This window comes from Labeo rohita, chromosome 14 (genome assembly GCF_022985175.1).
Source record: "Labeo rohita strain BAU-BD-2019 chromosome 14, IGBB_LRoh.1.0, whole genome shotgun sequence".
In the NCBI taxonomy this organism is placed as follows: domain Eukaryota; kingdom Metazoa; phylum Chordata; class Actinopteri; order Cypriniformes; family Cyprinidae; genus Labeo; species Labeo rohita.
In genome coordinates, this window is record NC_066882.1 from 21492547 (window position 1) to 21738246 (window position 245700).

Sequence of the window (245700 nt, forward strand, 5' to 3'; positions counted from 1 at the left end):
ACTCTCATTCAAAATTTACAGTCTCTTACTTCCACCAATATGAATCAACGATTTTTGGTGACATCACCCTGCACGTCAGCTTCTCATTATTTCTGTCTAATCAAATGCTCTCTAGAATCTGAAGCGTCCCGCCCCCTACGCTATAAATAGATGCTCACTTGTTCACAGAATTAGTATTTTCTGTACAGTAAACTGAAATGTAGTGCACTAGGAGATAGGGAATGATTCAGATAGTAAATATGTTTTCCATTGGGGAGAAAAAAATCTTGTTTCACGTTGTTTCATACAAACCACCGCAGCATGCATAGTCCGCTCCGGTCCAGAGACGTGATAGCAAAAAAACACAATTTGTTGAGCCAGCTTAAAATAATGTTTTACAATGCTGGCTTAAAATTTTAAGTTCAGTCAACTCAAATAAGTTTATTCAACTTGAAATGTTAAGTTGTTCTAAGTGACAACTTAGATATTTGTGTTTGTTAAACTTAAAAGCTGGATAAGTAACCCAGCTGCCTTAAAATTTTAAGTTGATTCAACTCAAATATCTAAGCTGTCACTTAGTACAACTTAAAATTGAATAAACTTTTTTTGAGTTGACTGAACTTAAAATTTTAAGGCAGCCAGGTAACAAATTATTTTAAGTTGACTCAACAAATTGTTTTTTACAGTGTACTCTTTTTCCATTGATAAACATCTGAAATAAGATGGTGCTGAAATGAAACATAACTTTAACGTCTCCTTAGTTAAAGGATTAGTTCAGTTCCAGAGTTTAAATTTCCTGATAATTTACTCACCCCTATGTTATCCAATATGTTCATGTCTTTAGGTTCCTGAACATTCCAGGATTTTTCTCCATATAGTGAACCAAGTTGCAGTTTCAGTGCAGCTTTAAAGGGCTCTACACGATCCCAGCTGAGGAATAAGCATCTTATATAGTAAAACCATTGGTCATTTTCTAAAGATAAATACAAATTTATATACTATTTAACCAGAAATGCTTAACCAGCACTAGCTCGACTTCATGCACTACATAATAGTTCTAGGGTTGCCAGGTTTTCACAACAAAACCCACCAAATTGCTACTAATCCAAAAGTAGCCCAATTGCGTTTTGAGGGAGGTTCCCTGTTAAAAATCGTATTCTGGGGAAAATGTACATGTCTTTTTGGTAGAGTTCCCCTGGCCAAATTACCATGCAGAGGGCTAAATATTACGTTATTGGGGTCGCTTCAACCCACGGACCTGAAAAACAACTCGCGGTAACAGTGTTAAAGTAGCCCAGTTCCGCGGGGAAACCACGGACTTGGCAACACTGCTTCGTACTCTGGTCCAAAAAGGCAGGGTAGAGCAAAAACTCTCATTTCATTTTCTCATTTCAGTTGTTTTAACTTTTTTTGCAAAGGGTGTTTGACTTTCTTTGCACGCTCGCTTTGTAGCGCTCGCCTACGTCACGCGTGACTTTTTCAACGTGACTACATAATGTGTGAAGTCGAGCTTGTGCAAGATGAGCATTTGTGGTTAGATAGTATATATATATATTTTTTTTAGAAAAGAGCCTTACTCCTCAGTTGGGATCGTGTAGAGCCCTTTGAAGCGGCATTGAAACTGCAATTTGGACCTTCAACCCACTGATCCCCAGTGAAGTCCACTATATGGAAAAAAATCCAGGAATGTTTTCCTCAAAACCTTAATTTCTTTTCGACTGAAGAAAGAAAGACATGAACATCTCGGATGACTTGGGGGTGAGTAAATAATCAATTTTTATTCTGGAAGTGAACTAATCCTTTAACAACGAGCAACTTTTTAGAATCCAGCGGGCTCACGCTAAGACATACTTACAAGAACGTCCTTTTAAAGTAATTGCCATCGCACACGCACAGGGCAGCGTTTATGAAGGTAAGTTTGCGGTGAGTAAGTTGTGAGTCAGCCGGCATGTGGGAATGAGGCGTAGTAAATTACGTCTGCAGGCATCAGCAAATACACTCCTGCAGAGATGGAGGGATGCTATGACAGAATGATAGAGCACAGATGAAAAGAGATCAAGTGTGTGTGTGTGTGCATGAGAGAGTGTATTAGCTGTGCCAAGACAGCATGTTTTCAATTGTTTATGCCATCATTTTTTTTCCTTAAGTGTGTGTGTAGTGGCATGTGAAAAGGTTTTCCAAGTTAAAAGCTTTCCTGGTCAGTTCAGTAGACTGGGTTCAGTTTTTCCCCTGGGAAACTGGGGATTGCAATACAACAGAAATGGTTAAGGTTGAAAGGATCTTACAAAAACTGTTAAAGTTGGCATGAAACAGAAGCCTTTTCCTCTCTTTTGTGACTCAGACTTGTGGTCAAATGTTTGAAATGATTAAGATTTTTAATGTTTTTGAAAGACGTCTTTTATGCTCAGTGAGGCTGCTTTTATTTGATCAAAAATCCAGTAAAAAACAGTAATATTGTGAAATATTATTGCAATGTAAAATAACTGTTTTCTATTTTAATATCTATTAAAATGTAATAGATTCTTTTGATGCAACGCTGAATTTTCAGCATCATTACTCCAGTCTTCAGTGTCACATGATCCTTCAGAAATCATTCAAGAAACATTTATTTATGTAATGCATTACATATACAGTAGGTCCACATCCCCAAAAAATCTTAATAGCGCTAAAACAGGGTTCATTTTCTTTATGCAAGATATTATTTCTTATTTTATTCTTCTGATATCGGCGTGAAATGTGACCTAGATATTTTGTTGTGAGATTCACCTGAAAAGTCAGTGTAGGTGAACACCGAGGAACTTTTTCGGCTGACTGGAGCTGCTCCCAGAGAGAGAAAACATGAGAATGAGGTGAGAAAACCTGAGCAGACTGTGAAAGAGAGGCAGACAGAGTGAGGCAAGCATGGGACACCCTCTTAAAACAGAGAAAACAGGAAGACAAGAGCAAACGAGGGAGAAATTGGGTGAAAGATTAGAGGAGAGGAGCATGAAATGAAAGTATTGAGTGGGGAAGATAGGAGTGGATAATCGAAGAAAGTAATAAAGTGGAAAAAATAGAGGGAGGGGAGAGAGGAGAGAATTAGAGAAGAGGAGGGAGGTGGAGAGGAGGAATACAAATTGAAAGGGAAAAGAAGGTGGAAACGGAGGCGGGTCAAAATCGCAGACGCAGAGAGAGAGAGAAAATGAGCAGGAAGATTTCGCCAGAAGTCCAGATTACATTTCAGCCCAAAAGCAAAAGAAAAAATGTAAAACACTTTTTGAATGAAGAAAATGGAGCTTATTTTTAAGGACCATTAAGATTTTTAAGATTATTTTCATGACAATTAAGCACATTTTCCCGCCAAAATCCCATTACCGTAATGGATACGGACATTTTACTTAAGATTTTTTTCAACTCTCAAAAGTGATTCCCATTACATTCTCTCATTAGAAAAAATAATTACTGTAATACAATGTTTTTATGCAAATCACAAAATTGAGAGCATTAAAACTTCTAAAACAAAGCAACATGGAGCCGTCCATCATGTTTAAGCCATCAGAAAAAAAAAAACTGCTTTTTTTGTGTCTGGTAGGGCTGCACATTTTGAGGGATTTTTTTTTTTTTTTTGGCAATAAAAAAGCTCAAAATTTGCAGATATTGATTGTTTGGCTGAATAATAAAAATTTTGGCAAAATAAGAAAAAATACAGTAGTAGTATTTTACTTTAAAATAAAAAAAACAACAAGTATTTACAAATATATAATATATAATATAATAATATAATAATATAATAATTTGGATTATTATACAACTGTTTGTTACACTGCACATTTTGGCCAAAAATTCTGTGATTATACATCAATAACTATAAAATAATAATAATAATAATAATAATAATAATAATAATGATAATAATAATAAAACTATTATTGTTGTTAGTATTTTATAATCATTTATGTATAATCACAGAATTTTTGAATTATAAAAATTGATTATTTTGATTTTCATATATTACAATTTTCAAATAAAAATACAAAATAAAAACAATATTCAGTAGTACTATTTCACTTTATATAATATAATATAATATAATATAATATAATATAATATAATATAATATAATATAATTATTATAAAACTGTTTGTTAGGCTGCACATTTTGGCCGAAAATTCTGTGATTATAAATCAATTACTATAAAAAATAAATAAATAAATAAATAATAATAATAATAATAATAATAATAATAATAATAATAATAATAATAATAATAATATATAAATATAAAACAACAAAATACCACTATTTTTATATTTTACTGCATAAAGAATTAAGAATTTAGAATAAAAAATAAATAAATAAATAAGTAAATAAATAAAAATTATTAGTAGTAGCAGTAGTAGTGTAGTATAGTATATGGTCATTTATGTACAATCACAGACTTTTTTAAATAATAATAATAATCTATGATCATTTTAATTTTCATATATAAATATTTTCAAATAAAAATAAAAAACAAAATAAAAAATTACAGTAGTAGTATTTCGATATAAAATAAAAAGCAAGTATTTAGATATTAATAATCTAACATAATATAATATAATATAATATAATATAATATAATATAATATAATTATATTATATTATATTATGTTATATTATATTTATTATATTATTTATTTATTTATTTTTTATATCCCTAAATACTCAGTTTTGCAGTGAAATATAAAAATAGTTACATTTTGTTGTTTTGTATTTTAATTTAAAAAATAATAATAATAATAATAATAATAATGATAATTGTTATTATTGTTTTATAGTAATTTCTGTATAATCACAAAATGTTTACTTATAATAAAAAAAACTTGGCCAAATATTTATACATCAATGACTATAAAATAATAATAATAATAATAATAATAATAATAATAATAATCTAAAACAACAAAATATTACTACTTTTTTATATTTAACTGCAAAAAAAGAATAATGTATTTAGGGATAAACAAACAAACAAACATAAATGTTATATTATGTTATATTATATTATATTATATTATAGTGATTGGTGTATAATCACACAAAAAAATGATCTATGATCAATTTTATTTTCTAACAATAAATAAAAAGTTATTTTAGCTTCTCTGTTGTTGATAACACCTAGTTTAAAAGGTTTTATTTCAATTAAACGTGCAGCCCTAGTGTCTTTGCTCACATGTGATTAGCTGGGCGAGGTTTTGGAGAGGGCGTGTGGTTGCAATTCAGTGGCTAAGTCTAGCAGAAGTTGGCAAAACGCTTGTAATCGCCTCTGTTTTTAGGTCGAAATATGACTCTGACTTGTTCTTGACGGGTTTTGTGAGATTCTTTCAGATACAGCAGATGGAATAAAGGATAGATGAGCAGAGAAGGAGAAAATGTGGTGGTGAATATATGAACTACTGAGAGAGAGGGAGAACATGATGAAGAAAGAGAGTAAAAGATGAAGTGATGAGCCAAAGGAGAGAAATGAAAGATGGAGGGTGAATAATGAAGGCCAGAGGACCAGGACAGGATGCTGAGCAAGAGAACCAGACATGAATGAGGGATGAGCGAGAGCGGAAAGGAAGGATATAGGTGAAGGAAATAAGGAGAACGTTGCCGAACTGAACCAGGCTGCAAATTAGGAATGAGGGGAACGCGAGGGAGAGAGAGAGACGGAGACGGAGAGAGAGGAGAAGAAAGCCCTCAGCGATGAGACCATTACATTGGGGATAATGAAGAGGTTCCACTCTGTCACACTGAGCATTAGGCCTCTGTCAAACTGACCCCAAAGTGTCAACAAGTTAATAGCCTGAGTATCAGCTGTATTATGACATGCCACCATACATAGACGCTGACACACTCATCATTTACACACTCGCACACACCGACAACCACATGCAAGACTCGTTCAAACGCGCGCACGCAAACAAACACGGACACGCTCGGCGAAACGCACCGGGAAAAGCAAACATAAATGAGGACGGAAAGACAAGTGAACACGGGTCTCGAGAGCGTGCGCGAGATGAAGAATATTAACTTCAGATGCTCTGAAGGCCGTACATTATTTAAGAGATGTTGTAGCTCTTTTGCACATTGTTAGCGTATTGGCTCTGCGATCCGCAGAGAGCGCCGGAGCTTTGTTGAATAAATAAAGTCTGAATCTACTGGGAAACGCGAACTACTGAAAGACCCCAGACGCAGAACGCGCCACTCATTGAACATTATTTCATTTTTTAGGCTGGAACAAATAAAGCTTTAAAGAAAACGGCTTCTGAAAAGACCCGCTCTCTCTCCTTGTTACCACATCTCATTCTCACTTTGTGTCTCTTCTTCACTGTACAGAGTTCATGCTGCCAATTGAGTTCAGAGTAAACTGCAGTATTAGTTACAGACAGGATAGTGTACAGTAAAAGCTCAAAGTTAAAGGTAGAATAGCAGACAGCTCCAGTGTGAAACTTTGAAATATTTCAGTCTGCTCAACTTCAGCTCCAAGTCTATAGGCGTGTCAGCATTTTAAAGTAACAGATGCAGAAACTAAATAAAAGGTAGGCAGCAAAATTAGGCCTTCACTATAACCAAGTTCAAAAGCAACATCACACGTATCCTTCACAGATAAACCAAACCCAGAATGAAATGCAATGAGACCAGCAGTACTGTAACTGATTACATGTAATCTGGATTATGTAATCAGATTCCAAAAATTACGTACTTGTATTTCAAGTGCTTATGAACAGATTGCAGTTACTTTTTATGGATTACATGATTACATATTATTCACACAATGTCAGTAAATTATTCACGCCTTAAAGACTTTGGGCATGTAATGTCATTGTTTTCATGTTTATTAATGTTTGTTCATGTAATGCAGGGATTCCCAAACTTTTTTTGTCAGACCAACACCTTAAAATATATTTGTTTGAAATATTGCTGGGGAAGTTAATATTTCAATAATTAAACAAATAAACAAATAAAATATTTAGATTTGTTGTGTTCAAGTGTTTAAATTGTTAATCTCAATCTAAAAATCTAATATTTTAGATTTTTATGATTTAAATAATTATTAGGTTTTTGTCGAATCACTATTTACTCTCTGTCAACTCAATAATGTTATGTATAATGTCTTTTAAGATGCTGGTATCAAAAAACGGAATATATTTTCTGTCTTTTTGCTTTTTTTTATATCAATTACGTTTAATTGTTTTTTTTATTTGAAACAAGTTTATTAAAAAGTAATCTAAAAAGTAGTCAGAATACATTGCCTAAAATGGGTAACCTAGATTGTGCTACTAACTACCCTTTTCATCATGTAATCTGTAATCAGAAAAAAATAAATAATATAAAAATAAAACAGAACACAAATTACGATATTTTTGATTAAATCTGAGAGCTTTCTGATCCTGCACGGACGGCAATGTAACTGACACGTTCAAGGCCCAGAAAGGTAGTTAGGACATGGTTAAAATAGTCCATGTGACATCAGTGGTTCAACCGCAATTTTATGAAGCTATGAGAATACAATTCAACAATTTCTTCTCTTCTAAATTAACTGATGCATTGTGAATCGAGTAGTGATTTTGCATCGATTCTGAGATTTTCCAAATGCAACAAGATTCCCTGTTGAATCAATTCTGAGTTTAGTTTTTAACAGCAGATGGCACTGCATGCTCTAGAAACAGCCGTACTCTGTTTGCGTCCAATTCCTTACACACACGTGAACCTAAAATAATCAGAAAGTTCGAAAAAGTTTAAGCGAATTACAATGGGCTGTGTTTACATTAATCTTGACATAAAATCATTCTGAACCGAGATGCAATTACATGACTCGGGCCCTGTTTACACTAGTGCGTTTTAATTTTAAAGGGGTCATCGGATGCCCATTTTCCACAGGTTGATATGATTCTGTAGGGTCTTAATGAAAAGTCTCTAATATACTTTGATTAAAAATTCTCAATGGTTTTGTAAAACAACACCCTTTTTACCTTGCCAAAATCAGCTCTGCAAAAATCATCTTATTCTAAGGGGTTGTTCCTTTAAATGCAAATGAGCTCTGCTCGCCCCGCCCCTCTCTTCTCTCTGTGGAAAGACGGTCTTGCTTACATTAGCCGCGTTTAGCCACTAAACTTCCTAACTACCACGTTATAAGGAAAGGCGATCGCAAAGATTCATAAAAAAAAACGCTTATATTCACTTCTGCTGTAAGTGAAGCTGGATCATGAATGATTCGCGCGAACATAGGCGATATATGTAGATTGGGAGGTGCATTCCCTTCACAAACAAACGTAATCTACTGCATCTTCAGCGGCTCAGATGTCGGGAGTAAATGACGACCACTATGTTCATTATTACATCCAGCCACACAACACCTCAATCGTTCAATCTGAGATATTCTTGTCTAACTTACATCCCTTCTCTGGCATCAAAACATGGAAAGTTACTGGACTGTGACAGCTGGTCTGAGGTAAGAGCTCATGTCAATCAACTATTGTGGGAGTGTCCTCTGTGAGTGTGACGGCACACCAACAGGCATCCGAGAACGGCTTGATTTGAAAAAGGGGATATTATTTTTACAGATTAATTAAAAACCACTGCATGGATTTTTATCATTATAGGGTAGATTTGTACATACACTGCCAACACACATTAATGTTCAAACAACATGAAAAAGTGAACTTAGCATCCGATGACCCCTTTAAAACAGCATTTTGAAATGAAAACGATCCTCGTCTACACCGCTGTTTTCACTGCATTTCAGAAACGATTTCTGTCTACACTACACAACTGAAAATGCATGTCACATGACCATTCATGCAGGTACAACCATAGATATGCATACGTAGATGCCCTATTATTCAGATGGTGGACACATCTACGTGCTTGAAGTGGTCGAATGGGGAATCTACCTATACATAAGTCTCCGGTTTTGGTCCGTTCACACTGAAATGCAACCACAGAGTTTTCAAACTAAAACGGGGTCTGCAGCGTTTTCGAAAGTCTACATTTTCGAGGGTCGAAAACGCTGGAGTAGTGTAAATGACAGCAAAAGTTGTAAAAAATTAAACTCAGAGTCAATTCCACAGAGAAACGCAATGTATTTGGAAAATCTTAGAATTGATCCACAAATCGCAATGGACTGTTGCAAATTTATTGATGCAGCACTAGTTCTTACTACCTTTCTGGTCCCTGAACGTGGTAGTTGCATTGCTGTCTATGCAGGCTTAGAAAGCTCTCGGATTTCATCATAAATATCTTAATTTGTGTTCCGAAGATAAACAAAAGTCTTACAGGTTTGGAATGACGTGTTTGAGTATTTAATGACAGAATTGTCATTTTTTGGGTGAACTATCCCTTTAACATAGCTGGCTTTACTGGAATCATTTGTGAGTCAAGTTTCTAGTATAGGAAAGTATTTTTAAAGCCTGTGGAGTTGCAGAACAAAATCAAGTCATTTATTATCAGTCAATTTATGTTAGGAAGCTGTCTATGAAGGAAGCAGACAGCAAGGCAGCTCACTAGTTTCAGTAAAGAGTTTACGAGTTCAGCAAACTCCCATCGTAATCATAAAATTTCTCTTAAAACACTCCTGATTTGCACCAGGGGGCCATAAACGTCCTGCACATCCAGTCGTCCCAGCCTCATACGTCTCTAGGTTTCCGTTTCGTCTCGGTCATCTTGGGTTGCCCGCTGCATTTAATGCGCTGCATTGTTTTTCAGTTACTGGTCATTAAAAATTTAGAAACGGCATATCAAAACTCTTAATCGAATCTAAAACCCCTCCCTCAGCGGCGACGGGCTCCTATCTGGACCAATTAGAGGCAGGCGAGGCTGACAGTAATGGGTGCTATCTGCAGGTCCCCCGGGGGCGGATGGAGGGAGATAGATAGCAGGAGGGCAGGTAGCGTGTACAGTACCCCCGCAGCGGTACCTCCCCCCTCCCACCCCATCCCAAGAGGGCTAATGCTCCCTAATGCACAAGACGAACGGAGATAATACCCCCGATTACAAACGCATCCCTCTCTAATCCAATCAACTGTCAGCGCACACACAAACACACATACACGCGTCCCTCTCCGCTGTCCCTTATACCTGACTCAGAACTGAGAAGGAAGAGAACAGGAACGAGGAAAAATGACTGACACCTGGGATGAATAGCAGCATTCTAAATGCATTCGAAAGTGGGCGGCTTTTATCTTTATGACATCGTTATGATGTCATTATAGAATTATGAGGGAAAACAAAACAACCGCAGCGCTTTAACAACGGCTCAGTCAGGCCAAAAGCTTCCACTCTTTTATTTCAGAACAAAACCCTATTCATTTCTGCCACTTAGCCACAAAAACCCTCCGCTCTCGCTCCTATCGGCGCAGGGATCAATATGGCAGAGGGCACAGAGGTCAAAGGTAATGCCACTCGCTCTGAGGCATTCTGAGGTCAGATCTCAATGCCTCGTTTTATGCAATGGACAGGCCCGCGTGGAATCTGTATCCGGAGAAATCGCTGGAGATAACTAATCAGAATTGGAACGCTCACTATTCCCAGAGTTCCCCTTGAGGGGTTGTTTATTAAATATTTGGGCTAATTTGATCATGCTTTCAGATGCCAATAAGAACATCCCTGTTGAAAAAAACAGCATATGCTGGTTAGGTATGTTCCTTAGTTGGTCATGAGCTGGTCCTGAGCAGGACCTAGTTACTTAGAACCAGTTTAGAACCAGCACATGACCAACTAAAGACCAGCTTAAACCAGCTGCCACGCTTTAAAACAGGTCTCTTTAAAACTCGCTCTGTTTACTCACTGGAAATATTCAGTTTCACTGAGTTACGTGATCAATGGTGAAACTTATGATGTTTGGCATCATGGATATATCAAATGCACCATATTTGAATGTACACTACCTTTTAAAGTTTGGAGACAGAAAGACGCTATTAATGCTTTTATTCAGCAAGGATGCATTGACTTGATAAAAAGCGACAGCAAAGACCTTTATAATGTTACAAAACATTTCTATTTTAAATTAATTACGTTTCTATTCATCAAATAATCCTGAAAAAAAAAGTTTAGTTTCACAAAAATATTAACCAGCACAACTGCAAGATTCATCATAAAAGAAATGTTTCTTAATCATCAAATTAGAATATTAGAATGACACCGAAGACTGGAGTAATGATTCTGAAAATCAGCTTTGACATCACAGAGATAAATTACAATAAAAACAGTTACTTTACACAATATTCCTGTTTTTATCGTATTTTGATTAAATAAATACAGACTTCTGTCAGAAACATTTTTTACATTTTACAGATCCAAACTTTTAAACGGTTCACACAAATGTGAATGAACTTTGAAAGAGAAATAAGAAACTTCACCCCAAAATGAAGAAGATATTTTGAAGAATGTTGCTAACCAATACTACGGAAGTCAATGGCTACCAGGTTTGGAACGACATGACGATGAGTAAATGATGACAATTTTAATTTTGGGATGAACTGTCCCTTTAATTAACACTTTTATTGTATTGCATTTTGTTATTTTTAGAGCTTAACAGGACCTGATTTACTTTCATTGTATGAAAAAGAAAATAGCATAAACATTCTGCTAAAAATTATGTTTTGGTGTTCAACAAAGAAACACCTTCAGGTTTGGAACAACAGGTAAGTGAATAAACTGGGACAGAATATTAATTTCCATTAACACACACTACCAGTCAAAACGTTTTGAACAGTAAAATTGTGTTTTTAAAAAAAATTCTCTTCTGCTCCCCAAGCCTGCATTTATTTGATCCAAAATACAGCAAAAGCAGTAATATTGTGAAATATTTTTACTATTTAAAATAACTGCTTTCTATTTGAATATATTGAATATGAATATATATCCTTCAGAAATCATTCTAATATGCTGGTTTGATGCTCAAGAAACATTTATTATTATTATTATTATCATCATCAATATTTAATAGTTTTTCAGGATTCTTTGATGAATAGAAAGATCCAAAGATCAGCATTTATCTGAAAATAAAAAGCTTTTGTAACTTTAAACACTATACCATTCAAAAGTTTGGAGTCAGTAACTTTTTTTTTGGAAAGAAATTTTAAAAATTAATACTTTTATTTAGCATGGATGCTTTAAATTGATCAAAAGTGATGATAAAGACATTTATAATGTTACAAAACATTTCTATCTCTATAAATGCTGTTCACTTTCTATTCATCAGAAAACTGAATAAATTCTACTCAGCTGTTTTAAACATAATAATAATAATAATTTTTTTATTACATTTTTAATAAATAAAAAGCAGTTATTTAAGTAGTAAAAATATTTCAAAACTGTACTGTTTTTGCTGTATTTTGGATCAAATGAATGTAGGTTTGATGAGCAGAAGAGACTTCTTTAAAAAAAAAAAAAGAAAAATCTTACTGTTCAAAAACTAGTAATGTTTTTATCATGTTCAAATCCCTTCTGCAAAAATCATTAAAGAACGTTTTTTTGAAAATCCAATATTCTCAGGCTTGTCCATAGGTAAAAAAATCACAGAAACCCACAAACTGAAAAGCCACCATGGTAGCTTGCTCTTGTTTTGATGTGTTTCTTTACAATCTGTTTTCTTGAGCACTTTGCCTATCCACTTACACCACACATAACCCTATATTTATCTTGGGGAATTTTTCAAATAATACAGCGCTCCTGCAGAGCAGTACAACGTGGGTATTTTCAGGAAACACTCGGCTGTAGAAAAGAATTCGATCTGGCTCAGCTTAAAGAAAAAAAAAACAGCTTTCAATTATGACATTCACAAGATTGCACACCTGTCCTTGGAAAGAGCTGATGGAACGTCTCTCTAGCTCTTTCTGTTTCCCCCCTCACCATCTTTCTACCTTTGGTCTCTTTTACAAAAAGGTGATGGACTGCCCAGTGACATCTCTTCTTTTTTCTATCTCTACTCTCTCTCTCTCTTGCGTGATGGAGTGTGGAAGAGTAGTATGATTTATCACCAGCTGAAGGCTGAGGATGGCGTCACTCTAAGAAGTGCGTGTGTATGTGTGTGTGCGCGTCACTCCGTCAGGTCCATCTGTACAGTGAGTTAGTATGGACAGTTTCTGTGTGTGTTTGTGCAGGCGCACGTGTGTAAAACCAGCCGCGCAAAACAGCTTATCATCAGAGAACAATTCTCAGATGGTGCGGTCCCTGCTGACTGAAGTTAAATCTATTTTACACCCCACACACATATGTGCTAACATTAGTCAGACTCACACATACTGCCAGTGCACCCATATTCCATATATCAGAATTGTACACACATTCGAACAAGCCAACACATCTGAACCCACACAACTCCCCCTCTTTGTTCAATCACACACACACAAATGGCTGCGTTGGTGATTTGTAGCTGTTACGAGCACGTGCAGGCCCATTGCCTCAGCGAGGTGTCACGCTGTGGTGTCACACCGCACTGATAATGGCGAGGTCAAAGGTCGAGTGTGAGTGAGAGGGTGCTGGGGGGTGGGGCGCTCAGGCACTTTGGCAAATTGGCTAATGTCCCGAGGGAGAGAGGCGGGGCAGAGGAGGGTGACACAGAGACATGACATCATAGAATCCCCCTGAGAGAAAGCGGGAGGGGAAGGTGAGGACAGAGACACGCCACCTGGAATGCCATCCGCAATGGTTAGTGCACTGCTTACTGTGCACTACCGCCCTTGTATTTTTGTGGTGCATGCTAAGGCGAGCATCACATCACTAAGAGTGGACATGGCCATTTGTAAATTTTATGTGTTTGGCTTTTGGTCTCATCTCCGTCCAGTAGGGGTGTGGCGAGACACTTATCCCACGAGACGAGACGAGACATGAGACTGGGTTCATGAGATTGAGATGAGATTTTTAAACCTTTTTAAAGAAATCCTCAATGATGAAATATATAGGGAAAAGTATTTTATTCAACTGTAAAAGACAGCATGCAACTTGTCTGACTACTGGAATCCCCTGAATGAATAATTCAATGATATACTTTTTTTTAAACCAGCAGTTGTGGCCACCTCCTGGCAGAAGAGGATAAGCCTTACAATACATACACGTGTTAAGATACTTTCGTTTTGATCGTTACTGTAGAAAATAAGTGTTTATACCCACACTATAAACTTTTATCCCAGTATTTCTGTTATTTTAATGTCTGTAACACAGAAATAATGATTATAATGTGGTTGAAAAGACCATTTGTCTGCATTTGTTAGCACTTTCGGGTAGGTTTAGGGTTGGGTTTGGTGTAGGCAGGGACACCGGCCCTCCAGGACTGGGTCTGGTGACCCCTGGTGTAGGAGATAGAACATTAAGTTAACCTTTAGCGACACTCCATGGATATTTTAATTCTGAACAGCAGCATGAGTCAGCTTCCTTCCCCCCCGTAATTATCATCATCATCCCGTCCAGTAATCGCCGCCCTTCACCAGGCTCCTGCCAGGTCTGGCGGCGTGTGATGAGGCACACCTGACGTGAATGAAGCCTCATCACCGTCGCTGTTAAAAGGCTGAGCGCGTCTCTTCTCGGGAGACCGGTCTCCTCCCTGTGCATGCACGCTGGTGTCGTTGTGGGTCTAGGAAGAGAGCGTTGAGGGGTCGAGCGCTGCCTAAGATGGCTGCGAGCCAGGATGCCAGGCCATTTAATCCCCAGGAAGTGCTATGGACCAAGGTGGACGAAGCCGCTAGATGAAGCTGCCGCCCCTCGTGCCGTGGACCTCAGAGGGGTGCGCGTGCGCCTGCCGGACTCCACCCCTTACCTGGACCCTTTCCTTCCTATCCGAACACTGCCCCTCCTTTACGGAACCCCCAACACGATGAGGACACCAGATCCCCCGTTTATTTTGGACACTTTATTTTCCCCTTTTTGGACACTTTTGGTTATTTTATGTTTAATAAAAGCCTCTCTGAGGCCTGACGTCACGCCCACTGTGTCTGTCGTTTGCTCGTCCCGCCACACAGCAATAAATACCTCAAGCAGCATATAACAGAAACGCAGCAATACGTGCCTGTACTAACGTAATAAAAGCGTGCTACATTCATGTATTGAACGTGTGTTTTAGTGCCACTCTCTGGACATTTCACTTTGAAACTGCTGCAGAATGGTGTTGCAGAAATGTATATAGAGGCACGTATTAAATTTCTATGTGTTCCAAAGATGAGCAAAGGTCTAATGGGTTCGGAACGACATGAAGGTGAGTAATTAATGAAAGAATTTTCATTTTTGGGTGAACTATCCCTTTTATTGTTTACGGTATAAGTAATCGTTCAAATCAATTTCCCTATAGAGGAAGTAAATGGTGTTCAGTATCCAACTGTTGAATTCTATAAAACACCTCTGCTCAATAACCTGCACAATTTGATGTATCACTCATGTCTGCAGCACAAAGTGCTGTGTTAGAGGTCTGTTCAGCTCTCTAAGTAGGAGCAATAATAGTAATAGTTATATGTGCCCTAGTAAGTGCCACTAATGAAGATATCTTGCTTTAACTCTGTAGTTAACTCTGTTTGTGTGTGTAATTCTGGGGCTCAGGTGGGTTCTGCCCTAATGAGCCAATTGAGGCCATCATGATGCATGCCCTGATTTCAGCCAGGAATACCAACACAATTTGGCCCAGAGGACACATGAAGAACACACGCACACACACACTTCAATGAGGTTTCTAACCTCAGCTAACACTAAAAGGGGCCGAGTTTATGAAAGCAAAGACGGAAAATGTAGAAACAGAGAAAGAGAGGGGGGACAGATAAAAAGAGAAAGAGGTTGATGGAGTGGAGAGGGCCAGAGGCTGAGAGAGAAACTATCATCAGCCTGTACACCGTTTCAGCTTTCTGTGCTTAATGGACTCGGTGGGCAGAAAAGACAGCGGAGATGAACAGAGAGAGGGAGAGGGAGTTATTGAAAGTATGATGCATTAATGGCTTGTATTAATAACACAGCAGGACCAAACAAAATCATTTCGGCTCATCGCTAACTAACCACTCTCCTTCCACAGTGACCAGGCGTTCCAGTTTTCCGGGGGCAGTCCTTGTTTTTTTTGTCTGGAGCTGTCTTGCAGCCTGAAATGCAAAATTATACCTAATGAGCCAGATATTACAGAAAATATTAGACTTAGTATCACTGTAGCATACAATGAGTATTTTTTATTTCAACTGTTCACACTTAAATTAAAAACTGAACATTCTGTATCCTGCAACTAGTTTACAATACTATGATTTACCATAATTACTCACAGTTATGACAGTCAAAGTGCACAAAACCAGAACTGTTCCCTTTCTAATTATATATTTGAACTACAGTAGAAATGCCCATGGTTTTCATTTCAGAAATCTGGTCACCTAGCGAGTGAGAGCGTTTTAAAGTCCAATTCAATTGTATTGCTGCACTGAAAGGAGAAAATGGGTCAATATTCAACCGTAGTTTCATTAGCTACTGAAAACAGGTCTTGTGTTTACGCCTCTGAGCTGTTGGTCTCCAACATCCCATTTCTTTATCTGTCACTCCTCTCTTTTGGTCTCAATATGACCTCCCTCTCTCTCACTAGCAACAGCTGTTGTTGTGTAGCTGCTCCTTAAACCCCCTACGGGCAAGAGAAGTGAACGCAACGAACTCAACCCACACCACAAGGGTGGGCGCCCCGGTCCGCTGTGCGGTCCCGTCTGACGAACACATCAATGTGATTACCGCATATACATCAGTGAGGTTCTCCTCAACAAAACCCAGCCACTTATCCTCACACATTCACCTCACATTCTTCTTTCGCCCCGGGCGTTTCTCAGCCCTTCGCTGAATAAGATGAGCCCATCAATTAAATGCAACAGAGATATTGATTCAAGTGAATGGTGTTATAACCGTAGAGACGCCTGAGGACATCGTATTATGCCGATGCGTTCATTAATATTTGCTGTACAACACAGACAGAGCAGGTTCTCTGGTGGAGTGCTCAGAAATTCAACATGGGTCTGCTAGGCTGATACTGCTGACGAATAAACTTACAGCTCAGTAGCGCAAACTGTGAAAATGCAGCTATTCAGGGATTATATTAATTAGTCATCATTTGGCCAGATCTGAAATTCAGGATTGTTTTGGACAATTAGTGTGTCTGATTGGCATATTTGGCAGGTGGCCTGAAAAAGAGAACCAAGAGGGATAGTATTCATGCTCAAGCTTGAAAATGCAACACCTGTGGCCATTTGTAACTATTTTATGTTTTTAATTGCCGGCTAATTCATATTAAAGAAATGTTCTACCCAAATATGAACATTTGCTGAAAGTTCACTCACCCTCAGGCCATTTGAGATGAGTTTGCTTCTTCATTGGCACAGAACTGGAGAAATTGAGCATTACATAACCATATGTTTATGGTTACATGGATCCTCTGCAGTGAATGGGTGCCGTCAGAATGTGTGTTTAAACAGCTGATAAAAACAATACAATAATGTGCAAGTAAGCCACATGACTCCAGTCCAACACTGAATGTCTTGTGAATCGAAAAGCTGCATGTTTGTAACAAACAAATCTATCATTAAGATATTTTTAGCTTCAATTTGCTGCTTCTGACTCCTTATGAGAGAAAAATGCACAGTTCAAGCACTGTTTACAAGTCAAAACAGTTCAAAACAAATATGTTGGCTGATTTTTATGTGAAGGGACAAGAAGTGATTGACTTATTCATTATTACAGATTAAAGAGGCGTATTTTGGCGATGGTTTAATGTTAATACGACTAGAATTGTTTATTACAAACACAGTTTTTCACTTCCAAAGATATTTACTGATGGACTGGAGTCATGTGGATTACTTGTGAATTATTACTTTTGGCCAATTTTGGCCCTGTGGAGTTTTAAGAAAATAAACATATTGCATAATTATATTTATAAGGGCGTGAACATTTCCGCCATAAACATTTGTACAATAAAATGTCCGGATTGTTTGTTGTACTAAGACTAATAGTGGTGTACGTGTCCTAAATACGAACAAATACACATTTTCGCGTTTTGCGCATATTTGACCAAATTATAGCTTGATCGAAATGAAACAAAAAATATATACAGTACAACATACAGAGTTTTAACCTTGTTGTTCCTGTGTTTTCTTCCACAACATTATTACGGAAGCCTTACGACGCCATGCATTATATTTGTTTAATGGCTTAAAATTTGTTTTTGTTTCTTTTTTGCTACGTTTTTCTTTTTTCCTAGTTTTAGGGTAACAAATGTAATTTTTTCAGGCATAAATTTCTAATACTATTTCTGCCATGCAAAAGCAAATATTTAATGTTTCATTATTAAAATATCTGTTAACTATTAAAAGACAGTTTGCTTCAATTGGAGAAATTGAGCATTACATAGCCATATGTTTATGGTTACATGGATCCTCTGCAGTGAATGGGTGCCGTCAGAATGAGTGTTTAAACAGCTGATAAAAACAATACAATAATGTGCAAGTACATGACTCCAGTCCAGCACTGAATGTCTTGTGAATCGAAAAGCTGCGTCTTTGTAACTAACAAATCCATCATTAAGATATTTTTAGCTTCAATTTGCTGCTGCTGACAGTTCAAGAACTGTTTACAAGTCAAAACAGTTCAGAACAAATATGCTGGCTGATTTTTATGTGAGGGGACAAGAAGAGATTGACTTATTCATTATTACAGATTAAAGAGGCGTATTTTGGTGATGGTTTAATGTTAATACGACTAGAATTGTTTATTACAAACAATTTTTACTTTGTATATATTACTTCCCAAGATATTTACTGATGGACTGGAGTCATGTGGATTAATTGTGAATTATTATGATGTTTTTATCAGCTGTTTGGACTCTGACGGCACCCATTCACTACAGAGGACCCATTGCTCAGCAAATGATGTAATACTCTATTTCTCCAAATCTGTTTCAATGAACAACAAAACTAATCTACATCTTAGATTGTTATTGTTAGGGTTACAGGTTTTCTGTATGACAACGGCACATTTACTACGGTACATCCTGATAAGTATATTCTGCTGACAAAATGCTCATATTGTAATGTTAACGGTAGCTCATCCTGACTAATAAGCATATTTTCTCAGACAAGTATGTCTGCCAAAATTATTGGGTGGCTTGATCATTTCAGAATGATTGCCTTTTGAGGTAGAGTTTGCTGTCAAGTCATTTTCATAAAATTTAATAAGAGTAATAGTGCTGATGGCCACAACTTATTGCTAGTAATAATGATTTCTCTTTTGGGATCCTAAATAACAATAGTTCTCCAAACTAACAGGTGGGAGTTGTGCTATATTTCAATAGGCATGATAACAATAGTAACTGTGAAAATCCTTATATAAGTAAGTATAAGTATTTAATTCAATAAAACACATTTTAATAATAAAATACGAACAAGTCTCTCATAAATGGGAAATTTGAGGCAGGCATCTTCAGGGCACTCGATAAGTTTGAATGACAAATGATCTGCGTTCATTTACTGTATATTGCAGTGTGTTGTTGTCACCTGGTGGCTGCAAAGGAAACTACAGTTTCATAGTGACATAGGTCATGCGTATTTTATGATGTTTGGATCATTGCACCCACGTCAAATAAGTAAAAACAAATATTGATGTAATGGACAGTGACGTCGGGAAATGTGGAAAAGCTGAGAAAGACATTTTGTAACTAAGAAGTCTCTTTATTTATGTTTAAATAAAGGCACTTAGCCATTGAGGTTTCTTTACTTTTGGCCCATTTTGGCCCTGTGGACTTTCAGAAAATAAACATACTGCATAATTCTATTTCTCAGGGCGTGAACATTTCCGTCATAAACATTCGTACAATAAAATGTCCGGATTGTTTGTTGTAATAAAACTAATAGATAGTGGTGTAAGTGTCCTACATACGCACAAATATATATTTTAACGTCTTGCGCATATTTGACCAAACTACAACAAAAAATATATACAGTAACGTTACAAAATACAGAGATTTTACCTTGTTGTTCCTGTGTTTTCTTCCACAACATTAGTACGGAAGCCTTACGAGGCCATGCATTATATTTGTTTAATGGCTTAAGTTGTTTTCGTTTTGTTTTTTGCTACGTTTTTCTTTTTTCCTAGTCTTAAGGTATTTTTTTCAGGCATAAATTTGTAATACTATTTCTGCCATGCAAAAGCAAATATTTAATGTTTCATTATTAAAATATCTGTTAACTATTAAAGGACAGCGACTATTAAAATATTTTGTAATCCCACAAAAATCTCCAGTTGAATTTGTGTGTTGTACCTAATAAAAATGATTGAAAAAAGTGAAATAGTTGGAGGATGCGGGCATCGATCCCGCTACCTCTCGCATGCTAAGCGAGCGCTCTACCATTTGAGCTAATCCCCCTATACGAAGTACACTTGCGGAAGGATATTTGTGAGACACTTGATAGTGTTCATACGGGTGTTACACCACAATACTACCGGCGGAAGTCAGTAGAACCAGCTGCGCGGCCTGTTTCACATTGGCGAAAATGTCGACCGGGGTGGGAAGTAAGTGTTATTTTATTTACTTCACAGGTTCACAATACAGTCTTAAACCAAGGCACTTTGTAAATAGGATTCTAAAGTATTTTATCCTATGTAAACAAAGCAGCTAATGCTCTTAGTAACGCTGGTGTGAGCAATTTAGTTGCTGCGCTAACGTTAGCTGCCCTCATGATAACAAAGACGATCAATGTTTACATTGTCAACACACATTTCTCTCTGTTCTTGAACACACTCTGCTATTTTACGTTCTGTTTATGCAACATACATAATTTTCTGTTAAAGAAATAGTCTTGTGTAAATATTGTTTTCCCTAAAGTCGCACTACATTATGATCAGCCTTCCCCCTCACGTTTATGTTATGTATTGCATTAAACGCAGCTTTAAATAAAGCTCATATTTTGAACACCTAACTGTAATTGTAGAACACAAGATGCTGTCTCTGGGTCCGACTGAACCCTGGTCCATTCGGGAGAAACTCTGTCTCGCCTCCTCAGTGATGAGAAGCGGAGATCAGAACTGGTAAGAATAACTAATTAACGCGCATGATCAACTGTATTAAGATTGAAGCATGTTAAATAATGCAAAGTAGCTTTTCGTAATATATGAGGACATTGTCAATCACCCTTAATCAAACGTGGATTTAAATCGTTCTTCTTATACTCTTAAAGAGGATTGTGTCAGTCATATGTCAATAGTTATTATTAGGACATAAAATGTGACCCTTGACCACAAAACCAATCTGAAATTGAGATACTCAATATACTAAAGAAATAAGCTTTCTATTGATGTATGGTTTGTCAGGATAGGACAGTATTTCTCTAATAGACTCTAAGGGTACAAAAATATCTAAATATTAAGAAAATCCCTTTAAACCTTAAAGTTGTCCAAATGTTCTTAGCAATGCATATAACTAGTCAAAAATTAAGTTTTGATATATTTCTGGTAGGAAATTGGCAAAATATCTTCATGGAACATGATCTTAATATTTTAATGATTTTTGGCATAAAAGAAAGATTGATCATTTTGACCCATACAGTGTGTTTTTGACTAATGCTACAAATATATTCTGGTTTTGTAGTCCAGGGTCACAAATAGTAATTGGAGGATGCGGGCATCGATCCCGCTACCTCTCGCATGCTAAGCGAGCGCTCTACCATCTGAGCTAATCCCCCTTTGCTAACAAGAGGGGACAGCTGCCCTCAAGGGGTTCTGTGGAGTTACCCAAAATAGTCTAAGTTATTTTGTGTCATTTGTATTAAATCTAAAAGAAACAATGTTTTTATGATTTTATTTCCATTTACTAATAAGAAAATGTTTACGGTAATGTCTAATTTAAATGATAATGTTTTAAAAATAATGAATTGGCGGTGCAGCACAACACATTGCTACTGTATTTACTGTTTAAAAAGCAGTGCAACATTTTATTTAACACATTTTATTACTGTGGGTTTATTGCTGGCAGTGAAATAATGTTTATTTTTGCCTTAACTTTTTCATTTCATAAAGGGCTTTATTAACAGGATTATTACAACAAAACTAACTTCTAATAATCAATTTTAATTCATAATAATATAAATTATAAAAAGTGCATTGTAAATAGTTAAGTTATTTTTTTTTATTTACAATATATTTCATTAAGTAATAAGCAAACATTGCTCAGCACATCAGTTGTTTATGTGCAGTGAAATGTGCATATATATGAGATTTAATATTTAATTACATTTTGGAGTGTTTCAAGATACATTCATTAATATATAACAAAAATAAGAATATTTGTACACACACACACAATGGAAACCGCTAGTGAAAATGATTATTTTTTTGCCTTTCTGTCTTTTTTTTATGTTTCATTACAAATTATATCATGAGGATATTTTAAGTAGCAATTTAGATTTTAAAATGTTCAAAAGAGAATTCTGTGCTCAAAAATCACATTTGAAAAGAATTCATATGGTAAGTGTCATAGATTTGCTTATTTGATTATTGCCCAGTACATATGTATATATTTGTGTGTGTGTGTGTGTGTATATATATATATATATATATATATATATATATCAGGGGTGTAACGGTACACATATGTCATTTTTTGGTACGTACCTCGGTTCGATACGATTTAGGTACAACAGTAAAAAAAAAACCCTATCTACTATGCTAGATTTCTTTCATTTATTTTATACAGACAGTAGTACAAATTAAAAAAAATTCGACCTACATGTGAAAATACTAAATATTATATCAAATTAATGTCATATATATATATATATATATATATATATATATATATATATATATATATATATATATATATATATATATATATATATATATATATCGATCCCGCTCCTATTTGATTTTTGTTTAAGTTGATTTTGCTGGTTCGAGGAAAGTTACGTTACGTAACGTTAATCGCGCCGGCGAACACAAACACAAAACATATCAGTTCCAGGCTTCTAGCATTGCTAACTTGACCGCGCAGTTAGTACTTTATCAAAATAAAACACAGTGAACCAAACATCAGCGCGCCGCCTCACTGTGTCACCGTTAGAACGCGACTCAAGTACAAAGTCTATAATTTACATCATAAATAATAGTTTAGCATTTGGATGCATCGCAAATATGGAAATATTATGGAATATTTAGATTTGTGCCGAATGAAGCACAAAGCTTAATTTCTAAGTTGAGTGCGCAAGCCTTAAAGTAAAGTTATACTCCGTTGTCAGTGAGGGACTGTCTAGTGGGCTTTGTTTACAAGTGCGCAACTCCTGGCTTTCGCTGTTCTTCTGACAGCGGTTGTCAAATAGAGTTGAATTACTGCAGGCGCCCCCTTCTGGATTTAGGGTGAATTGCTTGTATTCGTTGTAAGGCCTCATGCACCGAACTGACTTTTAGACACATCATGACTTTTAGACTACCAGTCAAAAGTTTTTGAACAGTAAGATTTATTTTTTTTTTTAACAAAAAACAAAAAAAGAATTCTCGTCTGCTCACCAAGCCTGCATTTATTTGATCGAAAATACAGCAAAAGCAGTAATATTGTGAAATATTTTTACTATTTAAAATAACTGTTTCTATTTGAATATATTTTAAAATGTAATTTACTCCTGTGATCAAAGCTACATTTTCAGCATCATTACGCCAGTCTTCACTGCCACATGATTTTTCAGAAATCAAATATGCTGATTTGCTGTTCAAGAAACATTTTTTTTTTTTTTTTTTTACAAATTATTCTTTTTTAAATAGAATTGATCAAAAGTGATTTATAATGTGACATTTATAATGTTACAAAAGATTTCTGTTTCAGGTAAATGCTGTTCTTCTGAACTTTTGAAAATTGTACTCAGCTGTTTTCAACATAATAATAATATTAAATGTTTTCTAAGCAGCAAATCAGAATATTAGATATTAATTTCTGAAGGATCATGTAATGATGCCAAAAATTCAGCTTTGAAACCACAGGAATAAATTACATTTTAAAATATATTTAAATATAAAACAGTTATTTTAAATAGTAAAAATATTTCAAGTTTTGCGGTACTTTGGATCAAATAAATGCGGGGTTGGTGAGCAGAAGAGACTTCTTTAAAAAACATTAAAAAATCTTACTGTTCAAAAACTTTTGACCGGCAGTGTGTACATCTTGACTCTTGTTTTTCAAAATCTTAAAATGTTTTTATTTCCAAGTTTAGAGTTTGAATCTATCATCAAAAAAGTTGTAAATAAAATAAAGATTGCTTGAGAAAATACTATTTCAGTTTTTTTTTGTTTTTTTTTTAAATGGCATTAAATTCAATGTGTTACTTATTTCTTTGTAAATGTTTGTGAAGTTTACAATCAGTTTCTGAGTGAAAATTGTTTCTACACCACCTTTTCTTAAGTGTATGTAATTATTTGTAATGCATTCCTGTTAAATGTGTATGAGACACTGTCATATTTTTTTTTTTTTGTCAGGGTGTCTGTAAGCAGAGCCATCAAGCCCTTCTCAGAGTCTGGACGACCCCCAGACTGGTTCTCCCAGAAGGTAATTAAATATAAATTGGTGACTGTGAGTGGTTTTATTAGTGTGATTTGCTTTTTGATTTATGTTTATGTTTATGCAGCATTGTGCCTCCCAATATTCTGAGCTGCTGGAAACCACAGAGGCCCCAAAGTAAGTCATTCTCTCTCGTTCTCAAAACATTTGTGCTGAGCATCTGTATTAAATATTGCCATTGTTTTCGCAAAACCCAAAAGAGTTAATTTTACGAACCTCAAATAATCTAGTCTGAGTATACAATGAACAATAATAATCAGCACAGAAGTTGTACTTTATATTTGTGCATGGAAAGCAGTAAATATGTGAAGAAGCATTTTATGTATTTTCCACAGACTTTGTTTAATTAGATTTCTGACTGTTATCTTGGCTAGCATGTTGTAGTAGTATTGTTATCAGGCCAACCTAAACCATCTCAATGCATATTCACAAGTTCATTGGTAAGTTTGGCATGTGCATTCCCTGCAGGCGTAAACGGGGTGAGAAAGGGGAGGTGGTCGAGACCATTGAGGACGTGATTGTGCGTAGATTGACAGCAGAGAGGATCGAGGAGCTCAAGAGGCTGATCAAAGACACACAGGAGAAATACAGGTACATCTCCACCTACTTTTCCCTCTCGCTGTCTGTATCTGTCACACATATGTGATAAATGTGTTCTGTCCCTGCAGGAAACTGAAGAAAGAGGTGGATTTGATCCAGGCAGGCCATATGGACCCTAAACTGGAGGAGCTGTGGGCAGATATAGAGCTGTAAGACAATTCTGTACCATTTTTGACAAATAACAAACATTACTTCACATTAGGTTAAACCTCTGAGGTGTTTCCTCTGAGAAATGACTGGAGAACTGTAATAAAATGTATTTTTATGAATATTTCAATACAAAAATGTTGGTAACACTTTACAATAAGGTGTCATTTGTTAACATTAGTGAATGGACAATAAGCAATACATTTATTATACTATTTATTAATTTTTGTTAATGTTAATGAAAATACATTGTTTGCTCATGTTAGTTCACAGTGCATTAACTAATGTTAACAAACACAACTTGTGATTTTAATAATGCATTAGTAAATGCTGAAATTAACATTACCTAAGATGAATAAATGCTGTAGAAGTATTGCTCATTCTTAATTCATGATAACAAATGTAGTTAACTAATGTTAACTAATGAACCTTATTGTAAAGTGTTACTAAAATGTTTTTTCTTCAATATTATGTATTTTTAAGAGCATTTCATAGTATTAAACAATATCTCCAAATTATGCAACATTCATCTGTTAAGTAATATAAATATTTTTGTTCTTATTTTTATTTAAATACCTTTTTTTTAATGTATGGAGTATTTGTTAGAAATAGAGGGAAAGTATTCCAATGAATGGAGACAGATTAATGCCATATAAATAATAAATCATGAATAAGTAATACATTTTATATATCTGTGATGCTGGACCACAAGACCAGTCATAAGGGTCAATTTTTCAAAATCGAGATTTATATATCACCTGAAATCTGAATAAATAAGCTTTCTATTGATGTACGGTTTGTTAGGGTAGGACAATAATTATCTGAGATGTGCAAAAAAATCAAAATATTGAGAAAGTCACCTTTAAAGTTGTCCAAACAACATTCTTAGTAGTGCATATTACTAATCAAAAATTAAGTTTTGAAATATTTACGGTAGGAAATTTACAAAATATATTCATGGAACATGACCTTTACTTAAAATCTAATGATTTTTTGGCATAAAAGAAAAATGGATAATTTTGACCCATACAATGTATTGTTGGCTATTGCTACAAAATATAGCAGTGATACTTAAAGGAAAAGCTCATTCCAAAACAAAAATTTACAAATAATTTACTCACCCCCTTGTCATCCAAGATGTCCATGTTTCTTCAGTTGTTTTTTTTTTTTTTTTTTTTTGAGGCAAACATTTCAGGATTTCTCTCCATATAGTGAACTTCTATGGTGCCCGTCAGTTTGAACTTCCAAAATGCAGTTTAAATGCAGCTTCAAAGGGCTCTAAATTATCCCAGCTGAGGAAGAAGCGAAATGATCGGTTATTGTCTAAAAAAAAAATTTACAATTTATGTACTTTTTAACCTTGTCTTGTCTAGCTCTGTGTAAACCCTGTGTATTCTGGTTCAAGACAGTTAGGGTATGTCGAAAAAAAAACCCATCTCATTTTCTTCTCCAACTTCAAAATCGTCCTACATCGCTGTTTTAACTTTTTTTGTAAAGGGTGTTTGATCTTCTTTGCACATTAACTTTGTAAACACTGGGTTGGTACTTTTACAGCGATGTAGGACGATTTTCATGTTGGAGGAAAAAAATGAGATGGGAGTTTTTCTGTCTAGAACCTTGTTGAACTGTCAGACCTGAATGCAGACAAAACTTTTTGTTACTCTTAATCTAATTCAAACATAGAAATTCAATAAAAAACCTGCCATTGTGTGTGTTCTCATGCTTGTCAGAAAGAGGAAGCAGGAAGAAGAGGAGGCAGAGCAGAAGAAGAGAGCGACTGAGGCGGCATATCAGGGTGAGATTTACATTCACAAAGCACTTTCAAAAGTTAATACCTCCACAGGAGAAACAATTATTTAAATTACATCAACTTAGCAGTGCAACATATTGCTGATACTTTCAAATGATATTATTTTAACATGCATCTTATTGCAAATATATTACATTTTTAATACTATGAAATTTCCGTTTTTATTACTTCAGGCTTATTTCTGGCAGTGAAATGCTCATTTTGCATAATGATACACTTACATAACTTTTTTCCAGTTCGTCAGGCAGCTAAAAACACACCAAAGAGAGTTCCCAGCGTGACGGTGCGTTCTCCGCCCGGTGCTAGTTCTCCCAGCATGGACGTCTCGCAGCCAGACACGTTGCAGCAAATGACGGATGAATCCTGTGCCAGTCCCATGGTGAATTCCTGCCTCTTTTCTAAAAAAACATTTAAAGTAGAAGCTGACTCGAAGAAGTCAAACTCATGATTTCTCCATCTAGGCTCAAGGACTGACCGTCTTAATGCCTGTGCCAGAGGTTACGGGTCCAGGGCCTAAAGAGTCAGGTTTGGGCCCTCTGGTAGATGACTCTCCGCAGAAGAAGCACCTTGCCCCCAAAGCAACACCACCTCCCTCCCCGCTGTTGTCTGAATTGCTGAAGAAGGGCAGTCTCATTGCTGCCAGCTCTAGACTGGTGAGTGGGGGATACTGTAAAGCATTTAAGCCTTTGGATTTAAGGGGCATGTCACAGCAAACAGGATTTTGCCTGTGTCATGTCCCAGAGCCATTTTCCATTTCTCAACACTACATTTGTGTCTACTTTATATCGTCCTATAAATAAAGTCACCAGAGCAAACAAGGTTTACACTGAGTATTCAGCAAGTTTTTAGTATTCATTTCACGTGCAACAATGTTAGCCAGTCATAACAGAGGACATTTATATAAGAGCATTTTAGAGCTTATTTACACTTTTTTTTACAGGTGGTTGAAGGTGACGTGGCCACAGGTTTGAGTAATGGATCTCATGGAGTTGAGCTTCACACCGCTGCAACCGCTCTGCCCGCTAATCAAGACATTACAGCTGGTAAACACAAACACACTCTTCTGTGTTTTAAATGTCTCTCTTCAGCATTAAACATTTTCTGTGTCATTAAACAAACTGAGTTTTGAGTTATGCTGTTTGTTCGGTTTGATTTCCTTTAGTGCTATTCTTTTGTGTTTTTACCATACGTCCTGCATGCAACTTTTAGATTTCATGCTCTCTGTAGTACATTATTACTATGTAGTTTGATTATTGTGAAAGTAGCTGTGTGCTTTAGTGTGTGTGTTTGTAGCGCTATATGTGTATGTCTCTGTCAGATGCTCCCACGTTATCTCGTCTGTTGGAGAGCTCCACCCCAGCGCAGCAACCTGTCAGTGCTGATCCCCCTAAGCCCCCCCACAGTGGTCCCCCCAGCCCCGGACCACCTCTCTGTGCCCAAAACAGGTCTCTGATCTCTCTGATTTCCTCTCTTCAGCACTCTCTCTGTAGAGCGGTCAGTCTGTTTTTGCTCAAGCAGCCTGTTTCCTGTTTGTGTCATGTGATGTGTAGTTCATCTTTATTCAATCACAAATCACTCAGACTGCGCTGACAGTGCTAGGGTTCTTGAAATATATTGTAGAATTAGAATTAGTTAATACCAACAAAGTTGGCAAGGTTTTTTTTTTAATGTTCTTGAAGAAAGTCTCTTATATGCTGTCTATGGCTACGTTTATCTAATCAAATATATAGTAAGTAAAAAATAATACTGTGAAACTTTCTTACAATAAAAAAATGTTTATATTATATATTACACCACCAATCAAAAGTTTTTGAACAGTGAAATTTTTAATGTTTTTTTTTTTTTTAAAGAAGTCTCTTCTGCTAACTAAGCCTGCATTTATTTGATCTAAAATACAGCAAAAGCAGTAATATTGTGAAATATTTTTACGATTTAAAATAACTGCTTTCCATTTGAATATATTTTAAAATGTAATTTATTTCTGTGAACAAAGCTAAATTTTCAGCATCATTACTCCAGTCTTCAGTGTCACATGCTCTTTCAGAAATTATTCTAATATGCTGATTTGCTGTTCAAGAAACATGTATTATTATTATTATTTAAAACAGTTGAGTACATTTTTTTTCAAGATTCTTTGATGAATAGAAAGATCTAAAGATCAACATTTATCTAAAATAAAAAGCTTTATACACTATACCAGTCAAAATGTTATATAGTATAATATTTTTTTAATTATAGAATTTAATACATTTATTTAGCAAGGATGCTTTAAATTGATCAAAAGTTATGCTAGACATTTATAATGTTACAAAAGATTTGTATATCAGATGCTGTTCTTCTGAACTTTCTATTCATCAAAGAAACCTGAAAAAATTCTACTCCGCTGTTTTCAACATAATAATAATAATAATAATAAATAGTTTTTGAGCAGCAAATCAGAATATTAGAATGATTTCTGAAGGGTCATGTGACATTGAAGACTGGAGTAATGATGCTAAAAATTCAGCTATGAAATAACAGAAATATATTACATTTTAAAATATTCAAATAGAAAACAGTTATTTTAAATAGTAAAATATTTCAAAGTTTTACTGTTTTTGTTGTACTTTGAATCAAAAGAAATTGGTGAGCAGAAGAAACATTAAAAATCTTACTGTTCAAAAACTTTTGAGTGATAGTGTATATACTGTTATTATATTTTAAATGTAATTTATTCCTGTGATTGCAAATCTGAATTTCTTGAACATCATTTTTCCAGTCTTCAGTGTCACATGATCCTTTAGAAATCAGTCTAATATGCTGTTATTTTTTTCTATTTTTAAAAATTGATGATTAAGTAAAAAAAACAGCATATTTTTGAAATAGAAATCTTTTGTAACATTATAAATGCATTTGTTATTTTGATCAATCTAATGCATCTTTGCAGAATAAAAATATTAATTAATTATATTAATTTCTTACAAAGAAATGGCACTGACCCCAAAGGCCAAACTCAAGCCTTTTAAGGGTTCACCCAAAAATGAAAATCCAGTCATCATTTCCTCACCCTCCAGTTTTTCCAAACCTGTGTGAGTTAGTTTCTTCTACTGAACTCAAAATTAAATATTTTGAAGAATGTTGGGAACCAAACAGTTAACGGTAGCCATTGATGTCCATAGTATTTTTCCCCCCATACTATGCAAATCAATAGCTAGAGTCAAATAGTTGATGGTAGCCATTCATCTCCATAGTGTCTTTTTTCCATACTATTGAAGTCAGTGGCTTACCGTAAACTGTTTGGTTACTAACATTCTTCAAAATATGTTCTTTTGAGTTTAACAAAAGAAACAAACGCATACAGGTTTGGAAAATTATTTTCATTATTGGGCAACCTACCCTTTACCCAAAATTTTGTGGTTTTTCCTCTAAACTCTAAGCAGTGTTTCTTCTTGTGTGTAGGAGCTGCAGCCGTTGCTGAAGGTTCTGGAGCAGAGGCAGTAATGGCAGGGTCGTCCACGCCGGCAGAAGTGGAGGGGAAAGAGGCAGAGGTGGTGGAGGAGGACACAGTGGTGTCAGTGTCATACATGGGCCACGAACTAGACCTGGAGACAGTGGGAGACATCATTGCAATCATAGAGGAGAAGGTATATGCACACAAACATATATACAACTACCTGTGTATAGTTGTGATGATGCGATTGGTTGGTACTTCATGTAGTGTTAAAGGGACAGTTCACCTAAAAATGACAATTGTGTCATCAACTCCTGTAAGAGTTTCTTTCAGTTAACGGTAGCCATTGACTTCCATTGTATGGAAACAAATGCCATAGACATCAAAGGGTACCATTCAACGTTCTGTCCCATCAAGTGCTTTTATAGACTCCTAAAACAGAAAATAGTTCAAAAGCTCTTTCTTTCTATTGCCAAATCTGAAATGAAGTAATGAAATACTTCTGTCTCAGGTGGATGTTCCTGTGGAGGCTTTGGACGCTGCTGCGGTGGAGGCGGCTCTCTCTCTCTGTGAGGACCCAGCGGTCGGGGGCCACCCTCTCACCAGCCCTTGGGAGTCACAGACCTTCAAGGCAGCCGAACCAGAGCCCATTATCCAGCAGAGTCCTGCCCCAGTGGTCACACAGAGCTGCCCTGACCCCGCAGGTGTGCAGGGAGAAGAAATGGAGGTTCTGGTAGAGGAGGCGACGGAAGCCGAAGTGGCTGACGAAGTGACAGGAGACACTGTGGTGCCTGCCGCTCCTGACACAGAGCAGAGTCAGGACTCTGAGGTTAAGACAGAGGGCGAGAGGGAAGGAGAGGCAGAAGGAGGGATGGAGGAAACGCAGCAGGAGAACAGAACCCCGAGTCCAGCCGTGAAGTGTGAGGGGGAGGACTGGGTTCAGCCGGAGACTGTGACGCCCTGTCTGGACTCAGAGGACAGCTCAGCCTCAGCGAAAGACACAAAGGTATTGCAAAACTGAAACTGTCTTCATATACATATGATGTTTTAAATGATTTATTTTAATTTTACACTTCACTGACTCCGAAACCCCCTCACAGATTGAATTGAAGGATGAATTATTAACTGCTTGATATCCCTTCATCAAATGTTGTAGGAGGTGAAGGAAGAGGATGGAGGCAGTGAGGTGGATGTGGATGAAGGGATGGAGATGAAAGAGTGTGGCGATGGGGACGGAGAGGGGCCGTATCTCTCCGAAGTTGATCCTCCTGCCAGTGAGAGTGAGGATGGATATGGTAGTCACTCTCAGCGCTACACTACAGCGGACTCCACTGCCAGCAGCCCTGCCTCATCACAGTTGTGAGTGTCTGTGTGTGTTTGTGTGTCAGCTTGTATTAGGTGTATTATAATCTTTCATTTGCCTTTAACAACTCTCTCTGTCTCTGTCTCAGCTCAATGTGTAGTGAAGATCAAGAGGCCTTGCAGGCTCAGAAGATTTGGAAGAAAGCCATCATGCTGGTGTGGCGGGCAGCAGCCAATCACAGGTGAGCTTCTCATTCCTATTTTCCTCAGCTGCTGTTTTATGATAAGCACCGACCTGCAGATGGAAATCTGTTGTATGTGTTTGTCATTTATTGTTTTGTGTTTCAGGTATGCAAGTGTGTTTCTGCAGCCTGTGTCTGATGACATCGCCCCTGGTTATCACAGCATTGTACACAGGTATCAAGATGAGACTCTTTTGTCCTTTTGAGTAGTTAAAACAGACTACCCAGAATTTCAAATAAACCAGTTCTTAAGCCCCATTACTGAAAAAATTGTAATACATTAATAAATTGTTAAGGATTCATGCATTAATTTGAAATGGTTTTTGTTTAGTAAAATGTGAGTCCAGTCATGAAAATGAAATTTACTGTGTGATACCGAATGTCAAATTTTGGGTGAATAAATCAAAAGTATTTTAGGGCCCTATGATGTGGAAAACACGCACAGAATTGCGGAATCCAGTTGTAAAAAAAACAAGGTTATTGTATAAAGCGGAATGTCATGTAATTTGTCAAATTTCAGATTAATAAATCAAAAGTAGGTCTGTACTCGACATTGACTAGTGTCTGAGAATATTAAGCCACATAATACTATTTAAATTTGAATCCTGCGTGTTCTCCGTATCTCTATGTGAATGAATGAAACAGATCCACGGTTTTGTTTACTACACGCATACTGAAGAGTGCGTGAAGCTTGCAGTATTTTCAACCTCTGTCACCTCAATATATGAGTATATGGACCCATGAACATCGTCTCTAGAACTGCTTTGAGAGTCACTTCATGAGCATTTCACAGTATCTTTTGAGAAAAACTATCCTTATATCATATACAGACAGAAACTTAAAAGTCTTCACAGCAACCCATCAAAAGTGTGACAGAAACTGTGACAGAAATATATTACTTCATGTAGGCCTAATGATAGCTATTACATTATTATAAAAAATATTTTTAAAGGAATATTTGCCATAAAACGTATTTACCATAAAAATGTAAATACACAACACAATATTTCTGAAATAAATAAATAAAATAATAATTTTAATTTTTTATATATATCTAAAATCAGTTAATCAGAGAAAAAAAAAAAACAAACATACATATTTCATAGGGCCTAAAAAAGATATTTTTGTTAAACTTTTAATAAATTGCTGTTAAATTGTGTAACTTTCATGATTTCAGTTAATTAGACAGGCTTTTTGAGAAAGATTGTTTAAATTTAAACCATTAAAACAGAATCCAGAAAAATGGAAAAAACAGAATTTGGAAAAAAATAAAACCGAATTGGGGAAAAAATAAATTGGATTTGATAGGTCCCTAGTATGTGGTTAATTGACCATATCAAAGTATGGATGAGTGTCTGTGAATAATAATAAAGCTGTATTAAATCATAAATCCAGAAAAAACACACAATTTCCACGCACACACACAAAAAATAAAATGGGTCATAAAGCCCCAATATTGTAAAAATTGTAATAAATTATCAACGTTTCATGCGTTCATTTGACATGATTTTTCTTTGTTAAAATGTATTTAATTTATTAAAATAAATTCAATTAAAACAGAAAACATAGGGCTGTAAAATGTCTTTTAGGTTAAACTTATAATAAATTGTTGTTAAATAGTACTTGACTTCATGACTTCAAGGGAATATACATGCTTTTTAATTGCTAAAATTACTAATATTTAATTTAACTGTGAAAACATAATCCAGATCAATTAAACTAAAACAACATTATCCAGAAAAAATAAAACTACAAATTTGAGAAATTGAGGAAAAAAAAAAAATTCATAAGCCTGATGTATGTAGATTTTCAGTAATGCTTTAAGGTTATGTTAACATTAGTTAACTAACAATGAACTAAAAATACTTCTAAAGCATTTATTGATCTTAGTTACTGTTAATTTCAACATCTTCTAGTACATTATTATGGAAATAGTTCACCCAAAAATGTATTCACCCTCAGACCATCCAATATGTAGATTAATTTGATTCTTCATAGGAACAGATCTGGAGAAATTTACATTACATCACTTACTCAACAGTAGATCCTCTGCAGTAAATGGGTGCCGTCAGAATGAGAGTCCTAACAGCTGTTAGTTAATGTCAGTGTATTTACTAATGTCAGCTAATGGAACCTTATTGTAAAGTGTTACCACTTTTTCTGTTGGCTAATTGTTTCTGTCCTTTCTGAAATCTCCACCTCCTCAGACCGATGGACCTATCGGCCATCAAGAAGAACATCGAGTCCGGGCAGATCCGCACGACAGCAGAGTTCCAGCGTGACATCATGCTGATGTTCCAGAACGCAGTGATGTACAACAGCTCAGATCATGACGTCTACCACATGGCCCTGGAGATGCAGAGGGATGTCCTGGAACAGATCCAGCAGTTCTTAGCCACTCAGCTGATCATGCAAACATCAGAATCGGGCATCAGCACCAAGAGCTTGCGCGGAAGGGAGGCCAACCGCAAACAAGACCCCAATGAGAAGGTTAGAGACACACATGCACAGTCACACACACACAAACCACAAGTGGAAACAAGACGCTGTGGAGAAGGTTGGAGGAATATCATCAAACACACACAAACACACACACACACACAGTGAGCACTATAAAGACACATAATCACACAACGCTTTCACCGCTAATTATTTGGCCAGTGACATTTAATATTTTTTTTTTACAAACAAACTTATATTGATGTATTTCCTAATTAGTTTGTAGCTGGTTCATAAGAATGTGAAAGGATCAGGTCTGTGCGAGTATAGCTGGTCATTTCAAGATATAAATAATTAGAGTAGATCATTCAGTGAGACAAAAGACGTGGAAAGATGTGAAAAGATATTTAAGACCTAGGATTATTTATATACTACTATAATTATTAGTATTTTGAATTAGCTATTTTTAGTTTTCTTTTTAGTTTTAGTAATTTTTAAACTTTTTATTTTTATTTATTTCAGTTAGTTTTTAAGTTTTAAATCTAATATTTATATTTTGTTTACATCTTTATTTCACCTCTCTAATAATTTTAGTTAACAATAACAACACTGGATTGTTGAGTGAAAAGCATGTGCAGTTATGAAAGAATCTCTAGAACAAATCCAGATACTTGATCCTTTTCCAGGATATAGGCTGAGATGTTTTTCAAAGAGCAGGCTAGAAGCTTCAAACGTCTCAAGGACAGGACATCAAAGTACATCAAAGAGTCTGTGGACATCTGAAGTGAAGTGTTGTGGACAGTGAAACGGTTTAGGAAGAGCGAGCTCGGAGTCATAGAAAGGAAAGTGAAAAACGGCTTCCTGTGCGCCACAGCTTGAAGCTTTATCTGTGAGGAGGACGCTGTGGGATTGGCTCTTACTTCTATCAGCAGCATTAATTCAAAAGTGTCCTGAAAACATCATTTTAAAACCATTTGCCTCAAACTATCGGCAGGCAATGGCACCGAGCAGCCAGTACCTGCAAACTGACCTGATTTTAGTCCATCTGAGATTGAATGGTAAAGCGCAAACTGATGCATCATCAGGAAATATAACTTGTAATGTCTTTAGCCTGCAGACTTGATAGCTGTCAATACACACAAAAAGGATTTGCAACCACAAACTGCACATGACGTTGTTGTAATACTCACAGGTAATCTGCACAAATTGATTTTCTTTAGCTTTTAATGGAATGGCTGCGCTCAAATTGTCGTTTCAGCACTTAGTCCCTAAGCTAAGTTTTATTTAAAATCCAAAAATGCTGAAATGCAGAAAAAAGTGTCACTATCCAAATACTTTCTGTGCGAACTCAGAAATGCAAACCTTATATGGTGAATCTCACAAAACCTGTCAAAAACTTGTTCATATTTCGCCCCAAAATGAGAAGCATGAAATAAGAACCAGATGTTTAATTGTCATGAAAATGCAAAGACGTCTGTTTCTTTATGGCATTTATAATATACAGTGCATTTAGAAAGTATTCAGACCACTTCGTTTTTTCCGCCTATTATTATGTGGCAGCATTACTCTAAAACATCATGCACATCATTTCACAGCAATCTACAATCCATGACAAAGTTAAAACCAGACTTGTGATGTCTTTCCAAATTTATTAAAGAAATTCACATCCTGAATGAAAATTTCCTACTCACCCCCATGTCATCTAAGATGTTCATGTCTTTCTTTGTTCAGTCGAAAAGAAATTAAGGCTTTTGAGGAAAACTTTCCAGGATTTTTCTCCATATAGTGGACTTCAGTAGGGATCAGTGGGTTGAAGGTGCAATTTGCAGTTTTAATGCATCTTCAAAGCTCTCTCAGCTGAGGACTAAGAGTCTTATTTAGCGAAACAATCTGTCATTTTCTAAGAAAAATTAAAATTTATTAAAGGTTTAGCCACGGAGCGCTGAAACCCTGTTGTAATTGTTAGAATGGCCGAGGACCAGCGATCTCTACGTAAAACTGATCATGCAGACGAAACTGTACGTCGTAGAGACTTGAAATTTGTAATGGTACAGTAGTACTCACACCACCGACAGCATCACCAAGGTTCGACGGGGGCGCTACAGCGATCAAAAGTGTGAAATCACTCATAACCCCTAAACCGTCAGTCGCAGGCTCAACTGTCTTATATCATTGGAATCCTTGGCTCACGCTGGACAAAACTCATGCGAAAATGCGAAAATGGCAAAAGTTTTGTGTATTTTGAATTTTTTGAAAAACCTACCTTTGCAATCTAGTCCTAGGTTTTTTTTTTACCCGATTGGAACCAAATCAGTGCAGAAAGATTCTCTGGAGAGTGAATATCAATTATTATCAAAAAACAAAAAAAAGTGACTCACTGTCACAAAGGGACGCCAAAATGTTTGAAATTATTTACTTTTAATAAAATGCCAATAACTCGTGAACGGAATGAGATTTCTTTGCCAAACTCAGAACACTTATGTAAGAGCTTAATTAGAGGTCACACGCTCTAATAGGGAAACACCTTAAAAATGTCTATAACCACGCAACCATTTGTCCTATCGACATGAAAATCACTGTGCACTGTGTCATGGTTAAAAGTGCCACAAGTGTCTATAAGGACATTTGTGTATCTCCAAAAAATGGATTAGACAATTAGACAATGTTAACGGATGATCAGAGTGAAACTCTGTGGACCTGTTTGACTCATGGCCCCAAAAGTCTGTAAGAAATTTAAAATAAATCGGCCACTGGAGGGAGATATTGCATTTTTCAAGGGTGTAAACGATTGTACATTGCGCGGTTTTTCCCACATACACGCAATATTCATATCGTATGATAGAACTCCTCATTTTGAACAACTCTGCATCTAGAACCACTGCTGCAAATCAAATTGTATTTTAAATGATTAAGAAGATGTAAAAAACCTGCTTTCATGAACTAGTCCTAGGCCTTTTCCCTCAATCTGGAAAAAACACTGTGGTACAATTCTCTGGACTCCAATTATGAAAAAAAATGTTGAAATTTACTTTTTGGGAAGCTATAACGGGGTCTTTAAGAAAAGGGGCCTGTCCAAATTTATCCAAAATCCTATAAAGCCTAAGGGAAAACTCAGAACTTCACGAAACCTGGTAAGCACATGCGACAGGTGATTCTAAACAAGCATGCAACATTTTAAGGAGATCGGACCACAGTGATAAACATTAAGAAAAATAATATTTATGTCTATATATTTACTTTGCACTAGCTCAGCCTCATGCATTACATAAGCATGCATGAGTTACATAGGTGGAAGTACTGACTCAGTGTTTACAAAGCAAACAAAAAAAAAAAAGGTAAAACAACGATGCTAGAAGATTTTGAATTTGGAGAAACAAATAAGATTTCTTGGTCTTACCCTACCTTTTTGAATCGAAGTACACAGATGAAAAACTAACCGTGCGTGACTTTTTCAGCATGTTTACGTAAGCTTGAGGTTGAATGCGCATTGCAGAGCTAGTGCAAGACAAGCATTTGTGGTTAAAAAAAAATATATATATAAATTTGAATTTTTTTAAGAAAATGACCAGTTGTTTCACTAGATAAGACCCTTATTCCTCGACTGGGATTGCATAGAGCCCTTTAAAGCTGCATTGAAACTGCAATTTGGACCTTCAACCTGTTGGTTCCCATTGAAATCCAACATTTTAAAGATGCAACGCACAAGAAATGTGAGTTACTGAGTCATTCTGAATGCACTGTACCTTTTATTTTGGGCAGAAATAGGGCTGGACATGTTTGTGTGAGATTGATCCAGAAGCGATTTGGTTTCCACACGCTCCACATAGATGAAACCCTTTCTGATAGGACCCACATAAAACATTTTATGTCCCCTATACACACTCACTCTCACACACACAAGTAAACTGCTGAAGTCCCTGACAGTAAGGTTAGCGTTACTTGCACTAACACACAGTCTCGTATGTAGACCCTGAGTCCTGCACACAAAGACCCTCATTTAGAGCCAGAACCACCAGCCAGAAGGAAAAGGAACAACTCCAAACAAGACACTAATGAGAAGGTCAGTGCTGTACACACACAAACACACACACACTCACAGGTGAGAATCAAGGGCACTGCAGGTGAGATGACTTCTCTACTAACCCATGCACAAACACATTGAGTCTAACACTTACATTTCCCTTCCAGGTTTCCACATGGCAGCATATTTTTGGCTTAATTGATTTGTAAATGATTGTATTGGAAGTGTGGTTATATATGCGGAATGATCTAACAGTTTCAGAAATGTGGCAGAATATCTGTCTGTCTACCTGTCTGTCTACTATTATGCACAATACTGTTCAAAAGTTTAAGGTCAGTAGGATTTTTTTTTGATGTTTTTTAAATAAGTTTCATACGCTCGCCAAGGCTGCATTTATTATTACATTAAAAATGCAATAAAAATAGTTTAAGATTATAAAATAGTATTACAATTTGACATTACCCTTCAGAAATCATTCTAATATGCTGATTTGCTGCATTAAAAAAAATTATATTAAAAAAATAATATTGTAAATGTCTTTACTTTTGCTAAATAAAAGTATTACTTTCTTTAAAAAATCTTACTGACCCCAAACTTTTAAACAGTAGTGTATATAATCTTACTATAGACAAAATAGAAATGTGATTGTATGTCAATAATGCATTTGTATATGTAGTCTCTTGATGTCTTCTTTTGTTAAACCTGTGTGCCATTTTTATTTTTTAACACACACCAGACCAAAGTTAAGCAAGTTTTTTTTTTTTTTTTTTTTTTTTAATCATTTTGTTTGCATGGTTTCAGTCTCAGTGATGCTCTTACACTGAGCTGTTTGCAGTGTGATTGAGATCATTCAAATGACTGGACGCTCATTTCATCACCATAAATTTAAGTTTATGTTGGAGTGCTGCGGTCGTCTTGGAAACGGTGACAACACACTCACACACACATGAACACCCCATGTCTTCATCTGACTAACACACACATATATACACATCTCTGTTACTCATCAACCCCTCAAATCCTCCCCTTAGGATTCTCTTTTTTCCGTCATGATTCCATTTCATCCTCCTTTTCTTTCTCAGCCGTTTGTCTGTATGTAGCGAAGCTATCTAGGGTGACCAGACGACCATGAGAGAAAACTGCTTCATCCTCCCACGTTGAGACCCGAGTTCAAATCCATCCCGCTGTGAAAGTTCATGTTTTTGTTTTAATTCCATCTGGAAACAAATCCAGTGGAAAGCTAATGTTTCGTTGACCTGAAGTCATTGGAAGATGACTGGTAATGTAAATGGTTTGCCAGATTGAAAAAAGTGAGTCTGCTAAAAGGAAAATGGTTAATTAAAGGAATAGTTAGCCCCAAAATAACAATTCTGTCTTTAATTACTCACACTCATGTTGTTCCAAACCCGTGAGACCTTCATTCATCTTCGGAACGTGATTTAAAATATTTGTTATTAAATCTGACAGCTGTTAGAGCTGATAGGACTATTTTAACAATTTCCTTACAAACTTTCATGGCCTTGAAAGTGTTAGTTGTATTGCTGTCTATGCAGGATCTGAAAGCTCTCGGATTTCATAAAAATATCTTAATTTGTGTTCTGAAGATGAACGAAGGTCTTATGGGTTTGGAACGACATAAGGGTGAGTGATTAATGACCAAATTTTCATTTTGGGGTTAACTATCCCTTTAATATCATTAGAAGGTCAGGTGTCAAGTGTATAGAAGTCCATCAGAACAGGGATATGGCTCATAAAACGTCTGGTCATTCTAGTCTCTGCACATGTCTCTGATGTTTTAGATTAGTGTACCTGCCGTTTGCTCCCATAACACCTGCTTTTGCTCTTTGGTACATGTCTGTCTGTCTCTCTGGCTGTTTCGAGAATAGGTTTTAAATAGTGAACTCTCTTTTTCTCACTGTGCTGTTTGTCCTTCTACAGGACAGCCTCTCCATGGCCTCTCCTGCTTTCCTTCTCTCTCTCTTTGTAAGTATCCAGGCTGAAGATCACAAAGTTTTTCCTGTCCCCTCTTACCAAACACAAACACACACATTTATACTCTGACACAGTTCTCTGATTGGTTAGAGCTGATTGCTCGCTCGCTTCCAGGTTTGTATGTGAATAAATTGTGTTTTATTCGTTAAGTATTCATTAATATTCCTAATGTAATTTTCAGCAAGATTTACTGAAAGGTTTAAATACGTTTATTCAGCAAGGATGTGTTCGATTGATTGAAAGTGACAGTAAAGACATTTTACATTTCAAAGAATTTATTTTTCTATTTTAACTTTCTAGTAACCCTTTAATGCCTCCCCTGGGTTTTAAGTGACCTGGGACATCATTCGCTACCCTCACCCACCCCCACCCCCTTTTATTTAAAAGTTTGACATCAACTTTCTTAGTATTCCTCATTCTATTCATTATAAACAACAAGAAAAATAAAATATGAAAGAATTTTTGTAAAAAAAAAAAAAAAAGTATAGGATCATTAGTATGGAAGCCTGTTTCTGCCACTGAATTAACAGTTTAAAAAAAGGTGATTGCAGCGTTTTATCTCACAATTGCGAGTTTACATCTCAGAATTGCATGGTACAAACTCACAATTCTGCCTTTTTTTCCTCTGAATTGCGTGATATTAACTCTAAATTGCAAGAAAAAAACTGAATTACGTGTTTGTATCACACAATTCTGAGAAAATTGCAAGGTGGAACTGTTTGATAGACAGTGATGATGCAATGTTTCACTCATAATTACCGCAGGCATTACAAGAATATCATCAGTAAAAATTTAACTTGGTTAAATGGCTTTACTGCTGAGCAGTTACTGTAAGTAATGAAATACAGGTGTCACTGCCATTTGATGATGGTTTAGAGAATAAGCTGCCAGCGATCAAAATATGGATTATGACATTATTAAAAATGACAGAATGAATGTAAATATGAGCCAGATGCTGAAGAAATGTGCTCTGATGTTGACAGTGATGGTAAAAGTTTCAAAAGGTAACAAAATATGCTTTATTTTATTCTTTTGTAATTGTTATTGAAATATAAGGAGAGTTTAATACTATTGCAGCAGTTAGAGATCCATCCATGTTGGATATATAGGTCAGAGGTGCTAAAGACCCAAATATGTAATACGTCCATGCGTTTAAGGTTTAATCAAAGAAAAATTGTTTCATGAGCAGCAAATCAACATATTAGAACAATTTCTGAAGGATTATGTGACACTAAAGACTGGAGTGATAATGCTGAAAATTTAGCTTTGCATCACAGGAATAAATTACATTTTAATATATATTAAAATAGAATACTTAATTGTAGTAATATTTGACAATATTAGAGGTTTTTTTTTTTTACTGCATTTTTAATCAAATAAATACAGCCTTGTTGAAGGTAAGAGATGTTTGTAAAACAAAACCATTATATATTATGACAGTGCTATATAATGGTGGGTGGTAGACCAGTAGACACGATTAACCGGTGGAAATTTGCCAACCCATAGAGATTTTGGACTATTGTCTCTATCGCTGTTACACGCTCACATGACGTTACTGTGCTACGTGATCACAAAAACGTATTGTTTAAAAGCAAGTGATTTTAAGCCGTTGAAATGCAATTTGCAGCTACAGAACTCATTTTGTGATATACACGCGCTGTCTGAGAGACTGTTTCCGAGTGCTGTCAGAGAGGCACCCACATGTGAAGAAGGTGCTTAGAGTGCAGGAGTATTGAATGAGTTATTGAGTCATTTATCACAGGCCTTGAACTTTTAAATACACACTTTTATGTGTCAAAATGCCCGTCTTTGCAGTTATCCTCATAAACTCATTAGGTCTTAAGTGAATGCTAATAGCTGAGAAAGAAAACATATGTGTCACGGTATATTGGATCCAGGCAGCTCTTAAAGTGACAGCAGTCTATTATTCCTGTTATCCGTCATTCATATAAATCAAACAACTAAAGAGAGAAAATCTCTCAGCACTCTTGATTAAATCACTTTTGTAACTTTAATAAGAAGAAATATATATTTAATTTACACAGTGAAGAATATGCAGTGTTTTTATACATTTCATGACTTTATTCAATGTATGTAGCATTTCTTTTTTATTTGTTCTTCTGTTTTCGTTGTCCTATTGCTTGTAATTAGTGTCTTATTCTTATTTAATCACTGACTGTTTACTTGTCTTCAGTTAGCTTAAGGATTTTTTTTTTAATTTTAAATTTACGCTAGTAGTTTTTTTTTGTAGGGCTGCCCTCGACTAAAGATTTTTCTGGTTATGACTAGTAGTCATTCATTTTAAGCATTAGTTGACTATTAGTCACATGTTTATTAATAAACCATAAAATCATAATAATGAGACTTTAGTTGTCTACATAGCCTAATAAGCGCTTAATGCATGCAAAAAAAAAAAGCTTGCCACAGCACACCGGAAGATATGAAAATTTTGAATGTGTCAGACTTCATTATGCTCATGTTTTCATAATTTATTGATAATGTATTCACCCCCTTGTCATCCAAGATGTTCCTGTCTTTTTTTCTTCAGTCGTAAAGAAATTGTTTTTTGAGGAAAAAGTTTCAGGATTTTTCTCCATATAATGGACTGCTATGGTGCCCCGATTTTGAACCTCCAAAATGCAGTTTAAATGCGGCTTCAAACGATCCCAAATGCGGTTGTAAACGATCCCAGGTAAGGAAGAAGGGTCTTATCTGGCGAAAAGATCAGTTATTTTCATAAAAAAAAAATACAATTGAAATACTTCTTAATCTGAAATGCTTGTCTTGTCTTGCTCTCCCTGAACTCTGTGTATTCTGGCTCAAGACAGTTAGGGTATGTTGAAAAACTCCCATCATATTTTCTCCCTCAACTTCAAAAATCATTTCAAAATCATCCTACATCACTGCAGAAGTACCGACCCAGTCTTTGCAATGTGAACATGCAAAGAAGATCAAACACCCTCAACAAAAAAGGTAAAACAGCGATATAAGACGATTTTGAAGTTGAAGGAGAACATGAGATGGAAATTTTTCGACATACCCTAACTGTCATGAACCGGAAAAAAACAGTCCAGGCAGAGTAAGACAAGACGAGCGTTTGACATTAAAACGCATGTAAATAGTATTATTTTTATGAAAATAACCGCATCGGCGCCCCCATCTCTCACGCAATAAGCGCGCTACTGTTTAGCTTCCACACAGGTTAACATTTGATTGAGCGGCTTTTTCATCTTTCAGATGAAAAGCCATATTTGAGGTTGATGAATGATAGGCGAGTGTTTGGATGTCCTGCCCGATGTATTACACTACATAAACCAGCCGTTAGCGATCTGTCCGTCACGGACAGCGTAACTTAGCTGCTTACTGTGGATTTTGTTTTTCTGCGACTAAACAACTGATAAAATTTTGGTCAGCCAAGCCTCTTCTTGTCGATTAACAGTTAGTCAACTGTTAGGGGGCAGCCCTAGTTTTTTGATATCATAAAGACCTTATTTAAAGCAAAAATAACTATATTGTGATATATATCATAACCATGAAATAAAATAATTTCTATCATGATATAAGATTTTTCTCATATCACCCACCCAAATAATGGATTTTTTTTTTTTTTTTTTTTTTTTTTTGGAATAACTTTCCCATTAAACGGTTTGATTTTTACTTTTTTTTGTTTTCAAGAAATGTGTAAAGACACAACACCTCTGTGAGCAAGTTTAACTATTAAATTCACTCCTAAACACTACACGTTTTTACACTGAACTGCCATTCAGTTTTTTTAGCCTGTACTTTTCAATTTCGTAACTATGTATTGAACAGTTCTGATGTCACAGTCTCTTTAAGATGAATTGTTTGTTCTAGTAACACACACATGCACACTTCCTGTTCTCAGGTCAAACTAGTTAGTTTCACACTGATGGTCTGGTGTGTTAGGGCAGCGATAGACAGGCTGTTTGCGTTTTCTCACGGCTTGCCTGCTTCTCTGCTTCTCTGCTCTTCCAGGATGGAGGCACCAGAGGGCGCCGCAGTGCCATTGAGGCCGACATGAAGATGAAAAAGTGAAGCGAGATGTCTCACTACAGCTGTTCAAAAACGGAAATTCAAATAGGCTTTATTTCCCTGTTTTGTTAAGACGTTCTGGCTAAGTTTAGTTACTCAATGCCTCAGTGGCTTGACTCAGCGTTTCGACAGTCTAATTACAAAAGGACACAAAAAGAAGGGATTTTTTAAGGGCTTGACCCTCTTTCACAGAAACCCTTCAGTCATAGACCTGAAAATCTGGTCAGGCGTGCACTGATACCAGACTCACGGGACAGGACAAACTGACCCTGTGTTTGAGTGGGTTAAAAGTTTTTGACTTGATGTCACACATTTAACTGTCATCACTGGCCTTTTATAAAAAAGCTGAATGTAACACCATCCGACCACTCGATGGTTAGAAGTCAGAATGTCATATTTGAGGTGAGAATGAAACTTTACAAGCCATTGTTCAAAACAAAGATTACTATCGCCTTATCAGTTTGAGATGAACGCTGAACGACGGAGGAAATAGAAAGTAAGGATTTTCCTCTTTAGAAATGAAGACGGATCCTAAGTTTCTTTAAACTTGATTTTTTTTCTAGTCACGATCATGTATGCTTTGGATTACACTTAAAGGCCTACTGTACTATGTTCAGTTTGTTTTCATCTTTAAGTGAGATTTCATTTAACATCTGTATGTTTAGAAAAAAACTAGTTTTGTACAGGGTCTTTGTGTACAGTGTTTTTGTATATTGTGTCGTGAAATGTTTTAATAAAACATGAGAGTCAAGATTACGTTATTTTAAAAATAATTTATTCAACTTGTTCTTTCAAACAACAAATATTAATACAAATGAAAGGACAAAACCAGCTTGTCCTGTTCACAAAACGTGACAAAGAACACCACATATCCATTAATGACGTCAACATATATTAGCGACGTGATTCATACACTGTGAACAATCCTATATCCCTGAACATCAGTAAACAATAGTGAAGAATTGAAACTGAACATTCACACCCATCATAGTCATACGAAGATGATCTGATCACGTGCAATGTCACCTGACATTAGTGTTTGTCACAATGCTTTGAGCTTTTACAACAATATAAAATCCAAGATTACACATTAATATATATTACTGTTCAAAAGCAATGGGTCAGTGTGATTTTTTTTTTTTTTTAATGGAAGAAATTAATACTTTAATTCAGCAAGGATGCACTGAATATATCAAAACTGACAGTAAACATTTATAATGTTATAATAGATTTCTGTCAAATAAATACTGTTTTTTTTAACTTACTGATCATCAAAGAATCATAAAAAAAGTAAATTTAAAATTTTAAGCAACAACTGTTTTCAACATCAATACCATTTGATGGTAACACACCATAATTTACTAATAAATGTACTATTATGTATCATATTAGAATGATTGCTGAAGGTTGAAGACTTAAGTAATAACTGCTGAAAATTCAGCTTTGCCATCAAATTCATAAATAAAATTTTAAAATATATTAAAATGATACAACGGTTATTTTAACTTACTACAGTGTTTTTGATTCATTAAAACATCATTAGTGAGATTTTCAAACATTTTTAAAAATCTTACTGACCCCAAACTTTTGAAAGATAGTGTATATGCATTCGGTTCTATATTTTCTGTTTGTATGCAATATATAATGCAATATTATATCAACATAGCTGCTCATACTGTGTTAGAAATGTCAGATTCACAATATCAACTTCTTATATCAAACTGAACGTTATCCAAGTTTTTAAACAGCATTCAGTGAACATACACTGATGTAACAGTTAGAAATAATGTGCAAAATTAACTTTTCCTAAAGTTCTTCTTTCTCTGAGACCTCAGGCCTGGTCTTCTTTTTACTCTTAAAGGAGACATCGGATGCAAAATTCACTTTTACATGCTGTTTGCATATAAATGTGTCCCTACAATGATAAAAATCCATTCACTTCCTTTTTCAATCCCCAAAAAACCTAAACTGTCTTATGCTCAAGCCCCGCCCACGACGTATTAGCATATTTCCGTCATTTTCTCCACGCTCAAGCAGCTGTAGCGACAACAGTGTCTCATAAGCAATGCAGATGTTTAGTAGTTGGATGTAAAAGTGAACACAAGAGTCTTCATTTGATGGTAACACACCACCAAATACACAGCAAACAGATGAAGGGGCGGGGTGAGCAGTAGCTCATTATCATTTAAAGTGACATGCACTGAAACGGAGTTTCTGTGAACAGAGCTGTTTTTGACATGGTGAAAAAGGGTGTTGTTTTACATGACCATTGAGGATTTTTAACCAAAGTATCGTACGAACTGGAAAATGGGCATTCGATGTTCCCTTTAATACTAGACTTTTAATAAAACTCAAGTACAGTTGGCGTGGCGGATGAGTAGAGTTTTCGTTTAATCAGCCGATATTCCCGTCTGAGGCTCAAAACCTTCCCGCCTCCGAACAGGATCTTCAACGGAGGCCATCCGCCCAGATCCGGCTGAAGGACCACTGAGACCTCAAAGGTCGGCGTGAGACTTTGATCGGGAATCACGGTGCCCAGTTTCAGTAGTGTGCCTTTGCTTTCCATGAATATGTGGATCAGAGCGCCTCGGATCCCACACGGCTCATCCGAGGACGAGCGCAAGATGTCTCCGGCCACACGTGCGGTCATGCGGCGGGGCAGACGCAGCTCTTTACAGCTCAGACTGGCTCCTTTGGCCTCATAGAGGCACTTCTCAATGCGTTTGGACAGGTCGATTTGAAGACACACGTCTTCTCCTTCTTCCTCTTCCAAACTGCACTCGGATCCAAGACCTGTGAATGAGTAAATGGGAAAAACGTGTCAGGCTCAGCTGATCAGACAGGAACTTGACGCCTCAGCAGTTTGAGAGTGCCATGGCTCATTAGATTAGGATCAAGAAACTAACACCGTCAGCTTGTAACACAGTGACATCAGCTGATCTAAGCTGCCATGGACTTTCGTAGGCAGAATTAATGTTGCAATTTTGGAAAACCTAAACAAAGCATATTTTTGCTTATAGGAGTGTCATCTGAATAATCACGTCTGATCTAAAAGCTTTTGGTTTGTTGTCATACTATATGGAATAAGTTGTCACAATCTTTTTCAAAATGGATAAAATTAAATGTAACCATCTGACATCATCATCATTCAATGGACTTTTAAGCTGACCTTTTAATGCCACCCTGATTTTTTCATTAAAATATCTCAGTGTAACATCTTTGAACTAGGTTATTTAAAATTAACATGCAAAACCAAAACTTTAGTTAAGTAGTTACTGAGACGAGCGTTTGTGACAACTTGCCCCGGTTTGTCCTACACTGGTTTAGACAGGAATAACATAGGCTACTTACTGGATGAGCTCTGTGCTTTCATGAGTCTGCCGCAGTGTTTGAGTTTCTGAGTTTCTCTGTCTGATCTGTAGTGCTTTAGAAAGCTCAGGTCCTCGGCTAGGTTTTCCTGCTCGCTTCTGACGGACATGCCGTTGGCAAAGACGAGGGCTTGTGTATAGACCATTTTAACGTTATTTCCTCCGAGTGCTTCCCCGACAGTTCGCCGAACTCTTCCAGTGAGTGTTTCTTTGTTGCTTCCATGAATGCGAGAGGTTAGAGAGTGTCGTCCGTCTCACCGCAGCCTGTTTTATACTGCGCTGTAATGTTGCATCAGCTGAGGTTTGTGGGATGGGCTGCATTACGCAAACCCGTGAGAGGTGAAATCAGACGAGACTGCACGTATACATGCAACCGACCCGACTTCTTGCGTTTATACATTTGTATTGCGTTTTCTATTCTATTCTATTCTATTCTATTCTATAGACCTTATACTAAACAAACAGTAGTTGACAAATAACTTTTTGTATTAAATGTTACTATTTCTATTATGGAATTTTTATATTTAAGATAATTTACTCATTTACATGTAATTTCTCTAATGTGAGATCATGAACATTTTTAAACTGTTTCATATGTAGCAGACAATTATGGGAATATTATGTCATTTTCCCCATTTTTTTTAAATTTGATTATTTCTTTTTCCACAATTTTTAATCAGCGATTACTTCGCGATCAATTCTTAACTTTTTAAAAATTCACATAAGTAGTCCTGCAATATTTATTTATATATTTATTTTTTTCCAGATTTTTAATCAGTTCTTAACTTTTTTGAAAATCACTTAAGTAGTCCTGCGATGTTTATTTATTTATTTATTTATCAATTAACAATTTTTAATCAATTCTTAACTTTTTTGAAATTCACTAAAGTAGTCTTGGATTATTTATTTATTTGTTTATTTATTTATTTATTTATTAACAATTTTTAATCAATTCTTAACTTTTTTTTATAATTAACATACATAGTGATGCAATATTTATTTATTTGTGTATTTATTTATTTATTTTTCCACAATTTTTTATAATTTTTAATCACTTAAGTAGTCCTGCAATATTTATTTATTCATGTATGAATTTACTTATTTATCCACAGTATTTAACCAATTCTTAACTTTTTTTTTAAATTCACATAAGTAGTCCTGCAATATTTATTTATTTATTTATTTATTTGTTTACTTATTTATTTATACACAATTTTTTAATCAATTCTTAACTTTAAAAAAAAAAATCACTTAAGTGGTCCTGCAATATTTATTTATTTTTCCACAATTTTTCATAAATTCTTAACTTTTTTAAAATTCACTTAAGTAGTCCTGCATTATTTATTTTAGGGCTAGCAAATGATTAATTGTGATTAATCGCATACAAAATAAAAGTGTGTGTGTACTGTGTGTAATTATTATGTATATATAAATACAAACACATTCATGTGTATATTAAAGAAATATTTACAAGTATATGTATTTATTATAATTGTTTATAGAATTAACATTATATAAAAATATTTTGTACTTTTTTTTTTTAAATATATAATTAATTGGTGTGTATTTATATATACACAATAATTACACACAGTACACACATATATTAGGCAAACTCAGACTTTTCTTTTTGTATGCGATTAATCGTGGTTAATGGTTTGCCAGCCCTAATCTATTTATTTATTTATCCACAATTTTTAATCAATTCTTAACTTTTTTAAAAATTCACTTAAGTAGTCCTGCAATATTTTTTTATTTATTTTATTTGTTTATTTTTTAAAATATCTAATTTCTTCCTCATTTTTTGAATTTTGTTCACGATTTCTTTTTTCACAAATTTTTAAATCAACTTTTACCTTTTTTCAGAATTTACTTAAATAGTCTTGCAATACTTGCGTGCACATATTTATTTATCTATTTATTTATTTGTTTGTTTTACATGTAGTTTCTCAAATAATGTGATGTCATAAATATCTCTATTTGCGGTTTTCATCTGTAGCACACAGATTATAGGAGCATTATAGCAACATTTAAGACACTTTGGTCAAAAAAAAAAAAAAAAATAGAAAAAAAGAAATACAGACACTAAACCAAAATCAATTATCATCCTAATAATTTATCAGTGAGACAGGAAAATTTTGTGTAAAGATTAGTGACTTTTAAATAAACAGCAGTGCTTATATATATCTTATTCAATGTGACAGCTGATTCAAATTGTCATCACATGCGCATAAATGCTGATAGACAGAACAAATATGTGCTGTACTAAAAATGTGATTTCTAGAAAGTGATTCAGACGGTGTGAGATGAGGTGTGATTATTCAGGTGAGACTCACATGACCAGAAAGACAAACACCATGGTCAGTAAAATCCAGTTTAGCAGCCTTCTCTATGAAATGCGTACAACCCATTAAACACGTTTACACTCTTACAATCACTCTTTGAGGCCTTCATATCGCTGATTTCAGATTAGAGTGAATTAATCAACAAACAGAACCTTTTTACATGTTTAGTTCCTATTTACTGTATTTGCTACCTTTACAGCTTTAACATTATTTTTTTTCTGACAGTTTTCACACAGAAAAAACATCCGGGTCTTAATGAAGTAAATAATACAATATAAAGCCAAAGTCTGTCTGATCTGCAGCAGGTTTTTTTCTAGAAAGCACTTTTACAGTCTTACTGGCATCAGTGGCAACCGCCTGTTTGCCGTCTGTCTGTCTCTGAGTCACGATGAGGGACTTTTCCTCGTGACCTCACCTTTGTTCCCTGTTACTAACCAACTTGTCACAGTGTGACGTCACATCGCCCCATTCAACCATGCAGAAGTGGAGAAGCATCTCACCATTTTAAAATAAGGAACTAAGAGACTTCTGTAGAACCACCTTCCAGAAATTACAGTTTATGTAAATGAGGGAAGAACAAATGATCTCAAACAGATCTCGTACATGTTTTACTGAGTGGGTGAACAAGGAAGGAAGAGTAAGCTATTGGAAACCTTTGACCATGGAGTGCTTTCATAATGTGACCTGCAGAATATGCTTGTGTGTCTTTACTAAATCAGCTTTTAAAAAAATACCTTCGTGTGACCTTTGGCTAAACAAAAATATGTTTTGAAATATGTTTAGTTTATTCCTCCCATCCAGTTTACAGCTCCTTACGACTAAAGTCTGTGGTGATTTTGATCACAAAAGAAAGATAGGGAAACTCGTGATAGTTCATCCATCAATGTCAAAACAAAACCTGACGGACGTGTTTTTTCAATAAGCTGCTTAGATGGATGACTGAGAGTATTTGATTAGTAGGAAAACCATCAGTTTACATACATCATACCCCCCCCCACCCCCAGTTTAATTAAAAAATAAATAAATAAATAAATAAAACATGTTAAACTGATTTCATTCATTTAATAAAATACAATACTACTAATTTTATAATGTTTTTAAATTTTCTATCTGCGGAATGTTAGCATAATAATGTTTAGTTTATTTATTTAGCCTATTTATTGACCAAAATGACTCAAACTTTGCTGTAATATTCCCAGAATTGCCTGCTACACTGTAAAAAACAATTTGTTGAGTCAACTTAAAATAATTTGTAACCTGGCTGCCTTAAAAAAATTTTAAGTTCAGTCAACTCAAAAAAAAGTTTATTCAACTTATACTAAGTGACAACTTAGATATTTGAGTTGAATCAACTTAAACATTTAAGGCAGCTGGGTTACTTACCCATCTGTTAAGTTTAGCAAACACAAATATATACGTTGTTACTTAGTAAGTTGAATAAACTTATTTTAGTTGACTAAACTTAAAATTTGAAGGCAGCAGGGTAACAAATTATTTTAAGCTGACTCAACAAATTGTGTTTTTTATTTTTGACAGTGTACAGAAAGTTGTTTAGGAATATTTATGGCCTGAATTTAATACTAAAAACAACTAAAAACACTGAAAGGTTATTACAAATAATTTTTTATATCCTGATCCACCTTATTTTTGCAGAATGAGTGCTGCAATTTGTAAATTTAATGGTTCTGGTGTCCGGTCATATCGCGTCTGGCTATTTTTAGCTGTACAAAACTTGTTTTGCTGCTTGATACTGGAAATAGGTGTGTCTTACCATATTACTTTAATGTATTATCATAATTATGAACACACGGATATGTAGTGCAAACAGTTTTACCGTTCACTGCACGTTGTTTTTCTTCTCGTCATTTCCTGATAGCGGCTAATGAATCGGAAGTGTCCTCCATAGGCTTACTTCCGCGTTGAATAATAAGGTGGATATCTATATAACAGTATATATAGTTTTCATGCAGTTGTACATAAATTTCAAACATAATTCGTCACAATTCGTCATCTTAGTGCCAGATAAATAAGTTTATCAATCTACCAGCCAAATTACATCAGCTCATCTGCAGAAACCTGATGGACTGGTTTATTATTTCATAAAAAAAATATTGCTCGTGCAGATAAACTGCTCAGCTTTAGAGTAAGCACTTTATAAGCTCTCATTTTAAAATAGCTAAATCAACTGGATAAGATTTTTGATTTGTGGATAAATGTTAGATTTAGACATATTAGTCATGAAGAAGTAGTCTCGTGATTCATCTTAAATAATAATTCCCAGTGTTACGAATCCCCTTTGTCATTGTTTAAACTTGTTTCTCTCATTCGTAGTAATTATTCTGCCGCAGGACATGGAAACAGATGAGCTGGTTCGCAGGAAGAAGAAAGGAAGTTTTCAACAGCATTTATTAAGAATAAGCAGTATTCTTCAGAAATTTTTTTTTTTTTTTTTTTTTTTCCCTTACTGAATAATTCTTCAGTAGGAAACGCACACAGGAACATATGAAGACATTAGTTTCAAGTTAACCATTTTGTAGGCAAGATGTAGATTTTTTGAGGTGCACTCTTGTAAATAAATGTATTACTGTTGCTACATAAAAAAAAAAAAAAAAAAAAAAAAAACAGTGGTAAAAAAATTATCTATTAAGGAGTATTAGACTTTTCCAACGATATATAGTTTGTCATGATTAGATTTAATTGTAATATAGTGAGGCTAAATAAAAATGATTAAAACTTTAACTAAAATGAAAACAGAAATGATAAAAATAAAGTCACAATATTCACAATATTACCACAAACTATAAAAAATATTATAAAACAATAATATTAAAAAGTAAATATACTAAAATAAAAATTATAGTAAAATTTATTAGCCACTCTTGAGCTGTAAATGTGGCATGGGTGATATTTTGTCAGATATTTCTAACTGAAATTGTCTGTAAGGTCAGAAAAAGACAAGTCATTGTGATGTAATAAAGACGAGTCATTATTACATCAAATTCAATTAAATAATTTGAAGACTGAACACAAGCAACCAAGAACTCACGCAGCACAGCATGATTCAATCTCATTTTCTTGCATTAGACTGGTTAAAGTAATCAGTAGTCTCCACTGGTTCAGATCTTAACGAATGAGGTTGGCTGAACATGAGGGTGGGGTCACTGCTCATTGGGTCTTCTGGGAAAGCGGCACGCTGCGCACCATTAAGTCTCCCAGTTGGACCCTCTTCTGGAACTGGATGGACTTCATTCACTTGCTCTTGGATGGGATCCATGTGGATCTCTCCATCCTGCTGTTTCAGGTGCTGGATGATCTCTCTGGAGAGGTAATGGGGGTCACCTGTGTGCTCATCTGAAAAACAGATGTATGAATTCAATATTACAGACACTAATTTAAACAACTGTTTGGAGAAAACTGCAATGATTATTCAAACTCTAAAAGACTGTATTTTGATCATTTCAGAGACAAAAATTCTGACCGTTAAGTAGGACGAGCCGGTAACGGTTCCGGCACTCTAGAGAATCGTCCAAAATTTGGCTGAGGGTTCTGTAGAACAACAGGACCTGCTGTTTTCGTTCTCTTTCTCCAAACCCTGCACTGCTCTCATGGGACATCTGAAACAGCGTCAGCAGTGGTGTGGCATATTCCAGAACACAGCTGAAGGTCTAGGAACAGGAACACAAAGTGAAGGTAAGACCTTGGATTTATTTTTACTGCCACTACAGCTTTTAGCCACAAGGAGATGCTGTTTTGAGAGCTAAATATTTGTGTTGTTGCATCCAAATTTGCATATTATTCATCCTACTGTACTGTTGTTACTTTTTTTAATGCACCAAATTGAAAACAGTCTTTTCTCTTGTCACTAGTGTGTGCAAACTGCATCAGTATAGCATATAGTCTTACTACATAGCCTACTTAAAAGTTTGTACTTTCTCAACACCAGAGAAGTTCAGACTAGAAGCATGTGCATTAATATGCATCTTATCTACACTACCTAGTCAAAAGTTTTTGAACAGTTTGAAAAGTTTTTTTTTTGTTTTTTTAAAGAATTCTCTTCTTCTTACCAAGCCTGCATTTATTTGTCCAGAAACAGCAAAAACAGTAATATTGTGAAATATTTTTACTATTAAAATAACTGTTTTCTATTTGAAAATATTTTAAAATGTATTTTTTTTTTATTATTATTGTTATCAATACTTAAAACAGTTGAGTACATTATTTTCAAGATTCAGCATTTCTCTGAAATAAAAAGCTTTTGAAACATTATACACTATACCATTCAAAAGCTTGTAGTCAGTATTTTTTGGGGGAAAGAAATTAGAGAAATTAATACTTCTATTTAGCAAGGATGCATTAAATTGATCAAACGTAATGATAAAGAGATTCATAATGTTACAAAAGATTTCTATTTCAGATAAATGCTGTTTTTCTGAACTTTCTTTTCAACAAAGAAACATGAAAACATGTTTTCTACATAATAATAATAAATGACTTTTAAGCTGCAAATCAGAATATTAGAATGATTCCTGAAGGATCATGTGACTGGAGTAATGATTCTAAAAATTCAGCTTTGAAATCACATGAATAAATTACATTTTAAAATATATTCAAACAGAAAACAGTTATTTTAAATAGTAAAAATATTATTATTTTTTTTTTTCCTTATTTTGGATCAAATAAATGCAGGCTCGGTGAGCAAAAAAGACCTCTTTAAAAAAACATTACAAATCTTACTGTTCAAAAACTTTTGACTGGCAGTGTATCTCTCAATCAATGGTCACACCAGTGCTAGTTTAAATGCTAGCTTTATATTATCATATTTTTGCAGTGGTTTCATTGAAAAGGTTCCTGACCGTTTCCTGTATCAAAGGGCTTCAGTTATCAGTAATTAGCATTAGCCCACCTTATTGTCCTGGGTGATCTTGTAGACGCTGTTCTTGTAGCTACGTTTCCGCACCCCTGCTTGGTCCCGCACCAGTTCTGGAAGGTTCTCGTGGAAGACCACATTAGTGTCCTCCTCTTCAGGTTTGGATGGAACCTTGGCGTTGAGGGGCAGAAGGATATGTAGACGTGGAGAGCTTAGTTTCCCCCTGGTGGAGGAGTACTGGCTGACCTTGTTCTGTAAATCTGCAGGTGAAAGAACAGAACAGTGAAAATAGAAAGTGACCAGAATCTTTCATATGATCAGGTGCCTGGTTTTACAGCTCAGGGTCATCATTAAATCACACATCTGAAACATGAAATTATAAAGAATGTGCACACTGTACACTTTCATATGAAAGCATGAAGTGGTCAGGGACAACCATGCTCCAAAAAACACCATAAAATTAGTTTTATGCCTATATTTAAAATCTTTTGAAGCCATTCAATAACTTTTTCATGAGTTCATTCACCCTAGTATTGCTAGCACCATCCTCAGGAATAGATCTTAGTCTTGTTTGTCGCCATATTGGATTTAATGTGAAAGAAAACGAGGCTGTGAGGGAAGAACTTACAATCTTCTCAGTGGCACACATTGCATAAGAGCTGTTCTACAGAATTGGTGCAAACTGCTGTCCCACAACCAAAAAACACATTTAAGTATTAAAATCTTAGATGTTTACTAAGATGTTTTTTGTATTATTATTACGTTTCTAAAATTGTCACTACCGAAACAGTCACGACTGAAACATTTGGTGAAGTTTCAGTAGTGACATCTTGGTGTTATCCTATTAAATTCTCACTACTGTACCAGTCACGACCGAAACATGTCATCTTTTTTAGGTAGTGACAAAAGGGCACATAATCCTTTATTTGGGGAAAATGAACAAAATTTTAGTACAATTATTTTGTATTTTAGTATGTTTTAATTTTAGTGTTTTAATATGTGGGTTAAAATTCTGTAATGTTATGTGGTTGCTATCAAAACATTACTGTCACTACCGACAGGGGCATCGTACACTCATTATTTTCGAGGGGGGACGGTGGGGGGACCGGTAACTGATAACAGCTGTGTCCCAATTCAAAGACTGCAGCCTTCGGAGGACGGATCCTTCGGATGTAGCCGACTTGGCCTATGCAGAATGTTCCTAGTCTAGCCTTCGCAGGATTTCCTAATTGTGGCACCAGGATTGGTGTTCCCGATTGCCGCTCCTGTCGCTTAGCAACAGTGTGAGAAGAGAGCCACAATAGATGATATTAGTTTACGAAAATGAAAATAACTGGAGCCTGAATTGTTAGTTTTTGACTTTTAATGCACAAATTGTACTTTTAAAAGTATTAGGTTTAGACTTACTTTGAATATTGTAATGACATGAAAAATGCAAAATATAAAGTGGTTAACTGTTGACTTATATCTTACTAAAATGTGATTTTATGTTGTTTATTGTATAATTGATTATTATGGACCATGGTAAACAGACAAGTTTTTAATAAATTCAACAAGTTTTATGCAGTTGAATATAAAAGTTCACCTACAAATGTTAATGCCGCTCATCAGCGTAGCTGTCACAGTTGCTAGACAACAAGAACAGTCCTCCGTAGGCTGGACTGGTTTGAGTCCTTCGGAAGCAGCCTTCGATATCGCATGCATTTGTATTTGGCATTTGTTAATATGCCAGCAATGAACTTTGTTCGTTTCATTTGCAAAATAACAAAGTGGTGTAGTGTAACGTATTCCTTAAATATTCACATAGAAATGAGAAGTACTGATGGCTTTTTTGTTTTTCAGCAGAATACATACCTTAAAGGGGTCATCGGATGCCCATTTTCCACAAGTTGATATGATTCTTTAGGGTCTTAATGAAAAGTCTATAATATACTTTGGTTAAAAATTCTCAGTGGTAGTGTAAAACAACACCCTTTTTACCTTGTCAAAATGAGCTGTGCAAAAATCATCCCATTCTGAGGGGATTGCTCCTTTAAATGCAAATGAGCTCTGCTCGCCCCACCCCTCTCTTCTCTCTGTGGAGTGATGAGCCTGTTTACTTTAGCCGCATTTAGTGCATTTACCCGCTAAATTTGCTAACTAGCACATTATTAGGAAAGGCGATCACCAAGATTCATTTAAAAACCCCTTATACTCACTTCTGCTGTAGGTGAAGCTGGATCACAAATAATTTGCGCGAACATAGAAGGATATATGTAGATCGGTCAATTGAAAATATTGTTGTCTAACTTACATCCCTGCTCCGGCATCGAAACAATAGAGGTCAGCAGGGGCATTCTAGGATGTTTATTTTAGGGGGGCTCAGCCCCCAGTGAGGGCATAATAACAAAAAATAAATAATTAGATATTTAAATAAAAAATGTTTGACTAATAGGGGTGGGATTCCACTGTATTGTGTAACATTTGATTACTGAATAAGCCAAATACAAGTCTTTCTGATCTCACACACACACCTGTTTACTGTACAAATACAAAATTTTACTGTTTACATTTCTAGTACAAGCCTTTTTCCTCAACTGAAGTATGCAAACCTTTTTGCCACATGCATTTCTATTTTTATGTATGTATTAGCTTTTTATACTATTTAATAGCGCTTGCTATTGTGTATGCTATTATATTTTAAAGAAATATGTAGTTGGTTAATTGTATACACTTAATTATTGTCCTAACCAACTCCTAACCCTTAACATACCCTTAACATTGGAAACCTGATTGAAATATTTAACCTAATTTATTTCAATATATTCTATATATATTCTGGTTTTAAATTCAGTTTTCTTGTAAAGAAAGACTTGTATCTTTGTGAGACTTCAGTTCATTAGCTGCAGCACAGCCATTCATGTCTGATGTGTGACACGCATAAAGTGCAGTAAAAGGTAAAACAATTGCGCTACAAATTAGTGTGTTTATTGGTACATTAATAAATGTAAGATAATTTGAATACAAATGCTAGTTTATAGGATTCAGCAGAACAATGAACTGTTTCGCACAGCTAAATAGGCTAAATGGAGATTGCTGACACCACCAAGTTCACACCAGGTCTTACATTAAAAATGGGATTTAAAAAATGAATAGTTTTTGTTTTATGCTTGAATCAGGTCTCCTCTAGATGGTGCTGTCACAAAAAATAGGGTCTTAGAAATGTTGATCAAAGTATGATCAACTTTTTGGCCTTTTACAAATTTAAAAAATGTTTTCAAAATACAATAAATCTCATAAATCACACTTGAAATATTGTTGAAATTGTTATTGATTCACCTCTGAAAACATTTTAATAAAATAGCAAAAATAAAAAAAAAAAAAAATAAAAATCTTAATAGGTCAATATAACCCTTATTAAATTATATTACTTTGTTTTTTGTGGGAAAGGACAAATATTCCAAAACGTTCTGAAAATACAATATGAGAATTAACTGCACAATGAGTAAGTACTTTAGATGTTGTACACTTTGAATACATACATAATTTGTGGAAAAAGACATTTTTTTCAAGACGTTTCCAACTCTGACTTTGAACCATTTCTGTAGAATGGCCCATAAAGCTCCTAGATCACGTAATTTTTTTTTGTCTAGTTACAGTTTTTAGAACAATCGTTTAACAATGATGCTAAACCACAACACAATCAGTTGATTGCACTGTAGGCTACTTCTATCCCTCACAGCCTCTTTTACATCCTTGTCAAAAATTAAATATGGGGCTACCCTTACTATATCTATGCAGCAAGAATAATTTTATCTTTACTTTATATCAGATACAGCCATGACATAACTAATACAGTTATTAAGTTAGCAGCCTTCGAGTAAATCGTGTGTCATTATTGCCCCCTTGAGGCCTCACAAGTATCTTTCACATGTAAAGTGCAAATAAGCGTACCTGGAAGGACAAATTTGAGGTAGCCGATATAGAAAGACCAGGCCAGACCATGTGCCACATTCATCTTCTTCATTTCACAGATTTCTGAGATCTCAACCGGAGCAGGGCTCTGCAAAAACATAAAAAGTAATATATTTTACTTGTTTAATTTATTTGTACAGTTTTTTAGGCTACTTTTATGTTTGATTGTCCACAGCTAAGCTGCAGCGCAAACACAGTTGTTTGCAAAAAATTGTAACTGAAATTGAGTGAGATAGGCAGATAATTGTATGGCTGGAATGGAAATTTTAGCTCCCGCTGTCATTCTGAAGTTTCAACCAAGCTGGGGTGAAGGATGAAATTGTGTAATCTTCAATATTAGGAGCAATTTATAAATATAGAAAAGAAATGAAAAGAAAAACTGCAATCAGAAAACCACAGGGATATTCTGAACATCTCTGAGCTATTAATATCAGTATTACATTATCAGAATCAATATAAAAAACTGGTGTCCTGATAAATCACACCAGTCTCTGTGAAAGCAAAGATAAGCAGCTGAGATTATACAGCAACTTCAAGATGACTGTAATATAATCATATAGTGTACTTTGAGCTTCATGATTTTTTTGTGTGTCCACCATGTGTTAAATGAGGGCTGGGTGTGTTTTATATTTCCTTTGAGCATTTCGAGTTAAGACTGAATATCTTTTACCTTCCAAACTGTGCTATCTGATATTTTTGAAGATCCTCTAATTGTAGACTCAACTGCATAGACCACTTGAAAACCATTGCAAATTTAAGTCACTGTTGTTCCTTTAGGATGCAACTGAACTAGTTAAATAAGTATGGACTAAATATCAGTCACATAATCTTTTGATTTAAACATATTGTTCTTCTGGCATGTGATAAATCTTACCAGAACCCCCAAGCTTTTAAGTAACAGGTAAACGGCACACATGAGGGCCACGGTGCTCCACTGCTCTCCAGAGAATGAAACTCCACCCACCGTTAGCATGAGGAATACGGCACACATTCCTAAAACGACATGCCTTCTGAAACAAGCCTGAAGGATCTCACTTAATTTGCCATGATACCTGGAAAAGAACATAATATTTATTGAAACAAGACATTTTGGAACGCATTCATCCAACACGTGCTTTCCTTTGAACCCTTCCATTCCACAAAGGTTCTTTATTGTGGAAAAGGCTCTTTTTTTAAATGTTCTTTTCTATTGGAACCTTTATTTTTAAAAGTGAAGACAATGTTTTATCCTATTCTGCAACTAAATTGCATAATGCAAGGACATATGAAGTGTACAACTTGTTTTCTAACCTTTGCTTTGAATGGAAGAGCCACTCCTCTGCAAACAAGAACACACTGTGAATAAACACCTCTACTGTGATGCAAAAAGCGATCATTCCAACTCTCTCGCTGAATCTGTCAGAGTCCAGCTGCCAAGCAGACAGCAGCATGACAAGCCCCACTCCTGCAGCACACAACATCGGCAGCCTGCTGCGCTCTCTGGGGACCAGAGCGTCCATCTGAACACAATTCACAGTGTAAACATCAACCACTCAACAACTCCACAGAATTTACAACTGATGTACTACATTTTTAATGCCCCAGAGGTTGATTTTTAACAAAGCTAACAGGTTTAAAGTCAATAAATTTATAAAACATTAGGGTAGAGTGGGGGAAAACGCCCTCCTTATGTGTTCAGAAAAGTTCAGTTTTAGTGACTGACATAAATTATAAACAAAGTAGGAAAAATGTCAAGAGTTTTCATGTTAGATTTTTAACAAAAATTACATTTGTACCAAGGGGGTGTTTTACCCCACCCATGGGGGCGTTCTTGCCCAGTCTGACAAAGCTATTTGCTTTAAACATTTAGAGCAAAATCAGAGTACAGGCATTTTTTTCCCTTCAAATTAAAAAGGATATAATCAATAATTATTAGTTACAAAATTATAATAGCCTATTTGAAACATTTTGTCAGTTGATGCTAACTGGCTAGCTAACCAGCTACCTGATGCTGAAGGTAATTTTTAAATATAAAATTTGAATATTTTTATTCAACCAACTACTTAGAATTCATTTGAATGAAAAACAAAGGATCTGATGTTCAGAACAGAGTAACTACAGTAAGTGCCCATTGCTCTCCTGTTTTTTTTTTTTTTTTCTTTTTTTTTTACCCGGCTTTGGTTGGGGTGTTTTACCCCGCTGACTATCTGTTTGATTCCTCAACTTTTCTTCCGTGCAGCAAACGATCATACTAGTGTGATTTGAACATTCAAAAATGCAGTTTCACAGTATTTTCAGCCACACAGTTCATTATTTCTGTCTTACAAGCATTCAAATAATCACAGAAGTACTGGGATAAAAGTTCATAGTCCGGATATAAACTCTGATATGTAAGGCAGAGATCAAAATAGAGTAAATCATGCTTTTGTAAGTTAATTTGACATTCCAAATAATGTTAAAGATTTATCGATTACGCTGTTATGCCAGTAGGTGGCGAACGGGGGCTGTTAATAATGTATTTGTCTTTGATCATTCATTCAAAAACACGGATTCGTCCGGTAATGAACCAAGTAAATCTTGAGTGAATCACTGAATCATTCACCTATAAATTAGGCTTACATGTGATTTTGTTTAGGTGTCTAATGTTATTTTTCCCTTCAGAATCGTAAGAGAACAACAACATCCATTTAAAAAACAACAACAACAACAACCCAATTTATCCAGAATCATGCAGCTCTATTTTGCAAACATATTTTGATTTTTTTTTTTATGTAGCCTGTTGATTTTTGTTCATGGTATTCAGCTGAAACTAAATGTTTAGCAACAATGAAACAGAATAAATATGCTTGATATCATCTTTTATTCACATTGGAATCGAAACTTGGAACCGAAAAGCATCGGAATCGGAATCGAATCGATACAATTCGAAAATTCGAAATCGAAAAAAATGTCATTCTGAAAATATGATTATATTTTTATTAAATTACACATATTCTCTATCTACAGGCCTTACTGTTCTCATATCATATATTTGGGGGAGAGTGAGGACGGTTGCAACACCTTTTGCAGTTCATTTAGTTTCTCAGAGACCAGAGCCAAAATGTTAATACAATAAAGCCACATCTGTCAGCTACTTACCCACATTGCTACTACTACTACATATATTGTACATATCGTATAAATATGATGATTACTACATATATTGTAAAAACGTTAATTTGGTGTAAAGTTGCTTTTGCAATGATATAAATCGTGAAAAGCGCTATACAAATAAATTTGAATTTAATTGAATGACTGCAACATGTGTACATATGATAATATACGTACAATTTATACTTAAATAAACAAAGTGAAATGTTGCATCTGACCCCACAACAGGGGGCACTTGCAACATTCATCAAAATGTAATTAAATCACTCTTAAATATCGTTTTGCTTTACTTGTGCACAGACAGGTTTAATAAGGTAAATTAGCTGTATAAAACCAAAGAAGAGGAAATGGCAAAACATACATAAGACGTAGATACCTATATTGAAAGCGGTTCGTATAATCCATAAAATTACAATTATGTAACGTTAAGCTCAGAAAACACTGAATAAAATGTTATGTTTTTACAATGCGTCATACAAACAACTTAGACGCCATGACCAAAAATCTGATCTTTTAAAAAAAAAATTTCTTGTACCATGAAAATAATTTTTTGTAGAAGGAATGGTCACGTGGCTGGTTTCTTCCAGGAAAGATTAGTGCGGCAATAAATCATGTGCAGTATGATTAATATGTTTTCCCCCACTCTACCCTATACTCTAAAGTGTGTTTTAAGAGAACTGATTTTTTCCCCCATATGACAAAACTGTCCATAGTTCAAGAAACACCCTACAGCTATTTATGCTTTGCTTTTACACGTCTTGACATTCCAGAGAAATTCTACTTCAACTTTCAATTTTGAATTGCTTCTTGTTTTGAACGTAGTGTTGTATTACAGCTGTGCATAAGCTTGCGTCTGACCCGGGTTTACGGGAACTGCCACTCCTTGTTTTACCACTGTCTTCTCTGAAGCCTCATTTGGGTTTACAGCTCGTTTGCATTTCACCCGGAATGACAGATAGAGATCTTCACCTATTCCAATACGGACAGCGCGAAAGTGGGAAAAAAACATCTGCTCAGCACCTGCTGCTTTATTTCGATATCCAACTGTAAATACGGAAATTACTCGATCTAAACTGACTTGTACAAACCTTAATACTGATAAAACTGCTTTATTGGTGTTCGTGTTTGCTATATGAATCACGCACGGTTCATTGTGTGGATTGTCTAATCGAAAGTGGTGTGAGTCTGCTTCGATTTAAACACAGTTTTGCAAATTTAGAATGGTTTGATTCGCAGTATATGTGTTACAGTTTATTTTAGTACGTTTTTTTTGTAGCAACCCCCAGTTTTAGAAAGCTTAGTTGTCATACCACCTTAGACCAGAGTGGACGTTCAGTTAATACACTGAGTTAAATGCAATATTAAAAAAATAAATAAACTGATTTGCCAAGTTGAAACGTATACAGTGGTCCCCAAAAACATTTTGACTCCTAAGCCATATAAATGTATGAATGTCAGTACATCAGCTAAAATGTTTTAAAGTATGTTTATGCTATCCAGCATCTATTATGCTGCTTGATTTTGATATTTTGCCCTCTAATATAATTACTGTACTTGTAAAATGATAAGAAGGTTGATTGTAAGAAATGATAATACATGTTCAGTCTTACCTTACATTAGCTTTGATTGTGACCGATTTGGTTTTTACTTTTCCGTGCAATCTTCTGATCTCTCTCTCTCTCTCGCTCTGTCTTTATTAGTTGCCTCTGTCTTCGCTTTCACAACACACCTTATTTCTTTGTGTGTTCTTTGCCAAATTCACTTTCAGTTTCAGTAATGGAAACATAGAAGTCCTTCTCTAAACAAGCTTGTTGTTTTGGAGTTTTGTTTTCCAAATAATGCACTCTACAAATGATCTCAAAACATGTAAAATACATACACAATATGTTGCCTTCAAAAATAAATTTAAGTATGAAACAGTATGAAATATTGAACATAGGCTAATTAGAGTACATATTTATAGTGGATAGGGAACATTTTGAAAATGTGGGACTCAAACCAAATGTTTTAGGGCCTTGGTCTTGGAGGGTCGGTGTCCTGCAGAGTTTAGCTCCAACGCCAATTAGACACACCTGAACCAGCTAATTAAGCTCTTACTAGACAAGCTAGAGCAAGTTGGAGCTAAACTCTGCAAGATATCGGCCCTCCAGGACTGAAGTTGGGCACCCCTGTTTTAAGCCCTAAAAAAAGCAGTGATTTGCACTTTAGGTCACTAATCATATAATTAAATTCTTGATATTGATAATGTGAACTGTACAGGTGGTCAGATGTTGTTCCAGTGAGAACATATTGAATTATTTTTCTATGCAGCTCCAGAGATTGTTCAATGACTCTTTGTACAGGTTACATCTATACACCAATAGGTGGCGTCAGGTGACTGTCTTAATGAATCCGTTGAATGGATGACTCCTTCATTAGCCGCTATAGGAAAGCAAATGGCAACTGTTTGCATTACAAATCAGTGTGTTCATATTTAAGATAATACATTAGATAATATTGAAAGACACACCAGTTAGTAATTTAAAGCAGAAAAATATGCTGCTTTGTACTGCTAAAAATAGCTGGAAGCGGATAAAGCCAGACCCATAAAATTTACAAATGGCCGCACCCGCTCTTCTAGGAAAAATAAGGTGGATCATGGGCGTCGGAACCATTGAATGTGGGTGAGACAGGACCTATATCTACTACTATAGTTAAACCATGGTAACTAACCACATATTAACAATGGTTTTGCTACACTATATAGTTTCACCATGGTATTTGTAGTACAACGCTGGTTATACAAATGGTAGCTAATCAATCTGCCAAAAAAACGTGGTTACTATACATTTACTATAGGCCTAATAATACCATTATTCATTTTCCTTAGGACAAAACATGAGCCATGATAATGGAAAACGTTCAGTTTTAAGATTTTTCTATAAAGATATATTCAAGATGTAGCTATTGTTGTACTAATTTTGACATTTAGGCAAGCTAAAACAATAACACAGTCCTAATTTAATACCTACATTTTTCTAAAATATATGTAGGCCTATACCGTGCAAACAAATTACAATGAGGTGGTTGTTTTGCAACAAGGTGTAGATGTGTTGATGGAAAAATGTGACAGATACAAGAAAATTAGTGGAAAAAGTAAAACACACACATGAAAGACAAAGAGATGTCAGGGAAAATGAAGAGACCAAAAAAGGAAATTGGAAATTCAAGAGATAACCTTTAATTATTTTGCATGGCCCCAGCTGATTTAAACACTTTTATGTGATGATGATGGCCAAACAAAAAATATTATCCGTGGTTTCGTCTGGTGTGGGTCTATGGAATGGCCAGGATTAGTGTGAGATTTCCCGGCCTGAAATTTTGTCCCAGTACGGACCTTGGTCCTGAATCATTCCTTCAGCCGATTAGTTCAAAAACACTGGTTCGTTTAGAAATGAAACATGCGACTGGCTGCGTCCAAAGTAATTTTTTTCTAAAGTAATTACTTCGCAACCACAAATAGAGTATGTTCTAGTATAAATGTGTGTAGTATAAATATAATCTGGACGTACAAAATTTGACATGTTGTCATTGTTATGACATACCAGCATCACTTGCACTGTCACTGCCTTTCATCAATCCTCTCCCGTGGCCTAATGGAATAGTAAAGTGTTCTTCATATGCACACTTAAGAATCACTCCGGAAGCAGGTCATCCAGGTACTTTTTGCTTACTCTCCAAGTACTCTGAATTCAGTCATACTTATTTTGTCACATACTTTTTTGCACATTATGTAGTAGGGATGCATCCGATTAAGGATGCAGCCACTTCTTTATGAATGAGTCGAAGAATCATTTATCAAATGATTCATTTTGCTAACGCTGCTACATTCAGGAACAAAAGAGTCATTGAATCACTCATTCAGCAGATTTATTCAAAACACTACTTTTTAATTCAAGAAAAACAAACAACACTAAAATAACGAAAGACACAGTGACCATTAAGTCAACATGAAGTGTGCCATTTGGGACAGGATCTATTCTTATAAGTGAGTCTTGAATCATTCATTCATTTGATTAGTTTCAAAAAGATACGTATGAGTCACTGAATGCGCCTTGCAGTAGTTCTGCTGAGACTTTGGAACTGTTTTTGTTTACGTAGGTCTACTTTACATTCATGTATATTTTATTCTATCTTTTGAGTGTGGAAGGTGTAGGTTGTTATATTTTAGTGAAGGCTTTTATATTTAAAATGCAAGTGCAAGTATAAGCCTACATGTAAAAAGTCACACTGACATTTAGTTTTATTGTATTAGCATTTTTTTGCTTTAATGACCATTTGTTTGTGTTTGTACAATATGCAGCTTGTGCATCAAATATCGTTCTAAATTGCCATCTGTTGATCACAACAGTCTCCTATGTGATGCTAGAATATTTTCAGAGAAATATGAGCCATCTGTGTGCTTTGTGACCCATATATGTCTATCCCTCTTGCTTTCAACAACATCTTGGCAAGATAAAATTGAGAATGTAGGATTACCTGTAAAAATCACAAGCTCCTCAGGCTCCTCGTTGATCAGCACATTTATATGGGCTTGTTAAGTGGTGACATAATGCGTCCAACGAACGCTGTTTCCAGGTCCAAGCCCCAACTCATTTCACTTTTATGAGCACTGTTTATTTATATTAAACATTTAAGCTAAACGTTTTTTAAATTTACGGTGTACACTACAGTCTCCACGCTCACAGCGTCCCAGACACAAATAATTTTTATATTTATTTATATTTTCATTGTGATTTCATTATGGAGTTGAAGGGTAAAATTAGAATTTTTTGGTAGTATTATATCACATTGTGAGTGCATAATTAGTACCGTTTGTTGTTTTCTCTTGTCATCTGTTTGGACCCGGAAGTCAAGGAACAGACTTCTGATAATCACTGCAGTTGAGACATTTCTTGTAATCAGAAACCAATGCGGCTACTAATGAAACTTAACAAGTAGAGTCATTGTGGCGTGTATGTTCATGTATTGCTTTTAATAAGGGTGAATTATATGAAACCTGTCAAGAACATATCCAGATCATGTGCCGCTGAAGGCTGGAGTAATGATGCTGAAAAACTATCTTTGCATCACAGGAATAAATGACATTTTAAGTTTTATATTAAAAATAAAAAAGTTATTTTAAATTGTAATAATATTTCACATTATTACTGTTTTTGACTGTTTGATCAAATAAATGCAGCCTTGTTGAACATAAAAAAAAAAAAAAAAACTTTCAAACATAATCTTTTAAAAACAAATCTTAGACTTTTGCACGCTTATGTGATTTATATATATACACTACCAGTCAAAAGATTTTAACAGTAAGATTTTGAATAATATATTTTTAAATATTTTTTACTATTTAAAATAACTGATTTCTATTTGAATATGTTTTAAAATGTAATTCCTGTGATCAAAGCTAAATTTGCAGGATTTTGACTCCAGTCTTCAGTCACACGATTCTTCAGAAATCATTCTAATATGCCTATTTACTGTAAGAGAAACATTTATTATTATTATCATTATTATTATCAATATTTAAAGCAGCTGAGTACATTTTTTATTTCTTATTCATTAAAGAAAAAAAAAAAAAAAAAAATATATATATATATATATATATATATTTTTTTTTTTTGGCGCAGCAAATCAGAATATTAGAATGGTTTCTGAAGGATCATGACTGGAGTACTGATATTAAAAATTCAGCTTTGAAATTACAGATATAAATTACTTTCTAAAGTATATTCAAATAGAAATTTTATTATATATATTATTATATTTTATTATATTTATTATTTTAAATAGTAAAAATATTTCAGAATTTTACTCTTTTTGCTGTACTTTGGGTCAAATAAATGCAGGCTTGGTGAGCAAAAGAGACTAAAAACATGAAAAATCTTACTGTTCAAAAACTTTTGACTGGTAGTGTATGTTGAACATTTTTTCTTTTTGAAGGAGACGCTGATGTCCATGCTGATTTATAGTTTAGTGTTTGTGAGACCCGTGACACACTGGCAATGCGAGCTGAATAAATCAGAAAAATCCAAAAGGTTCATGCATATTTTATTCAAGAGTAAAAAAAGAGATTTGTCCCATAGGGCATGCTCACACTGTCCGTACTGTAGGTCAGGAAATCATGATGCTCAGAATGAAGCTCCAGAGAAAAATACAAGATATAGAATCACAAATAACTCATGAACGTTTTCATTATTCATAAAGTAAAGCACAATGAGCAACCGAAACAAGGATGAGGCAAAGTGGAATAAACCAGCAGAACTCTTAATAATAATCATAATCATAATAATCATAAGTAAGTTGTTTAGAATAATGATCAGAATATACTTCTCCTTAAAAATGTGAGACACGTTAAGGTGTGTCCATATTCGATTTACATTTGAAATAACCATGCAGTCATGCTTTGGCAGCCCGGATGTCTTTTCACAGAATTATATGTTCCTTCACACTACTGGATAACTTCTGTACATCGATAAAGAAACGCAAAAGGTTTAACACCTCGTCGGAGCTTAATTAACTGTACAGCAATGTAAACAAACAAAAAAACAGACAAACAAACAATAAATAAATAATAAATAGCTCGAATACAAAATAAAAGAACATGAAAATAAGCCATAACAAAACGGTCCTTAAAAATATACGCCATTTATATACAAAATAAACTCCCATGAATTATGCGTGGCTGGAAATCCATTCTGTCTAGTGCACAGACACAGGACAAGGACCTGTTTGAAACCACCCATAACAGCCCGCCGCAATCCCTCCGATCAAATCACACCCCTGTTTCTCACACACATCCGCACACACACACAGCTGACTGAACGCTTCCCCCCGTCGCTCTGCTCCGGAGCGCCAGAGGAGGCGGGAAAGTGTCAGACTGCCATAGCAACCGCAGCACGACGTGACAACGGCGGATTTACACAACACAACGAGCACACAGCATGAGGGGCGTTACGGCGACTCCAAACCTCTCCGTTATTTGCAGATTAATCGTGTGAAGTTATTCTGTGTAATATTAGTTATTCCATAGATATAGTGATTACTAGTAGCAAAACATAGAAGTGTGAACGTAAACGGTTATAAGCTTCTCGCGCAAACGTGCGCTCCGACGCTTTCGAATAAATAGAGCGTCAGCCTCGTGTTTTATGTTTCACAGCAGGCCAAGAAAAAGAAAAAAGGTAAGCGTTTGTGAAAACCTACTTATCATCATCATATATTAATTATATATCACATGTCGCCCACACACGCACACAGACACGCACGCAAAGTGCAAACACGCATAAATAAACATCTCTTCGGACAAAGGAACAGGAAATGCACTCCGTGTTCGTGATTCCATTACATAGCCCCATATCCATAAAACTACATATCCCATCATGCAACTCTCACGCATGATCATCTTCGCGCGGCCCGTCTCGTCGTTTGTTGTTGAGGCCGTTGAACGTCAAGCAGGGAGTTCTGTCTAAATATATCACATAATCCATCTGCTACATAGACGGTAGCAGTGAAAATGAGGGGAGAGGGGAGAATTGCATTATGGGAAGAGGAGGAGGAAGAGGAGGAGGAGCAGGGGCGAGCGAGGGACGGGAGGAGGAGGAGGCGGAGGCGGAGGAGGAGGAGGAGATGAATCACTGGATATTGCTGTTGTCGTCCGTGCCGTTGGATTCGGCCATGTTCATCTTGCCCATCGACAGCCCCACGCTGTTGACCACGTCTCGGCGAGGCGGCATGCGCTCGTTGATGCGGTCCAGACCCTTCGCCTCCTCGAAACTGGTGATCTTGTGCTGTGGAGAAAAGCCACGGATGGCTATGAGAGAAAAAGAGAAAGAAACGAAAAGCAGTCAGCAATTGCGCATGGGCAAAATCCAAACCAGACAAGCAGAGGCACCACAAATGATCACATACTGTGAGACAGATGAGTGTATTATTCTACAAATTTGATACAGTCACAGAGCGTTCTCTTGACATGGTATATCACACATACACACGTCTGGGTCATATTTCACTTCAAAATCATATTTTGCATTTTCCTTCCAATATTATTCGTGTAATGTGAAAAAAGTTCAGAAATACAATATATACAGTATTTAAAAATATATTATTTACTTTGAATAAATAAATGCATGTATGTATAAATAAAATTATCTAATTTTTAAATAATAAAATTAATTATTTTACAATATTAGGAATGTCCAGATGAATAACGGTAATGGACATTTCAGGAGCATTATAGTGGAATATTGATAATATTAATAATAACAATGCACAAATATTAATCTGTTTAATATTTTGCATGCATATTAATATTTTCTTTATGCAACCTTTTTCTTTTGATTATTGGAGTGAAATATGATCTGGTATGATTTTAAATTTCACTCATACTGTAGACAGATATCTCTTCAAACACTCCACTGATTTACTCCGCTATGTAATAGCCACATTATAAACACAAATTCACAACTGCACGTTTTTCACAACCAGTCACACACACAATATACAGTCAGTGTTGGGAAGGTTACTTTCGGAAATGCAATAGGTTACAGATTACAAGTTACCCTGTTTAAAATGCAGTAAGTTGTGTAACTATTTCAGTTACTTTATTAAAGTGATGTAACTGATTACTTTTTGATTACTTTTCTAAATTTCTAAAAAAAAAAAAAGAACTTGAATTTAGATTATAATAATTTATTTTAAAATACAGCCACCACAAAATCAGACTTTAGCTCTTCTTATTACTTTCAGATCATTTTGAGGTTAAATACTGATTTAAAATCATAACAACATATAGTTTAATAGCTATGATACTGTTTTTGAAATCAAATCTTTGCATAAAAAAATGCCTTGGAAAAAAGTAAATCTTAAAAGAAATACAGCATATACAGTTGGAGTCAAATGTTTACATACAGCTTGCAGGCAGTGTATGTAAACATTTGACTTTAAAAATGTGAATGATTTTACCAAAATAAGAGGGATCATACAAAATGCATGTTATTGTTTATTTAGTACTGACCTGAATAAGAAATTTCACATAAAAGATATTTACATATAGTCCGCAAGAGAAAATTTTCTTTAAAAACCTAGGATATGTTGAATAATATTAATCTGTTGCCTAGGCCCGTTTTTGATTGACTGCTCTAAAATATGAGACATCAGTGTTTCAGGAGTTTAGGACACATGCTTATTCAATAACTGTTTATGTACAGTTAAAATCAAAAGTTTACATACACCTTGCAGAGTCTGCAAAATGTTAATTATTTGACCAAAAAAAGAAGGATCATACAAGATGCATGTTATTTTTTATTTAGTACTGACATGAATAAGATATTTCACATGAAAGACATTTACATATAGTCCACAAGAGACAATAATAGTTGAATTTATAAAAATGACCCATTCAAAAGTTTACATACACTTGATTCCTAATACTGTGTTGTTACCTGAATGATCCACAGCTGTGTTTTTTTTTTTTTTTTTATTTAGTGATAGTTGTTGATAGTTGTAGAGTCCCTTGTTTGTCCTGAACAGTTAAACTGCCTGCTGTTCTTCAGAAAAATCATTCAGGTCCCACAAATTTCAAACAATGTCTGTATGATTTTGAGATCCATCTTTTCACACTGATGACAACTTAGGTACTCATATGCAACTATTACAGAAGGTTCAAACGCTCACTGATGCTTCAGAAGGAAACACAATGTGTTAAGAGCTGGGGGTGTAAACTTTTGAACGGAATGAGGATGTGTACGTTTTTCTTATTTCGCCTAAATATCATATTTTTGCCCTTCAGAAGCTACAGAAGATACTTACATGTTTACCAGAAGACCAAATAAGTTAAATTTACCCTGATTTTCAAATTCAAATTCCTGATTTTCACCCCCCGGATCTTAATGCATCAGTTTTTCCTTCTGGAGCATCAGTGAGTGTTTGAACCTTTTGTAATAGTTGCATATGAGTCCCTCAGTTGTCCTCAGTGTGAAAAGATGGATCTCAAAATAATACAGTCATTGTTGGAAAGGGTTCAAATACACAACAATGCTGAAAAAACAAAGAATTTGTGGGACCTGAAGGATTTTTCTGAAGAACAGCAGGCAGTTTAACTGTTCAGGACAAACAAGGGACTCATGAACAACTATCACTTAACAAAATAACACAGCTGTGGATCATTCAGGTAACAACAGAGTGTTAAGAATCAAGTGTATGTAAACTTTTGAATGGGTCATTTTTATAAATTCAACTATTATTGTCTGTTGTGGACTATATGTAAACGTCTTTCATGTGAAATATCTTATTCATGTCAGTACTAAATAAAAAATAACATGCATTTTGTATGATCCTTCTTTTTTTTTGGTCAAATAATTAACATTTTGCAGATTCTGCAAGGTGTATGTAAACTTTTGATTTTAACTGTACATAAACAGTTATTGAATAAGCATGTGTCCTAAACTCCTGAAACACTGGTGTCTCATATTTTAGAGCAGTCAATCATAAACAGGCTAGGCAACAGATTAATATTATTCAACATATCCTATGTTTTTAAAGAAAATATTCTGATATAATCCCCTCTGTAATTGTTAACATTTTCATGAAAAACTGTAATTTAATTAAACACATTTTTTCTCAATAACTGTAATGGATTACAGTTACATTTATCTTGTAATTAAATTACGTAACTCTGTTACACGTAACTAGTTACTCCCCAACACTGCATATGGTGTACAAGGAACAGCTGTGGCGATGATAATGGATGTTACATCTTATCACTTTCACTCTCACTTCAACTGGAAAACCTCACAAAGACCAAGAGCACGGTCAATGTTTCCATTAGAAAACAAACCCATTTCACCAGCATCAAAATAGCTTTTTGTAATGTCAATTTTAATGTACTTTGATCCATTCTGATGGAAACATAGTGCTTCATACCACAGTCAGAGATGATGTGAGACCCTCTCTTGGGTTTGCTCTCAGACAACAGAGATGTTTTTGGCTTTCAAATACATTGAAGCTCTTCCCGTCTCAAATTGTGCTGCGAAAAGAATTTTGGACGTATTTTGCCACTTTTTTTCTCCATACATATTGACATAACTATTTTGACAAGTCCTGCACAGTTTAGACTAAACCCTAATTAAACACACCTGATCCAGCTAATCAAGTCATTCAGGCTTGTTTGACAACTACGTGTGTTTTTTGTGTGGTAGAGCAATGTTGGAACTAAACTCTCCAGGAGTTTGACACCACTGTTATAAACCTTATAAACTTGTTATAAACTTGCTCTGATATGAATAATGACGCTAATTCATTTGAGTTAATTCAAAGAACTAATTGAATGTTATAAAAAAACCTCTACTTCTAATAAAAATCATTTTCAAAAAATAAAGCAAAAAATCTTTTCTTTCAAATAAAGCTGAAATAAATTAGACAACATTAGATGAAAAAACTTCGAACTTAAAACACATGATAGAAATAAAAAATGTTGGCTTGGAAACAAACTGAAATAAGCTGAATTTGAAGTACTAAAATTACTAAAACTAAAAATGAAAAAGAATTCAATATAAAATATAAATAAATAAATAATACATTTAAAAAAATAATAATATAATATAAATTTAATAATAACATAAAATAAAAAGTAAAAATATAAAAAAGCTAATTCAAAATATTAATAAATACTATCAAATAATATAAATAATATTAAAAATACAACTGTTGCATACTTAACATCTTCCACTAAGAAATGAAGTATTTATTATTTATTGAGTATTGCTGAAGAACAAAACATTTTGTATATTTATTTTATTTTTATCTCTGCAATTTTAATACTTACTGGGCCTCATGAAAGGTTCTGTGTAAACAAGCAATTCTTACATAAATGTTCTCATTTCATAATTTTTTGCATTCAACTTGTTTCTTATTATATTGTCATCATGAATGCAACACAATTTCAGGTGTGAAACTTTTTTGTCTTCATTGAAGTAAAAATCACTTCTACAGAATTGCATTTCATTGCTTTACAACCTTGGAGCTCTAGGTCAATCTCACAAGGCTAATATGTTATTGATTAAAGCCTATTTTGCTATGGAGATTTTAAATGGCATTTAACATCCAGAACCCTCATTGACCTTTAAGTCATCGTTTACCAGATAAAAGAAAAGGCCGTTTGGAATGAGTCGAAAAAACAAACCCTGTCATAGAGAGGTCACATGATCCCTGCAGATCACATGGTCATGACAGACCAAACCCAGAGTGAGTGCGCGAGGAGCAGCTGCTGGGGTGATCAGCGTTTGGGGCGGGTTGCTGTAAGAATACTGGGTCATTAGTGAGAGGCAGGGGCGCATGCCCTCACCTGCCCATGGCCCAGATTCTTGCCGTCTGCTGAGTCATTCTGTAACCTTGCTGATTAGGTACATAAGAATGTGTGCCATTGGAAAAAAAAAAGGGTGGAGAACAGCAGAGCAGAGTCCAGCATTTGCATAAGCAGGAAGACACAGGTGTGTCTGTATGTACATGTATATGTGTCTTAGTATAGGTTTATAAAGCACTATTTAGACTGGATTTAGTCTGAACAACATCTACGTCAATTATCTACAACAGAGGACATTTTATATACTGACAGGGACTAAACAGGACTGGGATCTAGTTTTTACTGAAATGAGATTGTCTATTGGCTGGATGTGCTTTGCAATATATGGGCCATTCTACAGAACTGGTGTAAACTGCTGCCCCACAACCAAAAACACATTTAAAAAGCATTTAAGTCCTAAAAGCATTCAAATCCTATATGTTTACTAAGATCTGTTATCTATTGAAATACACAATAATATTTAAAATATCAGTAAGCTTAATATATATAAAAATCAAAACATTTAGTGGGTACTTTCAATTGGGAGGTGGCTGTCCTGAAACCTGACCCCTAAATTTCAACATAAGAGAATGATATTTAAATAATATTTGCATTTTATTCCATTGTTGTTTTAAAAAATATATTTTTTAAAAGTGAAGTTAAATATATAGATATATATTTTCTTTGTAAATGATGAAACTTTATGTAAAAAATGTGTTCTGCAATTTTCATGTCACTACCAAAACAGTGTATGTTTTTATCTATTGGCTGAGACTGATTTTAACTACACCCCTACATTTATGATCAGGTGATATTCCTGTGTCCCTCTCTCTCATGGCTACATTGTGAGTAGGTAGGCCCCATTATTTTGAGGTAAATGTGTTCAAAAGTATGAAAAGTATCTAAAATTGACACTACTGAAACAGTCATGACCGAAACGTGTCATCACTTTTTCTGTAGTGACAAAAGGGAACACATAATCCTTTATTTGGGGGAAATAAACAACATTTTAGTACAGTTATTCACAGTTTTAGTATGTTTTAGTAGTGTTTATGTGGGTTAAAATTCTGTAATGTGATGTGGTCGCAACCAAAACTTTACTGTCACTACCGAAAATGTACAGGCACGACTGAAACATGGGATGTTTTGTCAAAAATAAAGTATACTGAATTATCAGCTCAGATGTTATGATAGAGTTCGGTTCAGTGTATATTCAAACGAGTGAATCCGTAAAATTTGAAATCAGTATGATCAACTTTTTGCCTTTTACAAAGAAAAATTGGATATAACAAATCTCATAAATCACACTTGAAATATTGTTAAACTTGTAATTGTTGTTGATTTACCTCTGAAAACGTTTTTAATAAAATAGAAAAAATACATATTTACAAGGAAGATGTAAGCAAAATCTTAATAGGTCAATATAACCCTTCTTATTAAATTATATATTACTTGTGTTTCGGTAGTGACACATTTGGGGAGAGGACAAATATTCCTGAACTTTCTGAAAATACAAAATGAGAATTAACTGCACAATTACTAGAAATGTGTACCTTGGATATTATACAATTTTGTGGGAAAAGACACATTTATTTCCAACTCTGACTTAGAACCAGTTTTGTAGAATGGCCCGTATGTAATTTATATCCATGCTGTAAAAACAGCTTAAACTGTGCTGCTGTTTTTGGCTGGTTTATGCAGGTCTAGATGTTAATCAAGCCTCTCAAGGAACCCAACCCCCTCTAAAACTAGCAAACCAGACTGGCCTGGCCAGCACAGGAGACAAGAAAAACAATTTAGCCTGGTTTAACCTGTTTCTTTTAGTGGCTATATGATTATGACAGTATGTATATTATTATGGGAAGGATATTCCTATCTGGACTTATTAGTTGAAAAAATGGAAGGCAGTTTAGCTGTAACTTTTAACAGAGATTGTGTTAGACAAACTAGACAAGAGTAAAATGGAGAAAACGTAAGTCTGTGAAACAAATTTACCTCAGAGAAAACTAATCGTGTCTAAAAACTGTTCTAAGATATGAACTAAATCTGACAAAACCTTCATTAGGAGATAAAACAAAGATAAAACAAACAAAAAAATAATAATAATAAAAATGAAAGACTATTACGATTATTATTAATAAAGTTTACTTTTAGTGCATAGTCTCTATAATTAACATTAATATTAAAACAATTTAAGCTTATGGTTAATGTTTTGGAAAAAACGTCTCATGCTCACTGAGGATGCATGTATTTGGTTAAAAATTCAGTAAAAACAGTAAAATTCTGAAATATTATTACAATTTAAAATAAGTGTTTTCTATTTTGATATATTTTAAAATGTAATTTATTCCTGTGGTGCAAAACTGAATTTTCAGGATCATTACTCCAGTCTTCAGTGTCACATGATCCTTCAGAAATTATTCTAATATGCTGATTTGTTGCTTAAGAAATATTATTATTATCAATGTTGAAAACAGTTGTGCATTATTTATTTAAAACAGAATTCCTGTATAACATTCTAAATGTCTTTACTCTCACTTTTGATCAATTTAATGCATCCTTGCTGAATAAATCTATTCATTTCTTTAAAAAAATATCTTAGTGACCCTAAACTTTTGAACATAGTGTTGGTTCCCAATTAGATATCTAGATAAATGTTTGTGTCTGTGTGTGTGTGTTTGTACGTGTGTGTCTGTGCGAAATACACAATCCCTGACCAGTCATAGCACCCCGCACGCTCAGTTAGCCAGGCTGCGCTGTCTAGCTAGCTAGCGTGTTACGGCGGTCGCTATGAAACCTCTGAGCAGCACAGAGAGAGATAGAGGCCGGCCAGTTTACCTTCTCCATCCTTATCTGTCTCGACGGCTTCAATGGCCTCGATGGTAGCTGAGGAGGCACAGAAAGACAGACGGAGAGAAGGAGAAAGGAAGAGAGGGAGGATGGATGGGGAAGTTTATTGTGACAGTCATGCACGCAGCACAATGCCCCAGCATTAGCTGCCAAGTAGCTGCCGCGGGCAGTTAGCATTTAGCGTTAGTGTCCGGCTGTATGTGTGTGCACATTTCTGATGGTTTCATTAGCGAAGAGAATGAACTAAAAGAGAGGGGTTAGCAAACATGTCCATGAGTTTGTAAGTCATTGTCTTAGTGACCTTGAAAGAGAAAAGAGGCCGTGATGGGAGAGAGAGACAGAGCGATGTTTGCTTTTGTTACTCACCGCTCTGCAAGGTCTGTTTTCCTCCAGACAGTACGCCGCTCGGCAGCATGCCGGTGGGGGTCAGACCTTTCAGGGTTAACACATTCTCACTCTCCTCTCTGTGGAAACACAACCACAAGGTTAAGATTAAACACTCATTTATGCCACACAAACTCGACAAATATAAATGTGTCTTAGCAGTGTGTGGACACAACCACCCTACAGTGATAACAATCCATTCACTCGTACTGCTCAGGCCCCGCCCACAAGCGGTGACACTATATTAGCATATTTCCGCCCTCAGCCAAATGTGTGCCGTCCAACATTTTCAATAAAGTCAAGGCTGTAATGTGATTGATTATCAATGCACGCGTGATCCAAGTTGACCATTACGCTTTTGCCAATATGAAAGTAATACAGACCCTCTCATCTCCTAATAGTAAGAAAATCTCTGAGAGAATATACAAAAAAACAGAAGAGGGGGAGGAGTGAGCAGTAGCTCATTATCATTTAAAGAGACATGCACTAAAACTTGTTGCTGTGAACAGAGCTGTTTTTGACAAGGTAAAAAGGGTGTTGTTTTACACGAACATTAAAGAATTTTAACCAAAGTATGTTGCGGACATTTCATGAAGATCCTAAAGAATCATACCAACTTGTGGAGCACTGGCATCCAATAAATAATAATAATAATAATAATAATAATAAACCCCCCCAAAAATTTACAATTACAAAAATTAAAATGAAAACTGACAGTGTGAAAATAATTAAAACATATTAATACTATAACACTATAATATTATATAAATAATAGTAAATAACTGTTTTTTAACTCAACTTATCTTATTTTTACTTTTTCAAACTGATATTTCACGGTGTACATTTGTAAACCCTTATGTAACTTTCTTATTTGCATAATTACAAGGTTAATGACATAAATTGGACAAGCACAGCATGCAACCTGTTTTAATAACTGCTTGTGCATTTGTAAAAATGTGTCTTCTGAAATGTAATAATAATGTATGTTTCTGCAAATCAACACATGAATATTTAATGATGTAACCATTGTTTAGTTTGTGATTGGTCACCTTTGGCACTGGAATAGACCTGTGATTAAAATCATTGTTAAAAGTGGAAGTTAAAAGTGGCATTAACGCATGATTAAAAAAAAAGTTAAATATTGTAATCTCATATCCCTTACATTTAATTTACCGTAGTAACCACGGTTTCTGCAAGAATGCCAAGCTTACTACAATTACATGTCATTGAACATAAAAATAAAATTAGAAAAAGATTCAGAAAGCCACTTATACTTTTAATGTATTATATAGTATTTTTTTTACTATTACGGTATTTATTAATATTTAATTGCCTTTTATTTTATAATTATAGTTTTCAATGTAGTTTAGTTTTTAATAAAATTCTTAAAATTCTTTTAATAAAATTTTTAAAAATTAAAATAATTCTTTAAAATAATTTTATTTCACTTTTAGTAAGTTTATGACTTCAACTTGTTTTATTTCAGTTCATAAATTATTTCAAAATTCCAACTTCATATTTAAATTCATGTGTTTCATCTAAAATGTTTTTTTCTTTGTAGTTTCTAGGTAGCAATAACAACACTGTCTCACACCACACAAGCAACAACATATTGCTGTGTGTGTGTATATATATATATATATTTTATGTCCTACACTTCCAAACCACAAACATGTGTTCCCAACCCCTCCCAGACTCACCGCAGGACTGAGAACATTTTGGCCATTTTGCCGATGGCACGGATCTTGTTTCTGATGACCTCTTTACGTGCAGCCGCAGCATTAGCTGAGAGGAACCAGGAAACAAACTTAGATTTTATAAACAAGCTACATGACATCAATGTAAATTGTTCAGTTACTCAGTTACTACTGTGAAGTATCCACAGTTGTTAGAGAATGCCATAAATTAACCAATATGCTTATTTTAGTTGTCATTTTATTGTATTTGACTTTAAAACTAGCTGTAATCATTTAAAAGAACTAAAGTGTAGACCTGTGTTTTCCTGAAAACATTAAAGGAAATACACATGAGGAATGTGCAGTCCTCACCATCAAAGATCTCATCTCCATCGTTCATAAGCTCATCATCAGAGCAGATACTGAGAACATTCACCAACATTTCTGTCACTGTAGAGAAGTCAAAGGTCAAAAGGGCAAGATCTCTTGATATTTTAGCATGAACTATGACAATCTACATGTACGAAAACACCACAACAAGAAATGCCATAGTAATATTGATATGCTGGATAAACTTTAATCTTTTAATCTCAATCAATTGAAACATTTTTGGATGGCTCATTCTAGTTTGACTTGTTGAGACAGAATAGATGGACTAATTCCAACTGCTCTGTTTTAACAAGTCAGCAGAACAGCGCATCCACTTTGCTCACACTCAGAATGAAACGTAAGGAATTTGTGCAATCGCAAAGACTGGCTGTTTCTAGTCAGAATGATGATGTCTCAAGCTGTTTAGCAGCATTGCTCAAGAACACGTTTCCTCTAATTTCTCACCTTTCTCTCCAACGAACGGAAGAGACCAGGTGAAGACGTCCATGAAGTTGGGCAGCCAGTACGGATGTGGTGAGCAGTTGAACTGTCGTATGTTCATTACGTTGTTCTCGTATTTAAGCACAGCCGCTGTGGAGAGGCATTACAGTAGTTATATTCACACAAAACAAACATAGTATCTCTATTTCTCTAATGAACATCTGTAACTTACTTTCTCTTTGCACATGACTGACATAAAACAAACACATGAAACATTACATACAATGGCCTCTGACATACTTGAGTGTTTATAAATCTTACAAAACAGGTTTATGTAGGAAACCTATGAACAACATGACTTTCATATTTCAGACAAAGATAAGAAACAATATTTTGCACATAGAAAATTAGGCCTTTTCTAGAAAGTCAGGAAGTTGATATACTGTACATGAATAATATCTGTAATTAATAAGCTATTATATAATAATATAATTCATTTTATCTATCTATCTATCTATCTATCTATCTATCTATCAATTATTTCTATTATATTATTTAATTTATACATTCAAATGTGTATAAATTACATGAAAAATTTATATATTTTTAAATGTAAAATGGATAAATAAACTGTTGTCTATATTTGTGGTATAACTGTATAATTGTACTAAATAAATTTATACTGATCTACACTAGAGTTAACAAAAAAAGTCACACACAAAAAAAACAACATATAATTGTATTTTTTTTTTTCAAGATTTAACTATTTACATTCTGAGATTCACCTGATCATACATCTGAGATCAAAAGTTTACATCCCTCTTGCAGAATCTGCAAAATGTTGATTATTTTACCAAAATAAGAGGAATCATACAAACTGCATTTCATTGTTTATTTAGTACTGACCTGAAAAAGATATTATACATAAAATATGTTAACATATAGTCCACAAAAAAAAATAACAGCTGAATTTATAAAAATGACCCGTTCCAAAGTTTACATACACTTGATTCTTAATACTGTGTTGTTACCTGAATGATCCACAGCTTTGTGTTTTTTGTTTAGTGATAGTTGTTCATGAGTCTCTTGTTTGTCCTGAACAGTTAAACTGCCTGCTGTTCTTCAGAAAAATCATTCACGTCCCATAAATTCTTTGGTTTTCCAGCATTTTTGTGTATTTGAACCCTTTCCAACAATGACTGTATGATTTTGAGATGCATCTTTTCACACTGAGGACAACTGAGGGACTCATATGCAACTATTACAGAAGGTTCAAATGCTCACTGATGCTCTAGAAGGAAAAACGATGTATTAAGAGCCGGGGGTGAAAACTTTTGAACAGAATGGAGATGTGTACATTTTTCTTATTTTGCCTAGAAATCATATTTTTTCATTTAGTACTGCCCTTCAGAGGCTACACATGATCCTTATGTTTCCCAAAAGACAAAATAAGTTCAATTTACCCTGATCTTCAAATTCACAAAGTTTTCACTAAGAAATCAAGTGTATGTAAACTTTTGAACAGGGTCATTTTTATAAACTCAATTCATTATTTTCTCTTATGAACTATATGTAAATATCTTTTATGTGAAATATCTTTTTAAAATTATTATTAAATAAACAATAACATTAATTTTGTATGATCCCTCTTATTTTGGTAAAATAATTAACTTTTGACCTCAACTGTACATAATAAACCACATGAGTTAAGAATTTGTGTTTGCAGGTGATCATTTGACAGAGAGAAAACCTGAATTCAGACCTTTGTTGTTGTAAACGTCCAGGTAGTTTGGAGCGGAAAAGATGGTGATGAGAGAAGGGAAACCTGTAGTCTGACTCTTCCTGTACATACGGTAACTGAGAGAGCAAGGAAACGAGGAAGACAATTACAGTATGACAATCAGAACCTTAATTAGAATCACACTGGGAAATAAGTGAGGGAAAAAAACGTTTTCCTCTTTGATAAACATTAATAATATGTAGTTATTTGTGGTGGACCCTGTTTAAACAAACTAAAGAAGTTTAGTTGCCTATAATAATTATGATAGTTTGAAAGCCTTTATTCACTGTTTATTTGAAAGAACTTGCCCTTTAATGTGCAAAGGCCATATATTACGCACATTATGATTATTAAACTGTGTAAAATGATGTAATGTACTTAGCTAACAAACTGTCTGCTGTTGACTGTTGTACTCAGTATTTAGATTGTTGTAGTGCAGTAGGGTATAGTTTACTATTGTGGAGTATTATAGAGTATCTTTGCACATTTAAAGCTACTCTGAAAGATAAATGACCTGGGCTGAGGTTAATAGGTGAATGTTTGTGCATTGGTGGCATTTCAGATCAATATACACTACTGTACTGTAATGTATGTGAACTATGCGTCTGTCTGTCTGCTGTATGATCCATCAAAACAAACTCCAACAGCTTGTCAGTATACATGTATGGCTTGTGTGTGCGTTTGTATGGGTGTTTCACAAGATTTCTATATATAGGTGAGAAAGTACATAAAAGCAGCCATATACAAGAGACAAGAGGTCAAAGGTGATGCTGGTGTTGTTTTCTTACCCTGCGTCCTGTGCCTCATGTGCCCTGATGACAGACAGTAAGTTGTTGGTCTGTAAAAACTCACACACTGCAGGATAGCTGTACAAAATGATAAAATGGACAGCATTAATACAGCATGATAAACACTATTTACAATCTTTCATTGATCAAACAACTCATTTGGCTAAATAATTAAGATTAGCTGGTCTGTTTTTGATGGTTTTAGACGGTTTCCCCGTACGCTAACTAGCTAAATACCCACTTTGCCAGGCTGGGAGACCATCTAAAACTAGCTCAGATCAGCAAACCAGCACAATCTGTTATCCTCCCACAGGATGTTAGTGTGTCATTGCTAATAGTCCAGTTAGCACTTGTGATTTAGATCTAACACAACTGTTGAAACCTCATTCCCGGTTCATTAGGTTTCATTTGATTATACAGCAGTTCTGATATCTGATAGTGGAGTTTAACCCACCCCTAGCATGTTTATTATTGTCCTACCGCTATCAGCCACCAGGGGGTAGCAGTGATGTAAATGTGCAGCTTACAGTGAAATCACCATCATTTTCTGCTCAAAATATCTGAAGGGTCTAAATGTGATACTAGTAAAGGGATGAGGATGAGGTATGATTGCATGTTAAAGAATAGTCTTGCATGTTATTTGTTAGCTTAGCAGTCTTTGTCTATTATGTTTTTATACTGGAATATTGAAAATAACAGACCTAAAGCGCACACAGGCACACCGATCGTGCACTGTGTTTTATTGATTTCAGAGAGTTTCATAAGAAGTGAAAATGGTGAGGATTGTGGGTAATAACGTTCACACCGGAGGCTCTCATTTACAGTAGTGATTTAATAAAAAAAAAAAATGAATAAATAAATAAAAATTAAAAACATAAAAAAACACTGAAATGCTGTTTATTTATTTATTTTACAAGTTTGCAGTGGTACCTTGCAAGCCTGCACAATTTAGCTAAAAAACACATTAATAAAGAACACATACAGATACATTTTACATTATTATTATTATTATTATTATTATTATTATTATTATTATTATTATTATATAGTAATAGACACATATAATAGACAATAAATATATGCTATTTATTAAATACTATTTCACAGTAAATTATTATATTTTTATTTCATAATTTATTTTTTGATATTATTATGTATTATTTTAACTTTTATTTTTGATTATTATTATTAATAATAATATTATTATTGCTATTAAAAATAAACGAAATAATAATAGTAACAATAACAACAATAACAACTATTATTTTTATTATTATTAATTCTTAAATATTATTTTATAGTAACATATTATTAATTGTATTTTTACAAATATTTTTATATTTTATTATTTTTATATTACTGTTATTCATTATTTTATAATTATTATATAGTAATAGACATATAATAGGCAATAAATATATGCTATTTATTAAATGCTATTTCACAGTAAATTATTATATTTTTATTTCATAATTTATTTTTTGATATTATTATGTATTATTTTTACTTTTATTTTTGATTATTATTATTATTAATAATATTATTATTGCTATTAAAAATAAACTAAATAATAATAGTAACAATAACAACAATAATAACTATTATTATTATTATTATTAATTCTTAAATATTATTTTATAGTAACATTAATAATTGTATTTTTACAAATATTTTTATTTCATTATTTATTATTTTTATATTACTGTTATTCATTATTTTATAATTATTATATAGTAATAGACATATAATAGACAATAAATATATGCTATTTATTAAATGCTATTTCACAGTAAATTATTATATTTTTATTTCATAATTTATTTTTTGATATTATTATGTATTATTTTTACTTTTATTTTTGATTATTATTATTATTATTAATATTATTATTGCTATTAAAAATAAACTAAATAATAATAGTAACAATAACAACAATAATAACTATTATTATTATTATTATTAATTCTTAAATATTATTTTATAGTAACATATTAATAATTGTATTTTTACAAATATTTTTATTTCATTATTTATTATTTTTATATTACTGTTATTCATTATTTTATAATTATTATATAGTAATAGACATATAATAGACAATAAATATATGCTATTTATTAAATACTATTTTATAGTAAATATTATTATAATATTTTATTTATTTATTATTTAAATTATTATCATTATTAATAATATTATTATTACTATTAAATAAAAAATAAATTAATTATAGTAACAACAACAACAAAATACTATTTTATAGTAAAATAATACAATATTTTTTTATTTATTATTTTTATATTATTGTTATTTATTATTTTATTTAATTATTATTGCTATTAAATACAAATGAACAATCGTAATAATAATAATAATAATTATTTCTTATATACTATTTTATAGTAAAATAGTATTAATAGTAATGCATTTCTAATTTGTATATATTCTTACTTCATTACTTATTTCTTTACTTTTATATTATTGTTATTAATTAATAATTTATTATCATTATATAGTAATAGACACATAATAGAAATATATGCCATTTATTAAATACTATTTTATAGTAAATATTATTCAAATATTTTTTAATTAATTATTATTTTGGTTATTTATTTGTATTTAATTATTTGATCATTATTGGACTAATTCCATTAGTCCAATAATAGATCATTACTATTATATTATTTATTAAACACTATTTTTATACTAAAATATTATTATAATATACAATGCTTAAATGTTTAAATATTTTATTTTATTATTTTTTTGTTATTTATTATTGAATAAATATTTAAATTGCGTTTTTCAATTATCATTATTAGTATTAAATAAAAATAAACAAAATAAGAAATACATAAGAAATTGTACAATATTTTACAGTACAACAGAAAAATATTATATGTAATAATACTATGTACGTCTGTATCTAATAAGGTAAACCATCATACATTTATTTTGGCAGGAAACTGCTTCTCCTTTGTTGGCTACAGGTTTAAAACCGCTTCTCATTACAAAATGCTTCACTATTTATATAATTAAATCAGAGCCTTCGTGATTTGATAATCGCACTAAGCCGTATCACGATTCCAGTTTCATTACGATTAATCGCTCGGCCCTATTTCATACCTTCCCTTCCTTTTCAGCTCCATCATTTCTGTCTTTCTCTCAGGTTCTCACTATATCTCTGTATCTTCATATCTCAGCGGATCTGGCAGTAGTAGCCAGTTGTCATGGTAACGGCAGAGCGCAGATTCCCGTGGGATTGTGGGGATTCTGTGTTGTGCTGAGGCTGGTCACTGTTTGGACTGTTTTACAATTCCAATTAAACTCGTGCAGCACTTCAGGCGCTGGACTTTCATCTGCACCTTCATTTCACTGTACAAACGATCCCCGAGGAACAGCATTTTGCTCAGTGCTTGCTCGTTCATAGCACAGGAGACTTCAATTTATCTAAGATATATCTTCTAAAATTCCCTAAACGTAATATAAAGAGACATACATGACACAATTGTTGACAGACAGTAAGAGTATAGTGTAAATGTGAATAGCAGGTCTTGGAAGAATCTGAGAAATGGCATTGAAGAGGTCTCAGGTTACTAGGGGATTTTCTGAGGAGAAATGTGAGAAGCAGGAGAGTCTCAATTTGGAGTCTCAACTAAAGGAGGTTGTGTGGTTTACCTGTAGAAGTAGGAGCATCCGCGGACAGTGTTGTGGCTGAAGTAATCTTGACTCTTTTCATTGCCGAAGTCCTCCAGCGGGTCGGACCACAGAAGATCGCACATGGGGCCAAACGCTGGCGGTTCCTTGAACCTGTCCAGCTGAAAGACAAACAGAGAGAGGGTGAGTCATCTGCCTATGCTAATAATATTAATAATAATTAATATTTAACAATATTTTCTCTATTATTTTATCACACTATTGTTTTTTATTCGCTCCATTTTTATTATTATTTTGCTTTCATTTTTATTTTTTTCCCCCCATTTAAAGTGATAGTTGAGCCAAAAATGTAAATTCTGTCATTAATTACTCACCCTCATGTCAATCCAAACCCCTAAGACCTTTGTTCATCTTCAGAACTGCTGAATAAAGTCATCATTTATTACGGTTGAACCACTGATGTCACACGGACTATTTTAATGGTGTCCTTACTAACTTTCTGGGCCTTGAACGTTTCAGTTGTGTTGCTGTCTATGCAGCGTCAGAAAGCTCTTGGATTTCATCAAAGTATCTTAATTTGTGTTCTGAAAATGAACGAAGATCTTACAGGTTTGGAACGACATGAAAGTGAGTAATTAACAAAAGAATTATCATTTTTGGGTGAACTATTCCTTTAAAATAAAATATACTTTTTTGTCATGCAAATAAAGCAAACCAAATTCAAACTGGCAGAAAAAGACAAGAATAATCAATTTAAAAAACAGTGTGGTGTACTGTGTTTGTGCACAGCCTGTTCATCGCTAAAGAAAATACACCAGAAGCATAATGGGAGATTTACAGAAGATCCATCAAACGTCTGTTGTTAAAGCTCAGTCTTAAGTCATAAAATATTTAAAATCATCCAGGATTGCTTGAAAAGGACTTTCTGGGGAAGAAGAACTGGATTTACCATTCAAAAGTTTAGAGCGGGTAAGATATTTGGAGGTTTTTACTGATCCTTAGTCTCTTATGCTCACCAAGACTACATTTATTTGATCAAAATACAGTAAAAACTGTAATATCAATAAATATTATTATAATTCAAAATAGTTGTGCTTTATATTTTAAAATGTCATTTATTTCTGGGATGCAAAGCTGAATTTTCAGCATCATTACTCCAGGTTTTGGTGCCACATGATCTTTCAGAAATTATTGTAATATGTGACCCTGGATCACAAAACCAGTCATAAGGGTCAATTTCAAAATTGAGATTTATACATCACATGAAAGCTGAATAAATAAGCTTTCCATTGATGTATGGTTTGTTAGGCCAAAATTTGGTTGAGATACAACTATTTGAAAATCTGGAATCTGAGGGTGCAAAAAAATCAAAATTTTGAGAAAATTCCATTTAAAGTTGTCCAAATAAAGTTCTTAACAATGCATATTACTAATTAGAAAATTAAGTTTTCATATATTTACAGTAGAAATTTTACAAAATATCTCCATGGAACATGACCTTTACTTAATTTCCTAATGATTTTTGCCATAAAAGAAAAATCAATCATTTTGACCCATACAATGTGTTTTTAGCTATTGCTACAAATATATCCCAGCGACTTAAGACTGGTTTTGTGGTCCAGGGTCACATATGATCTTTTGCTGCTCAAGAAACATTTTTTATTTTTATTGGCTGAAAAGAGCTGATGCATCATGATGCATGTTATATTCTTGGAGAAGATCAAAACAACAAACATTCATTTGAAAGATAAACAGTTTATAAAAATGTAGTCAAAAAGTCACTTTTTGCCAATTTAATGCTGGATGTGAAAGCTCCTAAAAATGCTGACTTAAACTTTTAAACGGTAATATGTGTGTGTGTGTGTGTGTGTGTGTGTGTATGATTTAAAAAAATAATCTCACATTTTTTCTTAAATTAACTGTCAATACCACCATTAAACTTTTTTAAATTTACTTTTATATTGCAATGATTTCACATTCAATCTTCAAATTAATGTAGAAACAACTTAAAGACAGTATATTTTTAATATTTGTCAATTTTTTTAAGACTGAATGTATCACTGATACCAGTATAACAGATGAAATTGTCCTAATATTTAACCACTGACTATAGCCATTCAACATTACAGTATAATATAGAGCTATCAATTTTAACATTTATTAGACTTTAAAAAATAACTTCTAATTTAAGTGAACTTAAAACAATCTTCACACAGACCCATTATTTTAGCAAGTAGGAAAATGAATACAGAAATTGAATAAGTTATCAAACACTAAATACTAAATTAAATATAGATGAACCCTTAAAGCTAAAAAAGTTATTAATTTCCTCTTTTTAGCAATAGCCAAAAATACATTGTATGGGTCAAAATGATTGAGTTTTCATTTATGGCAAAAATATTAAGTAGATATTTTTCAAATTTCCTACTTTACATATATCAAAACTTAATGTTTTATTAGAAATATGCATTGCTAAAAACTTAAATTGGACAACTTTAAAGGCGATGTTTATTTTTTAATATTTTGATGTTTTTGCACCCTAAGATTTCAGATTTTCAAATAGTTGTATCTCAGCCAAATACAAACCATACATTAATGGAAAGCTTATTCATTCAGCTTTCAGTTGGTGTATAAATCTCAATTTCAAAAAATGGACGCTTATGACTGGTTTTGTGGTCCAGGGTCTCACATGCACACACACACATATATACACTTTCCTTACCCTCTTAATGTCATCTAACGTGTGTATCTCTGGAGACAGGCCGCCATGAACACACAAAAACTGCTGATTCATCAGAGCAGCCAGAGGCAGACAGTCGAACGCATCCATGCACGCGTCGTACACCTGCTCCGAGTACTTGATTTTACCTGAAAGAAAGAGAGACAGAGATCACACACCTGCACGGAGCATCTGATTTCACCCGAGAGACAGCGAGCGAGAGACAAACAAAGAGAGCGCAGGAGAGATACAGATGAGAAGACGAATATGAAGTAACGTCACTCCAGAGCTCAGAAATGAAGCGAGCTTCTTCTGAAGGGCTTATTTTCTCTGTATGAATCTAATTCGTACATTAAGCTCCTGCATTCATTTACACTTTCAGAGGACACTAAAGGAGCGATGTGTGTGTGTGTGAGAGACAGTCTGTGCTGTGTCAATCTCACTGCTCCAATTCTACCAATCTGTTCAGCCACATCACTGCATCTCTCTGCATTATCTCTCCATCTCTCCCTCTATTCACACACAAATACTGTCTCACCAATGACGTTGGATCAATATGTAAAAATTCTACTATGTTGTAGTGTAGTAGTATAAGAATACAAATGTACCCTGTGTGGAGAATTAATACAGAATCTGATGACCTTCTCAAATGTGCATCACAATGAGCGTGAAACATTGTCCAAAAGCAACACCAGCAGGAGTCTACGTCTCTCTCGCCTTCCCTGAGCCCACTGAGTTTTTAAAGACCCCCTAAAGCATGCTGTGAGTTTGGTGGGGGGTAATTGAGAATCAACTGGGGTCACGTGAAAGGAGGCAATGCCTCCATCGTGATCAATGTTGGCGGTAATGCATTACAAGTAGCACGAGTAACGTAGTCAGATTACTTTTCTCAAGTAGCTAGAAAAGTAATGCATTACTTTACAAGAATATATTTTACTTTTTCAGTTACTTTGTTTTCCCATTTATTCACTAACATCTCTCCTGAAATTGGGAATAAAGGTCCTTTACTAGTCCGAAATTCTCGTACGAAATTTTCACGTTAAAAATAAATACAAGTTTACACACTGCCTTCAAAACCTTCGTCTGTTATAAAAACTTTCAGATTGGCTTAAATTTTCTACATTTTCGCATCCAAGGCAAGCACTTTGAAAGGTGTTTTGTCATTCTGTGCTTGATGGATTTTGACAAATACCAAAAAATGCTTAAGAAAATTTCAGACTCAGTGACCAAGGACTTTTAGTCTTCCAGAGACATTTTCTTCAGTCTGAGGCTTATTCATTTTTTTTGTGTGTGAAAGGGCCTTTACAGTTGCCAAAAATATAACTTTTTTTATATTAAAAAACAAATAAGATTTATATATATATATGAAGAGTTCAGATGCAAAACCAGCTAAAAGTCATCTTGGTCAAAAATGAGATAATGATACTGAGTGAAGGCTCCTGACACATCCATAAAATACTTTTACTTCAAACTCGCTAAATTCCAGCCTCAGTCCAATCAGAAGTACCACTACTTACATAGAAACCTATACAAAGTTGCCAGAAAGAAATGCTCATTTTAAAGAAATTTAGAGGCTTTTGCATCTGAACTCTTCATATAGACACGCTTTGTTACGTCAAAATAAGCCTTGAAATGTCATGAGAATATAATCTGAGGGTTTTTTAGTGAGTAATCAGCTTGCTGAAATCTAAAATAAATCTCTGTGTCTGTGACCAACATTAACCAAGCTTTGATGACTGATTATCTGAAAAATTCTGAAATAATTAAAAGTTAACTATTAAAAAGAATAGCTGAACACAAATAAAATAAATTGTTTCAGTTGTAACTGTTACAAAGTTATTATTTTGGAATAAATGTAATATGCTTAAAAACACTAACTTGAAGAGATTCATAGTTGGCTTTAATAAATGAAATATTGATTACATGTAAAAATAATGGCATTTTGTTTTTTTTCATTTTTGAATGTCTATTTTAAATGATTCACTTATTGATTTATTATTATTATTATGGTTTATTTTAAACTCATTGTAGGCGTATGGTGTGTCTCCGTTTAGAATTCACAGTAAATATTTGTAAGTTTAAGCATATTAGTGTGTGTGTGTGTGTGTGTGTGTTCTGTCAGTCAGCAGATGGTAAAGGAGGGCACCCACTCCTCCTCACTCCCCTCATCAGGGAAATCACACTCACAGGCTCCCTGGGCCCAACATTAACAGGCAAATTAATTTTCTGCTAATCATACTCCCTCTTTTCTCTCTGCATCTCTCTTTCTGTCTGACAAGAGACTGCTCCAGAAAAAGAGACGGAGAAAAAGAGGAGAGGAGAGGAGAAGAGAGGAGAGGTGAACTGCTGTGTTTGTAAGAGTATAGTTTCACACCTTAAAGGGGTCATCAGATGCCAATTTTCCACAAGTTGATATGATTGTTTAGGGTCTTAATGAAAACTCTATAACATACTTTTAAAATTTCTCAATGGTAGTGTAAAACAACACCCTTTTTACCTTGTCAGCTCTTTTCACAGGAACCTGTTTTGTTGCATGTCTCTTTAAATGCTAATGAGCTCTGCTCACCCCACCCCGTCGAAAATGACGTCGAAAACAATGGCGATCGGACTGTTCACAGCTCACTCAGGGCGGCTCTAAGGTAAGACGCTAGTGTCAATCAACTATCGATGGAGCGGCCTTGGTCTGTGTGATGTCACAGCCAAGAAACTGAGAATGGCTTGATTTGAAAAAGGGGATATTATTTATAGGGATTAAAAAACATACCACTGGGTGGATTTGTATCATTATAGGGTAGGTGTGTACACACACTGCCGACACATATTTGTTCAAACAACATATAAAAGTGAGTCTTGTATCCGATGACCCCTTTAAATGTAAATGTATAGACACCGTAACTGACAAGACAGAGTTTTCCTCGTACTCACATTCTTGTTTGAAAGTGAAATATTCAGTCAAATGTCTACATTCATGGTTTCCCCGCAGCAGAAACAGCGTCTTTGGGTAGAGGATTTTCAGCGACCAGAGGTAAAGGACACACTGAAGGAAAGAATACAGATACTTTCACAGACCACATCAAGATATTTCGGCAAAGGTGGTGTGTACTACAAACTAGGGTTCCTAAGCAGGGTAGAAGAGAACCTTAGGACATGCTCACCTCAATACTGAAGTACCCTCGGTCCACATAGTCCCCTAGAAACAGGTACCTCGTTGTCGCAGGAGACCCGCCAACCTCAAATAGCTTCATCAGGTCGAAGAACTGCCCGTGAATATCCCCGCACACTGCAGCAGCACAAAAAAAGATTGGCATTAGCTGAAGGAAACAAAAGTGCTTGAAAACAGTAAAAGAACAGAGTAAGAATAGTAGGAAGGTTTTAGCAGAATGACAGTTAGTAGTTGTAAACATACACAGCCATTGAAAAGCTGGGGATCAGTAAGATTTTTAATGTGTTTTAAAGAGGTTTCTTATGCTCATCAATGCATTTATTTGATCAAAAATACTGAAAAATCAGTAATAATGTGAAATATTATTTCAATGTCAAACAACTGTTTTGTAATTGAATATATTTTAAAATGTAATTTATTCCTGTGATGCAAAACTAAATTTTTTAGCATCATTCTAATATGCTGATTTACTATCAGTATTGAAATATTGTGCTGTTTAATATTTTGTTGAAACCTGTGATATATATATATATTTTAGAATTCTTTAATAAATAAGTAAAAATATGCTTAAAAGAAAAGCATTTATTTAAAAGATAAATCTTTTGTAACAATATAAACTACCATTTCAAAGTTTGTGGTCAGTAATTTTTTTCTTTTTTAAAAGAAACCTTTTTAAAGAAATACTTTATTTTACCAAGGATATGTTTTATATATATATATATATATATATATATATATATATTTATAGATATATATAGATATATATTTAGAAAGCCGATAGCAAAGACTTATATTGCTATTTTGAATAAATGCTGTTCTTATTAACTTTTATTCATCAAAGAATTCTTTAAAAAAAAAAAATCACAGTTTCCAAAAAATATTAATCAGCACAACTGTTGTCAACATTGATAATAAAAGTAATAAATCAGCATATTAAAATGATTTCTAAAGGATCATGTGACACTGAAAACTGGAGTAAAGGGTGATGAAAATTCAGCTTTGCATCACAGGAATAAATTATATTTTAAAATATATTAAAATAGAAAACCATTATTTTAAACTGTAATAACATTTCACTATATTACTGCATTGTGGAGAAACTGGAATTTATAAAAATAATTAACCTCATTTTAGTAGGTCATATTAGTACCTCACAACATTAGAAAATAATGGCTCCTGAATTTATTTTGTGATATACAAAGTATGGCTATTTTGTTAACACTGTAAGATCTTGTGTCCAGCTATAATGACAAAATCCAGTAGTTATAGCTGAAATCAGATTGAAACCATCCAATAAACATCATTACGATAAGAATGAAAAAGCTAATCACCATCCTGACTGAAAAGTGTGTGTATATCTGAGAAAAAAAAAGAAAGAGAGCCTAAAGAGAAGGTGAATGTTGTTTCTTATCTAATGAAGACGTCTAATTGGAGCTATTCACATGTGAGTGCGTGTTCCCAATGGGAGGTCAAAAGGTTAAAGGCCACGAGGTCTGAATGACTGAAAGCACACAAAGCTAACCATCTCTCTCTGTAATGGGTTCCAGGGAATTAAATCAGTTATCCAGTGAGCCATTAATGTTTAATGACTCCTGTGTGTGAAATTCACCAGGCCACCAGCTGATGAGGGTTCAGAAATGCATGCTGGGAGAGAGGGAGAGGTTCAGTCTCAGGTGTGAGGCCAACGAGAGCAGAGAAAGGTCCTCGTGTTCAGCTCCTCTGCCTGCTAAATGATGCCATTTTCATAGCTGAGGAGCAACATCTTTGTCCTCCATTAGTCCCTCCGCCTGTGCTGAACCTCACTTTGACTCGTGGGAAATGAAGGTCACTAGGTGCGGTTCATTACCTGACCTCTCTTAACAATGTCATTTATTACACAAAATCTTCTCAGCCTGTATTTTCAAAAGTACATTCACAAAAGTACCACGACGCATAATTGTTTTGAAGATGAGCTAAGGTCTTACGGGTTTGGAATGACATGAGGGTGAGTAATTAATGACCAAATTTTCATTTTTGTGTGAACTATCCCTTTCAGCTCAGTGTAAACAATAAACACAAGATGGTATAACTATATTTAGATTTATTTTAATAATGAAAAATAATAATGTACTATTACACCCTGTATTTATGCATGCTGTATTTTTATTGCAATTAGAGTATCAAGTTGTAAGGTTAGCAACATGCTAATGTCGAACTCTAGGCCTAGTGGAATCAATTATGATTTGAGTCTCCCGTGTGGAGAGCTATTTGTGTGATGCATTGAGTTGCTGCCTATGTAGTGATCCAAATATGTCACTTATGAGGTTACATCTCAGTTAGGACGTAAAAACTCAGATTAAGATGTGTTTTGAAGCATAATAGCTGGCCTAACCTGGTTAATAGCTGGTCATTAGCTGGTACAAGCTGGTAGACCATCTGCTATGTTCTCAAATCCAGCTTGATAGCTGGTTTTTAGAACATGGCAGCTGGTAGACCAGCTAATTACCATCTTGACCAAAAAGCCATGTCCCAAGACATGATTTGTTTTTCATACTTTTTAAATAATTAAGCAACAATAATAACTGAGCAACAAATCAGCATATTAGAATCAATATTAGAATGATTTCTGAAGGATCACGTGACGCTGAAGACTGGAGTAATGGCTGCTGAAAATTTAGCTTTGTAACACAGGAATAAATTACATTTTAAAATATATTAAAATATAAAACAGCTAATTTAAATTGTAATAATATTTCATTAGTGTTTTACTGTATTTTATTAAATGCAGCCTTGGTGAGCATAAAAGACTTTCAAAAATTATATTTCTTCCCAATTTTTTGACCGGTAGTCTATATATACTACCAGTCAAAAGTTTTTGAACAGTACGATTTATGTTTTTTAAACAATTCTCTTCTGCTCACCAAGCATGCATTTATTTTATCTAAAGTACAGCAAAAACAGTACAATTTTTAAGTATTTTTACTATTTAAAATAACTTTTTTCTATTTGAATATATTGTAAAATGTAATTTATTCCTGTGATTTCAAAGCTGAATTTTTAACTTCATTACTCCAGTCTTCAGTGTCACATGATCCTTCAGAAATCATTCTAATATTCTGATTTATTGCTCAAAAAACATTTATTATTATTATAATTATTATGTTGAAAACAGCTGAGCAGAATTTGTTTCTTTGATGAATAGAAAGTTTCAGATGAAAGTATTTATCTGAAATAGATAATTTTTTGTAACATTATAAATGTCTTTGTCATCACTTTTGATCAATTTAAAGCATGCTTGCTAAATAAAAGTATTAATATCTATAACAGGGGTGCTCAACCCTGGTCCTGGAGATTGACTTTCCTGCAGAGTTCAGCTCCAACCCTGACCAAATACACCTGAACCAGCTAATTAGGATCTCAAGGAGCGCTTGCTAATTACAGACAGGTGTGTTTGATTAGGGTTGGAACTGAACTCTGCAGGAAAGTCGATCTCCAGGAACAGGGTTGGGCACCCCGATCTATAATTTCTTTCAAAAAAAAAAAAAAATATATATATATATATATATATATATATATATATTGACGCCAAGCTTTTGAATGGTATAGTGTATAATGTTACAAAAGCCTTTTATTTCAGATAAATGCTGATCTTTGCATCTTTCTATTCATCAAAGAATCCTGAAAAAATGTACTCAGCTGTTTTAAATATTGATAATAATAATAAATGTTTCTTAAACAGCAAATCAGCATATTAAAATGATTTCTGAAGGATCATGTGACACTGAAAAAAATAACCTTCAATGACCATATCAGTTAATAAACTATTTCTGTTTGTGTCTACTGATCAGATAACCTGTGACAGGGGCCTCTATGTCCAGCATGGTCTTCTCCTGGCGGAGGATGGCGGCTCCCTCATTGATGATGCGCAGGGCGACGGGCTCCTCCACGCGGCCCTCTTTAGTGAGGTGAGCTTTCAGCAGGTCCACACGCGGTTTCCCCTCACAGTCGAACACCTCTCGCATGCTTAACCTGTGGCTCAGCGGAAACGGCACCGCTGCAGAAAGAAGGACAGAGAAAAGACCTGAGTAAATGATGTAGGAAACCAAAAGGGAACAAGATCACAAAAAACCATCCATTGTATAGTGACACATCCAGAATGCTGAGCAAACTTTACTCCTGAATTCAGCTTGCGTTCAGGAGAGAATGCATAAGACATACTCAATGAAACACCTCCAGTTGACTTTGTGAGAAACATGAGAATGAGAATCCAGACTGACTACACTATTTAAAGATGGACAACTCAGGAATACAAACCAAGACATTTAATAAATAATATTATTCTGTTGATTCTAATTGACGAATTAAACAAAACAGGTAAAAATCCTGTACAATTACACTGAAGGAAAATTCAAATCATACAGTTAAGGTCAAAAGTTTACATACCCCTTGCAGATCTGCAAAATGTTAATAATTTTACCAAAATAAGAGGGATCATACAACATGCATGTTATTGTTTATTTAATACTGACTTGAATAAGACATTTAACATAAAATACATTTACATATTATGCATAAGAGAAAATAATAGTTGAATTTATAAAAATGACCTTGTTCAACAGTTTGATTTTATATGATTTTGAGATCCATCTTTTGATACTGAGGACAACTGAGGGACTCAAACACAACTATAACAGAAAGTTCAAATGCTCACTAATGCTCCAGAAGAAAAAAACAATGCATTAAGAGCTGGGGGGTGAAAACTTTTGGAATTTGAAGTTCAGGGTAAATTTAACATATTTTGTCTTTGTAATATTTCTTATCAAATTCTTCTGAGATTTTAACAAAGAAAAAATATTTTTAGGTAAACATATTTTAGGAAATATGTTCTAAAACCACACAGAAGCTGTAGAGTTTGTAGTGTATCGATTAAAAAGAGAGAAAAGGTCAGGACAGGCAAGTAATCAATAGAATGATAGTGATAATGGTTTATTATCATTTCCACATTAGATAACATGCCGGAAATGATGATGAAAGGGGGAAAAAATAGATATATAGAGAAAAAGACCAAAAAGTCTGTAAAAAGGTGAAATGAAAGCAAAACTGTGGCAAAGTGTTACCGGGCAACAGCAGCCAGAGGTTGGCATGCCACCAGTGAAGCGTATCACACACACACACACTGAGTCATAGCAGCCCACATGCTAACCCATTTCCACATCCAAAAAATGTGTTTTCAGAAACTTATTTTTCAGTCTGTATTCAAGCGTTTGAGCCGCACAGACGCGCTGCTGCAGCCAAAACAATAACTGTGAAGATGAATTCAGTCAGATAACATTTACATATTTCAGAAACAAAGGAATGGAGTCACTTCCAAGATGCAAAACAGCAGATCATACACAAAGAAAAGTTTGATCGCCCAGATGTTGCTCTTTTGCTGCTCAGATGACTTAAAGGAGACCTATTAAGCCCCTTTTTACAATATGTAATATAAGTCTCAGGTGTCCCCAAAATGTGTCTATGAAGTTTCAGCTCAAACTTCTGCTCAGATCATTTATTATATGGTTTTGAAAATGCCCACTTTGAGTGGAAGCAGATCTTTAAATGCAAATGAGCTGCTGCTCTCCGCCCCCTTTTCCAGAATAGGGCTGTGCCTCTACATGTCATATCTTAGATACTCTGCTAAAATACATCTGTTTGGTTTTATCATGTCAAGAGCACTGAAATCATAGGATTTAAACCATATTAGTTTAAACTTCTGATACATGGTTTTCTGAGCGCACATATCCAAAGCACGCACACAGAAAGCAGCTGTCACAAGGCATGTGAGTACTAAACTCAGTTCTCTTTCATGTCTAATTGCACTTGAACTGTCAAATACACAAGTGTTTATGCTAAAAACATACAGGAGTTACAAAAACAGTCGGTTATGTCTGTGAAGGTAAACAGCTGGGAAAGAAATGGCATGTTTATATTAGATCTGTGTGGCAGCAGCGTAATATACAGTAAATAAATCAATAAATCCACTGCTCTCTTGTTTCCTCTGAAGCTGGGACTCCAAACAATGTTCTGTGCTCATCTGTGCAGCCAACGACAGAACAGTTAGCATGCTTTGCTCCAACTTTTGCCATAGTGTTAGAACTGTTGCCACTTGTGAAAACAAAATGTGCAAAACGTGCAGATTAAGGGGCGCTAATATTATAATAAGACATCTGAGTGGCTCATTTTTTAACACGCTGACTTATCAAAACAAAGCTACTGGGTTGTCCTTTTTCACATTTTCTGGGTTGGTAGATGCACTGGAGACCCGATTATAGCACTTAAACATGAAAAAAGGCAGGTTTTCATGATATGTTAGCTTTAATTGAGTTTTGAAGAATGTTAAATTGTCAACTTTGTTGCAATAAACTTGGAAGCAATAAAAAGAGTCACAATTGAGAGTGTTTCTTGATGAGATAAACAGAGAGCAAATGGAGTGTTTTGTCTACTGCTTCTCCAATGTTTCTCCTGAGAAAACAACCCCACACTTCCTTTCAGAAGAGATCTCACCCATGTCTCTATGAGTCAATATTTCAATATGTACTTTTTTGCATAAAATTCCTCCAAGACCGATTAAAGGAGAAGTCCACTTCCAGAACAAAAATTTACAGATAATTTACACCCTCTTGTCATCCAAGATGTTCATGTCTTTCTTTCTTCAGTTGATAAGAAATTCAGTTTCTTGAGGAAAACATTCCCAAATTTTTCTCCATATAGTGGACTTCAATAGTGCCCCCAGGTTTAAACTTCCAAAATGCAGTTTAAATGCAGCTTCAAATGGCTCTAAACGATCCGTTTTGCTAGATAAGGGGTTTTATCTAGCAAAACGATCGGTCATTTAAAAAAAAAAAGATAATTTATATACTTTTTAACCTCAAATGCTCGTCTTCTCTAAGTCTGCGCGAACTCGTTTTTTTTCCGGTTCAGTAAGGTCAATACAGTTAGGGTATGTCAAAAAACTCCCATCTCGTTTTCTTCCCCAACTTTAAAATCATCCTACATTGCTGAAAAAGTACTGACCTAGTGTTTAAAAGTGAACATGCGGAGAAGATCAAACATCCGTTACAAAACAAGGTAAAACAGCGATGTAGGACGATTTTGACGTTGAAGAAGAGAACGAGACGGGAGTTTTTCAACATACCCTAACTGCATTGACCCAGTTTACAGAGAGTACGCAAGCGCAAGGAGGAGGAGACAAGACGAGCGTTTGAGGTTAAAAAATAAATTGTCAATTTGTTTTAAAAATGGCAGATCGTTTCGCTAGATAAGAACCTTCTTCTTTGTCTAGGATCGTGTAGAGCCATTTGAAGCTGCATTTAAACTGCATTTTGAAAGTTCAAACTTGGGAGCACCATTGAAGTCCACTATATGGAGAAAAATTTTGCAATGTTTATCTCAAGAAACATAATTTCTTATCGACTGAAGAAAGAAAGACACGAACATCTTGGATGACAAGGGGTGAGTAAATTATCTGTAAATTTTTGTTCTGGAAGTGGACTTCTCCTTTAAGTCTCATGAGCTATGAAAAACCAACCTAGAAGTATGACTTTTCTTTTCAGTTGGCATCTGAGCCTGATTCTGGTCAAAAATGAGCATAGTCTGAGAAACAGCTGAGATACTTATTCTCCATTTAATCGCAATCTGGTCTTAAAGAGACACATTTGAGATATCAAAGAGATGTCATTTGGGATGTTGCTTTCCTGCTGATAAGAACATGATGACATTTCGTTACGCACAGTTTGTTAGGACAAGATCTAAAGTGAGTGTCCTGAGAATCTGATCTGCTTTGTATATGATTTGTTATTGTATGCGTGTACAGTATGAGTGTGTGCGTGTCTTTATTTAGCAGTATGGGTATATTATTGAAGTGCAGTATGCTGCAGAGATCTCTTACATAACACTGTCTCCTCAGGCAAATGCACTGCACTCACACACATACACACACTGCCGACTCCACAAGCATTCACATGCACGTGATAAAATGCACATACACGCTCACGAGAAGAGAAGAAATATGCACGACTCGTGCAAAGCCAGACATGTGCGTGCAGTTATTTTGTGCATGCATTTAAAATATTTTTTTTTAAAAACCTTAAAAATAATAACTTTATTTTTATATAGCGCCTTTAAAGCAGTTTCTCAAAGCGCTGTACATGATAAAACAAACAAGTAAGAATTCAACACACACATAAAAACAACTAAAATCAAACTAAGATATAAAAATCTAAACAGTTAAGAAAAAATGAGTTTTTAAGTAAGTTTTAAATCTTAAATCTTAAAGACTTAAAGCTCCTGTTTCTCGTTCTATAGAAAAAAAGACTCCAGTAATCTCACGAGTTTCAGATGAGATTTCAACAATGTGTTCAGATTTGCCAAGAAAGGAGATTCGGTATGAACTCACAACCAAATAAACTGAGCTGCTATATAAAAAAAATTAAAGGAAAAACATCTTAAAACTTAAAACTGAGAACAAGCAAACTCTGACCAGCAACATTTTTCTTTGGGCACTTAAACTCGCACCTGCAGCAACACAAACGTGCACTTTTACAGTACAGGTATTTGCATAGGTTCTGATTAAGCACATACTGTACGCTGCCGTCTTTCTGAACATGAGCATAATTACTGTTGTCATGGACACAGTCATACAGTGACGGGCCTCACACGCCCTCTCATGTCAATAAACACACATGTGGCGCATCTTTTCACAGGCATTATCAATGTAAATAAACATGTTGGAATTATGAACCACAACAATGAAATGAAACTCCATGAATCATTGATCGGAGAGCGGAACAAACCCGCGCAAAACAATGTGAGCTAAATATAAACCCGACTGTTGCAGAGAAGCAGCACAAGCCTAAACAATAAACACACGAATGTAGCTGACATATAATATGGCTGTGAACCTGTGTCTATATATATATATATATATATATATATGAATTATTAACACACAAAAAATTATATCAGTCATTTTAAAAGCTGAATTTAGTCCTGGTTTTGGCATCAAAACATTAGTTGTACAGTATGAACATGACTATAAATTTTGAGATTTGTTAACAATTAATTAAGGATTAACTTTTGGGGTTATTTTTATATATATATATATATATATGGCTTTGGTAGATTATTTTAAATGGTCCTGAAGTGAAACTATGAATTTTTAAAAGTAAAAGTACAAATATTCTTTATAGTGCATTAATTAATTAAAAAAGCTGATAATTATTTTTGTTACAGTAAATAAATGACAATTAGGTAATATTAGATAATATTAGGCAATATAATTCAATACTATTTTGTCTAAAATTAAAACACAATTTAAAGTCAGCTATATTAAATGCTAAATCTTGTGAAATTACACATCACAACATTGCATATTCATTTTAAGATTTGAAAAAAAAAATAATAATAATTTAAGGTTATACATTTTCACTATTTTTAAATTATTATTATTAATATTATTATTATTTGGCTTTGTTAATTTATTTTAAATAGTCCTGCAGTGAAAAAAACATGTTTTTCAAACTTCAAATATTCCAAGTAGTGCCTCTAATTAATACAAAATTTTGAGAAACAAGCAAAACGATAAAAAATTGTAACAATAGTGCTGCCTAAAATAGGACACATTTCATGTGAACTACTCACATAACCATTTTTGCATACTGTCAACAGCAGTGCCAATTCGGAGCTGCCATCTGCTCTGTGTCAACATTGTTGTTGACCTTTGACCTCTCGCATTGAAAGTTCATATCAGCATTTCATGAATACTCGCTGCGCCTTTATTTTCTTCTCTCTGTCAAACTTCCCTCTAGTCCTTTCACAGTCTGTATGCTCTCCACATGTGTGAGTGTGTGTATGTGTGTGATAAAACAGGTCAAGGCAGGACAAGCAGCGGCAGTGTGAGGTCAGGATAACTGACCCACGTGTGAGAGCATGTGTGTATGTGTGTGTGACACCCTCCAGCTGCTAAGACAGATGCTGAGACTCCTGCATCTTCTAGGGACTGAAAAAAACAAGCACCAGACGAAACACACACACAAACACACACAAACACTCTGATCCCTCTCTCTCACTCAAATGCACACACACAAATACACCCACAAAAGCCTCAAATGCATTGACAAACAGACCAAAAAACATTTCTGACTGCTCACATCTCACTTCTGACAGATATTTCTCTGACTTTTGCAGAGTTTGGTATCTTGGCATACTCAAATTGTTATGATTAACTCTCATGTCACTTCAATTCTGTATTTGCAGTATTTTACTTAGTTCAGTATTCTTTCACTGAACAGAAACAGAGACATTTTGTTGAGTGTTTATGCTGCTCTTTTCTATATAATGAAAACTTGCAATCACCAGTGGCTGTGAAAGCTTTAAGAAAACAAAGAAAGCACCTTGTGGTTTGATTTGAGCTATTATTGTTTGAAGCTTAATTAAAAGTTCATTTAATAGCTTGCAATTGTGTAAGAGGAAAGAAAGACTAAAACTTTGCAGTGTCTGTGTATGATTCTGTCCAACAACAGACGTACAGTTTGCAGACTACAGTTTGCAGTTTATAAACAGTGCTGGTACTTCTAGTTTTATGGGAAAGATGTTTGATTGTGTTTGCTGTAGTACCATTTTTCATCCTGTCAGAAGCAGCAACACTTTCAGCTGGAAAACAAAATGAAAAAAAAAAAAAAGAAATTATTTATTTATTTTAAATAGAGTTAATGCTGTTGTTCTTACATCCTGTTCCATGTTTTCATGCTGTATAGATAGTACTGTTTGATAATAACAGAAAATATACTGTTCTAATTTAAGATACAGAAAGCATTAGGAGTAGCACTGCGGTTGTCAAAAAGTGGAACAAACTTGGGTTCAGTAGGATTTTTTAAGCAAGGATGCATTGAATTGATAAAAAGTGACAGAAATCTTTTGTAGCATTATAAATGTCTTTACTGTTTCAAATAAATGCTGTTCTTTTGAAGGATCATGTGACACTTAAGACTGGAGCAGTGAGGCTGAAAATTCAACTTTGCATCACAGGAGTAAATCACATTTTATAATATATTAATGATAGTATGGCACAAAACAGTTCATTTAATTAGAAATATATCACAATATTACTGTTTTTATTATATGTTCAATCAAGCAGCCTTGGTGAGCAAAGAGACAAAAGAGGCCACTGTATGGCAGTTAAACTTGTTACTAAACTTGTTATTTCAGCTAAAATTGTGCTGAAATCACACATCAGTCGTTGACTCTGAGGAATGTGACAGTATATTGACAGAGATGACAGTGGTTCACAAAGAGCCTATGAAGAATGATCTGATTAGTCAGAAAGCTTAGGGATTGCCTAAAAACTCACCATCAAGGATGAACACTAACCTTAAAAGCACAGTTCAACTCAAAAATGAAAATTCTGTTATCATTTACTCACCCATATGTCATTCCAAATGACTTTATGTCAACTGTGGAACAGTTCAAATGTCAAATTTACTTTCAAAATATCTTTTGTGTTCCAAGGAATAAAGTATTTTATAGACTTAGGACAAAACTTGTGTGTGTATGAATTTCTTTGCATTATGTAACAAAATATCATTCCACAGTTTAACACAGTTTAAGTTCCATTAATGCCAGACAACCATAAAGCGTCCAAAAATGGTAAAGTGTCCAAAAACTGAAATTAAGGTTTTAGAGGAAAACATTCCAGGATTTTTCTCCATATAGTGGACTTCAGTGGGGATCAACGGGTTGAAGGTCCAAATTGCAGTTTCAATGCAGCTTCAAAGGGCTCTACACTACCCCAGCCGAGTAATAAGGGCTTATCTACCAAAACGATTGGTCATTCTCCAAAAAAAAAAAATTATATATTTTTTAACCATAAATGCTCTTCTTGCACTAGCTTGACTTCACATTGAAAAGGTCACACGTGACGTAGGTGGAAGTACCGACCCAGTGTTTACAAAGCGAACGTGCAAAGAAAGGTAAAACAACAATGTCAGATGATTTTGAAGTTGGAGGAGAAAATGAGATGGAGTTTTTCGCCCTACCCTACCTTTTTGAAAACACAGACAAGAACTAACTGCACATGACCTTTCCAATGTGACTGCGTAATGCGTGAAATTGTAGATGCACGTTGCAGATCTAGTGCAAGCATTTGTGGTTAAAAAGTATATATGTGACCCTGGACCACAAAACCAGTCTTAAGTTGGTGGGATGTATTTGTAGCAATAGGCAAAAATACATTGTATGGGTCAAAATTATTCATTTTTCTTTTATGCCAAAAATCATTAGGAAATTAAGCAAAGATCATGTTCCATGAAGACATTTAGTAAAATTCCTTCTGTAAATATATCAAAACTTAATTTTTGATTAGTAATATGCATTAGTAAGAGCTTCATTTGGACAACTTTAAAGGTGATTTTCTCATTATATTGATTTTTTTGCACCCTCAGATTACATATATTCAAATAGTCGTATCTCGACCAAATATTGTCCTATCCTAACAAACCATACATCCACATAATGTATAAAGCTCAATTTCGAAAAATTGACCCTTATGACTGGTTTTGTGGTCCATGGTCACACACACACACACACACATATATATATATATATATATATATTCATTTTTTTAAATAAATGACCAATCATTTTGCTAGATACGACCCTTATTCCTTGGCTGGGATCATGTAGAGCCCTTTGAAGCTGCATTGAAACTGGAGTTTTGACCTTTAACCCGCTGATCCCCATTGAAACCCACTATATAGAGAAAAATCCTGGAAGGTTTTCCTCAAAAAACATTTTCCTTTCAACTGAAGTGAACTAATCCTTTAATTTTTGAACTGTAAATAGTTTTAGCAGAACTGGGATATTCTTTTAAACTGATTTCACTGCTTTTCTTTTCAAAATACTAATCACTACCTACGCTCTTCAAAAAGGCAGGTCTACCGCTTTTTATAGCACACAGAACAGTTTAATAATCAAAAGGACATTATGTGGAATGGAAAGGTTCTATGGATGTTAAAGGTTCTTTGTGGAACCATCAATGCCAGTGTAATAACAAAACAATGATGTAATGCAGAGCAGTCCAACCACAAAGTGGTTGATAATCTCTCTCCTTTTATCTCCCTGCTATTTTTTCTCTCTTTCTCTGTCCTCCTGCTCCCAGTAGTCGACCTCACCTTGACTCCCTCCTGTAAGATGCGTTCCTCTCAGAGTAACACTTAAAAACGTCCGGCCCTCCCTCACACGTTCACAGGCGATGAAAAGGATTGTTCTGCGGAACCGTTGAGCCCGTTGGAGCCCCACCAGTGGTAACACAGATAATGGCCTAGAATCATACTTTGGGAAAGTAGGCCGCTGACAGGCTCGCGCTTGTTCCCGGACCCCAGAGGTACGAGGGGAGGGACTCATTCAGGTCACAGCTGTGCTAGAGCCTCTCTCGCTCTTCCTCTCTCTCTTTCTCACTCCTTCCTCCTCTCTCCTCCCTGACTGTTCACTCCTGTCCTCACCCCGTCCTGACCTCCACTTACAGGAAGACACTCACCAAGGTTTGCCTTCGAGTGTGAACCCCTGCTGTGAGGGAGAAACCGTTGGTACACTAGCACAGGGTTTCACCTATCTTTGTGGGTAAACGCCATGAGCACGCCATCTAAAAACAAACCAACTTTAAAGACTAGCATTTTATCATGAAGATTCATGTTAGATAAACACTTTTTGAAGTATTTTAGGTCAAAACATACTCTGAAGAACATGAATCTAGACGCTTCTAGCTATGCTAAGCTTGATTTCACGTGTCAACGTGTCAGCACACAATTCACAACTTAACTACATGCTGTATTCTCAGTGTTGCCACAAGGAGTGCTATAGCGGACATTCATGTAAGCTGTCACAAAAACATTGTTTCAAAGTGTGGCTTTGGAGAGTGATTTGCAGGGAGGATGGGATCTTATGATTTCAAAGCTAGCTTGCTATGGCTAACCCTTCTAAAAAGTAGTCTGAAAATATAGCTGCTTTGTTGTTGTTTGGTTGATTGCTATGAAAGGCTATTTCTGCCACTGAATAAAAAATAAAAAAGGTGACTTCTCACAATTCTGACTTGCGAATTATGAGTTATAAACTCAAAACTGCATGATATAAACTCACAATTGACCCTTCGCAAACAGCTTGATTGACAGGCAATCTGACCAATCATAATGCCAAATCCACTATTCTGTCTGACAAACAAATCAGACTGGAGAGTAGATTAACTTCGGTGGACTTAAACTTGAAAAATTGTGTACCAACGTCTTATCTATTCATGTTTATTTCATGTTTTAAGTAAATAAGAAAAGACAATCAGTTCACACGTCGATTGATCTAATAAGGCAATACTGTTTGTCTGTCACGATACATTAAAGACCCACAAAATGGTATTTATTGTATTTATTGATTTTTTTTTAAAAAAAAGACCACATTTTAAAGGGGTCATCGGATGCCCATTTTCCACAAGTTGATATGATTCTTTAGGGTCTTAAGGAAAAGTCTATAACATGCTTTGACTAAAATTTCTCAATGGTAGTGAAAAAAACACTTTTTTTTACCTTGCCAAAATCAGCTCTGCAAAAATCACCTTGCTCTGGTCGATGTTGCTTTAAATGTTAATGAGCTCTGCTCACCTCGCCCCGCCCCTCTCTTCTCTTTGTGGAGTGACGAGCCTGTTTATTTTAGCCGCATTTAGCCGCGAAACTTGCTAACTAGCATGTTATTAGGAAAGGCGATTGCAAATATTCATAAAAAAACCCTTATACTCACTTCTGCTGTAAGTGAAGCTGGATCATGAATGATTCACGCGAACATAGACGCATTTGTTTAGATCAGGAGGCCTTCACAAACAAAAGTCATCCACTGCATCTTCAGTGGCTCAGATGTCGTGAGTAAATGACGACCACTATGTTCATTATTACATCCAAGAACAGAACACCTCAATCGCTTAGGAGCCATTCTTGTCTACATCCCTGTTCAGTGGCGATCGGACTGTTACTGCTCATTCAAGCCGGGTCTAAGGTAAGACGCTCATGTCAATCAACTGTCGTATTTTTACAGACTAAATAAAAACCACTGGGTGGATTTTATAATTATAGGGTAGATGTGTACACACACTGCTAACACACATTAATGTTCAAACAACATGTAAAAGTGAACCTTCCTCTTTGTTCCGCTATGTACTTTTCACTGCGGGAGAACATGATCTGTAGTGTTAGAGCGGCATTGTTTGTCGGACAAAGCAACTGTAAATAAGGAGGGTGGGCTTTTTTGAGAAAAGTCATTTGCTCACAATTCTGACTTTTTTCTCAGAATTGCGTGATATAAACTCACAATTGCGAGTTGTAAAGTCCAATTTTTAGGGGAAAAAAGAAGAGTTATATCTCACAATTCTGACTTAACTCACATTTGTGTGTCAAAATTGCGAGATATAAATTCACAATTCAAAAATCAGAATTGTGAGTTTATCTTTTGCAATTCTGACTTCATTTTCTCATGACTGTGACCTTATATCTTGCAATTGCGTATTTATATTATGCAATTCTGAGAAAAAGTCAGATTTCAATTTTGGATCTCGCAGTTCTGACTTTATTATTCGCAATTGCAAGTTTATATCATGCAGTTCTGACTTAATTTCTCGGAACTGCAAGATTTAAACTGGGAATTGGAAAAAAATGTAAGAATTGTGAGATAAAAAGTCGCGATTACCTTTTATTCAGTGGCGAAAGCGGGATTCCATATTTTGCCATTGTGTTTGAAATTTTGTACTGTAATGTGCCAAAATATATCACATTTTTGAAAATTTTTAAGTTAATATTTCAATAATTTAACACATTCACAAGTTCACGGTTCACTGATGTTACTTAAATAATAAAAAACAATAATCTTTTGTTTTATTTTGATTGGTTTACATTTATATTATTTAATACTTAGCTTTTCATCAATTCACAAACCCCCTGCTGATTTTTTTAACCCTCAGTGCTTTGTTAACACTAGTATGAGAAACCATAGCCTATGCAACGCAGCTAAAAAAAATGAAATCCAACATTTGAAATCAAGTAAACATGAGAAATGTGACTGTTGAAGACAGTTTACACTAATATATATGCTATAGTCCTCCTTCTGGCAATAATAGAGGAGTGCTGGATAAAAAAAGCATACCTTTTCATTTGAGCCAAAGGCCTGAGAGACCAACTACAACCAACTGAGACCAAAACCCTTATTAACATCTCTACACGTGTTATTATTCCTGCAGAGGTCTTTTCCTTTCCTCTGGCCTTAAATACACCTACAAACTCTTTCTGGCTGCAGCCTCATCATCCACCATTTCAGACATTTTTCAGTCTCCTGTTGATGATTCTCCAGTAGAGGTATGAGCAATATCTGTTGAGTTGGCACAAAATACAGTGCTTTGCAGTAATTATAATGCACACACCTGCATAAGTACTACTTCAAACCTCATGCACCATTACACAGCTGTGTGAAATGCTATTTTAAAAAACACTTATGTATACTATTGGGGTTATGTGTTCAGATTTTTTTTTTTTAAAGGGATAGTTCACCCAAAAATAAAAATGACCCTATGATTTACTTACCCTCAAGCCATTCTAGGTGTATATGACTTTCTTCTTTCAGATGAATACAATTGGAGTTATATTAAAAAATGTGGCTCTTCTAAGCTTTATAATGGCAGTGAATGGGTGTTGAAATTTTGAAGTCCAATAAAGTGCATCCATCCATCATAAAAAATGCTCTGGGGGTTAATAAAGCCCTTCTGAAGTGAATCGATGCATTTGCATAAAAAATAACCTTATTTAAAACTTTATAAACTGTAATCTCTAGCTTCTGCTAACTGTCGTACAAGCATTCACAAGGGAGTGGCGTTCCATTGGATGACGCAGGACGTCGGTCTACAGAATAAAGAAATGCAAACAAGTTTATGAGATGAGGGTGAGCAAATGATGACCAATGTTCACTTCTGGGTGTGCTAGCTTTTTAAAATATGAACAAACTTTCATGCCTAAATGATAAATTCAGCCTTTGCGTGTCAGACTTTGGACTAGTCATTCATTCACAGGTACATGAGGTATGATTCAGGCACAGTAACTTCTGCAGAAGCAGAGTTTTCCTCTTTCCTAATGAGGTCGTACTGTATCCGTACTGGATTATTAGCAAACTCACTGTACAATACAACACCGCTGCTGCGGATGTTGTCAGTGGAAAGCTCACTTCTGGCTTTGGTGGTGGGGAAGTAGGACAAAGAATTTCAGAGATTTGTGATGTCGAACAATAAACTTGTGAGATCTGGCTATAACTGTAGCAAGCGAAGACCATCAGACACCCACGGTGCCTTTCCAGAAGCACTTCCAATGTGCAAGCTGCAACATCCTGTAATTAAACTGCTGACAATCTGAAATGCATCATCCTGTGATCACACAAGCACGGGACGGCTCTGTTTCAGCCCCTGAGACCTAAAAACGATGGAAGACACATTTTGCTGCGTGTCAGACAGAAGCGTTGTATTGTTACTACAGGCAAGCTTCAAAAATACAGCCGCCACGTCCTCTGACAATCCTGCAAAGAGATGAGACGACGAGAAAGAAAGGGACTGAAGGAATGGGAACGGGGAAAATTGACTAAAGAGATGGATAAGAGGGAGACTCGCGTCTGACCCAGATCGGGAGAAGGTAACAGCATTATGCGCTGTTTGATGTTGCACAATTAATGCACGCTTCACACATGAAGGGGCCATCTGCACGTGCACATAAGCAGGAGGCGGGACTTTGAGATGACAAACAGACAGATGAACCAATCGGCAGAATGGGCTGGGTTGACTGACAGGTCAGAATTGATGAGGTCATCCACTCAGGCAGCAGTAAATACAGGATAAATAGCAGGCTAGAGAGATCCATTCTACTGGATTTCTGGATCACGGAAGCGTTTCTGCTTTCGTGTGGCCTCATTAGGTCTCAGCTCTGCGCTATCCACTGTGTCCTCTGCGCTCCAAACTCACACCCAAAGTATTTATGTTAAAGAGGCTAAATTTAGTCCCTCTCTTTCTTTCTCTCTTCCTCTTCTACTCTTCCTCCTAGTTTCACCTTTAGTCTGTTTTGAACCAGATCTGCGTATGGGTATCTGTATGTGGCGGCATGTTATTTTTACCCCCATTCCACATCCTGTGTTGTGCACTAATGATTTCGAATATCCTACAATTTCCTGGCAGTTACCCTGCTGCATTCTCATACAGGTCTAGTGTCAGTTTAAAGGAGTCGTTCTGCCAAAAATGAACAGTCTAGCATTGTTTACTCACCCTCATGTTGAGACAAACCTGTATGTTGTTATGTTTTGTTCGTCAGACACAAAAGGAGATATTCTGATGCTGCTTTATAGTCAGAATATGGTAAGCTTACAATTTGGGGAAAAGAAATCGAAACTGTGATTAAGATCTGTAATGTTTTTTTTGTTTTTGTTTTTAAGTCTCTTCTGCTCACCAAGCCTGCATTTATTTGATCCAAAGAACAGTAAAATTTAGAAATATTTTTACTATTTAAATAAACTGCTTTCAATTTCAATATATTTTAAAATGTAATATATTCCTGTGATTAAATCTAAAATTTCAGCATCATTACTTCAGTCTTCAGTGTCACATGATCCTTCAGCAAATTATTCTAATATGCTGATTTTGCTGTTTAAGAAACATTTTTATTGTTATTATTTATTATCAATATTTAAAACAGTACATTTTTTTCAGGATTCTTTGATGAACAGAAAGATCCAAAAGCAGTGTTTATATGAAATAAAAAGCTTTTGTAACATTATACAATATACCATTCAAAAGCTTGGAGTCAGAATATTTTTATTTTTGGGAAAAAAAAATTAGAGAAATTAATACTTTTATGTAGCAATGATGCTTTAAATTGATCAAAAGTGATGATAAAGACATTTATAATGATACAAAATATTTATATTTCAGATAAATGCTGCTCTTCTGAACTTTCTATTCATCAGAGAAACCCAAAAAAGCTACTCATCTGTTTTCAACATAATAATTCTATTTCTTTTTTAAGCAGCAAATCAGAATATTAGAATGATTTCTGAAGGATCATGTGACTGAAGTAATTATGCTAAAATTCAGCTTTGACACCACATTTATAAATTACATTTTAAAAACATTCAGATAGAAAACAGTTATTTGAAATAGTAAATATAACTACAGATTTTACTGTTTTTGCTGTACTTTGGATCAAATAAATGCAGGCTTGATGAGCAGAAGAAACTTTTTTTAAAAAATGAAAAATCTTACTGTTCAAAAACTTTTGACTGGTAGTATATATATATATACACTACCAGTCAAAAGTGTGTGTGTATATATATATATATACATACAGGTTTGTAAATAAGTAAACAATGTCAGAACTGTACTACTCCTTTAAAGGAAGTCATGACGTACAAAAAGTAATGATGAATGACAGACTAGGGGGTGAGTGTGATTTTAGCCGGAGGTCCTGCCCAGGGCACAGTTGAGTGCATTTTGTTTTCCATCCTACAACGCTTGTGTGTGTGAGACACAGACTGTGGTGTGTAAAAGTGGTCAAGCGTGTGAGTGCTCTCCACACATCTGTATGTATCAGTATGTGTGTGTGTGCTCAAGTTAACGTCTCTAGTGACCCGTAACATATGTGTGTGTCTGTGTGTGTTTGTGCATCTGTGTGGGAGGAAACAGTTTTCATCATTTTCCTGCAGTCCTGTATCACCGCATTTGATGCAAGATTGCCTCTCTCGCTCTCTCTCTCTCCATTGCATCATTCAGGTGGGCGATAGAGTTGATTAGCCCAGTATCTGGTTAGATGGGCAGCACTTCAGTCCTTGATAAAAGCATTCTCACATGCATGAAACCAGAACTGAAGTATGTGACATCGGCTACTTTGTGAATAGCCCACTACATACTTCATATTACAGTACTAGTCTTAATATTTCTGCAGTATTTCTGCTAAAATGTGCAGTATGCAACAGAGTACTGCGGTATGCAATGCACTTAGCAGTGTATCCCACAATGCAGTGCAATGCCCTCATCTTGACCTTCCATTTCCAGTGTGACCAATCAAGCGAGTATTATCAGCTGCAATGTTTTATAACTTTTTCTGGCCTCGTTACTTGAACAGACTGCCAGGAGTAAAGATGACTTCATAGAAAATTGGATTAAAAATGGGAAAAAATGAAACTGGACCCACTTAATGTAATATGCCGCATTCAAGTCATATAAAAATGATCTTATTTGAAAAATTAGTGCATATGAAAATCTAAAATTTTTGTAATTACCAGCAAGAAAGTCAGCTAGAGGCATGTAACTAAAAATAATCAGATACACCCCTAATATGCATTTTTTGTGAATTTAAAAGATTTTGAAGACAACTGGTGAAATTAAAAGATTTTCAATTTTTTTTCCCAATCAAAATGACATCATAATTATGACTTCCAAACTCATAAGCAGGAACATCCCAAGAGGATCAAGCATGCATGTAATGAGGTCATGTGATTAAGTTAATGAATGGGAGAAACCGCAATGCGCAATATGACCGCTTTAGTCCCGCCTTCTAAATAAAAGAGTCACTTGGCCACCGCAGCTGCCATTAGAAGCTCTGGTTCCCATAGAAACCTGAGACTTGCATGCACTTAGGATTGCACATGCGCATTGGCAGGCCGGTCTCAAAAATATGCTTTCCTCATGCTCTTTATGTCATGTCTGTCTAAGGGTTTTGTTCATGTTTTCAGTTCAGGTGTTTCTAGTCATGTCTTGTATTTTGGTTTCAGTTATGTTTCCTGATTCATGTCATGTGACCTCCTGTTCCAGCTTGTTTCAACATGGTTCATTGTCTTTTTTTGTTATTAGTTCTGTTCTCTGGTGATAAACACATTTCATTTAAAGGAAAATCTGGGTATTAAGACTTGTATGGCTTAATATAACATAAATGATGTCTCTTGCTGAAATATGTAGTAAAAAGTCTATTGAAGATTTATGTTATTTAAAAAACCCACATTGTTTTATACCTATTTTGGACTATGGGGGGCACCATTATTTCGATAACCTCACATGGCTGCACTTGGTAAGCTATTGCCGCTACCTGTTGCTATTTTTACCGCAACACAACTCGGAAAATAAAATACTGATACGATGACCACAGCTACTGAAAGAGCTTTTAGGCGGCGATGGATATAAGCGTAGGCTTAAACCAAATGCTGTGTCATCATTTTTTTCCCCCACAAGGAGTGGAAATGCCCCCGGATACTGAGTGAAATCCATGCTGAAAAACTCCTTCAGTGGCTGCGGCATCATGACAAGCGTCTGCATGTTTACCTCCTGCAAGGATGGCATCTAGCGTTTCTTGTCTCTGCCATTTGTAAGCTCTTTTAGTAGCTATGGTCTACTAAAAGCCTCAAAGGTATCAGGGCTAAAGTGGAAAGATCAAAGATGCGGGCCTTTAGGAAGTTTATTTATTCACAGGCATCTTCCCTTTTTTTCTCCTCTTCTTATCACTAGGAAAGCAGTGAAGACATCGCTTTTCTTGTTGCAATTCGACTGAAAATTGCAAGCAACTGTATCAGAATTTTATTTTCAGATTTGTGTATTTCAAGTTGTGTTGTGGTAAAAATAGAAACAGGTAGCGGCAGTTGACGTCATTGAAATAATTGCACCCCCCATAGTCCAAAAATTGGATAAAACGATGTGGATTTTTTAAATAATGTAAATCTATGCAACTATGTGACGTCATTGAAATAATTGCACTCCCCATATTCCAAAATTTGTATAAAATTATGTCGATTTTTTAAATAATGTAAATCTTTAAGGGTTTTCCACTACATATTTCAGTAAGAGACATCATTTACGTTATATTAATCCATACGATTTTTAAAACACTGGGTTCCTGTCACTCCTCGTGCTTGCCATTTTTCCTTTTAAAGTATTGAAGCACTTAATTGTTCCATGTTAAGTCACTGTTTTTGTCTAGTCATGCTAATAGTTCATGGTTATGTTTAGTTTCAAATCTAGATTTAAGTTTAGAGTTTATGTTTTGGATAAAATGCTTTCTAACTTCCAAACAAAGGACGCTGGTCTATAGTATTACCATAGATTCGATAATATTTACAAGTATCATGGTAACACCATGCTATTCTTTGAAGTTTCTTGGAGTAATAATTAATAGTAATAAATAATTATCCAAAGTACACCATCTTCCTGAAGAAAAAAAAAAAAAAAAATTACCACACTTTTTTAGCCTCAATGTTTTGGTATTATCTTGTTTTCTTTGAACATGGTACTATAGCAATACTATGTTTTTTGGACATGATACCATGGTACCATGGTACCATGGAAAAACTATGATATCTTGGTTTCTAGGAAATATACAAGTATCATGGTAATACCATGGTATTCTTTGAAGTTTTTTGGAGTAACGTGTAAATAATTATGCAAAGCACAAAATATTCTTGGTAGTATGATGTTTTTTTAGAATACATTGTAAAGGTACTACCATGTTTTTTTCTGGACACAATACTATAGTAAAAGTATCTAAATAATTATGCCAAGCATCCCATTTAACGCTATATTGGTTTGGATTTATGATCATTTTTCATGGTTTTAATGCCTTTTAAATGTTATTTTAGCTTTAAAAACAACAATTTTAGACACGCCAGACTTTATTATTGATTTAAAATATGCCATTTAAATGAGTTTGGCCAGAGATTTTAGTATTTCCCCATTCAGATATATAGGAGCTGGTCATGCATGCCAAAAGTAGCTGCCTGTAACCATTGTAAATATGGCCATCAAGAAACAAATTTTCCTTAAAAAGTACTTTGATACTACTTTGTGCAACACAGGTTTGGCTATTTAGCGTAGTTTGGCATTCTGCTCGCAAAAAGCATTTTTTCTCCACTGACAGTTATTCAAAAGTATCCAAGTATCCACTACCAAATGCTTTGAAATAAACTGGAATGTTAATGGATAGTTTTCTCCAAGTATGATATTATAAACTTCCTTGGTTTGATTAAAATTGCATAAAATACAGTTGGTGATATTCAGTATATACTGTGCAGCATGCAGCACTCTAGAATTCCATTCCAAACACTGCCTAGGCGTTTGCCCCTGTGTGCGAGAGAAAGAGATTGCTGGGACACAAGCGCATGCACATCCATCCATCTATCTGCTGTCAAGTGCCTAATTCCCCGTCTCTCCCACTTCTCATCCTCCGCACTTTTCACACATTCCCCCTCTCTTTTCTTTCACCTGCTCTCGTTTCATTTATCGCCAGGCTCATGTCAACACTCTCTCTTAGTTTCAGTGTCGGGCTTTAACATCCCGTTCATGTTATGTGTCGGCACTCGGCAGGAGGCATGCATGAATTAACACGACACACAAAATCTGGAGAAAATGTCGATCTCTGAAGCTGTTTCGATAATGCTATGAAAGTGTGCAATAATAATATATTCCTGTTTCAAAAGCTCTGCATTCCTAGGGGCCAAGAACACCTATTAGTACCAATCATAAAAAAAAAATACACTATGATGCAATTAGAATAATCTAGTCATTATTGTCGCATTACTACATTCCTTGAGGAGACAGATGGCAGTGAGGCGCATTCTGTCTCACGGAGAATGCAGCACATAATAACTTGTGGAAATGAGCAATTTCATCTCAAGCAATCTACTCGCTTACTCACTTTGTGCTCGTCTCAAGCGGGCCATCTTCCATGCACCACTTTTACTCTGTTACTTCCTAGAACAATTAGCAAAAAGTACTATGGTAGTACCATGTTTTTTTCTGGGCATGGTACAATAGGGATACTTTATTTTTTGAATGTGGTACCATGGTCTTGGAGCAACATCTAAATAATTATGGAATCTTATTCCACCTTCCCAACATTGGATATTGGTACTACCATTGTTTCTAGACTAGAACAAATACACAAGTACCATAGTAATACCATGGTATTCTTTGTAGTTTCTTTGAGTAATATGTAAATAATTGTCCCAAACACACCATCTTCTTGACTAAAGACCATATTATTATGATCAGTGTTTTCCCTTATGAAAATCAACCATGGTTTTACTACAAATAAAACCAAAAAAGCATGGCTACTATACTTAAACCATGGTAACTATAAATTAGTCATAGTTTTGGTATTCTAACTATAGCATGATATTTGTAGTAAAACTTTGGTAACATGGTTACTACACTTTTACTATAATAAAACCATGGTTAATTTTCATAAGGGTTGGTAAATATGGTACTATGATAATACTATGTTTTTTGGACATCCATGGTAAAACTATGATATCTATGATATCTTGAAGCAACAGCTAAATAATTACACTAAGCACTCCATCTTCCCAGCAATAAACATTAGTACCATAGTATTACCATAGTTTATAGGACAAATACAAGTATCGTGGTAATACCATGGTATTCTTTGAAGTTTATTAGAGTAACATGCAAATAATTATCCCAACCACACAATTTTCTTAACTAAAACACTGTGGTATTATGGTTTATAAAGCACAGTGTACTGGTATTACCTCCAAATATTGAACATTGGTACCACATTATAGCCATAGGTTCTAGACTAGAACACACATACATGTACCATGGTAATACCATAATGTTCTTGCAGTACCATGTAAATAGTTCTCAATAAATGTCAAGTTTGTGTCTTCCAAACCTTACAAACAAGCAATGTGGTTGTACCATAGTTATGGTTGTAAAGGGGTGGACATTTCCAGTATATTTCCCAAATGTTTCGAAAAAAATCCTAAAAAGTTAACTAAAATCCTGAAAAGTTTCCAGAAATTTTCTGCCCCTTTGCAACCCTAACCATAATACAGTGATTTTATCAGATGATAATACCACGGTACTTTGAAATATGCTTATTTTTGGTGCATTTTGAAACCATTGTAATGTCATGCCTTTTTGAACATGGTGCACTCTTAAAAAAAAAGGTTCTTTATTGACATTAATGGTTCCATGAACAACCTTGAACATCCATGGAACCTTTATAGTCGAAAAAGGTTTTTAAACTGTTCTTCAAAATGGTTCTTTTAAGAACTGTTCACTGAAAGGTTCTTTGGGGAACCAAAAATGGTTCTTCTATTGCATCACTGCAAAAACACCCTTTTGGAACCTTTATTTTTCTTGAATTTTTGGACGTGTACCATGGTAATACCCCTGTACTGTCTGACCTACACTTGAGTATATGTAAATAGCATGCAATATATATATCAAAGCACATGGTATTACCACCTGATACCATATCAGTGATAACCCACTGTACTTTTTTCCTAAAGGCTTCCATGAACCATAAGGCAGTTTCTCACTTCCGCTGTGTCCTCCTCATACCTTTCTCACCTTCACACTGACTGCTTTGCCTTCCTCATACGCCAGCTATATCTGGACACGCTCTCACACAGACCTTCCCTAAAGCTTATTAACCGAGATACCTAACGGTTAATGTTACATAAATGTGACACATATGCTGCACTATGATTATTTAATGCAGAATGGCATATGTTGCTAAATAATTACAGACGGCCACACTCCAGGGTTGAAGGGATAGCCCTTACAGTACACAACACACATCTCTCTTTCTGCCCAAAAGCACACTTGCTCACACACTACGGTGGTCCAAAACGTGCCTCCCCTGTCCGCTCTTAATATCTTCTATAATCCAAACAAATTGATCACATATACACAGGGAACAGATGCTTTTGGGTAGCTTTTCAGTATGCAGAGGCATCGCTGAGGTCTAATTAACCCCTCTCTCTGCTAACCGCCCACACTATACATCCACATACACATATCCCATCATCCAGTGATGCTGTAATGCCCACATCTTCACTATTTGGCATTCTAATGGTTATATTGCATTTTATAGATAAAAAGATATAAAGATCTGGCTTTAAATACAGTTCATCCATGCATTGGTACATAGGCTGGTTATGATGGGCTTGCATAGTCTCTAAACGTATTTATGCATCATCATCACCCCATGAAATATATAGTACTGCAGTGCAACTTATTTTCCTGCAATAACATTTAGCTTCAATGCCACTGGGATTTCTGGATGCAGTGCATCCCCTATGTGCAGCCTTGTTTACAGTGTGTAACGCTGTACCAACGAATCGATAAACTGCTTCGGAATGATACACTAAAATACCCTCATAGGCCATCTATGCAAGGATGTGCGTGTCAGTGCACGAACTGACATTGCGAGCATCTCAGCGCATTTTCCCAGCATGACAAGAGTGCGCTCGTGCAAGATCTCGAGGCATTGCACATTTCACATCATTACACGCACAATCGATACGGTAACTCACGAGATCGCCTCGTTATCCGAGCGCTGGTAGCTACCCGACAGACGCGCGCATTGACATTGGAGTAAAAGATGCGTATGGGCGAGCGCAAGGAGATGCATGAAACAATGCAAAAGCCACGCTACCTTTAAGTCGTCCTTTCGCTGTCATCCTCAAACTGCCAAAAATATTTCATTGGATCGAGATGTTAATCTCTCTCTTGCTCTCCTCCCCCCTCTATCTCTCTCTCTCGGGTAACCTGGCACTGTATAACAGTTCATCCATCCGCCAGCAGGCGCGCGCAGCCGTCGATGCGCTCCCCAGATGTGGCAAGCCGTTACGCATTTATTCTTCAAAACCGTTACTTAGATTTGTGACTGCAATTTACGTATATACATGTAAAATAGATTCTAGTACCTATTCCAATAGTGACTATATCTACACTGGGGAAAAAATGTGTAAAAATTATGTTTACTTCAGTAAATTTGCAAAAAAAAAAAAAAAATTGCACTTATTAGATACTAGCACCCATTTAGTCATTAACCCAGTGTAACATTATTAGTTCACTAGTTTACAACTGTTTGTTCCTTTTACACTTGAGAAGACTAGTTGACATACCTCTGAGTGACAAAAAAAAGTTAAAATCAAAACTAAAGGCTAAAGGCCCCCAGGGTAAAAGTTGCCGTTGATTTTTTCCCTCTAAACCACTAGATGGCACAAAAACTTGGCGTAGCATTTTCTAAAACATCCACTTTTCAAGATGCGCATGCAAATGTGGCTGATCCTTGACGCAATCACGGACAGCAGCGTAAAGTTAATTCTGTGCTTACTTGATGTAATATTTGATGTTTTTAAAAATTTTGTAGATTTAAGTAGAAAATAAGAATTGCTAAAATTATTGAATATATTTTAAGACAAAGGTCTTAATGATTTTCAGTTTTGTTTAAAATAATTAAAGCAACAGTTTAAATAATGAAAGAATATGTAAAAGTATGGTATTTGGGGTAAAAACGCCCCTGCTGCTGGGGCTAAAGGCACAATAATTAACATGATAATGAAGGTTGACTTTTCAATTTTTTGACATGACATGGTTAGATTCAGATGGTAAATATCATATATTATGTTAGGTGTCCATCTTAGAGATGTTTAGAATGAAACCATCATTTTTTTTTTAAATCTTTTTTTTTAACCATTATTATGGGATCTCCTTCAATGCTTTCAGAATAATTTTTTACCTCTATTTTAAAATGTACGTTTTATATTTACATATTTTAATGACAGTATATTTATTGAACAAAAAAAAAAATCATTCTTTTATTTATCAAAATAAGCAGAAAATAGTACAAACTTTGCTAAAGTGTTTTGAACAAGTATTAACTTAACATTACTTAAAAAACAGTTATAAGTTAAAGTATTTGTATCAGTACGGTGTGCCTTTTACTTCATGCTGGTGAGCCTTTTACCCCCTTACCACCTTATACATTTATACAATTTTTTTTTTTACAAAATAAACGACTTGTATGATTTATTTTCACACAACAGCTGTTGCTCCATAAATGTTAAATACAAATGTATATATTTTTTTCTGCAATCATACACTTTGGGTGCAGTGCAAAGCATATTTTTTGTTGTTGTACCCTACCAAATTTTACAAATAAGCTACATGCAAATGTGAACACATTGAATTAAATATGAAACTTTGAAACTGAAAAGCTGAGCTTATATTTTCCTGAAAAACGTACTCCAATAATCTTTTATTTACAACTTTGGAAAATAATTTTTTACAGTGTAGTATGTGATAAATAAGCACTTGTTACCAATTTGCGTACATAAAAGAAATGTTAGTTTTAAGGAATAAATGTTGAAATGGCTTGCCATACCTCTCCTGCATCAGCATCGCTGAGCATATAGTAAACCCTAATGGGTTGCCAATCTCATATAATGGAAAGAGTTTTTTGGCTGCAAACACACCATCCGAAGCATCCTTTGATCACCGATCAACCACTGATGCATGGCGTATGAGCTTTTCAAAAAATCTCCGATAAAAAGATCTTCCTTGCAGCGCACCATCACAGAAACAGAATCATCGCGAATCATGCACAATCGCACATAACGCTGCATGCTTAAATATGCTGAGTATGATTAAAAAAGGTACACAACACAGTGCACTTACATTTGATTACGCGGTCGGTAGGGTTTAAACCCATGATGTCTGCGCTGGACATTCTCATGGGTTGTTGTAGATAACGGGGAAAGTGCGCCTACTCCTAACGGGTGAGAGTGCGGTCTTCGGTGCTGCGGGATGCGCGGGCTGCAGAAGCCGCATCACTTGGTGCGTCTCTCCTCCGTCCACCGTCGGTCAGGGGGGAAGATGTGTCGCAGCTGATCCGGGGAAACTGTTATGCTGGAGATGCTGGACTCTGCCTGGTGCCGTGTGGGGGCGGATGGGTAGACAGATAGATGGATGGATGGAGCAGCAGGAGGGGGGCTGGGAGACTTCTGCTCGGTTCAGGGTATCCTCAGCGCGTTGCAGCACCACCCCGACATGGCGAAGACAGGAACTCCCACGCTCTGGCTTGCAGGGACTGCCTCATACTGCCATCACGCGGAGGCTGATTCGGGGTTTCCCTGCGCACGAGATGAGAGGGAGCGCGCGCGCGCCCAGGCCTTGTTGCTGCTTTATTGACGTCAGTCTTTTTAATGCTTCATGGCGTAGAAAGTCAGAAGGCGGTGGAGGAATCTGACTGTACTACTGTGAATGCTGCAAAAACAACCAGCTTCTGTTGTCTTTCTTCTATTGTCATATCTATCTATCTATATATCTATCAAACAAAATATTGTTCAAATACCATTTTGGAATGTTGTTTCACCAGCGTAAGCACAAAACAATTCACAGTTTCCATTGTATTCGGGCACTGCAGCACGGTAATACCATTGGCATTTAAACATGTTATTATTATGGTAATACAATGTTATTCTTTTAAGTACCATGGAATAGCATGTAAATAATGTATGATAGTCATTCAATAGCATGTTCTATATCAAAGTATCACTTTTCCATGGCACCACCCCAGTACATTTTAAATATACCACCTGGTCCATTTTGACATTTTATGCTTTCATCACTCTATTTTGCACTATTTTGCTGTCATGCATTAACAATCAGGATTATTTTGTGTTGTACCATTAGCAATTTCCTTTGAACCCAGTGTGTCAGTTCTATTACACCATTAGGCCTAAAGGCCTGTGTTTTTAGTTTTTTTTTGCAATGAATGTGATTTTCTGAATGGGGTAGAGGGCATAAACCTGTGCAACGGGATAAAGATATCACAATGAAACAAGGTATTTTAGGAATATAGGCCGATAGTTTGATCTTTTTGGATTTGTGTAATCAGGATTATGTGAGGATCAGACAAAAGCAGCCTAAAAATATTTGCTATTAATTGTTTGGACAATCAAATATTAGAAATGAGAACAAAAGCAGGTAAGACAATGCATCAGATTAAGTCCAATCATATATATAACGTGTATATATATTTTTTAACCAGTCAAAAAACAGTAAGATTTTTGATGTTTTTAAAAGATTTATCTTTTGCTCACCAAGTCTGCATTTATTTGATCCGAAATACAGCAAAAGCAGTAATATTGTGAAACATTTTTACTATGTAAAATAACTGCTTTTTATTTGAATATATTTTAAAATGTAATTGTTTCCTGTGATCAAAGCTAAATATTCAGCATTCATTACTCCAGTCATCAGTGTCTTCAAAAATCATTCTAATATGATAATTTGCTGGTCAAGAAACATTTTATTATTATTATTATTATTATCAATATTTAAACAGTTGAGTACATTTTTCAGGATTCTTTGATGAATAGAAAGATCCATAAATAAGCATTTATCTGAAATAAAAAAGCTTTTGCAACATTATACACTATACCATTCAAAAGCTTGGAATCAGTATTTTTTTTTTTAGAAATTAATACTTTTATTTAGCAAGGATGCTTTAACTTGATCAAACATGATTTGATCAAAAGACATTTATACTGTTACCAAAAATATATATATATATATATTTCAGATAAATGCTGTTCTTCTGAACTTTCTTTTCATCAAACAACCTGAAAAAAATCTACTCAGCTGTTTTCAACATAATAATAATAATAAATGTTTGTTGATCAGCAAACCAGAATATTAGAATGATTTCTGAAGGATCATATGACTGGAGTAATGATGCTAAAAAATCAGCTTTGTAATCACAGGAATAAATTACATTTTAAAATATATTCAAATAGAAAACAATGATTGTCAGACAAAATGTCACTGTATTGGCTGTACTTTGGATCAAATAAATGCAGGCTTGGTGAGCAGAAGAGATTTAAAAAACATTAAAAATCTTATTGTTAAAAAGGGTGGTGTATATATGTGGATTTAGTTAAAAAATGCATGTTTGATTTAATGATCAAGACAATTTGAGAACTATAGAGGTCGTGCAGGAGCAAACAAAAAAATATACCTGTAAGGAAATGCATATAGATCAATGTGCCATGGTTAAAATAATTAACTTTAAATAATAAAATGTATGTACAGCAGTGCTCCTTAGTTACACACACATTCCCTCATCTATGAACGATAATCTCGCATTTTGCCGCGATAAACCATTAATTTGTCAAATATCCCTCCGCACTGGTGAAACTTCCTCTGAACGAGGGTATATACATGTTATTGGCATTCGTGTAAAAATTCTATACACTGTTTTGCTCATATGAATATGAGTCCTATGAACACCACTTACAATAAACATGTCGACGTATCATAATTATATCCTCCTAGTTCTTTCCGTTCTATTACTGAGCCGATCATCAAGCTCGTTTGTCGGCTCGAAATGGAAGCGTTCAACCACAGGCTTTCATTTGGGCTCAATACGCGTTTAAGTCACTGAGCGCGATCCGCCATTTTGGCACCGCTATTGCATCAGTTTCGCGATTCACCACAGCACTATCTAGCAACTGGCGTCGGCGCGCAATCTGTCCCCGGCGACTGCGTCCATTGGCGGAAGGATCTGATTAGAGCAGCGCAGTGTGCGTGATGCGGTAGCTGCTCGCTGCCGCTGCTGCAGGAGGAAGGACCGAACCGCTACCAGCACCACCTTTCAGTTTCGCCTTCAAATTACACCAACCGGCTCCGTCACACACAGAACACCGACTGAATTATTACCCCAAAGCGTCCCTTATTAAGACACCGGAGGGGTTGGTCGCGTTCAAATTGAAGAAGCGCTGTTTTAATCGAGTATAAGGCGGGTTTTGTGTGTTTTTGACAGCAGTAACAGCACAACAATGGCTCTGAAAAGAATCCACAAGGTAAGAGAAGGAAGTCACGGGCGCCATTGCCCTATTCCGCACCGAAAACGCACCATCCTTCCTCATTTACGCCGGAAAGGTGATTTAAGAGATGGTATTGAGAAGTTATGCGTGTTAAGTGTGACACTGGTGGGATGACAAGTGTAGTAAAGCACCCCGGTTCGACGGTTCGGCCCGGGCTAACGGTTAGCATGATAGCTAGCGACCCTCCGTCGAACTGTGTGTGACTGATATAAAATGTTTATTCGGTCACTGCTTTTGTATTTCCCCTCTCGTTTTTATTTTAAACAGAAATAAATAGTCATGTGAAATTGAAGTCGGGTGGAAATAGCCCACTTGAGGATTAATGTGAGATCATGTTAACGTGTTAGCATGCTAACCCCTCGTTGCCACCAATGCTAAAGGCCCATTTGGAAACCTTGAACAAAGAGCGTTTATGTTCACCACAACCTCTTCAGTTAACTATATTTTTACTATTAATATATTAGTGTACTGTATTATTTTATTACTTTTCGTCATTTCGTGCTGGTTTGGGTTGTTATCTGGCTAACCGCTCCGGTAGAGGCATCTGGCCTGAGTTTGCCATCGCGTTGATGTTTTAAATCATTTTCAGAATATACTGGTGTTTTTTTTATATTGTTTATCTTTTTGTCCTCACCAGCACCCAAGGATTTGGTCCTGTAGCCCATCTGTTTAATTTGTGTGGCCAAACTCGCACGTTATATATCTGGGGATTTGAGGTTAGCTCGTGGCGCAAACAAATTGGCGTTATGAACCTGGTCCAAAGCGTTCATATTCACTTTTCAGACCCCTTTATGTGCTTTTCTGATTATTTTGAATGTTTTAATACTCTTGGGTTTCAGTAGAACAGACTAACCCGGAAAAATCTGAGTTACATAAGCTGTGGTCACCTCTCATGTCATTACAGCAGCAATAACTCCATTACACAGACTGTTATGTGTCTGATTTGATATTGACCTCTTTATTTTCTAAATTGTCCATCCATTGCGTTTGTTCGGCGTATTTTACTGTAACTTTATCAAACGCACAGATATGTGGAGTATTAAGTTTCGGTGTCAGTTTCTCAGTTTCATTTTGGTGCTTCATTGATAGCAGTGTGCACTGCAGGTGTTTGAGGAAGGGGGTCTGGACAGGTGGTGCAGAGCTTTACCTGCTGGTTTTCAAGTCATGCTAGGTGAACCGTTTTTAAAATGCAATTTTGTTTCTGGTGTGTTGCAGGAGCTGCATGATTTGGGCCGTGACCCACCTGCTCAGTGTTCAGCGGGCCCAGTAGGGGATGACAGTAAGTAACTCGCTTTGTCCACAAATGTGTTCGATAAACTAGTGTAAGTTGCGTTACAGGTATTTTGACGACAATCGGTGGTAATTTCAGCTTTGATTGTGTAACACAAATTCAACTTCAGCTTTTAACACTTGTGCTGTGCAGAAAATCAGTTTATCTAATTTCGTGTTTCGGTATCTGTTGTCCAGCTTTATAAAAATTGCTTGTAAATCTCTCATTATGCAGCATTATCACCAAATGTAAGATTTAATTTTTTTGTCAACTTTTTTTTTTTTTTTAAGCACAGGTTTTGTATTTCTTTTTGAAACTGATTTGTCCCATTCCTCATTCGTCTGATCTTATGCACATCAGTTTTTGGGTGAATATTTTTATTCGTTTTTTTTTTTTTTTTTAACCTTTGTTTAACCAGGAATTAAAACATGAGATTTACAATCTCATTTACAAGAGGGTCTTGGCCAAGATAGGCAGCTCATTTAGTTACACATAAAAACAAATACATTAGTTTATATATACAGAATTATACACATCACTCAAAACATTTACGATCAAATGACTCTAAAACTAGATCCTGTAAAATACATTTTGAATCATTTAGTGATACCAACTCTTAAGCGTAACTTATCTTGTAATTAATTCCAATCAAATGGAGCAGCATAACTAAGTGCCCGTTGACCCATTTTAGTACGGACTATCAGTAGGAATATTATCAAAGTTATCCACAAATAATGTTTTTTCCCACTCAAATTGAGGTACATTAGCTCTGATCAGTGTATTCCAAAAAGAAATACAAAACCTGTGCTAATTAAAAGCAAAACCAGTTAAAGAACAAATTGTATCCCAGGTAATATACGTAATTTATAAGCAATTTTATATTGACTGGGAACACCATGAAAGTAACAAAGGTGGGGATGAAAAATCACCCCAAAAATACCAAAATTAGTGATTTATTTTATTTGTATTTATTTAAAACAAAAAAAAATAAAATAAAATAAATCAATGTCTGGTACGGGGTTCATCAGTTATTTTTATATATATATATATATATATATATATATATATATATATATATATATATATATATATATATATATATATATATATATATTATATATTATAGTAGTGGCCTCTATTATTATGAACATTTAGGTTTGAGGAGAAATACTGGTACGTTGTGGTGTAACAACTGTTTACAACTAACAACTTGTCACTGCCTTTCTGCTGAGTTATTAAACATTGTTGAGTCTCAAAAGCATATAATTTTTTTTAAATATTATTTTTAATAGGTGTCTTGTGTGTACAGCACTTTTAGGAACTGAAGGTCATAGTGGTTTCAAACGCATACTGTCAGAAGTGCTATCTCCTGTCTGATTGTGTTTTCTGTGTGCCCTGTGATAGATGGTGTTCATCAATATTTAGTGTAAAGCGCAACCACAAGGCAACAGATTGTTTGAACTGACAAATAGCATATATAGCTTTCCTCAAAAGAGTCACCACTTTATTAAACTGTGACTCATACAATCATCTGACCCACTTAGTGCCTTAGAGACTTGACTGAAATATGACAACATAATTGTACCCAAATTTGCTTCATCATATTTTATAATGTATTCCTCAGTGGGCTCTTTTAATTCTTAAGACTGATTCTAAGCTTGCAAACAAGAATTGCACTTCTTTGAGTTTTGAAAAGACTTTTAGGAATGATGAGCATGGTGACTTATATAGGATTTCCCTGACTTTTTTTGTTTTCTTGTTTCAGTGTTTCATTGGCAGGCCACAATAATGGGACCAGTAAGTATTTATTTTTTGTCTCATATAGTAGCCCGCAACATTACAGGAATTACTTAAACTTAAAGCGTGATATCTTGAAATATTGAGAAAAAGTAGGTCATTTTGAGCTTTTCAATTGTGATATATTTTTATATATAATTCATTGTAATTAAACGTGTTTACTCTACAGAATGACAGTCCTTACCAGGGCGGAGTGTTCTTCTTGACCATACACTTTCCCACAGATTACCCCTTCAAACCGCCAAAGGTCAGTAATGTCAACACCTGTTTGAGTGAGGCACAGCTTCTCAGGTGCTGCTTAATTATTTGTCGCTTTGAATCCTCATCCAAGTACTTCCTTTGTCTTGCATAAAAGTTTTTCCTCCTATCATATGCTCGCATAATTTGTATTATCATGACTGTATATCATACGCAGTTGTAGAATGCGGAGTATCTTGTTGATGAATTTAAGGAATGTGTTCAAAGGAAGCCTTGTGCTTGTGTTTGGATCACAATCTTCAGTAATTAGGAATGGTTCTAGAGTTTGCTGTAATTTTACTGTTTAGCCTGTACAGGTTGTGATTTACGTGCTTATTTTTGTCTCGCTCCTTTCGCAGGTTGCATTTACCACAAGAATCTATCACCCAAATATCAACAGCAATGGCAGCATTTGTCTGGATATTCTGAGGTCACAGTGGTCACCGGCACTCACCATCTCCAAAGGTATACATAATGTCTTCAAACGTTGTTTTACAGCAGTTAATTTCTGAAACTTTCTTAGTCTCAGTCTTTTTCTTCCTATGGTGTAGCATGCATGGGTTTTTAGTAGGACTATATTTAAAGACAAATTATTTAAAGCTAAATTTTGATGTTTGAGCGCTCAAGTGCTGTGAGCGCTGCTTTAAATAATGTAATTCCCAGAATCCTATTTTGTGTTGTCATGTACAGAATTGTTTGATGATATAAAATAACGTAATTAGACATTTGATCATTTGAACGTGCCATTAAACTTATATGGCAATAAACTCAAAGACAACATTGAAATGTTTTGCTTTTACACCGGAGTAGAGTGTAAGATGCTGTTGGTTTCTCCAGGGTTCGTACAAGGTGCTTAAAGTACTTGAATTTGACTTATTGAAATTTAAGGCCTGGGATACCCTTGAAAATGGCAATATTCCTGAAGAGGAACTTGAAATGTGCTTGAATTATTCAAAGATAATGTATCTATGAAATAAGCACACATCTTTTCATGCAAAATTCACATAGATTCAAAAAACATACCTTTTTTTTTTTGCTTATTTCAGTTAATGTCAGAAAACAGTCGAGCTACGCAAGTAGTGGTACTGACAGTGTAGTGCAAACATGGCTGAAGATGTGAAAAGAGGAACAGATGAACCAAATCAATTGAGTCATTTACACTGGAACCACTCCAGTTGATTCAAACTTGTGACTTTGATCATTCATTTCAAGCAATTTCACTAGCAAAACCAAATCAAATGCAAAGAGCCATTGATTTTTGAATTTCAGCATTGCTTGTTACCATTTTAAAAAGTACGTAGTGATGGGTGAAACAAACCTTTTTAGAACTCTGAATCAGTTAAACCATTGCATCGCAAAATGATTCAGTGGTTCGATGTGCTCCAATAGGATCTTGTATGGCGAATCCTTTGTTTCAGATCAGGACTTCAAATCGTGTATCTCAATTCATTTGATTTAGATCGGAACGGTTCGTGAATTGTTTCACAAGTTGAATGATTCACGATACACGATTTGAAGTCTCGATATAAGTTCGCAGGACGCAGCGTAAGTCAAATGATTCGTGCTCTGAGTCCTCATCGGAAATAATGGTTCAGAGGGTGGATCGCGAATCATTTGATTTAGATCAAAACTTTGTAGCGAATTCGAGAATCTTCTGCTTTAGATCGGAACTTTGGAATGCGGATTGCGAATCATTGTATTTAGATCAGATCTTTTGAGCGGATTCGCAAATGTTTTTCTTTAGATCGGATCTTCGTAGCGCAGATTGCAAATCATTTGATTTCGATTAGACTTCAGTGCGGGTTCGCAAATCATTTGTTTCATATCAGGATTTTGGAGCGATTTCACAACGCTTTCTGAGAGATATAATAATAATAATAATAATAATAATAATAATAATAATTCTTTTAAAAGTATACACACATACCTTGAAATTAATCGTGGATTTACTATAGTAAAAGTGTAGTATACTTTGTACTAATTTTGTAGTAATACTTTATGTGTGTGCTTCACTTTATCTTTTGCCATTAGTTATTAGTATATATTTGTCTATTCCTCTAGAATTTAAAATGGTAAGCATAAATGACATCTCTGATTGCAGTCGTTGAAAATCAAAAAAGTAGTGCTTGAAGTGTTTGAAAGTCCTGTAGTTTTTTTTTTTTTTTTTAAACCGTATCTGTACGAACCCTGTTTGTCATTGACATTACATTTGCTCCATGATTGTCTGCATAATAATTGTTATAATAATCTCATTCTTTAGTTTAAAACTCAATCTTTAACATGAACAAAATAAAAGCTAGAGAATGTGATATTGTAAAATATTTTCTCAATTTACTGCAGTGTCTAAATGTAAATGCATGAGCTAAATCTGCCGTTATTCATGTTTAGTGGTTATGTTAGGGGCATTTCAGTGTTTTGGAGAGTAATTTCTGACTACATTGATTATATTTTTATTCATGTATGTCTGAGCTACTTAGAGATTTTTAGTGCCTAAAATATATTAAAAAAGAAACGTGTCCTTATACAGCTGTTTACAACAAGAGTATTGTTCTTTTTAAAGCTGTATTTTCTATTTTTACTTCAATGTTTTTATCTCGCCCTTCAGTTCTCCTGTCCATCTGCTCCCTGCTGTGTGACCCCAATCCGGACGACCCCTTAGTACCTGAGATCGCCCGCATTTACAAGACTGACAGGGAAAAGTGAGTTTGCTCTTATGCACTAGATCAGTACCTTGCCCTTATCCTCTTCCTCATAGGTGCCATCATGCAGTCATTTGCATTATTAGCTGCGTTATTGCCTGTGCAGTTTCCTGTTTTGACATTTGTCACCTTCCTCCTCCCCTGGAGATGTTGTTTATACGCTGACACTCTGAAGTCCTGTTTTGTGAATAATTTATTTTTACTGTTGCTGAGCTTTGAAGTTGACTAAAGTAGAGACGAAGCAAAAGTGAAAATGTTTTCAGCTTGCTGTAATTCCAAAGACCAGACTTCAGTCATTCAATGAGCAACAGTGTTTTATTTTATCTAAACCAGATTGAGCTGGGTGTAATCATTTGGAGCGGAGAATGATTATAATCAAATTCAACAGAAAAGGGAATTAAATGCCAGCAGACTCCTATTAGATTCTTATTGTTTTAAATGAGTGTTATTGGCAAATGTGGGTGGAAAGAGCAATTGAGGCTGATGGCCGGACCTTGTAAGAACTCAAGGGCATACTGAAGAGTTCTTTTATAATAGATTGTAAATTACTGGCGATGCCCAACGTTTTCCAAATTGCGTTTAAAACATGAAGAGGGCTATTGACAAATATTCATATTTTCATTTGTACCTCACATACACTCAGAGCTCAGAATGTTGTTTAATTCCAATATAGTTTTTTAATTGCCATATCTTTTAACATCAGGTTGTAAATGAAACCTTTCTATTGTACAAACGGTTCTTTATGTAGTAGGAGAAAGGTTCTTTAAATTAAAAGCTTCACACTAAGAAAACGTTTTTTTTTTTCCTCCTTCTTTTTTTAGAACTGTTAACTGAAAGGTTCTTTGAGGAACCAAAATGGTTTTGGCGTATTTTTCAGTGTGTGCGTGTCATGCAAATCCATTTCTGACGGGACTGTAATGTTTTCGTTTCTCTTCCTTCACAGGTACAACAGAATAGCTCGGGAATGGACACAAAAGTATGCAATGTAGTTTTGGAGTTAGAATCATGATGGGAGAAAATTACACCTCTCCATCTAAAGGTTAGGGGAGATTTTGAACGTTCAAAAGATAAAAAAAAAAAAAAAAAAAAAAAAGCTTAAGAAAAAAACAGATCTTGTTGGTTTCCATTGGAGTGCTTTCTTTAAGCCACGCCTCCCCTCACCAGAGCACCTCCCCCCCACTCTTAGCCCTCTGGCAGCCATGGTGTACATACTCAAACTACAACTGTAGCCCCTTTTCCTCCCCCAAAATCAAACCTCCACTCCACAGCTCCCGCTTTACCTTCTCCGTTGCTATCGCGACGTACCCGCTGCTTAGGATCAGTCCGTATCAGTTTTGCTGTAGAAGATGTTTATGGCTCTAAAAGCATTCCTTGTTGTTTTTAAGAACTGGGAAGGGAGGGCTATATTATCATTTTGTTTTCTCCCTGCAATTTGTGATAGTTTGGACATAGAGGGATATGTTTTTTACAGTTTACTTTTTCATTTCCATTTCCTGGGCTTCCAACTGTACATTTGGATCAGGAAGTTGTGTTTTTTTTTTTTTTTTTTTCTCTCTTTATTTCTTTATTGCAGAGAAGGGAGGGGTATGCTGGCTATCTTTTTGTATAAAATCTATAAGGAATTCTTTTAAAATCATAGCAGTTAATTAAAGGAAAATGGACCTCCTGTCCTCTCCTCCGGAGTATTCTAATGGACTTGAAAACTATGAATATATATATTTTGTTTTCCATTTGTCATTGCAAAGACTGTCTCTGCCCCTTTCCTTATCCATGACCAACTTCACAAACATTCACCGTATGGAGGGTTTCGGACCAGTTATTTAAAGCAGTCTCAATAACATGCGTCTTATTGTTTTTTTTTTTGTTTTTGTTTTTTTTTCTTTCGTCTCTCTATCTCTCCCCCAACCCACACTTGTAACTCTTAGGTTGCTTTTTTTGTTTTTGTTTTTTTTTTTCTTTTTCCTGCTCTTGTTGAATTAGATGCTAACATGGTTCAGCCAGACTCGATTGGGTCCCTGGGTGAGAGGACACAAACTCCTCACAGACAAACTTCTGTATATTTAATTTCCTGACAGGCTCGTTGAGCTTTGTGTGTTGATTAAAACTGTGTAATAAAATGATTACTAAAGTCTGAAATGCAGTGTCTGCGTGGTTTTTCCTGACACGTTTGTTAAACAGGTGATGCAGGTCTTGTTGCAAAGACTGCATGTGATGAACTTTGTCCTATTGTGGTTTTAATCTTCCAATCTTTTGAAAGCTCTTGGAAAAGGAAAATTTCTCTGATTTAATTGCTTTGATAGAAAACAATCATTTTAAATGTGCAATGATTGCTTAATATGTGCTTCATTAAAGCCACTGTCACGATTACGAAAAAGTTGCAAGGGATTTTTGAGCAGCAAGTTGTACATAAACTTTTTATAGGAGCTTTTCCCCAAGTTGGGTGTGGAGGACAAAAGCGTTCAAAATGACAGTCGCAATTAAATGCACCATGTGCAAGGTGAAAATTTCAAATGGCACCTAATCAAAAAAAATTTATTTTTAGAAAACAAAGCTCTTTATTATCAGATGTGTAACTTTTATGGGTCTAGCTTCCGGTCTCATCCATGTCCAGTTATTTTTAGCTGTACAAAACAGCTCATTTGCTGTTTCATATTGCAAATTGGTGTGACTTACTGTGTTATTTTTAATGCATTATCTTAATTATGTTTGTAGTGCAAACATTTGTAACGTTTACCACACGTTGTTCTCGTATAATGAGCCGGAAGTTTCACGCATAGGCTTATTTATATTACGAAATATTTAAATATCAGAGCTAAAACGTGTATAACAAACAAACCCTCAATACCAAACTCATCTGCACACCATAGAAGGATTTGGGCCTCCTGTTTACAGTATTCTGAACTAGCAGTGCGAGTGAATCACGCTCTCCTGCCATTGGTCAGACAACCAGTGACGCAATGACGCAGAGTTTCCGCAGTGACGGCGCCACTCAGGTTCAGCGTCTCTCAGACCTTGTGGTGCCCTTAAACTTGAAGTCCAAACAACTCTACCGTCATGGCATCTCAAGTGCCAGGGCTTTCAGCTCTGACTAAACCGGGGTTAATACCGGGTTTTAAGGTTACTAAAGGTAAGAGTGGTGTTTTAGTTTAATACAAAGCCGATAGCAATCTTTATCGACTGCAGTCTAGCAATTGCATAAAGAGTCAACACACATTTGTCAGCATATTTGATTCTATGTTGTGTATAGAAATATTGTATTCATTTTAGATATATATTATTTATGTTAGGTTATGCATTCTAGCATTCACACAGTACTGATTAGTTTTATGGGGCTTATTGCACGCACGCGTTATTAGGTCATAGGTTTGCAGTGATTGATTTATATTCAATGCATTTTGGATATTTAAATGAAAGCAGTGTTTTAGTAAGAAATAAAACTGCATCTTGGTGCCATGTAGCTCTGCAGCATTTGTTAGGCGGCAAATCACGAGCTTGATTGAACTTGATTTGTTTTCTTATCTCGAGAAACACAGCGATGAATTGTTATTGTGAGTCGGATCTTTTAAATGAATCATTTGATCCGAATCGGTCTATACGATTCATCCAGCGTCACAAATAATAAAAAAACTTGTTAAAATATGTTTACAACTGTATGACAGTTTAGAGTAGCTTTATAATATGTCACGTCGAGATGTCAGTGATCACGTAATGACGTTAAAGAATTGCGAAACGAACCGTTCACAAGAACCGATTCGCGGAAATCAGCAGGACTATAATTAACAGTAAGAGTGAATCCTTCTCACCTGACCAGGATTTACAGTCTGAGATAAAAGACTCCTCAGATTTACCAAGCCTTTATCTGTGTTGAGATATGTCGTGACTATTTTAGTGCTAATTAAGTTTCATGAGCTTAGCTCACATGACACTGACACATAAAGACAACCTAGATTGTCAATAAACAACTTTATTCTGTATTGCATGCATTTTATAGTCCACTAAAAGCTGTACAAGCTTAATGTGTGCTACAGATGTAATATTTACGTGCAAAACATGATTGTGTTTATGCTGTTTGGGCACTGAGTTTGTTGGTTTACTGAAATCAAAAGTTAAGTGCAAAGTTATTTTGTCTATTAAAGTAGTTTGTTCCAAAGGGCAGTACTGCTTTGGTTGTATAACTGTTAATTAATAACTACCGGGTGTTTAAGTGAAATTGAAATTCATGTAGGATTTCTTCATTTGAAAAAAATAATGTGGAGCTATTGGATTAGGCTGTATGAATAGAAATATATAAATAAGTGATATTGAAGATAGAAAATCATAGGTTTAAAAAAAAGGAAATGGAACCAAGGAGCTTTAAAATATGTCCACAAACTATTCAGATTTATTTTCTGAGCTAAAGATCTGCTTATTTCACATGTTGAGATAATGCAGACCTGTGAAATCATTGCTTAATATGATTGAAAAAATGTTTGCATGATATAATGCATGATCGCCACAGTCAAAATAACTACTATTAGTTATTGTTTTAATACTGTAAGTTTGTTTTTTTTTTTTTGTTTTTTTTTTTTCTCTCCAGGTGCGGAGGACCAAATGTACATTTAATATTTCATAAAGGCACAATTTCCAAATCTCACCTAATGGATGAATCATGTATTTTCATAAAAGTCTTTTATTGTTACAAGTGACATTTGGAAACACTAGTTGATGTGGAAAAAAAAAAAGAAATTATTTAATGAAGTATATGATTTTGAGTCCATAATATAACTATTAGTTATATATAACTATTTTTAGATGTCAAATGCAAGGTTACACTTCACTGAACTTGGAAAAGAACATAACTTCTTTCCCGTTTTCAAATTCGTACATGAAAAGCACTATTATTGTTAAATTTTAAATAAATTACTAAATGTTTAGGGTGTTATGAATTGAATAGATCAGACATGTTTTTTTTAATTATTCAAATTTAAATAAACTATTAAAGGCAAATCCACAAAAAAATAAAACAAGCCTTATTGTACAATACTACATTAGTTAACATGAATGAAGAACAAACACTTCTACAGCATTTATTAATCTTAGTTAATGTTAATTTCAGCATTTACTAATGCATTATTAAAATCACAAGTTTTGTTTGTTTTATTAACTAGCATTAACAAAGATTAATAAATAGTGCAATTAATGCATTGTTCATTGTTTGTTCATATTAGTTAATACATTAACTATTGTTAACAAATGACACCTTATTGTAAAGTGTTACCTACTTTTTTTGATTAATAATATTTATTTTAACCATCAAAATGGAATCCAGAAACATTGGAATTAGGTCAAATTTAAACCGTAACCTTTTCTAGAAAAGGGAAATATAGGCTTAAAGAATAGTGTGTGTGGTAAGCTCCCGGCCCTCTCAAAACCGAGCGCCTCCTCATGTGTACATTTGCAGATCAGCTGACCACCATCGTTCCCGTTGCAGTGGCCGCGGCTCTGAGCACCTACCTGCTGACACGCTACTTCAGTTCGCAGAGCAGCCCCAAGGGCAGGGTCAACATGTCAATCAACAAAGACAGCCCCAAAGTAGTGCACAGCTTCGACATGGAGGACATCGGCAACAAGGCCGTCTACTGCCGCTGCTGGAGATCTAAGAAGGTGAGTGAAAGCTCCTCAGTGAATCATGTGATTGAGTTTACACTAATAGGAAGTGATTCTTCATGCTTTCTGAATGATCCCGCTGACCTGTTTGGAGATCATCTGCATGAACCATTTTTAACCATAGGAAAGCTAAATTTGATGCATGAATTTTAAGGCCTCTAAATGATTACAACTTTGCTGATAAACCTGTTATAAACAGTCTTTCATCATCTGATTGTTAGTTTACTTATTTATCAAGTAAAAGGCATTTTATTTCAATTATAAACAACCCCCTTAAGCATGTGGTGCCTTTTTTTTACTGTGAGATATTTAATGATTTTTTTCAATTAAATAAACATACGTATAGTCTTAATATTGTTGGAAATATTTCAGGATGAACGTTTGATGGACTAAAGCAGTCATCCATACATAATAATGTTAAAATCTGAATATTAAATACGATCCATCAGGCTTTTGAAAAATGTTTATTTGTTTATCTCTCAATCATCATTGTATTGCATTGCATTACACATTTTGCCTTACAATAAATACTACCGTGTTTGATCATAAAATTAAGCATTTAAATAACATCTTACTAAAACATATTATTAGGAGTGACAACTGATATTGTTAAGTATTTTATTTAAGTAGTCAATTATATAAAGAAGCCCGTTTCCGCCACTGGTGAGGTATAAACTCACAATCGTGAGAAAAGTCTGAATTGCAAGATACAAAATTGCATTTGCGAGAAAAAAAAAGTCAGAATTGCGACTTTTTATGTCACAATTCTGAGATATGAACTCCAAATTGCGAACTGAGATAACTTCTGACTTTTCACGCAATTTTTTTTTTTTTTTTTTTTTTTTTTTTTTCACAGAATTATAAACTATATAATATATATAAACTATATTTCACAGAGATATAAACTCACAATTGTGAGTTATAAAGTCCAGTTTTTAGGAGAAAGCAGACTTTAGTTTATATCTCACAATTCTGACTTAATTCGCAATTGAAAAAAGTCACAATTGTGAAAAATAAACTTCAGAACAAAGTCAAAATTGTAAGTTTATGTCTCGCATTTCTGAGAAAAAAAGTCAGAATTGTCAGATAGAAAGGTGCATTAACCTTTTTCTCAGAATTGACTTTCTCAGAATTGCAAGTTTATGTCGCACAGTTCTGACTCTCTAACTTGCAATTGCGAGTTTGTATCTCACAATTTTAAGATTATGCAATTTTATATTATGCAATTTTGAGAAAAAAAGTATGAATTGCGAGATGTAAACTTGCAATTGCAAGAAAAAAAGTCGGAATTGTGACAAAGTTGCAATAACCTTTATAACTCGCAATTGCAAGTTTATGTCTTACAATTATAGTAAAAAGTCAGAATTGGACGTTTGCATCACAATTCTGAGGAAAAAAAAGGAAGATTTCTGAGATTTAATCTCACAATTGTGAGAAAAAAGTCAGAATTGTTTGACAAAAAGTTGAAACTACTTTTTTTTTTTTTTTTTCTTTTTTTTCATTCATTGGCGGAAACAGGCTCCCATAGTTGTCATACTGTTATTAAAAAAAATTGAGTTACATGAAATGTAATCTTACTTTTTGGCCATATAGATAACATCTGCACCAAAATGCATGTTTTTGCTTAGTTTTCTCATTAAGCAAAAACAAAAAAAAGGATACGAGATATACAAAAAAGATACAGAAATTTTATATTTTCCTGCGAACATGTACTGTTATAAATTGGAAATATTTATACAATTTATACAATACTTATACAAGAAATAAATATCTGCCAGTGGGGTAAGAAAAATAAACTTACCAATAAATAAGACTAATCCAAAAGATAAAAAAAAAAAAAAATTCTCATCCCATTGGCAGATTGACTGTCGTCTTTTAATTTTGGTACAGTTTTCAGAAAATAAGATGTTATTTTGTGTGTAAGAATGGAGAGTAAGTACTAAAAATACTATATCATACTCGTAGTATATTACCCATACAATCCTGATGTATCAAATATGATATTCAACAAAAAATACATATGCAGACTTTAGATATTCTCTAAAGTTTCAATACATTATTCAATTTTTAAAAAATCTGCTCTTTCTGACTGTTATTCCATATGTCAGGCTTTACAGGGTTATTAATGCAGTTTGTGCAGAATTGTGTCATTTATGCACCCTCATGTCACATGTTTGTCACATCCTGAAGCACCATCGTGATCTAGAAGAGCTTCCTGCAGGTGTACTAATGCAAAGCATTAGAATAAACATTAAAACCACAGGCAGTGTGCAGATACGTCATCATACTGTCTGAAAGATCATCATTTGTGGTTGTGAATTGTATGTATTTGTTTGTTTCCTGGACAGTTTCCCTACTGTGATGGTGCGCACACAAAACACAACGAGGAAACTGGTGATAATGTCGGACCTCTGATCATTAAGAAGAAAAACCCCTAAATACTCAGTGAGTGTGTGTGTGTGCGTGTATGTTTGCATCAGTGTTTTCCATCCACTGGAGGTGAGAGAACCCGAATAAGGATTTAATATCACAACTACTCTAATTCGCAGTGTTAATGTGTCTCATTCACACAAGGACTTCCTGTAGCACTGCAGTCATGCATCAGCAAACATACTGTATTTCCTGTAAACATAGTGTGGTTTTACTCTTGGGCTTCCTCTCTGCTTCTGACACAAACCAGATCATTTAAATGTGCTTCAAATGTACTCAAAAATAACTTTGCACTACAGTGCAGAGAAATGGAGGTCAGAGCTATTACGCACAGTTCAAATGAACATTTCAGCGAACGTAACTTGAACATTTGTGTAGATGTAAAACTAAAACTAAACCAGGTTCCATTTAAAAACAACATATGTGTATATTTTCTATCATGATGTGTAATTTGAAGGCCATGTGTGTTTTGCTGTACGATGAAGATGTACATTTTGAATAAACGTAGTTTGAAATGTTCACCCTTGTGTCGTTTTAGCGCGTTTGGGTTTTCACACTCTATATTCAGTAAGTAAGGTTATAACAGCAAGAGTTTTAAAACAGGATGTGGGAGATAATGTGCTCTACTTCCTGTACTGCTGCAAAACACAGGAAATTAGAGTTCGCCGTTCTGCAGTTCCGCTTACAGCCACCAGATGGAGGCACTGTATCAGTTCAGTGCTTTACAGTTTATTTTAAAAAGATTGTGAGGCAGCGTGCACTTCCTGCAAATACGTATAATTGATTTTTAAATGCTGGACGCCCAAATCTTGCATCTTTACTAAGATGTTCCCCAGTGGTTTTTGAAAGAGTTATAGTTCTGGACCACATGATCAAAATGCAAACACAAGCTGTTATTTAGTAGGTTTATGTTGATATTTTTTTATCTTTAGCTGATTTATGTAGCTTTAAGGTGCAGTGACATTTACTTAAATTTTTTATGTTTTACATTTATTTTCTTTCGCAAAAAGGTCCATTGCTATTGTCAAAGTAGTGATGCATGAAGCACATTTTTGTTCAGCACATGAGCTTATAAAATCTTTTTTTTTTTTTTTTTTTTTTTTGTCATCACACAAAACTCCTGATTAGGTTGATTCCTGCTTGAATGACTGAACTTGTATTTACCAGTATACATTTATTAAGCAGTGTTTCATGGATAGGTTCACTAGAAAATTTTCACTAGCCATTAAAATTTGGCCTAAGTTTTGTTAATGTTGTCAGGACAAGTATGCAAGGAGATGCTCACACAAAATGTGTTTATGCATTGCACTGCACTGATTTTCAGTCTTTTTTTTTCCTATGTGACATGCACTAGATGGATTTGTTTGGCCATAGCACTTGTGTATTTTGAAGTGTTTTGTGCATGCATGACACAGTGTTATAAAAACATGATGCTCAAGTTAGGGGATGTTCACAAAGAAAGCATTTTTTCATTCAATGCGCTACTTCAATGTTTTTCAATGAAAACATGCTAGGATGTCTTTGACTGCTGTCTCTCCCGCATGATGTGGCGTCCTAAAAATGCGGCACTTTCGTCTTTCGCATTTTGAGACCCATTCCACTGCTTGTGTCTTGCGTTTTTTCAAAGCAAAAATACATTTTGTGTTTTCTGGCACTTTAAAAGTTCAGCTTTAAAAAAAAAAGTATTTTTAAATGCAAAGCGTGTTCTGTGTGGTTGGCCTCTGAGAGATACTAAGAACTGTCTTGTTATTAAAGGGGTCATCGGATGTAAAGTTCACTTTTACATGTTGTTTGAACATTAATGTGTGTTGGCAGGGTATGTACAAATCTACCCTATAATGATAAAAATCCATGCAGTGGTTTTTAATTAATCCTTAAAAATAATATCTCTTTTTTTCAAATCTAGCCATTTTCAGATACCTGTCGGTGTGGCTTCACACCGACAGAGGCCGCTCCCACGATAGTTGACTGACATGACCGTATTACCTCAGACCCGCCTTAAATCAGCTGTAACAGTCCGACCTCCATTGTTTCCATGCAGGAGCAGGGATGTAAGTTAGAGAAGAATATCTCCGATTGAGCGATTGAAGTGTTGTGTTGCTGGATGTAATAATAAACATAGTGGTGGTCATTTACTCCCGACATCAGAGCAGCTGAAGATGCAGTAGATTACATTTGTTTGTGAAGGGAATGCGCCTTCCGATCTACACATATCCATCTATATTCATTCGAATCATTCGTAATCCAGCTTTATTTGCAGCAGAAGTGTGTATAAGGGTTTTTTTTATGAATCTTTGCGATCGCTTTTTCTAATAATGTGCTAGTTAGCAAGTTTAGCAGCTAAACGCTAAAGTAAACAGGCTCGTTACTCCACAGAGAGAAGAGAGGGGCGGGGTAAGCAGAGCTCATTAACATTTAAAGCAACCTGGACCAGAACAGGATGGTTTTTGCTGATTTTGGCAAGGTAAAAAGGGTGTTGTTTTACACAACCATTGAGAATTTTTAACCAAAGTATATTATAGACTTTTCGTTAAGACCCTAAAGAATCATATCAACTTGTGGAAAATGAGCATCTGATGACCCCTTTAAAGCTATAGATGTTATTCAGTTTAGAGCAATAAGTGATTTTCTGCTTTTATTTTATTGTTTGGGTTGTATTAACAGAATAGACAGTAGTATATTGCACTGCTGTCACTTAACACACAGATCTAATATAAACATGTGATTTCTTTCCCAGAAAGAACTGTTTTCTTGTAACTTGTGTGTTTTTAATATAAACCTGTGTGTATTTGACAGCTTAAGCCCAATAAGACATGAAAGAGAACTTAGTGTAGTACTCACATGCCGTGTGACAGATGCTTTCTCTGTGCATGCTTTGGATATGTGCACTCAGAAAACCCTTAGTCTGAAGTTTAAACTGATATGGCTTTAAAACATGGTTTCAGCGTGATAGACATAATCAAAACCAAACAGATGTTTTCTGGCCGAGTGTCTGAGGTATGAGCTGTAAAGGCACAGCCGCATTCTGGAAAAGGGGGCGGGGAGCAGCAGCTTCTTTTGCATTTAAAGAGACATGCATGAAAACATCAGCGTGTTTTTGCTTACACTCAAAATAGGCAAAATGATATAATAATTGATCTGTGGGGTATTTTGAGCTGAGACTTCACTGACACGTTCTGGGGACACTTGGGACTTGTATTGCATCTTGTAAAAAGGGGCATAATAGGTGCCCTTTAATTAATTTATTTATGCCCAACAGGTAAAAAAAAAAAATCACTTTTTTTCACTCGACACAGTGATCCTAAAGTGCAAAGATGAGGTTGATACAGTGTTCTAAGTTGTTGATAGCATGTTGTGGGTGGTTGCTAGGGTAATGCTAGGTGGTCAAATTTTGCCATGTCTCTAGAGCTGTATTACAGAAACCTTATGTTACCTTCTGTAAGGATAGTAATCAGTGAGGCTACATTATAAAAATGCTGGGTTAAAAACCCAACTTGGGTTATTTGGCAACCCAGCGCTGGGTAAATGGCTTTTAAAATGTTTTTACCAAACATGCTGGCTTATTTCATTTAAGCCAACTATTGTTTAAAAAATAGTATATTAATAGCTTAAAATGGGCTGGGAATAACTGGAAATCACACACAGTGGCAACGTACAAAGGCAACAGCAATAATCAAACGATGAACATTTATTAAAAAGCACACGCTAAAAAAAATGCTAGTTTTTTTTTTTTTTTTTAACCCAAATGCCGGGTTCAGCCTGTTGGGTCATTTTATTGGGTTGTTTTTCATATTTTTACCCAGGTGCTGGGTAGTTTTTCTGTAACTAACTTGCTGGGTCATTTTTAACACTGGGTTATTTTTTTTTCTACACAACTGCTGGGTTGAGCCTGTCTCTGACAAAACAACCCAAGCTGCTGAGTTACAGTCTGAGTTACCATGGTATAGTTGGTGCACTTCTTCAGTGAAATGAAGGTTTGTATACATTTTATTTGATTTATTAACCTTTTACTGTGCTGTCATTTGTATTATTTTACGCAACACAACAAAAGGACGAGATGTCAGTCTGCGTCAGCAGTGGTTGTTTCACAGGATGGAAACGCTTTTTGCCTTGCATAAAATAAATGGATTACATTTGTTGTAGTACTGAGTTTAATTTGATGTTAAAATATGTTCTTTAATGTCAGTAATGTTGGTTTATGGGCAGGTTTTGGAGTCAGTCACGGCATCTTTTAGCTACGAGTGAAAGTTCACAGTTACCCTGGCGAACGGTGGCTCTTCACCGGCTTGGATTTCAGAGACACAACAGCACAAGAATTAGCATTGTTTCTGTAAAAAAACGGTTACAGAGAACGGTTGAATACACTAAAATTAAAATGCTTCTTCTAAATGTAACTTTTTTTTAATGTCGAAAATGCTTGTTAAACGAGTTTAAATATATGTAATATTGTAAACTTAATTGTAAAATTGTATTGGGTTTATTCACCCAATAAATTCAATTTGTCTTGAATTTTGTCCGTGTGTCCGTGCTTAATAATAAATGTTCATCTTTTGATTTTATTGCTTTTGTGTCTGTAAGTTCAAGTCCATTTTAAGCCAGCAATATAATAATTTGTTAAACAATAGTTGACTTAAAATAACCCAGCATTTTTGGTAAAAACATTTAACCCAACCAGCTGGGTCAAAATAACCCAGCATGTGTTCTGTCCAATATTTACCCAGCGCAGGGTTGCCAAATAATCCAGGTTGGGTTGTTTTCAACCCAGCATTAAACTTGTGTACCATTAAACTTGTTTAACAAGCATTTTTTTAAATAAAAAATTTAACATTTAAAAGCAACATTTTAATTTAAGTGTATTCAAACATTCTCTGTAATCACTTTTCACTGAAATAGTGCTAGTTCTCATGCCGGTGTGTCTCCAAAATCTAAGCTGGTGATGGGCTGCTGTTCGCCAGGAGAATGACGAACCACAAACAGCCACTTCGCATTTCACTCTTAGCTGAAAGATGCCATGACTGACTCCATAACCTGCCCATAAACAAACAGTAGTGAGATTGGAAAACATACTGTAACATAAAATTAAATTCAGTTATATAACGAATAAAATCAATTTATGTTATGCAAGGCAAAAGGTGTTTCCATCATGTGAAACAACCGCTGCTGACGCAGCTGACTGACATCTCATTATTGTATGTTGCATTGTGTAAAAAATGTACTTTACAGCACAGTAAATCTTTATAAATAAAATACAATTTATACAAACCTTTATTTCGCTAAAGAAGTGCACCAAATCAGTGGCGCTGAGAACTGCTCTCTCCTGTAGAGGATGCAAAAAGCCAGCGCTCTGACTGTTATTCAGGCTCAACCCAGCATTTGGAAAATAACCCAATATTTAATAACCCATTAAAAATGACCCAGCAGCTTAGTTATAGAAAAACTGCCCAGCACTTGGGGGAAAAATATTAAAAAATAACCCAAAAAAATGACCCAACAACCTGAACCCAGCATTAAAAATGACCCAGCAGCTTAGTTTCAGAAAAACTACCTAGCACTTGGGTAAAAAGTATTTCAAAAACAAACAACAACAACAACAACAAAAAGCAATACAATGACCAAACAAGCTGAACCCAGCATTGCAGAAAAAAAAAAACAGCACCTGGGTAAAAATATTAAAAACAACCCAATCAAATGACCCAACTCGCTGAACCATATTTCAGTGTAAATCTACAAAATTTTCACCATTTTATCTTCTGCCAGGTGAAAATTGTCTAACTGCTTAGAAAAATATCAGTTTACCTCTCCTGAAATATGCACACAATTTTAACTATAATTGATCTCTGTAGCTCAATTGGCGTGGGACAAATAAAGTCTCTAAACAAATCTCTATAAGAGAAATTGCTAGTGAAATGGAGACCAATAACAAGACTATTAACAGTCTGCAGGTTATTCCTTGTCTAATGTATCTTTTTGAAACAGTATGTGGATGGGAAACCGTGGAGATCTGAGTCATTGAAGAACAGGAAGCTCTGACAACATGGTGCCCAAAACCACAGGTAACTCGCAGGAGTGAGAAACAGAGAGAGCAGGAGAAATAGGGAAAGGGTCTCATGGGGGAACGAGTCTACTGCATTTCTGCGTTCGAGAAGCGGGCCGGCGGCATTCCTCAGCGTCTGAGAAAACCGGACGTTTGCTCCATCTCTTTCTCTCTTTTTTTTTTCCCTCCTCCTCTCCCTCGGTCTCTATGCCGTCGTCTTTCAAGTGGGTTTTATCCCCTCCTGTGGAGCGGGTCATGTGTCTGGCTGCCAGAGAGAACCATGTGACGTTAATCCAACGTCCTCATCCACCCCCCCCTTCCCACTCACCACCACACAATCTCCCCCAGCTCAGAGAGGAGGGGGGCTGAGGTCTCAAAGTTATCTGGGAATTATGTGGCCACAAGGATAGGCAAGTGTTTATTTGTTTATTTATTCCCCCATTTTAATGATCTATCATGTGGCTTCATTTGGAGATGATCTGTGTTCTGTCACACAGCAGGGACGTCTCGTCGCGCTCCAGTGATATACCAGTCCAATACTACAGGAACGTCCTCCAGGGTGAACTCAGGCTATGATGCAACTCAGGATCCAAAGGTCTGATCAATGAGCTCACAAACAAACCTGGCTCAAGTCAAGCATCCTGGAATAGTTCTCTGAATAGTCCACTTCCACATTGATTGCTACAAAATGCTAAAGAAAAAACATTATTATAGCAATTACTTTCACTAGATAGTTGATATTAATGTATTTATTTTAGAGCCGTTCAATTGATTACTCACATCCAATAAAAGTTTTTGTGTACATAATATGTGTGTGTGTGTGCTGTGTATATTTATTATGTATATATAAATACACACACATGCATGTATATATTTAAGAAAAATGTTTATATATTAAATATATTTGATATTAATAATACAAATATAAATATATACATGTAAATTCAAAATATATACTGTATGTGTCTGGCTTTATATATACATGATAAACACAAACACACACACACACACATATATATATATATATATATATATATATATATGTATATATTAAAAAATATTTATTTAAAATTTATGGTGGAAATAGATGTATTTTTTCGTATATATGTTAATATTTAAAGATAAATTATAAAGAAAAACAATTATTGTTATGCAAATATTGTAAAAATATTATAATATTATAGATTTACCATATATATATATATATATATATATATATATATATATGTATATATATATTCATGTAAATATATTACAATTTTCTTTTATATCTTAATATATAAAAAACTATATTATATAAAATCACGTAAATATAAAATAAATTTATATCTTAATATAAAAATTATATATTATATATATTATACTTATATATTGTGTTAATCTGTTTAATTTTTAATTATATATTTATGTATTATTAATTATTAAATATATAATAACCTTTTATTCATTTATATATTATATAACTTATGTATAATTATATAATTAATTATACAATATATTTATTAATGTAACAAATTATATAATTTATGTATGAATAAAATTTAGTGCTGTCAAACGATTAATTGCGATTAATCGCATCCAGGTTTATGTAATTTAATAAATTATGTGAATATAAATAGATACATCTAAAACACGTGTTAATTTTATCAAAATATATAATAAATATACACAGTACACACATTGTATTATGTAAACAAAAACTTTTATTTTGGACGTGATTAATCACTGTTAATCATTTGACAGCACTAATAAAATTATATAAAACATCTCGAGTATACTTTCAAGTGGCTTGTATTCTATGATATATGCTAATCACATAGTACCGTGGTATATATCAAATTACAAAGTACCATGTTTTTGGACAAATTTATGATGTAATACCACGGTATTCATTGAAATACTATTAAGTGCCATTCCTTGGAAAAAATAATGTGGCTGTACCACGGTACAGTTGTGATACAGGTTCCAAAAACATTGTGGTACCATGGTACTCTTTTGTAGATGCTTTAAATACATAGTGTCAAGGTACTATGATAATACCTGTTTGGGGAAACTACCATGGTATTCCTTGAAGTATGTAAATGATATGGATACTACCACATATTTGAACTTAACCATATATGTGTCCAAAGAAATGTTATTACCATGGTATTTATTAGGCTAGTATATTTTGTGATATAAGTACTATGGCATATGAATATGGTAATCGTTGTACATTTCAAAGTAGCGTATCACGATATTTTTGGACACTATAATGGTAATACTAGGGTTTAAGTGCCTTAGAGAGACATGTAAACACCATGGTAGGCTGTATTAATCTATTCATATAGTACCGTGGTATTAACACAGAACGTCTTGGAAGCCAAAACTTAATCCCATGCGTTTAGAACAGAGTTTAGCGTTTTGTGAATACAGATGCATGAAAAACCCCATGATGGAAAGTGAAGCCGTAAAGTAGTGTCACTTTACTCAAGCCTAAACTTTCCCGTTAATGCAATTGTGGAGGACTGTAACACGCAACCCCCCTCAAACCCGCAGCCAGCAGCGCCGCACTGATCGATCCGCATTGATCGTCCCTGACGAGCTGTTCCACTTTCCAGCCAATGCACGCGCGCCCGTCTGCGATTGGGAAGGAGCCCGAAACGGAGGAAAATTTCTGCCGCCCTGGCGGTGTCACTTCCCCACACTTCAGCTGGCCGCCTGCCAGACACACAGGACGCTCACAAGAGGTGGAGTGGACTCGAAGCGACGAGGAGGAGCGTCTGCGAGCGACTGGACGGACGGACAAATGGACCCACAGCAAAATGGCTCTTCGGTCACAGAGAAAGTCAGCAAACACAGAGAAAACACGACGACTGTGGTAACGAGTCCAGTTCCTTTGGTTTCTAAATAAAGATTAGTGACTCTTTATATGCTGACTGTTAGAGAAACTGAAAACAATGCATTTTATAGGGGTATTTATTGGTACTCCCATTGAATACATTAATAAATTGCATTGATATGAATTAATTATTAAATAATTGATCTGAAATACCATTATATAAATATAAACAATATGGGTTCTCCTATTAAATAGAATAATAAATTGCACTCATATTCATTAATTCTAAAATATTGATGTAAAAATATAATAATAATATAAACAATATGGGTGTTCATATAAAATACATTAATAGATTGCATTTTTTATTAATTACAAAATAATGTTAATTGTGTTAAAATTAATAACTAAACGATTAATAATTAATATAAACAACAGGGGTACTCAAAGTTGATTTGATATTTATTAGTCAATGTAAAATTAATATTAATATATTCAAACAATAATTAAAATAAACACTGATATACAACAAATACAATGCATTAATGAAAATATGTAGATTTAGTAATTAATGCATAAATTAATAATACTAATTGCATATATATTTGATATCAAATATTGTATAAACAATAGCAAATTGCAAAATGATACTACTAGTAATAATGTTTTATTGGTATAATTTAGTTTTCACGAACGTGCAATTATTATTTCCCATTTGCATTTTATTCTCATTAACAGAGCACCCAACAGGGTTATATATATTTTTTAAATGAGTGCATAGTTACTTGGGAAGCGTGTTTTGCATATTAAAATATCAATCAGCCCCAAGTTCCTGGGAAGCGTGAATGTGCAAAAGTTCCGATATAATGAATCAATCACGAGTGCAGCCAGCAGCCATTAAGAATGGAGTCAACAATGGGCTGAGTGTCCAACCCTCTCAAAACTATACTTCATTCATTATTCCACTCTCATATGCACAGAGAGACAGACAGCCTCACCGCAGACAGCCCTCGCTCTCATCCACACCTCTTTAAGGTTTATTTATTTTTTCCGCGACGGAAAGTCCACTTCGGTTTTTGTGTGAAGCTCCAAAAATCTATGAAATGTGTTTGCATGTTCTTCTCCGGGCGCGAGGATGTGGAGGTGGGATAGAGAGACGCGAGAGGCTGGAGGAGCGCACTCGGACAAAGTGCGTTCTGCGTGTGTCTGCCGGTGTTTGGGCTTTATTGAAGGAAACAGCGAGCATTATTCAGTCTGGGTGAGCATTTGCTTTCGTTTGGCTCTTTTACCCTTTATTCTCTCTCGCTCTTTTATATAAATCTCCGCAGCGCTTGAGAGCACCGGACCGCTCGGACAGTCGGAACGCTCCCCTCGGCTTACGAGCGGTGCGAATGAAAAGACGCCTGTGTTTGCGAATATGCAGATACCCCGTGTTTATCAAAGCGAGGGCAATGAGACTTTGTTGAGGACTGTTCAAAGTTACAATGACAGCCAGCCAAGACGAATAAGTTGGCAGTGAAATAACAAGGGAATGTGCTTAACCAACGCGACGTGTTGGCGCATACCGCGCGCTGTCACCATAGACACATCGGTCGAGATGAGACAAAAGGGATTTTGTTTTACTTTCTAAATGATCGCCGTTACATCTGCTTGACAATTCGCCCATATGCATTAGATGCATTGGTGCAACTTTGCCACGCGTAACCAAATAGGCGCACGGAATAGTTGCATTTACGGGTATTTGTTTGTTGTTCGGCTGTACCGTGGCCACCGTAAACATACTATTGTGACATTTTCTCTTTTTATTGGTCGTCCGGATTTAAATACGACAGTGGGAATGTCTGAATTATTCAGAATTCCTTTTGGAGAGAGGTAAGTGTGAACGCAAGTTATATGTGCTGTTTATTATTAATCCATTACGAGTTACATGCAAACTTTTCGCGTGCGGTGCGGATTTGCATTTTAATTATTTAAATAATCCAACGTCAATATATGCAGTTAATCCAGCTCTGTTTGGGGGATTGATCTGGGAAGGGTTTAATTGAGGTGATTGTTTGACAGAACATGTAGATCTTGATAAGCAGGTCATCTCGTTTAGCCACAGTTCGGCTATTTGTGCAGGTTTGGCTATTGTTCCCTGGTGATGTCCAGATCTCTCTACGTCGCGCTATTGTCCCTCTGGCTCGCCGCAATACTGGACACACAGCAATTTCCATGTGCATGTGAGCCTCATATGTTTGACATGCATTTGACATGAGGCAATTGCTGAATGGGCATTCGAACTGTTGCTAGGAACTTATTTATCTGGAAGCCAGGTCAATAATTTACTCAAACCCTCAGCAGATGCAGCTTTTGTCCTGCTTTACCTGCAGACGAAGGCTACCTGTCTCCAGTAAGTTTTTATTCCCATCATGACTCTTTGATGTGGATGTGATGTAATCGTAATTGATATGGTCATGTGTTTTGCTAACGGCTCTGTGAAAATGGGGTGGCAGGTAACTTTCAGTAAAAGTGTGCTTCATATGGTTTTAATCAGGTCAGATATGTCGTTTAAGATCAACCTTAATGCAACAATATTAGCCAATTAGCAGATTTTTTTAGATTAGCAAGAAATAGCCTAATGACCGGGGCTAGTTGTCACTGTGGTTTATTTTTGAATACACATAAACGACAGCTTTTATTAGAAAAAAGCTATGCTTTCTCTGTTATTAGCTGAAAAAAGTTCAGTTATCACATGCTGACCTATTGTGACAGCATGTTCCTATAGTGGGGCATGTTGTCACACTATGGGGTAAGTTGTTACAATGGAATTTTCTATTAAATAACAAAAGTCAGGAGGTAAAACATTTGTGAAATGCTAAATTATTAAAGAAACATCAAAAAAGAAATGCAAAATAGCATTAAACTATTGTTTTAGCCAAGATTACTACAAGTTATATCATTTACAGCATGTTACAATTTACCCCAACCTGATTTTAATGATGTGTAATGTGTGGCCCCACTCACCCTTACATGCATTATTTATATATGTGTTCTTTCATTCATGCATGTTTGTATGAATGAATGGCCATTTACCTCATGTTCACTGGCAGTCACTCACAAACTAATTTTTTCTCTCTAATTATTACCAATAGCATGATTTACTGAGCCTTGGCAGTTAATTGAAATGTTAAGTCGTTGACGAGCGTGTGTACGTGCGTCAGTGTGGCTGAGCTTGCACCTAGACATCCTGATTTCACTGTCGGCTCACCCCAGGGGCTTTGCGCTTGAGCTCACGATTCCGGTTTCGTGATAGAACAGACCGCCTGTGGACCCTGATAGACGTCTCTCACTGAAGGGGAATTGCTGTCACAAGGAACGGGCTTTCGCACGTAAAGGTTATGAAATATAACAATTTAACAGACTCAAACCGTCCAATTCAATATCCACACAAAATCTTTTCTTTCTTTTTTTTTTTCCTCATGAGCCTTACAGTCAGTTTCAGTTCCTTGGAAGGACACCGAACAAAGTGTAATTGTCACTAAAACAGATATCTAGGACAGATATTATGTATAATACATAAATGTTGGCTAAGAAATCAAAATGGGTCAGAGGAGGCCACGGCGAGCAGTAGATTATTTGTCACAGTGAACTTGTGCCTGTTTCAGCAGGGCAAAACAATAAACAAATAAAATGGGATACGTTTAAAGGCATGATTATTTTGGAAGAATTAGATTTGTTGAAATGGTTTTTAGCTGTTTAAGGATGATACATTTTGCAGTTGGACGACATGTATTCTCCTTTAACTTTAGGTTTGCGTATAAACTACTGATCAAATGTTTGAAAAAAAAGTTACGTTTTTTTTTTTCAAAGCAGTTTCTTATGCTCACCAAAGCTGCATTTGTTTAAAAAAACATGTATAATATTAAAAATATAATTGAGCATTAAATCAGAATTATTTCTGAAGGATCATGTGACACCGAGAGCTGAAATTTCAACTTTGCATCACAGAAATAAATTACATTTTAAAATTAAAATAGAAAACAGCTATTTTAAATTGAAATAACATTTCAGTGTTTTCACTGCTCTATTTTGATCAGCATACGAAAAATCTGAATTATTATTGTTAAAGATGATTAATCTAGCGGTTGACGATTGGGGCTGACGTGACGTTCTATTAATGCTCTTTAGGTTTGCATTTACACTGCTTGTTTTTTTTTTTTAAGAATTCTATGCTCATTAAAGTTGCTTTTATTTGATCAAAATACAATAAAAACAGTAATATTGAGAAATACAATTACAATTCAAAATAACTTTTTTCTGTTTTAGTATATTTTAATATGTAATTTATTCTGTGATGGCAAAGTTGAATTTTTAGCATCATTACTCCAGTCACACGATCCTTCAGAAATCATTCCAATATGCAGATTTGATGACCAAAAAACATTTCTTATTATTGTCAGTGTTAATATTTTGTGGACACTGTAATACATAATACATATGTAATACCATTCAAAAGTTTGTGGTAGATAAGATTAAAGAAAAAAAAAATCTTTAATTAAAGTAAATGTTGTTCTTTTGAACATTTTATGAATCAAAGAATTCAGAAAAAAATGGTTTCCAACACTGATAATATTAAGACCCATTAATTTTAATTTTTTAATTTAGCAAAAATTATAAATGAGCACCAAATGAGAATAATTTCTGAAGGATAATTTGACACTGAGAGTTTTGAATCACAGAAATAAATTGCATTTTAAAATATATAAAAATAGAAAACAGTTATTTTAAATTTTAAATATATTTCAGTGTTTTCACTGCCTTATTTTGATCAAATAAGTGCTTGGTGAGCATAAGAAAAATCTGAATTATTTTTCTTAAGTCATTTAATTAAACCACGCTGGCTTTAACCTCTCTGTCTACTATCTTCCATTTCTAGGATTCTCAGGCCTTAGTGAACGGATCCGTGAGATGTTCTTGAGGCTCGACTAGTGTGGACCGCCGCTCCAGTGGTCTGATTCTCCAGCTGTGCTCGCGTCAATCTCGTCTTGGCTCCGGTCTTTGTAGGAACGTTGCAACTCTATCCCCTGTTCATCCTAAGCTCCCTCATCTCCCTCTCCCTCCCCCTCACGCCGTGGCCCATGTCTGCCAGCGGAGGGTCCATGGAGGGAAGTCGAGCCGTCGAGGATGAGGAGGCGCAGGACAGCTGCTGCGGGGACGAAGACTCATCCCCGGTGGTGGAACGGAGAAACCGCAGCGGCATCATCAGCGCCCCCCTCAGCAAAAGCCTGAAGCGCTCTCGTGCTCTCTCGCAGTACATTGCGACGTGCTCGGCCGCCGCCGTGGCCAGCGTCGCCAACGCTAACAGACTCGCCCAGAGCTCAATGGTGGCGGCGGGCGTCAAAGCTCACCCCACCGCCAGCCAGCACAGGTCACAAGTCGGGTACGCCAAACTGGACCGGGGTGCGTTAGTGTCCGGTCTTCTGGACTCTCCGAGCGGCCTGCATCTTGCCCAGGCCGCTGAGCTCCTGCGACGGGCGGGGATGCTGCTACCCGTCAATGACCCATCTAATGTTAGTGTGGGCGGGGACATGGAGACGGTCTCGGCTTCTGATTCGCTGGGCAGTGTGATGGACTTCCCGTTGCTTGGCAACGGCGGAGTGGGCGGGAGTTTTCCCTATCACCCAGGGCTGTTCATTATGACGCCGGCAGGAGTGTTCCTTGCCGACGGGGCGCTCTCTCACGTGACGGGCGCGTCGGAACACCAGCAGACGCAGAGCGAGATTTCGTCAGCCATCAGCGCCAACGGGAAGAAGAAGCGGAAGCGATGTGGCCTGTGTCCACCTTGTCGGCGCAGGATTAACTGCGAACAGTGCAGCAGCTGCCGCAACCGCAAAACCGGCCATCAGATCTGCAAGTTCCGCAAGTGCGAAGAGCTCAAAAAGAAACCTGCTGGCGGGCTGGAGGTAAGATGGTGAGCAATGCACAGTAAATTCATAAATATTATTGCTGAATGCTAGCCGGACGCAAGCTAGCATCATCTGCATGTGCTAAATCAGTAGGCCACACTTCTGACACATTGACCTCTGATGCTCATGCAGGTGTTGCAAGTTTGTGCATTTTCTGGATTCTCTCCCCTTATTTCCTTAATGTTTCCTCTTCGCTCTACTGTTCCTGTAGATAAAAGCAGCAAAAAGTCAAAAATAGAAGTTTTGAAATAGCAGAAGAAATTTCTGTGTGAACAATTTGTGGAATCAGTTTCATGTAAATGACTGATTTCAGTTCAGGGCAGTTATTTACGTAATGGTTTAATAGAAAATTACTATGAATACTATACTATGAATTTTTTTAAATAATGTGTTTCACTAGTTTAATGAGTTTTAGTGCAGTTAAATTAAAAAATAAACAACACATAAAACTATTAAAGGAGAAGTTCACTTCAAGAACAAAAATGTACAGATAATTTACTCACCCCGTTGTCATCCAAGATGTTCATGTCTTTCTTTCTTCAGTTGTAAAGAAATTATGTTTCTTGAGGAAAACATTTAGGGAATGTTCTCCGTTTAGTGAACTTCTATGGTGCCCGCAAGTTTGATCTTCCAAAATGCAGTTTAAATGCAGCTTCAAAGGGTCCCAGTCGAGAAAGAAGGGTCTTAACTAGTGAAATGATCGGTTATTCTCTAAAAAACTGTACAATTCATATATAGATTTTTTAACCTCAAATGGTCGTCTTGTCTAGCTCTGTGATGCGCATGTGTACTCTGTGTAATCCGGGTCATCACAGTAAGGGAAATGTTGAAAAACTCCCATCTCATTTTTTCCTCCAACTTCAAAATCGTCCTACTTTTGTACTCAGAAGTACAGACCCAGTGTTTACAAAGTGAACATGCAAAGGTGGCGAAAAAGGTAAAATAACGATGTAGGACGACTTTGAGATGGGACTTTTTCAACATACTCTAACTGTATTGACCCGGATTACGTATGTGCATCGCAGAGCTAGACAAGATGAGCATTTGAAGTAAAAAGGTACATAAACTGTACATTTTTTTAGAAAATAACCGATCATTTAGAGCCTTTTGAAGCTGCATTTAAACTACATTTTGGAAGTTCAGACTCACAGGCACCATTGAAGTCCACTATACGGAGTAAAATCCTGAAATGTTTTCATTAAGAAACATAATTTCTTTACGACTGAAAAAAGAAAGACGTAACATCTTTGATGACAAGGGGGTGAGTAAATTATCTGTAAAGTGAACTTCTCCTTTAATGCAGTAAAATCATGACCTCTGAGCCGTGAAAATAGTTTTCTACCTTCTGAACAATTTACACTACTGTTCAAAGGTGTTGGGTCTTTTTTTTAATTAATACTTTTATTTTGCACAAATTTGTTAAATTGATCAAAACTGACTGTAAAGACTTTTCCCTTTCAAATAAATGCTGTTTTTTCCACAAAAATATTAAGCAGCACAGCTGTTTTTAACACTGATAATAATAAGAAATGTTTCTTGAGCAAAGAAACTTCTGAAGGATCATGTCACACTGAAGACTGGAGTAATGATGCTTAAAATTCAGCTTTGTCATCGCAGAAATAAATTATATTTTAAAATACATTCATGTAGAAACATGTTGTTTTAAATTGTACTAATATTTTGCTATTTTTACTGCATTTTGTTTAAACAAATCTAGCTTTGGTAAAAAATAAAAGACCATTTAAAAAAAACATTATGACCCCAGCTGGCGACCAAATAAGCCCATCTCTTGCTTGGTGCATATAGAGCACCGTTATCATAATATCATGTAGCTTCGTATATGACTCCTAAATCTATTTTGTTTGCCACAATGATACAATAGCTTTAAATTTCTTAGCATATATTGTGATTAATTAAAGGTGACCTGTTATGCCCCTGTTTACAAGATGTAAAATAAGTCTCTGACATCCCCATAGTGTGTATGTGAAGTTTTAGCTCAAAAAGCCCCACAGATTTTTTTTAATAGCTTGTTAAAATGATCACTTTTAAGGTATGAGCCAAAATGTGGCGTTTTGAGTTTGTCACTTTAAATGCAAATAAACTGGTGCTCCTGGCCCCCTTTTCAGAAGAGGGAGGAGCTTCAAGAGCTTCATACCGGCAACAATAAAACGCAACAATCTCATACATTGAAAATGTCAGAAACTCTCAGTCCCACTTGTAATTCTGAGCCCGACAAATTCAAGCGAGTGGGTGAATTTTTACCATTGTATGCTGGTTGTTGTCATTATTACGCGTTACATGTACTTAATGTTATAATAACAACTAATTATGCATAATTACATGCAAGTAACCCTAAGCCAAACCCTAATCCTAACCATATAGTAAGTACATGTAAATTAAAATAAAATTTAACCGATTTTTGCATAATAGGTAATTAATAATTAATCTGTATATGTTGTAATTAATTCAACTAGAATGTTTAATTGACTGACAAGGCCTGGTTTTTACAAACAGTCTACATAGAAATTAATGCTGCTTGTGTTTCATAAATGTTAGCATATGAACATTACTCATCCTGACAAATGGCAAGCTGAATGTAGTTTCCCATCTCTCAAGCAGCGTAACTTGAGATGTTTCTGCCTTGTTTACAGGCAGGTTCAGGTGTGGGAAAATTAGCTCTGAGTCTGTGCTGATGTAAGCTAGTTAGAGTCTAACTTTGCGAGATTGGTGTCATGGTAAGATTGGTCTAGTTGGTTGCTTATTTTTTTCTTGCAAGCAAAATGTTAAGGCATCATGATGTTGCACAGGTAAGGTTCCCCTTCACTGTCCGCAATGATGAGATGATTCAGAGTATTAGCTATCACATTTAATGAATATGAATGAATGCGATAAATATAAAGTGTTGAAATAACACCATGTTCCAATCCAAGTTTCAAGCATTAAGTGTTTTGTCTTTACTGAAAGTACTGAATGTGGGACTTTTGGACCAATGAGGTTTTACTGTGGGCGGGGCCATTTGTAAATCTTGTAGGTCTGGCTTCAGGTCTCATCCACGTCCAGCTGTTTTTTAGCTGTAAAAACCGTTTGTTTTGCTGCTTGATATTGCAAATTGGTATTATATAACAGTCTTACTGTTTACTGCACGTTGTTATTCTTCTCGTTATTTCCCTGTAGCAGTGAATAAACCGGAAGTCTCACCCATAGACTAACTTCCATGTTGAAAAATAAGGTAGATACCATATGGTGATTTTAAGTCATGTAAGATCTAATTTATGAGTTCACGAACATGAACATCACCACAAAGTCGTAAATACAAGTGGGAAACCCAGAGTTTTTGAGTTGGGGCGTGTCAGTGAAAAAACATGTCTGATGCAATGGATGCAGCGTCTTTAATAATAGTAAATTTGTTAAAATTAGGGCTGCAAAATGATTAATCACAATTAATCACATTAAAAATAAAAGTTTATGTTTACATACTATATGTGTGTACTTTGTAAATGTATTACGTATATATAAATACACACACACATATATGAATGTATTTTTACAAATATTTGTATGTATATATATTTATACTTGTATATAATTTATATTATATATAAATATAAATATTTTCTATACAAGTATAACATATTTTTATACACACTACACACACATATAGTATGTATAAACTTTTTGAAATGCGATTAATCATGATTAATTGTTTTGTAACTCTAGTTAAAATAAAGAAATTGTTTTATTTACAATAAAACCAAGCTGCATATAGAAGGTCCCATATAATTTTAAATAATAATGTTTAAAACAGTTTTTAAAATAATTTGTATGCTTTTATTAATTATTTTTGCTTTTATTAATTTATAACTTTACTAATTTTATCCTTTTATATTATATTAAATAATTTTAATATGTTTAGTATATATATATATATATACTTTTATATCAAACAAACAAACAACAAGAAATGTCAACAAAAGAATAAAAATAAAATAAAAAAATAATAAACCAAAGTGATATGAATGCATTTGACATCATAATTTCGAATTTCACAAGAGAGCTTGTGACTTGAACACACCAAAACCATTTATAAATCTGACTTTGGAAATAGCACACGTATCATTTATATGTTTGGAAATGAAAAACTAGCATATTACTTACTGAATACTTACTGTAGAAAACAATAAACTGCCTACTTTACTTTATAAAATATCAAGTACAACTGTAGAAATTATTTGGCAATAAACGGTTCAAACAGTAGTAAACTAAACTGTTGTCACATGACCTCATTACATTGCATACACCTGGAAATAAAATGGTAAGTTTGCCTTTTTAATTACATTTATGTAAAAATGATATAGAAATAATCCATCACACTTGAAATGAAAGGCCAGGTGCGTTGCACTGTGGGATACAGTACTCCTTACTGTAATAGGTCTGGCAAATGTAGCATTGTAGGAGAACTTACAAAGTGTTTATAGTATAAATACTATATACTTCAACAAGAAAGTGCTAGTATGCTATTCCAAACATCTTGATTGATTGCAATAAATGGCCCTGCCCTCAAGAGAAATCTCACTGGCTCAAAATCTTGCTCCATATATCTGTATGATAAATATTAAATAGGTTCTGATTTTGTTGCATTAAGATGCAATCACATTTCGCTGGCCAAAAAGGTCTGTTTTCTAAAGTCACTTTCAAACACACTGTGCAACCTGCATGGGGAAATCTTTTGTAAATCTCCAAATTGCATGGATTCCTATTGAAATTACTGTATTCTGCTGAAAGGAGTCACCAAAAAATACAAATAAAAATGAATGGTTGACTAATTATCGGCACCGATATTAAGCATTTTTATGGTTATGGGTATCATCATTTTCCAAACCGATTTACAGATGAAATCATTTGAAAACATTTAAAGAACGTTTTTGTCAGAGCCCTTAATTTTTCAAGTTATTCTTAATTTTGACAGTAAGTTTAATTTTTACACCAGTCATATATATCAGTTCAAAATATCGGTTATCGGTCTACTTGATATGTAATAATCAGTATCAGCATTAGCCCTGGAAAACACATATCAGTTATGATGAACATAACAGGGGCAGGTAATAATTTGTAAATGTCCACGTTGTGTGACTGTTTGTTTTTCGCAGCATGGCGGTTTTTATTCGCGCATATGAGTTTTCATGCATGTTCACGTACACGCATGTGCATGTGTGCGTCTCTGTGTGCGTGTGGCAGCCTCATACGGTCCATCTGGCCTTTGCGTCTGTCATCTGGAGCGCCAGGTGTCAATGTGTCCCAGAACCCCTCTCTTTCTCGTCCTCCAGAGGCCCTGAACCGCGTATGCGTGTCTGTTTGTGTGTATAGCGTTGCAGGAAGAGGCAAACACAGCCCCGGTGAAAGCCATTATGAACTGCATGTGTGAGAGGGGTTGTGTTTACGTGTGTGTATTGACCACTGACCAGCCCGGTTTCTCTGAGTATTACAGCAGTGAGGAGATAGAGGTTGAGGTGTTGGTGTGTGCTAGAGCTTAGAGGACTCAGTTTGTGTGTGTTTGTGTCTCTATGAAGTCTAAAGCCCAAAATACACTTGATGTAGGTATGTGAATTCAAATGCTTCTAGCTACGTTTTCACGCTTTGTAGCATTCATATTCTATAATGTAAAACAAATATGTTGCCACAAGGGGCACAATAGAGCATTAGCATAACACTGTAGTAAGTTTGGGCTTTCAGGTCAGCTACTGTCATGAGAGGCTACAGTTTGAAGATAATCTCACTAAACAATTTAAAGTTAGTTAACTTGGAAATATGTTTATGGATAGGTAATTCTTAAAGGGTAGGTTCAGCCAAAAAATGAAAATTCTGTCATTAATTACTCACCCTTATGTCGTTCCAAACCCTTTGCGCACAGATAGTATTCTCATAGCATTATAAAATTAAGGTTGAACCACTGATGTCTCATTAACAATGTCCTTGCTACCTTTCTGGCCCTTGAACGTGTTAGTTGTGTTGCTGTTGCGGTCAGAAAGCTCTCAGATTTCATCAAAAATGCCTTAATTTTTTATAGGTTTGGAATGACATATGGGTGAGTAATTAATGACCAAATTTCCCTATCCCTTTAAGAGGTGATTCACACAGAATGACACCATTTTTTTCCAAACACGAGAATAGGGGCAGTGGAATAAAAAAAGATGTATTTTTAAAGCTACAGTAACTTTTTGTTGTGCTCAAAATGAACAAAATTTCAATAATGACTGAGCACATCTTAAAACTGTTTGCCCTGACCTAAAGCTCTATGATAAGCCTATTATTATTTATATTTTAGACCCATCGGGATGGATTTCCCCGGGAACTACATACTTTTGTCATTCTTCCTTGCTTGTTTTTTTATGTCATCTCTGTAAATAATGAATAAAAAATTCAGGCTACTACTATATGTATGAAAGGGAAAGCGACAATATCTGTAATAAAACGTGAATCAACATATATGTATAGCATTTAGTGTTGTCACGTCTGTGGTTTTTCCGTGAAATTGGGCGACTTTTACACTGTTGCCAGGGGTTATTTTAGACCACGGGTTAAAGCGATTTCCCCATTGAGGTGAAAATTGTGGGGGAAAAAAAACCTTATTGGGCTAGTTTTGAATAGCTGGTTTTGGGCTGGCTTTGTTTCGCAGAACTGACAACCCTGATAGCATTACATTTGCTGTGCACTGAATAGGTTCACAAAACAGTGTTTGTTGGTAACAGTGCCTATACAATCGCCTACACTGTGAAAAATGACCGTGAATTTAAGAGTAAAAGACTGTATGTAATTTTACAGTAGTATTGGAAGTGGAAAAGAACGTATAATTTACAGTAAATAACCGTAAATTGGCATTTCCAGAATTCCCTGCATTACATTTCAAATTTGATGTTTTTTTTTATTGAAATAACATTAGGGTTGTATGTTAGATCTAATGTTGTTAAATGAATGTTAATTGCATTATTTCAGTTTCATGTGTATTACCATGATGGTGTTTAGTGTTTGTGTGAATGACACTGTGCACCTTCTATATATGTTAATATTTAAAATCAGCTTGTGATGGGCTTTGGTTCATCATGTGACTTTCTCATCACCACCCGCCTTTGGTGGTCATCAATGTATTACAAAGGTACAAAACAGATTTTAGTACTTCAGTAGGTTGGTATATTAACATTATATCAGTTAATGAAATTACATTATTTAAATCCAAAAACAATGCTTCCATATTTTTTACAGTACAATTCTGGCAGCCAGAGCTGCCATTTTTTTACCGTAAATATTACAGATTTTTTACAGTGTTTATTACTATATTTTTTGTCTAGAATTATGTAGGCCAGGGGTATTTCCTCTGAGCAGGCAAGGGAGGCAGTGTCTCCTCAAAATATTGGATGAAGAAAAAAATCCAGAATACAAAACTAAGACAATGCCAATATGAAAAAAATATAACATTGCAAAGTGTATTAATTATTTGTTTTTCTAAAGAAACATTGTCCAGCAGCAACACCAGCAGGTAAATTTACAACAGTAGTCCATGTCTCTCTTGCCTCCCGTGAGCCCACTGAGTTTTAACAGCGTGCCATGAGTTTGGTGGGGGGGAAATTGAGAATGAATGGAGGAAAGCAACGTGAGGACAGATGAGGCAATGCCTCCATCACAATATGATTGGATATGACTGGTTATGATCAGTTCCGATTGGTTCTTGCAATAAATCTCGCCTCTTGTGTTCGTTCGTTTTCTGCGAATCAGTCTGAATAAACAATATAATGCCGTTATTGGGAAGACTAATTTAAAAAAGTAAGTAAACAACTCACACTTAGATATAACCACTTTGTTATGTCAAAATAAGACTTGATCATGAAAACATGATCAGTGGGAGTTTTCTTAGTGAGTAATCAGCTTGGTATCTGTGACCAATATTTACCAAGCTTTGATGACTGATAATCCGAAAAATTCAAAAATAGGTAAAACTTAGCTATTAAAAAGAAAAGCTGAACATAAGTTCACAAATCAAATATACTGTTTAAATTGTAACGGCCTTGAATCATTATTTTGGAATAAATATAAAATGCTTAAAAACACTAAACTGATGAGATTCATACTTGACTTTAATTAAACAGAAGATTGATTACATTGTTAATGTAAAAATATAAAACAGAATTGTCTTTTCTTTTTCTGATAATTTAAGTTATGTTTATTTAACCAAGAAAATACGACTAAGACATGAATTTACATTTGATTTAAAAAAACAAAACAAAACAATTTGAGGACTTTGCCTCCTCATTTCAGAACACCATCACACACCACTGACATAGGCAATATTTTTAGCCTGTATATGAAAATATAGGTCCATATTTTCACACTGATAAGGCAATCATCTGTAACCATGAGCACAGTGATTCGCCTAAACCCATAAGATTCGTCTGTGCAGAATAGCGGGGCTGAAGCACAACTCACATAATGACCAGCACAATGTTCCTCTGTAAGTTAGTAGGTTTGTGCTTCAAATGCTAGAGGGCCAAAAGTTACATAGTGTAGCTTTAATTTGAGTGCTACATTTTTAGCATGCTGTGTCATGCGCAAGATGCTGCAAAACACACAAGCGCTTTGGGACAGTGTGCTTGTGGTGTATTTGCATACTTGCGTAGAGTATATTTATTGCCTAAAACCCCGTTCACACGCTCAGTGACTGTCTAGATCCTGTGCTGGTTGGTCACTAGCGTTCATGTGTTCAGTTCTTGTAGCTCTAACGTAGAGCATGGCGCTAGCAATGACAAGGCCATGGGTTTGATTCTCAGGGAATGCATGAACTGATATCATGTGTGCTTTGAACGCAGTGTAAATTGCTTTGGATAAAAGCACATGCCTGTTTCATAAATGTAAAATCACTACCACTAAGATAATATTACATGATGACACTGAATCAGTTTTTTAGTTCCAAAAATGAATATATGTTGCACCAATGCATCATTTACAAGATTAAGAAGAATTGTCTGATATACAGTACAGTAAGTTCATGTTATTTTGTCGCTAAATCATATTTTGGATTTGTATGTGTGTGTGTTTTGGAATAAATGTTCCTTGGTGTGTTTTTAATATGTTTTAGATGTATATTGATGGTGAGTTTGCATATATTCCTGTTTATGTGTGTTGTGTGCTTTTATTGACAGTGGGGTTGGTCTGGTTGAATAAGGCATAGAGGACTTATAGAGTTTAAAGAGCCATTATTGACAGGTCACAGTCAGTGGTGTGGGGGTCTATTGACTTCTTGATGTGCGTGTGTGTGTGTGTGTGTGTGTGTGTGTTTGGGATGGCTAGATGTGTTTTCATATGTAGGGCCTTTTATGTGTTTTGAGCCAGGTTAGGCGTATGTGTTTTGTGCAAATCCCATTCGATTTCTGCCCATTGATCTTACCTTGCATGTCATTGCTTGCAACTTTTGTTGATGTGTGTGTACTGCATGATGACACATCGCACTGCGTCCGTGTGGCGGCCGGTATCTCGGAAAGTCCCTGATATGGCTGGAAGCAGAATGAGAGCGAGTGGGCGGGGCCTTAGACATTGCCCGCCAGGCCCCGCCCCCTTCCTCTTGTAGAGGAATCTCAGTCTCACAGCCGGGCGACTGAAGTATTTTAGGAACAGCGTGTGTGTCGGTGTCTGTGTATGTGTGAGAGAGCCAAAGACAGGCCGACAAACAATATATCAACATATATCAGTACCTGCTTACATTTACTCTTTGGACATTTAATTTGTGGTGTTTGCTAAAGCAAATATCACTATTACTATTGCTCATTCTGTTTGTGGTACAGACATAGCTGATACCTCAAATCAAGACTTGTTGAGAAGAGTGAAAAACACTTTAAAAATGACTAGCAAGTCCTTAGCATGGCATAGCAACGCCCTAGCAGCCATCTATAACACCATAACCATTCTGGATATAATAATAATAATAATAATAATAGTAATAATAACATAGTTATTATTGTCAAAAATCTGAAATAAGCAATAATTACAATAACAATGAAAACTGCATAAAAAATAACACAAAAAGTGGTAATAATAATAATAATAATAACAATTAGAGCAGTAATAATAAAATCTAACTTATCCATTTGGAATATTTCATTAATAATAATACCAAATTTGTTAATTGTTGTCAAAAGTTTAAAATAAATAATAAAACAATAATAATAAGATAAAAAATTATTTATTCTGAATATTTTCTAAATAATAATAATAATAACAATAATGATAATAATTAGTTATTGTTGTCAAAAATATGAAATAAACAATAATTACAATAACAATGTAATTGCATAATAACAAAAAGTAGTATTAATAATAATAACAGTTAGAACAGTGATAAAGCATAAAATGCATTCTGAAAATTAAATATTAATTAAATGTAATATATTTATATTATATTAATATTAATTTATTATTATTATTATTATTATTATCATTAAAATATTCAATATACATTTTTTGCGCAATTATTCATTTTTGACCAAAAATTTGAAATAATAAATAGAATTGCATTAAATTAAATTAATAATAATAATAATAATAATAATAATAATAATAATAATGTTGTTTTGTGTTGTTGTTATTATTATTTAAAGAAAACAGTGAAAAGGAGTTATTCACATAATAATACTAATAACACAAAGTAGTATTAATAATGAAAACAATTAGAACAGTAATAATAAAAGCATAATATGCATTCTGAATATTTTTAATAATAATAATAATAATAATACAATTTGTTATTGTTTCAAAAATTTGAAATAAACAATAATTACAATAACGATGTAATAATGTAATTGCATAAATAATAACAAAATGTACTATTAATAATAACAATTAGAACAGTAATAATAAAAGCATCTGCATTCTGAATATAATAATAATAAAATTATTGTTGTATTGTTGTAACTCCATAAATAATAACAAAGTACTATTAATAATAATAACAACTAGAACAGTAATAATAAAATCATAATGTGCATTCTGAATTTTTAATACTGTTGTATTATACAATACTGTTGTAATACTGTTGTAATAATAACAATAATAATTAGAACAGTAATAATAAAAGCACGCCTTTGAATATTCTAATAATTTCCTGTAATTAGAATTAATAAATGGAATTGCAATAATAATAATAATAATAATAATAATAATAATAAAATATTCAGAAGGTATAGTTATATTTTATTTGTGTAGTATGCTCATTTAGTTAGTGTCAAAAAAGTGGACATAAAACAAATCACATCTGATTAAAATCAACTTTGTCAGTCTCCGCTATAAAAAAAAAACAAAACATACATATTTGTACATATATATCATATGTATCATATAAACATATATATCAGTATCTGTATGTAATGTTTCTGGTGCCCTTGATCCTCTATTTTCACAGTCATTCTTGTGTATTTGTGTTTGTGTGTGATGTTGAGACAGAGGAGATGATGGGTTAAAAAATAACCTTCGAAATTAATCTGGTGAGTGTTTGTGTGTGTGCGTGTGTGCGTCTGTCCATGCACTCACGCTCTGTCTGATTGGCCATGTGCATGGGCCGACAGCCCATCTGTGTTGGCTTGTCTATGGGGTCGATGAGGGAAAAAGGGGTCTGGATGCGTGTACGCGCGCGTACAAACGCCAAAGCCCTGTCAGAGAGTAATGAGAGAGTGGGAGAGTGTGTTTGGGAAACAGAGAGAGGGACTAGGTCATGTAAGGTGAAATCATTGCCTGTGCATGTTACTTCATGATGAAGGGAACGCTCCCCTCCCTCTTTTTCTCCCTCGGTCCTTCGTTCTTTCGTTCTGGACGTCTTCCCAGGAAACGCTGCCGTTGTCTCCGCTCTCCCAAAGTCCCACAGCCATAGACTACCCCTGCCCAGTCCCAAAGCAGGCTGGGAAAAAATCTGCCATTTGCACCACTGCGGTATTTCAGCCCTTTACGGTCTTAGCGAGTCTGGCTCCGTGGAAAGAGGGGGGATTCGAAGCGGAAAAAGGGAAAGGCCTGGAGATAAGGGTCGAGAGTCCAGTTTAATGAGACGTTTCCCATTTTCTTACTGCTCCATTGTTGGTGTTCATGTCGAATTATCGATGACTCACGCTGTTTTCTTTCCTTGTTTCTTTCCTCTGTCTTTCCTGTCTTTCCAAGAAGGTGATGCTGCCAACCGGAGCTCCTTTCCGATGGTTTCCGTAGGGCAGCTGGACCCTCCCCCCCACGACTTCCATCCCATAATGAAGGACTCCCGACGGACGCCGACGCCACTCCCACTCGGAAAGCCGTGGCGCTTGTAAACACTGGGTGCAAACAAACAAATAAAACAAATGAAGAGCGGAATGAAAGCACTATTTGAGAACGAACATGTCCTGAACCAAAAATAAACAGTGAATGGCGGAATGTCATTCCGTTTTTCTTTTTTTTTTCCTCCGTTCCATTTCGGAACCATCTGAGTTCTACTTCGGAATCTTGCCCTTTATTGGATGCTCTGGAACTATTTGCCGCCAAATGGAAAACGGACAATCATTTTTATTTGTGTGTTTAGTGGTTTTGTTTGTCCATGTGTGGAGAAATGCCGTAATTTCGTTTAGAGAATGTAATCCCAAGGCTCTGTTTTAAAGCTTGTGATAATTAAGGAGCACTATTGTAATTTAGCACAGTGGTTCTTACTGACTGCCTCAATGTTACGAATGCCTTTTTTTGTTAAGGTTTTTGTTTGTTTGTTTTTTGATTTGTCATTCGGTTTTCAAGTCGCTCAATATTTCATACGAAGGCAGCCGTGAAAAACGCTCTAATGTAGCATCCCTTGCTTGAAAGGTCCTTTCGGGTTTGACGTTCCGGTTGTTTGTTTTTAAAATGCCGAGGCCTGCTGGGATTGGAGGGAAGGCGAAGCTGATGGAACTACACTATGTAGACCAGCTATGCGTAGGACCCGCCTCCTTTTCTCTTGTAGCCTTATGGGATTGGTCAGATGGAAGACATGGTCCCTCAGCAGACCAGGACCTTCAAAATTCAGGAAATTATTGATGTGTTCTGATAATATTTCTATGATTAGGATGTTTCATTGCTGAATTACCCCAAGACCTGAGTTCCAGTTCACCGTTAAGTTCTTTTCACATGATTTGCGTCATAGTGTGAAGCGGCAAGCTTTGTCTACAATTGTTGTTGATGCTCAAAGTTCAGACTATTTCAAACTTAAACCGCATGTGTGACCCTGGAGCACAAAGCCAGTCTAAAGTAGCATGGGAATATTTGTAGCAATAGCCAAAAATACGCTGTATGTGTCAAAATTACCGATATTCATTTTATGCCAAAAATCATTAGGATGTTAAGTAAAGATACTTTGTAAATTTCCTACCTATTTTTGATTAGTAATGTGCATTGCTAAGAACTTTTAAAGGTGATTTTCTCAATATTTAGATTTTTTTTGCCCCCTCAGATTCTAGATTTTCTTTTAAATCATATCTCGGCCATACATCAATGGAAAGCTTGTTTATTTAGCTTTCAGACGATTTGAAAAATTGATCCTTATGACTGGTTTTGTGTTCACCTTGAGTTACGACACGTACAACAAAAGTTTCATCAACTTATTCGACAAGCGATTTCCTTTTCTGAGCTCACACACGTTTGCACTTTCATTTTCATTGTGAACGGTTCTCTGATTTCTTTCTACATAGCAACCATGTAAACTCACCCTTATCTATCTGTAACACTTTTCATTTGAGCGTCAAAGCGCATGGCGCTTTTGTTGAGACATGCATCGAATCCTTGACGCTAATTATGTGAGAAGTACTTAAGGGCATCCACGTGACATGGACACCATGTTGGATAAGTGACTTTTTTTAATCTGTAATTGTCATTTTGGTGTTTTTTTTTTCTTTTTCATGCTGAAATCCTTCTGAACAGGTTCGCCCCAGTTCAAATACTGATTTAGATTGAGTGAAATGCACAGTACCAAAATGATTTCGGGTCAAAATCCAACAGCACGCCATTCCCGTGCCGTATGGGGCCAAAATTATCGGTCTGCGTAAACGAATGCATGTATATGTGTCCAAAGCCAACCGTTCTGAGGTCTTGGCAGTCCTCAATTTAATAAACCGAGGTGCAAACCAAACATTTCTATAGTCGTTGTTGAAAGGTGTAATATTCCATAGCATTTGCATGGTGATGACCTCTTGTGAAGTTAAGATCTTTAAAAGATGCTTATTTGATATTTTGTTTTTAATGGTGTGTGTTCACAAAGAAAGTCATGGACGGAGGAAGTCATGTGAGGTGAAATCAATGAGCACTCATAATTTTCCTCTGACTGAACCGTGCGCGAGTGTGAGAGTGAGTGTGTGTGTTTGTGTTGTGGGTGGGTTAAACCAGTGAACTGAGCGTGATATTTTTGTCCGTAGTGTAGGAGTGAATGAGAGTGTGAAAGCTTTTTTTTCTCTCTGCAGGCCGCGTCTGTCTGTCTCACTCCTCGTGGCCATCAATCCGATGAGAGCGAGCGAGCCAGAGGGCCGCATGGGGAGAGAGCAAACGCAGTGTGTGGGGGTTGCGTAGAGAGGGGGCCGAGCGTGTTTTGTTCTCCTCCAGGTGCACGGCCATCAGAAACGATTTGAACGGCGCCCTGCCCCACATGCGACGTCGAATCTGTATATCCGAGCAAATCAGATTCGTTAGCATGCAATTTAGGCTGCGTGTGCACGTATGAAATGATGGCCCACGATCACAGAGCGGCTGAGGGACGCTGCAAAGGCTCCTTCAGTCTTATCAACATCACCCAGACCCTTCTGTGCTCACGTCTGCAGCTCTGTCCAAAACACACACACACACACACACACACATTCGCAGCTAGGGCGCCTGCTCTGGCCTCTCACTCAAGCGACGGGGCGCGCGTAGAGAGAGAGCGCGGTAACCAGGGCGATGGTTGATAAGATATTCGCTCCCCCACGGTTCATTCGTTCCAGGGGAACAGGAGCACGGCGCTACTATGGTAACGGCAGAGCGAGATGTTGCGCTATAATTGGTGCAGTGCTGCGAGCAGCATAGCGGCACTTCCAGGTGCGCGTGTCAGCGCGCAGGAGCCACGATATTACACTCCCGCTGGGAGACGGCGGAAAAGCACAACGTGTCCGGTTCTCATCTCCTCTATCCTCCTCCTCCTCCTACTTCCCTATATTGCTCTGTCCTCTTTATTTTAGTCACGAAATAATCGCAGCGGGCTTGTGAGTGATTAAATTCTATCCATAATTTTACTCCAGTATTGTAGAAAAGTTACTGTGTACAGTCTTTAAAACGCAATGGAGAAGAATTTTTAAAAATCTTTTATAAAAAAGAAAAATATTATTTTGATGAGTAAAAAAGTATTATATTAATTCCTTTTGAAACTTTTAAATGACTTACATAGTTATTTACCCCAAGCATTTATTTAGGGGAAAAACATTTTGGTTAACTTTAGCAGTAGATCATTAATTAAACTACAGGTAGTGTATTTAAAAAGTCTTAAGTTTCTTTTTTCTTAATTGACATACATCTGGACATTAATGGAAATCAGTTTGAAAGAAAAAATAACATATATGGACATAAATAACATTTGCCTTGTGCTCTCTCTCTCTCTCTCCACATATGAATGAACGATAGCTTCTTAAGTGACCGTCTTATTGGAGGATGCGAGGGTCAGTAGTACTTACTATCCACTTTATTCTTCAACGGGAAATAAGCCTATGGGCGAGACTTCCGGTTCATAAGCCGCAGTCATTTGGAGTACTATAGACTGCCAAAAAATGTGTGAGGAACAAAAGGCGTTTGTGGTTGGCCAAACTAAACCAGGATTTCCAGGGCAAGAAACCTGACAACATTGGTGTTTGTTCTTATTATTTCCAGTCAGGTAGGTGAAATATTATGCTAATATCTTAATTAATTCTGCTTGTATGTATCTTTACCACTTATTAACTTTAGTTTGCCAAAATATTGCGCCTTTCCTGCTTACTTCCCTTCTCTATATGTATTAACAGCTTCCACTTCCGCAGAACAAATTAAGCAAACCCTCTATAACCATTCATTCTACAAAGCAATATAGTTTTAAGCCTGGTTCAGACTACACAGTTTTTTGACGGTTACAACAGTCACTGTGTCAGATTATTCGATGTTGACTTCTAAAATCTTCTAGTGTCCTGAACAAGAATCACGTCAGACTATACTGTTATCACTTTCCGTCTTTAATGACGTGTATGCTGTCATCAATAGAGGGTTTGCACTTACGTCACGGTTTGGTCAGGTACCCCGATGCACGGCCATATTGGAGATACATGGATGTAAACAACAGCATGGATTGCATGGTTAATGTACTACTAAATACAATGTTTTGCTAATTTATGCTGTCTAAACCACAGAAAAAAGTGTGGAAGCTGCTACATCATATAGAGAAGGACTTAGTAAGCAGGAAAGGGCACAATATTTTGACAAACTAAAGTTAATAGGTGGTAAAGTTACGTATGAGCAGTATTAATTAAGATATTAGCTTAATAATTCACCTACCTGACCGGAAATGATAAGAACAAACATGAATGTTGTCAAGATTCTTGCCCTGGAAGACCTGGCTCAGTTTGGCCAAATGCAAATGCCAAATGCCTTTTGTTCCTCAGACAGTTTTTTGCACTCTTCTCCTTGATGTGTTAGAGCTTTTGGCAGTCTATAGTACTCCAAACGTTCTTTCCAGTCCGACCGATTAGTACAGCCCAAAACATGACAATAATTGACCATTTTCAGCAGCAATAATCAGTTCCTTTCGGTTCAGTGACATTGTTTATGTTCAGCGCCACCAATATGGCCAATGATGACGCTTTGTGAAAACACTCTATAATGCAGGAATAGACAGAAGTTGCTGTGAGTGTAAACAAAGAATGGTTAGCAAACAGCGTCTTGTCATCAGAAAAGCACAAAAAAGAAAGAAAACCTGGATTGCATGAAGAGTACAGTATGGACTGTCAAAGAGAAGTGAGGTAAAATAGTTTTTATTTGACCTTTTTTCATTTAGACACAGACATTTCCAAAATTCCACCTAGCAGGACCGATACCGTTGTCTCTCTGTCGTTTCGGCATGTTCAAAAGCATGTACGAAGGCGCTTCTGAGCTCCTACTGGCCAGTGTCAGAGATGTGATGGAACTCTGAAAAAAAACATGATAGCCTTCTGTGGTAATGTCGTGAAGCATCGCAGTGGTGGCGTCGGATGTCGTCCACTATGACACACTACACGAGATGAAACGATTGAATCTTGCATCTTGAGTCCTGACACCTGTTGTCATTTATGAATTTTAACGACACCCTACGTCAAGCAAATCGTACTAAAATCATGCTAAAATTGTGTAGTCTGAACCAGGCATTAGTCAGCATGAGAACAAGCGAAATTTATCTTATTTTACTGACCTAATAGTACTGTAAACTTAAGTTTAAAGGTGCAATGTGTAATATTTAAGAGGATCTATTGACAGAAATACAATAAAATACAAAACTATGTTTTCAGAGATGTATAAAACCTTAGAATGAGTAATTTCTATCTACATGGCGCCATGGCATTTTTGTTTCTAGGCGGAACGTTAAAGAACACAACACGCGTCTCCCAGAAATCCTGTATAATCGAACCAATCTGTGACGTCTGAGGCTGAGACTAATGACCAAGTAACAATAATATTTGCAATAACATATTGGTTACTGAATAATTAAGTTTATATAATTCCTTAATTTACCATTAGCTACTCTCTACTAAGACGACAACATCTTTGTCCTGTGTCGGCCACCGTAGCTAAATGGCGCTAAAATTTACTCACTGCACCTTTAAATAACTATGTGAGTATATAATCTGCATTTTGACCATTAATCAAACTATTCATGCATTCTTTTTAGTAAACATACATTCAGGCACTACTGTATTGTTTTTGAAACGCAGTGGAAAACGCCAGTGAAGACGAGGATCGTTTTCATTTTAAAACAATCCTCGTCCTCACTGCCGTTTTCACTGTGTTCAGAAACCATCTCAGTCCACACTACACAACAGAAAACACATGTCACATGACCACCATTTTCAAAAGTCTCTGTTTTGGTGCATTTACACTGAAACACAACCCCAGAGTTTTTAAACTAAAACAGGTTCTGCAGCATTTTTGAAAGTCTCAGATTTTGAGGTTCGAAAATGGTGGAGTGGTGTAAACAACATTCATAACCGCAGCAAAAGTTATGTGTTTTCAAACAAAAACATACTAGTGTAAATGTAGCCTCAGTCTGACTCAATCTGAATATCCTGTTTTGGTTTAGAAATAAATCACATTTCAGAAGAACTAGTTGCACCAAACTTGAAATAATGGTGACTGTTTCCGAACAGGTTTCCCCAGAGGAACCTATGTTTACCATTAAGACATCATGGTAAAACAACAAAAATGGCAGCAACCTCAAAAGGTTAAATGTAATTTATTTGACATTCTATTGTTTTTCTTGGTGTACTTTCATTGGTAAATGCAAGAGCATACAGAGGTCAATTTAATTTAGTGATTACTTATTTTACTGTAAACAACAGCAACAAAGTTGCACATGGATCCATGTTGGCGTTAGTTGCCATGGTAACAAATACTTTAGAGTCTAAGGACATAAACAGTCCTCAGCAGAATCTCTAAGTTCTCATTTTCCAGTAATTACGGTAATTCCGACAATGACGTGAACACAATATAATTCTGGCTATTTACAGTGTCTCATCCAATCAGAATATGGAGCCATTTTATGAATTTGAAGAATCAACCACTAATTCAGAGAAAAAGAAACACGCCAACGCCGTCATTTGAGTTCATTTTAAGCGCACGCTGAAAAACTGTGCCTTTTCAAATGGACGTGTAATTTTGTCTCTATCTGCAAAAATACAGATCATTTTGAAGTGAAACCTCACATGGTGACAGTGCTTTCACAGGCCAATCTACCAGAACGGAGGCTCGGGAGAGGACTATCACCACAGACGGAAAGAAAGATTTCTTTTTCCTCTCCTCGAGATTGCCGGTCCCCCTCAACCCCCCCTTTTGTCCAGGCAGTGTCTGGCTTTAATTGCGTACGGTGGCAGGGAAACGCTGCTGGCCACGGTCAGGTCTCTCGGAGAGGAAGCCATCTAATTCACCCCCCCTCCTCTTCCACGCCGCAAACACGCAAGCCGCACAGCTGACGCCGAGCTGAATCTCCTGCGACCTTTTCTCTATATTTTCACTCCTTTGTCAAACATGCGCAATACACAAGACAACATCTTCATGTTTGCACAAACAAAATATTAAAACGCACAAAAAACGTCAACATAGTATACTATTATATTCCTCTCTGGCCTAGTGGGCATTTGTCCAGAGATGTTTTTTTTTTTACCTCTGTAAATGACAATTTTAACACGTGACATGACAAATCGATAGAAATATAGCTAGATCAGTGTCATTATAATCAACAATGTGACACTGATTAACAACGTTGTGCATTTGTATTATAGACAGCTTCGTTGATTATAATAAGAGCTGGTTTTATTGCTTCGTGACCTTTGGTCTTAGCGTGTAAACGGCTCTCATTGGTTGATTGATTTTTTCTAAACATATGGATTTGGTTTCATAATGAGGCGTTAGAGGGGTAGTTCACGCAAAACGACAACATTCTTCACGCCCAAGTTATTCCAGTTTTTCCTTATTTCTGCCATTTTAAGCATGCACTGCACTTGTCTGTTGCTTAAATGCTCAAGCTCTTGGATGGCTGGATAGATCTGATTGGCTGTCAGTGTTTTTATTTTTCATTAGCTGGAAAAAATCATTCTGAATGTGATTCCAGTGATATCATTTCTCTGTGTCATTAACTTTATAGTTATAGTGTTGACTTTACTATTCTCACTGAATTAGAACGATTATTAAAACTTTATTGTTATCGCTCTTGGTGTGAATTAGTCGCCTCTTGTGTTTTTCTTAACTTGAGGTAAAATGTCTAAAAATCCATCAAAATATCTTATTTTTGCATTCCACACAAGAGAGCCAGTCAGAGGGGTTGGAACGACATGAGGGAGAGTAAATACTGACAGAACTTGTATGTTTGGATGCACTGTTTCTTTAAAAAACACACACTCCAGTTATTGGTGATGTGGTTAAATAAACTCAGATGTGCTCAGTGTTGAAATCGCACATCTCATGGAGCCTTCACACATGGTGATGTCATGTTTCCTAGCCTTGCGAACTGTGAGAGGTCCATCTCGCTCCTAATTGGACACGGCCGCTATCCGACAATCTCCTCTAAACCAATCAATACACAGCGTTTACCAACGGGAATTATGGCCCATTTGACAATTACACCCTAATACAGCCAGACACGCATATACACACACACACACACACACACACAAATCAACATCTTGACCGCTGCATGTATGTCGAAACTGGAGTGAAACCTATTTTATCTTCACATTAATGTAAACTCAGACTTTTTCCTCAGTGTTTGTGAGGTTTGCTGTTGTATTTGCTGGTGTTGTAATCCAGCGTGAGCGTTCTTTCTCTCTTGCTCTGATGGTATGGTGCAGGGCAATGGGAGGTGAGAGGGGCGGTCAGGCACTTCCCAGATCTGGGGGATGGGTGCTTGTGTGTGTGTGTGTGTGTACACAGTTTTCACCTCACTGCTCGAGTCACCAACAGAGCCTATTAAAGCCAGCGGCCTTCTCCAACAAAGAATGACTGCCAATTACAGCCGCCTGTCCCTCTCTCTCTCTCTCTCACTCACTCACTCACTCACTCTCTCGCTCTTCCCTTCCTCACTGCCAGTTTCTCGCTTTCAGTGTCTTGCTTTTCCACTCGTGGGCCATCATGCTTCTCTCTGTCTATCTGTCTTTAACATTTATTTGCTACAACCCATCAATGTGATCTCTACATGCCTCTCTGTTGTCTGTGGCAGCGGGAAACAGCTTAAAACTAGATTTTAGAGTGCTGCTTTCCTGTTCAAAACCTTGCCACAGTACTAGGGTTAGTTTTTAGCATGTTGCTATGTGGTTGTTAGGGTGTTGCTAAGTGGATTTCTGTGTGTCATAATGATATTCCCTTTATTGTGATGTGGGGTTTATCAGGTCACTGCTATGCAGTCGTTATGGTGTTTTTAGCACACTTTTTAGTGGTTGCTAGGGTGTTGCTATGTGGTTTCCACTAAATATCTATGATATTCCACCTCTTTTGATGTTCTGGTTGCCAGGGCACTGCTTTGCAGTCGCTAAGGTGTTCTGAGTGATTTTTAGCACATTGTTATGTGGTTGCTAGGGGGTTGCTGTGTACAGTCTCTAAGATATTTCCCCTATTCTGATGTTCTGGTTGCCAGGGTAGTACTGTGTAGGTGTTAAGGTGTTCTTGCATTCTGGTATGTGGTTGCTGGGGTGTTGTTAGGTGGTTTTCATACTAGCCCAAGTGGGGGGAAATAAGCAAACCTCAAAGTCTTTGTGACTGTCCCCAGATTCTGGTTGTTTACTAAGGTGCTGCTATGTGGTTGCTAAGGTGTTCTGAATCATTTTAGCATGTTGCTTTGTGGTTGATAGGGCGTTGCTAGGTGATTTCCTAAGTGTTTCTATGATATTCACCCGATTCTGGGGTTTTGGTTTTCAGGGCACTGCTATGCAGATGCTAAGGTTTTCTAAATGTTTTTAGTATGTTGCTGTGTGGTTGCTATGGCGTTTCTATGTGATTTCCACTCAGTCTCTATGATATTCACCCTATTCCAATGTTCTGGTTGCCAGGGCACTGCTGAGCAGATGCTAAGATGTTCTAAATGGGTTTTAGTATGTTGCTATGTGGTTGCTAGGGTGTTTCTAGGTGGTTTCCAATGTGTCTCTATGATATTCTACCTATTCTGATGTTCTGGTTACATTAGTCTATTCTGGACTACTGTGCAGTTGCTAAGGTGTTCTTAGTGTTTTCTTGCATTGTGATATGTGGTTGCTAGGGAGTTGCTAGGTAGTTTCCGTAGTAGCCCAAGTGGGAAAAAAATCACATCTCAAAGTCTCAGTTATTGTCCATAGATTCTGGCTGATTGCAGAGGCACTGCTATGCAGTTGCTGAGTTGTTTTGAGTGGTTGTTATATGTTTAAGCCTTGTGGTTACTAAGGTGTTCTATATAATTTTTAGCATGTTGCTATGTGGTTGCTGGGGTGTCGCTATGTGGTTTCCTATGTGATTCTATGATATTCACCCTATTCTAGTGTTCTGGTTGACAGGGCACTGCTGAGCAGATGCTAAAGTGTTCTAAATGGTTTTTAGTATGTTGCTATGTGGTTGCTAGGGCATTGCTAGGTGGATTCCTATGTGTCTCTATGATATTCCACCTATTCTGATGTTCTGGTTACATCAGTCCATTCTGGACTACTGTGCAGTTGCAAAGGTGTTCTTAGTGTTTTCTTGCATTCTGGTATGTGGTTACTAGGGTGTTGCTAGGTGGTTTCTGTACTAGCCCAAGTGGGAAAAAATCACATCTCAAAATCTCAGTTGTTGTTCCTAGACTCTGAGTCTGATTGCTAAGGCACTACAATGCTGTTGCTGAGTTTTGAGTGGTTGTTATGTAGTTAGGCTATGTGGTTGCCAAGGTGTTCTGTATCATTTTTAGCACGTTGCTATGTGGTTGCTAGGGCGTTGTTAGGTAGTTTCCTTTGTGATTCTATGATGTTCACCCTATTGTGGTGTTCTAGGGCACTGCTAGGGTGCAGATGCTAGGGTCTTCTAAATGTTGTTGTGGTTGCTAGGATGTTGCTATGTGGCTTCTGCTATGTCTCCATTATATTCCACCTATTCCAGTGTTCTGGAGTGATTTGTTGCTATGTGGTTGCAATGGCATTGCTATGCTGCTGCTAAATAGTCTGAAATGTAGTTGCTACAATGTTGCTAGGTGGTTTCCATATTAGCCTAATTGAAAAAAACAAACCTCAAAGTTTTAGTGATTGTCCCCTGATTCTGCCTGGTTGCCAAGGTGTTGCTATGCAATTGCAGATTTGTTTTGAGTGGTTGTCAGCTCCTTACTATGTGGTTGCAAAGATGTTCTGAATGACTTTAACATGTTGCTATGTGGTTGCTAGGGCATTACTACGTGGTTTCTAATGTGTTATTCTGGTGGTCCGGTTGGCAGGGCACTACTGTGCAGATTCTAAGGTGTTCTAAATGGTTTATAGTATGTTGCTATGTAGTTGCTACGGCGTTGCTATGTGGTTTCCGCAGAGTCTCTATGATATTCCACTTATTCTGATGTTCTGGTTGACAGGGCACTGCTGTGCAGATGCTAGGGTGTTCTAGATGTTTTTTTATAATGTGGCTATATGGTTGCTAGGACGTTGTTATGTGGTTTCTAATGTGTTATGAGTGTTGTCTTGCATACTGATATGTGGTTGCTGGGGCGTTGCTTATGTTTCCACTAAGTCTCTATGAAATTTCTCCTATTCTGATGTTCAGGTTGCCAGGGCACTGCTGTGCAGGTGCTAAGGTGTTCTTAGTAATTCTTGCATTCTGGTATGTGGTTGCTAGGGTGTCATTAGGTGGTTTCCATACCAGCCCAAGCGGGTGAAATAGCAAAAAAAGAAAAAGTCTCATTGATTGTTCTCAGATGCTGGTTGGTTGCTAAGGCACTGCTATGCAGTTGTTGAGTTGTTTTGAGTGGTTTTCAGGACTTTGCTATGTGGTTGCTAAGGTGTTCTCATTTTTACTGTGCAGTTGCTAGGGAGTTGCTAGGTGGTTTCCTATGTATCTCTACGTTATTCACCCTATTCTGGTGTTCTGGTTGCCAGGACACTGCTGTGCAGATGCTAAGGTATTCTAAATGGTTTTTAATTGCTATGTGGTTGCTAGGGCATTGCTATGTGGCTTCCATTGTGTCTCTATTACATTCCACCCATTCTAGTGTTCAGGAGTGATTTTGAGTGTTGCTATGTGGTTGACATGGCATCACTATGCTGCTGCTAAATAGTCTAAAATGTAGTTTCTAGGGTGTTGCTATGTGGTTTCCATACTAGGCATTACTATGTGGTTTCTAATGTGCTCGGAGTGTTTTTTCCGTACTGATATGGGGTTGCTAGGGCGTTGCTAGGTGGTTCCTAGTTCTAACAATAGTCATCAAATTCTAGCTGGTTGCCAGATCATTTCTGAGTGGTTGCTGAGGTGTTATGAGTGGTTGTTAGCATGTAGCTTTGCAGTTGCAATGGTTTTATGAGTAAGTTGAATGTGTTGCTGTGTGTTTGCTAAGTGGTTCTTCATTGGCACTTGTGAAAAATCCCACCCCCAAATGTCGATTATGTTTCCCCATTCTGATGTTCTGGCTGGTTGCCAGGTTGTTGCTATGTGAATGCTAATGTGTTTTGAGTGCTAGCTTTACTAGTCCAAATGAAAAACAAGAAAACGTGATCGTCCTCAAATTCTGGCTGGTTGCCAGGTTGTTGCTATGCGGTGTTGTAAGTGGTTGTCAGCACATTGCTATGCAGTTGCTCAGGTGTTATGAGTCATTTTAATGTATTGCTATGTGATTATGGGTGTTATGGGTGGTTGCTAGGTGGTTTCCTGCTGGTGCCTGTTGGGTTGGATCTTCTGACTGGTTGCCAGGTTGTTGCTCTGCGGGTGCCATGGTTTTCTGAATGGTCAACGAACACACCAAAGGATAACTTACACAGCTAAAATACTTATGGATTGCATGTTCTCCAAACCTGAGCAATTAATTTAGCAAATACCATTTATGAAAATATGTCTTCATGGAGTAGTATAACATAACACAGCATAATATCTATAAACGAAGCTACCTCTCTATTACAAATCTTTTCCTTGGCTTGAAATTGATAAACCAATGAGTTTAAGCTTGCATGAGTTGCTGCAGGTGAAGTCTACACCTTGCTTGAGGGCCGAAATCTAACTGAGGATGTTTTATGCAGCTGTGCAACTCTGAAGCAGAAGCTGAAGGAGAACTCAGGTTGTGAGAGGTGGAGGAAGGTTAGCTGAGTCGTAGCCTATGGCTGTGAATCTATACAGTACACAAACAGTATTTTTCCCCTCTCTCTCTCTCTTTCTGTCCACCTTTCCCTCTGTCTGTCTCACTCTGGATATTTCTCCCTCTCTCTCTTATATTCTGTTAGCTCTGCTGATGTGACAGGGCCCTGACAGCGCAGGGAATTCACCCAGAGTCCAGAGAGAGAGAGCTGCCACTGCATGGTGATAAGATGGTGGACATAAACCCTCAGGCACTGTCTGTGTGTGTGTGTGTGTGTGAGTGTGTGTGTGTGTGTGTGTTTGGAAGACGGTAGCGAGGGTATTTGACAAAGGAAGCAGTACCGTGGGGAATTGACCACTGCAGGCTACACGACACTTTCCAGTATCCTGTTCAATCTTTCTTTCGCCCCCTTTTCAGTGTCACTGGAACATATTTTACTTTCCTGTTATGATCTCCTCGCCTGGAGTTTAAAAATCTCAATCTCTCAATAGGCTTCATTTTTCAGTATTTTTTTTCTTTTGTTTTACATGAGGCCAGTTGTCCTTTTTTTGCGATTTTGAAATAATAATTACCTTTTGAAAAGCCTCAGGCAACATGCCCACAGACCGCCCACAATCCGTTCACTGACCGTCTGATGCATACTGCACACAATGGCTGTGTAGCATACCATACTACTCTTACTGTTTCTGCACTATACTGTATGCACACTAAGCACAGTATGCAAATTTTCATACAACATACTACATATACGCTGTGCTCCAAACGGGATAATTCCGATAATTCCGAACAACCATGGCTGCTATATTGTAGGGTCATTGTAGGGCCACTTCAAAGGGCCCTTCGGAATGAAGGTTTTTAAAGTGTACAACTGATGGACACCTCACTCCCATGAATCTCTGCACAGGTTTAATTCTTGATTGGCTCAGCAAGATGCCACAGATCTGGGTTTCAAGGAACATTTTTTTGGTTTTTCTTGTGTAGGGATGAGCCGAGCCCTTTAGAATGGAACACAGCCGTAGAGTACACAAAAGAGCACACTGCATAGAAAACTTTTTTCCCACAGTGAAATGTGTCCAATTTACGTTAGCAATTTAGTGTCACGTAAAAAAAACACACACACACAAAAAAAGGGGAAAATTATGAGTTTAAAGTCATTTGTAAGTGCAATATACTCAAAATATTATAACCTTAATTGCTATGATTTAATTTACGTAATTTCGACTTTATTCTCAAAACATTTCGACTTTATTCTCGAAATATTTTAACTTTATTCTTGTAATTTCGACTTTATTCTCATAATTGCAACTTTATTCTCATAATTTCGACTTTTTTCTGGTAATTTTGACAATATCCTCTACTTAAATATTTAGAGTTTATTCTTGTAATATTTCGGCTGCATTCACAAAATATTTTGACTTTATCCTTGTAACATTTCAACTTTATCCTCATAATATTTTGACTTTATGTTTGTCATTTTGACTTTATTCTCAAAATATTTTGACTTTATTCCCATAATTTTGACTTTATTCCCATAATTTCAACTTTATTCCCATAATTTCAATTTTATTCCCATAATTTTGACTTTATTCCCATAATTTCAACTTTATTTCCATAATTTCAATTTTATTCCCATAATTTTGACTTTGTGTAATTTCGACTTTATTCTCAAAATATTTTGAGTTTATCCTAGTAATATTTCGACTTTATTCTCATAATTTCAACTTTATTCTTGAAATATTTCGACTTTATTCTTGAAATATTTCAACTTTATCCTCGTAATAGTTTGACTTTATTCTCGTAATTTCCACTTTATTCTCGAAATATTTCTACTTTATTCTCATAATTTCTACTTTATTCTTGAAATTTTTCTACTTTACTTTCAGAATTTCAATTTTATTCTTGTTATTTCAACTTTATCCTTGTAATATTTCGACTTTATTCTCGTAATTTCGATTTTATTCTCAAAATATTTCGTCTTTATCCTCATAATATTTCAACTTTATTCTCGAAACATTTCATATTTATTCTTGTAATTTCTGCTTTATTCTCAAAATATTTCAACTTTATCCTTGTAATATTTCTACTTTATTCTCAGAATTTCAATTTTATTCTTGTAATTTCGACTTTATCGTTGTAATATTTCAACTTTATTCTCATAATTTCGACTTTTTTCTCGAAATTTTTTGTCTTTATTCTCATAATATTTCAATTTTATTTTTAAAATATTTCAACTTTATTCTCTGAATTTTAATTTTATTCTTGTAATTTCAACTTCATTCTTGTAATATTTCAACTTTGTTCTCGTAAATTTTGACTTTATTCTCAAAATTTCGTCTTTATCCTCATAATATTTCAACTTTATTCTTGAAATATTTCAACTTTAATCTCAGAATATTTCGACTTTATCCTTGTAATATTTAGACTGACTTTATCCTTATTATATTTCAACTTTATTCTCATAATTTCGACTTTATCGTGATTTTTTATTAACGTGGCACTAAAACGCTGTTGTACCAACTGGACGTAATATCATTACTTGATCAGACTATCAAAGCTAATGAATTGCCACACAAAACTGGGGAAAAAAAAATCCCATTAAATTTCCGAGATAAGTGGACGCCATCTGCAATGTTAAAGGAATAGTTCACCCAAAAAATGAATATTCTGTCATTAATTACCTTCCCTCATGTCGTTTCAAACGTGTAAGACGTTCGTTCATCTTTGCAACACAAATTAAGATATTTTTGATGAAATCCAAGAGCTTTCTGACCCTGCATAGACAGCAACACAACTGACACATTCAAGGCCCAGAAAGGTAGTAAGGACATCATTAAAATAGTCCATGTGACATCAGTGGTTCAACTGTAATGCTACAAAGGTACAAGAATACTTCTAGTGTGCAAAGAAAACAAAAATAACAACTTTATTCAACAATTTCTTCTCTTCTTCTCAGTTTTCGGCGTGCATTAATGAGAGCACCACGACGCATGTGTGTGATGCTGCTGATGCAGGAGCTGGCGTTCTGTTGTAAAAAAAAAAAAAAAAAAATTGACCTTAGGACAATGAGACTGGAAGAGTTAAATTGCTATTATGTCATCCATGCAGCACTCTGTGTGGACGAAGGTCAATAGACAAAACTACTTATGCAAGGTGACTCTGTCAGCTTTAAACAGGAGGTTAGTTGTTTTTCTGTTGTTTTTGTTAATTCGTTTATTTTCTTTATGTTACTCTTAACAGCATCAAATCTAGGAATCATGTTCTACAGTAGCTTCATTAAATCAGTTTTAACTTTTAAGTGTTCCTTTTTTCCCCTTATTCCCTGACTTCCCATTTTCCGCGTGAGTGCTTCCCCTCGGTGGTTCCCGCACCTCTAATTCTGCTTTTCCGCAAATCTGTGTCACCTGCTGTCCTCGCTGGCTCGTGCCCGTCGCGACACCAGCTTGCCAACGTGCCAGCGGGCACTGCCGCCCGGCAGGATGGCAGGATGAGCGAGTGCGCAAGGGAAAGGGAGGAGGAGAAGGAGAAGGAGAGAACGCTACTGATTTGTGGAGGAGGATGGACCGATATAGAAAGCAGTATAGTGATGAAATATAAAATAAGGAAGGAGAGAGACAATTTAAAACTGAAAACTAAAGTCAGAGAGATGCACCTGGTAGTTAGGAAAGTTTTTAGGAAAGAGGAGAGAGAAACCACATGCTTGTGAGGGTGAGAACAGGTTAGTTACTGGCCATGGCAACAGAACCAAGGACACGTTTTCATACTGGAGAGAGACCATTCAAAGTGCACAGAGTGGGTGTGAGTGTAAGAGGAATACTGCATGAGCAGAGCTGAGGCCGGAAACATCCTTTAGAGGTAACGAACTTCAGCACTCAAGGGGGCGATAGAGTTTCCTTCAGATGTCTGTGTCATTAAACCAGATGTGCTGTTATTCAGGTAGTTCTAGCTTTAAAAATGTTAACAGGTTAACTAGCTACAACAGTAGTTGTCCTGACAGATATAAATGACCATAAAAATGGATGCTAAGTTTATGTTAACACCCCTGCAGTAATGCACATTTGCAATATGACACATGCGTGTGTCTGCTTCTATATGGTATAGTAAGTGAGAAATGTGAAGTAGCAGATAACCTACTGTTTCCACTGAGACAGTGAAGTGACTTACCTGATGCTGGCAGACACTAGTAACATAGCACATGTAGTATGTTCGAGTTTCTATCCATATAGAGTGTTTTCATGACACATCATCAAAATTGGCAGCACGGAGTGTAAACAATGCCGCTGAACCAAACGAAACCGCATATTTTGCTGATTATTGCTGCTGAAAATGGTCAATTATTGTCATGTTTTGGGCTGTACTAATCGGTCAGACCGGGAAAAACATTTGGAGTACTATAGACTGCCAAAAGTTGAAACAAATCAAGGAGAAGAGTGCATAAAACTGAGGAACAAAAGTAATTTGTGGTTGGCCAAGCTGAATCAGGATTTCCAGGGCAAGAATCTTGACTACATTCATGTTCGTTTTTATCATTTCCAGTCAGGTAGGTGAAATATTAGGATATTATCTTAATTAATACAGCTTGTATGTGTCTTTACCACCTATTAACTTTAGTTTGTCAAAGTTCTTCTTACTAAGCTCACAAAGCTTACTAAGTCCTTCTATATATAATTTAGCAGCTTCGACACATTCTGTGGTTTAGACAGCATAAATTAGTAGAACAACATATTCAGTAGTGCAATCCATGCTATTTTTACATTCGAGTAATGCCAATGTGGTCACGCATCTGGGTAAGTGACCAAATCATGATGTAAGTGCAAACCTTCTATAATAACCCCTACAAATAGGCTACAACTCATTATACACACTGTTTTTATAGCGTTGATAATGTTTCTGACAGATAATATCATGATATTTTTTGCATTTGCCTTACCGAATGTGGTATCCTGTCAGCAATAACCTGTCCGTGGGCTTTTTTGATTACTGTCAGTTTATGTGCATACGATTGCAGTGTTGCCAGATATAGCAATGAAAACAAATACAAAATGAAAAACAAATGAAAAATAAACCGAAATCAGTTAAAATCTTTTGCAAAGAATATAAGATAAAGATATCGCTAACCCTAAACTGCAACATTACGATAAACTGCACGATACATAAATTTACTGTCTATCAAATAAAAGAGTCGGTTCACAAACGCCTGAACGAGTCGTCAGGAATTTGAATCTTTTTCGGTTACGGCTATACGTCACGAAGTAAAACATTTGTATAATGTCCGCCCACGTTCTACGTCGCGAACAGGTTGCCCGCCAACAAACACAGTAAAATTTCCATGTGGTTTACGTCATGTCGAGAAGAAGTTTTAATTCTTAAAAGATAGATCAGTGCCCAGTTTATTTGGACGGCTAGGTCCTCTGAACCTCTACCTGTAAGTGTGATTAATAATTGATGGTTGTATTTTTTAGGAATCGTTGAAAATATGTAGTTGTGTGTTATGTCGTGTAACATTATGTCAAGTAACATCTTGGATGACATGGGGTGAGTAAATTATCAGGGTATTTTTATTCTGAAAGTGGAGTAATCCTTTAAAACTTGTTGCTCTCATGTAACGTTACTCTGTATCATGCAAAATACGTATTTAGTTGTGTGTGTGTGTTGTGTTCGCTCCGCGCAGCTCGTAGGTCTCTGGCTAACCGGCTGACAGCTTTACCTGTTCACTCGCTATTGTCTAAAAATGTGTCGATGAATAGTGAATGTTTGTCATTGTTAAGTTGGCTTGAGAAAGCCAACTTACTGATATGCTATTTTCTTCTGAGACTAAATCTGTCGACACTAACTCGTCCTAGAACTTTAACTCTACAAACTCCAAACTCAGCCCAGATCTTCAGACTGATCTGAAGTTAGTTGCTATATCTTTTCTAACTGATCAGACTTACGATTTTCCTAAAAATGACGATTAAAACTGTGAAAAATCCCATAGATTTACATTGACGGAATGTTCAAATGAGCCAACACTCTTTAAATTCCAACTGTCAAAACTCCCAGAATCCTTTGAAACTCAATCAAGCTTCCCTTCTATGTACTGTATTTCTAATCCATTTAAACTCATTCAAACTCATCTATCTATATCTATCTGTCTATGCCTAGTAACCAGAATCGTGCTAGTAACTTGCTAATCATGCTAGCAAAATGCTAGTAACTTGCTAATCATGCTAGCAAAATGCTAGTAACTTGCTAATCATGCTAACAACATGCTACTAGCTTGGTAATTATGTTAGCACCATGCTAGTAAAATGCTAGTAACTTGCTAATGATGCTAACAACATGCTAGTAACTTGCTAATTATGCTAGTAACATGCTAGTGACATGTTAATAACTTGCTAATCATGCTAAGTACATGCTACCGACATGCTAATCATGCTACAATCATGCTAGCAACATGCTACTAACTTGCTAATCTTGCTAGAAACATGTTAGCAACTTGTTAATCATGCTAGCAAAATACTAGTAACTTGCTAATCATGCTAGTAACATGCTAACAAAATGCTATTAACTTGCTAATCACGCTAGTAACATGCTAGTAACTTGCTAATCATGCTAACAACATGCTAGTAGCTTGGTAATTATGTTAGCACCATGTTAGTAAAATACTAGTAACTTGCTAATCATGCTAACAACATGCTAGTAACTTGCTAATCATGCTAGTAACATGCTAGTAACTTGCTAATCATGCTAACAACATGCTACTAGCTTGGTAATTATGTTAGCACCATGCTAGTAAAATGCTAGTAACTTGCTAATGATGCTAACAACATGCTAGTAACTTGCTAATTATGCTAGCAACATGCTAGTGACATGCTAGTAACTTGCTAATCATGCTAAGTACATGCTACCGACATGCTAATCATGCTACAATCATGCTAGCAACATGCTACTAACTTGCTAATCTTGCTAGAAACATGTTAGCAACTTGCTAATCATGCTAGCAACATACTAGTAACTTGCTAATCATGCTAGTAACATGCTAGTAACTTGCTAATCATGCTAACAACATGCTAGTAGCTTGGTAATTATGTTAGCACCATGCTAGTAAAATGCTAGTAACTTGCTAATCATGGTAACAACATGCTACTAGCTTGGTAATTATGTTAGCACCATGCTAGTAAAATGCTAGTAACTTGCTAATGATGCTAACAACATGCTAGTAACTTGGTAATCATGCTAATTACATGCTACCGACATGCTAATCATGTTACAATCATGCTAGCAACATGCTACTAACTTGCTAATCTTGCTAGAAACATGTTAGCAACTTGCTAATCATGCTAGCAAAATGCTAGTAACTTGCTAATCATGCTAGTAACATGCTAGTAACTTGCTAATCATACTAACAACATGCTAGTAGCTTGGTAATTATGTTAGCACCATGCTAGTAAAATGCTAGTAACTTGCTAATCATGCTAACAACATGCTAGTAACTTGCTAATCATGCTAGTAACATGCTAGTAACTTGCTAATCATGCTAACAACATGCTACTAGCTTGGTAATTATGTTAGCACCATGCTAGTAAAATGCTAGTAACTTGCTAATGATGCTAACAACATGCTAGTAACTTGCAAATTATGCTAGTAACATGCTAGTGACATGCTAGTTATTTGCTAATCATGCTAATAACATGCTACCGACATGCTAATCATGCTACAATCATGCTAGCAACATGCTACTAACTTGCTAATCTTGCTAGAAACATGTTAGCAACTTGCTAATCATGCTAGAAACATGCTAGCAACTTGCTAATCATGTTAACTACATGTCAGTAACTTGCTAATTATGTTAGCACCATGTTAACAACATGCTAGTACCTTGCTAATCATTATAACATCATGCTAGTCACATGTTAATCATGTTAATATCATGCTAACAACATTCTATCTATCTATCTATCTATCTATCTATCTATCTATCTATCTATCTATCTATCTATCTCTGACAGACTGTATTGCCTTTAAAACATCCAAATGTTAACCTTTTAAAACTACTTTAGAATTCAAACTATTTCAGACTGAAAACCATCAAACTTAAAACTTTTAAACACTTTTTGCTAAGTTTCTGCGTTGGGTTGACGCATATACTATGGCTGTTTGGGTGTTGTTATTTACCACCATGTTGTGGGCTAGAGTAACGGTGACGTTCCGTGTTTGAATATCGCTGCACGCAGTAACGTTAAACCAATCACAGAAGATTGTTTTAACAAACCGTTTGGGAGCCCTTGAGCAAATAAGGTCAAAATAAATGCATATTATAAAACAATAAAAGTGTTTTTTGACCTTGCATGCATGTCAACTTGTTGTTGGGGACTCCCAAAACCGAAATATGAATCTTTTATAGTCCATAATAGGGGCAGAATATACGCTAATTTAACTAGAAACACTGGAGACCGGAAATGCAAAGCATCCTTCTGCTTAAAACTCAGGTGTGATTTCCGCGTTCAAGAAAAATGTCTACATAAAACATATTTAAACCAGTTCTTTTAAAAAGCACATCTGGATCTTGCATTTTTGTCCATTCCACTGCTCACGTTTCATGACCAAAGTAATCCATTTCTTAGTATTTTTTTTTTTTCCTTTTTTCATCATGAGTTTTTTTCTTTTGCTATAAGAGCAAATGGGAACCCAAATATGAATAATGTGTTAATACTACCTTTCTGGGCCTTGAATATGTCATTTACATTGCTGTCTATGCAGGGACAGAAAGCGCTAGGACTTCATCAAAAAGATAAACGAAGGCCTTACGCATTTGGAACAACATAAGAGTGAGTAATTAATGACAGATTTTTCATTTTGGGGTGACTTATCTCTTTAACCCTGTGTTTGCTACATAGAATAGTGAACTAGGAATAATGTCCCGGGCCACTAAGGTCATATTATATGGTATAACCTACTGTCCTGCGATAAAATATTGTCCCAGGCCTCGTGAATGTATGCGACGACTCTGTGTGGGGTGTGTTTTTGGCCTGCGACTGTCAAAATAGACTATTAGTACAGTAAACTCTGTTGATCTGAGCACTGCATGTTTGTGTTTATGTGTCTGTGTGTTGTGAGAGGAAGAGGAACAAAGAGAGAGAGCGTGACAGGAAGTAGAAAGCAAGCAGACTGGAGCAGGCAGATAATGTGTAAGTGAGTAAACGAGAGACTGAGTGAGTGTGTGTGTGTGTGTTACAGTGAGACAGAGACGGCGAGATGGAGACAGGCAGATGCAGTCTAGGAGAGATAAAATGGATTTGTCTCAGGAGATGCAGTCGAACCGGGCTGAGTGTGTCACAGACAGCGAGTGTCGCTCTGTGTGTGTGTGTGTGTGTTTAAGATGGGGCGGGAGAATGCGCCGCTGCCGCAGTAGAAACCTGATGTTAATGATTAAATAGTTTGTGAAGGTTTGCTTCATTAACACACCACCATGTGACTAATTCACTAAGCGCCACTGACCCCAGTGTGTGTGTGTGTGATTCTGCCACGCTGGATATCAAGACGTCATGGTCTGTGCGTGTTTGTGAAAGTCTTTTCTACAGGGAACAAAAGATTTCACCATCTACTTGGTCTTTAGTGTTGTAACATACTATTAAAGCAATAGTTCACCAAATAATGAACATCCTGTCATCATTTACTCACCCACATGTCATTTCCTGTTTGGAACATTGTGCTTTTAATGTTTTAAATGGCAAAAAAGCACTGTTTTTCTTAAGTGTGGTTGCAAAAAGCGGTGCACCACTTTGAATATGCGAAATGGGGAATAAGAGTGCAGCGGATGTTAAGATTATCAGAAAATATGAGTTAAATTTTGGTTAGTTACAAAAACGTATAGTATGACTTGGAATATAATAATAAAGTCCTGTATAAAACAAAAACGATAACTATACAGTTAACTATATTGGCATCCACAACAGTGGCTTATAATAATTTTATAAGTGCACTTAAATTATTTTGTCTGCCACTGGCTTGAGCTCTTTAATGGATTCTGATTGGCTTTTAGTGTTTTTCGTTTGTTTGTTTGTTTCCAAAAATCTTTAAAACAAGATAAATGTACTTTATCTCATTTTAGAAGCCACACTGCATAAGAAATTAAGACTTCAGTTTTCAGATAATGTAACTTTAATAAATGTGTTTTTGTTCTTGTGTGTTATTTTAGCATTTAAATGATGAAAATGAAGACATAAAAATTTAAATAAAATTTTTTAGATAGTTGTTGTTAGGGTCATACTTTATATTTATTTTAAATTAATTAATTAACTAATTAATTGTACTTATTTTTCATTTATTTTCATTTATTTTATTTTTTATTTTTTTCCCAAAGTTACTAAAAAAGGTGTACGTGGCTTTTGGACATTTTTAGTCCAAGACAAGTAAAAACAGACTATATATCTGTTTTTACTTGTTTTGGACTAAAAATGTCCAAATCCTTAAAATCCAAAAATCTTTAAAATAAGATAAATGTACTTTATCTCTTTTTAGAAGCCACACTGCATAAGAAATTAAGACTTGTTTCCAGATAATGTATAATTAATAAATGTGTTTTTGTTCTTGTGTTATTTTAGTATTTAAATGAAGAAAATGAAGACATAAAAATTAAAATGAATAAAATAAACATTTATAGATAGTTATTGTTAGAGTCATACTTTAGTGCACATTTTCAATAAATTAATTAATTAATTTTCAATAAATTAATTAATTTTCAATAAATAAATTAATTAATTACAATTAATTAATTAATTAATTAATTTTATTTATTTTTCTTTCTTCTTCTTCTTTTTTTTTGCCAAAGTTACTAAAACAAACTTATAAGTGTTTTTTTGGACATTTTAAGTCCAAGACAAGTAAAAAACAGACCATGAAAAGTGTACATATATATATATATATATATATATATACACACACATTCTGTTTTTACTTGTTTTGGGCTAAAATATCCAAATCTTTAAAACAAGATAAATGTACTTTATCGTTTTCAGATAATGTATCTTTAATAAGTGTGTTTTTGTCTTATTTTGGCAGATTTTTATACATGTTTTAGCTTGTTAATACTTACAACACTCACATGAATAAAAAACATAAAAAAAAAAACAAAAACAAAGATGCAGTTTCTAAAAAGAAGTCTTAAAATGTTATGCAGTTGTGCTTACCAAGTCAGTTTATTTAGATATTTGAACTGAAAAATAAGGATTAAAATTTTTTTTTGCAGTGTGTTTCATTGAAAAACAGCATGTGAGAGGCATGGTGATGACAAGAATAATGACAGAATTAGACGTACTCCTTATATAAACGTACGACGAAGCCCACAAGCACACACAGTCCACACAACAGCATGACAAAGTCCTAAAATGCAGGATTGATTCTCCGTACTCATTCTGTATGAGCTCAAACTAAGCTAGCGTGACTCTGATCTCTATCAGCGCGGCATCGGGCCTGTGGGCTGGGCTGGGATAGCGTCAGCCGTGGGTAGCGTTGTGTAAAGACAGGGCTGTGAGGGGCCATTGTTCTTCTCACCACAGTCCAGTGTGTTGCCGTGCCATCTGACGGTAAATAAGGGCCTGGCTTTATTGAATTGGCCTAAAGGCGAGCAGGAGAGATAGGGAGAGAGAGGGAGAAAGAGAGGGGAGGAGGGGGTTGTCTGATCTACCGTGTCTGACGCTGTCACCTCTGCAAGCTAACAAAGTTTACAGCTTTATCTCTAATCAGATTTCCGTCACATACTCATCAAACACACACACACACACACACACAAAAACTGCTGCTGGTTGCTGATGGCGCTGGTTTCATTACAAAGAGGACAAAAACATCATGCAGTCACCAATACGATCAAACACTTATTACAGTGTAGGTTTTTTTCACCTGGAAATGTCAAATTGGCGCAAGTTGTCACATGTTTTTTTTTAGTATTAGAATATTATACATTTGATTAATTGGCCAAAACAATTTTTGTATCAGAATTTTAACAGTAAAAGACTGTAAAAATGCTACAGTAAAACCCTTTGGTTAATCGGTAAGTTCCCTTACTATATACAGTTTACAATTTATAGTGAAAAAATGTAAATTGACATTTACACAGAATTCTCTGCGTTACATTTCATATTTGATGCTTTTTCGTTGAAATAGCTGTTTTGTCTTTTCGTTTTTTCTGATCAGATGTGTTCATTAGGGTTGTATGTTACATCTAATGATGTTAAATGAATGTTTATTGCATTATTTCAGTATCATGTGTGTGTGTATTTGTGTGAATGACATTGTGCACCTTCTATATATATACACTGCCCAGTTTATACATAGAAAAAACGTAAATGTTTGATTCATCAAAATATCCACCATTAGCAGCTATTACAGCTCTGCATAATCTGGGCCTAAATTTATTGCATTCTAAACTTAAATGGCAATCAATTGTTGAAGCTATTAAGATGTGCTGACCCCAAAATCTTTTAAAAACCTGGGCCAAGTTTAAACCAGTAACCAGGCATCACAGCTGGCAAAGGGCCATGTCTGACTTTGACATGTATATATTGCCATTATTATGTAATCAAAATGAAAATTATTATTGCTGGTCTTCAATGAAAATGACAAGTTACTTTAATGTATTTGCACCAAAAAATGCTAAGGATTTATGCTGATATTGTCCAAAACCACACTTTGCCAGGCGTGTTCCCAAACTTTTGGAGGGCAGTGTGTGTATATATATATATATATATATATATATATATAAATATGAATATTTTCTCTATTTATCTCAGTTTGTGGAAAAGCTGCTTGTGATGATATTGTATAGTATATAATACATCAGATAGGCAGCAATACTATCAAATATTCATTACAATGTAGTTTTTTTCTTAGAAATGTCAATATAAAGCAACTTGTACTATTTATTTATTTATTTGCTGTTTTACTCTTACTGTTCTCCTCAAATAATATATTAAATAGTTCATAAAAATATCATTGTTTTTATATATTTTGTACTTTAAGTTTTCTGTTTTTTTTAGCTGTTAAACCTTTGTTCAAAAGACAATAAATAGTCTATAATAGTCTATAATGCACTAATGGTATGAAAATAGTTTTTTTTTCTCCCCAAAAATGTCAAGTCGGGGTAAGTTGTCACACATATTTGTATTGTTAGAATATTCTAAACTTAAAAATTTTCTACTTGAAACAATATTTTTTTTAGAATGTTCAGTCAAATTCAAATTCCAGTTCAGCTCTGAATATGCGACGTGGTTAGAATCTGTAATACTATAGAATCTGTTATATATGGTTTTGTATTGTTACAATGTATTTTTTTCCCTGTAATCATAGTTGGGGCAAGTTGTCACATGCGTTTTTAATGATATAATATTATACATTTGATTTTTTTTTTGTATTATACATTATTTTCTGCTTTTTGGACTAAGATGTAAATAGTCATTTAATATAATACATAAATATAATACATTTAAACAGAAACAAAATACAGATTTTGTGGAAGTTCGGTTTTGTTTGAGTTTAAATTTATTTTAGATTTGTTTAGAAAACTGTATTTTTCTCAAAATCAGTTTTATTACATGAAATCAGTATTTTAGTGTCAGCAGCTTATGTTGTGACAACATGCTCCACTGTTGAATCAAGCTGGCCAATGAAGTATAGATTGATGCAAATTTGGAACACTTGTTTTTTTTTTTTTTTTTTAGCCAATACTATGACTATTGTGTCTATACAGAAAATGACTTTCAACATTAAGCCTACCCTGAGAAATATTTACTGGAGTAAAAGTGTGACAACTAACCTCGGTCTCCCCTTTGTATTATGTGAAACTTAAACCAGGCAAATTATATGATCTTTGATATGCTCTTAAAGGGACAGTTCACCCAAAAATAACAATTTGGTCATCGTTTACACACGCTCATGTTGTCCTAAACCTGTATGACTAAATGATTAAAACAATTGATGCCCCAATATATGATCATTAAATCATCTGGTTTCTGGGTTAAAGCATCAGTGTATTGATGGTTTTCTAAAGAACTAGAGAGTCGTTTGTAGAACTTGGAACATTTTTGGAATGTTAAGTCAAATTATTGCACAATGTAGTTTTCCTCCCATAATCATAATCTGGGCAAGCACATACATTTTAATTCAATTTTGTGTGTATGTGTGTGTGTTACTTTAATTTCCACTGTTTTTGAACTTCATACTGCCAAATTTTTCCTCAAAAAATGTTAAATAGTAATTTAAAGGAGAAGTCCACTTCCAGAACAACAATTCACAAATAATTTACTCACCCCCTTGTCATCCAAGATGTTCATGTCTTTCTGTCTTCAGTCGTGAAGAAATTATGGTTTTTAAGGAAAACTTCAGGATTTTTCTCCATATAATTGGACTTCATTGGTGCCCCGATTTTGAACTTCCAAAATGCAGTTTAAATGCAGCTTCAAAGGCTGTAAACGATCCCAGCCGAGGAAGAAGGGCCTTAACTAGCGAAACGATTGTTCATTTTTTTTTTCAGAAAATAAAAATTCGTATACTTTTTAAGCACAAAAGCTCGTGTAGCACAGGCTCTGGAATGCGCGTTCACGACATACTATTGAATCATGACGAAAGGTCACGCGGAACTACAGACCCAGTGTTTACAAAGCAAATGTGCAAAGACTATAAGAAAGTGCAAGTAAGTCAACGCTGTTTACAAACAAAAAGGTACAACAATGTCGGACGATTCTGAAGAATTCAGAATTCTCTACCCTTTTGAGCCGGAGTACACAGACAATGAATTTAGACGTGATTCACAGTAGTAATGGGAAGTTCGGATCATTTTACCGACTTGGACCGTTGAGTCTCGTTCAGCAAAATGAACAAATCTTTTTTCGAGTCATTTCGTGCATTTAGTTCATTTTAGCAAAATATAATTAAAATGTTACGTGTTAATTCCCTAACACATCTACTGCTTACACAAACGCTGATCACACTACAAACAAGACAAAACTATAATGCTATAAGAAAGAGAAAAGATGAATTCATTGTTTACCTGTTTACTTTAGTCTATGATTAGCTCACCTCACCTCCTATCTGACAAGTTTTTGTGTTCGAGTCGTTCATTCATCACGTGACAGCTCCATAAGATGAACGAACGACTCGAAAAACCCGGAGACACGAAACAGGTGAACTATTTCCAGTACAGAATCTAATAGGATGTTGTGCATGTGCGACTGAACGAATCACTCCCCGAGACGACTCGTTCTTCCCGAGTCACATTAAAGATTCGTTCAAAATGAACGAATCGTTCAATAACGACCCATCACTAATTCATAGCATCGTGGACACGCATCCCAGAGCCTGTGCTACACAAGCATTTGTGCTTAAAAAGTATACAAATTTTTATTAAAAAAAAAAAAAAAGATTGTTTCGCTAGATAAGACCCTTCTTCCTCAGCTGGGATTGTTTAGAGCACTTTGAAGCCGCATTTAAACTACATTTTGGAAGTTCAAAATCGGGGCACCAATGAAGTCCATTATATGGAGAAAAATCCTGAAATGCTTTCCTCAAAAACCATAATTTGTTTACGACTGAAGACAGAAAGACATGAACAGCTTGGATGACAAGGGGGTGAGTAAATTATTTGTAAATTGTTGTTCTGGAAGTGAACTTCTCCTTTAACATATTACATAATATATAATAAATAATATATACATTGCATTTATATAAAAATGTAATTATATATTAAATTCAGATTAGTTTAGAAAACGGTACTCTTCTCAAATCAGTTTCATTACATTAAATCATTATTTTAGTGTTTACAACATTGTGACAACATGCCTCGCTGTTAAATCAGCCTGACTAATAAACTATTGTTTTTTTTCTTGGGCAATATTGATGCAAATGATAAACACTGTTTTCTTTCTTTCTTTTTTTTTTTTTTGAGCCAAGACTATAAAGATTGTGTCTATACAGAAATTGACTTTCAACAATAAGCCTACCCACAGAAATACTTACTGGAGTAAAACATGTGACAACTAATCCCGGTCTCCCCTTTATATTATGTGACACTTTAGTCAGGAAAATTATATGATCTTTGATATGCTTTTAAAGGGACTATTTTCACCCAAAAATAACAATTTGGTCATCGTTTACTCACCCTCATGTCATCCCAAACCTGTATGTTATATGACTGTTATATGTGATTAAAAATAAAAATTGACATCTCATTAAACGTTTATCAAATCAAATGGTTTATGGTTAAAGCATCAGAATATTGATGGTTTTCTAAAGAACTACAGAGTCTTTTGTAGAACTTAAAAATGTTCTCCTTGGAAGATGTATTTTTTTAGAACGTTCAGTCAAATTCAGATTCCGGTTCAGCTTTGAATCTGCGATGTGGTTGGAATCTGTAATACTTTCGAATCAGTGCTATACGGTGTTGTATTGTATTCAGACCAGTATCTCTCTATATTTTGCACCATCCATCCTTCCTTCTATCTTAACAAGATGTCCAGTCCCTGCTGATAAAATGCAGCCGTACAATATGATGCAACTCCCACTATATTTCACTCTTGGCATGGTGCTTTTTTGTGTGGTGAGGTTAGATTTACACCACATAAATTGCTTTGAATTTTCGCTAAAAAGCTCTATATCTTGTTCTCATCTGACCACAGAATAATTTCCCACATTGTAACCGGGCCACTATTAAGCTTTTTGGCAAACTCCAAACGTGTTTCACATGGTTCCTTTGAGTAATGGCTTCTTTTGTGGCACCCTCCCATACAGGCTAGTGTCAGAGCGTTTGATATGCTTGACTGGTGCACCTTCACTCTGTTCTCAGCTGCTGAACTCTGTAGCTCCTTCAAAGTGATCGTTGGCTCCTCGGCGGTTTCTCTCACATGTGCCGTTCTTGTTCGCGCAGGGACGTCCTTTTTTTTTGAGCCGACAACTCGGTTGTTTGATCTGCTTGATAATTGAACAACAGCACCCACTGGGACATCCAACAGTTGGGTATTGTCGGGTAGCCTTTTCCTAATTTATGCATTTGTTTTACTTCACCGTCTTCAGAAGGCTTTCAGTCTTCCGGGCTTTGGATTTGCAACCTAAATAATGATCGCTTAACTGTGGGGTTTTTGTCGAGAAAATGTGGTAGTTATTTTAATGATTCTCAGGTAGACGGCATTTGTAAGGCAGTTGTGTCCTTGTTAGGGAAATTGTTTTTCATCGATGCAAACTTAGAGCTGATGCAATACAGGGACTGAAAACTTAAACAGTTTGTTTTTGAGTTTTACTGATTAAATACTAGATTTTCACACTTTCTAAAGAAAGTGCAAAAGTTGCTGCCACAGTGCTGGAATCATGTAGGTGCTATCCAGGGTGTTGCTATGCGGTTCTGGGCGGTTGCTAGGTGGTTGTAAGAAGGTCACTTACTAAACTTGATCCAAAAATCCCATCCTCAAGTCTCTGTGATATTCTGGTAATTACATACAGTTCATTTCTTCACTGTTTTATCATCCACCTTGCAAAAAAAGCAAAAACATACCTTTCCTGGGCATTTTGTTTACCTCTGAATTGTTGTCACATTTATAAAGTGAAAGGTTGTCACACCACATCAAATTCTAATTTTATACAGTTCATTAACACCCAAAACGTTTTTTTTAAACGTTAAATAGTTTATAATACAACTATACATTTCAACTATATGTTTTAACAAGACCAGCTGACAGAGTGTGTTAAAAATGTAGAAGATTGGATGACTAATAATTTTCTCCTTTTAAATTCAAGACACACATATTACTTATTGGACCAAAAAACAGTAGACAGAATCTTTTAGATTTGTAATTTGTATCTAGACAGATGTACTACTTCCTCTACAGTGAAAGGAGAAGTCCACTTCCAGAACAACAATTTACAAATAATTTACTCACCCTCTTGTCATCCAAGATGTTCATGTCTTTCTTTCTTCAGTCGTAAAGAAATTATGTTTTTTGAGGAAAACATTTCAGCATTTTTTTTTTCATATAATGGACTGATATGGTGCCCAGATTTTAAACTTCCAAAATGCAGTTTAAGTGCGGCTTCAAACGATCCCAAATGCGGTTGAAGGGTCTTATCTAGTGAAATGATCGGTTATTTTCATTTTAAAAAAATACAATTTATATACTTTTTAATGCCAAACGCTCGTCTTGTCTTACTCTGCTTGGACTGTTTTTGTTCTGGTTCATGACAGTTAGGGTATGTCGAAAAACTCCCATCTCATTTTCTCCCTCAACTTCAAAATCGTCCTATATCGCTGTTTTACCTTTTTTTGTTAAGGGTGTTTGATCTCCTTTGCATGTTCACTTTGCAAAGACTGGGTCGGTACTTCTGTAGTGATGTAGGATGATTTTAAAATGATTTTTGAAGTTGAGGGAGAAAATATGGAGTTTTTTGACATACCCTAACTGTCTTGAGCCAGAATACACAGAGTTCAGGGGGAGAAAGACAAGACGAGCGTTTGAGATTAAAAAGAGAGCCGCTAGCGACGAGCGTTTGAGATTTCTTCCTCGGCTGGGATTGTTTACAACCGCATTTGGGATCGTTTGTAGCTGCATTTTGGAAGTTCAAAATCGGGGCACCATATCAGTCCATTATATAGAGAAAAATGCTGAAATGTTTTCCTCAAAAAACAATTTCTTTACGACTGAAGAAAGAAAGACATGAACATCTTGGATGACAAGGGGATGCATTATATGTGAATCTTTGTTTTGGAAGTGGACTTCTCCTTTAACAATATGGGTGTTATATATTAGACAACAACTTGTATTTCACATATTACGAAAACAGCATTCTTCCATCTTAGAAACATTACCAAGCTATGTAACATGTTACCTGTTTCTGATGCAGAAAAGCTAGTTCATGGATTCATGACCTCTAGACTGGACTATTGTAATGCACTGCTAGGTAGTCTATCTTTAATAAACAAGCTACAGGTAGTCCAAAATGCAGCAAGAAAATATGACCATATGCAGTGTTGGGGAATAACTAGTTACATGTAACGTAATTACGTAATTTAATTACAAAATAAATGTAACTGTTAAATTACAGGTACTTTTGAAAATGTTAATGATTACAAAAGGGGTTACATCTGATTTTCACACACACACACACACATACAGATTTAATTGACTTCTTTCATAAATTGCATTGACTGCTCTAAAATGGAACATCGATGTTTCAGGGATTTGGACACAGAATAGGACATGTGCTTATTCTTAATTGTTTTAATTCCTATTTGGGTTTATGCATATACTTTATATTTTAAGATTAATAGTTTTTTCCAAGTCATTATAGATGCCAGTGTTTCCTGTCATAACTATGCAAACATTTGATTTCAAAACCAGTATCATAGCTATTAAACTGTTTCTTATGACTTCAAATCTGTATTTAACCTCAGAATGATCTCAAAGTAAATAAGAGGTGTTAAGTCTGAATTTGTGGTGGCTGTGCTTTAAATTAAATTATTACACGGCTCTGTGGAATGCTTGATTCTGATTGGTCAGTCATGACATTCCAAGGTATGTTATACACTGATAACAACTGGCAAAAGCTAATAACACAGACTCATCTGGGCAACTTTGTGCTATACGCTTGATAGTTTTTCTTGGTGGAAGTTTTGTGTTTGGTTAGCTAATAAAAAATTTAAACTCAATTCAATATTATGTGTACAATTTCACATCCTGGTATCGTGGACTCGCTCTATTGTTCCATACATATGCAGCTGCAGCCATGTTGTTTTGTACACTGTAATGGATTTTAAGATAACTAACAAACTAGTACTGTAAGTACTAGTACTTAATTATTTATGTAATGAAATGTTGTGTAATAAAAGTGCTATGACTGCACTGTATCCCCTAAATGACTGTCTAGTTTAAACTTGCCACTTGCTAGTAACCTGTAAAAGACTAGCAAAGCTTTTACGGGTTTGGAACGACATGAGGGTAAGTAATTAATGACAACATTTTTATTTTGAGGTGGAGTAACCCTTTAAATAGAGTAACTTGTAATCTGTAACCTATTACATTTCAAAAGTAACCTTCTTAACACTGATCATATGGCAACCTATTAAGTCATCAGTAAATATTACTACTTACTTATAAGGTCCTAAATGGTTTAGCTCCTGTAACTAGTCTTCTATCACACTCCCTAAACTTGGACTTTTGGTAGTAACTAATGGTACCTAGTACCACTAAAGGAGGTAGAGCTTTATCGGATTTGGCTCCCAAACTCTGGAATAGCCTTCCTGATAATGTTAAGGGTTCAGACACACACTCTCTCTGTTTAAATCTAGATTAAAGACGCATCTCTTTAGACAAGCATTCACATAATGTATCTCATTACCTTGTACTTGACTTATATCTAATCAAATGCACGTTATCATTCTTTTGCTTGAGTTGAACACATCATTTTTTGATTGGTTGGACCAGGATGGGAATCCCGAGGTAACTAGGAATTACACAAGCTTCAGTTTGGATCCAGCCTTCACAAGGATCTGAGATGACCGAACACCTGAGAAGAGATGAGGCCAACCTCTCAGAGGACCTCAGATGATGCCAACCCTGAACCAACATAGAAATATACCAAATTTTGCTATAAGTTTGATCACAACACATAATCATTGCTGTTAATATTGTCAACATTTGTTTGAATATTGTACATGTCATGAACTAACTGCATGATTTTTTTCTGTAGCATATCTGTCAGCACTGATAAGCTACTCCTAAATGTAGAAATTTTAATTTTTTGTGAAGCTGCTTTGCAATTATTTGTATTGTGGAAAGCACTATACAAATAAACGTTGAACATTTTAAATACTGATTTTTGTGGAAGACATCTTTTTCTTTATTAATAATAAATTTTTATTTAAAAGATAATAAATAGTTTATAATACATCAGATAGACACTGATATTATATATTAAATAATTAATAGCAATACTATCAAAAATACGTTTTTTCGTCGTATGTATTTTTAAATTTTATTACATTATTATTATACATTTGTTTAACAATTTCTATGCTGCCTTTTTTTTCGCTTTTTTAGAGCAAATTTTTATTGTTGCATTTTTACTCAAAAGATTTTAAAAAGTCTATTTAAAAATACAAATACATTGTGGAAGATGGGTTTTGTTTTAGTTTAGATAAGTTAAAAAAATCTATTCTTCCATCTACTCTTCTATTCCTCAATTTCATTTATACATGAATTCAGTATTTTAGTGTCAGTGAACAGCAACTTTACAATGACAATGACAACATGCCTCGCTATTTAGCCAGCGTGTTCAATGAACTACAGATTTTACATTTTTATGATTTACCTTTTTCTTTTTTCTTTTCTTTTTATTTTATGATATTTATTTATTTATTTGCTTTATTTATTTTGTATGCTTTCTTTGCACGTTTTACTGTTTATATGTTTCACTGCAAAGAAAATAACCTATAATACATTTTAAATGCAGATTTTTGTGGAAAACGTCTTTTGCTTTACTAATAATATTTAAATGTTAATTAAAATAAAACGGTATTCTTTTCAAAATTATTTTCATTAAACAATAGTTTACATTTTTTGGCCCCATTTGTGACAGTATGCCATGCTATTATGTCAATATGTGCTAAAAGAACTCACGGCAATTTTTACATATTCGACAAGGTGGCTAATTCATAAGAATTCATATGATTTGTGAAAAACCGTATGTATTTTCACTCTTATTTTTTACCCATAAGAGTGGATGTGGCCATTTGTACATTTTATGGGTCTGGCTTCCAGTTTTATTGGTGTCCAGCTATTTTTAGCCGCACAAAACTTGTTTTGCTGCTTGATATTGCAAACTGATGTCTCTTACCATACTATTTTAATGTATTATCTTAATTAAGAACGTATTTCCCAATAGCGGCTAATGAACCGGAAGTCTCGCCCATAGTCTTGCTTCGCATTGAAAAAAAAGATGGATTGAAATTCGTACGAAGGAGCACACCTAACCCCGCTCCTAAACTTAACCGTCACAGAAATTGTACAAGTGAAGTCGCTTTCAGTCTTTTTCAAGACTGGAAAATAAAAAAATGACCCTACATATGGCTCCATCAATAGATGTTTATGAGATTTCCTCATCTGTTTTGTGATCCACAAAGCAATAAACAAACAAAAACAAATATGAATACTTTGAAAAGTAACATGATTTGATGCATCATTCATTTCTTTAGCGCCAGCACGATGATTTACGCACCGACACGTAATACTTGGCATTAGTGGTTTGTTCAGATCTCTAACCCTAACTATGAGCAATAGTTATAAATAGCTCCATCACAGAGAGCTAAACTGCAAAATACAAACTGTAATTCTGTAAAATGACAGAATTAGTTAAGGATCAAAATACTTGCAAGGCAATTAAACGTTCGGTGGTGAGATTTTGCATGTATCACATGAAACCTTGTGCTCAACCCTGACTAATGCCGTGAGATTTGATACTCCAGCACTCTCCCACAGAGCGAAAACGTGTTTGGACGAACAAAAACCGCTCTGATGTACGGCACAGAGAAAGACGCAATTTCTGCCTGTGCTTCTCTTGCCTCCTGTGCACACATCCCAGCATGCAACGGGCCTGGCTGCCTGCTCTAGGGACTGCGTGACCACCATCAGTCACGGTTCCGCGTTGTGCGCAAACACACACGTACGCGCACACACTCAAATGCACACGCGCACACATCTAAGCGCCTCTCCGTGAAATCCTACTCCCCTGAGCAAGGGTGAAATACAGGTCTAGCTTGCAGTGACCTCTCGGGTTTCCATGGATACGCCGCACTATAAATAAAACAGGGTTTTTCTTCTAGCGGTTTGGCAGATCTGTAGGGGCCTGCTGGTGGTACGGTTCCTTTCCTCTCTCCCCCCTTCCCTCTCTCTCTCTGTCTCTCTTTATCCTTTCGCTCGCACGTAGGTGTCTCTTGTATTTCATTTCCTCAGCGTCTGCCCAGCGTCGTCCTCGCTTTCTCTAAAGTGGACATCCTTCCCGTCGTGACAGGATATTCCGATCAAAACAACTGCGGCATAATGAGAAACAAAGAGTGCTTATCGACAAGGCCGCGGATTGTGTGTGTGTAATAGCAGTTGTACTTGTAGTTTATGGGAGTCTTACGGAATGACTCACAATGACGTAGTTTGTGTGAAAGACAGCAAATAATTGCGACAATAGGGACTTCGATAGCCTTTCTGTAGATTTAACAGCATTTGTCTGTTTGGAGGTCATGTGTGAAAAGAGTTTGTTGTCGAAATGACAACAAATCGGTGAAATGCAGACAAATAATTTGCAGAACTAGTAAAGAGCCAAACCAGGGTCGTTATAGTTAGCTAACTCTAAAACTAGCCATAAAACTATTTTTGTTACTTGAAATAAAATATATGGTAGCTAAAATACAACATATAAAATAATTAAAACTGAAATAAAAATGAATGAAACTATAAAAAACAATAACTAATAAAAATGACTAAAATGTAACAAATTAAAATGAAAACAGAAAATAAAAAACTAAAAAGTAATTAAAATTAATAGCCCTCAACCCAACTGATATTCAGTCACAAATATTTATTGCCCATTTTATATTTCAGCGCAGCTGAACATGACTCTGTGTGCTTAAATAAAAAAAAAAGAAAAAAAGAAAAGAAAAAAAAAAAAAACTTTATTAATTAACTCATTTAACTCATCATCTCAATGCATTTAACTCATCTCTAATTTGTTCAATGCCAGACTTAATTTTAATAATAATTTTACGTTTTGGTTTGCATTCATCAGGCTCTTATTAAAATAAGAATTTTGTCAGATATTAAGCACCTTTAATTTGTGAAGTATTTTTATTTTATTCAGTGGATCAGAATTTTCCGAAAATGAAAGGCTAATCATTTATTTAATCATACAATGTAAAATTAAAATAAATAATTTTTAAATAAAAAATACAACATACTAAAAAGATAAATATTTTATTTGTTTACCTATATCATGTGATCATTAACGAACATCAGAGAACACAAACATGCAGATGTGCTGTTAAATTATTGAAATATTAACTTAAAATCTTAGAACATACTTCAAGTAAATATTTTAGGTCAAAAGTGTTGTCAAATAATTATCAATTGGTATTAAGCACCTAGAATTTGTAAAGTTTTTTTTTATTTAATTCAGTGGATTATTGCAGAATATATATTATGTAAAAATAACTTATTGTTAAATAAATAAATAAATAAATAAATAAATGAAAATGAGTGATTAATGTATTTGGTTCATTTTGGCCAAAGAAAAAAAAAGGCTGCATTTATATGATCAAAAATATTATTCCACATTTTCAAAAAAATACTGCTCCATCTGTCATTGGGCATCAGCAGGAGACAAAAACTGTTTACAAAACAGCCATATGCTTTTGTGTGTCTCAGGTCACAGTGTTTGTTATTAATTACACATTCTTCTGTTTGTGACATCACAATTGAATTGAGAACCCATTTGGTATAAACTGAGCGCATGAAGTGAAAATTTTTCTTTTGGCTCCGATGACGCATTTCAGTAGTTGAATTGAATGGAGAGAATTTTGAATAGTGATTGTAGTGAGCAGTGCAGTAAAAACGGCTACATTCACACAGCAGCAACTGAATATACTTCAGTTCTGTTAGAAAAGAGAAAAACAATAGTGTTCACGCACACTTCAGCTATTAAAGAGTGAAAATCACATTTTATAACCTGTGACCACCTGAAACTGAATATATTTTTTTCAGTTTGTATTTTAGTGCATAATAGCCCATGCCCAGTGTTTAGTGTTATAATTTTGAGGATTTATAATAAAAATATATCATATTAAAGGATGCATGTTTTCATTTGCCTTGCCCTGTCAAAATGTTATAGATTATATATCTTCAAAACAAAATTCAGTTTAATATGTGCTGCATGAACAAACCCATATGCAGTGGTAATGTGCTTCAGAAATAGAAATGACAAAAGAACAGCCTTTATTTGTACAAATATACAAATATTATAAATGTCTTTACTGTCACTTTTAATCAATTTATGCATATTTGCTGAATAAAAGTATGAATTACCATGAAGATCTTACTGGTATTATATATGTTAAGTAAACAAAAATATAGGTTTTTGGCCTTTAAAGCCATAAAAAGACACAAAATCCCAATTTTTTATGTATAGTCAAATCAAATGGGGCGGGATTATATCTGATTGACAGCCCTGCACCTCACAATTTCCACCTGTGAATTTTCATCGCATGCCTTTGTAAGCTCATGACTGGTTTACACCATGATAGACATGTGATGTTTGTGTTTGAAATGGTCTTTCTCATCTCTGTAGGGGATTTCTGGGTTTGTGCTGTGCTGATGGTGTTGTCACACTCAGTTTTCCCCTCACCAGAGACTCAAGAGCAGATGAACACCACACTAATGTGCAAAAGTTTATTTTTAGAAATATATACTTTTATTCAGCAATAAGGCATTAAATTGATCAAAAGTGACAGTAAAGACATATATGTGACCCTGGACCACAAAACCAGTCATAAGTGTAAATTTTTCGAAATTTAAATTTATACGTAATATGAAAGCAGAATAAAAAAGCTTTTTGTTGATGTATGGTTTGTTAGGAAAGGACAATATTTGGGTGAGATACAACTACTTGAAAATCTGGAATCTGAGGTTGCAAAAAAATTAAAATATTGAGAAAATCGCCTTTGAAGTTGTCCAAATGAAGTTTACAGCAATGCATATTACTAATCAAAAATTACGTCTTGTTGTATTTACGGTAGGAAATTTACAAAATATATTCATGGAACATGATCTTTACTTAATATCCTAATAATTTTGTCATAAAATAAAAATCGATAAATTTGACCTATCCAATGTATTTTTGGCTATTGCTACAAATATCCCCGTGCAACATAAAACTGGTCTTGTGGTCCAGGGTCACATATAATGTTTCCAAACATTTCTGTTTTAAAATAAATGCTGTTCCTTTAAGAATACTGAATTAAAATCCACGGTTCCCACAAAATATTAAGCAGTTTCTTGAGCAGCAAATCAGCATATTAATGATTTATAAAAGATCATGTGATATTGAAAACTTATAGTGGCTGCTGAAAATTCAACTTTTACATTACAAAAATAAATTGTATTTTTAATACGGGTAGGCCTATTTTAAAGTGGAATAGCATGTCACAATATTACTGTATTTTTGACCAAATAAATGCAGCATTGACAAGCATAAGAAACGTCTTTCCAAAACATTACAAAACTCAACAGCAAACTTTTTAACTGTGTGTTCACTGATAAAGGTTTTCACAATATAACTAGAAAAGTATGATTTTTTTTTTTTTTTGTCATTTAGTAGATATATCTTACAGTGTCTTTGAATATGACAAGTTATTTATTTATTTATCTATGCAAAGTTTGTAATGCTACTATCAAAGTTTGTAATGTTACGATTTAATTCAGAGCTGATAGGTTAATTCATGACAGAACTGTTTATTGAACAATTGTTAAATATCCTAATGCTAAAACCCTGTTGCGCCCTATTAGACTAATCGCTAATGGTGTCTGCGCTGCAGCCGTAATAGTCCCAGCTAATTAGTTCGCGCTGGTTTCAGCGTTTGTGATATAACAGGTTGTGTTTCGTGTGGATCTCCAGTCCGTGTGTGAGTGGAAAGTAAAGGGTTAAGCGCGTTGGAGCTGTCGCAGTCCCTTCGGCCCTCGGCCTCCTGCCCTCGCTCTGATTAATCATGGAGGAAAAAACGCAGTAGACCGTTCACTGCAAGACACGCACGCACGGACACGCACACGCAGCCCCACGTATAGAGACGCACACACACTCACACACAGAAGGGATTGTTTTCCCCGAACGGATTCGGTCACACACACACACATACACACACTGGCGCTTTCGCTGCAGACCGTTTCGCTCTTGCCTGAGGGGGTGAGGCTGTGTGTGTGTGTGTGTAGCCCTGTCACATGTTGCAGCGATACACACACACACACACACACGGCGCTCTCTCTCGCCAGGGGTCACTGGAGCCGAGGTTCAGCCTACACCGCTAGACCGCCACAACACTTTTTTTCTCTCCCTCCCTTTCTCTCCCTCTCTCTCTCTCTCGCTTTTTTCTCTCTGGGTGACAGTGGTGGAGGTGGTGATGGGCTTCTCTCTCTTCCCGCGCACAACAGAGTCTTTTTTATCTCCCTTCAGAGAATCCCACTGCAGCAGGGAATTGTGCGCGTGTGTGCGCGCTCGCGTTTAAAAGGTTTACGATGCCTGAGTACCCCTGTCCTCCCCGCGCTCAGAGAAACCCCCCACCTTCCTCTTCCTCCAGGAAGCTTCTTCAGAGCATCTGAGTGTAACGGCAAAACAGTCGCGGTCTTTGTAGAGGCTTAGAAGAGAGAGCGAGATAGAGGGAAGCCGGGAGAAAGAGAGAGAGAGGGGGAATATCAATTCTCCTCTCATGTAAAAATTCTACACCGGTTTGGTCACTACAGAGACGACAGACATAAAGTATCGACTGGAGTTACAGAGCAGCTTCCCCAAAACTCTGCAGCGCCTCGCGTACAGCAATGATACTGTTTATGAAATATTAATCCGCTCTCTTGCCATCCGCACTTCAGAGGTATTTCTACAGTAGGTAGCCATCATTAGTTGAGTTTTGAAAACACACATCCAGGCCGGTTCGTTGCATCAGATCATTGAGAGAATCGGCACTATATCTAATATCATCCCGCATTACCTGGCCGCTGGTTTTGTGTGATGTTTGTGCAGGCTAAATTGGAATGAAGTTAGTCATGCAACCCACAAAATGACATTCATAATCCGGTTTACTTGACTGCAAGCAGAATATTCAAATTAAAAGTGATTTTGCCCATTGGGAATTGACTGAATCATGAAAAGTGGGCGTTTCAGACCTGAATGCGTGTTTGCAGTGTGGATGACTAAACTCCCCTTGGCCGAGGTGACGACAGTCCAAAAAAGAAATAAAATAAATAAACACCTTATTAACTAAATAATGAACCTTTTCACCCTCCATTCATAACTAGCCAATAAATAAATAAATAAATAAATAAAACATCAAAAAGAAAAAAATTAACCAACAGCTTGAGCCTGTCTACACTGGACGTAACAAAGCGACTGTTGCAAATCAATTTGTGTCGCATCCAGTATAGACAGCATTACTGATTATAATGTGTACTATTGTATTGTGTCGCGTCAGGTGTAGACACGGTATAAATCTTCAGTCGTTTTTTTGGACTCTTAACTAATGCTTCAATGCAAAGGCGACCAGCGTGCTGTTATGTTCAAGTAAGCTATGCGCAGATGCAGTTTTTGTCCTTTAAATGCTTTTGTGTGTAGGGTTAGCCTAATTTCTTACGCATCTTGTTCCACGTCTCTGTTGTCAATTCCAAAACGTCATTTTAGAGCTAGTAATGGAGGCTTGAGCTGTTGATAATGCAAACTAATGCAGTTATTTTTAGAGAGTGAGAAAGATTAAGGTGTCAGACCCGAGTCTGTGTTCGGCAGACAGCAGAAGGGTCTAAAAGCAAACTAATAAAGAAAGTGTAAGTTTATCTGCTTCAAGAACAGCGTTGCTACTTCGCTAATGAGAAATGGCAGTTGCTAAACTATTTTACTGGTAAAATCGTCAGAGCAGTGCTGACAAGTAAAAACAAATGGGAGAGAGAGTGGGAGACAGAGAGTATGAGCTTTCTATACAATTTTGTGACAAAAAATGGAAACAATTTGTTATTTTTATCCCATTGTCTAATATATTTATTAGCTTGGTCGGTGTTGTTGTGGGTTTTGCTTCTTTTGCTGTTGTAGGCTATAAGGACCTTTGCAATAAATTTAATAATTGCGATATGAACATGTAATGCGGTCAAGAACTGCATGGAACTACTTTACCCTTGTGTTTCCCTGAAAAACGTCAGCCAATATATTTTAATATGTAACTTATTCCTGTGATGCAAAGCTGAATTTTCATCTGCCATCTCTCCAGTCTTCAGTGTTGCATGATCCTTCTGAAACCATTCTAATATATCTGATATATTATTTTTATTATCAGTGTTGAAACAGTTGTGCTGCTTAATATTTTTTTGGAACCTGTTTTTTTTTTTTTTTTTTTTCCAAGATTTGGATGAATAAAATGTTTAAAAGAACAGCATTTATTCATAACTTTGCTATTGCTTTTTATCAATTTAACACATCCTTGCTGAATAAAAGTATTTTTTTTTTTTTTTTTTAAAAAAAGAAAGAATAAACATTTCTACATAAAAAAATGCTGTTCTTTTTAACTTTTTATTATTAAAGAATCCTAAAAATGTTTTCAAAATTGATAATAAATCAGCATATTAAGAATGATTTCAAAAGGATCATGTGACACTGAAGACTGGAGTAATTATGCTGAAAATTCAGCTTTGCATCACAGGAATAAATTACATTTTAAAATATATTCACCTAGAAAACAGTTATTTTACAATGAATAATAATATAATATTATTATTATTAATATAATATTTTTTACATCATTAATAATAATATTACTGTTTTTTCTTTTGATCAAATAAAAGCAGCCTTGGTGAGCATAACAAACTGATCCCAAACTTTTGAATATATATATATATATATATATATATATGCAAAGTTTGGGATACATACATACAGTAGTCAACATTTGAAGTGGATCAAAACCTTTCATCATAGTTGTTCTAAAACCAAAACTGTACCCATTCTTATTTTAGGACAACTTGATGAACTTCTGTTGATCCACTTCAGATGTTGACTACTATACACACACACACACACACACACACACACACACACACACAACAGTTCAAAACAGTCACATAGTTGGTGTCTGTGAAATATTTTAAATGTTTTTCGAAGATGTTATTAATGCTCACCAAGGGTCTAATTTTACGTTTTCTGGTTTAATATAATTAAAAATATAATTTATTTATGGCAAAGCTGAATTTTCAGAAGCCATTAATTTGATACTTCATTTTCAGGATTTTTTGATTCGAAAATTCAAAAGAATGGTGTGTATTTAAAATATAATAATAATAAAAAAATGTAAAAGTAAAAAAACTGTAAAAATTTTACGTAATTATAATTATAATATTTTTTCCTTTTGAAAAAGAAGGTAAATAGGTTCAAAATAAATAGCTTAAAAAATAGGTTAGCTTTTACAATGCTTTTCAATTGGAATTACTATTAAATAAGGAACATCAAACTAACTGAATGTGGTTATGGTCATATACATGATATATATATGTATATACATATATATATATATATATAAATACGTCACTCACTCACTCTCATGAAAAAAAAAATATATATATATATATATATACTGTATATATGAAGAGTTCATTTGCAAAAACAAAACTCTGTTTTTAACAATTTTCAAAAATCATATTATATACATATATGTGTGTCATGAAAATTGTGGTAAATTGAAAGATGAAAAAGTATTCCATATGTATATATTGACCACCCATTGACCACCACTTCTAAAGCATATGTGCTATAACCATGAGGCCACGGCTCCAATAAAAGAATTCAGTCAGTGCTGGTGTTCCTTTATTACCATCTTAAAGAAAAATCATCTGCAAACCAACTAAATTTCATGAGAGTGAGTGACGCATCCCCTTCAGATCATCTGTACTTTCCCTCCATCTCCCAATATCCTTCTTTCCTATCTTTTCCTCCATATCTGTGCTCCCTCTATTTCCATGCACCTCCATGTCTCTCTTTTTCCACCCCGATCCTTCAGAGGAAGCGTGGAATGGAGGGAGATAAGGGAGAGGTCAGTAACTCAGCTGCGTGAGCTCATTTGAGACGAGAGGGTCAGCATGACGGCCCGGCGCTGCCGTCTGTCTCGACCGGTCGGACGCACAGATGATAACTATCCCAGCTGCTGTTTCACAGCCTGGAATGATGGACTGTCTCCATCATGAACCAGATGCCGCTGAGTTACCAAACATGTGGTGATAATATGGAAATACATTTTACATCTATCTATCCATCCATTTATCTATCTGTTTATCTACCTAGACATTGAAGGGCCTTCCTAGTTGAAGTAACAGTCCTCAAAACCAGTTCAAACCAGTTGTTTTATTTAATACAATATGACACCGTTATTTACAACCAGACAAAAAAAGATGATCCATTATTTATAAAAACATTAAACGATAACTTTGGTCATTCTCTCCTTAAGGAAGCAAAGTTGATATAAAAAACAAAACGTAAACAATATCATAAAGGCAGTAACAAATCTCTGAGTCCTTTGGAGACCATGTTTCTCTGTAAACAGTGTGAAAACTGAAGAGTGATGGCTCGAGCTGGGTCATAAGAAGCGTTTGATTTCCGTACAACGTCCGTCTCCAGCTGCGTCCACACCTGGATCTGCTCATACGCTCAGGTATGTGCAGACCTTTCTATTTTAGTTTATTTTGCAGGTTTTTGGACACACTAGGATGGTTTTCAGGTGTGCAGAGTGGCGTGTTGTGTTTATCTGACAGAGGGGGAGGCCAGTAGGTGAGCGGGCTTGCAGGGGATCGGTGGTTTGACACATGGAGAGTTAGTGGTGTTGAAGTTCTTCCTGAGCTGAGCCACACGACCGCCATACATTAGACCGCTATCCTTTTCTTTCACCAGTCCTTTTGAGAGAAAGAGAAGAAAGATTGTATCATTAGACATGGATACAAAACATGCGCTCTGATTGAAAACCTAGTGAGTTGTTTTGCTGTCTGTTGTCTACACAAGGCAGCATATAATGTTAGCATGCTGCTAAGCTAATATATATATATATATATATAAGAAGAGTTATATATGAAGAGTTTATTTGTAAAAAATATGAAATATATATACATATGTTTATTTGCAAAAACATACATTTTCAAAAATCATGTTTTTTTTATGTTATGTTTTTGTTGCGCTTTATTGTGTTAGTTAGCTGTATTATTATTATTATTTTTTTTTTTTTTTTTACAGAAATCAAACTAACCCAACTGTAGTTTAACTGAGATTAGGAATGCACAATGAAAAACATGATTTCTGAAAATTGTTAATATATGTGCCATATGTGTGTGTGTGTGTTTGTATGTGTGTGTGTGTAGATATTAAATAATTATTTATAAATGATTTACAATATAATTTATATATAAAATAATTTAATTAAATATATAAATTAAATATTTTATTTTTATTTTATATATAAGGTATTTTCTTTTTCTATATATATGGATTGTTAATTTTGTTATTTTTACAAATAATATACAATATTATAAATATACAATTCGTATAATTTTTATAATAATTTTTATTACTATATTTATATTAGTTAGATGTAACTATTTTGTATAAGGTAATATGCAATATTTACATTTATAAATTATTTTAAAAATGCATTTTAAATAATTTACAATGTAATTTAAAATAATTCAATTAATTTAATAATTTACATAGATTTAAATACTTTTAAATATATAAAGTAAATGTTTTTACATTTAAATTTATGTATATATTAATATATTAACACTATATGTTATATAATATATTAAAATATTACAAGAATAATATTATAAGAATATATATGTAACTACTTTGTTTAAGTATTATAGAATATTTACATTTCTAAATTATATTGGAAAGAAATTATATTTAGAATGTAATTTATTATATATAAATTCAATATTTTTAAATTTTTTATATATATTAATAAACAAAACTGAACTTTTTATTTATATATATTATTTATTTATTTATTTTATAATATAATTTATGTGTAAACTAATTTAATTAAATATAAAAAATATTTTTTTCAGTTTTTTTATATAAGGTATTTCTCTTTCTATATATGCATTGTTTTATTTTATAAATATTATATTATAAATATAAAATGTATATATATTGTATTTATTTATATTTGTTAGATTTAACTATTTTTCATTACATTTAGAAATTATATTGTAAACAATTATATTGTAAATATTGTAAATGTAATTATAAATATTTCATTAAATAAATAATGTACATACATTTAAATATTTTAAATTAATACAATAAATATTTTAATATATAAATATTTAATTTTTAATATATATATATATATATATATATAAGATTCAACTATTTTTACATTTTAGAAATATGATAAATTATTTACATGTATAAATAAAAAGCGTGTGTGTGTGTATATATATATATATATATATATATATATATACATATACTGTCTATATTGTTTCATTGAGCTTCTCACAGGTCATTATGGAATTGCCTTCGTTGTTAAAGATACATTAGATACTGCCATAATAATGCTGCACACCATATGGAATAGGCTTTGAGCCTGAAGCGCGCCTACGATGCTTTAAAATTCTGCTTATGTAGTCAGCTCACTGGGTTTGGTTTAGAGCTATGATGACCTCACGAGAGGTCAAGACTAAGGAAATAATCAAGCAGAAATTCGTGATTACGAGACTTTGACTGTCTGTAAATCACTGCTGACTTTAAAAAGCTGTTAGACCCCTGACACAAGCCCGCCGGGGATTATAATACATCCACAGCTGTCCCTCTCTCTCTCTCTCTCTCTCTGACTCTCTCTCTCTCTCTCGATCCTCCTTTCCACCCACTCAAGGCAGGTCTAGAGGTCACAAGAGGGAGAAGTAAGGAGAGCGACAGCAGGCAGAAGAGAAAAAAGTGAGAGGAAGAAAGTAAAGGACGAAGAGAGTACAAATAACACAAGAGTGAGGCAGAGGGTAAAGGCTACGGGAGTGATGACTCAATTTGAATGTGTTAAACGGGGTTAGACAGGTGGTCAGGGAATAGGTGAAGGGGTGATTGAGGTAAAAGGGGGAATGGGGGGTAGAAACAAGACAGAGAGATGGGGGAGGACGCTTGTGGGGACCGTGGGTGACTTCAGAGACAGATGCTGTGGAGAGCGAGACTCAGAGGAGAGGCCAGGGGAGAACTGTATTTTTAGACTCTCCCTGAGGGGTCTAAGCCTGGAGTTCCGCCCCTTTCACGCTTTTCCTGTGAGACCAACTCTCTGCCATCACTTTTTTCCTTCCGCACTGATGTGGGGGTCTTTATTATGCCCTCTACTTGCAGTTTTTCCCTTGTATTCACGTGACGCAACCTCTATATCCAAGTTGCAAGCAACGGCACGGCAACACAAGATCGTTCCCGTTATAAGGACTGAAAATGTCCAACCAGGTGTAATGTGATAAAGTCATCAGCAATAAAGAATATAAAGAAATTCTAAATATTCTATTCAGATTTGACAATGCAATGCACACTAACACATTTCAGGGACACTGACACTCATATTTACACGAACGTCAAAACTTGTTTTTGTAAAATGTACTGAACTGACTGTAATGTTTTTTTTCTTGTGTGTGTGAAATTTTAAACAATTAAAATTCTCTGAAACATATGACATATTCATATACATACATATATTTATTTAAGAAATCCCAGAATGCATTGACAGGCCTAATGAAAAATTTAATGAAAAATAAATAAATTAATAATCCAAAAAGCACAAATGCACAAAACAGGAAGTATTATGTCAAATCTGAATATAGTCTATAGTTGTAAATCTGAATATATATATATATATATATATATATATATATACATATATATATATATATTACATTGTTAAATGTATATATTATATAATAATAATAATAATAATAATAATAAACAATATTATAAATATAAAATGTATGTATATATATATAGATGGAATCAATTAACTATTTTGTGTAATATGCAATATTTACATTTATAAATAATATTGTAAAAAATGCTGTAAATAATTTACAATGTAATTAATTTTTGTAAATAATTTCATTAATATTTTACATACAGTTTAATTTAAACATATAAAAAATATTTACTATATTTATTTTCATATAAATTAAACAGATGTAACTTTTTACATTTTAGAAATTTGAGAAATTATATATATATATATATATATGTGTGTGTGTGTGTGTGTGTGTGTGTATAGTGAAATTGAACTTTATTTATAAATTAATTACAGTATAATTTACTTATATACATATATTTATGATTTATATTCATATTGTCAGTTGTTTATCTATCTATCTATCTATCTATCTATCTATCTATTTATCTATCTATCTATCATTACATCTACAAATACACGTATTTATGCAATTTACACATGTTACTTATATATTTATATATTTATAATATTATATATTCGCATGTAAATAAACAACTGCCGGTTGTTATAAATCTATAACAATGCTATAAATGTCCTGCTCTCATTTGAAATAAATTACTTTCGGGTGATTTGTTGAGATCACTTCAACAATAAAGAAAAAAGTATATGACGTCGACAACTTGTCGCGATAGTGACGCAAGCCGTACCACGTGACAAAACTAGATCGTTCCTAGTAGACAGCTGTGTTGATTATAATGGGAGCAATCTAGTTTTGTCACGTCTCTCTCTATTTCTCTCTCAGGAGTTGAGCCGCAGTTCCTGTTGATGTTTCTCTGGCCGTTCCCTGCAGCCGTGACCCCCTGACTGCGTTATGCTGTCGCCATGGAAACGTGGGATCAGCGCAAATTCCCGCTCCAGCGCACACATATGCGCGCGCGTCCACACACAGATTGAGTCACAAACACACACTGACTCACACTCTCTCCCTCCGTCACACACACACACAACAAACCTACACATGACCCAAACGTAAATCATCATTTATCCACTTAACATTACATAAATAAACTTGTGTGTGCAATATTATGTGAGGTGACAACACAAACGACACCTGACCAACATCTGCCATCCCGAGCTGAAAATCAGGTACAGGTACGTTAATATGTTTGAATCCTGTGAGCTCGTATTTGTTTTTTTGTTTCAAAAGAAGTTTGGCTGAAGTTGATGTGTAGGTCTGTAGAAAGGGCAGCATTGTAATACGCAAAGCCCAGCGCAAAGTTGCTTGTTTTTAAAAACACTAGCCGCAGCTGGTAAACAAAGGAAAGTGTTGCTGTGACTTGTGTGTCCTGTAGGAGGCGCACGGAGGCCCTACGTGCTGTGTGTTGGCAGTGCTAATGTCATTAGAAGTCCACTAGATGGCGATTGATCTCCATTTACATTGACAACAACATGAATGTCCCTTTCTTATGGTAAGGTTTTTATAAACCACATTTTTAACTGAACGTATATGATATAACTTATTATCTGTTACTTTTCCATTATTATTATGAAAATGTTTTAATCAAAATTAAATACTACACACATGCACACAAGATAGATAGATAGATAGATAGATAGATAGATAGATCATTATTTCGTAAACTAAAATAAATAAATATAAATTGTGTTTAATTTTGAAAGTAGAAGTATTTAAGGTCATTTATTTGATATTTGTCTTCTATTAGGATATTTTGTTTAATAATTGTTACAATTCTATTTATATGTTTAATATTTATATATTTGGTGTTAGAAATATATGACAAATGTTGTTTAATAGTTATATTTATATTTAATATTTAGTATATTGATTTTATTAATATTTAGTATATTGAAATAATATTAAACAGTATTATAATATATATTTAATCACACACACACACACACACATATATATATATATATATATATATATATGTATATTAAATGTTAAATACTCTTGTGCTTTGTAGTGTATTGTATATATGCAAATTCCACTTCTGTGCTCTTACCATTTTTACAATATAGTTATTAAATAATATTTATATATCTGATAAAATTTATATAATATAATTAGGTATATAAATAGTAATATATAATATTATATAAGTAAATCATATATAAATATAAAAACATTACACATATTAGTATTGATTTTATAAACGGTGTTTATTTAATTTTGGTGTTTAACCAATGTTCATTGCTAGGAGATTGCTAAATTTACAAACATTACAAAAAATTACAAACTGAATGAATAGATTAACAGATAAAATTTATAAATAATAAAAGTTTAGTTTTTAACTCTTGGGATCCAAAAATATATATTTTGTCTCTAGTTTTTTCCCTAATAAATGTTAGATAAGATGATAATAATGTTGTGCTTCTCTTTGTTTCTTGTTCTGTGCTGTTTTTGTAGTATAGTGTGTTTTCATGGCATCGCCCATATTTCACGACGTCATCAATCGGCCAATGCCACTGAACCGAACGCAATTCGCATATTTTGCTGATTATTGCTGCTGAAAATGGTCATTTATTATCTTGTTTTGGGCTGTACTAATCAGTTGGACCAGGAAAAACATTTGGAGTACTATTGACTGCCAAAAGTTATAACAAATCAAGGAGAAAAGTGCAAAAAACTGTCTGAGGAACAAAAGGCATTTGTGGTTGGCCAAACTGAACCAGGATTTCCAAGGAAAGAATCTTAACAACATTCATGTTTGTTCTTATCATTTCCTGTCAGGTAGGTGAAATATTAGGCTAATATCTAAATTAATACTGCTTGTGTGAAACTTTACCACCTATTAACTTTAGGTTGTCAAAATATTGCGCCCTTTCCTGCTAAGCAGCTTCCACACATTTTTCCTCCGTGGTTTGGACAGCATAAATTAGTAGAACAACATATTTCGTAGTATATTAACTGTGCAATCCATGCTGTTGTTTACATCCGAGTATCGCCAATATGGCCACGTATCCGGGTAACTGACCAAATCATGATGTAAGTGCAAACCCTCTATACTGTTGAAAGAATACCCAGGGTTAATACCTTTGTCTGGTGTGTCCAGTGGGTGTGTCTTGTTGATTGACAGCTGCTCTTTCATTGCTCTGTGCAGTTGAAGCTCTCTAAGTCTGTCTGCTACTGTTGTCTCTGTGGTGCTCCTATGTGATCTGTAAAGTCCCGTGTCCTCCTCCGCGCTGCCTGAGTCGGAGTCATCTGTTTGGCCTCTGGTGTCGTCAGCTGACTGATCAGTACCGCTGTCCTGCTTGGACTCTTCGGAGACTGTCGTAGAATCGCTATACTCCTCTGGTTTCTGTGGCAGATTGAATGAAACTCATTTGTAAACACTTATAAAATTGGAGTTGACAAATTCAGAGACACAAAGAGAGATGGAAGTGTGTGCTTGTGTGTTTGTGTTTGTGTGTGTGTGTATTCCCTCTGGCAACGTGGCACTGATGCCATCTGATACCGTTTAATTCTCTGCCCAGGCTCTAAACCATCTGCTCAGGGGAGCCTGGCCTGTCCAACTACACACACCCATCATCTTATTATTATTATTGCTGCTCTTATTATTAAAGTCACACACATATCCATCTTATTTTTTACGTAAGAGAGGGTGTGGTCATTTATACATGTTTGGGTCTGGCTTCCGGCCTCATCTGCCAACTTTTTTTAAGCTGTACAAAACTGTTTGTTTTGCTAATTGATATTGTAATTTGCTGTGTCTTACCATATTATTTTAATGTATTATCTTAATTATGAACACACTGATTTGTAGCGCAAACAGTTTTACAGTTTACTGCATGTTGTTATTCTTGTTTTTCTCAATAGTGGGTAATGAACTCGACGTCTCACCCATAGGCGTATTTCCGCATTGAAGAAAAAGGTGGATACATGTGCTGTTGTTTTGTACCAAGGTAATGATATATTACTATTCAGCCTATGCCTTCTTAAAGGGATATTTCACCCAAAAATTAGCTAATCTTTAATTACTCACCCTAATGTCGTTCCAAACCTGTAAGATCTTCGTTCGTATTCAGAACACAGATTAAGATATTTCTGATGAAACCCGAGCGCTGTCTGACCCTGCATAGACAGCAATGCAACTGACACGTTCAAGGCCCAGAAAGGTAGTAAGGGCATTGTTAAAATAGTCCATGTGTCATCATCATTTATTTTATAAAGCTACAAGAATATTTTTTGTTTTATTCAACAATTTCTTCTTTTCCGTGTCAGTTATCGACATGCATTCACAAGAGTACCACAAAAAATCCGTGCTATTTTCACAATGTCCTTACTACCTTGTAGTAACTTGGACATGTGATATTCCAAAGGAATTATTATTTTTGTTTTGATTTAAGAGTAAACCAACCAAATCTTTATTTGGTGGGTAATGTCTTTATGTTCATGGGTTTAATTAGAACGAAGGTCCTGTGTGACGTACAAAAAATATATATACCCGTATGCTACAACATTATGTTATAGAGAACATTAAAGCTTGCTGCATTGTTTGGGTCAGTCATCACGTCTCAGTCTGATTGTTGTGCCCGGAACAAGTTATCACACAAGTTATCTATGGAGAGTCAGAAAGCTCTTGGATTTCATCAAAAATATGTGAAACTGTGTTCCAAACAAAGGTCTTACAGGTTTGGAACGACGTTAGGGGGAGCAATTAATGACAGAATTTTAATTTTTGGGTGAACTAACCCTTTTTCTTGTTAAAATCATCTGCTAAATGAATGAATATAAAATGTATATGTCATAGTTTTTTGTTTTGTTGTGCATTTGTGGCAATTTTAATTTTTGAGTGATAAACACAGTTTTGGAACTGTGTTGGGATGCCACTTTTTGTCCAATACAACATTATTTCTGAAGCAAAACATCTCAAGAAACAGTGCAGTATACCTAACTTTCTTTCTTTCTTTATTTCTATAAATTTGATCAAGACATTAGCACTCCCACATACCTTTAGCAGTAGCTGGATCCCTGGTTCTGTGCTGGTTTGATGTGCTCTGCTGGTCAAGCTGGTTTGTACAGGTTCTACTTTTGCCCTGTAAACAAAGAAAAACACATTTAGCTCTGTGGTTTGAGAATAGTTAGATTGCTATTAATTCCAATAATGTTTGTTTTTGAGGTGTAGTACAAGTGTATTTTTTTATCTGTTGTTAGTTAGTATTTTTCCTACTGTTATTAAGGTTTATTATATGCCTTTCTGGAATTTATACCTACTGCAGTATGCATTTGTTCAAAATACAGTGAACCAGTTTTGAGTGTTATTACAAATTAAAATTACTGTTTAAAAAAATTTATTGCAGTAATGCAAAGCTGAAATTTAAGCATCATTACTCCAGTCTTCAGTGTCACATGATCTTTCAGAAATCATTTGAAACATTTCTTCTTATCAATGCTGAAAACCATTGTGCTGCTTATATGATTACAGTCAATCATTATCCCTTTCATAGTGTATTTCTATCTGCTGATACTATTGAGAGGGTTTTGCACCTGTTGATAGTATTAGGGTTGGCCGCTGTCTTGTTTCTCAGCTCGGACAGGATGAGTTTTGGAGATTTGAGCTCGTCTGGTTCTCCGATAATAAACACATGCACGTCGCCGTCACTGCCCAGCAGCCAGCTCACACTTTTACAAGGGCCTGAGGACAAAACAATAAACATGCCAAGAAAATCAATATCTGAGAAACGATACATAAATGAGCAACACAGAAACAATTAAGTTCCGAAGACAAAGATGCACAACAAATGCAGCAGCTCACATTTAGTTGCTTTCTGAACAAAGATAGTGGCTGTTTTTGAGGTTTAATAGCCTGTATTATGTTATTTAGATCTTCTTTGGCAGTTTAGCATGAACCAGCGTAAAGTATATTTCTCCACTGATGGCCTTTTAATATTATATTCTGTTGCATGTTTTTTTTTTTGGATACAGAGCTCTTTGAGATGTTAACCAGCCCGTGACACCATGATTTCCAATATTACACTCTGTAGTGTGTCCTTTTCAAAGACAGATGGCGCTGTCACAGTGAGTGAAATTGATGCACACTGTAGGACGCCTGCTCTGGCTTAGAAGTGTGTAAATGCTGTTCAGTGTGTAGATGTCAATCCCAGCATTCATCAGGCTTGTATTATCACCTTACAGACACTTGCACCAACTCACAAAGGCTATGAATCCTTCCCAGTGACCCTCATAATTATTTCAGTGTGATTTAACCTTCTCAGATTACACCTAATGTTTGAAGGCAAGAAATGAAGTGTGATCAACTGATATGTGGTGCTTACGTAAGAGGCGACAAAGAAGATCCCTGTGCAGATCATAGGGGACTGCAGTTTAGCTAAATATTCTGAAAGCACATTGTAATCCCATGAATAGCAAAGTGGGAATTATGGGAAAAATCTTAAGAATTTCCCAGCATCGAACCGTTTGTTCCAGCAGGGGACAATCTGTTTTTCTTTTCCATTTTTTGCACGCACGTAAGGGAAAACCTAACACCCTCAGTTCCAGCAGAAAAGATTACGTAAAGAACCGGTTCTTCAGGTTGACAAAAGCCACACTATGTCCAGGAGTGAGACAGATCAAATGGCTTCCATGCAGGAATGATTTTACAAGATTTTTGTCAGAAATTTCAGAAATGTTCAGTATGTTGCTGAAACTACAAAAGTTACATAATATTAAACTGGCACTCATCTTTATAAGGTATTTTGTCACGCTAACGGTTAGATGTGTGTTTGTTGGTGTGTTTGTGTATTTCTTGTTGTCAAGGTCACATGGTTCATCTGCATATGCTGCTTAAGACATGGGGTGTGTGTTTGACAGGTGATGTAACTGCATAATGATGAATGTGTGGGTTTTTTGAGGAGTGTTTCTTAAAGCACTATGACCCCACTTGAGCCCAGGGCTTAATCCGGTCAGCGAGATTTGAGCTACACCTCGTAAAGGAACGCAGCTTATCAATAGCTGAGCTTTTCCTTTCTTTTATGTAATACAACTACAAATGCAAGACAACAAGCCCTTAAAAATCTGGTTATACAATCCCATAGGAGACTTTTATAGCTTGAAAATCGGTCTTTGTTTCTTCTTAAAGGGACAGTTCACTCAAAAATGAAAATTCTGTCATTAATTACTCACCCTCATGTCGTTCCAAACCCGTAGGACCTTCGTTCATCTTCAGAACACAAATTAAAATATTTTTGATGAAATCCGAGAGACTCTACATAGACAGCAACGCAACTATCACATTTAAGGCCCATAAAGGTAGTAAGGACAGTATAAAAGGTAGTATAAAATAGTTCATGTGACATCAGTGGTTCAACTGTAATGTTATGAAGCTACGCAAATACTATTAATAGTTATTTTTGTTTTCTTTTGCACAAATAGTATTCTCGTAGCTTCATAAAATTATGGTTGAACCACTGATGTCATATGGACTATTTTAACAATGTCCCTACTACCTTTCTGGGCTTTGAACATGCTAGGTTTTGCTGTCTATGCAGGGTCAGAAAGCTCTCGGATTTCATCGAAAATATCTTAATTTGTGTTTCAAAGATGAACAAAGGTTTTACGGGTTTGGAACAACATGAGGGTGAGTAATTAATGACAGATTTTCATTTTTAAATGGACTATCCCTTGAACACCTCAAATTATTTGGTCATGAGTTAATATTAGGATTTTTGACTTTAAAGAATGTTTAGTCAGTATGTTTAGTCATAAGCTCATTCCTTTGGCTGAGGATTTCCCAGACTAATTTGTGCTTCTAAGTGATTTACTTCTTTAGAGGACACATCTGGGAAAATCAGGACGGGTCATGCTGCAAAGACGCTCCTGGAGTGTGACATCACATCCTGTTGCTCAAATTCGTTGACGCATATTAGGTGTCTATAGTAATTTCCCAGGCTTATTCCTAGTCTAACCACACCTCGAAGTCTCCGTTTGGTATCCATTTAATCTAATAGCTTTAAAAGAGAAACAATTGACATATGACAGAGATCTCATTGATGATTTTTCTCTCCAGTGGGCAGAGAGTCTCGGGTACAAAGTTCCAGCGATAGCTCGTATTTTTGTTTGTCTGTGTGCAAAACTGCCAACGGAAACTTTAACAGTATTTATCTTGACGCAGAGCTGACACACAGTATCAGCTGAGGCAACTGAAACTGGCCACAAAGTGCTGAGCGAGAGAAAGACAGACACAGCTGCGTTTTACAATGCTGCCATTGACATGAGCTGTAAACCCTGTCAGATGTGCGTCCGCCGAGAGAAAATCAAAAGAGTACAGAAAGAGATTTGACTGTGTCCGTGTCAAACTGAAGTAAATGAATAGGAGGCAAACTGCATGACTGTGACACAGCAGCTCTCTTTTGTGCAAGAGCTAAACATATCACAAAGGCCCTGTGTTACACGTGGCCCATGTGACTTGATGCTTTTTTTGATGAGAAATAGAAGCTGGGGGAGAATACCAGCACTACTGATGGAACACTTACGAGAACATTTATGTCCTTGAGCAAATGCTGTTGTCAATGTCAATTCCTGTTCGGTTGGATTCCATCGTCATCAACACATGATGACTGAATGTTTTTTTTCCCAGCCAGAGAACATGGGTTCAAGTTGTCACAGAAGTTACAAACATCTGATGTTTTGAAATTCCATTTATATTTATGCCATGTTACGCAAACTCTTGTTCTCTCATTTTTTTCTTCATACTATCATTTGCGAAAACTCACTACTGGCTTCTTTTTTCTCTGTTCTTTAAAGAAGTTTCATTTTTAAAGGAATAGTTCACCCAAAATTTATTTACCCTTAGGCTATCCAAGGAGTAACTCACCGTACTTCTTTGAAACAGATTTGAAGAAATTGCACATTACATGACATGCTCAAACACAGTGATTAAAAACATCACAATAATCCAAAAGCAATCCACCAGTCTATGAATTAATGTCTTGTGAAGGGAGAAGCTGTTTTTGTAAGAAACAAATCCATCATTAAGGCATAAACTTTTAACTATCGCTACTGGCCAAAATAGTTCAATGGAAAAAGTCAATCCGTCTTCTCTCATCAAAATCCACATATGTGTTTAGAACTGTTTTCAGCTGTAAACACTGCCTGATCCGTGCGTATTTTTTGCCTGATTCAGATGAGACGACTTTTTTACTGGAGAAGAAAATACAATGGATAGAGCAACTGATTGCAATTAAAATGAATTAAATTGAATTAAAATGTGCACTAATGATGAATTTATTACTAACATGCAGCTTCACAAGACACTAACTGATGAATTATTATGATGTTTTTATCAACTGACAGCACCCATTCACTGCAGAGTTTTAGTAATGCTGAATTTCTCTAATTTTGTTCTGATGAACAAACTATTTCATATACACATTGGATGGCTTGAGGGTGAGTATACACTACCAGTCAGATTTTTAATGTTTTTCTAAGAAGTCTCTTCTGCTCACCATGCCTGCATTCATTTGATACAGCAAAAACAGTACATTTTTGAAATATTTGTACTATTTAAAATGACTGTTATCTATTTGAATATATTTAAAAATGTAATTTATTCCTGTGATTTCAAAGCTGAATTTTTAGCATCGTTACCCCAGTCACATGATCCTTCAGAAATCAATCTAATGTTCTGATTTGCTGCTCAAAAACATTTATTATTATGTTGGAAACAGCCGAGTAGATTTTTTTTTCAGGTTTCTTTGATGAAAAAAAAAAAAACTTTTAAAATCTATGGAACTTTTCAGTTCCACAGAAAATTCTTTACAGTGTAAAAAGGTAATGAAATGCTCTTCGCACTTAGAAAAAAAGTTTCTTTTGAGGAATGTTTGCTAAAAGGTTCTTTGGGAAACTAAAAATGGCTCTTTAATGGTTGCTCTGTTTCTGCATGTTGTGCTTCCTGAGAACATTCCATGCCCAAATCTCTGGCAAAGCACATCCTCGGGCATTAGTGTTAGAAAGCCCTGAAATGTTTAGAGGAATTTACAGCGACAGGGCCCCTACGGCATTACAAGAGTTAGATCCCAAACGAGGCTCAACTGCTTACAAATGCTGATGCTAGGGAGATAAACAGTAATCTACTGCAAGATGATTTGCATGTGAGTGTTGTGGTGCAAGGTCAGTGTTGAAAAACTGGAATTTGGCTCCGGTTTCGCCCTTGCAGCTGTAGCGTGCCTCTACAGTATTGTTATGTGACTCTTTCTCTCTTTCAGGTCACTGCATTTCCTTTGGCCCTAAAAATATGTGCTCACCTTGAAATGACGTTCGAACATTTCGCACAGGTATTGATTTTCTTGTTACATCAGTGAGGGCGTGTTAAAAGATTTATTTTGAGTTCCTTGTAGCACGCTGCTTTCATAGAGATTGCTGGAACTGCGTAAAAGGAGATTCAATAAAGGTGAATCATTCTTTGGCTACGTCCACACAGCAAGGGGTGAATTTACTAAATAAGGCTCTAAATGTTTTGAAATACACTGTAAAAAAAAAAAAAAAAAAAAAAAAAAAAAAAAAATAGTTGAGTCAACTTAAAATCATTTGTTAGCCTGCTGCCCTAAAATTTTAAGTCCAGTCAACTTAAAATGTTAAGCTGTACTAAGTGACAACTTAGATATTTGAGTTGACTAAATGAAAAAATTAAATCAACTCAAATATCTAAAAGTAAAACTTTACATTTCAAGTTGACTAAGCTTTTTTTTTTTAGTTGACTGAACGGTTGGTTAACTGCAGCTGGTTAACAAATTATTTTAAGTTGACTCAACAAATTGTTTTTTACAGTGCAGCACTGCACTGTCAGTATTTGAATTACACTACAGTTGAAAGATATTAATACTCTGACTTAGTGACACTAAAGGCATTTATAATTTATAATAAACGCTGCTTTTTTGAGCTGTCTATGCATTATATTATCTTCAAAAAATCTTACATAGCTGTTTTCAACATTGATAATAATCAGAAATGTTTCTTGAGCAGCAAATCAGGATATTAGAATGATTTCTGAAGTATCACGTGACGTTGAAGTCTGGAGTTATGATACTCAAAATTCAGATTCTTTTAATTTGTAATAATATTTCACAATATTACTGATTTCACAGTATTTTTAATCAAATAATGCAGCCTCCATGAGCATAAGAAAGCTATTGTCACATTTTAAGTGTGTGTGTATAGTATTTTTCTCGCTTCTAACAGAACTGAAGTATATTCAGCTCTGCTGCTGTGTGAATGCAGCCATATTCACTGTTACCCACTACATTCACTATTCATAATCTTCTCCATAGGCTTCAATTCAACTATTTCGCCTCATGTGCTCAATTTATGGGTCTTTGAGGTTCAATCATGACGTCACACACTGAAGAATGTACAGTTAATAACACACTGTGACCTGTCAGAGTGACACAAAAGCATTTGGCTGTTCTGTAAATAGTTTTTGTCTCCTGTTGATGCTCACAGAGTGACAGATGTGGCTGTATTTTTAGAAAGGGTGTGAGTTCATACCTTTCTTTTGCCGGAGCTTTTCTTTTTTTATCCCCTCCCTGCCCTCCTTCTCTTCCCGCTCCTTCCAGCGCCGGACTTGCTCCTCTCTCATTTTGAAAAAGAGGATCTTCTTCTGTTCTTCATTCAAGGCCTCGAGTACATCAGGGTCAATGTACATGTCAGTTAGGATTTGCTGCAGCATTTTGTGTTTGTTTTTGTGTTGTAGGCTTTTGAATAAGCGTGCTAGTGTACAAAAATGTTTTCTGAAGAGACCAGCTCCTTTTTTGGTATTCTTGTTGTCCTTTCCTCAAACAAAAGCTCCCTCTATCTTCCAGAGATTGGCATTTTAGATCCTGCTGTTGAGTTCGTTCCTGTCCCACACTCTGGCCATGTGATTCAAGTCTGAAAGAGAGAGAGAAATGGGAGGAGGTGAAAAAAAGAAAGATCTATTGCAACATCTGTTGCCAGTTTTGTTTAACCCCTCTTAATGGGCGACTCTTTTATATCTCTGGTTTAATTAATCCTGATTTCACTCATAAAACAACAAAGGTTCCCACTCCAATTTCCTCTTTCTGAAGAGAGCACAGAAAAAACAGAACAGTTTTATTGTTTTTCAAAGCTTAGGAGGCTTAATGAAACTCTTAGATGTTAACAATATAAACTAAATATTTAAATGTAAAAGTTTGTGGTCAGTTTTTTAAATACTTTTATTCAGCAAGAATCTGTTAAATTGATAAAAAGTGATAGCAAAGACTTATATTGTTAGAAAAGATTTCTATTTTGAATAAATGCTGTTCTTTTTATTCAAAGAATCCTAAAACAAGTTTCACAGGTTCCAAAAAATATTAAGCAGCACAACTATTTCCAACATTAATAATAAAAGTAATCAATCAGCATATCAGAATTATTTTTGAAGGATCATGCGACACTGAAGACTGGAGTAATGGATGATGAAAATGCAGCTTTGCATCACAGGAATAAATTATATTTTAAAATATAACAAAATAGAAAACCATTAATTTAAACTGTAACAATATTTCATAATATTACTGTTTTTTCTGTATTTTTGATCAAGTAAATACAGCCTTGATTCTTGAAAAACCATTAAAAACCTTACTGATCCCAAACTTTTAAACGGCAGTGTATGTGTAAGCATATAATAATAATAAATGAGAGTATAAAAATAGTTTGTCAGTCTTATTATTATTTCTTAACATAACAGTAAAGCATTATGCAGGTTTTATTATGTGACAAGAAAACTATACAGCTTAACGAACCCCTATAAATATTTTGACTTTTTTTGTGAATGTCACTCTAATACAATTTCTTGTTGTTGATAATTTAACAATCATTTAAATGTATCATATAGACTCTTTATAAAAATAAAGATGCTTCACAATGCCATAGAAGAACCTTTTTTGTTCAAATGGTTCCATAAAGAACCTTTAACATCTAAAGAACCTTTCTGTTTCACAAAAGGTTCTTTCTGATGAAAGAAGGCTCTTCAGATTATAAAAAGGTAAGAGATGGTTCTTTAAGTCCTTTGACTGAATGGTTCTTTGTGGAACCAAAAATGCTGTGAAGAACCTTTTAAAGTACCTTTATGTGTAAAAACTTGTCTGACTGTAACTATTCATAGAAAGGCCAAAATATGTGATATGCTTTAAATACTTGTTTGGTTTCATTGTAAATTTTAAAAACATTTTAACTTATTCAAAGCTGATTCATTGTTTATTTTTGCCTTTTAATGATACTTCATCTCATTTTCTCTTAAGTCGCACAAAAAAAAACAAAAAAAAAACACGTTTTTTTTGTTTTGTTTTAATTACGTAAAGACATTAAATACATGTTCACCATAAAAGATTATTCAAGTAATTTCATTGCATTAACTGAATTTTAATGTACTGCACCATTAACTTAATAGTTCTGGATCTTTAGGTGCATTATATTAGGTACACTATATGAGTAAACACTTGTCTGACTGAGTCATTTTAATATATTTGCCATTTCATAGGACAAGCAGAGGTCAATGAATGTTGTAATAGCATGTCTGTTTATGACATCATAATAGAGCTGTGAACCCACTCAGATATAAATAGAGCACGTGAAGCGAAAAATTCTCTTTTTTGCCCGATGACGCATTTCAATAGTTGAATTGAGCCCTACGGAGAGACTTTTGAACACTGATTCTAGTCAGGAGTACAGTTTGAGATACTATTGAGAAATTATCTGAAGCTTTTAAGGAGACACACTTGAGATGATCACACTCTCTACTTAATCTCATTGCTGTCTAGAAGATGCAATATTGTTATATTAGTGATTGTCATTGTGATTTTCTCTCCTGTGGGGGTTAAAGGAGACCGTTAGAACTGATTTTATGGTTTGATCCAGCTCAGTTGTGTTGACAATAGCAGTCTGTTTTATTCCAGAGCTCTGTGTGTGATTTTCCTCTCTCTGTTGACTTTGGCTAAATGAGCATCTATATTTCTCTCCCTCATTGACTTTATTTAGTTGTCTCATTCAGTAACTCCATCCCTGTTGCTGTTTACACAGATTACTACAGCATTTCAGTCCTTAACTCTCTCTCTCTTTTTCTTTATTTCTCTCAGCCAGAAATTAATCCTACTCCACTACCATTCCTCAAACAAAGAGCCTCTCTATTTAGAACCAATCATGCACCAGGTCAGACATGTTTCTATACCAAACAAACTAACAAAGCCATTCAAAACAAACAAAGAAGCAATAAATTAATAACCATCTGTGCTTTTTAAGTAGAGCAATAAGGAACAAACACAACAACAACTTGAGTTTACTCAAGACAAGCTAACAATCTGAGCATAAAACTAGTTAAAATGTAGCTGAAATAACATGATAAAATTGTGATGATGCACTTTGGGCACGTTAGGGATGGACAATAGAGACAGACAGGGACTGAGACATTTACACAAAGACTCACAGCACAAAACACTCTGAAAGTTGGCAAATGAGCAACTATAAGAAACAAAGCAGGAGAGAAAACAGCCGTTAGACAGATCAGAAGCTCTGTAACTCTAACCAAAACAGACTTAGTTCTTTAGCACATGACAGTGGATACAGAGAGATCGAGAGAAAGAGAGAATGAAAAAGCTGTAAAGATGAGGACAAAGAGACTGCTGAGTGCTGATGAAGTGTGCCGAGAGAGAGAAAAGTGAACTGGTACTCACATTCAGAGCTGGAGAAGTGTGCTGTGGAGTTGTGTTGGTGAAACAGGCAGCAGCAGCGTATGTGTGTGCGTGTGTGTGTGTGTGTGTGTGTCTTTCTCTCGGCTGCTTTTGTATTTGAGTGCACTACTGGTGTGACATCATCTCTCTCCCTCCTTCTCACAGACTTCCTCACTCTAACTCTCCTTCTTTGTCTCCTCCCTCTCTCTCTGTTTCAATGTGATTCATTGGCATAACAAAACCAGCTACATTTGAATGGCCTAATCAGCAGGCTAGACTGATGTTGTTATATGGGAAATAGTAACAGTTTACAATATACACTGTAAAAAAAAAAAAAAAAAAAAAAAAAAAAAAAAAATGTTGTTGAGTCAACTTAAAATAATTTGTTACCCTGCTGCCTTAACATTTTAAGTTCATTAAACTTAAATAAGTTTTGTTAACTTGAAATGTTAAGTTGTACTAAGTGACAACTTATATATTTGAGTTGACTAAACAACAAATTTGGTTTGGTAAACTTAAAAGCTGGGCATGTTACCTAGCTGCCTTAAAATTTTGAATTAACTTAAATATCTAAGTTGCCACTTAGTACAACTTAACATTTCAAGTTGACTAAACTTTTTTGAGTTGACTGAACTTAAAATTTTAAGACAGCTGGGTAACAAATTATTTTAAGTTGACTCAACAAATTGTTATTTACAGTGTAACATTAACGTTTTTAAATATACTTTTATATTGCCGTAATTTCACATTAATGTAGAAACAACATTAAGATTTTAATATTTGTTAATTTTTTTTTAATGACTGAAGGTGAGTATAACTGATACCTGTACCATTACTGATGTCTCTACGAAATTGTAATTTTTTTCCTAATATTTAACCGTTGACTATAGACAGTCAACATGACAGTGTAACAGAGCTATCAATTTTGACATTTATTAGACTTTAAAAAATAACTTCTAATTTAAGTGAACTTAAGACAATCTTCACATAAACCCAATTACTTAAATCTGCCTTTCAGCAAAATATACAGACAATGAATAAAGGTATCAAACACTAAAAACTAAATTTAATATAGAAGAATCCTTAAAGCTGCAAAAGTTATTGATTTACTCTTTTTTTTTTTTCTTTTGTTCTTTGATTAATAGACATCACAGCAGCTGGGTTATTAGGTTATTTGGCTGCTGTTACTTTAAGAGCTGCCACTGCTGAATGTGACACGAATCTGACATGCATGGTTGTAGTTTTATTCGCGCTTTCTGCGACAGCCGCCACATTTTTGTTTGCAATTGCAGCGTGTGTGCTACGAGCACAGTGTAATGGCTGACACAATTACTGACTTATGGCCTGACAGCATCTCATCTGACCACAGTTCACTGTTGTTCTACTGAAGCTCCCTTGTCACTTGTACCTTTCCCATGCTCGTTTGACTAGCTCCTGGCCCTGAAGTTAGAAAAATTTTCCCATTTGATGTGGTTGTAAAGACGCTCTGCCACTAAATAAATGCACTTCTTGTCAACAAAAGAAGAGACAGAAGCAACGGTTGTGAGTGGGGTGGCCAACTCTAGCCCCTGCATTAACTGCGTTAAATATATATATATTTTTGTCTCATATTTATCTCACAGATATCACACGGGCAGCAAGAGCAATTTGCTGATTTTGTCCTGATCTATCACAAGCTTAAATGTGATTTTATACAACGGTTCAGTAAATAAGTTGATATTGTGTTATATTTTAAACACAATATTATATGTATTTGCTCAATTTTGCAGAGAACATATTACCTTTAAAGCCATAGCAAAATTGTTTTGCGTCCCAGGGAAACACAGCGGTGTTTAGTTTCTGAATGAATCCACGTTTTGAACGAATCCTGTGAACCAATGATACAAAGGCTTATTCATAAAGAGAGCCATTTACTTCATTCCTGAATGAATCAGCCATTTGAACAAATTGAAGAATTGAATAAATAACTCATAAAGATATTTACCGCCACCTGCTGGCAGATTAGGTTTCTTATTTAGCGTATCATTTCATTTAAAAAAAAATAATAATAAAAATAAAAACATTAAAGGGACAACCCCCCCCCCCCCTTTTTTTTATGTTTTATGGAACATAAAAGAAAGTATTATGAAGACTATTGGTAACAAAGTTGTTTTGGTTACCAGTGACTTTCATTGTATGAACAAAAAATACTGAGATGCTTCACAAATTATCTTCTTTTATGTTCCATAGTTTACATTAGGCCATTGCAGCCTGAATGTGTAATAAATTATGTTAAATTACATAAAATATTTATTTCTAAAGCTACAATTTGTAATGTCTACTTGATACATACTCAACTGACACAAAAATAGCTTTTAATAATTTTTGGGGGGGTATTTTCACAGTTACATTTATTTTTCAGTCAATGAATCTAAACATTATGTAATTAATCAGATTAAAAATTGTAATCAACTGACAGCCCTAAATATGAACCTTTTAGAACTAATGATACAGTCCTTAAAAATTTGAATAATGCAATTACTAGAATAATCTTTTATGGTCAACATGTTTTAGAGGGCCTAATTATGTAATTAATTAATTATGTAATTAATTATATAATTAATTGTGGGACTTCAAGACAAAAACATCTAGGTGGTCTAACTTTAGAAAAAATGAGACAAAATATCATTACATTGCAGAAATTCTTGAGAAAGTGAGTGCCATTTATTATTTGCTAAAAAAACAAAAACAAACTGAATCAGTTTTAAAAAAAGTTAAAATACTATTAACATTTACAAGAAAACCAAATAAGCGTATTAAATATTTTGTCCTTTTTTTTATGAATTTTCTTAAATTAATTAAAATTAAATTAAAGAAATTACATTTTTCTTTGCACATTTCTTAATTGACAAAAAGTGTCTTTATATTAATGAATAAAAAAATATATATTTATTGTCATTTTAAGTTCATTGCATTTTATGCATGTTTGTTTCAAAGCTTTTTTCTTTAAAGAAATCTGTCATTTTGAGGGCATCAGCAGACGTAAATGAATACAGGACAGCCAAATGCTTTTACGTCTGTCTGACGGGTCACTTAGTTTGTTATTAATTCCATGTCTTTTGTGTGTGACGTCATAATTGATCTTTAACCACAAAGACACATTCATGTATAAATTAAGTGTGTGACGCCAGAAATTTTCTTTTTTTTTCCCCATGACGTATTTCAGTAGTTGAATTGCACCCTGTGGAGGGACTTTTGAACACTTCTATAGTCAGCAGTGCGGAATGAGACACTCTTGAGATCTTATCTGAAGCTCTCAAGACACAAGATTTACTACACTCTCTGTTCATTTTTATTGCTGTCTGGAAGAAATGATTCACATTGTTATTTTTCTTTCCTGTGGGAATTTTGGGACAGTTTTCTTTCAGTTTTCTGAAAAAAATATTAATGCTAATTATTAAAAAAAAAAAAAAAAAAACATGATATTATAAAGAAATTTTAAAATTCAAATATGTTTGAATATTAAAAAAAAGATTAAATTATTTAATCAAAACAATCTTTAGGTAAGTTGGAATTTAAATATTTTAGAATTTTTAGATTTTTTAAATTTAAATATTTAGTCATTCAAGGAAAAGGTATAAATGTTTTTCATGTAGGTGTGAAATGGTGTCTTCTGTGCCAAAGACAATAGAGAAGCAATAAATGAGTCTGAGAACAAAGACGTCCACACATCACAAAACCCAATGATCTCTATAGAGCCCTGACTGAATAGAGCATTGAAAGCCAAGGGGGGTTGAGCTGTGAGTGTGTGTTGGCCAGAACTGAAGTGTAAACATGTGAATGAGGCTATCCAGTTAGTAAAGGAGGAAATCTCCACTACAGATACTTAATGTGTTTGTGGGTGTATGTTTTCACAGTGGATAATGAGAAAACATAAGAGGAAACCAGAAATAATGACAGAATTGTACACTTCTTTGACCTGTAGTGCAAACAGAATTCGTCATGACATAACAGGTGGTTTTCCCATCAAGGCTCACAAGTGAAGGTTAGTTCAACAAGGAAATGAACCCGTTTTTCTACGAACTCGAGATTTGATTTAAAGGCTTTCTTAAAAATCTCATTTATTCTGTAAACAGTCTCCTCCTTTTCCACAATCGCCTGACTTTTGGTTATCACAGTCATGACTTGTTACACATGTTACACACCCACAGTGAATGGAGTCATCCGGTAAGAGATAGTTCATCCAAAAAAGGAAACCTGTCATAATTTACTCACCCGTGTTGTTACAAACCAGTATGTCTTTCTGTCTTCTGTGGAACACAAAAGACATCTTGAGAAATGTCGTATTGTTTTTGGTTCAGTGGAAGTCAATGGGAGCCAGTGTTTTTAGTTTGCTTTTTTTTTTTTTTCTAAAAGTGAGTAAATTATGAGTTTTTATTTTTGGGTGGACTATCTCTTTAACACAGATCATTTTTTGTTAAAAAACTGAATAAGTACACAATTGAATTTCAATGAGATTCACATAAGATTTAGATTTTTTGTTTTGTTTTGTTTTCCTGCAGTGAGATTTGAATAAGAGTCACATGATGTTTGTTTTCCTGCAAGCATGCGTTGTAAATTTCCTAAAAAATTTCCTTTGACTCATCAAACTCATGAAATGCGGGTGTGTGCGCATTCTGAAAAACAGGAAGTGTCTGGTTAAGTGTACTGACCTGTTTACTCTTCCCTGACTCATGCGCTGTGGTCATGTGACTTTCGCCACTCTTTTTGAAATGGACCACATGGGTTCATGTGAGCACCGTTCATGCCATGCGAGTCTGCATACACAACAATGGAGTGTAGTGCGGGTTTGGGTTCATATGGTATATGTAAACACACACACACACACTCTCACACAGCATATTTGACTTTCAAAGCAATCCCGCAGACTGGGAATGTTTGAACACAAGAGATTTCCATAGACTCTTTTGCTGTTCCAGGGGTTTGAAACTGTTTGTGATCAGCTTTAAAATACACTTGAGGGATCTCAAATCAACATGGATATCTTTGATCAAGCTTGTTCACCCACAGTAAAAAAAGTGGGTAGGATTTTCACTCACAATTTTAATTCAGAAAATTAAAATCTAGTAAGAAAGCTAGTAAACATCACAAATAATATCAAAGAAACAGCAAGTAACACATTGAATTATACTGAAATAGTATTTTCGGTAGCACTTTAGTATAGGGAACAATTCTCACTATTAACTAGTTACTTATCAGCATGCCTATTATTGTTATATTGGCTCTTTATTAGTACTTATAAAGCACCTTTTTCTGGATGACCATATTCTGCATTCCTAATCCTGAACTTAACAACTACCTCACTAACTATTAAGCAGCAAATTAAGAATTTTTTTGAGGCAAAAGCCATAGTTAATGGTTTGTTAATAGCAAGAACTGGAGCTTAAAATAAAGTGTGGCCGTATTTTCTTGTACAACATACTCAACTTGGAAATTTTTTTGTTTTACACTGCATTGAAATCTTATGAGATCCTACAGCAGTCATTTAAACACAGTAGTGTTAATGTTGTGTCAATTTTGGCATCTTGTGTATTTACATATATGTAAATGTTTTTTAACTTTTAGCCAAATTAAACATAGTGGCCTTGCAAGTCTTTGTTGTAAGAGAGAGGTCATATTTCACTTAAAAATAAAAATTAAGTAAATATATGTTGCTTTTGCTTTTTTATAATTAACCATGTATTTTCTTTAAATGTGTATTGTTGTAAGGAAAATAAACAATTCTCTGTCCTGCAATTAAAAAATGCTTCGTTAAATACAACCCAGCGCTGGGTGAAATGTAGACAAACCCAACTTTTACATGTTTAGTTTTATTTAACTCAACTATTGCTTAAAAACTACTATATGACTGTTTTAAAAATAACCCAAAATGGGTTGTAAATTAAAAAATTGACATTAAATTAAAAATTAAAAATAAAAAAAATAAAAAAAATAAATTAAAAAAGACATTACTCCAGTCACATGATCCTTCAGAAATCATTTCAATATTCTATTTTGGGTTCAGTTTAGGAAAAGAAATATATTATTGTGTAAGCAATTGTTGAGTTGAATAAAAAAGACCTAATTGCTGAGTTTGTACATATTTCACCCAGGGATGGGTTGTTTTTAACTTTTTTTACATTTTTACAGTATTAAAACAATTAGATATTTCATTTCAATATAAATACTTATAAATATTTACATTGTGAGTATTTGTTGTACTGCCTATAATGGTGTTGTAGATTTAAAAAAAAAACATGAAATTGCAGTATTTTTTACTGCAGTTTAAACATGCTAATATGAGTCCAGTGAGAATCACCACTGAGAATAATTACTGCAAATGACTGCTGCAATTTATTTAAAAAAAAAAAAAAAATCCAGATTCATTATGGTATTAAGAATTTGCATAATTATCGTGAAAATTGTGTCAGGATACCAAAATGTTACAACTAACATTTTTAAATCATTCCTTAGAAATATGTTCTTATTTTTATCTTTTTTGATTGTAGTGTAAAATGTGATCTGGACTTGTTTTTGTGACATTTACCTATGCATTAATGAAACAATTGCGGGCATAATGATTTGCTGTTCGCTTCAAACAACAGTGATTTGCCTGTGTGTTTTCAGTCTCTAGATTCACATGGAATCACACTGCTGCTGGTTCAGCATTTATAGACCGTATCTGTACAACAACAGTTCACAGAAAACCTGTATCATGATACAACAAGTGATAGTGCAGTGAAACTGCTGCTCGGGGAGGTCAGAAGAAATGCAGGCATGGTAGATGTTCAGAAAATGTGGTCCGTTTGCCTCATTAAAGTCAACAGTGTTTGAACCCAGTTTCAGATCGTTTCAGTTTCATGTAGAGGTTCGATGTCTGTCTAACTGGTATTTTCCCACAGTAAAGGAAAGTTCATTTCTTTCAGTCTATTCATCTTTCAGCCTGACCTGCAGTGACAACATAAGCATGTGAGAATGTGACGGTTTCTGGGTCAAATCCTTATCAGGGTTCATATGGAAATATGTCAGTCAGTTATATAATCAGATTTAATGTATTAGTGTAGGAGATAAACACCTGGGCTGGCAATTTAAAGATTTTAGGTTTGAACCCAACAATGGACCTTCACCATTGACAAAAAGCACATAATCTCAGATTGCTCTGTAATAATTAATAATGGGTGAAAGTGTTAAGTTAATTACTAAATAGTAATTCAATAAAAAATGCAAATCTGTAATGTAGGGCAGTTTATGATCAGTTGCTGTATTATTCACACGTTATCAATAATTTATAGCTTAAGCGATATACAGTTACAGTTTACGTGGCTATGGTGTAATTCACTATTGAACAACGCCCCCTTGTGGTGCATGAGGTTTTAGTTTGTAATCAGGCAAATCCTATTTTTCTTTTTACATGTACCTTATTACAGATTGGCAGCGAAGATAAAAGTCGTTTAAAAAAAGTGGCAGAGGCCGGTTGTTTATATGGTTAGATTAACATACAATGTTATTTTGAGTTCTGTGTGTAACACCAAATTGGAGCTGTTGTTCTGAACTATAAACACATTTTTCATATCAGAAATAATGCTATCTAAAGCAAGTGTGAGTAGATGTTTGCTTTTGCACCTGGATGCTCTGCTCTATAAGGATTTATGATGCTAATACAGAAACTGTCTCTTCTCATTTCTTCTGCATTGATCTTCTGAAGAGACTGGACGGAGTGTGATTATGAATAAAATGAATGACTGTCCATCGCCAAACAATGCAGGACCTTAAAGCTTCAATGTCAACCCTTTGTGTCTCACGTCGAAGGGTAAGACAACAAATTATTATTTTAAATGATCTTTTCAGTGTCTAACAATGATACAGAAGTATCTAATATGTCTCAAACCAATAACTGGACTGCTAAAGACATTTGCAAGGTATGCATTTTATCAGTTCATGCATTCACAAGGGAATTAAACCCATAAACTTAAAAATCAAACCTACGACAGAAAAGATCCACTAATAATTTCAATGTAAAACAGTCCCTGTGAGAGCTGATACAGAATTGCAGTTATTGATAGATAGGATGGCAGTTTGTAAACATTATTTTATTTATTTATTTTTTTATTAAACTAGGATAATATAATTAAAACAAATATCTAATTTATTATTATTAAAATAGTTAAATACTTCACTATTTTAAAAGCTGTAATATTTTAAATAATAATAAAATATTTTTTTTAACAATAAACAAATTAAGTTTTAAAAGGGTTTGTTCACCCAAAAATGAAAATTCTGTCATTAATTACTCACCCTCTGACTGTACGGATACAAAAGATAAGAAATTGTTGAATAAAGTTTTTTTTTTTTTGTCTGTTTTTTTTTTTTGCGCACAAAAACTATCCTGGTAGCCTTAACATTACAGTTGAACCACTGATGTTATATGGACTATTTTAACCATGTCCTTACTACCTTTCTGGACCTTGGACGTGGTAGTTGTGTTGCTGTTTATGGAGGGTCCGAAAAAAAATCTTAATTTGTGTTTTGAAGATGAACAACGGTCCTGTGGAACAACATGAAGGTGAGTAATTAATGACAGAATTTTCGTTTTTTTCTTTAAGTTAATATCAAAGTGATGTCAAAATTACTTGACTACTTAAGTTCATTTCACTTTATCCGGCCACTTTAAAATACTTAATAAAACATTCTGTTGAAAGAAGAAGTCAAGTTAAAATTCTAAACCCTCATAAAATCGAATACACAAATAACAAATTATTGTAATAGGTTAAGTAGATAAAAACGGCTGGTGTTGTTATAATTATGAAAACATTTCTTACAGTGTGCATCATGGCTGTCTGGATTTAGACCAAGCAAATGTTTGAAGCAGATTTGTTGATGGAGTGTGAGATCTGCTGCTACGTCTGGACTGACCGTATGGAGGTCAGAAATCAGATGTGATTTAGGCCTGTGATGCCCCATGCCAGGCCAGTTGTGAACGGCGATACACCCAGCCTGTGGGATTTTGGGTAAGCATGTGGAGTGTTTGTGTTGGAGAGGATGTTTAGGGATTGGTATAAACTCACACCCTATATGGCCCCTCCTCCACTGCATCATAGTGCCAACCTGACAGCTCGTGCACTCCAGAGAGCTATATCCGGGTGTGTGTGTGAGTGTGTGTAAGTAGCTCCTTCAACCACCAGCTGGCAAGGTCAACATTCACCAGTTAATCTCTCCCTCTGTCTTTCTTTCTGTTTGCTCTCCCTCCCTCTGTTTCTTTCTGTGTATGTTTGTATTACTCTGCACTTTCACTAGAACCAGAGTTGTCTCCTGTGTTCCAGTCTAGCTCTTCAGTTCGCTCTCTGAGTGACAGGCAGGAACAGAGTGAACCTACAGAACTTTTTTTATATTTTATGCACTGATTTCCCGGGACTGTCAGCTGAATTTTGCACAGCAGCATTAGTTGCTGCTTTATCAATAAGTCAAAATATTTATATATGCATGTATGTGATGGCAAAGCTGAATTTTCACCATCATTTCTCCAGTCTTTAGAGTTACATGATCCTTCATAAATCATTCTAATATGCTGATTTGATGCGCAAGAAATATTGCTGTGCACCATTCAGAACCTGAGAATTCTTGAATTTAAACAGAGATAGTAAACATCCTACATCCTGTCGTCTTCTTATCTTCGAAATGGAAAATTTGTTAAAAAGTTTTGAATTTCAAAAAGTTTGATTTGTTAGTTAGATATATACAGTTGATGGCATAAGTTTACATACACCTTTGCAGAATTTGCAAAATGTTAATTATTTTTACCTTAAATGCTAAATACAATGTATTTCACCTTTGTTTTTCATGTGATGCTATGTCAGAACATAGGATCAGCATATTTTAAACAGATTCTTAAATTTGTAATCCCACAACCCAAATAAGAGAGATCATACAAAATACATGTTATCTTTTATTTAGTACTGACCCAAATGAGACATTTCACATAAAAGACATTCACATGTAGTCCACGAGAGAATATAATAATTAAATTTATAAAAATGACCCCATTCTTAATACTATGTTGTTACCTGAATAATCCACAGTAGTGTTTTGGTTTTTTTTGTTTTTTTTGTTTAGTGATAGTTGTTCATGAGCCCCGTTTTTGTCTGCCTGCTGTTCTTCAGAAAAATCTTTCAGATTTCAAAAGTTTTCACCCCCGGCTCTTAATGAATTGTGTTTCCTTCTGAAGCATCAGTGAGCATTTGAACCTTCTGTAATAGTTGCATATGGGTCCCTCAGTTGTCCTCCATGTGAAAACATGATCTCAAAGTAATACAGTCATTGTTGGAAAGGGTTAAAAACACAAAAATGCTGAAAAACCAAAGAATTTGTGGGACCTGAAGGATTTTTCTGAAAAACAGCGGCCAGTTTAACTGTTCAGGACAAACAAGGGACTCATGAAAAACTATCACTAAACTAAAAGAAAAACAAAAAAACAAACTAAAAGCTGTGGATCATTCAAGTAACAACACAGTATTAACAATCAAGTCTATGCAAACATTTGAAAAGGGTCTTTTTTTTTTCTCTTGTGGACTATATGTAAACATCTTATTCAGGTTCGGTATTAAATAAAAAATAACATGCATTTTGTATGATGCCTCTTATTAGGGTAAAATAATTAAGATTTTGCAGATTCTGCAAAGGTGTATGTAAACTTTTGACCTCAGCTGTAGATAGATAAATAGGTAGACATAGGTATTGTAGATGCTAGGCATAAGTAGATGCTTGGAGTGCCACCTATAGAAATTAATTACAGGTAATTATATTTAATAATTAATTTGATATATTACCAGGATAATTCACCCAAAAATGAAAATCTGTCATTAATTACTCACCCTCAAGACCTTCGTTCATCTTCAGAACACAAATTAAGATATTTTTGATGAAATCTGAAAGCTTTCTGACCCTGTATAGACAACACAACTGACACGGTCAGGGCCCAAAAAGGTAGTAAGGACATCGTTAAAATAGTCCTTGTGACATCAGTGGTTCAACCTTCATTTTATGAAGCTATGAGAATACTTTTTGTGCACAAAGAAAACAAAAATAATTCAACAATTTCTTCTCTTCCATTTTAGCCTTCGGTGCGTGTTTACCAGAGTACCGTGGGTAATAGTGATGCTTGCCTTTGCAAGAGCTGCTAATTTCATTATTTTATAACCTGGACCAAGCACTGTAATATCAATTCAACTCAGCCAGTAATGAGTGTGTGCATTTGTCGGTGTGTGAGTGTGAGTGATAATGGATGTGTTAATAACCAAATAAACCTTCAACCATCTTTCTCTCTCTCTCACATCAGGAGTGTGCGGTAATTAAATAGATAGGTCTGCATGTCAGATTTGCTTCTTGTCCCTCTTGATGCTAACTCGTGCTGACTAGCTCATTATTGGACAGCCATAATCGTGTCCCGCCGTCTGGTCCGCACTGGGAGTCACATGAACATTATTTTTATTTCTGCTTCCCGCCGGGTTTTCTGTTGTTCTTGTCAATTTTCCACATGACAGGTGGAATCTGACATCTTTATGCACTCCGTGTTTTGTTACAGGACGGCTGCATGTTGCAATACTGTGTAAATGTCACAATGTGCAAACAAACGTGCTTTTGTTTTCTCTCACACATGCACACATGGGCATTGCATGTGTAATCACGTCTGTGGCAGAGATCATTTGCACCTTAAAATATTTCACAGCAAGCTAACCAAACACAATACAGTTTAACCAAGCACTAAATGTACTAAAATATAGGTGCTTTGTATTTAAATTAAGCCATTGTTATTTTGAGCCAAACACACCTTTATATGCAGATTCATTATTGAATGCGCATGCTTGCCACAACTAGTGTGCTATTACTTCCTGTAAAAAAGCAAATGGGAAATAGAACTTAAAACATAGAGGTGCAGTAGTTTAATCCATATTTTTGCTGTATCTTTCTTTTGTTTCAGCATAGTCAGCAGTCAGGGTGATGCACACATGTGCACAGAGGCATTTGTGCCATCTCAAACACACTCTTACACAGAAGGAAATCGCATGGAATAAAGCAGAACAGTGAGTGATCAGATGCTTTTGTATTTGCCTAATGAAAGTGTAGAGATTGCAGCAGTGGCGGAGAGATAAACGCTCAGGCCCTTTGTTTGGTCGGTTCGCTCTATTACGGCTAAACACTCTGACATTTAAGTATGACATTTCTGTCATCAGACGTCCTGGCAGTAATTTGCAGCAGATCAAGGAGGTGTTTAAACCCATCAAATGCAAAATTTCTCATCCAAAACTCGTTAAATGTCTTTAATGAAATAAACTGCCTTAAGTACCTCTAAGATTAAACGGGACACTGAGCAGATTTGTCATGCTTAATGGTGCTATTGTTGATACTTTAAGGGTTAGAGGCATTTCAGATGAATGATACCACAAATCATGTGGAAGCAAATGGACAGTGAGTTTTGCACAGGTAAGCACCACTCATGTTTTCTTCAGATAATGTAAACATCTAGTCTTTAATAGATTGTGTAGATCTTCTATTAGAATATAGCGCGCGCACACACACACATTCTTAGCAGTACTGCAGATATTATGGCCTTGTCAGGCTTTTCAAATGTCAAGGGATGACTGGTTCCTGTTCACTGGGCTGATACTGTACAGCTGAACCAAAACCTTCTCTCTATGAATCAGCTAAAATGCCAGCGCACCCCAGCAACCGTTCACCTTCAGCATCTCAGCATCTCCCATATCCTCCTCTAACCAATATTAAAGAAACAGACCATGTATTGTCATTGGTGAGTAAATGTGTCACATTGAAAGAAACAGATCATCCAAAAATCAAAATTCTGTCATTAATTACTCACCCTCATGTTGTTGCAAGCTCTACCTGATCTCATGATGAAAACGTACCTGTGGGAACTTTTTTGTAAGATGCGAAATACGTACCAGTAAGTACATATCACTGCAGTTTCCAACAGAAATAAACACTAGAAACTGCCAAACAGCAAGCACTTGTAATCGTTTTCATACACAGTTATGATTACAGCTCCATATGTTTTGCTTTCCTGACGTAACAAGCTTGCTCAGTAGCTCAGTCAGCACGAAATTTGACATAGGATGCGAAATCCTTTGGTACGAATCCCGTGACAAACATGACTCAGGATGAAAGAGCTGAAAGATGAGAGATCGAAAAACAATCTAAAACAGCATGCTTGTGATTGCGTTTTTACGTCACTTCCGCTTTTGTTCATATAATCGGGTAGGTTTAGGTGTAGTGCAGATGGTACGTAATTTTAAAACGTCACTGAGCATTAGAGCTATAGTGCCACTCAACGGACATTTCAAGTCAGAACTGCGGTGACGCGTACAAAACCAAAATCCATCGCATAAAACGTACCATATGTACGTTCATCTGTTCCAGGGTAAATTGCCGAATGCTCTTTTAGCGCCACTCAGTGGACATTTCACATCGAATATGTCACGAAGCGTACATGGCGGTATGTATTTTGTGTCTTGCGAAAAATTTCCCACATGTACGTTTTCGTCAAGCCCTTTGTTCATCTTCGGAATACAAATTAAGATATATTTGATGAAATCTGAGATCTTTTTGACCCTGCATAGACAGCAACGCAACTAATATGTTCAAGGCTCAGAAAGGTAGTAAGGACATAATTAAAATAGTCCATGTGACATCAGTGGTTCAACTGTAATTTTATGACACTACAAGAATATTTTTTGGTGTCCAATGATAACAAAAATATTGACTATTATATATTTCTTGCGTAGTGGTACTCGTTTACCATGCGTCTAAGACTGACATGGAAGAGAAGAAAGTCATTATTTTTGTTTTCTTCACGCATAAAAAGTATTCTCATAGCTTCATGACATTACAGTTGAACCACTGATGTCACATGTGTAACGGAGGCCAGTGGGTAGGTGCTTTGCAGGTAAACCTCACTCCCCTGATCTCAAGAGGTGCACTAGCGAGGCTGCAGTCTTTAGTATCCTTGTTAGTGCACCCACCTCCCATGCCAAGGAGACCCGGGTTTGAGACCTGCTCAGAGCGGGGGCAAGTAGGACCCGGGGGGGGTTACACATGGATTATTTAACAATGTCCTTATTACCTTTCTGGGTCACATGAATACAGCGATCTGTCCCAGCACATTAAAGAGCCTGAAAAACACATTGTTGCAAGACATTTCGCTATAAAACTACACAAGCTGAGACTTTGTTAAAAAAAAAAAGCACAAAGCTTATTGGTTTTATTGGGTGGCTGGTGCACTACAAATAGACCTAATGAATGCAGATACTTTATTTAGACTTTATTCTCGAAATTTCGACTTTATTCTCGAAACATTTAGTCTTTATTCTCGAAACAGTTTGACTTTATTCTCATAATTTTGACTTTATTCATTAAATATTTTGACTTTATTCTCAAAATATTTTACAACTTTAATCTCAAAATTTTTGATTTTTTTGTATTTTTTTAATGTGGCACTAAAAAGCCGTCACAGGTTTGGAACGACATGAGGGTGAGTAAATAATGAGAGATTTTTATTCATTCTAACGCCGTAGAGCCATCATACTGTACCTACATTCATCATTCTATTCATTTTGTACCCCCTTGTTCCTTCTCTCCTGCTGACTCAACTTCTTTAACTGCCTCCTTCACCTGTCCCCATGGAGTTTACCCACAGTGCTTTGCACCTACACTCCAGCTCCTCCCCCCTTCCCCAAGCTAGACTAACCAGTTCTCCGAACGCCCCCAGACGTCTTTACATTCACCCCGCTATCTCCCAGGCTCCTTCTGTCCATGCGTGTTTCTGTTTGGACAGTCCTGCTGGCCTCCAGCCAGTGTGTATTGTGTGGTGAGAAAACAGCCCATTGGGAGCAGTGGACCAGGGTTCAGGAGAGGCCTATGGGAAACCAGCAGCATCTCTTTCATTCTTATCCCTGGACTGAAGACCCACAAATGACCAATGAGATCCAGTCTATGCTGTCCCCTGGCTCTACTGTCTCCGCTTGCTAAGTATCCCCAAGGCCAGTCTCTTCCTCCTCTTCCCATGCCTCCCGTCTCTGTCACACTCTATTTTCTCCCTCCGTCCATTCATCATTCATTTCTTTCCATCACGCCCTCCATCCATCACACATCCATCACTGAACCCACCCACCCGTGTGTCCCTCCCAGCCACCATATCTTAATTTTCTTTAAAGGGATAGTTCATATAAAAATGGCAGTTATTTAAATATTTATTATGGTTACACTTTACAGTAAGGTTTCATGTGATAACACTGGTTAACTACATTAGTTAGCATGAACTAACAATGAACAGTACTTCTACAGCATTTATTAATTTTAGATAATGCAAATTTCAACAATTACTGAATACTTAGGCCTAAATTTAAGAATCATGTATTTGAATTGGATATACAATTTTCATCAATTTGGATTACAGTTTTAAATTAAACTTGATGTGATGCATATCACACAGAAAAATAAATAAAATAACATAAAAGCCGTAAGGGTTTAAAATGACATCAGGGTGACAACAATGAAAGAACATTCATTCTTTTGCCTTATTATTTTCAAATTCATTTCTTACTGCTCATTTCACATCTCTCTTCCAATCTGTCTATCCATCCACCCATCCATCCGTCCATGGTACAATAATTTCCATCTGTTTAAGCTCTATAACACCTTTCATCCATTCTCACCCTTCCCCCATCAAAAACACCTCTGTTTTGTCTCCTCTCATCCCCCATTTCTGTATAGGACACTCCACCATCCTGCGACATTCCCAACATGGACACTCCTTCAGGATTCCTCCTGCTGTCAAGCCGGGATGTCCCACCCGCCCCCCAACCTGCCTCTACCGGATCCCATGGGATGAAGGGATGGCCGAGGAAGAGGGTGGAAGTCTAATGAATAAGTGATTAAGATTGACAGTGTCTGGGGGTCTGCTGTTGTAGTCGTCCTGATCCCACAATTTTCATTTTCTCTCACTCAACTACACAAGCAGAGCCCATAAATCCACCTCCAGGTCCCTGAAGTATCATTAGCACAGGTGAATGGTATGTTTTTATTTTTTTTCCCCTCCCTCTCTCTTTAATTCTGGTTTCCTTTCCAGTTTCTCCTTGGATGAACATCAGGATGACAGTGTGGGTGTTCACTGGCTCATTTTAATGCTCTGGTGCAAAATGCAAATTACATACAAACAGGAGAGACCTGCCCATTAAAATCTAATGTATAGCTTTATCAAAAACTGACAGCTCCCAATCACTAGATTTTACTGAGTTAGTGAGGTTTCAGCATCCTAAATTGCCTTTGTCACATAATCACACTTATTGTATTTACGGGCTAGTTAATGTAAGAATATAAGACAGCACCCTTTAGCCAGGAGTACAGCATGGCATTCATACCTTATTGCTTAATTAAGACTATCAGAAAAAAAAAAAAAAAAAAAAAAAAAAAAAAAAGAAAAAAAAAAAAAAACAATTAATGTATAGATCCATTAATACTCTCTTTTCAAGTGCAAACAATCAGTGTTTCCCACTCTTAGTCACAGATGGAATATCAGATGTTTTCTATCCATTATCAAAGGGTTTTTAAACAACATTATATGCAAATGTCAGTAGGAGAGAACAGGGCTGGTAGTCACACTATATGGGCCATTCTACAGAATTGGTGCAAACTGCTGTCCCACAACAACAAAGACACATTTAAGGATGTTTACTAAGATCCTTCTATTATCTATTGAAGTCCACAATAATATTTAAAATATTAGTAAGCTTAATATATATAAAATTATAATTTATTGGGTACTTTCAATTGGGAGGTGGCTGTCCTGACCCTAACCCCTAAATTTCAACTTATGCAAATGATATTGAAATAAACTGTGCATTTATTTCCATTGTTGTTTTTAAAAGTATCTTTTTGAATATTTTGAGTTAAAAAACAAAAACAAAAAAACATTATTTTATGTAAAAAAAAAAAAAAAAAAAAAAAAAATCTGTCCCCCATTTACATGTCACTACCGAAACAGTGTAGGTTTTTGTCCATTGGCTGAGACTAATTTAACTACACCCCTACATTTATGATGAGGAAATATTAAATAAAACATAATATTTGGTGGCGTTTCGGTAGTGACTTTTTTTTTTTTTTTTTTCCACTACCAAAACAGTCACACCTGAAACATGCCAACATTGTTTTGTTAGTGACAAAAGGGAACACATAATTCTTTATTTGGGGAAAAAAAACACAATATTAGTAGAGTTAAGCAAAAATATTTTGTATTTTAGTGTTTTAGTAGTGTTTTAGTTTGCAAGATTAAATTCTGAAATGTGATGTGGTTGCTATCAAAGTATTACTGTCACTACCGAAAATGTGCTGTCACGACAGAAACATGGGATGATTTGTCAAAAATAAAGCATACTGAATTATCAACTAAGATGTTTTGATAGTTTTTGTTTTAATGTATATTCAAATGGATCCATTAGTTTGAAATCAGTATGATCAACTTTTACCTTTTACAAAGAAAAATTGCTTTCAAAATACAACAAATCACATAAATATTACACTTAAAATATTGTTAAAAATGCAATTGTTATTGATTTACCTCTGAAAAAAATTGTTATAAACTAGCCAAAAAATGTATTTACAATGTAGGTCAATATAACCCTTCTTATTAAATTATATATTACTATGTTTAGGTAGTGACATATTTGGGGAGAGGACTGAAAATACAACATAAGAATAAACTGCACAATTACTAGAAATGTGTACCTTGGATATTATACAATTTCCATATATAAAATTTGTGAAAAAAGAACAAGTTTTTTCAAGATGTTTTCAACTCTGACTTTGCACCAGTTCTGTAGAATGGCCCATATAGGCTAAAGTCTGTAAAAAGTTTGTTAAAAAAAAAAAAGGTCTGATTTAAGAATTTTCTGTTTTTTTTTTTTTAACAGATGTTTCTTCATATTTTGAATTACAAAAGTATTGTGTTATGTTTTAGAAAAAAAAGCAAGTTTCCATCACCTTTTTTCGTTTTTCTGGCTTTTCTTTTTTTTTTTTCCATTACAGTTCCTTTCAAGATTGTCCTGGACTTCTTGGGTTAGGTCCCAATTCAAATTCAGTAGGTATGCCTGAAATATTGCCTGTCTAAAAGTCAAGATATTTGTGGAAACATTAAGGATCTTAAATTAACTGGTAT

The 245700-nt window shown here is 35.2% G+C and overlaps 8 protein-coding genes, 1 long non-coding RNA gene and 2 other non-coding genes across 18 annotated transcripts; 5 read left to right on the plus strand and 6 right to left on the minus strand.

Annotated features, from left to right (window-relative positions):
- Positions 1-20266: 20266 nt before the first annotated feature.
- Positions 20267-20339, minus strand: trnaa-agc (transfer RNA alanine (anticodon AGC)). Its single transcript has one exon. It is a non-coding gene; the product is annotated as a tRNA-Ala (tRNA).
- Positions 20340-20410: 71 nt separating this feature from the next.
- On the plus strand, positions 20411-45312 carry brd8b (bromodomain containing 8b). The gene is given in 20 exon segments (XM_051127219.1): positions 20411-20485; positions 20905-21001; positions 24434-24503; positions 24583-24632; positions 24984-25106; positions 25184-25264; positions 26993-27057; positions 27309-27451; positions 27534-27725; positions 28013-28115; positions 28391-28464; positions 28466-28517; positions 30511-30695; positions 31014-31508; positions 31659-31861; positions 31954-32046; positions 32153-32221; positions 34254-34536; positions 38453-38545; positions 44495-45312. Coding segments are annotated over 20 exon segments (2550 nt in total). The 5' UTR covers positions 20411-20466; the 3' UTR covers positions 44555-45312.
- On the minus strand, positions 21582-21654 carry trnaa-agc (transfer RNA alanine (anticodon AGC)). Its single transcript has one exon. It is a non-coding gene; the product is annotated as a tRNA-Ala (tRNA).
- On the minus strand, positions 45305-48188 carry si:ch211-39i2.2 (DNA damage-inducible transcript 4-like protein-like). The gene is made up of 2 exons (XM_051127239.1): positions 47903-48188; positions 45305-47344 (listed from the first exon to the last, which is right to left on the minus strand). Exons 1-2 carry the CDS (start codon positions 48063-48065, stop codon positions 46893-46895), a joined length of 615 nt encoding a protein of 204 aa, XP_050983196.1. The 5' UTR covers positions 48066-48188; the 3' UTR covers positions 45305-46892.
- Positions 48189-52880: 4692 nt separating this feature from the next.
- On the minus strand, positions 52881-63917 carry sting1 (stimulator of interferon response cGAMP interactor 1). The gene is made up of 7 exons (XM_051127230.1): positions 63825-63917; positions 60376-60584; positions 59960-60137; positions 59065-59173; positions 55168-55391; positions 53743-53929; positions 52881-53615 (listed from the first exon to the last, which is right to left on the minus strand). Exons 2-7 carry the CDS (start codon positions 60582-60584, stop codon positions 53332-53334), a joined length of 1191 nt encoding a protein of 396 aa, XP_050983187.1. The 5' UTR covers positions 63825-63917; the 3' UTR covers positions 52881-53331.
- A 4364-nt stretch (positions 63918-68281) lies between these two features.
- ppp3cb (protein phosphatase 3, catalytic subunit, beta isozyme) lies at positions 68282-121408 on the minus strand. 4 transcript variants are annotated; one of them, XM_051127223.1, is made up of 15 exons: positions 120958-121407; positions 103047-103082; positions 96247-96447; positions 92407-92531; positions 92177-92288; positions 89255-89400; positions 86554-86693; positions 82873-82950; positions 82067-82161; positions 80329-80454; positions 79867-79944; positions 79519-79603; positions 77801-77898; positions 77423-77470; positions 68282-70057 (listed from the first exon to the last, which is right to left on the minus strand). In XM_051127223.1, exons 1-15 carry the CDS (start codon positions 121013-121015, stop codon positions 69879-69881), a joined length of 1605 nt encoding a protein of 534 aa, XP_050983180.1. In that variant the 5' UTR covers positions 121016-121407; the 3' UTR covers positions 68282-69878. The 4 variants fall into 4 exon arrangements, with proteins under 4 accessions (XP_050983180.1, XP_050983182.1, XP_050983181.1 ...); XM_051127225.1 differs by lacking the exon at positions 77423-77470 and having other exon boundaries at positions 120958-121408; XM_051127224.1 differs by lacking the exon at positions 103047-103082 and having other exon boundaries at positions 120958-121406.
- Positions 121409-123865: 2457 nt separating this feature from the next.
- Positions 123866-132308, plus strand: ube2d2 (ubiquitin-conjugating enzyme E2D 2 (UBC4/5 homolog, yeast)). The gene is made up of 7 exons (XM_051127240.1): positions 123866-124145; positions 125385-125448; positions 127205-127236; positions 127406-127483; positions 127833-127938; positions 130079-130172; positions 131116-132308. The coding sequence occupies exons 1-7, from the start codon at positions 124122-124124 to the stop codon at positions 131159-131161; spliced, it is 444 nt and encodes a 147-aa protein (XP_050983197.1). The 5' UTR covers positions 123866-124121; the 3' UTR covers positions 131162-132308.
- An 820-nt stretch (positions 132309-133128) lies between these two features.
- zgc:110843 (uncharacterized protein LOC541492 homolog) lies at positions 133129-138767 on the plus strand. Of its 2 annotated transcripts, none has more exons than XM_051127242.1 (3): positions 133129-133299; positions 135643-135815; positions 138167-138324. In XM_051127242.1, the coding sequence occupies exons 1-3, from the start codon at positions 133227-133229 to the stop codon at positions 138254-138256; spliced, it is 336 nt and encodes a 111-aa protein (XP_050983199.1). In that variant the 5' UTR covers positions 133129-133226; the 3' UTR covers positions 138257-138324. The 2 variants fall into 2 exon arrangements, with proteins under 2 accessions (XP_050983199.1, XP_050983198.1); XM_051127241.1 differs by having other exon boundaries at positions 133132-133299; positions 135613-135815; positions 138167-138767.
- A 9317-nt stretch (positions 138768-148084) lies between these two features.
- Positions 148085-166712, plus strand: cxxc5b (CXXC finger protein 5b). 4 transcript variants are annotated; one of them, XM_051127236.1, is made up of 3 exons: positions 148085-148361; positions 152022-153056; positions 165238-166712. In XM_051127236.1, coding segments are annotated over exons 2-3 (834 nt in total). In that variant the 5' UTR covers positions 148085-148361; positions 152022-152223; the 3' UTR covers positions 165239-166712. The 4 variants fall into 4 exon arrangements, with proteins under 4 accessions (XP_050983193.1, XP_050983192.1, XP_050983190.1 ...); XM_051127235.1 differs by having other exon boundaries at positions 165241-166712; XM_051127233.1 differs by having other exon boundaries at positions 152022-153048.
- Positions 166713-209174: 42462 nt separating this feature from the next.
- Positions 209175-227608, minus strand: zgc:92242 (uncharacterized protein LOC436899 homolog). The gene is made up of 6 exons (XM_051127238.1): positions 227466-227608; positions 224284-224664; positions 218290-218437; positions 217754-217838; positions 215836-216100; positions 209175-209739 (listed from the first exon to the last, which is right to left on the minus strand). Exons 2-6 carry the CDS (start codon positions 224462-224464, stop codon positions 209591-209593), a joined length of 828 nt encoding a protein of 275 aa, XP_050983195.1. The 5' UTR covers positions 224465-224664; positions 227466-227608; the 3' UTR covers positions 209175-209590.
- LOC127175913 (uncharacterized) lies at positions 213644-236600 on the plus strand. The gene is made up of 5 exons (XR_007829038.1): positions 213644-213929; positions 214130-214246; positions 216619-216704; positions 235186-235290; positions 236302-236600. It is a non-coding gene; the product is annotated as an uncharacterized LOC127175913 (long non-coding RNA).
- Positions 236601-245700: the final 9100 nt, after the last annotated feature.

Bases quoted from the DNA above. Each gene is read 5' to 3' on its own strand.
- zgc:110843 (XM_051127241.1), top strand. From the start codon at position 133,227: ATGGCATCTCAAGTGCCAGGGCTTTCAGCTCTGACTAAACCGGGGTTA. The intron at 133,300-135,612 runs GTAAGAGTGGTG...GTACATTTGCAG, and splicing joins GGGTTTTAAGGTTACTAAAG to ATCAGCTGACCACCATCGTT. The intron at 135,816-138,166 runs GTGAGTGAAAGC...TTTCCTGGACAG, and splicing joins GCTGCTGGAGATCTAAGAAG to TTTCCCTACTGTGATGGTGC.
- cxxc5b (XM_051127233.1), top strand. From the start codon at position 152,224: ATGTCTGCCAGCGGAGGGTCCATGGAGGGAAGTCGAGCCGTCGAGGAT. The intron at 153,049-165,237 runs GTAAGATGGTGA...TGTCTTTCCAAG, and splicing joins AACCTGCTGGCGGGCTGGAG to AAGGTGATGCTGCCAACCGG.
- zgc:92242 (XM_051127238.1), bottom strand. From the start codon at position 224,464: ATGCTGCAGCAAATCCTAACTGACATGTACATTGACCCTGATGTACTC. The intron at 218,438-224,283 runs GTATGAACTCAC...TTTTGTCCTCAG, and splicing joins AAAGCTCCGGCAAAAGAAAG to GCCCTTGTAAAAGTGTGAGC. The intron at 217,839-218,289 runs GTGCAAAACCCT...CTTTGTTTACAG, and splicing joins AACCCTAATACTATCAACAG to GGCAAAAGTAGAACCTGTAC.
- ppp3cb (XM_051127223.1), bottom strand. From the start codon at position 121,015: ATGAGAATGTCCAGCGCAGACATCATGGGTTTAAACCCTACCGACCGC. The intron at 92,289-92,406 runs GTGAGCATGTCC...TCTTTCCTTCAG, and splicing joins GAGGGTACTTCAGTATTGAG to TGTGTCCTTTACCTCTGGTC. The intron at 86,694-89,254 runs GTAAGGAAAGTG...TTTGTCTTTCAG, and splicing joins CGTTAGATGACATTAAGAGG to CTGGACAGGTTCAAGGAACC.
- si:ch211-39i2.2 (XM_051127239.1), bottom strand. From the start codon at position 48,065: ATGGTCTATACACAAGCCCTCGTCTTTGCCAACGGCATGTCCGTCAGA. The intron at 47,345-47,902 runs GTAAGTAGCCTA...ACTCATTCACAG, and splicing joins GAAAGCACAGAGCTCATCCA to GTCTTGGATCCGAGTGCAGT.
- sting1 (XM_051127230.1), bottom strand. From the start codon at position 60,584: ATGGACGCTCTGGTCCCCAGAGAGCGCAGCAGGCTGCCGATGTTGTGT. The intron at 55,392-59,064 runs GTACGCTTATTT...TTTCACCTGCAG, and splicing joins CCTCAAATTTGTCCTTCCAG to ATTTACAGAACAAGGTCAGC. The intron at 53,930-55,167 runs GTGGGCTAATGC...TCCTGTTCCTAG, and splicing joins AGATCACCCAGGACAATAAG to ACCTTCAGCTGTGTTCTGGA.
- ube2d2 (XM_051127240.1), top strand. From the start codon at position 124,122: ATGGCTCTGAAAAGAATCCACAAG. The intron at 127,939-130,078 runs GTATACATAATG...CTCGCCCTTCAG, and splicing joins GGCACTCACCATCTCCAAAG to TTCTCCTGTCCATCTGCTCC. The intron at 130,173-131,115 runs GTGAGTTTGCTC...CTTCCTTCACAG, and splicing joins TACAAGACTGACAGGGAAAA to GTACAACAGAATAGCTCGGG.